The following is a 288358-nucleotide window of genomic DNA, read 5'->3' as shown; positions in this document are numbered from 1 at the left end:
CCAGGGAAATAATTTGTGCTATGCAGACAAAGCAGATGTGAGCAAAACAAGCGCTCAGCTGCAAGAGCAAATGAATGGAAGCTAAACCAGCCATGAATACTGGCACGCAAGACACACACACACAGAGAGGTCAATGTGGTATAATGGCAGGAGTGTTGGGACTATGAGCTGGGAGACCAGGGTTCAAACCCCCACCCAGCCATGAAGCTCCATGTATGGCCTTGGACCAGTTCTATCTCACAGGATAGTGATATTTTTTAATTCATGAAGTTTATATACCTCTTGATGGTAGGAAAAAACTTCAAAGCAGTTGTGAGGAGAAAATGAGGCAGGGAGAGCCATACGCATCACCTCAAGCTGCTCCTAAAATAAACCCATTCACATGTCCCTGTTAAATTAGTACATAGAGACAGCAAAAATGGTATGAATGGTTGCCTGCAAGTTTGATCAATTTGAAACTGCACATAACAAGATATATAGGAAGCCTGGCACTACATAAAGGTAAAGGTACCCCTGCCCATACGGGCCAGTCTTGACAGACTCTAGGGTTGTGCACCCATCTCACTCAAGAGGCCGGGGGCCAGCGCTGTCTGGAGACACTTCCGGGTCACGTGGCCAGCGTGACATCGCTGCTCTGGCGAGCCAGAGCTGCACACGGAAACGCCGTTTACCTTCCCGCTAGAAAGCGGTCCCTATTTATCTACTTGCACCCAGGAGTGCTTTCGAACTGCTAGGTTGGCAGGCGCTGGGACCGAACGACGGGAGCGCACCCTGCCGCGGGGATTCGAACCGCCGACCTTTCGATCGGCAAGCCCTAGGCGCTGAGGCTTTTACCCACAGCGCCACCCATGTCCCACTACATATATGTACATAAATATGTGCTCTGTGTTTACTCCAATCAATGAGACAAATGGGGGTGATTTGTGGCACTCTCATATTCCTGAGTCAAATTGTGCTGTTTACTAGACATGGGAAGGCAGGTCAGGGAGCTGCAAGGAGATAAAGAGCCTTACTGGTTTTCACCCCGTACCAATGAGGGCTAAATGAGTGCACCTGAACAGCAACAAAAGCAGTCTATTTTTTTAAAAGACTAGAGAGTAATATGCATCTCATACCCACATTGTGGAACAGGCACCATTCAACAGATGGTTTGTACCATCAGGCACATTCCATGCAGGTTACTATTGCAGCTAGTGATGTCAAAATTGGTGAGGCCATAAACCTCCGCCCCAAGCACTGGCTTATAACCAAATTGACCCTAGTAGCATCAGTGCCTCTTCCCTTCCCCAAAAATTCACCAGAAACAGTGGCAACGGCAAGACCTATTTGCCTTCACAGGCTCTGGAATGCCATGGCATTATTTTAGGCACCTGTGGGAAAAAGTAGCTTGCAGGACACCCAAAATCTGATAGATAATGAATGTTTCTTGGACCACTGCTGTTGCATTTCTAACACAAGGAGTGCAAAAGTCTTGTAGCTACCTTTATTAGGCATCTCCAAAGTCACTGCCGCCAGGTAGGGTTGGGGGCAAGAGAAGATGCTCAGATCAACTTATGGGAAGCACAATAGGGTCTGGTTTTTTTAATGACTTCAGGTGAGTGCCAAAAAGAACTTCACAGCTTTGGGGAAGGAATACCTTACTATTAGTTCAGCCCAGTATAAAAGCTGATCTGAAGGGAGTGTGTGTCTTGGTCACTAGGGGCAACTAGTGGGGGAGCATAGTCCACTTGCAGAGCTTGCATGCAAAAGGCTGCAGAGGTTGTTTCAATCCTATGTCTCTCCTTATATGCTAAGACAGACAAACTGTCTCAAATGCTAGAGAGCCACTGCCAGTCTGTGCAGAGTAAGGGGTGGGGAGCCTGCCACTTTCTAAATGTTTCCAGGGCTGATGAGAGTCGAAAAACATCAGCAATAGCACAAGCTGCCCATCAATACTAGCCTAAATTGACCAGTGGTCTGATGTAGTATGAAGAAGCTTCCTAGGAGAGACACCTTTTTCCTATATTAAAACAAATATCACAATGAGGGTGCTGGAAAAGGAATAGTCATGTGCTTATACCCCAAGGAAAATATATTTATCCCCTCAATAGTGTATAATTACTGTGTAAGAGCTAATCTTGACAGACATCAAGTTTCAAAGAGCAGGTGTAGATGTGTGCGTGCGTGTTTTCCATTAAAAAAAAAAAATCTTGGAAGCATTTCTTGCTGCTACAATGAAAGTAGATCTATGATTGTTGCTAAAAACTTGCTGCAAATTAAGACATGAGAAAGCAATTTCCCAAATGTTTATTGAAGCAGTGAGAGGTTGCTCATCATACTGTGCTGAAAAAGCAGTTTTATTCAATTCAGAAACTTAAAAAAACAACAGTATTGCAGCACAAGATAGTGCTATCTGAACTAGACTCCCTTTTTTTTAAGCTCTTCTAACCCATCAAGAGAGTCAGTTTTGCATGATCTAAGACCTATATCTTCTAGCATAACCACCTTGCGCTCTTGGAAAAAACTGCAGAAAGGCACTTGAAAAGCTGTTTCTCTTTTTTTAGTTTTGCTGGTAAGGGTTCATTTCGGCACAAGGAAGATGTGCTGTTCTCTTCTTCACTCCAGTTCATCATGGTGAGAAGTTTCATTGATAACCTATTAAGACAAGTATCGTAAAGCATTAGAAGGGTATTTAATTGTCAATTGATCTCAGCTCCTAAACCTTTCACAGGGAAGCTTAACTGCCACTTGAAATATTTTCCACTTGAAGCTAGTGACTAGAAATCTTGCACAAACTCTACTATCTGGCTCGCCACATGCTCCACAGATTGTATAGGCAGCAAAAAGGAAGGTGCAACTCAACAGGCTGGTGCAACACTGTGCCCAGCTCCCCTTGCCCTCCCCTCTGATACCTCAAAGCATATGGAGGGACACCAGAAAGTCTTTCCAGCTTCCCACCACCTGCTCAAGATATCTACTTGGGAGCCAAGGGGTGTGTGTGGAGGGGGGAGTTTAAAGCAAGGCAACTCAGCAATTTAGAGACAGCTGGCCTTCTGTCACCACATGCTTAAACCTGCCCAAGACATCCAACAAATGCAGAGCAGTCCTTGGAATTGCTACACCACACAGCATTTGAAGCACAGCATTCAGTGGAAAAATCATTCACATTGTGGAGGTTTTGAACAGAGACAGCAGCCTGACTTAAGGGCTCAGAAACCAGAGCTAGATAGGCGTTTTGATGACTTTTGGATGGAATTCTAGGCTTAACCCAGTATCCTTGTAGAATTGAATCCCGTTCATCCAAGTTTTCATGCCCTGCAACCAGTATCTATCCCTCCCACCGTTCCAATGAAACAATGGCAAACGCAGGATCTAGATCCTTCACAAATTTGGAGGTAGCATCATTTCATTAAGCATCCTGGGCATAAAAGGTTGACCATTTTGACTGTCTTTGTGTGTGTGTACACACACAGCCAGTCCAGAAGAGAGGAAAGGATACCCCCATAATATATTCCAGTATGCTAAAGTAGTATGTTCCACACCCCTAGAAGATATGTTAAACAGCATAAATGTAAATATGTATGTATATATACAGCCCCACAACTGTAATTGCTCGTAGCACTCACTTGTCCATCTCTAGTTTCAACAGTCTTGATAAGAAGTGTTCTCTTGGAGTGGGTGTCTATTGGGATAGACTCAAGGTTTGTTTCTGTAGATAAGAATAGCACAGTTAGAACTCTGTAGAGAATTCTCACTCATGTTAGAAAGATGCCACAGCAATGCTGATCTTAGATCAGTGCTTGGGTAATATTGCTATGCCAAACCAATGAGATATCAGGCCTTTTGAAAGCTCTCTATTTAGGGTACCAACAAAACAATGTTTAAAAAAGCAAATGGCTAAGTCAACCCTAAGTCAGGACCATCCACACCCATCCAATGGCAAAAGGCAGGACGACCCACCACCCAGACCCAGAGAAGGACACTTCAACAATTCTAGTCCCAGATTACACATGTGATACAAGGTGGGCATTGCAACAAGGACTCAAGAGTGCATCAAGGGAAGTCCAGACCCTTTACATACATCAGATGCCAAAATCAAGACCTTCTATTGCCGAGTTAAACTCAATGTCAGTACTATTTACATAAAAATGGTTAATCCACCAAGGACGTCCAGCTACCAGATATAGATGTCACTTGCTTACCTCTCAGGTTCAGGGAAGCAAAAGTCGGAATGGGCATTGTGATTCTGAAAAAAGAAGACAGAAGTCATATTTAGATAAGACAGCTGAGACTGCTTTCAGAAATGCTTGCTCTGGGTTCACCGGATGAATCTAGTACCTGCTCTCTTCTCCCTCCAGCAGTTTCCTGTAAGTGGCAATCTCAATATCAAGAGCCATCTTTACATTCAGCAGGTCTTGGTACTCGCGCAGATGGCGAGCCATTTCTTCCTTCATGTTTTGGATCTCATCCTGGAGTCGGGCAATGTTGTCTTGGTAGTTAGCAGCTTCAAGATTAAAGTTCTCCTCCATCTCACGCATCTGGCGTTCCAGGGATTCATTCTGGAGAGATTTTGCAAAAGCATACACTGAGGCTTCAAGTGATAGCATTCAGTTCATGGGTAAAATGGTGAAATCAATAGGTTGTATCCAAGCAAGTGGACCCGAGTTAATAACGTCTATTAATTTCAATGAGTTTATACTCCAGTAGGATTAAAAGCGGAACAAAACCCAATGGCTCAATTCATCCCTGACCATTAAGAAATGCTGCCCAGGGCTGATTCAAGTAAAAACGTATTTTTTAACCCAGAAACATCTGGAAGACCACATGTCCGCCAGCCCTGGTGTAGACAGTGTTAAGTCAGATTTATATGTTCCCAAGTGTAAACATGGAAGACAGAAGGCTCCTTCACTTGCTACAAGAATGTGCAGAATGGACTCAAGAGTCGTAAGATTAGATTCATTTTACGAGTGCAGAACATTCTGCAAAGACAACAGCTCAGCAGCAGATCACATGCATAACAAGGCTGTACATTCAATCCCTAGAGTCTCCAATTGAAAGAATTTTTAGGGTAGCCTGAGATCTTGGCCTTAGTTTTATCACCAGCTTGAGATCAGAGACAGAGATGAACCACAGGCTCATTTCTATGTCAGGCAGCTTTGTTAGGGCATATGCCAACTTTATTGTTTGAAAGGTCTCTTTTGCAAACATGTAAGATTTAAGTTTAGCTATTCCAAAAGAATGACTGAGAAATGCAGACTTAAACATACTTTTCTTCTTAAAAAACCACCACCACCACCTGCCAAAGCCTTCCCCTCCAAGCGTCATCTTTCACTTACAGTTCCTTTAAGTGCATCCACTTCACAGGTGAGACTCTGAATTTGCCTGCGGTACTCATTCGCTTCTTGTTTGGCCTGGCGCAGGGCATCATTGTTCCGGGAGGCTGCTTCAGACAGATCTGCAAACTAACAACCACACCAAGGTTAACTAGATGAACTTTTTCAAGAGCCCACCTTTTAGCTAAGACACATATTAAGAACTGGGCGAATTAAACTCTGGTACCAAAGGGCATGATTGATGAGCAGAACTCAGCTGATTCACACCTTACAAGCCACTTTGGGTGGACTAGGCCTCTGTGTCATGAAGACTTGCATGATATAACCCTGTCTTTTTTAATGGGCTCATTTCACAATTGCAACGTGACCTCCCGTTATATGTGTCTCTGAGACATTTGTTTACCATGCAGAGAAGTCCCTACAGAATTCCAGCTGCTTTTAACAACATAACCAAACCCATCTGCAGCTTGCCAGATGCTCCTTAGCAACAGGACACAATACTTTTTAAAAAAAAACAAACCAGAATGTTACTGGCCTGCAACTATCCCTTCAAGACACATCAAGGTACAAAGAGACACACGATCCTGTCACAGGATTCTAGTTTTATGGGGAAATCCATATTTTCCCCTGTAGACTAGGGGTTTTTTAACCAAAAAATTAGGTTTAAAATTGGGGCTCGTCTTATACACGGGTAGTGCTCAGGGATGTTTTCTTAATTTTGAGTCCCCCAGAATAGGGGGCATCTTATATACGGAAAAAATACAGTATATTCTTAGAAATACTGAACTTTCAATGCTGCACCTACATTTTCTCAACTTTTACATGTTATTAAGTGCCACTTATCAAGGAACACCAGGAACCACCCTTATTTTAAAAATTGAAAATATGTATTAAATTTAAAATATCCAAAATATAAATTAAGAAAATTTATATAACACTTATTTGACAGAAAATCTCTAAGAGGTTAAAACCCAAGCAACATTTTTTTTACCGAAATATAAATAAAATCAGTGATTCTAACACAGATGTAATGTGTGTGTTTTCATGGCCCACCCTATTCCTGCAACTGTATTCTGTCGTAACTGATTTTAATTCTGAATTTTAAATTGTTGTAACCCACCCTGGGACCTGCTGGTTAAGGGTAGGCAATAAAGAAGAATCATAAGAAGAATTCTAATGCTGATGATAAGAAGCTAAAACTGCGTCCCTGGGCAGACTTGCCAAGTTCATGTGTTCACCCAATTCAGTTCCGACACAGTTTCCGAAGTTGTGTCTTGTGTTACTTGGAGACTATGAGTTGTTTCTTAACTGTTTCTGATATTCTCTTTGGGGCACTGGAAGTTGGGAAGAGAAGAGTGTACACCTTACGTAGCCTGAGCTGAGTGTAGCTTGTAAGTGTCCCTCTCTTAAAACGAGAGTGAAATGCTCTCATTACTAATTATGATTTATTTTTAATGGATTGCTTTTAATGGTCTCATTTTATTAAATATAATTAAGCCACCTCTCAGAATCCTTTTTGTGACAGAAAGCGTGCGACATAAATCTTCTAATGTACACACAAGTTTTATTTTATTTTTTAAAGAAATCTGCAGTATACCGCCATTTTGAGGCAGTGCTTTCTGTAGTATCAAGGCCTACAGTAGATCCCTAATAGTTCCATGACCATCACATTCAGACAACTAAGATTAGCACTTTGCATCCAAAGGACAAAATGTAGAAGTGCTGAACTAAAGTATTTTATTTTATTAAAGAAATCCTCTAACTGTAGCCAAAGGCCATTCGCTTACTTTGGATTTGTACCACTCTTCAGCTTCCTGGAGGTTCTTAGCAGCAACACTTTCGTACTGTTGACGCACATCGCGCAGGGCAGCAGTGAGATCAGGTTTGGCAACATCCACATCGATCTGGATATGTTGTTCCTGGATCTGGGCCTGAAGCTCACGGATTTCCTTCAAGGGAAAAAAAGGATGACATTCCAGAGATTGAACGTTTTTACCAATGCGATTCATTTCCCCCCTAAGGAATCACATTGGAAAGCTGACGGGAGTTCAAAAATTACCTCATCATGGAGCTTCTTCAAGAAGATAATCTCTTCTTGCAGAGATTCAACTTTGCGTTCAAGATCCAGGCGGTTCAAGGAGGCATTGTCAACATCCTGAGGGAGGAACAACAGGGGGAAAGGTGTCAGAAACGTTCATAAGCTAACTGGGAGAATGTTGTAATATGGGGCAAAAATGTCTGCAATGAACAAACTTCTGTCTAAATAAGGAGCGGCTCGATTTCACTTCCTTCCTTCAATAATTGAGGTGGAGGTTTGACATTTCTCCATGGAAAATTGTCTACAGCACAGAATCTGACCAAAGCTCTCCACAGCTATATTTCTTCTGCATACAATTTTCCATTTTGAGAAAGTCATTGTTTCATAACATTAATTAATGATTAACGAAGTCTACTCAAATCTGAAACTGCAATCACTTTTTCTAGGGAGCTATCTTCAGAAAGGCTGCACAGCTTTCAGTCAAAAGAGGGGGGAGTATAAGTCTTATTGGCACCTTCAATTGTTTTCTTAATTAAAAAACATACTATTGTCATGTCATGTCTTAATCATTCCATTACCAGTAATTTCCAATAAATTTTTTGATTATAATATTTTAAGCACACCAAGTGTACTTTATTGAATTCCCTAACTCTAATTCAGTATTTCAGTTCAACTATTTTTGGCTACGGAAAAAACTTTAAAGTTAGTATGACATACTTTTAGTTTGGCTTATGAATACCAGTTTGAAACATGCAGAATCAAATCAATATGGAGTAGCAGAATTTTTCCAGTATTTTTTCTGGAAAGCCAGCATCACTATATCTAGGTGATCTCAACTTAGACTAAACACATTTGACCACCAGAAAAAAAAGTTTAGTTTAGATAGAAGTTGTATGCAGTCTGAGATGAAACGAATGGTGTGGCATGTTTTTGTGTGGTTAAAGTAACCTATTTACACACTAAATTCACTGCAACAGGATCAAAGGCATATAAGTACTTTAGGAACTTTAGGATATTACGTCAGGAAAGTTATTTGAAATATTAATGCACCTGAAACAAGCTACTAAGGAATGTCCACAAACTATCATTCCATTCCATTTAGGACAGCAGGTTTGTTACACAAAAGAAATAGTTGGTGTCATTTAAGACTCCAGGCAAAGGATTAGCTGGGCTGGAGGACGGCAAAATACAGTAGGGCTCAGCCACAACAGAAAGGCAGATAATGTTGTGTTGTGTGTACTTGGCAGTAAGCAAAAGAGATTAGCGCTCATCTCAGAACCTACTTTTGTTTTCTCTGCAACTGTGCAAAGCTGCCAGTTATTTCACACAGGAACTCAGCAATGCCATTTCAGAAATCAGATTTCATGCCTGAAAGCTCACTGCTTATCCCAGACAACTGTGAGCCCACAGCAAGAATTCATATCCTCCTCTCAAGGCACCTGTTGCAAGTATAGCTGAAAAATGAACACGCTCGGTCCACTGAAAGCTAATGCAGATTGTTCTAGATGCACCAGGCTAGTGATTGTGGCCCACTCTCCCCCTCAAAACTTTGAACAACAACACCTTTAGGCAAAGAGTGAAAGAGTGCCATTGCTGGAAGATGTTTTTGGAGTGTCATAAGTGGTCAAGCAAACTGTTATTTATTTTACTGTTAGAAAGGGGAGATGTTCTTGTGCGATTTTCAGTCTCAGGTGCTAAAGCAGGAGTAGTCAATATGCTCCCTTCCAGATGTTGCTGTACTCCCAACTCCCATCAGCCCAATTGTCAGTCCAGTATCATCTGGAGAGTACCACATTGGCTACCCCCATGCTAAAGTAACTTGGCTGGCCAGGGGTATTGCAGATTTTTATTTGAGAGTCTGGGAAAGCAACACAAGCTCAGGCAGCAAAAGTATTAGCCCAGTTGTGGCTAGCACTAAAAAATAAATAAATATCCACATGCAAGTATAACTAGAGTGCACTCTTGCAGCTTGACTTGAGATGACAGTCTGGGCTTGAACTATTGGGGAAGGAGTTCCTTTGAGTCCAATAAGCAACAGGTGCTGGCTCTCAGTGGAACACAATTATGGAGAAAGCAAAGAACTATGAAGGAAACTTAGAAGACAATCATGTAGACTGCAGAGAAGAGCCAGTTTTTGCTCTGGTGTTGCACCTTCAACAACCACATGGTTCACTCTGCCTGTAGAAGAACGCATGTGCTTCTGCAAGCTGGAGCACCACATGCCTGGCACACTGCATGGAGCTCCTTGCACACTGGGCTTTTTTCTACATACAGAGCATGCCATTGTTGGGGCCGGGTGACACAATTTGGGGGAGGGAGAGGTAAAAGCAGAGTCCCACTCTATGTAAATATGCTCTACATACTCAAGTTAACATGTGCAGAAGGCTAAGGGCTCAACGGTATATATACATATAGAGATGCATTGTGGTGAAGCAGGTCACTAGCCAAGAGATGCTAGTTAGGAACAAAGCATTGCTGAGTTGAGGTTTTATGCCTGAAGACAATGGCTGGGGTGGGGAGCCCTGGACGCTTCAGAGGTTGCAAGACCATGACTCCCATCATTGCCTGAACACTGGCTATGCTGGCTGGGGCTGATGGGAGCTGAGGAATCCTACAACAGCTGGAGAGGCCCTTGGTTCCTCACCCATTTTAGAGGAATGCCCTGAGACATTTATGGAATACTAGAGGAATACAAGCTTTGCCCCCCCACCTTCCAGCTTCAGGGATTTAGCATTCTCCTTCCCCATGTTTCAACCAAGGGAGACGCAGCTTATCCTTCCTAAGCTCTTTCCAGCAGGACACCCTCATCTCTTTCAAGTTTCACTTTACAGACTTCAAAGACAGTTTGCTGAAAACACTCATTGTGAGCTGCTATTTCATTCTGAGCCATTAAATTATGGGGAGGGAAGCTTGACACCATACATACACACACACACACACACACACATTTCACAGCCTTAAACCCCTATATTTGGGAGGTCACAATCAAACTTGGGATCCATACTAAATTGAACTTGTAAAGGTATCTGGCAACTTCACTGCTGCACAGAGTTGTAGCAATTAGGCTATTTGGATCTGAGCGCTGGTTCTTCCATGGCCTCCATCTGTCAATCATGCACAGTAAAAACGAGGAAGCAATTCTTGCAGGCAGACCAGCCTGAGTATGTGAAGCTCTTATATCAAGTCAAGATAGCCCAGTGAACTCCAGCAGAGTTGTTTTGGGCCTGCTGCCAAAGAGCTTGTCAATTGACAGTAACCTAGGACCCTTCTGTCTAGGACAAGGCATGACCCAAGTCAAATGTCCCCTAAATGCATGAGCAAAGTATCTTTCATTCTACCTCTCTACAACACTGGTTTCTCTATTCCTTCCCACAAGGTGTCCTAAGCATACCTGGAGTTAGCTAGGAAGGTGGAAGTGGGGAATCAGTCTAGGTGCTTCCAAAAGCTAATGCTTAGCCTAATGTTAAGGATTTTAATGATTTCACCACCCTAAGTAGTTCTGTTCCAAGATCCTGCTTTTTCTCTTTCAAATGCCTAAGCTATACAGTGGTATTGTACCACATGTAACATCTCGCCAGCAAAATGCATGCAGCTTCCTACATGGTAAGTGTTTTACCAGATCAGATACTGTACCCAAAGGTTCACTTCATTGCATCATCTGTGCATGACCATCTCTTATCATATTCTTCCATGTGCTCAAGAATGCTGGAACATCGCCAGTGTGCTTTAGGTTTACAGTTGGCAGAGATAAAAGTAAAAACAGAATAAGCTCCTAAGTGTTGCATCTGCATTATGGGTCTGGGCTAAATAATCCTCAATCAACATTGCAAACACATGAGGAAAGAGGACACAACACCATTGTGCATTGTTCCCTTTATTTATAGCTCCCCCCAGTCACGTGGCTCATGTAGGATAGATCAAGAGTCCCAGCAAAGCAAGGGGAATGGGTCAAGAAGGCTCAGTATTTGGTAATCTTTTTCTACCTGAGTGGAAGTCTTGGAGAATACCCACAAGACAGATGTGGTCCTAGCAATGTGCTATGTTATCCCATAAATCACCCTTCTCGGATTCCCCACACTCAGAGGCAGACAACCATGCAAATGGAACTATCAGGCCACGCACAAAGGTGCTCTGAGCTACACAGAGACTGAAGCTCTCTGCAGTACTAGACATATCCAAAGAGTACCAAGACTCAGTTTAGGGTCACTCTGGGGGCTCACACCAGTAACTGTAGAAGACAACTCTGCAAGCCACATGTCTCATTCATGCTTGTGCACCCAGCTCTCTCGAATTTCACCTTCCTCTTCTTTTACTTGAAAGTCTCAAACCAAATGCACTATCCTGCTTCAACTCTAAAGTAATTCCCACAGGATTCAATGGGCTTACTACAAGGTTGCGTATAGGAGTATGAGCTAAAGAAGTTTCTTCCACAAACTGAGAATCTGGCTCAAAAGGGGGGGGGGGTATAGTCAGCAAAGTTGCCAACATTTTTATTTTAAGTTAATTGAAAAATGCAACTTATTTCATGAATTTTGCCCAAACTCAGACTCTCACTGTCTTATGGAGATGGCTTTACTTAAAAGGATCCGTTTCCATCTGACATTCTCCTTTGAAATAGAGGTTTGAAAATTAGTTATTGTATTAAAAATTGGCACACAGAGAACTTAAGGTAGAAAAGCTTCATTTTTCAAAGCAAAATGGCTAAGGTTTGAAAGGCTCCAAATGTTATTTACTTCAAATGTCCAGTGAACCAGTCTAGTGGGATGGGAAGGAATGCCTGAAGTATTAATTATTACGCAGTCCTAAAGTAACATCCTTGTTGACTTTAGGTCGGTCTTCATGTCAGCAATATAATTAGTGGACAATCTTGTTCAATAATCAGTTAGAAACTGGACCAGCTGAAGTGGCCAATGCTTTAAATTATGGGTTTCTAAATATGCTTGCATCATTACACATCCAGCAAGAATGCAGCCTGCCATAAGCACCCCCAGAACACAAAGGCTCCTATTATTTCAATCTGCTGCCACCACAGTCGCTGTTAATGCCTGCATCGGCATTCCATAGTGAATCCCATAGAAACCATTAATACCTTTCAGCCAAGCGAACAGATGGCTCCCTTTCACCCTTACCAATCTGAAAAACCGATTCCACAGAGCTTCTCTGGGTAACAGGCTAGACGTTGATAAAACAGAAACAATTCTTGGCCCCTGCAAGAGTGCTATGTGCTTGTAAGTGCCTCTGCTAAATTCAAGCACAGCTCAAAAAGCTGGACACAGCTGGTGTTAACATAGTGCCTGAAAGCATGACCAGCAAGTTTTGTTAAAAAGTTTCTCCGCCACAAACTTACTACTTGGCCCATGGCAATATGCTATCCTTTCATCTTCAGCATCTGAATGCAACAATGCTGTTACATGACAATGTGTCTAGATCAAGGTTAGCCAATATTGGTGCCATCTAGATGTTGTTAGACTACAGCTCCCATCAGTCCCAGCCAACATGGCCAATGGTTGGGGGAAATTGGTTTAGGTCAACATCATCATGGTGGCTACCCCAGTATAGATCTTCATAGTTACTAGACATCATGGTTAGATGAAAACTCCAGGAACAGAGGCAGCGTGCATCAGACTATAAGTTGCTGGGGAGCAACAAATGTAGCCAGCTTCCCAGAGAAATCCCATTAGACACTGTGCAAAAGCAGAAAGCTGGTCTAGACTGACCTTTGGGTTTGATTGAGCTGGGCTCTTATGATCTTAACATTTCAATACTGCTAAAAAATGCAGAAATACTGTTTCGTATGAGTCAAAACACAAGGGAAGTGAAAGAACTACTTGAATTTGTACCGAAGAACCAGAACACTCCCATTATCCATTTTCAACCACCAGGTGGCTTTCCGTTCCGCTTTTTTCTTGTAAGCGTTTAAGCACTAGAATTTAACAAACACTTAAAAACTTTAACGGGGTGGGGGTGGGGGGATGTATGAAATTACAAACCTGTCTGAAAGATTGCAGGTTGTTCTCAGCTTCTTCCCTCTGAAGCATCTCATCTTGAAGTCTGGAAAAATTAAAGGACCCATTCAAAGAAATGAAAAAAGCTGACCAAGTGAAGTTCAGATTTGATGGACAGCCAGCCACACCCATGAGGGAAAGAGAAGCAAAAGGGGGAAGAGTGTGGGAGGGGGAGGTCTTCCACACAAAAGCACCCCATGCCTCCATTTGTGTGGCTCCATTTTCATTACAGGGTGACCAGACTTGGAGCAGAACTCTTGCAGAAGCAGCAGCGTTAAATCCACCAATAAACATAAGCCCAGCAAAAAAAGGGGGAAGGCTACCCCACTTATTCAACTAGCTGAGTGGGAGGGAGAGATGACCTACAATTGTGGATTGTTTGCCTAACACATTTTGTTAAAACTGGAGGTTTGCAGCAGCTCCCCAAACCATAAATTCAAACTTAGCCCTGATCTAGACCTTATAATTCTAATACCAACGTGGCAAATTACCAGGCACTTGCAACCATGCAACTTTGGAAAGTACCAGCATAAACTGATTCAACAATGGGCAATCCAATCTATGCAACTTTACACAGAAGTAAGTGTGAGGAATTGCAGGCTAGCACCACAATCCTCTACAAGTTTACTCAGAAGAAATTCCCACCCAGTGCTTCTAGCAAAAAATGCAAATTGAAGCCAAAGTAAAGTCTATTGAACTGGGTGGGGCTAGCAGCCCAATTCTATGCACACTTACATGGGAGTAAACCACACCTCTCAATGTTTATTTGCAAGTAATTCCCCTTTAATGGAATCGCCCTGCTAAAGCATCAGAGTAAAACAAGAATGGAACTTCATCCCTTGTTCTTTGTGCTGCAGAGTGTGAATAACGGGACCCACCACACTGCAGATTCTTAAGACAAAGGCACTTGCCCAGCTGCCTCTTCAGTGCCTCCAGCCAGCGCAGGCTCAGCTGTGGAAAAGTTTTCTGAACTTTTTCACATGACGAGCCCTTCATGCGATTCACAAAGTGAATGTGATCATTCTGAATCAGCCCACGTGACTGAATTCACAAGCTTTCTGAATCAAAGGAATGAATGAACGCTCAGACTTTTATATTTGCTTAGCGCTGATGCGACAACTTCATTCCTAAGGGGAGAGGGATGGATGGAGACAGACAGAACGAGGGCTGTAACCTGAACGAGGAAGTGTTAACCATCCAATCAACCAACAAAATCAATCAATCTGGCTGGCTGAATTCGCACAAATTTGCAGGCTTTTTGAAACGAGAAGCACATTTCCTTTGTTTGCAAAGGATGCGCGCGCGCCCTCACAGACGGAACCACTACTCGGAGAGCAGGAAGTCTGGCAGGGCAAGCCACTACTCAAACCCCAAGTCCCATTGGGGCCAATGTAGTTTACTCAACCAGCCCTCGCCCCAGACCCCCGCCCCGCCCCGTCCAGGGGACCCGCGCCTTACTTTTCCCGCAGGCGCATGATGTCTTCGGCCAAGTTGTCGCGGTCCACCTCCACGCGGGCCTTGTCATTGGTGAGCTGGTCCACCTGCCGGCGCAGTTCGCGCATCTCCTCCTCGTAGAGGTCGCCCAGGCGGGACGTGCCTTTGCCCTTGAGCTGCTCGAGCTCGGCCAGCAGGATCTTGTTCTGCTGCTCGAGGAAGCGCACCTTGTCGATGTAGTTGGCGAAGCGGTCGTTGAGCTCCTGCAGCTCGGCTTTCTCGTTGGTGCGGTTGGCCTTGAACTCCGTGTTGATGGCGTCGGCCAGAGAGAAGTCCACGCCATCGACGCCCAGCATCCGCATCGGCGGCAGGCTGCTCCGCAGGCGCACGGCCTTGGAGGCGTAGAGCCCGCCGCCGCCGGGCGCCGACGACACCAGGCGGACGCTGCTGGGCCGGGCGCTGCCCAGCGAGTAGCGGCTCGACGACGTCACGTAGCGGCTGCTGCTTGAAGCGCTGGGCCGCCCGCCGGCCCCGCCGAACATGCGGCGGTAGGAACTCCGGCTGCTGCTGGTGGTACTCATGGTTGTAATCCCAGAAGAGGAAGGTGGGCAATCCCGGGGAGAGAGCGCGAGAGAGCAGCGCCGTCGAGCAGCGGGAGGAAGAGGCGCGGGAGAGCGGCCGAGCGGGCTCCGCGCGCCTCTTATACGCCAGTCACGCCCTCCTGCCCCTTCCAACAGAAGCCAAGCCCCGCCCCGCGCGGCGACCAACCGCTGCCGACGGGGTCCCCCGGGACGGGCGGGACGGGGCTGGTCCCCCACAATCCCGGCCCATCTCTGGCAGGAAAAGCAGATGCAAAGGCTTTTCCTGCTCAAGGGGAGGGAGGGGGATGATTAATAGGGGAGAAAAGCCACGACGGGGGGGGGGAGGAGGGAGGCGGTGCCCACCCCCCTGGCCTTGCAAACTCCTGATTTGTGGCTGCGCAGGGTGCAGGAGGGAGGAGGGGAGAGAAAAAAGGATGGAAAGGACGGGGGCGGAGAACGCGGGGGGACGACACCGCAACAAGGGGGTGGAGAAATTGGAGGGATCTCAACGAGAAACAGATGTGGGGAGGTTGAAGGCGAGACGTGGAGATCGGAGCCTGTGGAAAGTGGAAGGAACTGGCTGCAGGGTGAACACCATGGGGAGGGGATGGGCAGGACGACCAAGCTAATGGGGGAACCGTCGCGTCCCCTTTTCCTAGCGCAGAGTTTTTGAGAAGTTGGGAAAAGGAATCCGAGGGAGGGAGGTGCTGGGCTGGGTGGCGAAGGAGTTCTCCTTTGCTCTGGGGAGTCCCCGCATGTCGAGGCGCCTCCAGCCCGAGGAGAAGGAGGCTCTTTGCCTCGCGAGCAAAAACCAGCCAGGTTTCCTCGGGACAGGCGCTTGCAGAGACGCAAGAGGCTGCACGCGTCATTATCAATCCCTTCCACATGGCACCAGCCGGGGCCTATCTGAGGCGCCGGGGCCGTTATTTGGCTGGCTGGTTTTTTTCTCTCTCTCTTTTCCTTTAAAAAAGCAAAAACGAAAAACCTTTCGCAGCAGTTGGGCTGCATTTTCTGGTCGATGCTTCTCCTGCACGATTGGAGACGCATCCGTAAAGGGAAGGACATATAAGTTTGCAACTTCCCTTTAAAGCTGTGCGCCAGACTCGGCGCCCACGCAGACTATTTGCCCTGGAGCAAACTTCGCTGAACTCGGTGGGACTTGCTTCTGAGTAACCAGCTGCTAATGGCAAAAATCGGTGCGGGGATCGTGCCCCCCCCCCAAGATGATGGGTGCCTATCTAGTCCAGCCAGTGGGATGATGATGGGAGTGGGCGTGAGCTTTGAAACCTGCAGGAAAGACTACGGTACTTTTCCCGTCATCTCCCAGCCAGCCTAGCCAATGGGAGTTCTTCACAGCAACATCTAGGGAGCCACAGATGTTTTTTCCTGAAAACATACATATTTTTGACATGGATTCTGCTGCACATCTCTGATGGATCTTTCCAAAAGTCCACATAGGGCGGTGTCCTGTTTTCTGTAGCAGCAAACCAGTTGCAGAAGCCTGAAGCAGGGCAAGCACAGCAATAGCTCTCTCCCACTTCTCCTCCCATCAGTTGGCCTACTGTATCTGATCCTAACTATTCTGTATAACCCTTTTCACCCTGAGGTTCACATTCCCATCTGGGAAATCTTTGGAGAGCTGCATGCAGTGGTGAGCGGAGCCAGAGGCAAAAATGGCAGGAGCTTTTGTTCTGTAAGCTTCATGCTCTCTTATCCAAGCAAGCATTATCAGAGTTCAAGGGCACCTTCTAGCCAGGCAAAAACACTCGGTGGGGATTGTGATGCAGGGCTAGTGAAGCATGTGGTCTGGAGAGACAGTCTAGAGAGACTGGGGGGGGGGTGGAATGCAGAGGATTGACAACCACATGTCAGGAGTGCTCTGATGGTGTTTCCTGCTTGGCAGGGGGTTGGACTCGATGGCCCTTGTGGTCCCTTCCAACTCTATGATTCTATTAATGCCCAACATTAGGTCCCTGGGCCTGAGGTGTGCCACTTCTGTGCATAGTCGCCAAGGAATTTGCCCAGTTTGGCCTTCATCTCTACAGCCAAGGGGTGTTTCAGCGCAGTAAGCAGTGAAGAGGTGTATTGACATGCCACATCCTTGGCTGAAGGACAGCAACACAAACTTGGCCCTTGAGATTATAATAACCGTACATAGCTAGCCAGTGGGAAACAAAAGCACAGTGTCTCATGCAGAATTCTTTACTGATAAGTTATGCAGTTGACAAAAGTGGTTCCCCACCCCATGTGCTCCTCTATATTTGTTAAATCTTTAAAGCACCCTGATACGGCTCCTGTTTTCTTTGCAAACTACAATTTAAACTTTTAAAAATAAAATAAAAAGGCAGATGAAAAACATTAAACTTACTACATGTGTTGTTGGGACGCGGGTGGCGCTGTGGGTAAAACCTCAGCGCCTAGGACTTGCCGATAGCATGGTCGGCGGTTCGAATCCCCACGGCGGGGTGCGCTCCCGTTGCTCGGTCCCAGCGCCTGCCAACCTAGCAGTTCGAAAGCACCCCCGGGTACAAGTAGATAAATAGGGACCGCTTACTAGCGGGAAGGTAAACGGCGTTTCCGTGTGCGGCTCTGGCTCGTCAGAGCAGCTTCGTCACACTGGCCACGTGACCCAGAAGTGTCTGCGGACAGCGCTGGCTCCCAGCCTCTAGAGTGAGATGAGCGCACAACCCTAGAGTCTGTCAAGACTGGCCCGTACGGGCAAGGGGTACCTTTACCTTTTACCTTACATGTGTCGTTATTGCTCTTATAATCCATGCTCCTTCGAGGGAGCTCAGGATGGTGCAGTGTTTCTCAAACTTGAGTCTCCTCCTGTTGTTGGACTACAGCTCCTATCATCCCTGACCACTGGTGCTGCTAGCTAGGGATGATGGGAGTTGTAGTCCAGCAGCAGCTGGAGACCCAAGTTTGAGAAACACTGGTAGGGGTTTCTTTTTTTCTTGTGAGGAAGGACAGGGGTGGGGACCTTCTGGCCCAGGAGCCTAATCAGGCCTGTTAGACTTCAGGCTATTTTGCTTAAGCCACACCCACCTGCCCTGCACCTGAAGTCATATACAACACCAAATGAGCAGGCCTTATTAGGCCCAGAGGATCCCCATTACTGGTCTTTTCTGATGACCTCAGTCAAATTCCAGCTGCTTGCAAACATTTGGCACATGAGCTGGTCATCTGCATGCTGCTGCCATGTGTCACATTCAGTCTGAATCAGCTCTGGTCAGGCCACTAAATTTGTAGCTTGTGACTGTCTCTAAAAGGATGAATGCTGAAATTGCTGCTCATGGGAGCTATTGCAAAATGTCAATCCCAGTAATGGCAATGGGAGGGAGCAGGGAGAATTGGACAGAAAGGACAATTAGCTTACACATGTAGAACTTGTTCATAATGCATTGCTAATTCCGGTTCAAATTCATAGCATTTGTGAAATTTCAGCTTATGAATAGCTGAAGGTAAACAACGTATTACATTATCGAGACAGATTAACCTTATTCCTGTGTGTGGACAAAACAACAGCAATTGCAGCAGTGGAGACGACCTTCACATTCCTGCCCTACTGTTCCATAACTCTTATGAAGACCAAGATACAAGCTGACCATGAACATTTTGAAATCCCAATGGTGTTATGAAATTTTCAACACTGAAGCAGCTTTTGACAGGAAGGAAGTGCTCAACCCATTCTCTGCCTGCTAGAATTCATCTTCTCTTCTAAGTGACTCTTCTTATGCTACACTCCCCCACAGGAATCCAGGGGAATCCGGTGGCAATTAGAGAGCACATGCCCCAATCACATTACACAGTGCACAGCCAGAAGCGGGGAACTGGATCTGGGCAATGGATCAGCTGGTTGGCAGCATCAATGAGCTTTATTTGCAAAGGTACAATGGGAAGTCCACTTTAAGAATGCAATTCTTTCTTTAGAGGTGTGTCCTTAACTGCCCCACACCTGATATGACACCATATCAGGGCATGATTTGAGGGAAATTCCCTTGCGGTCCAAATTGCTACCCATGCTGGGCCTAATTAGAGCTGTTGGCTGAAGGATCCCCACCCCTGGTTGCACACTATCTCACACCCTGTACAGAAGTTCACCAAGCCAGTAGAGCCCCATGTTGGGCAAAAGATTCCTGCATTGCAGGGGGTTATGGTCCCTTCCAATTCTTAATGTTCCTTTGGTGTGTACCTCAGCAAAATAAGTGTAAGGGGAAATAGCCCGAAGCACTCAGGACATGTACCCTCTTCAAAAGAAAAGGGCTGCAAAACAAGCTCTTTAGAAGGCAAATTTTAATAGGCATCATGGAAGATTTTCCTCGTGGGGTGAGGAGGCCATTTGTATTATTACATGCAGTAATTAATTTCTAGCTAACAGTTTGCTCTAATTCTCTGCTTGTCTTTAATACTGACTTGGCTCCCACTTGAAAGCTACCTATTCCTTCGCTTTGACAGAAGCTACTTAAGAGATAGCAGAGGCAGCTCATAACCTTATAAGGCCAAATAACCATTTTCATTATGGCTTAATAACTTTTTGGGCTTGTGACACATTTAGCAAACCCCCAGAGTCCATGCCCTACCCAATTCATTACCTAATTGCTTCCGCTGATACTGAATGTTGATCCATAAGCAATGCTGATGCAAAGGTTGACTGTTTCACAGTGCACAGCCTTCGCTCACTCTGTTCCCCAAACCTAGCCAACTTGTTCCCGAACAATTTCTCAGACAAACTTGAGCAATGTTGCTATATGCATGGTGTTCCTATAGGGGCGGCTAGGGCTTTTGGGATTCATGGTCCAAAACAGCTGGAACAGGGAACCTTTGGGCCACCTGATGCTGCTGAACTACAACTCCCATCACCCCTAGCCTTTGGCCATGCTTGTTTGGAGTTGTCATTTAGCAACATCCAGAGGGCCAAACATGCCCTGCACCTAATCTAAAGGGTGCTAGGTTGGCAAAGGCTGGCTTAAGCCTTGCAATTTCCTATCCTACTGGTAATTCAATAGATCAGGAGTGAGGAACCTCTACCCCAGGGGTCAGCAAACTTTTTCAGCAGGGGGCCGGTCCACTGTCCCTCAGATCTTGTGGAGGACCAGACTATATTTTGAAAAATAATAATAATAAACAAATTCCTATGCCCCACAAATAACCCAGAGATGCATTTTAAATAAAAGGACACATTCTACTCATGTAAAAACACACTGATTCCGGGACCATCCACCGGCCGGATTTAGAAGGCGATTGGGTCAGATCCGGCCCCCGGGCCTTAGTTTGCCTACCCATGCTCTAGCCCTTTGGATGTTGTTCAACTCCCATCAGCCTCAAAGACTTGGAAGGGAGCCTGAGAGCCATCTAGTCCAACCCCCTGGAATGCCCCTCATCCAATTTGAAACCATACCAGACCCTACTTAGCTTTGCAAATGTCCTAAGCAGGGTTTTGTTTTGTTTTTTAATTGCCGGTTTGGGATGATGGAAATGGTAGTGCAGGCACATCTTGAAGGATACTCTGCATGGAACTATGAACAAGATGCTCCTGTTTCGGTGCCGAATTTATTTATTTGTTGCATTTATATACATTTATATCCCACCTTTCCTCCAAGTTGCTGACAGTGGCATACATGCTTCCTTTCCCTTTTTCCATGTTATCCTCACAACCACCCTGTGAGGTAGGTTAGGCTGAGAGTGAGTGACTGGCCCAAGGTCACTCTGTGAGCTTCATCAGATTTGAACCTTGGTCTCCCAGGTCTTAGTCCAACACCCTAAGCTACCTCTACACCATGGGGGCTCTCACCGCAAGGCAATTGTTCTAAAAACTGTGGCCTTGGCAGAAGAGAAATGGTGCTGGTTTTAGACGTGACGATAGCAGGGCACCACTTATTAGCAGATGCCCAGTTTAAACTTTTGAGAATTGCGTCACTGAGAATTGCTCCGGTTTCGTCTAAAATCCCCCCCCCCCCCAGAATTGCTTTGTCAATGTGAAGGACTAACTTTTGATTCTAGATGGGACACACAGGAGTATAATAAGGTTGTTTTGCAACTAAATAAAGAGATTTGTTTTAGCCCTCTGGGCTAACTTTATTTTGTTTTATTTGTGTCAGTCAGTCGAGAAAACGAAGCTGACGAGCCTGAATTGAAGGAGTATTGGTAGCGCAAGCCCCATACAGAAGTCCATTCTGTTCTCTCATTCAGTGGGGATCAGAGGTTGCACGGAAAGAAAACGTTGCTGGGCCTAACTGTACTGGCACCCAGGACTGTATTTTGTTGAGCTGTCCAGTTCTTTGAGAGCTCTTTAGTTAAGCCGTCAAGTTTGAGCTATAATCCTTTGTGAGCCTCCCAAAACTCCTGGTACAGGCAAAAGAAAAAGAAATCCCTACAACGATCCTCTGCAAAGAAAAAAAGGATGAGGGCAAGGCTGTTCAAGCACTTAATGAACAGGCTCTCCTCTCAGGCCAAATATCTTCTGAACTGGTAAGTGCTCATGTCTGTGATTCAGTACAACAGCCGACTATCTTGCAACCGTTAGAAACAAACTAGCAGCCAGAGTTAGTCAGACTTAACGTTAGTCATGATTTCTGTGAGACTAATCTAAGTATGACTAGGCCAGGATTCAACCCTATTTCTGCAGTATAGGTTTCCCAAATCAAGGAAACAGACAGTTGTGTGTAGCCTAGCAACCATTCCGATGTGCTCGATCCTTCTGAGGTAACTCAAGCGCTACTTGGTTTGTGGTCATGCCTATTTCCCCCCTTGTGTAGGCCTGTAGAATGAGGCAAACCTCTGCATATTTCTCCTCATGTTGCACGGTTTTGTTCGGTTCACCCTCAGTAAAGTACTACCAGTTTCTTTTCTGTCTGTTTTATTTCTGTCACTCTGTTAACATACCCAATCTGTGGATGTCCACTGTTCTTCCAGCTTAGATATGGCAGCTTAGATATAGCAAATAACATACTCTCTAACATTTCTCCAACAAAATAGGAAAGTCCCATTCCATAATGATAATTTTACTCTTTCTATCCCACACATCTTACTGGGTTTCCCCAGCCGCTCTGGGCAGCTTCCAACATATATAAAAACTGAATAAAGCATCAAACATTTTTTTAAAAACCCCTTCTCTATACAGGTTTGCCTTCAGATGGCTTGAGGGTCGGATAACTCCATACCCTCCAACATTTCTCCAGTGAAAATAGGGACATCCTAAGGAAAAGCAGAACATTCTGGGATCAAATTATAAACTGGGACGGCTTCTCTAAATCAGGGATGTCCCTGGAAAATAGGGACACTTGGAGGGTCTGAAATAAATACAAGGGAAATAAGTGTTTTTAAATTTTTGGATCACTGTGTTGGTCAGCTGTTTTTGGTCTTGCAGTTATTTCCTTCAAGCGTAGGAGAATTTATTTTTCTTCTTCTCTGTTTCTTCAGGAACATTCTTGGAGCTGATGGCCCATGTAATTGCTGTTAGTAGTACTGGTATGTGCATGTTTATGGGTTTAATTTGTCCCACACTGAAGCTTTGGAGAAACCAAAGGTGCCAAACTTGAAAAAATACACCTCAGTTAATTCAATCTTTTGGTGATTATTGGTAAACAACATTTCTTTTCCTTTCTTGGTAATAATTTATTTAGTAAATGGAACCAAATACTTTTTTTCCGGTTGCCATGTAACTCCCCCAAACACACATAACAGATCTCTGAGCAGTAAGCTGGTGATTTAGCAACGGAAATGACTGGGGTTTTTTTCCTCTGTTCAAAACCATATCTCTCTTTTTTTTGGTCTGGTGTACATCTATGACTCTCTCACTCTTTTTCTTATTCAGAAAGGAAGCACCCTCCGGATGATTCATTCTACACAAACCATACTGGTGCCATCTCCATAGTGATCGTGTTTGGTTTCTTGTGCTCAGTTCCTCTGGTCTTTCAGCTTTACTTTTGCAAGCTCTACAAATGGAATGGAAAGAACCTTATCCAGCTGCCTGCTGACCTCCATTCTTCCCTTATTTTACCCAACACAGACCAATGTACCTCTGGAAAGAGTTGCCACAAGAAGTTTAGTCACTGCCATATAGGAGGTTCTAACCCTTATGCCACATAATCCGCGTTGACTAGCATAGCCTTGCTCAAGAGTCCAGTGGCTCAATATTATGAGTCACAATGAATGGGCAATAAATATGAAGGATAAAGTGCAAGGGTTTCATCACCACTGCAAATGTTGCAAGTTGTGCTGGTGCACCAATATGATGAGGCAGACCCAGGGTATTTTGTCAGTGCTGCAGCAGATGTTCATATTGATCTGTCTCAAGCAACAACTGCTATTATTTTTGTTATTTATGGCGTATCAGCAATGTAAATTCTGCTTTACAAAGTAATGTAAGTAAAGTAACAGTGCCCCTGTGTCCCCAAGGACCGCATTATGCTTTACATTTAGGCAGTGTACATGTGTGGGTACAGGGGCTGGAAACATAAACAGGAGGGATGAGGCATGGGAAATAAGACAATGTAGGGATAAGGCAATGAGAACAGCAACAACATCAAGTGATAAATGCAGGAAACAGTTACATTAACCAGGGATGCAGACCATGTGGCCTTCTAGATGTTGGGACTTAAAACTCCCATCATCCTTGACTATTGTTTATGCTGGCTAGGGGCTGAGAGCTAGAGTCCAATATGCCTGGAAGGCTTTTCCAGAGGGGAGGGCCCAAATCAACACGTTTTCAGCAAAACACTCAGAACTTCAAGATGGCATGAACTGCTGTGGCAGGGGAATAGACTGCATTGGAAGATGAGAGAGGTGGCATCATGTGATGTATTCATAGAGGGCATTCGAACGGCATGGTGGAGGCATTTATCACTGCCGACTACCACAACATTAATATGTCATTTCCTGGCAGGGGAAACAAAATATGGCCCTCCAGGAGTGAGTCTCTGTCCAGTCGTTGGGCTTCCCCTACCCAGCACCAGCCCCTGCCCCTGCCTCCAAGTTACACCCTTCACCATGAAAAGATACGATCACCAGATGTTGTATAATTGGAGGACAAGAGATGATCTGCAGATATCGAGATCTTTTGGCTGCCTCAAATACATCTGCTGGCGGAGGAACCGGGGCGCAGAGGGAGCAGATATAATTCATTACAATTAGTAATGTGTTTTAGAATGAATTCAGAACTAGGGGCTCCAGCACGGGGCCTGCAGGCAACATGGTGCCTGCGAAGCCTCTGAGCCCATCCACCCTGCACTGTGGTTACTTCCTCCTCTCCAAAAAAGACCATGAACTAAAGCAGGAAGTGAGAAGAGCAATATCATTTCCCGCTTCCTCTTTCAGCTCTTACTTGCGTTTGAAGGCTCAGATTGGCACTTGAGCAGCTGAACATAGAACAGAGAGTCTGAAAGGGGTGGGAAGGAAAGCAGAGAGCAGTCTGAGGGACTTGGGGGGAAGAAAACAGGGTGACTGGGAGGAGGTGGGACGAGAAAGTAGGGCACCACAGGAGCTGGGAGGAACAGGAAGTGAAGTGCCAGAAAGAATGAGGGGAGGGGGGGGGAATGGTGTCCTTGAGAAGGGGAGAAAAGGTACATGTGCATGTGTATATGTGCCATTTCAGGCTGTGTGCTCCCAATACATTTAAAGCACATTTTCCTCCAACCCCCAAAAGAATCCTATGAACTGTTTGTTAGGGGTGCTGAGAACTGTAGTTCTGTGAAGGGATAAGCTACAATTTCCAGGATCCTCATGAATTTAACATTTTTTTTTGCAGAGCCCCCAAACCACTATCAAATCATAGATGACATCTATCTCCATTTACTGAACTGTACAAATCAGGGCTCCAGTGCTTTTTTGGGACCTCCAAGAATATAGCTCCAAGGCATGGATCTTCATAAAGTTTACAAGGCACCCCCTCAAACATACCATCTAGTCGTAGGTTACCTCTGTGTCACAGAAGTGCTCTGTGATTTCTTGGTAGCTTTGTTCTCACCCTGTGTAATAAAAACAAGAAGGATCTGTGTCTAGGATAAATGTTGTTTGCATTGCTGGCAAGCACTGGGTCTGCAGTGTTTACTGCACAATCTACCAACGTAACCCATTAATTTGACAGTGCAAAACCATACAAATTCAGTAGGATCCATTTTTAATTCTGCTGGGTCTAACTTTTATCCAGACCCAATGAAAAAGCAAAGTGTGTGTGTGTGCAAAGCAAAAGCAAAGTGTGTGTGTGTGCACTTGGGGGTGGGGAGCAGTTGTGGGGAGCAGGAAGAGAAGGGTGGTGCCCATGGCACTCTCCCAAAGTCCCAGAAAGTTGGAGAGCCTTGATTTAGAATTACACAGTACACTAACATATGTGATTCCTTTTCCTTCCAAAACGTTTTTCTTTTTCTTTTTTTAAGAAGAAAAGGCAGCTTTGTTAAAGGCTGCAGTTTGAAACAGAAGACCAAAACAGGGGGAAGAGGATGAACAGTAATATTTCCCCCTTGTGCTGTTTCTCCATAAGAGGATCCCTGCTGGATGAGGCCAAAGACCCATCTAATGCAGCATCCTTTTCTTACAGTGGCCAGCTAAGGTGCCTCTGGCAAGCCTGGAAGCAGGACCTGAATGCAACTGCACTCCCCCCACTTGCAGTTCCCAGCAACTTGCATTCAATGGCCTACTCCTGCCTCTGGCAGTGCAGGGAAGAGATAGTCAAAGTGGCTAGTAGCCATTGCTAGCCTTCTCCTCCATGAATTTGTCCGATCCTCTTGGGAAGCCATCCAAGTGGATGGCCATCATTATATCTTGTAAGAGCGAATCCCATAGTAGTTGTAGTTGTAGTAGTAGTAGTAGTAGTAGTAGTAGTAGTAATAATTTTTCATTTATACCCCGCCCATGTGGCCGGGTCTCCCCAGCCACGCTGGGCAGCTCCAAAAAAATATTGAAAAAGCAATAAAACACCAGACATTAAACAGGGCTGCCTTCAGATGTCTTCTAAAAGTCAGGTAGTTGTCTATTTCCTTGACATCTGGTGGGAGGGCGTTCCACAGGGCGGGCACCACCACCAAGAAGGACCTCTGCCTGGTCCCCTGTAACCTCAGTTCTTGCAGTGGGGGAATCACCAGAAGGCCCTCGGCGCTGGAGTTCATTGTCTGGGCTGAATGATGGGGTTGGAGATGCTCCTTCAGGTATACTAGGCTGAGGCCATTTAGGGCTATAAAGGTCAGCACCAACACTCTGAATTGTGCTCGGAAATGTACAGGGAGCCAGTGTAGGACTTTCAGGACTGGTGTTATACGGTCTCAGCAGCCGGTCCCAGTCACCAGTCTAGCTGCCGCATTCTGGCTTCCACCGCTGTTGTGACCCACCTGGGGTAGTTAGATGATTTTAGACTCTAGATTTAATTAACTTGTATAGATGGGGGAGAAGATGTTTAGATGCTTGTGTACATTGCTTCATTTGCTTCGAAAAGCATTAAACCAGCCCAACTTCCTTTTGGGGACCCTCCTGCCCACTGGACCTTTGGCCACAAATCCTGTTATGATGGTGCCACTGTATTCCCCACCCCTGGGAAAAGACGTTCTTGCTCATATCCGCCCTTAGGCTGCTGCTGTAGCAACAGAGGGTCAAGGCATGCAATGCTGCATTGCATATCTGTGGGACTAAGAACCGAGTTCCATTGTTCTATCCTAGGCCAATAGCACTTTGGTTTCTATGGCTACAACCCCCAGATGACTTGCATCATCCTATTGCAATCAATAGGAGCTCGATGTAAATGATTTAAGGTTTGCAGCTCACTAGGTCCCTTATGGCATACACCTGCTTCACTGCTCTCTTCAGTGAAACAAAAAATAAAAAACGTAGCCCTCAGCTGTTTTGGGACAATTGCTAAAAGCCAGATTAGATATGTGTAACAATTATACCATGCTACTTTAGTTTTTTAAAAAAATAAATACAACTTTGCTGTTATATATTGTATTTTTTAAAAAATGAAAAACAGCCTCAGGAGCAGAAAAATAACGTGAAAAGCAGCCAGTGGGGAAATAGTTAATGACCCCCCCCCCCAATTCCTCCTCCACTCCTGACTGCAGCCACTTGAGATTCCTTTCCATTAAAATAAAATATCCAGGATACTTACATGTAGACATGAGCAACATCTAGTATGACCTTAAGCTGCTGCTAGATTGTTGCAGTCCACAATTGCAGATGTGAGCCAGCTCTGTTCCCCACCAATTCAGAAAAGATGCTTTGCAAAGGCCGTGGTATACCGGGTATATTAAAAATGTGTAGGTGAAAAACAGCCCTCATTTAGTTCTCTGGAGATGGATGTGGGGAGCAGCTTGAATTGTTGAAGAAGCTCCCTGAGGGCTGAGTTAACAGGAGACAGGTCCTGTTCTTAATTTTTTAAGGATTAGAGAACCTTCCTTCCATAGCAATGATGGGCCCTCAAACGCTCCCCAGAAGCTGTTGAGCTACAGATCCCATAAGTCCCAGTCAGCATGGCCCATGGTGTCATGGTCCAGGAGTCAGCTTCCTCTGTTAAACAGCAGCCTGAAGGTAGAGAAGGTGGAGTGACTCTACCTGCAGCTGATCAGGAGAAGGCACAGATGAGAACCAGCTATCTTCTGGCTTCTGGCTTCTGGTAGCAGTCAGACACTGGAAACAATGCCTGTGATTCCTGGCTCTACCTTGCTGCTCCCCACTCCCTGTTTGGACCCTTGGCTTCATGTCCATTTGGATTCCATGACCCATGGATTGTTGGATTACATGGGCAGCTGTTTGCCCAACCCTTGGACTGGACTGGACTTCACATATGGATTCTTCTTGCAGAGACTCCTATCTCTTGTTTGTTTGGCCTCGCATCCCACACAGCTCTGCACTCCATTGTTCAGCAATGGGATTTGAGACGGAGCTACGACACATTGGTCAGGGATGGTGGGGGTTGTAATCCAACAACAGTGTGGTGCAGTAGTTAGTGTGTTAAATTAGGACCTGGGAGACCCAGGTTCAAATCCCATCAGCCATGAAGCTCATGTGTGTGTGTGTACCTTGGGATAGCCATTGCCTCTCAGATGAACCTACCTCATAGGGTTGTTGTGAGGATAAAACGAGGAGGGAAGAACCATGTATGTCACCTTGAGCTCCTTGGAAGAAAGGTGAGATATAAATGCAATAAATAAGCAAGCAAGCAAGAAAGTATATGCAGGACCATAGGTCCCTGCACTTTTCATTTTTTAACCCAAAGTTAAAGATGTGCATCCCTTTTAGAAGGCCTGGAATTTATTTTTAACGGTATCATGCAGAGCAATGGTAGAACCATATGCCCCATTCAGGAGAACTGGCAGTCAACTGCTGTTTAATTTCATTTTGGAAGGTTAACAGAAATCTGACTTCAGGGGGTGGTTAAGCAGCAGCCCAATAGATTTTCTAGGAAATGTGTTTAGATTGGACCCTCCTCCCTCCATCACCTATGCAGAACATAACTAACAGTAGAATGTTTTTGTTAGGTGGTTGGAAATGATGATGCTATTCCTGAGGATGAGGCAGAGCCCAGTAATGGAATTGCTTATCTGGCATTGACTGCCTCTTCCTCTGAGATGCCCCAAGCCAGCCAGAGCAGCTGCCACCTTAAGTGATGGCAGTGCTTTCGGCCAATTCCTGATGCCAAGTGCCCAAGCCAAATTCTCTGTGCCAAGAGGACTAGCAAACTGGCTACATGCTGATCTGGCTATTTGGCGGCTGTTTGGCTTGGTAGACAAAGGGAGGTAGGGAGTCTTATAGGCCCCTCAGTGAGAGGCGGGCCAGTGGAGCTGCTCTGTATACAGGACACAAATGCTATTCTGTTATCCCTTTCTACCCAGCCTATATGTCAAGGGAAGGAGATACTTTCCCCCCTCCTTCTACCAAGGACTGCTTTATCTCGGTGTACATGGTTGGAGTGGTAGTCCGTGGGCAGGAACAGTGGTGGATTGGGTCCAAAATAGGAATGTTCAGATCTGTCAGTTTTTACTTCTCTCCATTTCTCTTTTGCAACCTTAAATGAAGGTCTCCAGATTTCCACATTAGTTTATCATCATAATTATTTTCTATAAAAAACGTCCCCATGAAAATTTATCAGCATTTTAGTGCAAATTTCTCCTAAGGATTGCATGCAATTTTGCCCACTTCATCCATTTTTTAAAAAACCTTTCCACACACTATAATGCATTTTTTGGGGGTTATTTTCACTAATGTTATTTTTGTATGTTATTTTCATATGCGGTTGTATGCACGCTCTACCCTGGCCCATGCATTTTTGTGCATGTCGCTTGGCTGGAGAACTGCATTGCAATACTTGGAGAACTACAAATTCTAAAGGAGTGCTGTGTTTTGGTTCTTATATTGTTTCAGAAAGGGCAGATTATGTAGGTTTGCATTTAAATGAAGACTGAATCAAATATCACCCCCCATCCATAATCCAGAGTCAGAAGTGAGTGGGGTACCCATGCTGAACCTCATTTCACACTCCAAACCAGATAACAATTTTGGGAGGAACTTTGCTTGATTCATGAAGAGTTGGACAAATTAACATTCCAAGATGGGACCACCCAGTTTTGTGCAGATTTGCCTAGCCCAAGAAGGAAGTATTAGCTGTAACTTAAATTATGGGATGATGACATCAGCTGGAATATTCCCATTTACTGAAGTGGGCTTCTGAGTCGAAAGCATCTATGATTCCAGAGCTTGCATTCCTAAGGAAACTTCCTTGAATTTAGATAAATGCAATCACTGCTCCACTTTCCCCAATCAAAAGAGAGTAGGTAATGAAACTGATGAGGAGGTACTTTTGTTAGAACTGTGGGAGATTTAACCCATCTGCTTCCTTTGTCTTTACAGCACACCTGCAATATTGTCATGTCAGTAAGCAGATTCCATCCTGCTTGTCTTTGGTATATCACATCATGCAGAAATGCCAAAGATAAGGCAAATGATTTCTGTGTTCTCAAAGTTTCCCTTTGGGGAGAATTGGCTACTCATTTGTTCTGTTGGAAGGGTTTTCCCCCCTCCTTCTTTATGATGTTTCCTGTAAGCCCACAATGCTAGTAATTTCTAACTTTGGTTACAAAATTTCCCTTCTGCAAAAATACTTAGAAGAAATAGGCAACTGTTAATGTCAGGTTCTGATGTGGACTGACTGTGCCAGAAACCTATTTTTCTCTTTCTCTTGCTCGTGTCCATGGCACTCAGCATGATGCAAAACATAAATCTGTGAAAAAAAACTGTATTGTTGATGGATTCCAGTAACACCCTTGGCATACTACTGGGAAGAGCCCACAGGCTTCCCTTGTCTAACCGCCCCCCCCTTTAATGTGATTGCCTTCTTCACCCTCAAAAGTGTGATGTCTGTCTTTGAAGTGTTGAAAATAGATCATTCCAACAGCATTGCCAAGCAGGAGTAGGGGGCAGCAATTATCCCACCTACACAAAGCCTTTCAATTAGCAAGAGGTGTAGACTTCCACCCCTGCAGCCCTTAACAGAGCAAACACCAAAGGTGTGTGTGTGTCGTGTGTGTCCAGTACGATATCATAGCATTTTCTCAGTTATACTTGGTGGCAGGCACAAGTGAAGTTACAGCAGATGGGTGGGGTATAAATAACAAACAACAACTATTATTATTATTATTATTATTATTATTATTGAATCAAAACCAGAAATCTGCATGCTTGCATCATCAGTTCTGCAATAAGCTGCTGTCTGGAAGAAAAAGTCTGTCTAACACCTGAAAATACAAGCATTTGGCCACATCTTCAGGGGAAAATGTTAGCATCATTGGTCAGTGTACCATGCTAGCTGCTGATCTTTCTATTCAATGGATCAAGTTATGTAATTTTATCTTCAGCATTAGAACTCCTATTGTGCATGCGTAATCAAACAGGTTCTGGGCAATGTCAACATTCTGCATTTGTTCATGACTGTGACAGGTGAACAAGAGCAGGTGCAAATAGAGAGGCCAGCTGGGATAACAGAGATGCTCCAAATTAATAGACACCAGATGCAGGAAAAACAGGCAGGGCAAGGGGAGAGTTCAAAGGCAGTCCGCAGGGGAGCGGAGGCCCCTCTAAAAGAAGTGATGATAGATTGCACATAGATAGAAGTGCATGCTTTAATTAGATTGTGCAGATAGAAGGGCAGACTTCCATTACCAAAGTTTGGAATGTATTGAGAAAAATAAATTTACAGTGCCAGACTTCTCTTTTTGCAGTTCATGCATCTTGATGCAAGAAGTAGTCCCATGTCTTGAATGGTTAAGGATGTTTAATTTGTGAACTTGTAGCATAGGTCTGATACACAAATGCAGCCAAAAAATTTAAAGCGGGCTCTGAAGTCACGACTCTGTTGTCAAGTTCCACTATGAGCTATAAGTCTATACAAGGATGGGTATAACCTTTAGTCCACTTGCTTCTATGCAACATCACCAAAATAATCAGAATGTAAGTTAACTGATGTCCGTGGAGATAAAGAACAAAAATGGATGTGGTCTTTTAAACCTAATTTCAAAGAAACCACAACTTATCAGTGAAAATATGAAGGGGGGATATTTTATATCATGTGCTCCCAGAAAGTATATCTTGCGCATAATCTGTCAGACACAAATGCAAGCGGAGGATAAACTCCCCTTGGGTGAAAGTAATGATCTATGATGCCTAACAGTTTGCCAGATTTGAGGAAGGTGCCTAGCATAAGCGATGTATCCACCTTGTGTTTTCAGTTAAAAGGCTCCCCTTTAGAATGTAATCTTGTTTCTTTCTTCCTTTCCTCTTGCATAAACCGCTTGGTTATCATACTTTTATTTTTTCTTTCTTTGCTTTTTTAAAAAAGCATAGGAAGCGAAACAGTTTCACCACTAACTTCCTTCCTCTCCTGCTAGGCAGAAAAAGAAAAAAGAACTTTTAAGAAACAATGTTACTCAGTAAAACCATTGCTATAAAAAGAATGAGACTGAAATGTGGCTTCCAATAATTGGGTGGGAGTAGAACAAATCTTTTGTTTTAGCTCTGTGGTTTGCATCAGCACTGAAGACATCAGTGCTTTGATAATTTAATTGCTTCTAGAGGTGCAATTCTGCAGCTGGGAGCAAACTACACCAGGGCTTTTTCTCAGCTGTAGGGATCACCGCAAAGGTTCTCAAACTTTCCCTATCCTGGTTAGATGACCAAAGACATTGCTTCTGACAAATGTGTATGTGTGTTGTAGTTTACACGCTTTCTTGTTATTGTGTCTTAAACGCTGTGACCCATCTAACAGTTTTGCAGCCCCAAGAATTTACCTATAACTTGGATAAGCATTTTCACTAAAAGTATGAATCAATTTTTGTTCCCTATTCTGAAGTGAGGCACATAAAGAGCTAAAGTTTCGTGGGCAAATGTCACACTTACAGTACGGCCATGTCTATTGGAAACTGTAGAGAAAAGGTTTTCTGGCAAATGACCCATGACCAATGTAACATGTGAAAATCCAGTGACAAGACAACCACAAATAGATGCCTCCAAAGCATGATCGTGTGTATGTGACACTTTATTATGCATTCACAAGTTGCTGGTCAGCATCAAGTCCATGTGGAAACTTGCAATGGCCAAGGGAATTTGCACTTAGCTATGGCAACACCCTAATGAGTTGGTTTTCCCCCAACATTGTAATGTAAAGACTCAGCTTGATTTATTTATTCCCTCTATAGTCCCCTGAAGTGTACATAATTATCCCCCTTCTGCATTTTAACCTCATAACAACCCTGTGAGGTGGGTTAGAGTGACATGCAGAGAGAGAGAGAGAGAGAGAGAGAGAGAGAGAGAGAGAATGAAAAACAGAAAACTAAAAGGATACAAGTCAGTTGGTTGGAGTGCAGTGCTGATAAGGCCAAGAGGTTGAAGGTTTGATCCTCGTATTGTTTAGTCGTTTAGTCGTGTCCGACTCTTCGTGACCCCATGGACCAGAGCACGCCAGGCACTCCTGTCTTCCACTGCCTCCCGCAGTTTGGTCAGACTCATGTTTGTAGCTTCGAGAACACTGTCCAACCATCTCGTCCTCCGTCGTCCCCTTCTCCTTGTGCCCTCCATCTTTCCCAACATCAGGGTCTTTTCCAGGGAGTCTTCTCTTCTCTTCTCATGAGGTGGCCAAAGTACTGGAGCCTCAGCTTCATGATCTGTCCTTCCAGTGAGCACTCAGGGCTGATTTCCTTAAGAATGGAAAGGTTTGATCTTCTTGCAGTCCATGGGACTCTCAAGAGTCTCCTCCAGCACCATAATTCAAAAGCATCAATTCTTTGGCGATCAGCCTTCTTTATGGTCCAGCTCTCACTTCCATACATCACTACTGGGAAAACCATAGTGACCTTTGTCGTAAGGTGATGTCTCTGATCCTCGTATTAGACAGTTGCATATTCCTGCATTGCAGAGGTTTGGACTAGATGATTATCAGGGTCCCTTCCCTTCTATGATTCTATGAAATAAGTAAATGTCTACTTTTTTCCCCCTGCGTGGGGGGGGGGGGGAATCATCCTTATAAATGCTTTTAAAAAGACCCAAAGCAAATGTTTGAGGCATGTTCCATTGAACTTAAGGGAACATGAACATCAGAAAGACTTTGCATGCCCAGACTCTGATCCTCACCTTACCCGAGTGGGTATGAATGATGGACATGACACACCTAGATTAGATTGAATAAGGCCACAATTTTATTTACAACAGAGGTCAGAGGTATGGTAGATCTCCAGTGAAAATAGGAATGTCCTGCCATACCCTCCTTCCAACATTTCTCCAATGAAAATAGGGACATCCTGAGGAAAAGTGAGGTGTTCTGGGATCAAATCAGAAACCAGGACGGCTTCTGTAAAACTAGGACTGTCCCTGGAAAACAGGGACACTTGGAGGGTCTGCTAAAACCATCTGTATTAATGTTAAAAGCCCATTAGGAACACACGTTTCCAGATATATTGCAATTGAGCAAGGAAGAGCCAGTTTGGCAGGAGTGTATATTTCAGTTTATGCTGTGGCCAATCCTATGGAAAGCTTAAAAAGAAACAGCACTACAAGCATTTCATTGTATTCTGGATTTGTAGGGTGTTGTACTTTTCTGTAACAGCATTTTTTACAGCTTAGTTTTGTTTTTTTAAAAATCGTTTTCTGCACAGTCAAAACTATAGGTATGCTACAATGACTATTTTGTGAAAACTAGGATTTATTGCTCTAGTGACTGGTTTTAAAAATGGATAACAAGGTGCTTCCTATGCAAAACGCTATATACCAGTTTATGCACAATCCCATCATCTTGGTCAGGGGTGGGGAACTGGATGTGCCTGGTGGGGCAGGCCCTTATCTTCCCCCACCCCACCCCCCACTGTCAAAATTTGGCAGGTAAGGAACATGCAGGCAAAAGCACAGCTTGTAAAGCACTGATAAACATCTGGTTGTGGGGGCTTGCGAAGTCCAGTGCACAGCATTCTGCAAGACTCAAAGATTTTAGGTTTTATGCACATTAGAGTGTAGGAGAGAGGATGGGTTCCCTCACCAAACAAAGAAGCTTCAGTGTGAATTTAGGTCGACACAGGTAAATGCTGCAACTAGTCCATCACCCCATTCCTGCACAGTTGACCATCTGTCCCCTTTTTCTGGCGCGCAAGTTAGTGATTCACACTGCAGGGTCTATATATAGCAGAAGTAAAAAGAAAGAAAGAAAGAAAGAAAGAGAAAGGAAGGAAGGAAGGTAAAGGACCCCTGACAGTTAAGTCCAGTCACGAACGACTCTGGTGCTCATCTCACTTCATTGGCCAAGAGAGCAGACGTTTGTCCACAGACAGTTTTTCTGGGTCATGTGGCCAGCATGACTAAGCCGCTTCTGGCAAAACCAGAGCAGCACATGGAAACGCCATTTACCTTCCCACCAGAGCGGTACCTATTTATCTACTTGCATTTTTGGGTGTGCTTTTGAACTGCTAGGTTGTCAGGAGCTGGGACCAAGCAACGGGAGCTCACCCTGTTGCGGGAATTCGAACCACTGACCTTCCGACCAGCAAGCCCAAGGCTCAGTGGTTTACACCACAGCGCCACCCGCATCCCACAGCAGAAGTAGAGATGTGCATATCTGAGTGCCCCCCCTCCTGCCCTACGGTTTGTAAACATATTCTGCTGAGGCTCATTTCAACCAGACCACAGAAATATTTCTGGGGCCTGCAAGATATACTTGCACCCATTAATGTGTGAAAATTGCATGGTCTTTTGATATTCAAAGATGTATTTTCATAAAGCAATATAATCTCTTCATTTTAGCAATGTCCCCCTTTCAGTATTGTTTTCTTTTGCTTTCCTTTCTCTCTCTGTTGAATCTCCCTTCCAGCTGAAATTATGCAGAAGCTGGTTGCATGGATTTAGTCAGTTTCACTGCTATCTAGGGGTTTGCTAGACATGGTCTGTGCTTAAAAGTGCTGGATGAACAGAATGATCACACTGTAATGCTTTCCATCAGAACACTACATGATGGATATTACAAGCAGCAGCATATTCCATGTGATAAAAATAATCATGTGATTATTTTTAAGAGCATATCTAGGGAAATGGCCTGAAACATCTTTATACATAGTGCGAACTGGGCATTTGTTTTGCAGACAAAAAGTATTTTAAAGTCTGGACAGAATACATGAATCGCATACAAGATAATATCCCCTCCAGTGTACCATAAGCTAGCTATTGCATCACATTGCATTTGTTTATAAATTAAGAACTCATCTGTTGAAGCTGATTTATTGCCCCACACTAGGTGTCAGTGTTAACTTACCTGATCTGTCATCTCAGGTACTGGCTATCACTGTAACAGAGCAAATTAACATAAAGGTGACTAGTATACAAGCACAAAGTACTGTTCTTGCTGCTCATCTGGAATGCTAGAGAAGACAACAAAACATGCTGATTTTAGAAATGTTTATTATAGTGGAACTTCTATATCAGATCACCTGTTGCTTCTTCCTTGTGAGGTTTATATCCTGCTTACTGTGAAATATGAGGTGCATCTCTGCAAAACAACTAGGATATGTGGGATTCCTTGAATGTAAGCTTTGATGCAAGGTTTTACTTCCTAGCTCACAAATACAATTCTTCTTTGCTTAACATTTAGTTATCAGCAGAGTGGCCACTTCTTTTACTGGCCGTGTAACAGCAACCCAGTACGCAAATGTCAACAGCCTGATACGCAGCTGAGACCGTTCCCTATGTCCCACCTCAAAGGACGCATGGAGGGTGCCCATCAAAATACTGGCCTTCTCTACAGTGGCCCCCTGTCTTTGCAATGTTTTCTACAGGGAGGCCTGTCTGGCACCAACTTTGTTATCATTTGCATTCCAGATTGAAACATTTCTATTCTCCTGGGCCTTGGGGCAGCTTTAATGATATTGTTACAGTTACTCAAACTGGGATTGTGTGTGTTCTTATTATGATTATTGCTGCAATACTCTGCATTGTTTAATAGGTTTTTATTACATTTAGACCCAGTTAGAGGGGACTGCAAGCAGGAGAGCACAGTTGGCTTTATGTTCTGCTCCCCAGAGGCATCCATCTGGCCACTGCAAGAATTGAATGCCTAGATTAGATCGGCCTTTGATTTGTTTCAGCAGGGCTTTGCTTTTATGCTCTTATGTTCATTTCCACGGCCTTCCTTCCAGATGCCACCCAGCACACAGCTGTGTTGAAGGGCAACTTTACTGACCCCTTCGAGCTAATTGATTAAACTGAAATAACCTTCTACAGAGACATGTTTGGTTTCAAGGGAAATAAGGGCTGGTGCTCGTAGTTTTGCTTGTTGGTGTCCCGTCGACCTTGAAAGCCCTGAGGCTCATGGCCTTGTACAGCTTATTAGAACAGCACGGAAGCAGAGTTTGCTTGAAGTTTTCAGTGGCTGCAGATTTTACAAAGTCATGGCTGTTCTGTTTTCCAGTGTGACAGCTTCACCAGAACAGTTGGCTAGCAGTTTCATTTCAAGAGCAGGAATAAGCACAACTGACTTTATGAAGGATATGATTCTTAACTAAATGACTCATTAAAAAGAGAAAGGGATGGCATTGTTCTGAAGCTGACATTCTCCTAATTGCCCCTGCTTGAATTCCAGCAAGTGGCAGCCTTGCTGAAATGGTTGCAGTTGTTGTGAACAAAGTGGCTAACAACATTTACATCCACAACTTCCCTACCACTCAGCTGTGGCCCAAGACAATTGAGGTGAGGAGTCAGGATGATGCCAAAATCTTTTGGGTTTTTGATCCCAGTCAATGTTGACTTGACAGGTCAGGTTTAGTAAGAAAGCAAATTGGATGTTCTACTTCTGGATCAGTGGCATAGGAAGCGGGGGGTACAGAGGGTGCGGGCCGCCCCAGGTGTCATCACTGAGTGGGGCGGGGTAACGAAATGGCAAAAATATGTATTTTTAAAATAAAAAAATGGGGGGACTCACAACACTTTTTTTTGAAAAAATGTTATTTAAAATGAGTTTAATAACTTCACCTGACAATTAATTAACCTTAACATCCATCCCGCTGGCTGTCTTTGATTCTTTGCTCTTTGGGGCTGGGGTGGAAATAATTTTTTCCCTTTATTTCCCCCCCAAAACTAGGTGCGGCCTATGGTCCAGTGCGCCCTATAGAGCGAAAAATATGATAAGTAAAAAAATTCATTCATCAGAAATTCCCATCACGAAAAAAGGTTTTAAGTGCTTGTGCTCACAATGTTAAGTAAATAAACTAGAAAATAACACTTGCAACTGTATCTTATTTTGGGGTGGGGACAAGAAATTTTTCGCACCGGGTACCATCTGGCCTTGCTACACCACTGTTCTGGATTGCATCTGACCAAGCCACAGTGACCCATGTGCTGGTAACCTTGAGGCTTGATTACTGCAATCCACTCTATGTGAGTCTGCCCTTGAAGCTGGTACAGACATTGCAGCTGCTGCAGTGTGTTTTTTTCTTCTCATTTTTGTAGTGAGCTCACTGTTAATCTCATTGGAATAATTTTGGAGCTGTTCCTGCTCTTCTGTTAAAGTGATTAGCTAATAACATTCTGGGCTATGCACATTCCTGTTGACATCACTATAGTGGCTGGCCTTTGATATGACTTAACTGCAAATCTGCAAAGAACATTCTCTGTGTACTAGAGAATGGCCACCTTTATGACAAACACATGGCATTAGCAGTGTTACTTTTTTAAGCTAAGGTGCTACTGCAGCATGCAATGGAATGTGAACACAATGGAATTTTAACGCAGAAGCAAAGAACGAGAGCATCCTATTCGTAATGTAAAATGCTGAATTAATTTCTTTATATGGGGAATATCATTACAGAGGTTCAACAGATTGTCTTTTGCTATGATTTTGATGAGCCCTCCTTGTCAATACTTTATGAGGTGCATGTTTCAAATTCCTTTCTTCTGTTTAGAAAGAGAGGAAAACATGCATTGATGCACATTTTGGAAGATAAAATACAGCTCTCAGAAAGGGACATATGATTGCATTTTATTTTATTTGGGGTTTTTTAACGAAGTACAATACTATGAGAATTAATGGCATTTAATATTTTTTTTTAAAAGAACAGATGGGAGGAAATAAAAGCAGAAGTGTAAACCAGCTTCAGCACAGCTGGGTTACTGGCTGTCCGATTTGTGTTCAACACCTATTATGAAAGGGAGGTCTCCTGTTCATTGGGCCTAATGATGAAACAAAATGTTATGTTTAACTAGGTTTTTCTTGGAGTAGACCCATTGAAAGCAATGTCTCTAAGTAAAGGGTGTCTGTTGATTCCAAGGGGCCTATAGTGAGCAGGATTTCCACTGAATACTACCCAAAACTGCATTTGAGCAGTTTTCAAGCTTCTCTATTTTAAGGCAAAACAAAACTGAATAAACTACAGGCTTGCTTGTGGATGCAGTCACAAGAATGAAAATTGTATCATATATCGTGCATGTGAATGAACAAAAACTGCACCTAACCTCTTGACTGAGGTCTAGTATTTGTGTGAAATGAAAGCCTAGCAATTATCCAGTCTGAATTCAGAGCTGTATGCACAAAAGTCCCGTTTGCTTATAGCTTTGACTCTGCTCTCTTTCTCTCTACAGAGTTGGCTGACAGGGTGATGTTTCTGACCCCAGGACCTGGAGTTTTGTCTATATTCTTGATATTCTTCCAAGGTAATTGAATCAAAACTTCTAAAGTGATTTTGCCTTCTTTAGAGTTTTTTTAGGTAACGACAATAGTGTCCCAAACCAAACCAAGCGTATTGCACTGCCAGCCTAATACTTGTCAGCTCTCAGATTAATAGGCAAAACACAGGGTTGCAGTATAAAATATTGCTGCAGAGTGAAGTTGTGTTGATGCTTTTGCAGAAATCTCAGGGAAAGGAAAGGCTGTGCCAGCAGAGGCAGCTGTGGCCCATTTGTGTCAGTTTCTGACTGGGTTGTGATACTGCTCTTACCAATCATTGTATCCCATAATAAGCACCTGAGCCTGTTTGTTGCCATTAAACATGATGATTTAGCATGGAAACACAGGGAAAGAAGCATCTGAATGTTGACTCCAATTCAGTCATTGTGAATATCCTCTGAAGCAGGGTAGCCAGTAAGGTGCCCATCAGAAGTTATTAGACCAGGCATAGACATACTTGGCCCTCCAGAGACTACAGTTCCCATCATCCCTGACCACTGGTCCTGTTAGCTAGGGGTGATGGGAGTTGTAGTTCCAAACCATCTGGAGGGCCGAGTTTGCCTATGCCTGCATTACACTATTGTATCCTCCCTGATCATTGGCCTCTGCCTGCTGGGTTCCCTTCGTTTTCTGACTTCTGGTGTGCTAATCTGCTGCAGACAATAGTAGACCTTGAAAGCTTGAAAGGCAGAGGCTTCATCACTTACCCCAATGCTACGGTAGATGACATAGCTGCTCATGCTGTGCTGTGCTTCCTGCTCCCATTTCCCCTCCATTACATTTCTGATTCCCATCTGCTACATGATGACTGTCTCCACCAGGGAATCTAGAAATGAATGAGAAGAACAGAATGGGGTTTCATGCTGTTTCTCGCTCAAAAAGCTCACACATATGTGGCGGATCTCTTCTTACCAATGCTTATTCGGATATTAAAAATTGTTTCTGGATTATTGTTATTATTAAAAGCATATCTTTCTTTTGCTTTTCGTACTTGATGACGTTGTCACAGTGCCTGCAGCTGAGATAGCACTGCCTGTCACATGTAGTCATGACAACTGTTAAAAACATAGTGCAGAGCGCCATTGACTCCCCCATGACCTCAAGCTTGGGTGGGTTTTGTTTTGTTTTGGGTTGTTTTTCGGCTAGGCCATGAATTTCCCTTTCTCTGAGTAAGAGACCGTGCCATGGGTACTTCTTTCACCTTTGCCACAGTCACCCCCAATATTATTTATTTATAGGCATTTCTTTCACCCTTCACTATGCTGTTCAGGGCAGCTTACATATAGCTCTGTTGTTGTTCTTAAAGAATTTATTCATTTTCAATAACAATCTTCCAATTAATGATGAATTAAATTGAATCAATCCAAATTACAATAATAACAATACACCAATTATATATTCCAATTATTAAAAAATTCTTGGGACTTCCCATGTTCCAGATGTCTGAAAATAGTCATCCTCATTCATGTCTCTGTATTTTTGGTATTTTTCAAATTCAAAACTAATATTATCCATCCTTATTCTCAGTCTAATCAGCCGTTGTTTCTGTGACTTGCATCTTCTGCAGCAAAATTTTCATGTTGTTAACCCACAAGAGGCAGTTTGTTTAATCATTTTATTCTCTGTCCAATTATTTCGTATTCAGTCCTCTTATCTCTCCTTTGTTCATCAAGTTCTCATTAAAGGCACCGGGCTTTGTTCCAAAAGTAAAGTTTATAAATGGCAAGTCAACAAATTCTCTCTGATGTCTTTTAATTAGCTGGTGCCCATATAGGTCTGTATATATTGCTGTATTGTGGGATGTGTTTCCCAGCTGTATATTATATGAAAATTATTTAAATACCTCCGAGAACAAAAGGGCCCCCCATCAAGCTCCTCCAGGCCTTAGAAGAGCTAGCAGGGATCCAGCACTCTCTGTCCTTCTGTCCACAATTTGTGTCCACAATCATGTATAAAAATAATCCATACAGGTTGATATGTGTAATGGTTCTAGGGGTTGCTCGTGCGTAAATCGGCGCCACACCTGGGTGGGTTGCCTGAGTGACCCCTTTCTGTCTGGACAGCCACTCGCCCGTGGCTGTCTCAATCGCTGGCAGAATCCGTCAGTGGGTGTTTCTTGAACTTCTTCCAGCATAAAAGTTCTTTGACGCCTAGTTGCCGCCTACTCTCCCTGCGCGGAAGCCTTCTGCGCAGGGAGGGTGTGGGCACTGGAGGACCCGTGCTCTCCCTGCTGGTCCCCGGCAAGGAGTCTTGGAGCCACCTCGCCGATTCCCCCATCTGCCCCCCTCCTCCACTGGTGCTACGCAGATTTCCTTCCCCAGAAGATGTGCTGCTGCTCTCCTTCCCGGGACGCTCTCCGGAATCCCTCTGGAGCCCTCCCTCTCCTTCTGGCTCCGATGGCAGTTCCCTGACAATATGTTTTAGAATGAAATACACCCCAAGTCCAAAGAAACTCTCTTCCATAAATATTCTTTCTTTCTTTTTTTTGTAACTGCACAATAATGATCGCCATTTTGTTTCCATCTTCAGCTCGATCGGGGCAGCTTACATATAGCTCAATACACGGAACCCATTTAATACTTTGGGGTCATCCACACTTGTCCGACTCCCACAGGTGGCTTTGACCTGATGTTAAAATCTATACATTGAAGAGGCCAGATGCACCTTGGAAGGGAGGACAGTCCATAACCTGAGACCCACTACAGAGAAGGCCATCGCATGAACTGCCACCCTATAATCTTCACAGGGCAATGGAGGTCTCTATGGGGAGAGGCATTCCTTTCTATATTGGGGCCCAAGCCATTCAGGGCTTTGTATGTCAGCATAAGCACCTTGAATTGGCCCCTGAAGCACACAGGCAACCAGTGAAGGTCTTTAGGAACTGGCGTAATAGGTAGCCAGCTATGTGTTCATAAGTATTTCATAACCTAAGCAAGAGAAAGCAGAGATGAAATGGTACATTGTCCAACATTTAGAAGGCAAGGAGTGAATACACTGAAGTGTTAAAGTTACACGCTCCAGGTTATGCAGATCAAAAACAAACCAACGACAAAACTGTCCACAGTCTCTTGAAACTAAACCTTGTGAGTAAAATTTCAGCTAATACTGGACACCTGTAAGTCCATAGTCCTGATGTTTGTCCATTATATTAGGGCAGGACAACCCTAATATTGTGTGTGGGAGAGGCCCATCATCTCATCCAGAGACCTGTCAGGGTGTGTGTGTGTGTGACTGTTTTCTCTTCCCTGTTCCCAGCTGCTTTGTTGTTGTTGTTGTTGTTTTAATATTCCTTTCCCCATTCACACCTGTGGAAGAGAAAATGTCTATTCCAGCTCCAGGCTGGCATAGCTTAGGGGCCTGATCCATGGGCATGTCAGGGGAGCAAGGGGGGTTGAATCCCAAGTCATTCTTTATTAGATGAAACACCCTGTTTCATCTCTTAGCACTGGCAGGACCTTTGGAGCAGGTAAGCGCCTTGCTGGCAGACCTCCTCTCTGTCATCAGATAGGCAATTCTGCCTCACACCAGCTCTTCTTATCCAATCTTTCATAGGGATCGCTCTGTAAATCATTAGCTAGTTAATTAGCTGTACAGCAGCATTCTCTGCATATGTTACTGTCAGGGAACTGCCATCGGCAGCACCGGAGGTGCCAAGGCTCTCTGAGGTAAAGGGAGACGTAACACCTGAAGAAGGAACCAGTAGGGGGCGAACAGGAATGTCAAGGGAAGGAGAGTCGGAGGAATGGCTCAGAGATGCTTCCAGTGAAAATAGTGGGGATGTCTCAGAACCTCCTATAGGGACACCCGTTCCTCGCCGGAAACTGTCACGCAGAGAGGCCAGAAGACGTGTTTCCGTTAAGGAGCTTTTATGTTGGAAACGTTTCCGAAAGCAACCACTTTCGGATTCTGCTAGCGACTGACGCAGCCATGCTGGAGGGGCTCCGTCACAGGCAGAGGTTTGAGAAGCTGTTCAAACTCTGAGGGATTGCAATTTACACACAAGCAGCTCTTCATCCCATCACAGCAATCCGAAAGTCACCGACAGCTAGCTTGTGCCAGGGAGAGGCATCATGAGCGAACCAGCAGGAACCGGAGGGGCAGCTGGAGGAGGTCCAAGCCTGGAGGAAAGGTATAGGACGTTGGAAATCCAGCTTGCCTTGCAGACGGCGAGGCTGGAAGAAAGGAGGGCTCAGGATGCAGAGAGGGGGAGGGAGAAAGCCACCCCACTCAATAGAAAGATGCCAGGATTGGTGCAGAAATTTGGGGGGGACCCCAGGAACTACCATGCCTTTAGGACAGAGATGCAATATGCTCTCAATCTGCAATTCGATGACTTCCCTGATGAGGAATCGCGAGTGGCTTTTGTAATTAGCCATCTCGAATCAGGGGCGAAGGACTGGGTTAGACCCTTGATGGCATCAAATAATGAGATCCTAAAGGACGCGATGAAGTTTTTTCGTGCCATGGACCTGATGTTTTCCAGTGACATTGAGCAGGGAGGGGTGCGAAGGCAGTTAATGGCTTGCAAACAGGGAAACAGGACTGTCCGTGAGTACTGGACTGAGTTCACTATGTTGATTCATCGATTGGGGTGGGACTTGTCTTCTGAGCCCATTCAAATGCTTTTCGAAGAAGGTCTGTCTTCGTCCTTGAAAGATGAACTTTCCCGGAACCCCAGAGCAGAGTCTATGGACCAGCTGACTAAAGCCGCGCTAGCCATAGGAGCGCGCCAGGAAGCGAGGGCTTTGGAGAAGCGGGAGGGGAAAGGAGAACGTTGGAGGGAGCTCCGCATTCCAGACATTCCAGAGCAGCCTTTCCCGCCGGCAGAGCCGATGGAAGTGGGAACAGCGCGTGCGCGCACAGTTTCAAACATCGGTGAAGGGCGGAAGAAAGAGGGAAAGGGCGGGAAGAAATGCTATCTCTGCCAACAGCCAGGACACTTTGCCAGAGTCTGTCCACGGAGAAAGGAATGGCAAGGCATGGCAGGAGCTGTTGGGGGAGAGGAGGAGGAAAGCACAGAGCAAGTAAAAGCCAACGCCTGGCTGCCGTCGGGGCACAGCAGCCAGGCTCAAAAGCAGTGAGAGTGCCCGCACCAGAACCTCCCAGACCTGCTCTAGTGATAGAGGTGTTGCTAGAGCTGCCAAACGGACACCCCCTACAGATCAAGGCCCTGCTGGATTCAGGCAGCTCCTGTAATTTCATGAGTAAGGAGTTCGCAGCTGAGCACCAGATACAAACCCTCCCCTTAAGTAAACCCCTGCAGGTAACCACGATTGATGGCAGAGAGTTGTTGGGAGGAGAAGTGAACCAACAGACAGTCCCCATGATAATGAGGGTGGCAAGGCACACCGAGAGGATAGCGTTTAATGTGGCCACCTTGGGAGGAGCTCCCATAATTTTGGGGATGAGCTGGCTGGCACTACACGATCCTCTAGTGGGCTGGCACCAGAGGGTGGTCTCCTTTGGGTCAGCGCATTGCCTAGAACACTGCAAGCAGGGAAAGGATCCAGGGGGAGCCAAGCTCACCTTAGCTGGGATGGAGGTAATGAAGCAAGGGGAGGTGCCTCCGCAATATGCAGATCTGAGCAACGTATTTAGCGAAAGAGAAGCGGACAAACTGCCGCCGCATAGACCCTTTGACTGTCAAATCAACCTACTCCCTGGGGCTCAACTCCCAGTGGGCAAGCTGTACGCCATGTCAGACAGGGAGATGCAGGAGCTGAGGGAGTTCATTGACAAAAACCTGAAGAGGGGTTTCATCAGAGAGTCCCGAGCGGTGGGGGGCAGCCCAGTGTTTTTTGTGGACAAAAAAAACACAGATAAGCCGAGACTTGTAGTGGATTTCAGGGCCCTAAACGCCGTGTCGGAACCCCTGGCCTTTCCTATGCCCCGAATTGATGACATTCTGACCAGGGTGAGGAAGGGGAAGATTTTTACAAAACTGGACCTGCGGGGGGCGTATAATCTGATACGAATAAGGAAGGGGGATGAATGGAAGACCACCATGTTCACCCCTTTGGGAGCATTTGAATACCTCGTAATGCCCTTCGGTCTCCAAGCCGGCTCCGCATGTTTTCAAAGTTTTATCAACCACGTCCTGGGGCCGTTGCTCTACAAGAATTGTGTGGCCTTTTTGGATGACGTGTTGGTGTATTCGGAAAATGAAGAGCAGCATGTGAGGGACGTGAGAGAAGTGTTGGGCCGGCTGCAAGCCAATCAGCTGTGGGTGAAACTGGAGAAGTGCCAGTTTCATGCCAAGGAGGTGGAATTCCTGGGGTACCGCCTGTCAGACCAAGGATTGGCCATGGATCCAGGCAAGGTCCAGGCGGTGCTGGAATGGAAGACACCGAAAACCAAGAAGGATGTGCAAAGATTCCTGGGGTTTGGGAACTTTTATCGGAAGTTCATCAAGAATTTTGCACACTTGACGGCGCCCATCACCGACTGCCTCAGTAGCAAGAAGAAATTTGTTTGGACGGCGGAGGCGGAGAGAGCTTTTGAAGAACTGAAAAGGGCTTTCGCTTCGGAAGAACAACTTCTGCATGTGGACCTACAGAAGCCCATGAGGGTGGAGACAGACGTGTCAGACAGAGCGGTGGGGGCTGTGCTTCTTCAGCCGGGAAGAAATACGTCGGAGTGGAGACCGTGTGCCTTTTTCTCGAGGAAGCTGAATAAGTCCGAGCGGAACTACACGGTGTATGACAGGGAACTACTTGCCATTCACGAAGCGTTCCGGAGGTGGAGACATTTATTGATTGGGGCACAACACAAGGTGCAAGTGTGCACCGACCACAAGAATTTGGAGTATTGGAGAACAGCTCGAGTACTCAACCAACGACAAGTGAGATGGGCACAGGAATTGTGATGGCCTGGGATTCCGATTCGGAGGATGAAACAGAGGAATCCCGGCCTGCACAGGAGTCCCCGCCTCCAGGGCCGGCTGGACTGGGGCAAGGCCTAGATGCTGAAGAGCCTGCACCTGTGGCAGTGCATCAGGAGCTGGCCCCAGGTGAAGCCCTTCTGGCCCCAGAGAGGCTTGACGACTCAGTGGCCACAGGTGAGCCTCCTCCAGGGCCCAGTAACCCTTCGGCCTCTCCTGATCTGCAGAGGTTTAGAGCAGAGAGGCGAAGGGAACTGGTTGCCCCCAGGAGGAGTGCTCGCCTTAAGGCCAGAGGAGGCGGGGCTCCTGGGGGCCGGGACCGCCCCTGGCCTTAGAAGAGGATAAAAGCCCAGTCAGCCCGGCCCCAGGTTGCGGGAGCAACGTCGTTGTTGGCTTCGGACCTTCCTGCGTTCCTGATCCCTGCTCGGCCTCCTGTTCCTGACTATCCGGTACTCCTGTTCCCTGCTCGGCCTCCTGTTCCCGACCATCCGGTGTTCCTGTTCCCTGCACAGCCTCCTGTTCCAGCGTTCCTGTTCACCGCCCGGCACTCTGCCTCGGACCTTGCCCCTCTTCGTGTGGACTTTGCTACACCCAAGGTACCTTACCCCCGGGACCAGCACAGTTTGCTCCCGCCACGTCCCGCACTCCCCCTTCGTAGGGGTGCGTTCGGGAAGAGCCAGAGGCCATGGCTGAACAGGCGGCTGCACTGGTGGCTTTGGCCCAGGAGAACCAGGCCTTGTCTCACACCGTGCAGCAGCTCAGTGACGCGGTTGAGGCACTTCAGCAACGCTTGGAAGCCCTACCGGCTCCTGGGGCCGACGCCCCGGCTCCGGGCAAGTACCCAGTGGCTTTGCCTGAGAAATTTGATGGAGCCCCGGCCAGCTTTCCCATGTTCCTGGCCCAGGCCAAACTGTATATTCAGGGGCGAGCCCGGAACTTTCCTGACGACCGTACCAAGGTGCACTTTTTGATTAGCTTGTTAAAGGACCAGGCGGCCAAGTGGGCGTTGCCGCTACTCAGGCAAGACTCCCCCTTGCTGGCAGACTATACGAGGTTTTGCAATCGTTTGGAGGCCGCGTTCGGCAACCCCCAGAAAGAGAGTCAAGCCAACCGGGCGATTCGGCATTTGAAACAGGGCAAGTCCACGGTGGCCACATATACCACGGAGTTCCGGCTGTTGGCACAGGACTTGACCTGGAATGACTCGGCACTGCGGGACCAGTATCTCGAAGGGCTTTCGGACGAGGTACTGGACCAGTTGGCCACAATGGAACGCCCCACCACGCTGGACACTCTCATTCAACGGAGTCTACAAATAGGCGACCGGTTGGAGGATCGTCGTCAGGCCCGGGGTCGCCGGCACTTCCAGTTCACGGCACCAGCTTTTTCCGGCAGCCCCACGGTCACAACTGATTTAACGGAGGAGCCTATGCAGCTCGGGGCAGTGCGGCCACGCCTTTCCCCCGCAGAGAAGGCGCGGCGTCGGGATGGAAATCTCTGTCTTTACTGTGGCGGAAGTGGACACTTCGCTCGGTCCTGCCCTGAGAAACGCCAGCCGCAGGGAAACCGCCAACCCCAGTAGCTGATGGCCCTAGCTACCGGGGGTCCCAAACCGTACAGAATGGGCCCGCACCAATGGACTTGCAACATCTTATGGTTTCGGTACGTTTATACCCTCCAGGTGGGCCCTGGATCCTCACCCATGCTTTGGTAGATTCAGGGGCAACCCGCTCCTATATGGACGCTGCTTTTGCCGCCCATCATCAGGTGCCACTTCGGAACAAGCCAGTACCGGTCCAGGTGGAAGCGATTGACGGACGACTTCTGCGTTCAGGTGCCGTTACTCAGGAGACCCAGCCTCTGGTCCTGTGTCTCCAGCAGCACCGGGAGTTGCGAACTTTGGACATTGCCTCTATGCCCCGCTTCCCCCTGGTGCTCGGGATGGACTGGCTGGAAGCCCACAACGTTCAGATTGACTGGGTCAAACGGACCGTGCACTTCCCAGACCCATGTTCCCATGCTCAATCCGGAACGCTGGCGGCCGCGCCCTCAGAGGAGGCAGCACCCACGCTCCCAGCCGTGTACCAGGACTACCAGGACGTGTTCGAGGAACGGGGGGCAGACCAGCTGCCGCCGCATCGGCCTTTTGACTGCGGCATAGACCTCCAACCCGGAGCGCCTTTACCAGTGAGTCGCTTATATTCCCTAACAGAGCCAGAGCGCGAGGCTTTGCAGGACTTCTTGCGCAAGAACCTGGAGCGTGGGTTCATTAGGCCTTCCACCTCGCCCACCGCGGCGCCGGTGCTTTTTGTTAAGAAGAAATGTGGGGAACTCCGCCCTTGCCATGATTACCGAGCCCTGAACAAAATTACCGTCCCAGACCGGTACCCCTTGCCCCTTATCTCGGAGCTGCTGGAGCGGGTGCAAGGGGCACAGGTGTTCACCAAGCTGGACCTCCGGGGGGCCTACAACTTGATTCGGATCCGAGCCGGGGATGAGTGGAAGACAGCGTTTGGGACCCGGTACGGGCAGTTCGAATATTTGGTTATGCCTTTCGGTTTGTGCAACGCGCCTGCTGTGTTTCAACGCTACATCAACCACGTGTTTCAGGACCTGTTAGACAAGTACGTGGTGGTGTATTTGGATGACATACTGATTTACTCCCGTGACCCGGCTCGCCATGAGGGACACGTCCGGACCGTGCTGCAGCGCTTGCGTGAGCACCGTTTGTACGCAAAGCTCAGCAAGTGCGAGTTCCATCAGCGGACTGTGGACTTCCTTGGTCACCGGCTCTCTCCAGATGGGGTGCAAATGGACCCGGGGAAGGTGACAGCGGTTCGAGAATGGGCGGCACCCCGGAACCGCAAGGACCTACAGCGTTTCCTGGGGTTCGCCAATTACTACCGGACCTTCATCGCTGATTATGCTCATCGCACCACCCCGTTGACCCGGCTACTGCGCCCAAAGACGCCGTTTTCCTGGGACAAGGAGGCAGAGGAGGCGTTTCAGGGGTTGAAGGCCTGTTTCCAGAGGGCACCAATCTTACAACATCCTGACCCCTCTCGACCCTTTGTGGTGGAGACCGACGCTTCCAGTACGGCTCTCGGTGCCGTCTTGTCTCAACAGATTGGTCCTGAAGCGCCACTCTTACCCTGTGCCTTCTATTCCCGCCAGCTCCTACCAGCGGAGCGTAACTATACTGTGTGGGAGCGGGAACTACTGGCCATCAAGGTAGCCTTTGAGGTCTGGCGCCACCATCTTGAGGGGGCACGACATCCGGTGGAGGTGAGAACCGACCACCGGAACCTGGAGTACCTCCAGACCACCCGCAAGCTGAACCAAAGACAGATCCGGTGGGCGTTGTTCTTTTCCCGGTTCCAGTTCCGGATCCGCTACATCCCTAGCTCTCAGAATCAGAAGGCGGATGCCCTGTCCCGGAAACCTGACGACAACGCAGACACGGTACAGCAAGCAGAACCCGCCACGATCCTACCTCCGGCTGCATTCCTGGCCACCCAGGAGGCGCAGCCACTGCAGGTTCGGGTGCGGGAACAGCAGCGGGTCGACGCTTGGGCCCAGGAACGACTCCGGGAGCTGGCTGAAGGGTCCAGCCCACAGTATCCGGGGCTGGTCCTGCATCAGGGCCTTCTGCTGCACCACGGTCGTCTGTACATCCCGCCAGGGCCACTACGGCTGGAGGTTCTCCGGATGGCCCATGATGCCCCAGCAGCGGGGCACTTTGGACGGTATCGGACCACCCATCTGGTCAGTCGAGAGTTTTGGTGGCCCCGCCTGAAGGCTGACGTGGCTCGCTACGTTGCTGGTTGTGATGTCTGCCGGCGCGCCAAGGGACCTACCGGGCGACCCCCCGGCCTACTTCAGCCATTGCCAGTTCCACCGCACCCTTGGCACACGGTTTCGTTGGACTTTGTAGTGGACTTACCCTCGTCTCGTGGCTGTACCTGCCTTCTGGTTTTCTCCGACCATTTCACCAAGATGGTGCACTGCGCTCCCTGTCCATCTGTACCCACAGCCAAGGAAACTGCTCAGCTGTACCTTCAGCATGTCTTCCGCCTGCATGGCCTACCTGAGCGCGTGGTGTCCGACCGGGGCGTTCAGTTCACATCCCGGTTCTGGCAAGCACTACACCAGACCCTCGGGACGGAGGTCTGCCTCTCGTCAGCCTACCACCCACAGACCGATGGCCAGACGGAACGGGCGAACGCGGTGCTGGAGCAGTACCTCCGGTGTTACTGCAGCTACCAGCAGGATGACTGGGTCGACCACCTGGCATTGGCGGAGTTCGCCTACAATAACGCGGTGAATGCGTCCACCCAGCAGACCCCGTTCCAGGCCAGTTATGGTTATCATCCACGGCTGTTTCCAGAGGTGCTGCCGACATCCGCAGTCCCGGCGGTGACGGAGTGGCTTCAAGAGCTCCAGTCCCAGCAACAGCTTTTGGTGGAGCAACTGCACCAGGCCAAGGAAGCGTACAAGGCCCAGGCCGACCGCCACCGCCAGGTGGGGCCGGAACTTCGCGTCGGTGACCTGGTTTGGCTCTCCACTCGCCACCTCCACCCCTCTCGACCTTCGCGGAAGTTGGACGCCCGCTTCACCGGCCCGTTCCCTATCGTAGACCAAGTCTCTCCTGTGGCATTTCGTCTCCGGTTACCCGCAACCCTGAAGGTTCACCCAGTCTTCCACAGGTCCCTTTTGAGTCCGGTGGCCCCACCCGACGAGTTCCACCCGAACCGTCCCCGACCGCAGCCAGTGTTGGTTCGGGGAGAGCCTGAGTACGAGGTGGAACGCATCCTGGACTCCCGATACCGCAGGGGAAAGCTGCAGTATCTCATTGACTGGAAGGGGTACGGACCGGAGGACCGTTCCTGGGAACCAGCGGCCAACGTCCACGCACCTGCCTGCCTCCGAGAGTTCCATGCGACGTACCCCGGCAAGCCGGGTCCGGACCCTCGGTTGAGGGGGGGGCCTGGGAGGGGGGATGGTGTGATGGCCTGGGATTCCGATTCGGAGGATGAAACAGAGGAATCCCGGCCTGCACAGGAGTCCCCGCCTCCAGGGCCGGCTGGACTGGGGCAAGGCCTAGATGCTGAAGAGCCTGCACCTGTGGCAGTGCATCAGGAGCTGGCCCCAGGTGAAGCCCTTCTGGCCCCAGAGAGGCTTGACGACTCAGTGGCCACAGGTGAGCCTCCTCCAGGGCCCAGTAACCCTTCGGCCTCTCCTGATCTGCAGAGGTTTAGAGCAGAGAGGCGAAGGGAACTGGTTGCCCCCAGGAGGAGTGCTCGCCTTAAGGCCAGAGGAGGCGGGGCTCCTGGGGGCCGGGACCGCCCCTGGCCTTAGAAGAGGATAAAAGCCCAGTCAGCCCGGCCCCAGGTTGCGGGAGCAACGTCGTTGTTGGCTTCGGACCTTCCTGCGTTCCTGATCCCTGCTCGGCCTCCTGTTCCTGACTATCCGGTACTCCTGTTCCCTGCTCGGCCTCCTGTTCCCGACCATCCGGTGTTCCTGTTCCCTGCACAGCCTCCTGTTCCAGCGTTCCTGTTCACCGCCCGGCACTCTGCCTCGGACCTTGCCCCTCTTCGTGTGGACTTTGCTACACCCAAGGTACCTTACCCCCGGGACCAGCACAGGAATTTTCCAAATTCCACTTCGAGATTTGTTATGTACCAGGCCCAGAGAACGTCAGGGCGGACGCTCTCTCACGCAAACCAGAGTACTTGGAAGGGGAGGGGGCAAGCGAAGAAAGACATGTCATTCCTGAGGACCGCTGGGTGTGTGGGGCGGCGCTGGTGGGGAGACGAGAGCTGGTAGAAGAAACGGAAACTGACGAATATGCCCAAAATAAGCTCAGAGGCCTCAGGGGAGAGGGTGAGAGCCCGGAGGGTTTTGAAGAAAGAAATGGGGCATTGTATTACAAAGGGGCACTGTATATACCAGAAGGTGAATTGAGAGGGAGGGTACTCAAGCAGTTGCATGATAGTCCCACGGCGGGACATTTTGGACAACACAAGACCATGTGGATGGTCACCAGGGAGTTTTGGTGGCCCAAGGTGAGGGAAGATGTAAAGGAGTATGTAAGAGGGTGTGACCAATGCCAGAGGGCCAAGGGGGAAAGAAGGGCGCCGGCAGGGTTATTGGAACCACTACCCACGCCAGAACGGCCTTGGGAGGCGGTATCAATAGATTTTATGACGGATCTGCCCAAATCCAAAGGGAAGACGGCCATCATGGTAGTAGTGGACCTGTTAACTAAGATGTGCCACTTTGTAGCATGTTCACATGCAGTCACAGCGGAAGAAACAGCGAAGTTGTTTGTAGAACACATCTTCCGGCTGCATGGCGCCCCCTTGAGGGTTGTCTCGGACCGCGGGAAACAATTTACTTCCAGGTTCTGGAGGAAGCTCATGAGCTTGCTGCACGTGGAGGTCAATTTTTCGACGGCCCGGCATCCTGAAACCAACGGGCAGGCGGAAAGAGCAAATGGCATCCTCCAACAATATCTGAGGTGTTATGTCAATGACAGAGGGAATGATTGGGTCGAAAAGCTGGCGCTGGCAGAATTTGCCTACAACAATGCGGAGCATGTGTCCACAGGGATGAGCCCCTTTTTGGCCAATTACGGGTGTCACCCCAGGGCATTCCCGGGGGAGGGAGGCGAGAGATGGAGCGTCCCAGCGGCCGAACATTTTGTAGAAGAGATGGAAGCGATCCATCGTCAGCTTCAGCTCAACTTAGAAAGGGCCAAGGCTCAATATAAGAAGCAGGCAGACAAGAACAGGAGGGAAGGTGAAACCATAAGGGTGGGGGATCAGGTGTGGTTGTCCACCCAAGGGTTGCCGTTCAAAGGGGGTTGTAAGAAATTAAGACCCAAGAGATTGGGACCCTTTGAGGTCATTCAGCAGGTCAACCCAGTGGCTTTCAAACTCCGGTTACCCAACCACATGAAATTGCATCCAGTGTTCCACAGGTCATTACTGTCACCGTACAAGGGGGGAGGTGAAGGGGAGCACACCAGGGGACCAGTCTTGGAAGAGAGGGAGAGCAGTAACCATGTAGCGGAAATCCTCGATTCCAGGTGGAAGGGCAATCAGGTGGAGTATTTAGTGGCGTGGGAAGGGGAACCGGAGTCAGAAAACACTTGGGTGACAGCAGAGGAGGTCAATGACGAGGTTTTAACAGAAACGTTCCACCAAAGATTCCCGAGGAAACCACAGCCGGCAGCAAGGTTTAGGAGGGAGTATTTTGGCACCACAGACGAGGAAGAGGAACTGGAAGGATTCGCGGAGTCGGAGTTGGAAGAAGGAACGGACTCAGACGACGAGGAGTACCGAGAGACTAGGAACCGCAACAAGTGGAGAAAGGTGTTCGAAACCTCAGACGATGAGGAAGGTTCCTTCCGGGGTTTTACCCCCTCCCAAACTGTAGGGGAGGAGACGGGAGAGGGTGAAGGGGGCCCTGGAGGGGAGGTGGATGTCAGGGAACTGCCATCGGCAGCACCGGAGGTGCCAAGGCTCTCTGAGGTAAAGGGAGACGTAACACCTGAAGAAGGAACCAGTAGGGGGCGAACAGGAATGTCAAGGGAAGGAGAGTCGGAGGAATGGCTCAGAGATGCTTCCAGTGAAAATAGTGGGGATGTCTCAGAACCTCCTATAGGGACACCCGTTCCTCGCCGGAAACTGTCACGCAGAGAGGCCAGAAGACGTGTTTCCGTTAAGGAGCTTTTATGTTGGAAACGTTTCCGAAAGCAACCACTTTCGGATTCTGCTAGCGACTGACGCAGCCATGCTGGAGGGGCTCCGTCACAGGCAGAGGTTTGAGAAGCTGTTCAAACTCTGAGGGATTGCAATTTACACACAAGCAGCTCTTCATCCCATCACAGTTACTTATAATTAAGTGCTACAAATTCCACTAGGAGTCAGTTCCAAGCGAATGGAACATATGAATGGAACTTCAGATACTTTTAGGAATATTCTGTGGGGGAAAATTTTTGTTGACACTTAAAAAAAAAGTAATGTTTATTTATGAATTATATCATCAGCATTTGAGGTTTTATATACAGGGTAATAAATATATCTAGTAAAGGAGAGTTTTTTAAAAATAGCATTTCCTGCCATCAATGCTTTAGTGCTGAAATGTAGAATTTTGAATGGTGCCTATTTAAATTATAGCATCTCTTTGCTTACATGCGGAAATATTGTTCGGTAAGCAAACCATTTTGTGTAGCCTCTCCAACCCTCTGCAGCCTGAGAAGAGTCTAGTTTGGGTGGGTGATGTTATCTGGAAATATGCAAACACACTTCTAATCTTCCTTGGCCATGTGTTTCTGAGTGAAGCTGCAAGCACTCAAATTCTTTAGACTCCCCCAGCTCTTGTGTGTCGCTGAGATAGTGCTCACATGCTTTCATTGCCTGGGGCTCCTGACTGTAGAAATGTTGAACATTTTTGTCATTGTTTGTCAATTAAAAAAAAAAGAGGGAGGGATAAATGCACTGTCACACTGTTCAGATGTCAAATGCAGAAGGCATATTAGCCTAATGGCGATTTTGACCCAAACGTTCTTGCTTTATATCTATCCTTTAAACAAATTGTTTTGCAGATTTGTAAAGCTACCCAAATATTTACTTTTAGAAAATGTCAAAGGCTTTGAAACATCTTCTGCCAGGCATGGTGGAATTACACTTCTTTTCTAATTTGCTGGCAAGCTGGAGGGGTAGGAGGGAATCAATTGAAAAATAACAAAAAGGTATTTTCAGGCTGGAAAATGCTGTTTCCTGGGGACAGAACTGACATAGAAAATAACAGAAGATCTGCACTGGAAAGATGCTTGGTGGTCTTCCAGTCCAAGAGTGACTACCCTGTTGTCTCCCAGATGTTGTTTGACTCTCATCAGCCCCAGCCAGCATGGCCAAAGGCCAGGTTTGATGGAAGCTGTTAACCACCCTGATATAGTCCTTCCTAAATCCAACAGCCATGCAATTATATTTGACTTTCAACTATGGATGCTACCCCAAGATGACAGGATATAAGGATAAGGCAAGTAAAGGTAAAGGGACCTCTGACCATTAGGTCCAGTTGTGGCCGACTCTGGGGTTGCGACGCTCATCTCGCTTTATTGGCCGAGGGAACCGGCGTACAGCTTCTGGGTCATGTGGCCAGCATGACTAAGCCGCTTCTGGCGAACCAGAGCAGTGCATGGAAACGCCGTTTACCTTCCCGCCGGAGCAGTACCTATTTATCTACTTGCACTTTGACGTGCTTTTGAACTGCTAGGTTGGCAGGAGCAGGGACCGAGCAACAGAAGCTCACCCCGTTGCGAGGATTCGAACCACAACCTTCTGATCGGCAAGTTCTAGGCTCTGTGGTTTAACGACACCTGCGTCTCCTTGGATAAGGTACATAACTCAAATTTCAGACTCAAAAGCTGTTCATGGTGGATTTTAGTGGTCAGCGGAGGCTGGTGAAGCAGCCTCTATAATTCTAGATTCACAATTGCCACCAGGAAATTTTAGGACATCTTATGCTATTGATGTTTTTTTATATATATTCTGAAACTTGTGTTTCTAGGGAAGGACATATTGGCTTTCATACAAAATTCAGCATTAAATCCTGACCCAGGAATGCAGAGATGTTATCCTTTCACTTTCTCTTAAGCAGGTAAGAATAAACCTGCTGGATCAGACCAAAGGCCTATCTCCTTCAGCATCCTGCTCTCACCCAGCACTTTTCCCACAGGCCATAAAGGTTAGGGATGTAATCGGGACAGAAAGGAAAAACAGAAGGCTGAACTAATTCTCTTGATGAGAATTGCTGACCCCGAGTGACTCAGCAAGCATAACAGTTTATCAGCAGAAAGTGTATTATACATATAGCACGACCTGGGCATTTAACTTGCCATGGTGCAATTTGTGTTTTGATTTTTTAAAAATGTATTGCCAGAGATGAATTTATATGAACACTGGAAAACCGTGGATTTACATATCAATAATTTTCTTTTCTCCAATTTGCATGAGTAATGTCATAATCAAAAGACCTCTTTGCAAGGAAGAGACGACAATGAATTTAAAAAAGATTGGAAGGACTTTATTGAATATATACAGAAGCAATGTTAAGGTTAATACATTAGCAGGATTTTAGAAATACTTGTAATGACATTATGAATGGACAGTAAGTAATATCAATGATTTTTCCATTTAAAATGGACATGTGGTATGATGATAAACAATGGAACCATGGAAAGAGCTAGAGGGAAGCCAACTTTTGACTTTTTTCATGTTTGATTATGAAGATGTACTGTTGTTGGGTTTATTTTATTTTTTTATTTTTGGAAAATTAATAAAATATTATTTTTTAAAAGTCCTCTTTGCAAATAAATAAATCGAATCACATAATATATCATTTGGAGTAGCCCTGCAATGACAGCCAAAGAACTAGTGTGTTTCTCTTAAGCCCAGAATAGAGAAAATTTCTTTAATTGCTTGCACATTTTTGTTGGTATTGCTTGGTATTGACAAGATTTCCTGAGCTCAGAGCCAGCGGATTCAGAGGTGTCCAAAGGCCCTACAGACTTGGCAGAACACAGCTCCCCAGAGCCTACAAAATAGCCAGACTCTGGTTATGACAATGATGGCAGACAACACCCACAGAAGGAGGACGTCCTTTTCAAGCTCGAAACAGTGGGAGAACTTGAAAGCGGACAATGACTTCTCTTTGCAAATGCTGAAAGAAGACCTCCAAGATTATGTGATGGAAGCCCTGAGTCAGTACTTCCTGCCAGGAAAGTTATTACCGCGTTACGCTGTTCTTCTAGACATTGTTCCACCCTATTGCAGAGGATCTACGTGCTTCATAAAAGGGTAAGCCTCTCAGAAAAGAAGTGTTGGTGAATATTATTCTCATATTAGAATACAATATTTTCTTTGTATTTTTTTCTTTTTCTTTTTTAAAAAGCTAGCCAACAAACCAGACTATTCTGGAACATATTTTTCCTAACTGCATTCTTCCTGATCTAATAAAAAAGAATTGACTAGCTTGTGGGAACATCCAGCCCGAAACAGTGCTCACAAAGGACAATGCTGAATGGCTTTCAAAGAAACGTGGCTATCCCTCATAAGAGCGAAGCCATGCTATGAGTTCCTGGCGAAATCATTTGTTCATGCACTTCATATGGTTTCTTCAAGACAACGATGCATTATGCAGAGTGATGTATCTAGCCCTCATTAAACTGCCACTGCTTCTCAGCTTGTTCAATATCATGAATGTCAACTACAGTGGTGCCTCGCAAGACGAAATTAATTCGTTCTGCGAGTTTTTTTGTCTTGTGAATTTTTCGTCTTGCGAAGCACGGTTTCCCATAGGAAATGCATTGACGGTTTTAAGAAAAAGGCGCAAGACGTTTTCATCTTGCGAAGCAAGCCCATAGGGAAATTCGTCTTGCGAAGCAACTCAAAAAACGAAAAACTCTTTCGTCTTGCGAGTTTTTCGTCTTGCGAGGCATTCGTCTTGCGAGGTACCACTGTATGTCCAACTATCTCTAGTTGAATATCGGAACGATTCCAAATGCCAGCTTCCTCAGTGATGGCAGCTGCAAACTGAGAGGCAAAACAGGAAGTGCCTCATGGAGAAAAATATAAATCACAATTGCATTGTTGAATCACATCAATTGCTGCACAGTCCAGTATCCTGTTTCCAATAGTGGCATTTCAGGTGTGGCATGTTATATCCCCCTGGAAACGCACATGTTTATTCCACGAATACACACACACACACACACACACACCCATACACAGTGGTACCTCGGGTTACATATGCTTCAGGTTACAGACTCTGCTAATACATAAATAGGGCTTCAGGTTAAGAACATCGTGCTCCGGCGGCGCGGTGGCAGCAGGAGGCCCCATTAGCTAAAGTGGTGCTTCAGGTTAAGAACAGTTTCAGGTTAAGAACAGACCTCCGGAACAAATTAAGTACTTAACCTGAGGTACCACTGTGTGTATATATATATCACATCTAAGCATAGGATAATTTCTGGAGACACTAAAACTGGTTTTGTGGCTCTCCACCCTCCTGCCGTTGATCTTGCAACAGTGATGGGGAGAGCTGATGTCCATCTTTCAGTCATCTGGCTTCACCATGACACCAGGCGAAGCATTTTCCTTTGCCCAAATCAAACTGGACTGGCAAGGAAAGCAAGGTTGGCAATTGCTGCCAACCAGCAGTAGCAGCTACAGACCCTGGTTTCTTTGTGCCATTGGACTTGAAAGATGAGGCTTTCCAATCAGCTGATCAATACTTGCAGCAAGCACCACTTTGCTCTGGGATAGGCTGCACTACAGTGTTCCCAGGAGTTGCAACCTCGTCCCATGCCCCCATATCTGTTTGTTTTATTTGCAAAGTCAATTGCTGTCTAGGACAGTAATTTAAACTCTTGTGGAATTCCATGTGTCATGCAGTGTGGTCTTTGCTGGAGTTCCTAGCTGACCACAGCCTTCAATACATACACTAAGCATTTCGCACTCCAAGTAGCATTGATGAAACAGTTGGCTAGCTACTCACTGTACAGATCCCACCCCTCCTCATCCCAGTGCAAACATTTACCTTCCTCTCCCCAGTATGCACCTTTTTAAATGTTTTCTATTGTTATATGCTTTTGCCGTATGGGCAAGAGATCTAAAGTGCGCTTTCTAAAACTGCGTCTTTCCTCAGCCAGTTCTTCCAGAATGGTTATCAAGGAAATCAAGCCCATTTCTTAGATCCTTGTTCTATAATTAACATTAAATGACAGCCTGCAAGAGACTTCTGTTTACACAGAAAACCTCATTGAATCTAGAAAAGGCATAGCATCATTTTAAAAAATTGCTGGACTCTCATTGTTAGGTGTAGGCATTTGTGTATGTGTGTGTCCTTTTGAAATAAACATGCTCAACATTAAGTTGAAAGTACTGATTAAAAACAACATCTGGTTGAGTTCATTGCTCTGGGTCTTTTTTGAAATAAAACCATATGTCTTTTACTAATGGTTCTGTCTGAATATCAGAGAGCCCAAACTTCTGAAGTGGCCCTGCTTTCTGTACATACAATAGGAAATGCATTTAGTACACCCGATGAAGAATCTGTGGACATTTAGCCACCGATTTCAGCAGGGCATGGCTGCCATTCAGAAGAAGCATGAATCACACAAGCACAGAAGAATCGAGTGCACACTGTATTTTTCATTTTAGCAATTGCCCATAAAACTGTTTTTTAGAAAACTGAAAGGGAGGAAATGAAGCAAACACTACAGGAAATTCCTGGCTCTGAGTACAAGCTGGGCAACTGGGAATATATACCCTCTTTGGATTGATTGCATTGTATGGTTTTCTATTTTTAAAATTCATACTGGCTAATTTTCCAATCCCCCAGATCATCTGCATTCAATAATAATGTTTTGTGCAGATTCTTTCATTAGGCTGTTGTGAGCACTGCCCTTTTAACCCCTGCACGCAATCAATACTGGAAATCTCTCAGGAATCTTAATACCTTGCCCTAAATTGATTTTTAAAATGGTATGGTCCCTATATAGAAGGAACTGGCTCAGTGTTACAGACAGCAGAGAATATTCAGGTAAAGTAGCCTCATTTATATGTTCCTAGAATAATTTTAAGGTGTATTTAGGTGTGTTTTCACTTCATTAGTTAGTCTGGGGATATAAGCAGCAAAACACTTGACAGAAATAAACCTGGAATCCCAGATTTCATCAAATACAAATGTGGATATGTGCAATCAATTCCAGGTATATTGTTTGCAAGAGTGTGAACATCTCACTTGCAGGGAAGCATGCAAGAGCTCTTAATTTTCTGTAGTTGTAAAATAGAGGTTACATTATGATAGAATGTAAGAATAACACATGGCCTTTCCCCCCGGAATAGACTACTTAAACACAAAAAAGCATGTTCCACCCTCAATCTGATTATCTTAATATTATCCATTGAAGTTCTCATTAAACTGCTCCCAGTGAGAGCATTGGTCCTAGTCATTCTTGGGCAGCTATTGAGGCCTATGTGCCCTGATACTACAGCTCACCAGCACAGCTGCACTGATGCAGAGCTGGGAAGCCTTTTTTTGCTTCTCATGGGCCAACTCTGACAGGTGAGAAAGACAACCCACCTGAGAGTCACATGACATCATTATGATGTCACAGGGTTGGCAGGCAGGTGTGCTTTCCACTTATTCAAATCTTTACACAAGGATTGCAGAAACGACGGAGGGTGGGAGAGGAAGAAAGGGTAGTTTTGAAAGCAAAAGCAATGGAAGAGACTTCTGGAGCTCTGCCTTTTCTTGCAAAATGCTCCAAAACACACCCTAGATATCCAGAACACACCTTTCTTCCTTTCCAGACTAGGATGAAGGGAGAAATGAGTGTTTGCAAAACAACCCCTTCTCTCTTCCTGCCTCCAAGCCAAAAAACAACAACCCAGAGATCTGTTACTTTCAATATGCTCTCCCACAGCCAAGTTTGAAAAGGAAGAAATATATTGGATATCTAGACTATGTTTTGGATCTGTGATGGGGCAGGGGGAGGAGAAAGGAGCCTTTTGCCAGCAAATGCAATGGAGAAGACTTCTTCTGAACACTCTGCCTTCACTTGCAGAACACTTTCTTCCTTTCTCCTGATGCTCAGGGATGTTTTTTGACTTGCCTTGACTGCCTTCTTTGGCTCTGTTCTCCAAGCACATTCCCAGTCCACATCTTAACATAGGGCAGCACAGGAGGGGAGGTGGAGGGTCATGTGCTGCACAGACAACAGGTGGTATTCAGTGAAGTCCTACTCAGAGTAAGCCCATTGAAAGTATTGAATCTAAGTTAATCATGCCCATTAACTTCAGTGGGTCTGCACTGTGTAGGATTAGCCTTGAAAAGTGTTATGTACTGAGTTGAATAGGATCCAAACTGCAGCAGTCTGATTGGTCCTAGAACAATAGGATCCAAATCGCAGCAGTCTGATTGGTCCTAGAACAATAGGATTCAGAATGCATCAGTCTGATTGGTCCTAGAACAATGCAGCAGTCTGATTGGTTGGCAGGAACCACCCAATCATGCTCCAGATATAAGTGAATCCACAACCTGATTGGCTTACAGTAGAATTCCAGAATTAGCCAATCATGTGCAGCCCATTGTGTAAATAATGTATATAAAGCAGATACTTTGAGGGGACTTTCATTCATTCCTCCTCACCACTATGAGCTGAATAAAGAGCATGAAATCACCTTGCGACTCTGAGTATATTTCACTGGCGACGAGGATGGGATCCCGCTGAGCTGACTGCCACACACTGCACCGCAGCACCGCCATCTGCCGCACCGCTGCCTCGCACCGTGTATCCAGGCTTCAGCTCCGGGACACAAGGAACTCAGAATGGCAACCAACAGCAGCTTCTCGCCGTTCAACCCAGCATCCGGAGACTGGGAAGCGTACGCCTCCCGTTTCACCTTCCTCCTAGAAGCCAAAGGGGTCACCGATGAAGAAGACGCCAAGAAGAGGGCAATATTCTTCAGCGTCTGCGGAGAGGAGACGTTTGAAATCGCCCGGGCTCTCCTTGCGCCTGAAGACGTCGCTACAGTTCCATACAAAACAATAATGGAACAGCTGAAGGGGCACTTTTCGCCACAGCCCTCAGTGGTGGCTCGTCGAAATGCCTTCTACGCAAAGCGGCAAGCCCCTGGGGAAACCATAACTGGGTTTGTGACCTCTCTCCGCCAAGCCGCCCGGTTCTGCAACTTCTCAGAGCTGGAGAACATGCTTCGGGACCGCCTCGTCGGTGGCCTGAGGGATGAGAAGCTGCAACGGCGCCTCTACGCTAAGAAGAACCTAACGTTCCAGGTCGCTCTGGAGGAGGCCCTGGCAACGGAAGCTGCTGAGAAGTCGACGCAAGAGGCACGGCCGAGCCAGCCGTCCCAACTGAGGGTCCACCACGAAGACCTCACCGACGACTCAGGATCCAACAGGGAGGAGGTGCACCGAGTACAGCAGCGCACTCAAGCAGCCCACATACCACAGCTGCCTCGACGAGAAGGAGGGAACTGCGCAAGCTGTGGAGAAAGTCACGAGAGGAGGACCTGCCGTTTCCGCAACGCAGAGTGCAGGCAGTGCAGAAAATCGGGACACATCGCCCGGGTGTGTCGGGCTCGGCCCACCCGACACCAGGCATCAGATGACCAATCCAAGAGCTCCAGGTCCCGGGGCCCAACGCACCAAGGCAACTCAACGGAGCTCACGGACTTCCAGGTATACCAGTTGCCCCACCCCAACGTAGAGAAAATTTATGTAGAGGTACAGATAGAGGGGGCCCCATGCCGCATGGAGCTTGACACGGGTTCAAATCTATCCATAATCTCGGCAAGGACCTTAAGGAAACTGTGTCCTACTGGGGGTCCCAAACTCAGGCCGGCCCCATTCACCCTCCGGGACTTCCAGAAACGTAAGGTCCCCACAATGGGGGTGGGGACCTTCAGGGTGCAATACCGAGGGCGGACGCGGCAACTGGACTTGCTTGTGGTCAAGGGCCCCTACATTAGCTTACTGGGATTGGCATGGTTTGGACCACTGGGGCTAGCCGTCACCGGGGTGAACAACACTAGCTTACAAATGGACGTGGATGCCATATGCAAGGAATTTCCGGGGGTTTTTGATGGGAAATTGGGACGGTATACGGGCCCCCCCATTGCCCTACAGCTTGACCCCGCAGTACGACCAGTCAGGCTCAAGGCCCGCCGGGTCCCGTTCGCCCTGAAACCCCGTATAGACGAGGAATTGGACCGGCTTGTGGAGCAAGGAGTGCTGGAGCCGGTGCCTAATGCCCCCTGGGAAACCCCAATCGTCACACCCGTCAAGCCTAATGGTTCGGTCCGCATCTGCGCAGACTACAAATGCACCATAAACAAGGCCCTCACGGCCCATGCATACCCAGTGCCAGTGGTCAGCCATGTCCTTGCCACCCTGGCTGGGTCGAAAATTTTTGGCAAGCTGGACTTGGCCCAAGCATATCAACAGCTACCAGTAGATGAGGCCACAGCAGAGGCACAGACAATTGTGACGCACAGAGGAGCGTTCAGGGTAAAGCGGCTGCAATTCGGCGTCAGCGTGGCACCAGGCATATTCCAGAACCTAATGGACTCTCTTCTTAAAGGAATTCCTGGCGTCACCCCCTTCTTCGATGATGTGTTGATTGCCGGGCCCACACCAGAGGAGTTTGAGGACCGCCTCCGCACCGTTCTGCACCGTTTCCAGACGGCGGGTCTCAAGGTGAAGCGGGAAAAATGTCTACTAGGAGTGCCTCAGGTGGACTTTCTGGGATTTATGGTGGACGCAGAAGGGGTCCACCCGACTGGGGACAAGGTACGGGCCATTTGTGATGCCCCAGCGCCCAAGAACAAGACTGAACTTCAGGCCTTCTTGGGACTATTGAACTTTTACCATTCCTTCCTTCCCCACAAAGCGGCGGTAGCAGAACCCCTACACAGACTTCTGGACAAGCGAGCCCCTTGGGTGTGGGGCCAGCGCCAGGAGGCTGCATTCCAGGCAGTCAAGGACTTGCTTGTCTCAAACTCGGTCTTGGCACACTTCGACGAGAGGCTGCCGGTGGTGCTAGCATGCGACGCCTCACCCTATGGCATTGGCGCTGTCCTGGGACACCAACTCCCGGATGGAAGAGAGGTACCAGTAGCATACTTTTCCCAGACACTCAGCGCAACCGAACGGAACTACTCACAAATAGACAAGGAGGGGCTGGCAATTGTGAAGGGAGTAAAAAAATTCCATGATTTCTTGTACGGGCGGCCCTTCACCGTGGTGACTGACCACAAGCCGTTGCTTGGCTTGTTTGCCCCCGAAAAGCAGACCCCCCAAGTGCTGTCTCCTCGCGTCCTCAGGTGGTCAATTTTCCTTGCCAGCTACCAGTATGCACTGATTCACCGACCTGGGAAGGCGATGGGCCATGCGGACGCCCTCAGCAGGCTACCACTACCAGAAACAGGCCCCGACCCAGCACCTGCACAAGAGGTTATGAGCCTGGAGCTGCTTCCCGACCGCCCCATTCAGGCACAAGAAGTTGCACACCATTCCAAGAAAGACAGAGTCATCTCCCGGGTCCTGGACTGGGTGTGGCGGGGATGGCCCAGCAACAGCCCTGGGCCAGAATTCGCTGGCTACACAACCCGCAAACATGAACTGTCGGCCCACAAGGGGTGCCTGTTATGGGGAAGCAGGGTCGTTGTTCCCCAGCCCCTCCGCAAAAGGGTCCTCACAGCCCTACACGAGACACACCCAGGGGTAGTAAGAATGAAGGCCCTGGCCAGGAGTTATGTGTGGTGGCCGGGGATCGACGGAGAGATAGAGGCCTGGGTCAAACACTGCCAGGCCTGCCAAGAATCCCGCCCAGATCCCCCAAGGGCCCCAGTCCAGTCCTGGGAGTCCGCCCGAGCACCATGGTCACGCCTGCATGTGGACTTTGCTGGCCCCTTTCAGGGGAAAACATTCTTCATAGTGGTGGACTCCTACACCAAATGGCTGGAAGTCGCACTGGTACCGTCCACTTCTACATCCGCAGCCATCCGGGTACTACGCAGGCTGTTTGCAACCCACGGGCTCCCTGACACTCTCGTCTCAGACAACGGGACTGCATTCACGTCAGGAGAATTCCAAACCTTCACAGCGCAGAACGCCATCCGCCACATCCGTTCGGCGCCATTCCACCCTGCCACCAATGGCCAAGCAGAACGCATGGTGCGGACCACCAAGGACACCCTTCGCCGCATGACGCAAGGGGATTGGGAGTACCGCCTTGCCACATTCCTCCTAGCACAGCACAGCACCCCCAGCTCAACGACTGGCCGGAGCCCCGCTGAACTACTAATGGGTCGGCGCCTTGCAATCAGATTGGACCGCCTTCACCCCGATAGAGCTCAGGATGAGGTAGTGGTGGGGGAAGGCAGGAACCCCCGGACCTTCGAGGCCCAGGACCCAGTGTACGCAAAGAATTTTGGGGCAGGCCCAGCATGGGTACCCGCCACAGTCACCAGGGTCACTGGCCCCGTGTCATACGAGGTGCTAACGGATGGGGGGCAATGCTGGCGCCGCCACTGCGACCAGATACGGCGACGATTCCCGGGAGAAAACCAGGAGGAGGAAAGGTCAGAGGAGTCCCAAGGGAACAGAGCGGCAGTGAGGCCCATAGAGCAGGAGGGGCCAGCAGGAGAGGCAGAATCAGTAAATACAGAGAGGACCCGCGAGGCCGAAAGGACACCGGAACCAGAACCACGACTGAGCGAGCCGGTTGCGCCAGACCAAACAGGCCCATCACAGCCAGCATCCTTGGAACACGAGCCAGAACCTGAACCCCGGACCAGGGAACACCACAGGCCGCAACGCACACGTAGGCCGCCGGCGTACCTCGAGGACTATGAATGTGACCTCCCGGGCAGGACTGGAACTTAGAGGGGAGGGGTGTTATGTACTGAGTTGAATAGGATCCAAACTGCAGCAGTCTGATTGGTCCTAGAACAATAGGATCCAAATCGCAGCAGTCTGATTGGTCCTAGAACAATAGGATTCAGAATGCATCAGTCTGATTGGTCCTAGAACAATGCAGCAGTCTGATTGGTTGGCAGGAACCACCCAATCATGCTCCAGATATAAGTGAATCCACAACCTGATTGGCTTACAGTAGAATTCCAGAATTAGCCAATCATGTGCAGCCCATTGTGTAAATAATGTATATAAAGCAGATACTTTGAGGGGACTTTCATTCATTCCTCCTCACCACTATGAGCTGAATAAAGAGCATGAAATCACCTTGCGACTCTGAGTATATTTCAAAAAGCATCCAAATAGCTTGCCCCTAATATTCCAGGGGGGGGGGGCGTGTGGCACTGTGGGTTCAACCACAGAGCCTAGGACTTGCCGATCAGAAGGTCGGCGGTTCGAATCCCCGCGACGGGGTGAGCTCCCGTTGCTCAGTCCCTGCTCCTGCCAACCTAGCAGTTCAAAAGCACACCCAAAAGTGCAAGTAGATAAATAGGTACCACTCCGGCGGGAAGGTAAACGACGTTTCCGTGCGCTGCTCTGGTTCGCCAGAAGTGGCTTAGTCAGGCTGGCCACATGACCTGGAAGCTGTACGCCGGCTCCCTCGGCCAATAAAGCAAGATGAATGCCGCAACCCCAGAGTCGGTCGCAACTGGAACTTATGGTCAGGGGTCCCTTTACCTTTACCTTTAATATTCCTGGACCCTCATGGTTGCTTGAATGAAAACCTTGGCCCTTTGTGGCATGGCTGCTTGGTCAACCTCTTCCTACCCATTTCACAGCCCAGTATCCAATGGGCCTGTGGCAATAGAGTTTCAGCTCAGCTCCCCTAAATGCTCTTTCAAGGAGTGTTGTTGTGGCAAGAAATTAATTGCTAAAGAAGTAGTGTACAAATGTAAGAATTATGTAAAGTGATTGTCTACCCAGAGCAGTTAACTTTTATGTTTTTCCACAGCTTGGTGGGAGTTGTAGTCCAAAACATCTGGGGGGCACCCATTGGGGAGGGCTGTTATATACTAACAGTGAGCTCATTCTCTGAGTGGGGAACCTTATGTGGCCAATTGGAACAATAACTGTAGCTATAGATGACTGGCCACTCTGCAGTACCTTTTAAAATCCATGAAGTGGTCCATAATCACAATTCATAGTCTCTTTGGCTATTAAGGATGGATTTATTGGTCCTCCTTTCTTCTGGATACAGGAGAAGTAGCTATGATGTGGAGTCATAAACTCTTCTAATTGTTTTATCATCATTAATATAATAGGTCTCCAAAGATTGCTGAAACAACACCATTATTGACCAGGACGTTCTTGCACCTGCGACTAGCTTTCAGAAGGATGACATCAGATTAGTCAGAAGATTTTTCTGCTCCTGAACATAAGACAAGAGAGTAGGGAAGTGAGGTGCAGGAATGATTGGTTGACAAGCATGCTCGAGAGAGGATTACTTCACTTTTCCACTTGCAAACAAGGGATGCTTCAGAGCGTAGCATTTAGGACTTGAGCCACCTGAGTCTAGTTTCTCTGCAGGTCACTGGGCATGGATAAAAAGCGGAGAAAAATTACTCCAAACTAGGCAAACATATCCTTTGCCAAGCAGCCGTGAGAAGGCAAAGCAAGACAAGCTGTTCTCTAAATGGGAACACTCTGAAGAGAGCCACTTTTCAGTGTTGCAAATTTTACTGCTGGACAGTAAAATCAATATCAAGAAGCGTTTTGGGCCTAATTGTAGTACATGCTGGATTTCTATTTTTTATGGATCAGGTCCTGTAGAGGTCATGTGCATTGGGTATTAGATGTCAGGAATTCCAAAACAGAGAGACGTTGGCCGCAGACGTTTAAGGTCCAGCGAAGGAACTGGATACAGTGCATGTTATACATGTCAAATCAGAAGAAAGTCCAATTGATATACCTCTGAGTAGAGGACTGCACTGCGGGACATATGTAGTCAAATAACCAATTTTTACTGCACTTAATAGCATCTTAAAAAGCAGAGACATCACCTTGGCAACAAAGGTCTGTATCGTTAAAGGTATGGTTTTCCCAGTAGTGATGTACGGAAGTGAGAGCTGGACCATAAAGAAGGCTGATAGCCGAAGAATGGACGCTTTTGAGTTATGGTGCTGGAGGAGACTCTTGAGAGTCCAATGGACTGCAAGAAGATCAAACCTATCCATTCTTAAGGAAATCAGCCCTGAGTGCTCATTGGAAGGACAGATCCTGAAGCTGAGACTCCAATACTTTGGCCACCTCATGAAAAGAGAAGACTCCCTGGAAAGGACCCTGATGCTGGGAAAGATGGAGGGCACAAGGAGAAGGGGATGACAGAGGACGAGATGGTTGGATAGTGTTCTCAAAGCTAGTAACATGAGTTTGACCAAACTGCGGGAGGCAGTGGAAGACAGGAGTGCCTGGCGTGCTCTGGTCCATGGGGTCATGAAGAGTCGGACACAACTAAATGACTAAACAACAACATAGCTGCTGGAGATGATTGTGGCTGATTACAGGGCCATAAATTGAGAGTTTATATAAAAATTAAAAGATTAGTTTTTATATTATATAATTTATGCCTTATCTAAATGAACTTTATGGGTAACTGCAAATGTTTAACATTCCTTACAAAATGTTTCTTGGAAGAATAAACCTCTCTTAGTTTACATGACTGTCGTAAGACAGTTGTGGAAATACAGAGCGCTACTCAAAATTAATACTATGTTTTAATTTGCAGGCACTATAACCTACATATGTTAGTGACAAATAAATTTCTACATTCTGTTAAAGAACAATTAAGATTTTTATGTCAAGCCATCTGCACGTTTCTGCACTTAAGCAGAATGTTGAGGTGTCAATGCTTTAAATAAACAAACTATTTTGTAAGAAAAGTCATAACCAACTCCAGTTACTTAGTACCATTATAAAAACATTTTAAAAAACCACAGAGTTCTAGTGTTGTGAGAGAAGGTGAAAAGTGTTTCACTTTCTTCATACCAGGCATAATTTTATGTACTTTTATCCTGTCACCTTTTATTCCTATAATTCATCTTAGTTTGTTCCTAGAACTGAGCCTTCATCTAACAGATTTGGCTAAAGGCATGAATTGCACTGTGTCTCCATGTATCATTTTTAAAAACTGAAGTATTTGGCAATTAATTACGGTCAAATATACTTTCCTTTTCAGCTTTCCACAGTTTCACTATACTTATCCTAATGTAATATTTTTTCCACCCTGCAGGAGACTCTCAATATCAAATTCAGCTCAATTTCCTGTGTAAGTTTGTTTAAAATCAAAACCCATTAGTTGTTCAATATATCTTGCTGCCCCGATATATGAAACCTCTTAAGTGCTCTTGTGGTTTCTGAGTTTATAAGTCCTGAATCAATAAAGATAGCCTCTTCTGTCTCTGGCAAGGTGTAGCATACCCTCCTGGGCGCATTCGTCGACAAACAGTGATTTAGTCACAGAATTCAGAGTCTAATATGCATAGAAATGGCAAACAGGACAGATAATAAGGGCGTGCAGATACACAGATAAAGGATTGGTGGCACCAATTGGTGACCTTTGTTTCACCCTTAAAAGCTGTGGATTTGGCAGACATACCCACTTCTGTGAATGAACAGTGTTTACTAGTTAATAACTTTGTAGAAAAAGAACAACGGGAAATATCTAAAAGAGATGGAAATGTTCTCAGACAGGATCAAATGCACCATCACAGCGTCTTGAAATTATGGGTAGTTGCTATTAATTATCATTGCAAGTGGGATCATTATGAGTTTAAAGGGGGGAGGGCTCAGTGGAGGAGAGGCTGAGCCAACACGAACAAACTGAGTGGGAAGAGTCATCTACTGTGGTGGGGATATCTCCATGCCCAAATCAAAGTGCTGGTTTTGACCCATAAAGTCTTAAATGGCTCAGGACCGTAATACCTCAAGGATCACCTATCCCCATATGAACCTGCCTGCTCCTGAGATCATCTTCTCAGTCCCTTCTTCATGTGCCTCCTCCACGAGAGGTCCGGAGGGTGGCCACATGAGAATGGGCCTTTTCTGCAGTGGCTCCCCATTTGTGGAATGCCCTCCTCAGGGAGATATACACCTTTAGGCGCCAGGCAAAAATGTTCCTCTCAGGCCTTTTACTGATTGATGCCCTTTTAAAATGTGTTGTGGAAGGTGGGGATCATTGGGTAGCCTTTGTTTTTTTTACAGTGGTACCTCAGGTTACATACACTTCAGGTTACAGACGCTTCAGGTTACAGACTCCGCTAATCCAGAAATAGTGTTTCAGGTTAAGAACTTTGCTTCAGGATGAGAACAGAAATCGTGCTCTGGCGGCGCGGCAGCAGCAGGAGGCCCCATTAGCAAAAGTGGTGCTTCAGGTTAAGAACAGTTTCAGGTTAAGAACGGACCTCCAGAACGAATTAAGTACTTAACCCGAGGAACCGAACCACTGTATTTATTATGTACTTTCTGTTTTTTATATTGCTATTTTATATTGTGAACATGGCTGAATCTCCAGCCGTGTTCCCATTATTGCTGGGACTATGGAAAGGGTTCAAGGCAGGTAAAACAAAAAAACAGTTACATGGCACCATCAGGATACACACAAAGATTACCAGTCCAGGGAGAAGTCTTGGGAGACAGAGAAGCATTGCCTGGTAAGAAGTACCTGCTGACATGTCCCAGGAGCTGCTCTTTCAAACCTACTCACCAGGCATATTGTCACTCCTGGCAAATGAAATCTCCCTTTTCTCTCTTAACTAAGTTATGGATGGGTCAGAAGGGGGAAAGAGCTGAATAAGCATCTCTGTGAATATGCAAAGAGTCCTGCCAGGGCAAAGTACACCTGACACTGGGTTAATCCTTGAAGATAGTGCAGATTTCACTTTAACCCACTGCACAGTCCAGGAAGACTTGCGGGGAGGAATGTTGAGTCCAGGCTCTCTTCGGTGGGCTTTGGTGACATTCCTGATTATTTCTGGATTCAACTATGGATCTGAATCTACTGAGAAAAAGAGAGCAAAAAGGGGCATCAATCAGGATCAGTAAGTATCATTCTTGGGGTGTTAACCTGCAACCTGGCTTGCTCAGATAGAGCATAGATCAATCAGCTTCATTATATCTCTGGCAAATTTAACACCACGTGCAATCTTCTTCCTTTTCAATGCACCAGGCCTCGCTTGTCCTCCGAAAGGGGCAATTTAGTGTTCCATACTGGCTCTGCCAAAAATATTGAATTCAGAACCGGATCGCAGGGCAGAATAAAAGTTAACGAAGAAGACCTTGTGGAGACTTTGATCCAGGTAATCTTTTGTGTGGTTTTATTTGGTTCATTGGTGTCCTTCAAATGGCTTTTGGATGCAAAGAGTTCTAGTCAATCAGTATGGAGTTACACAGAGCCATCAGGGCGCATAGAGTTTCACAAGAAAGGTCCCTGTCCCGAGGAGCTTACAAGCAATAATTTGGCACAGAGGAAGGGGAGGGGAGGTCAGCCAAAATGATTTGAGTATACAATGGTGCCTAGCGCCACCATAATTTCAGGCATCAACTGTATTTGTTTATTTCATTAACTTAATTTATGAATCACTTCCCATAAAACATCCCAAACGAAGAGCAATCAAAGCGTCAACAATAAAATGATATATTACAATAATTTCAGAGCTAATACTGATAGACACTGGGATAAAAGTCTGTACCACAGATTGCATCCACTTAAATGGCTTGTTGAAAAAGGAAGGTATTGGATAGTCACCAAAATGACAACAGAGGTGGTACCTGTCAGATACAGAACGGGAGGGAATTCCAAAGTGCCTGATTCCTATTCCATATGAAACAGAGCTCCCAATAAGATGCTATCAGAGTTGGAAGGGATCCTGAAGATCATCTAGTCCAACCCCCTTCAATGCAGGGATATGCAGCCATCCCATACAGGGATCAAACCTTCAACCCTGGCATTGTCAGCACCACAATCTAACCCACTGAGCTATCAGCACAGTGATTAAGTAGTTAAGGGGTGAGGCAATCTTTGGGGTATCCTGGTTCCAAGCTGTATAGTACTTTATACTTTGAATTTGGTTTCGGTAGCTAATTGGCAGATAGTGCAATTTTCTTTCACTGTTGTATTGACAATGCTGATGGAACACTTCCGTCTGTTGTGAGTTAGACCACTTCAATCAATCCAGCTCTGGACTCGACTGTCCCACAGGGTGCATGCCTTTCTGCAAAAGTAATTGGGCCATGTGGAAAACACAGTTGTGATATGAGGTCTTTTCGTTGCTATGGGGACAGTCCAGGCCACGAGTGCTTCTGGAGTTCTTTAGCTCATCTCAGCCTCTCTTCATGGTATCCTTGGTTTCCCCCTTTTCATAAAACCAACGGTACCAGGAAAAATCAAGTGCTATAGTCACGTGGCTTCTTCCAAACTAAGTGGGTTCAGAGCTCTTCAAAGCATTCAAGCCCACAAATCCAGCATCTACTCCTGCTTCTATCTCATTCTGATCTTCTCCCATTTGTCTAAAGAATTTTATTTATTTATTTTTTTACTTCACTTAATAGCTGCTGGAGATGATTGTGGCTGATGACAGGGCCATAAATCGAGAGTTTATATAAAAATTAAAAGATAAGCTTTTATAGTATATAATTTATGCCTTATCTAAATGAACTTTATAATAACAACATCATATAATAGAAGTGACGTCAGGGTTAGCATGTGGCAACAACAGCTGAAATATACTGTGGCCTTGTAAGACCTTTTGATCCCAGGGTGGGCTTTTGTATGTGTACAATTGATGTGCAAAGCTAGAATTGGTGTCATCGCCCTTTCACCCCCATTTTGTGAGAAGCCCTCGACCTCATTGTTGCTCTTATTCCCTTACTTTCCCCCACCCCCAAGCGGTGTAAAAGGGGAAGGGCAGGTGAGCAACCAAGCAGAAAGGAATGTATGTATTTACTTTTTATATGCCAAAATTTATACACTGCTTCTATAGGGTGTATAGGGTGTTAGGGGAGGGGTAGTACTTCTGGTGGGGGACACATCATGCTCCTTCTGCGGTGGTTTGTCTACCTTTGGTCCCTACCCTGCACTCAGCTCTCACCTGTGGCTCCTAGAAGCATGTGACAGTGGCCACACCCTGGGAAATGGTTTCGACTTGCCAGCTGAACCATGTGAGGGTAGCCAAAGGGTCTCAAACCCTCAGGGAGTTAGGGACGTCCCCTGCGTGTGAAGATGCAGGTTGGGTGGGTTGGGCAGGTAAGACCAATAGTGGGTCCAACAGTCAAGAAGGCAGTTTCAGCATGTTCTGTAGAAGGAAGTGAGGGGCAGATGGGTCTTGTCATCCTGGGGCAGTAGCCCATCTAGGAGAAGGAAAACTCTGGTCTTAAACCTCCACAGCCTTGCAGGATATCTTCGGGAGAAGAAAAGGCTAAGGGTGTCACATAGAGGAGGGAGAAAGGTTGTTTTCTGCTGTTCCAGAGAAGCGGACACGGAGCAATGGATCCAAACTACAGGAAAGAAGATTCCACCTAAACATTAGGAAGAACTTCCTGACAGTAAGAGCTGTTCGACAGTGGAATTTGCTGCCAAGGAGTGTGGTGGAGTCTCCTTCTTTGGAGGTCTTTAAGCAGAGGCTTGACAACCATATCTCAGGAGTGCTCTGATGGTGTTTCCTGCTTGGCAGGGGGTTGGACTCGATGGCCCTTGTGGTCTCTTCCAACTCTATGATTCTATGATTCTATGAGTAAATCCTACACAAATCTGGAGTGGAGTTCCTAAGGCAGTTGGATGGTACTTTGTAGGCCTCCCTCCATCACCCAACAGTGTTCTGTATCTATCTCCCTTGTGGATTTCTCACAACATCTCTGAAAACTGAGTACATTCCCTGCACTTTAAAGCACTGTCAATTTCTTTTAAAATTTAGATCAGAAAGAATAAAGATGAGATTCTGGAACTGAAAAGAATCGCTGGTATCCCTCAAAATATTTCCAGTCAGATCACACAGCTTCATTCTAAGGTAAGTCTTATTTTCTATAAAGTTATACACAAAGGTATTTTCAGCTCTTCACCATGTGAAGAAAAAAAGTCAGTCTTTTGCCATAAGAGTGATGTAGTAGTTGGAATGTCAGGAAATGACCTTTCCAAATTTCCACTCAGCCATGAAGTTCATTGCACAACCTTGGGCTCATTCCTATTTTTCAGCCCAACTTACCTTACAGGATTACTGTGAGGATTAAATGGGGCAGTGAGGAAGCCATCTATACTGTCTCAAAATTCTTGGAGCAAATAGTGGGATATAACTGTAATAAAGTTTCATATCCTAGTTGAGAATTCTGCACTTTAAACCACATAGACAGTGCTCACAATACCTATTTTCAAAAATCATTGTTTTTGTTTGTTCTATAAAGAGACATATACTGATTTCACTGGGTACTGAGCCAAATCCTATTTCTATGGATTTTTTTCTCTCCAGCTCCATGCTTTTTACCAACCTACTGCCACAATCACTCATGCAAGCCTAGTTTGGAGTGTTGTTTTCGTTAAAAACAGCACATAATGTGTGCAAGAACTTCTAGCAAAGAGTTACCAGAGCTGGTTGAATTTGAAAATAAAACCCCCGTTTCTTATATCATTATTAATCATACACCCAGCACTGAAATTTGCTTGCTTTCCAGGCAAATCACAAGTTTTAGCTAGACAGATGGAAGTTGACAGTGCAGATCCAAATGTAAAATCCCATGACACGCTTTGTTCAGGTGGTGCATAATTCTGCACTAAAGCTATTGTAAATCCTGCTGATTTTAATGGGAGAAAGTTACTCAACTTTTTCCTGTTGAAATTAAGGACCACTGCAGCTGTTCAATTTCTACTGTCTTGTGCCTTTAAAAAAAAACACACACAAGGAGGTGGTTCCTGCAATGCAGCAGAATGAATCGATCTGCTACAGAGGGGACTGTGCAAACAGCAAATTTTGGAACTAGGTGTCTGACTGGTGCAACAAGATTATTAAAGTGGCAGCCCTAGTAGGGGAAAGAGAGGCACAGGCAGGAAAATCTCTTCGGTCAGCCCTGTCCATGGAGCGTCAAAGGCAAAGCATAACGATTAAGATAATGATGGAATAAGTGAAGAAAGAATCATCTTCACTATTCTGCTGAGTCATTGCTGTGATGCTTTCTTGTCCATTCAGGACTGGTGCTAGACGTCAGGCGATCATCAGCAGAGTGCTGCTGATGCCTCTGTGCAGCTGACCCCCTCCCCAAATGCACCACCAATACCTCTGTGGCAGTTGCGCCCCAGTTCCCCTCCTCCCTTGCTGCCCCTTCTCCTTCTCCTCTGACCCCCCTCTTCATTTTTTCTTAAAAAAGAAGAAGTGTAAGGTAGTTTTCAGCTAGGTTTTACTTAGAAGAGACCCTCTGAAATTAATGAACATGAGCCTGTTATCTTCATTAATTTTAACGAGTCTACTCTAAGACTTAGTTGACCACCACCCATATTCTTCGCTGTTGTGATGGCAGCAGAACCAATGGTTTCGCCACCACTTCTGGGTCCAGAACAGGCACCTGTCTGAGCTGGGCATTTGGAACAGGGGGGTGGGAGAAGTATTAGTACCACCACTGTGATTTGCTGCTGTGGCTAGAAAGATTATGCTAAAACTTAGATATATAGAATCAGCTTTATTTTTATTTATTTTTTTCAACTATGGTTTTGAAGAAAAGGCTTTTTAGTTGCCCTGGCAAACTACGTTTTCTGTGCCAGCCCATCCCAAATGTCTGGCTCTAAGAAGGATACCTTTCTCAGAGTCCAAGCAAGGCGGACAGGGGAAGTGGAGGTTGGAAACCAGCCAATCACCGTGGATGTAAGCAAGTTTGGCTCTCAAGCAAAGTAGGCCATGGTGTCTGCACACATACATTCAGTGGGTTGGGCTGTGTGCACCATGTGGTCTGTCCTGCATCCAGTGGCAGAGCTTCGTGTTCTGGCACGGGGGGGGGGGGGGGCAGAGAGTAGGCGGTGGCGTGGGGAGCATGGTGTGTGCCCTGGGGGATGGTGCACAGCCTGCAGTGGCATGGCACGTGTCCTGGGGGTGTGGTGTGGTGCCTGCAGGGGTGTAGTGTGCGCCCTGGGGGCATGGCACACCACCCGCAGGGGCGTGGTGCCCAGCGCGGGCGGGGGGGCAGCCACGATAGCACCCCACCGGGATTGCGCTGCCAGGGGTGGTGCGCTCCCTCCGCTCCCCTCTTCCTCTGCCAGTGCCTGCACCCCTCAAGTGAGCCTGTTGTGGTTGGGATATGCTGCCATCACCACTGTTGAAATAGGATTCAGCTTCCAGTCTGTTCAACTTCTGTACATAGACCAGAGGGATTGGTCCCCCATCTTGCTATTTTTGGATTAATCATTAGGTTCATTTGCAGCATTGAATGCTATGTAACCATATATATATATATATATATATATATATGCTTTCGTAGATTTTCACGGGTACAGGAATGCAGGTTTTGGTGTCCTCGGGTGTCTTCCCGTGTAAAAGTTGGGGTGTCTAGGCGACGTTTCGACGAGGTCTCACTCGTCATCTTCAGGCTGGTGCTTTCGGCTTCTTGTTACTGGAACAGAGCAGGATCTCAGTGTTTGAGTTCCTATAAATACTGTTGAGGAGGTGTGGTGTATAGCCTCCAATGTTCTGGGTAGAGAGGAGGTTCCCAGGCTAGTGTGCCTTTTCTTCTTTTGTTCCTTAATTACTTGAGGGATATCTTGAGTGATTTCTTGAGTGATTTCCTGAATCCCACTTAGGTGGGTCATTAGGTGTGGATTAGTTGCTAAAGCCTTCGTGTCTTGAACTCTTGAACTTTGTGAAGAGTTTTTCTGAGAAGATGGCTGTACTGCACTTGGTTGTGCTCTGGCTTGGCTTCGTGTATAGGGGCGAGCTGTGGTTTTGTGGCCTGTGCCAGCAACTAATCCACAAGGCTTTAGCAACTAATCCACACCTAATGACCCACCTAAGTGGGATTCAGGAAATCACTCAAGAAATCACTCAAGATATCCCTCAAGTAATTAAGGAACAAAAGAAGAAAAGGCACACTAGCCTGGGAACCTCCTCTCTACCCAGAACATTGGAGGCTATACACCACACCTCCTCAACAGTATTTATAGGAACTCAAACACTGAGATCCTGCTCTGTTCCAGTAACAAGAAGCCGAAAGCACCAGCCTGAAGATGACGAGTGAGACCTCGTCGAAACGTCGCCTAGACACCCCAACTTTTACACGGGAAGACACCCGAGGACACCAAAACCTGCATATATATATATATATATATATATAAAACACCTTCATCAATATGAAAATATAAAATGTGTACTTTAATGCTTAACCCACAATCCTGTGGTCTGGAGTTTTTGCTTCAAGTTTAGAAGATCACACAAGCACAGTTCTGTATCATGTTTTTCGTTTTTTAAAATGCTCTGTATTCAATATACAAAACTGTATCTCTATATAGATAGCGGGAGCAGAAACATAAAATTCTGAATTAGAGCATTTCAATCTCTTTAGGCTTGTTTTTGAAAACATTCAATGGTCAATTCATTCTTGATGTAAGTGGCTTTGGCTGTAGGTTTTCGGAAAACATTTCATAGACTAAGAACTTATTCAGAAGCAATTATAAGAGTTTGTTGGTCTTTTTTTTTACAGAGTTTTACATAACTTTGTGAAATAGACTAAAATAATGACTAGAGACAAAAAGGTTTCTTTCACTAATCACTGATTTAGGGTACATGCCAAAGAACCACGGAGTGTAACAGTCTTGGGAATCAAGGAATGGGAGTCCATGATTGCTACTGACTAACAAAAATGAAACGATGTTTTGTAAACTGAAGGAGAATGTTCTTTTAAGCTTTAATGTCAGCTACTTCATATCACGTTACTGGAAGTATGTTTGGAAGTATTTTCCTTTTAATTTGACAATAATTTCTGTTTAGTTTGATAATTTCCTGCTTCTTATATTATTATTTATTCAATTTCTATACTTCCCTTTATGGAAAGATCTCAGGGCGGTCTACAACATTAGAAACACAAAACATCAAAAAAAGGAATGGCAAGACAAACTGTTAGAGTATACTGAATGGCTAGATTAACAGGCAAGAGTTTCAAAAAGCATGGGGAAAATGCAGAGAATACTTCACAAAACAGTGCCCTAAAATACATACATGGATTTGTTTTGATTAATGTCTGCAGGAGACTTTGTGGATATTTAAGTTATTTAAGTTATAATTAGAACAATCTTAATAATTATTATTCATAAGAAGTAAATAAGGAGGCCAGATACAGGATAAAGGAAGTCTTTTATTTGGTTGTTTGAACTGTTGTATGTTATGCTTATTATATGTTATGTTCACGTTTAATGAGGGTAGATTTCTGTATTGGGGGGTGGGGGGTTTATGTTATGTTGTAAATAAAATTTCCAATCAAAATTTCTAAAAAAAGAAAGAAACACAAAACATCAACAAGAAAAACATTATAAAAGCATAGTAAAAAGCATACAGACAGACAGCCTAATAATAAAACAATCATAATAATAGCAGTCCCCCCATAACACACTTTCACAGGCCATAGATTATTAAATAGACATAGGCCTGGGTAAAGAGGAATGTTTTTGCCTGACATTTTCCTGAGTGCTTGGAAGGTGATGATTCTTCATCAGAGCTTGGAGAAGAGGGGTGTGGGTGGGTGTGAAAAGCTTTTTGGAAGAGAAAGATCTGCGAGCCTACTCTTGGCACCTTGAGGGTACAAGATCTCTCTGGGGTTCTGATGTGGGACAATGGGTCTGCTGTCTTGTAGGATTATGGGCTGTTTTGCAAATAAAGCAGATGCTATGAAGGTGCCATGAATCTCATCCAATGAAACCAGATCTGGAGAGCCCTGCCCAGGGACCTTCTTCACGGCTTGTGGTGGAGAACACAACAGTACTGAAAATATATTCTCTTTGAAATTCCACCCTTTCTTCTTAGCCTGCCCATTATGCTTGATTATAATGCCTAGCTATTATTCCAGGAATGTCTAGCTATTATTCCCAAATGTTTCTCTTTATATTTCTGTTGTAGATTGTGAATATCGAAGGCAGACTTCAAAGCCTTGAGCAGGTGAGTACTTTTATGGAAGAAAACAAAGTGTTCTGTAGTCAGAAATCTTAGTAGTGCGGCGAGAAGATAAATCGTGCTCAATCCTGGGTGACGCATGAATGTATCTTAAAAAAAAAAACACAACCCAAAAGGTTGTTGATGGAATGAAGATATCAGGGCTGTGTGCATACCCTAATCCGATGCAGGGCACAATCCAGGATAGTTGTGTGGACCTCCTTCTCCCCTCTGCTTGCTACCCTCCTGCCTCCCTTTTGAAAGTCCTGGATCACTCCGAGTAGATCTGATCTGATACCAGGTGTTCCAGGGCTGGCTCAACCCTGTGGCTGAATCCCTGGTTGACCCAAATCAGCCCAATTCATGTAGGCATCCAGGGTTCAGCTGGGGTCAGCAGACAGCCCTCGTAAATAAACTTTAATGCTTATTTCTGAGAAATACTGTAGGTTTTCTATTGACAAAGCAAAAGGAGAGCTTTTGCTATGCACCCATTAAGTTTATTCTCTGAATTGGCTGTTTGCGAGCACCTAAACAGAGCCAAGTCCTCTACACACTATGAAGGTTATTTAAGAAAGACTGTGCCAATGAAGTCATAAACACTAACTGACTGGGTTTATTTTTGCCCTTGTTTTGTGCCAGACCATCCTGAGAAAAGCCTGTAGCAGCAATCCCTGCCAGAATTCTGGAACCTGCATTGATTTGCTAGATGCCTTCTTCTGTCTTTGCCCCAACAACTGGCGGGTAAGGTAGTCGCTCAACAACTTCCTATTGATGCAATATGTAAGGTTCAATCACTGCTACTGCCATCATCTGCAAAGGACCCAATCAATGCATTGCTTACAGAATCATGTAGGGATATAAACATGGTGTTATCGATTAGGGGAAGGGCTGTAGTTCAGTGATAGGGCATCTGCAGAAGGCCACACATTCAATCCCTAGCATCGCCAGGTAAGGGCTGTGAATGTTCTCCATCTGAACCCCTGGAAAACCAGCGTCAGTGAGTGTACAGTGGTACCTCGGGTTACAGACGCTTCCGGTTACAGACCCCGCTAACCCAGAAATAGTACCTCGGGTTAAGAACTTTGCTTCAGGATGAGAACAGAAATTGTGCAGTGGTGGTGTGGCGGCAGCAGGAGGCCCCATTAGCTAAAGTGGTACCTCAGGTTAAGAACAGTTTCAGGTTAAGAACGGACCTCCAGAACGAATTAAGTTCTTAACCTGAGGTACCACTGTACTGAGTTAGCTGAGCCAATGTTTTGGCTAAGCAACTTAGTACACAAGAAGAAGAGCCTTGCTGGATGAATAAGCCATTTACAAAGTAAAAAAAATAAAAACAAACCACTTACACAAAATCAAAATATAAACACCCATCATTAAAATTTGCAATAACACAATCCTACTGAAGCATTAATGTGTGATTCAGTCCAATACTTTTTAATATTTACTGTATTTTTTATTTCTTTTTGTAGATTTTTTTATTAAAGTTTTACAATACAACGAAATAATATCTAGAAAAGATGAAGTCAGAATTATCAGAAAAAGAAAGGAAAGGACAAGAACAACAAAAGTAAAGAGAGGAAAGCAAAGAAAGCAAAGACAGGACAAATCCATTAGAAATAATAATACACAAACACACACACAGAGAGAGAGAGAGAGAGAGAGAGAGAGAGAGAGAGAGAGAGAGAGACCCTTTTCATTTTTTCCGTGCTGTGTTGCTGTCAGATGAGGAATGCACCATAGGTGGAAATGGTTTTCATTTAAACATTGATCATCTTATTCATGGGTTTTGCAAGTTCCAAAATTAAAATTTTATTCATGCAGAGGAAGGGGGGAGGCAAGTATGGATGCTTAACTGAACCTCTTGTATTAGTAGGATGTATTGTGTTTATGGCAGCACACAAATGGATCTCTAAAGATTAACCGCTTGAGCAGAGCATGTGCTCCTTTGCATATTTGGCATCAGGAGCTGGAGGGCTAATGGTGCATGATTTCACTCCCCAAGGAGAAGCTCCATGCTTCTACTATAATGGCCCCATGCTTTAAATTAAATAAAAGCATGCTATATTTCCATGGACAAGCAGGGGAGATCTGAACAACTGAGTTTTGTTTTAGTGTTTGTGAAGGGCAGTATTGCCGCAAGCCAACCAGATGCTGCGTTACAATCTTTTGAAATTCTATATCATCACATCGGCTCTGTGGACCCCATTGTGTGTCTGTTTTAATCAGGAAATAAGCTCAATTTCGCTCTGTTTTCAGGGGCCATTCTGCTCTGCCGATGTTAATGAATGTCAGATTTATGCTGGGACACCTCTAGGCTGCCAGAATGGGGCAACATGTGTAAATACCCCAGGTAGTTACAGGTAAGTAACTCCTGCTAATGTCCTTAGGAGGATGTCCGTTATAGTTTTGCTGAGTGCTACGAACATGCAAGATACAACAATGAAGAGTGCCTCTAGATCGCCACAATTTGCAGGAGGAATTCAAGTGGATACTGGAAATTTAGGCTTGTGCAACAAAAGCGGATTAAACAATGGTCTGTCGCAACGAATCCACTTCTAAAACAACAAAAGCAGACTTTTGTGGTTAAGAAAATGAGCAAGAAACGCACAGAAAAAGTGTGGAAAGGACCAATGATTAATGGGAAGACATATCAACAGCCCGCTGCTGCTGCCCACCTTTAGCAGCAGCTTTTGTAGCTGGAGTCAGTCCCGTCCTTGAGCGGTTTAAAAAAGTATCACAAAGAAGAGGCCACTCAGGGAATTCATAACAACTCTTTTCAATATAAAACAGTTTATGGAGGGAACAAACCATGCTGCAGGTTGTTGCTTGCGATGAAGAACTAAACCTAAACTACACACTGCCTGAGAGCTGATTCAGCAATTCCCAGTATGGTAAGCCAAGAGAGCAAATATACTACAGGTTTTTTCCTGGCTGGAATATATATTTGAACTCTGATTATACATATTGCTTGCCTGGAGTAGGATAGGGAGGGTGTGTGTATATGTGTGTGTGTGTGTGTGTGTGTGTGTGTGTGCAAAACTAGCCTACTGTTCACATTTTAAGTTCATTGCTCCACCCCCTTTTACCTCTGGCCCTTCCCATGCTGACATTTCATGCAGCCCTCCTAGGTTAGGCTTGTTTTAAGGTCCTGCTCCTTAAAAAATGGCTAGCTGGTAAAAACACCCATAATTTCCTGACAAAGCTTTCTCAGTGTAATGGGACTGCAGGCCAGAGTTCTCTGCAAAGCATTTTGGTTTTGGAATAACAACACACACAAAATCCCTTCCTCTGCAAATATTTGCTTGGCATTCCTTGTGCTTTGGAAAGCTTGCAAGCTTTTACACAAATTAGTTCAGGGCAACTCTTGATTTTGATTTGATTATTCTTTAGTCCACTTCTTTGTCTGTGCACACATAAGATTAAAAACAAGAACCTTCCTGAAGTGTCACCCATCTCACTCTGGACACTGTGAGTTCTCTCTTGCTTGCCAATCAGACCCTCTGAGAATTGCCTCCTGTTCCACCATGTGTGAGAGACGGAGAAGGTGGGTGGGTAGAGAAGGAAAGCACTTCACACAGCACATAGATAAATCCTGGAATTTGGTTCCACAGCAAGAAATGATGGCTACCAACTTGAATGACTTCCAAGTGTCCCAGAAAAACTGGAACATCCCATTTCCTCCTGCAACAGCACTTAACCATCCAGAGATCCTTTACTTTTACCTTTTACCTAGTATGTCAGCTTCATTTGTTCACCTGGAGTACAGCCTGTTTCATCAGATTCAACACATGAAATGCCCTATTTGAAAATAAATGAGATCATCATCATCATTTATTATTTATACCCCACCCACGTGGCTGGGTTTCCCCAGCCACTCTGGGAAGCTTCCAACAAAATATTAAAATACAGTAGTCCTTCAGATATTAAAAGCTTCCCTAAACAGGGCTGCCTTCAGATGTCTCCTGAAAGACTGGTAGTTGTTTTTTCCTTGACATCTGGTGGGAGGGTGTTCCACAGGGCGGGCACCACTACCGAGAAGGCCCTCTGCCTAGTTCCCTGTAACTTCGCTTCTCGCAGTAATGGAACCCCCAAAAGGCCCTCAGCGCTGGACCTCAGTGTCCGGGCAGAATGATGGCAGTGGTGACACCCTTAAAATGTTTTGTCCACCAAAAAGTACATAGGGATGATATCAAAGAGCTCATCGTCCTAGTTAAGAAAATGTTATTCTTGCTTTCTATCTGGCATTTTCTTAACTGGGTCACATTTCAATTCAAAGCAATGTTTCAGAAAAAACTAATGACCAGAAATGGAAAACAGTGACCAACAATTCCTTCATTCATTGCTCTGTTGAGATTGTTATGGAACTGATCTTTTTGAACATTCTGGTTTCTAAAGCTTTGATCTGGACAGCATGATGGTAGTAATAAATTAATATCTTATTCAAATAGATAAAATATAATATCATTTTATACCACCTCAGGGAGTTCTATCAGTGCAGGACTTGGTGTTTTGAAGTCTGCGTGACTAATCACTGAGACTTGTGGTCACTTTTGTGAAGTGCCAACCAAATGTTCTTTTTCTTCTAAACCGTGCAATTTGTTTTATCTTCCCCAGATTGGCAGAAGGCTGGAAGATGCTTTGTGCTTACAGAGTCTAGCGCTCTGATTCTAAACACGTTTTTCCAGGAAATAAGTCCCACTGTCTGAAATCAACAATCTGTTAAAAGATTGCTTTATTACAGTTGGGAAGGGGGTAGTCAAGCATTAAAGCTTTGAAATCTGAGTTAATCAGTACCACTTCACTGGAGGCTGGGCTCAGTAACCTAGCTTTGCTTGCTTTTAATGTATCAAGTCAACCAGCTAATGGAACGTGGAGCACTCTGAAAAGTTAATAATCTGGACTTCTGGCTACCAGTGAAACAGGAATCTGTGCATATACAGTTACACGAACAATGAAATGTAACTGTGAATGTATAGTTAAAAAGCTCCATTTGCTTTATATAGCGACCTTGTTTGCATGGAACGCTAAGCCAAATCATGTCTTAGTGCAAACATGTGATGGTACTGGCTCCCAGACCAGGGAGGAGATTACAACTGTTTTACTCTTATTCAATTTGGCACAGTGTTTTGCCTGTTTGCAGTTTGTTGGGAGTGCAACAGCAGAGATCATTCTCTGTGTAACTTAAGGGTTAATTCTGTTGTTATTGTTAAAGTTGACTAACCAAGAGGGAGACAGGTGGTGTTGTTATTTAGCAACCAAGCAGAGTTGCATGATGTTTCTCAAGATAGCTCATCCCCTGATTGCCTGTCTACTCTTTATTTTTTTCTCTGTATGACATGTGGACCTGCAACCAAATGTTGCATTGAGGATTGCTGCTGTTCAGGATTCCAGCCATTCTTTTCTATCTACCCCTCTCAGTTTTTCATCCCCACCTTCAGCATTCTGTAGGCATTGAGTATGCTCAGTCCTCATTGGACTATTTTGAGGAGCTTCTCCCCTTAGCTCTTTCCCCCTATAGAATTTGTGTGCTTCTGCAGACCTTGGAGTCACCCCAAACCTGCTGATAGCTCCGTCTAATGTGTGTGTGTGTGTTGCTTTTTCTGGCTACAAAAGGAATACCACTTACAGTTGAAACACTGGAAATGGAAGGAATGGCTTCAGGTTAATAGAAGCAAGGCAGGCTCTAGATCCAAACACTAGCCAAGTTAACTAGATGTTACAAAGTACAGGAAAAACTTTGATGCAAATCAAGGAAATCACGTAGAATACTCTGATGACTCATAAATTTCTTCATCTTTCAGGACACTTTAAAAAAGCATGACATTCTTACTGTTAATTCTTGTACTCTACACACACATCTCAAGGCAATGTACCATAAAACAGCTAAAACCTATTCTAAATCAACACAAAAATTAGCAGATGTCTTTTTTTTTTTTTTAAAGGCACCCATGGTAGAGGCCCATTTATCTTGTTGGGATCACCTGTTGGAACGTCTTCATTTGTTTCCAGAGGGCACCTGTCATATCTCAACAGGAAAGCTCTTCCCCAGAAGAGAGGCTGTCACACTGAATGCCCTGCTCTGTTACTGTGGAATGGGCTCCTTAGGTCTTTGGAACTTGCAGGAGATGCTGCAGATCAGATAAAAGTGTAGAAATTAAGACATCATAACTCATAGCATGAAACCGGTTAATGTTTGACAGATGAAGGACAGACTTTAGACACATGGAAGGGTGTTACAATGTTCTTTCATTCTTCCTCTGAAAGCTGCACCTGTACACCAGAAACTTATGGACCTCACTGCGTGTCAAAATTTGATGACTGCCAAGGGAGATCTCCAGCTCTCTGTGGGCATGGGCTCTGTGTTGATGGAAACAGGGAGCAACCTGGTCAGGTAAGCAAAGAGAGCCGATCTTGCCCACCTAGAAAGAAAGTTATGTAGCCTCCTGAACAATTTCTGTGAGATGAACGAGCCTGGCTGCTCCCACTTTTTTATCCACTGAGTTAGAGCTGTGACAGGTGTTTGGACATCAGGCAACAGGAATTCCTGGGGTCCTAAAATACTGTTGCTTTCTGTTCCCTTTTAGTGCACTTTTCTGTTTTGTTTTCTAGTCCTTGGAATCTGCAGTTTGTCCTTCCTTTTCCCTAGCAACCAGGATGCATCTTTCCTAGGGTGGGTTTTTTTTTGAGATCACCAATCTCCAAAGGCAATTTTCTGCACATATTACTACATAATAAGTACAAGTGAGAGTTAAAGAACTGCCCCCATCCCTAAATAGCAAATGCAAAATGTGAAAACATTACAAAAAGACTTCAGCATGGGCAGGAGCCAAGGACCACTAAGAAGTCACTCTATAGTTAAACTGCAGTTCAGTGGCATTTATGTCTACTCAGAAGTAAGTCTTTTGTGTTTAATGGAGATTACTCCAAGGTAAGTGGGTTTAGGAGTGAAACCTAAGCTTTGGTCTCATGTAAGCATTGTGTAAAAGCAGTATCCTTGTGCTTTTAGCAGCTACGTGGGAGGCAAAAATTCAATAGGTTAAGCCTTTTCTAGTACAGTGGTACTGCGGGTTATAGACGCTTCAGGTTACAGGCGCTTCAGGTTACAGACTTGGCTAACCCAGAAATAGTACCTCGGGTTAAGAACTTTGCTTCAGGATGAGAACAGAAATCACGTGGGAGCAGCGCGGCGGCAGCGGGAGGCCCCATTAGCTAAAGTGGTACCACAGGTTAAGAACAGTTTCAGGTTAAGAACAGACCTCCAGAATGAATTAAGTTCGTAACCCGAGGTACTACTGTATGGAAATGCAATTATGGCAAAACCTTTAGCTGTTTACATTCTGCCTGCCAGGCATTTTATTATGTGTGTGGCCATTGATTTATTATTGGGTCCTAGTTTAGTGCACCTGCAAGAGAGTACACAAATCAGCATATAATGCAAAACATGCAAATTTGATGCAAATCTGTGGCCTTTTTTCAAGTGGGTTGGAAAGCCACATCCACAGAGTACTGGGGCCAGAAAATCCTGCTGGCACCCTTGGCCCTTGTTTTGGAGTTTGAATTGCTTTGGTTCAGACTATACTAGCTTTAAATGCATTTCGTCAGTGAATGAATAACCTTTTTGAATTTCCCCCAAAGCATAACAACCCACAGTATTCCAAAGACAGAGCAGCTAAGTTTATTTGCAGATGGTTATGTTTGTATCAGTCTTATGATACACTAGCAGGTTGTGCTCTCTGAATTTAATTATATTTAGGCTGATTTCATGATTACTGGTCATTCTCTGGCTTATTATGATTAAATTACAGGTTCCCTTTTACTGCTGCTAGTAGAGGAGAGCAAGCTTGGGGAAAGAACACAGACCATAATTGAAATGGGGCTCTGTAAAGGCAAATCACCACGCAGCTGCAAGCCTGGCTTGAAATTAGCAATAGTGCAAAAGGTTTATTAGGAGCAGTTCCTCTTGTGGCATTTACACTGGCATGTTCATGATTGCCCTGTTTTAACTTGGCAGCCCAAGTACAGCTGCATCTGTGATGCTGGCTGGATGGCGCCGCCAGGGAGTCCTGCCTGCACTGCAGACATTGATGAGTGTAGCCTCCCTAAACCGCCCTGCTCTCTGGATCCTCCTGTACAGTGCCAAAACAAGCCAGGCTCTTACTCCTGCGGTCCTTGTCCATCAGGTGAGTAAGGGAATAAAAAGAGTCTTGCTGCATCAGGCCAGGAGCCCATCTGCTCCATCACAGTGGCCAGCCATATCATGCAGCTTTCTGTTTCCATAGGTTGGCAAGGAAACGGCTACACCTGCCAAGATATTAACGAATGCGAGATAGATAATGGAGGCTGTTCAACTGCCCCAATGGTTCGGTGCATCAACACCATGGGCTCCTTCCATTGCGGCTATTGCCCGCCAGGTAAACAATGGACGTCCTCTGTATTTCTCAATCAGTTTCAGCTTTCCTGTTTTGTAGACTTTGATGCTGCTGTACCTACTCTATAATATCTGGCAAATTAGTCAAAACTGTTCTTTAGGAACCTGCCCTCTTTCAGCTATCTTCAGAAAGACAAAACATTATGAATGGAAAGGTTCAATAGTTTTCTTCACCTGGTTGTAATAATGTCATTTATTATGAGACTGTGAGGTTTTATAGGGATTATATCAAAGAAGGCAAATTCCATTGTGATGCAGAGCAAAACCGATCACAGTCTTTGAGACTGTAAAGGGCTTTTATCCCTGTTCAGGTTGGGTAGGAAACTCTGTGAATTTCCTTCCTTACTTGAAAGCAGTGGACATCTCTGAGTCTCCTGAGAGCATTTTAGGCTGCAATTCCCATTGCATTCAGTTGTACAGCTGAGAAAAAAATGCATTTTTTATTTTTTGGATTTGATATCCCGCTTTATCACTTCCCTGAGGAGTCTCAAAGCGGCTAACAATCTCCTTCCCCTTCTTCCCCCACAACAAACACTCTGTGAGGTGAGTGGGGCTGAGAGACTTCAGAGAAGTGTGACTGGCCTTAGGTCACCCAGCAGGTGCATGTGGAGGAGCGGAGAAGCGAAACCGGTTCACCAGATTACGAGTCCATTGCTCTTAACCACTACACCACACTGGCTTATCCAACAAATCACACATTATCACACATTGGCTTATCCAACAAATGTGAAGCACTTTGATTCTGTTTGCACACGGTCCAGGAAATGGTATGAAGGCACCTCATGTTTGCTTTCTGCCTGTGACACACACTGTAATGTGGATGATCATGCATTGCTAGAGGATCCAGCAAGGATAGGTGAAGTGGCTATTAAGGTTCTTTTCGTACCCTGGAGTTTCGTGACACTATGAAACATGTACTCTGCTGCTGCCATTTCCAGTTCCCTCTTACCTGCTAAGCTTGTGTTGTGTATGGGGGGGTGTCCACCCCCCTGCTTTTTCCAGATCTACAAAGCGCAACGTTCCCTGTCCCCTTGATATGTTCTCCTGAGTTTTCCAGCCAAGCAATGCGTACAAAAAGGCATATATTGCAGTAAAGTAAAGGTAAAGGTACCCCTGCCCGTACGGGCCAGTCTTGACAGACTCTAGGGTTGTGCGCCCATCTCACTCAAGAGGCCGGGGGCCAGCGCTGTCCGGAGACACTTCCGGGTCACGTGGCCAGCGTGACATCGCTGCTCTGGCGAGCCAGAGCCGCACACAGAAAGCCGTTTACCTTCCCGCTAGTAAGCGGTCCCTATTTATCTACTTGCCCCCGGGGGTGCTTTCGAACTGCTAGGTTGGCAGGCGCTGGGACCGAACAACGGGAGCGCACCCCGCTGCGGGGATTCGAACCGCGACCTTTCGATCGGCCAGCCCTAGGCGCTGAGGCTTTTACCCACAGCGCCACCCGCGTCCCATATATATTGCAGTAGAGTGTGCATAAACACACATACGTCAGTGAAAAGTAACATACAAAATGCATTCTATTAAGGGAAATTGCTTTGCTAAAATGTGTGTTTTAGGCAAACATTCCCTACAAACACATGTGTTTTAGGATAAATTAGCATTAAAATGCTGGTGGATTTTGAGGGGGACTTGTTGTTTTTTTTAATTGCCAACTGAGGAGGAAATCTGGAGAACCAAGCTTAAGACAGGAAGATATGAGAACTAGAAACTGAACATGGCAGTCTGTGGGAAGTAAGCCTATCATTCCCTCCCCTCCCCTTTGAGTGATTTGTTTCTGGGGAAGTTTAATGGAGCCTAGCTCCACAGGGATGCCAGCTCACATCTGGCTTGCACCAACCACTCCAGCCCCGTTGCATCTGGGGCTGTTACAGGAACCCGTCACATGGCAGAGATCTAGGGAAGTTGCTGCAGAACCAAGTGCAAAGGCCGATGATTGCGTCCAGCTCATGAGACTTGGATCGCCCAACTTCCTGCTGATTTATAAGCTATATTAAAATAGACAGGCTTTGTGCTAATGTCAAGGAGACCCGAACAAGCCTTCCTTGGATGATGAAACTGGGGGAAAATTTGCCTCTGGCTTCATTTGTCACTGTTCTTTGTCATCTTTTCAACGGCTCGACAGTATAAACACATGTTTGCTATCATATGACACCGCAACTTGATAAAATTGCTGTTTTATTCAAACCAGGCTATGAAGGAGATGGGAAAGTGTGCACCCAGGTTAATATTTGCTCAGTAAACAACGGAGGTTGTCATCCACTCGCTGCATGTACCAGTATATCAGGTAATGCTGTTGCTAAATCACCACCATCCTCATGAAGTGCATTGGTCTCGGGCCTGTCACTGGTCACATAATAATAATAATAATAATAATAATAATAATAATAATAAATTTACTTATACTCCACCCATCTGGGCAGCTGTCAACAGAATATTAAAAACACAATAAAACATCAAACATTAAAAACTCCCCTAAACAGGGCTGCCTTCAGATGTCTTCTGGAAGTCAGATAGTTGTTTATTTCCTTGACATCTGAGGGAGGATATTCCACAGGGCGGGTGCCACCACCAAGAAGGCCCTCTGCCTGGTTCCATGTAAACTCACTTCTCGCAGTGAGGTAACCTCCAGAAGGCCCTCAGCGCTGGACCTCAGTGTCCGGGCAGAATGATGGGAGTGGAGACGCTCCTTCAGGTATACTGGGCTGAGGCAGTTTAAAGCGCTAGTTTTCCCCAAAATAATTGTGGGGACTGTAGTTTGTTAAGGGTCCTGTGAATTATACCTCTGCGAGGGGTAAAACTACAGGTCCCGGGATTCTTTTGGGGAAACCCTGTGCTTTAAAAGTATGGTGTGTATGTGCTCTCTCTCTCACACACACCCATTCTGCTTCTGCTGAACCTGCTTCAAAGGCTTGTTGTGAAGATAAAAGGCAAGAGGGTGAAACAAACCTTGCAGCTTTGAACTCCTGGCTCTGGTGAGACAAATGGTATTTCTATTTAAAACTGAGAAATAATGGGTATAATTTAAACAGAACTACAATTCGTCTCCCCAGAGTGGGGAGAACTATGTGCCTTCTCAGTATGCTGTCCTAGAGCTAACTTTATTATCATTTATACATGAGGATGATATCTAAAAGTGCTTGATGCCTTTAAATATATTGGAAGTTTTTAATTGTTCTTAAATATGTTTTTATTCTATTTTTTTATAGTATTGTTTCACCACTTTGGTATTTATTGCCTTGAGTTCTTTTGGAAGGATGGGGTAGAAATTTAAATACTGCTGCTGCTACTACTAATACATGTACATTTTATGCAAATCTCTATCCATAATGCATTGTTCATGAGCACACTGTTGGATGAGAGGAGACCGCTCTCAGGTTAAGGGACCAATCACTACGGGGAGCTGAGTGCCTGTCAGCTCCCCACTTCAATCTTCTGACTCCTTCCTCCTCTCCCTGGCATGGATGCCGGGCACTGGGGGCTTCACCAACATGTAGGGGGCAGGGCTATGATGCCCTCTGAACTCCCCCAATACTACAGAAAATTAACAAGCACAGACACTCTAATCCGGCACATCAGGAATTTCAGTGCTTTGTAACTGAATCAGATTTTTAACTCGGGCTAATCCCTGTAAAAAAGGATTGAGTAAACAAGCCATTATATTTAGCCTAATAATTGAAATGGATTTTCCCCAAACATCACTACGCGCTTAATCCTGATAACAGCTTTTGCTTGACTAAACAGCCAGAAAATATTGCCTACATCAAGGTTGTTGTTGTTGTTTAAAAAATAGGGCTTTTATTTTACTCTGTTGCTTAAATTGTTGGTTACAGGCATTGCCATTTCTCTTGAGTGTATGAGTTTCAAACCAGGCTAGTTTAAGTAAACTGACTTAAATCAGAGGGCTGCATCTTAAATTATTTGTAAGTCACAACTTAAAAAAACCAACTACAATGGATCGTTTGAAGATTTTGCTGCTGATAAAGCAGCCCTTTGAAACAGGGATGTTCAATATGATTAATATCAAATTATGATGACATTCATAGCTTTGATTATTTTGCCTCTTCTTCTATTTTGCAGGCCTTTTGCCTAGTTGTATCTGCCCGCCTGGATACACTGGGAGTGGCTACGGCCCCAGTGGATGTGTTGCACTGAGCACTATCTGCCAAACGCAAAACCCTTGTCTAAATGGAGTGTGTGTTGTAAGTGTTCATTGCTATGTTAAAAGCATACGATGGTAGTAGTAGACTCATATGGTTATGGTAGTAGTAGACTCATATGTGTTTGGTTTCTCTTTTGTTTGGTTTCATGTCTGCAGACTACAGTCTCTGGCTACAACTGTGAGTGTCATCCTGGCTGGACGGGTGCCAATTGTACAGAAAATGTTGACGAGTGCTCCAGCAACCCTTGCCAGCATGGAGGAAGTTGCACCGATGCGGTGAATGGCTACTCTTGTGAATGTACAAGCAGTTGGACTGGACCTCAATGCCAGACACCCCAACAAGGTAAGTGCACCATAAATGAATGTCATAAGGCACTCAGAGATCCTAAATGGCAGGCTCTAGCAGCAGGATGTGGGTGCCTTGTGATCTGTGCCATTGTGGCAGTTTGTCTGAAGAAGGAAGCTGTTGCCTGTTCTTTGATGCGCTATAGCTCCACCCACTGCAGGTGGTCAGAGGGTAGCATTGCAGCTGTCAGCTTAGCAGTGATCAATGGGAAACAGAATTCCAACTAGTCCTTAAAGCTGCTTACCTGGACCTAGCTTCTTGTCCTGAGCAGCTTTCAGACTGTACAGTGTATCTCTGCATCCCTGCTTGACCACAAGGGTACTGAGAACTGCTAGGTGATCCTTGATCTTTTCACTGAGCTACAACTCTCACAGTGGTTTAACAATCAATATCTCTTCCCAGGAAACTCTGGGAATGGTAGTTCTGTGAAGGGAATAAGCATCTCCTAACAACTCTCAGCACCCTTAAAGAACTTTGGCTCCCAGGATTCTTTTGGGGAAGCCACGACCGTTTAAAATGGTATAATACTACTTTAAATGTATAACAACAACAACAACAACAACAACAACAACTCTGGGCAGCTCCCAACAGAATACTAAAAACACGATAAAACATCAAACAGTAAAAACTCCTCTAAACAGGACTGCCTTCAGTTGTCTTCTAAAAGTCAGCTAGTTGTTTATTTCTTTGATATCTGATGGGAGGGTATTCCACAGGGCAGGCACCACTACCGAGAAGGCCCTCTGCCTGGTTCCCTGTAACTTTACTTCTCACAGTGAGGGAACCTCCAGAAGGCCCTCGGAGCTGGACCTCAGTGTCCGGGCTGAGTGATGGGGGTAGAGACGCTCCTTCAGGTATACTGGACTGAGGCTGTTTAGGGCTTTAAAGGTCATCACCAACACTTTGAATTGTGCCTGGAAGTGCAGATGGGGGCCAAATACTGTATTTTAATCTGCTGAAGAGAGCTTGTTGAGAAAGGAAGGTCTTCAATAGGCACCAAAGAGGCAATAGATATGTCACCTGTCTGGTATGTAAGTGGAGGGAATTCCAAAGGTCAGGTGCCACCACACCAAAGGCCCAATTTCTTCATTGTGCAGAAGGGACCTGATATCTACAGGAAGACTTCTCCTGCAGAGGGCTGGGTAAGAGGTGAGATTATCTTTTAGGCATCCTGATAGGTATTTCTCATTTCCTTCAAGGAACTGCTGATATTAACTTACTTACTCTTTTCCATAACTGCAGCGTGCGGTGGGTCACTTTCAGGCCTGTCGGGCTCATTCAGCTACCTTAATCACACTGAGCAATATAATCAGCCGGTCAGCTGCACCTGGGTGGTTCGGACTACAAACGACAAGGTAAGAGCTGCACAACCTGGGGGTGAAAGGGCACAACAGCAAAAAATCTTAGGTCAAGGGAGTCCAGAACGTAGATCTTTGGATGGAAGTAGATTGGCAAGGATTCCTGACTCTTTGTTGTTTAACAATGGCAGCAGCAAAAAGACTACCCCACCCCAAATTATGAAGAAAACTGGGGCAGTGGGGGAGCCAGAAGCAGATGTTTGTGAAGATGGCATCCCAGTTCTGTTCTGTTATTTCTTGGCTTTATTCTGAGGGTCTTTCTTTTTCACCTGGGTCTGGTTCATGTCTCCTGGAGTTCTAGTATAAATCAATGTAGATTCTGCAAGCCTGAGACCTGACCAGTCCTGTCTTTGGGAAATTCAAAGCAGGGATGGGGGTGGGGAATGTTCAGTCTGGGGACTCCCAAGCTTCTGGGAGGAATTCAGTGTCCCTGTTGAAATGGGATCATATGAAATCCAGAATAGCTATCAGGTTACCAAAATAGTTTGGAGCATCTGGTATTAGATTCCCTAGTCAACTTCTGTGTATATCCACCTCTTTATCTCTTCCTTTGACCTTTAGCAATGGCTAATCCTTCTGCCTGCTCTGGGGTTTGTCAGGAAATTATATAGAGCACCTCCAGATGTTCTGGCAAACATATGACTGTGTGGACAGGTGTGCTATCTAATCTGCACAGTGTAACTGTATAAACAATATCTAATCATCCTTCAGCCGAGGCTCTCATAGTCCACGGATAGAAAAAACAAGCAAATTAAATGAATCTCTCTGTTCTTTCCTGCTAGATCCTGCGGATCACATTTCCAGTCTTCCAGCTGGAGGAGAGTATCAGCTGCAGGTCAGGCTTTCTCCAGATTCACGATGGAGAGTCGGCTTCAGCAAACATGCTGGGGAAATATTGTGGGTCTTCTCCCCCAGAAGAGCTTTTCAGCAACCATAACTCTTTGTATTTCTGGCTCTACTCTGACCACATGATGAATGCACGAGGGTTTACAGTTCATTGGGAGTCCCGGCAGCCGGGTAAGATGCGTGAAGACAAGTAAGAGTGTGCCCGCAACACTAGGGCATTAATGCAGATGGGAGTCAGTTTTCCCGTGTGTGCGTTTGTGTGCCATTGCCCACATGAGAGCCCTTTCAATTGTATATCTCTGGAATCTGCCTTGAACTTTCCCTACCACATTACTGAGCGTTGCTTGATGAGTTGCATGTGCTGAGTGTTGTTCTTCCTTCCCCTCAATTAGTACTTCCCCACTCCACGAGTTCTGGAAACCTAAAGTCTGTTGTGGGCATGTGTGCAGCTATTTATTTAGCTGTGCACGTAGACATATATATTTAAAATAAAAAAATTAAAGTTGTTTTTTTAAAGACAGGTTTTTTAATGTACCAACACACAATGCACTTCATTGCAATCCAGAGTTCGGTAACATGTAGCTTTATATTGGATTTACTTCCTTTATCAGGTTTACCCTGAACAGGGAAAATCCAAATTTAATGCTGAGGAAGTGCAGACTGCCAGTTAGATAAGAAGCATGGCATTCGGGCAGTGCTGGGGGGTGGGGTGGGGATTAAGACAAATGCACCTTCAAATCTGCATTAAACTCCTGTGTGGATGAGCCCTGAACGAAGCAGAGCTGAAGACAGTAGTCCACATTTTGAAAACATTTGTTTTAAAATAGTTTTTTTTTTAATAATAATAAAAAAAGCTAGTTATGTTTATAGCTGAACAGTTTACTAATTGCAAGCAAAGTGAATAGCTTCTAATTCTGCTGCCTTAGGAAAACGTCACATATTATGCATTCTCTGTTTGGAAATAACATGGAAGCCTTGTGTCTGTCATATATGATTAACACGTGTGTTACTCTATGCCTATAAGCTGAATATGAAGTGAAGAGTGATGTCGCTTGGTTTATATTGGAATGGGCAGCAGTGCATAGGTGTTTTCTTTAAAAACAAAAAACAACCCACAACCTAGTGATGTCATTGAGAGTACTCTGTGTGTCTATGTCCCTGGGGTATTTCACTTCTCTGGGTATTTGAGTGCTTACTAAGGATTTCAGGCACCCTTAAAAATCATATGCCCCAGAGCTTATTTTGCTAGCTACAATGCCATCTCAGGTTGGTGCAAGAAGTCTTGAGATGTCTGGTTTTCAGGGCACATGACTTGTGGTTAGTGTGGCCACATATTCATCACTGAAGAAAGAGGAAATACGCCACAACGTTTCACCAAAAAAAGAGGACATGTGAGGACACAAATGTGCAGGGAAAAGAGTGCCTGTGCTAATTTCCATTTCTAGATGCAAATTTACCAACAATTAGCAAATTTAGTGACACAGGTCACTTGGTCACCGTCTTCCCCACCTGGTGAGATGAATAGAAATGTGATTCAACTCCCTAGAGGGAGGAAGATGGTGACCTGTGTGACTGCTGTCCATCAAGGGACAGCATCCAGGGCCCTGCTTTCTATACCCTTCTGGTACTTTACCTTGAAACAGACAGCCCTTCAAACAGAGGGCCCGTTAAAAGAGAGAACTGCCCTCTCACAAATAGAGGGCTGTCTGTTTCAAAGTAGGACAAGTGGCTTTTCTCCCTGTGGTGAAAATGTAAATAAGAATCCCCCATTTTTCTGTCTCCCCCTTAGTGTGTGGTGGTGAGCTGACTGGTACTTACGGCTCAATTAATTCACCTGGCTATCCTGGTAACTACCCTCCCAACAAGGATTGCTACTGGATCATCTCGACCAATCCCAACCTCCTCATCACGTTTGCTTTTGGCACACTGAGTCTTGAGCACCATGATAATTGCAGCCAGGACTACCTGGAGGTAAAATCTGTTAGAAGAAAAATGTTACTCATAACACACGCTGCTTTGGATAGACGATTACTGGTGCAGTCCTATGCATTTCTACTCAGAAGTAAGTCCCACAGAGGTCCATGGGATTTACTTCCAGATAAGTGTGCATAAAACGGCAGTTGAAAACACTTAAAAATTAGAAACTTTGCCGTATGTGGGGAGAGGTAATTCTCCTTGATAGGCCAGTATAATCCAATTTGAACCATTATTTTGTCACAAACACCTGCATAAAGACTCCAGCTGTCCAGATAAGCAGCTTAAATAAATGTCAACTTCAAATACAGTTGTACCTTGGTTTTCTAACAGCTTAGTTCTCGAACGTTTTGGCTCCCGAACGTCGCAAACCCAGAAGTGACTGTTCTGGTTTGCAAACTATTTTTGGAAGCCGAATGTTCGACGGGGCTTTCACGGCTTCTGATTGGCTGCAGGAGCTTCCTGTAACCAATCAGAAGATGCGCTTTGGTTTTTGAACGTTTTGAAACTCAAACGGACTTCTGGAATGGATTCCATTTGACTTCCAAGGTACGACTGTAGATGCTATACTGACAGCTCCCAGAATTCTTTGGGGGAAAGCCATGACTGTTTAAAGTCATATCTTAGTGCTTTAAATGCATGGTGGGAATGTGGCCTTAGTCGTGCTTTTAGATGGGACTTAAATTAACCAGGACTAACTTGGTTTCATTGGGGCTACTAGAAATTGGATTAAGTTCACCCCATTAAGTGCATATGTGTGTGACATGATATGAATATGTGGACTGGTGCTATTATTTAGATTCGAGATGGTCTCCTCCCTCAAGATCCCCTCCTTGGAAGATATTGCAGCTCTGTGTTGCCACCTCCTCTTCAAACCACTGGCCCATATGGCTTGGTTCATTTCCATTCCGATGGTTCTAATAGTGACAGAGGCTTCCATATCACATACACAACATCAACCGGTAAGTGTGTTTTTGCATACCGAGTCTACAGTTGCAGCTCTTCACAGGGCAAACAGATGCTGTTTTGAGTAACCTTTTCTTTTTCATCAATGCAGCGGATCCCAACTGTGGTGGAAACTATACAGGCAGCAGTGGTGTTATCCTGTCCCCCTACTGGCCCAATCATTACCTTAACAACAGGCAATGTATCTACATCATCCGACAACCACCTGGTGAAAAAATGATCCTCAATTTTACACACCTGGAACTGGACAGTCATCCCAGCTGCAATTGGAACTACGTTGAGGTGACTTTGATAGAATCATCACATTGTAGAGTTGGAAGGTGGGCTTTGAGAGGAGGAGGAAGAGGAGGATGGGCCAAATGAGATGAGACCTTTGTTAAAGATGTGATGGGATTCCCCATCTTTTAACATCTGTTTAAAAAACAATCGTGGTGGGGATTATCCTGGTTTGGACGAGATAGTGGCATGCTGGAGGAGAGGTGTTTTGTCCCTTTTCCCCTGCAATATTTTCCTGATTGAAATCAACCCTATCTGCACCATTAAGGAAGACCTTCCATGGGTACCTTAGGAGTTACTGGCCGGGAACCTTCTGGGTAACCCCTTCTCCCTCTGGTCCGTGGTCCTGGTATATTTTGAAGGGGCTCATGATACTTTATAAAAGAAATTGAAAGTGATAGGAGATCTATTCAAGCATCTCTAGAATGTCTCTGCACCAAAAAAAATAACAAATGGTGGAGGAGAAGAGTTTCTGGCTTAGGATATGCAAGGAAATAGACATTCAACTTCATAAGGGTCCAAAAGCCACAGAGGACAAGTTATCATCAATCAACAAAAGGCAAAGGTAGATCAGCACAGAAACATAACTATGATAAGACTGACTCTTTATCATCTCCGTATGATTGAGCGCTCAAGTTGCCGTGTGCCAAATACAAGATAAGGATAAGCATTGCTCAGTGAGTTTGCTTTGCCAGAGCCGTATTCTGCAAAGGGCCCTGTGACTTTAAGAGGTGCATAGAAGGCAGAATTGCACCAGGAGTAGCTTCTCCCAGCACAGAATGGAGTGCCATGATGGCTGTGCTCCTTACCTCTGAATGCCAGTTGTTGGAATCACAAGTGGGGAGAGTGATGATTGCATCCAGGCATCTGGGTGCTCACTGTGATAACAGGATGCTAGATTAGTTGGGCCTTTGGCCTGACCCAGCAGGAAGGAAGCTGTTATAGAAGTATAAAAGATGCATGGTTCTCAGGTGCTAAAACAGCCAACAGTAATATTGGGTCCAAAATATATATTGGCCAGATTCAAATAATTATGTAATTTGTTCCCTAAATCTATGGGGCTGTAGATTTGTTTCTCCTCCCTCAAGGAGGAGAAACTTCTCCCTCTGCAGAAACTTCTCTTGAAACTAAGAATTGCAAGAAAATGGGGGGAGGAGAATTAAAGGCCTCCAACTATCAGAGGGAAGATAAGACAAAATCTGGGAAATCTTAACTATGGAAATGATCTCACATCAATTAAAACAGGTGTGAGGAACATCTCCAGATGTTGATGACTACAACTCCCATCGGTCCCAGAAAGCATGGGCAATGGTCAGGGATGATGGGAGTTGTAGTCCAGCAACATCTGAAGAGGGCCAAAGTTTCCTCACAGCTGAGTTAAGGCTACAGCTAACCCCGAATTTAGCAACTGCTTTGTAGGGAAATGGTGTTTGGTTCTAGATGTAATCAACTTAGCTAACTGAAATTCTATTCACTGGCACTCTACTGATTAAAGTGTGTGTGTCTGTCTGTGTGTGTGTGTGTGTGTGTGTGTGTGTGTGTAGATGGCTAAAATGACATACAGTATTCTTTTATATACGTCCAAGCACTTTTTAATATATATTTTCTTTATTATTATAAATTTTATACAGTTTTAACATCAGAAGGTTTTACAATCATAATAACCTAAATACAGTCAAGAGCATTTCTCATTTGTTTTCAGGTGTGCCAGATTTTGCACAAAATCCCTTATTTTGCTCTTCATTGATATTATTCTTTAGACTCCATTATTTTAACCTCTTAGGTCACATATATATCTTTGATAGTTTTCCAGATGTGCCCCAATATCTCCTTCCCCCCATACTCGTTACTTCCCTTCACCCATGTGAGATCTTCTTTACACAATATTATTCCTCGTTGTGTTAACCGAAGTTTATATTTATTATTCCATATATATTATAGTACGTATTGTCTCCTTCCGTGGTTTACCTATTGCATATTAAATTTAAGCTCTAAATCCTAATCTTTCTATATATTCCTTTACGCACTCCCACTCTTTGTTGATTTTTTGATTTGAGCAGCCCCTAATTGTTGCTGTTAATTTTGCCATCTCAGCAAATTCACAGATTTTAGCTCTCCATTCTGATATTTGTGGGTTTTTTTCTTTTTTTCCATTTTTTTGCCATTAATAATCTGGCCGCTGCTGTTGCATAAAGAAATACATTCCTTTTGTCCTTGGGGATGTCACTCGTTATTAAGCCCAGCAAATATGCTTCCGGCTTTTTAGAAATTGAACTCTTGAATATCTTTTTAAGCTCTTCATGTACCGATGCCCAAAATTGTTTGACCACCTTGTACCCCCACCACATATGGCACATAGTCCCTTCCTCTGATTTACATTTCCAGCAGAGATTTGATTCTTTTAAAAAAACAAATCCTTGCTAATTTTACTGGAGTGACATACCAGTGGTAAAACATCTTCATTATATTTTTTTTTATCAAATTGCAAGCCGTAAAATTTATATCGGTTCTCCATCTAGCTAGGTGAATTGTCTGGCTTAGATCTTGTGACCATTTTATCATTGTTTATTTTATTATTTCATCTTTCAGTTCCCATTCCAGGAATAAACTATACATTCTCGATATTTGTCTCTTATTTGGTTGTAGGCGTTCACTTTGTAATTTTGATGTTTTCTTTTCAAATCCATTTTTTTGTCTTCTTTAAAACAGTGCACTACTTGGTAATATTGTAGCCAACTATTACAGTAATTCTTAATTTCTTCGTAGGGTTTTAATCTTACATCACCTTGCTCTTTAACTAATAGCTGTTCATATGTTGACCAACCTTTTCCCATATTTTGCTTTTTCATGGTTACAACTTCTAAGGGAGATACCCACCAGGGTATCTTTGGTTCTAAGAGCCATCGGTAATTCGCCTAAGCCTTGTATAATGACTTCCTGATTATATGCTTCAGGAAGTCCTTATTTACAGCCACCTTATCATAAACTAGGTAGGCGTGCCAAGCGTAGCGGTTGTTCCATCCTTCCAAGTCTAGAATCTCCGTATTTCTTAGCATGACCCAGTCTTTAATCCATCCTAAGCAAGATGCATGATAATATAATTTCAAATCCAGGAGGCCAAGCACTTTTGCTGTGTCTGATTAACTTGAGCTTTTTCCTGAATATGAATTAGTTTATTAATACAGTGGTGCCTTGCAAGTCGAAATTAATTCGTTCTGCGAGTTTTTTCGTTCTACGAGTTTTTCCGTCTTGCGAAGCACCACTGTGTATTGACGGTTTCCCGTAGGAATGCATTGGCGGTTTAAAAAAAAAGGCGCAAGACGTTTTGTCTTGCGAAGCAAGCCCATAGGGAAATCCGTCTTGCGAAGCAACTCAGAAAACGAAAAACTCTTTCGTCTTGCGAGTTTTTCGTCTTCTGGGGCATTCGTCTTGCGAGGTACCACTGTATACTCTGTTATTCTAAAGTATATCCAAAAGAGTTGAGGTGGTCTTTAAAATAAAATAAAGACTTTAAATTCCAGTAAAAAAAATATAGGGGGGTGGGGTTTCCACATCTAGTTTCCATGTGGCATCGGGACAGCTGTTCAAAAACAGCAGTCAAAAATTCCCCCATGCTACTGAAAACCCCTCGCTTCAGGCTCTTTGGGTCTCAGCCATCATCTGGGGATCAGCTGACTCATTTGTCTTTATATAGCTTGAAACTTGCCTTTTGAGGGTGGAAAAATGAGAAAGGGTTCCTGTGGACTATCTTTAATATAAACCGAACTGTTATCTACAGCTTTGGCTTGTTGCTGTAATAACATTGCTCCTTCCTTCCTTCCTTCCTTTGACATTGGTTGGAATGAAGTGTAATTAATTTCCAAATCAGGGGGAAGCCTGGTGTGTAATGAAAACAGACAGCTTCTGTTTGTTTGGGCTCATAACTCCCTCCCCTAATTGCTGGCAAAACGGCAGTGAAATCCACTGCAACAAGAGGAACAAAACTGTTTCTGCCAGGCCCAATCACTTTGTGTTAATTCAGCAAAGCATTTACCTTGTTATTTGGCGATCGAATGCAGGAAGTGTAGCTTTGTTCTGATGTGTCTGCATTTCTTTGGCAACTCCCGGCACCCTGATTCCTTGCACATCCACTCAGCTGAGGAATGGAAGCACAGAACACTATAAAAAATGGCTAACTACCCAATACTGGAACTGCTCTAAAGCATCCTAACGAGAGGTGGGGAGATGTTTCTTGCTATTGTTTTCCTTTCCATGAAAGTTCATTGAAAGGCTATTATGCAGGTCATGTAGGGTACCTCCAGACTGCCACTGTTTTTCAAGAGAGGCTCAAGTGTGTATTGTCAATTTAGGTTTCTGCAATTAAAGTAGATGTACCGTATTTTTCGCTCTATAAGACGCACCAGACCACAAGACGCACCTAGTTTTTGGAGGAGGAAGACAAGAAAAAAATATTCTGAATCTCAGAAGCCAGAACAGCAAGAGGGATTGCTGTGCATTGAAAGCAGCGATCCCTCTTGCTGTTCTGGCTTCTGTGATAGCTGCGCAGCCTGCATTCGCTCCATAAGACGCACACATATTTCCCCTTACTTTTTAGGAGGGAAAAAGTGAGTCTTATAGAGCAAAAAATACGGTAATGCTCTGCCGCCCCCAGCGCAGCAAATCCACTTTAAAAAGAAACCCAGACATTTTGCTGTTAGGAAAGTGATGCAGAAATGCACTGAAAAGTTTGGCACAAACAAATGATTAATGGAAAGACATATAAACACCCCACAAATGAGATCGAGATGAGTGCTTGTTATCCTATAACCTTCCCGCAAACAAATCAGAATAAATGCTCGACAAAGACCAAATATAACAGGTGCTTTTTTTTCCAGCCAGAGCGTGCCAGTGCTATCCACAGCAAGTTATTTGTATGACACTTTTTATATATACCTCCCTATTTAGAGGGGAATCCCATGCACAAATGCATGTGGTATGGATTATATTGTACATTGTGTGTACATGCCACTCTATATGGTGTACGCCAGCTATTCTTAAGTGGCTTCTTCTTTCAGTTTCATTGTCACAGACACACTTAAATGCACCCCAGAAAGCTGTGTCTAATTGCAGCTCAGTATAATGGAGGCACACAGATGTTTCAGAAATGTGACACGGCATATTTTTAATTGAAAACACACGAGAACAGCCCTTAGTGCCTGGGATCACTAAGAAGATGGTGCTGCTCCGATATCTTACCGTGATAGCAGGATATTTCATGCAGAAAGGTCAATCTGATACTAGCCTAAGGATTAAAATTATACAGGTATGTCAGTCCCTGGCTAGGCAGGACTTTATGGGTCACATTATACCAGCATGTTTAAAATAAATCAGAAATCTATTAACAGCTGTGAACTGAGATTAAGGTGGTTTATCCTTCCACTGTTTTCAGGTTGCATTCTACCCAAGACAAAGGTTTAGCACATTTCCAGTGGAGGCTGGTCCATTAGTGCAAATGGGGCACACACAAATGTGTGATTCTTTTTTTTTAATAGATTGCAGGCTTGTTCTGTGATACAGGATTTTGACATGGAGCAGGGGGCAGGGGCTTGAACTCTTTGCCCCATGCTGTTGTCTCAAACTGGATCTATGTGCAGTTGGAGCAAGCGGAAGCTTTCCCCATTCCCACAACGCAAGTGGTGTATGTCCAGTCTGGATCAGCACCACAGTGTGGGGGTGAAACATTAAAGCTCCTGTAACACCTCCCCCCCCCCCCACCTCTCCCAGTAGTAGTTGTGTGCTCTGGATCCCTTCCCAATAGATTTACATTTTAAAAAGCTTACACACAATTGCCAATCCCATGGCTGCCATTACGGCTAGTTTAGCACTAGTGGCAGATGAGGTCCTGTGTTATTGGTGTGTTCTGGTATTTCCCCTCCGTTCTCATCATTTCTTTCATTAAGGCTTTCATGAAGAGTGTGCCAGGGTGCAGACCAGGGCTGGATTTAGGTTTGATAAGGCCCTAAGCTAAGGTAATGGTAATGGGGCCCTTTATATGTCCAGCTGTCCTTTGTCAACAACAAATTGTTGACAATTTGCTATATGCTATATGGACCTAACAGGTATCTAAAGCTATTTGCACATAACAAAATATGTATTTTATCAAAGTAATTGATACAGAAATGAGCAAACCAGTGATATTTTAGGGCGCAGGCTGGCAGGCGGGGCCCATTATTTACATCATAGGAGCTACACAACACAAAACACTGTTGCTGTGCGTAGGTTTTATTTTATTTGTTTTTTTTAATCTTATATTTTGGAAATGTACATCCAGGTGTTTTTTTTCCTTTAATTTTTTTTGGGGCCCCCACGAGAGTGGGGCCCTAAGCTATAGCTTGTTTAGCTTACACGTAAATCCGGCCCTGGTGCAGGCATATTTGAAATAACACCATCTAACTTGTGAATGGTTCCTCTAGCCACTAGAGATTTGTGAATGATTCAGAGGGACTAAGAGGAGAGGTTGCCACATCTTTAACAGCTTACATGTAAAGATTAAAATCACCTTTCTACCTTCTTCAGCAGCCAATATGGGAGACACCAGTTCAGTAAGCAGCAGGTGTGTTTGAATGCTGTTGTTTCTTGAACTGGAATTTGAATTGGTCTGGGGCACACCCAGCCATTCCCTTGAAAACACGGTTCTGGTTGATGCTTACCTTTTCAGTGGTTTCATTTTCTTTTGTGCTCTAGGTCCGGGATGGTGACACTGAGATGGACCCCTTAATCAACAAGTTCTGTGGCAACAATACACTTCCTTCAGCTATCACTTCCCATGGCAGCAACCTCTGGGTCAAGTTCAAGTCCGATACCTCAGTACAAAGATCTAGCTTCAGGGCTGTTTATGATGTCGGTAAGGGAAATGGTTCATAAATGCCATGAGTCCTCACTTGAACCCAGGAGCAAATCAACTGAGCAAATTATTATCCCTTACCTGTGCAACACCCCCCTGTGGGTGGGCCGTTATGTATTTTCTCCCATAGAACTCACTGGTGTCTGTTGGTGTTTATAGGACTAGACATGAGAAAAACTCTGATGGAGCGAATTCAGGTTTCATTAGTCAATCTCTCTAAAGATTTATTAATCAATTCTAAAGTGAAATTCCATGGACAACCTGAGATGTGGTGAAGAGTTGTAGCTCAGTGGTAGAGCATATGCTTTTGCACGCAAAAGGGCCTAGGTCAGCAGTTCTCAACCTGTGGGCCCCCAGATGTTGTTGGACTACAACTCCCATCATCCCTAGCTAGCAAGGCCAGAGCTCAGGGATGATGGGAGTTGTAGTCCAACAACATCTGGGGACCCACAGGTTGAGAACCACTGGCCAAGGTCCAATTACTTGCACCTCCTAGTAGGACTGGGAATGACTTCTCCCTGATATCCTGGAGCTCCACTGCCAGCCAGGTAGGTCATACTGAGCTTTATGGACCAATGGTCTGACTCAGTATAAGGCAGCATCCTAGGTTTCAATTACTTTTAAATAAAGTTGATAGGGGAAAGAGAAGACATTACCAGGTTCTCACACGTCATCATGTGGGGGTTGGACTCGATGGCCCTTGTGATTCTATGATTCTATGGAGCACACTATGGACTTATAGTAGCTATAAGTATCCCAGGTAGGTGATGGAACATGCGGTAGGACTCAGGTTTGATCTTTAGCATGTCTAGGTAGAGTTTTCTCTCTGAAACCCTAGGGAGCCACTGCCATTCAGTGTGTACAATATTGAATTTGGATCAGTAATTTTGTTTGGTTTGAAACAAGGTGGATTTGATTTAAATCATTTATTTATTTTTACAGAAAGACTCATCCTTGCTGGTATAATCTTAATATTTACAACCAGGTGAAGGTTTCATTTTTGGGATAATAAATTTTCAGAGTAGTTTTTACAGTTATATAAAAAATTACTGATTTGGGTATACTATTAGAAATACATAGACAGATAATTATGAAATTATTGTGAGGTTTAATAAGTTAACTGTTTATATTTGGACAACTTTTCTGCTGTACTTTATTGGAAGAAGAAAAACAATCATTTCTTTAATAACAATTTAAACAGTTCATTTAACTAAAAAAATTACATTATAGCATATGTATCCATGTTTGTTAACTGATGTGGTTAAACAAATTCTTTTTTAGCACACATGAAAAAATTAAAACAAATCCTTATTTCCTGATGAATAGGCTTTGGACTGTAATGTAACTTAAATAGAAAACTATCTTTAGAAAGAGTTTTCCCCCAAAAGCATTTTATTTTAAAAATCTGATTTAAATTTTTAAAAATCTGATTATTTATTTATTTATTTTAAAAATGCCATTGATGTTTATCCACCCTGGTTTGAACCTGCTTCCTAGTATTATCAGTAGAATTACTAATGGTCCATTTCTATTGGCAGCCTGTGGAGGAGCTTTGTCTGGTGAAGGTGTCATCAGATCACCCTATTATACCAGGCCATTGTCTCATTACAAGATCTGCGAGTGGATCATCTCTCAGCCAGAAGGCCATCGAGTGATTCTGAACTTCACTGACTTTCGCCTTCATAACATCAGCAGTTGTGAATTGGATTATGTTGAGGTGAAGTGTTTTTTTTTTAAAAAAAAGAAAGAAACCCAAATATAAATGTTGGTTTATTGAGTTCAATTTTACCAATAGACTTAAATCTCAATTCTAAGTGTCAGTTCCTGTGAAACTGATGGGACTTTTATTCTGAGGAAACATATTTAGGGTTCAAATGAGGGAGGCAGGAGTGAAAGAGAGACAGAATAGAGTACGGTACTTCAAAGTTGGGTGAATCTGTCCGTTTTCTGTTTTTATTTTTATTTTTCAATCTTAAATACAGCTCTCCATGTTTCCACATCTGTTTGCAATTATTTTGAAAGTCCTAATGAAAATTCATCAGTAAATTTCTCCTAAAATACACACATTTCTGTGCAATTTGGCTTACTATACACATTATTGCAAAACACCTCCCTGTAATGTAATGATTTTTTGTTATGTTGTTTTCATTAATATGTGCACTTTACTCCAGCACATGCATTTTTGCAAACATTACTTGGATGGAGAAATGCACTGCAAAATTTAGAGAAGGAGAGCCGCATTTCGGTTCTGTTATTGTTTTGGAAAGCATGGATTAGGTAGGGCCACCTTTAAGTGTGAAAAGAATAACATTCCACTACAGTAGCACTACAGTAGGACGCGGGTGGCGCTGTGGGCCAGAGCCTAGGGCTTGCTGATCAGAAGGTTGGCAGTTCAAATCCCCGCAACAGGGTGAGCTCCTGCTGCTCGGTCCCTGCTCCTGCCAACCTAGCAGTTCGAAAGCACATCAAACTGCAAGTAGAAATAGGTACCGCTCTGGCGGGAAGGTAAATGGCGTTTCTGTGCGCTGCTTTGGTTTGCCAGAAGCGGCTTAGTCATGCTGGCCACATGACCTGGAAGTTGTACGTCGGCTCCCTCGGCCAGTAAAGCGAGATGAGCGCAGCAACCCCAGAGTCATCCGTGACTGGACATAACGGTCAGGGGTCCCTTTACCTTTATCTTTACAGTAGCTGAAGGACCATCACCCATGGGTAGAGAGCAATTTTGCATGCAGGAGGTCCTTGGTTCAATCCCAGAAATCTTTGAGTGAAACCCTGGAAAGCCACTGCCACTCAGTGTGTAGATGATGATGATGATGATTTATTATTTATACCCTGCCCATCTGGCTGGGTTTCCCCAGCCACTCTGGACGGCTCCCTTCAGATGTCTTCTAAAAGACAGATAGTTGTTTATTTCCTTGACAACTGATGGGAGGGCATTCCACAGGGCAGGTGCCACCACCGAGAAGGCCCTTTGCCTGATTCCCTGTGAGGGAACCACCAGAAGGCCCTCAGCGCTGGACCTCAGTGTCCGGGCAGAATGATGGGGTGGAGACACTCCCTCAGGTATACTGGGTTGAGGCTGTTTAGGGCAGGCATTGGCAAACTTGGCCCTCCATATATTTTGGGACTACAACTCCCATCATCCCTAGCTAACAGGACCAGGGGTCAGGGATGATGAGAACTGTAGTCCCAAAACTTCTGGAGGGCCAAGTTTGCCTATGCCTGGTTTAAATGTCAGCACCAACACTTTGAATTGTGCTTGGAAACGTACTGGGAGCCAATGCAGGTCTTTCAGGACTGATGTTAATATGGTCTCGGTGGCCACAACCAGTCACCAGTCTAGCTGCCACATTCTGGATTAGTTGTAATTTCCGGGTCACCTTCAAAGGTAGCCCCACATAGAGCGCATTGCAGTAGTCCAAGCGAGAGATAACTAGAGCATGCACCACTCTGGCGAGACAGCCTGCATACCAGATGGAGCTGATAGACAGCTGACCTGGACACATGGCCTGACTCTGTACATGCCTGCTTCCTATGTATGCTTAATGTGGCAGCTATTTCACGAGTTCTGCACATTTGCCCCCTTGCAGGTCAGAGATGGAAACAATGTGAATGCTCCTTCCTTGGGGAAATACTGTGGCGAAACTGTGCCTTCAGTAATTCAATCTATGCGTAACAATCTATATATTAAATTCAGAGCTTCTTCTGCTGAAAACCTTGGCTTCCTAGCTGAATACAAGTCTTTGGATGCAGGTAAATGTTGCCTCCCTTCCCCCACTCTCTCTCCTTTTGACTCCCCGCCATTGTCACCAAATTACCTGGACTGATGTAACGAAAAGCAATTAAACTGTATAATTAAATGCACTTTTTCTGGAGAAAGTACAGTCGTTACAAAGGGCTTAAATGCACAATGCAAACGCTTTTGTATAAAGTTAGAAAGTTTTAAACAAAAAAGTATATTATAATCAAACTGCTTTAAGGATTTATTAACTGTCTCCATAGCTGCCTTGTGATCCCTTGATTTATACCCTGTTTTCCTCTGCGGTATAGCATGTGGAGGGACTCTCACAGAGCCAAACGGAATCATCTCAAGTCCTGGCTACCCAACGATCTACCCGCATGGTGTCAGATGTGCATGGACCATCTTAGTTCAGCCTGGTCACTTGATCCGCCTGACCTTTTCATATTTCTACTTAGAATTTGATTATAACTGCAACAGAGATTACCTTGAAATCTATGACAACAGCACTATGACAACGCTGGGGCGGTATGTATATATAAAATCTGCAATCTGATACAGCAGGTGTGGGGAGCTTTTGGCTCTCCAGATGTTGCTCCCATCATCCCTTTGCCATTGACAGCGTTTGCTAAGGCTGATGGGAGTTGCAGTTCAATAACTTCCGGAGGGCCAAAGATTCCCAGCACCTGCCACACATGCTAATATGGAGGAATAAATCTATAGAATTCAGTGCAACTTGTGAGTAAACAGGTATACGACTGTAAGTGTACTTGACGTAGCCTGCTATCACATCAAGCTGTTTTACAACCTTTTAAATCCTTCAGAGTGGCTCGGGCAACACAGATGGGCAGGGTACGAATTATACTATCATCATTATCAGCATCCACTATCTAACTTTAATCAATACCCTGTCCTTTCTTTGTCACAACTTTGCCAGCCATCCTCTTTAAGGTATGGTAAAACAGAACAGTCCAATTTTTCTGCTCCTTATTACTTTGAAGGCTAAAATATTAACTGAACATTTTAAAATGTTTGGTGGTGACATACTCGATTGCAGATTTTTCCACCAGAGGTTATTTTATATTTGTTTATTTATTGCATTTATATCTCGCCTTTCCCCCAAAGAGCTCAAGATGGTCCCACGGTTCTTCCCCTCCCCGAATCCCCACAAAAACCCTGTGAGGTAGGTAGGTTAGGCAGAGAGTTGGTGACTGGTCCAAGGTCACCCAGTGAGCTTTATGGCTAAGTAGGGATTTGAAAACGGGTCTCAAAAGGGGGTTGATCTAACAGGTCCGTTATATGCTATTTATAATTGTTTTGTCTCAGGTACTGTGGGAGGTCGGTCCCACCATCTATGACCAGCGGTGGCAACACGTTAATGTTATCTTTTGTGACAAACCGCAATATTGCCTCTGAAGGGTTCTCGGTTAATTATGTTTCGTTGAATTCATCTACAGGTACGCTTTGACAATCACTGTATCCAGGACCGGTGTTCATGTTAGGTTCCCTGAGACTGGCTTCTTGGGAAGCAGATGCTAGGGTGGGTGGGGATGGGTTTGCCACGTAAGCTGCCCTGCAGCCCCAGATTCATCTTGCTGACCTCAGGTGTTGCGTGGAGGTAGGTTTGGGACAAATAAGCTTCAAACAGCAATCCAGTTGGCTAGTGTGCTTAACAGCTGGCAGTCCCACATTAGGGAGGAATGCAGCATTCAAGCCTGGCTGTAACTGGTAAAAGTAAAGGGACCCCTGACCATTAGGTCCTGTCGTGACTGACTCTGGGGTTGCAGTGCTCATCTCGCTTTACTGGCCGGGGGAGCCGGCGTACAGCTTCCGGGTCATGTGGCCAGCATGACTAAGCCGCGAGCAGCGCACGGAAACGCCGTTTACCTTCCCGCCGGAGCAGTTCCTATTTATCTACTTGCACTTTGATGTGCTTTCGAACTGCTAGGTTGGCAGGAGCAGGGACTGAGCAACAGGAGCTCACCCTGTTGCGGGGATTCGAACCGCCGACCTTCTGATCGGCAAGCCCTAGGCTCTGTGGTTTAACCCACAGCGCCACCCGCATCCCTCTGGCTGTAACTAGCCCATGATTAATTGAGGCTTGCCTTCTCCCAACAGGGCTGCAGCTAGTGACTGATGATAATGTCAGGGAAGAGGAGATCTTACTTAGTCCTTGGATTTTGAGTGAGCAAAGGCTGGCAAGGAATGTCATGCCTGGCAAATGCATTCACTCCAAGCTGCAGAGGGATAAAGATTCAATTTGAAATGTCCGTGGCTGAATGTTTCCTAACGGGCTTGCTTTTGAACTTACCCACAAAGGGTCTTTGTTTGGACTCCTTCTTTTCTCCGAGTTGGTAAAATTAAGTCAGTTAATTATGTTACTCTGTGCCAGTACCAGCAGGATTTCAAGTGCTGAGATTTTCTTCCATTGTCTGCAAAAAAATAATAATAATAGAAGAAGATAGAGTATGTTCTGTAGGGGGGGCGTGCAGGGTGAGTTGGAGGTTGCAAATATTAGGATAAAAGGACTCTCGGGGAAAGTAGCAAAACTCTTTTGACAGGGAGAGATCAAATTAAAAGAAAAGTCATGCCCAATGCAAGACCCTTCATCTAGCTTTTAAAATTAGAATCTTGGCAAATAATGGATCTGAAATGTCTTTCTGGAGGAACAGGAGAGGGAAATGTCCCAGCTTTAATTTTCTCAGTTGTGCAATGATGCATAAGAAAGAGACAACAAAACGGTGTTTTAATCTTCCACTGGCTGTTTACACACTTCAGCTTCCAGCAGCTTTTATTGCCCTTTGCATGAGAGCCAGCTTTGGACTGGCTTGGACTGGCAGGGATCAGAACCAGAAGGATCTAGCCATCTTCACACCCTGGCAGAGAAAGTTGTGCACAGCTACTCAGTACTATTTTACTCTCCCTTGGGCAAGCTGGAATTCATATACTGAAAATGGATGGAAGCACAAAGTTTCTCCTAATGGTTAATAAAAGCACCAAGACATCGGGTGATTTCCTGTTATTGACAAAGATCACCAACCCAAAACTTTGTGCATGCACTATTTAGAATTCACATGGATAGCATTTAATCTAGGAGCTGGATGCTGTGTTACTGAATAGGGTACCTCTGTTCCAGTTGGGAAATGAAAAAGGAAGAGTTACTGTAATAGTGCTGGAGATATTTACATGGAAGGACATTAGCCAAGCAGGATGTTTTAGTTTTATATTCATCTGTCTTTAATCTCCTCTGAACACTGTGCAGCTCTAAACAAAATAAGCGCACTAGGCATTAGGCAACCACACCATCGCTGCTTAGGTTTCAAGATCCATCCTCATTTACTGTGGAAGAACTGCACAGAAGAGATAATATTTAAATTTAGAGTTAATTGGTTTCTTCAAGAAGAGAGGAGAGAGAGAGAGAGAGAGAAGCACATTTCCCCTTAACTATATGCTCATGCTACTAGAAGGATAGCACATATTTTCACAAAAGACATTGTAATAGGAACTGCCCACCTACTTTGCAATGGGAAACCTCAAACTGGGGCTCCATCTGCACAAGATGGATATATTTTAGTGCTTGAATCAGGGCCTAGGTTTTCTCTCTAGCACAGCATATCCCAGCTTGACATTCATCGCCAGCCTTTGCTCACTCAAAATCCAAGGACTAAGTAAGATCTCCTCTTCCCTGACATTATCATCAGTCACTAGCTGCGGCCCTGTTGGGAGAAGGCAAGCCTCAATTAATCATGGGCTAGTTACAGCCAGGCTTGAATGCTGCATTCCTCCCTATGTGGGACTGCCAGCTGTTAAGCACACTAGCCAACTGGATTGCTGTTTGAAGCTTATTTGTCCCAAACCTACCTCCACGCAACACCTGAGGTCAGCAAGATAGATCAGGGGCTGCAGGGCAGCTTATGTGTTTTTGATCTCCACCTCCCATCACACCTGACTGTTGGATGGGCTGGCTGGGGCTGATGGGAGCTGGAGTCAAGAGAAGTTGGGGAAGGGCCACAGGTCAGAGAAGGATGCTCTGACATCTAGTGTTCTGTGAACCATGTGCCTGGGTCGTTTTTGCTCCTGCCGTTATCTCTCGCTAGCTATGTGAACCTGTCCTGATTTGGTCTTCCAGAAAAAGCAGAAAAGAAAACAGCAGAAAAGAACTTGGTTTAAGCTGAGGATGAAGTCCTTACCATCCCTTGTTTTTTAAAAATTATTATTATTATTAAAAACTTTTTTTGTCTAGATGAAATTTCTGTAAGTCATATATAAATAGGTGAAATCTTCTTTGAATCTTCGGTCTTGATAGATGCATTTTAGCTTAAAGCGATAGCAAAGAACAAGCAAAAATAGTTCATTTTGGGGGGAGGTGGTGGGTTAGCAACAGGGGTTGTTTCCAACTCTTTGTATCCTATGAAGATCTTTTCAATGAGGCCAAGATTTCCAATGTCTTTTAAACATTGCCTGTCTGTTTCGTTCCATTTCCTTTCAAGTCTGTTCACATGAATACACGGAGGCGTCCGGTGAGTTAACATCTCCAAACTATCCTGGCCACTATCCCAACCGAATGACATGCATCTACAGGATCCACGTGGGGAACAACAAACAGATTGCTTTGCACTTCACCAACTTCTCTTTGGAGGAAGGGGCCAGGTGTTCAAGTGATTACGTAGAACTCAGGCAAGTTTCTGAGATCTTCATAGTAATATCTTACAGGTTCATGAATCCACTTCACCTTGTAATGTACCTAAGATGCTCCCTCTTCCAGCCGGTATCCCTGAACACCGTACACTAAATATCCATTGCAACGTAAGGAGCTGTCTTCTACCTGGTCAGGCTGGTTGTCCATCAACCCCAGTACTGTCTACTGTGATTGGCAGTGGGTCCCAGGCATATCATCTTTCCATCACTGCTACCTGATCCTTTTAACAAGGAGACACCGGGGGGCTGCAGAGTTGTGGTGCTGTGCTGCTCACCTCACCTCCCTCCAGCTGCATTGCTGCTGCATAACGGGACAGAGAGGGCAGTGGCAGTGAGCTTGAATACCATCACTGGGGAGCTGACCCAGGAAAACCCCTGCCCCACATTCCCACCAACTGAACCTCTTTTGGTGATTGAACACACAGCATGGTTTCCTTTTAACCCTCATTGTGCGGTTCCTCTTGACTGCAGAGATGGAGGTTACGAGACATCGCCATTGCTTGGGAAATACTGTGGCTCAACGTTGCCTCCAGTGACAATCTCCCAGAGTAACAAACTGTGGATAAAGTTCGAAAGTGATTTTTTGCATACGAGCACTGGATTCTCAGCTTATTGGGATGGAACATCAACAGGTAAAATCAGAATGCCAGATAAAGAAAGTGGTGTCTATTACTGTCAGATAGGGAGGAAGATATTTGTTTCTCTATCTTGTTGGCAAATCCTTCCTGAATAAAGCTCTTTGGCCTTTCTTCCTGGGATCTGTGGGTGAGACTATAATCAGGTCCATTTGCCTGCTAAGGACAGCAAACAGGGCCTCTTCAGTGGTGACGCCACAATGGTGGAACTCCCTCCCAAAAGAGGCCCACCAGGGTTCAGTTATGCCTCTGCTAAAGATGCTGGGGAAAATGTAGGCAGGCAGAAATAGTTTTGGGTTCTAATATTTAGAATGTTGCATGCTATAATTTCTTACATTAATGGTGTGACCTTTCCATAAGCCATCTGGGCTTTTGCTAAAGAAAAAGCAGAGTACTGTATACATGTTATAAATGTGTAAATCTGTCAATTGCTATCAATTGCAGTATTGAATGCTGTTATATTGACATTCTTAATTTGGTTTTAGATATTCATAGATTGATTTTACTGCATCCTAAGCCCCCTTGATGCATCTTATGGAAATACTGTCAAATAAGTAAATAACTAGTTGCAAGAAGGAGCCATGAAACTGCTGGTCCATTAGGTTGAAAGGAACACTGCCTCACCAAATTAGGCTCCTTTATGAGAAAGGGCGTGACGCGGGTGGCGCTGTGGGTAAAACCTCAGTGCCTAGGACTTGCTGATCATATGGTCGGCGGTTCGAATCCCCGCGGCAGGGTGAGCTCCCGTCGTTCAGTCCCAGCTCCTGCCCACCTACAGTTTGAAAGCACCCTTAAGTGCAAGTAGATAAATAGGTACCGCTTTATAGCGGGAAGGTAAACGGCGTTTCTGTGTGCTGCACTGGTGCTGGCTCGCCAGCTGCAGCTTCGTCACGCTGGCCACGTGACCCGGACGTGTCTTTGGATGGCGCCGGCTCACGGCCTCTAGAGCGAGATGAGCACGCAACCCTAGGGTCGGACACGACTGGCCCGTACGGGCAGGGGTACCTTTACCTATGAGAAAGGGCAGGGTATAAATTCACTAAATAATTCTATGATTCTACAATTCTACAATCCCTTGGGAAAATTTATGGTCTCTTCTTAATGGAAGTGAAATTACTGATGGGGGTACCGTTACTAGGGGCAGGACTACAGCCCAGCTTTCCTTCCTCAGTGATGATACTTTGGTCTCTTGCCACTTAACCTTCAGTCACATTCTTGGTATCATCCAGAGCCACTGATTTTCAAACTACCAGTTCCCTGAGTAGAAAATGTTGCATGGCATATACCACTTTCCTCCAATGTGGATGCGAAATCTTAAGGATTTCTCCCTTACTGGACATGCACTTTGGACCTTAACAGAGGTTGGTCAATGTGGCTGAGCTGTATTTTCTTTGTACTTGTTTTCAGGTTGTGGTGGAACCCTTGCAACTTCTTCTGGAATCTTTACATCTCCCAACTATCCATTGCCTTACTACCACAATTCAGAATGCTACTGGCTCCTCAAGTCAAGTCATGGAAGCCCTTTTGAACTCCAGTTTGACCAGTTTCACCTAGAGTCTCATTCAAGTTGTCAATATGACTATGTTGCTGTATGTACGATGGCTTATTTCCCCCCCAATAAGGTTGATTAGCCCCAAGAATGAGACTATAAATGTGGCTAAAGCAAGAATGGGGAGCCCATGGCCCTTCAGATGTTGTCCAAGTCCCATCATCCCCAACCATTCATTATACCAGTGGGGCTGATGGGAGTTGGTCCAACAGCATCTGGAGGTCCTCAGCCTTGGCTTTCCCCTTAGCTGCTGATTCCAGTGTTGGGACCACTATCATGAAGTGGGGGAACAGGGAAATGGCTAATAATAATAATAATAATAATAATAATAATAATCCCTCTATAAAAATAAAAATAAAAATAAAAAATTTATTATTATTTATACCTCGCCCATCTGGCTGAGTTTCCCCAGCCACTCTGGGCGGCTTCCAATCAAGTGTTAAAAACAATACAGCATTAAATATTAAAAACTTCCCTAAACAGGTTTATGGGTTTGGGAGCAAACTGCTACTGTTATAACTCCCCCCCTGACCGATCTTTTCCTTTCTGCACTGTCCCTTCCCTAGAGCTAGGATCAAGTTTGGAAGTCAGTAGTCAGTGGTTTTCTCTATGCTATGGCGAAGGATGGGCAGGGACTTCAGTCGATGTTCCTTCATAAAGTGTGCCATCATTTTAAGAAATTCTAGAATGTAATCTGCCACTTAAATTTTGCTTCCACAGAGAGCTGTCTTCTATAAAGATGAACATTTTTCAGCCTGAGCGGGAATGTGTCTTGCACATCAGGCTGTTAGCAAAATGCTTTAATGAATTATAAGAACAAAGGCAGCGAGTTCCCTAACAAGAACGCCATTGTCTGTCCATATTCAAATTGTTATATAAATGACCTGAATATTTTTCTTAATAATCAGAGCATTAGAATATTTTTTTACCCCCTGGTGAATGCCCCCCCCCTAAAAAAACCACACAATCAGCACCCAAATGCAGAACATTCCAGCCACTTCTGTTATTCCTGAAAGCGCATACAGTATGAGTCTAGCAAATATTTGAACAGTCAGCATTATCCTAATAGTGTTTATGTGCAGGGTCATGCCGAAGTTTTATGAGATTTGATTCTGATGAAAATTGCCATGTCACGGTGGTAGAACCAAAAGTCCCTTCCATTCTTTCATACACCTTTCCAATACCTGTGTGTAGCCACTGGCCTGGTTTGCATGACTTCTTAAGTCAAACTCTGGACTCCCAGAGAAGAGCCTGCAACCACTTTGCTTCCAACCACGGGAACACTTGGTTAAAGTGTCTCCTCGCTGCAACCAGGAAGAAACTATGGCTGCGTTTCCTGTTGAGCGAGGAGAGAGCTTAACTTTGAGACCAGGTTCAGAGCACACACTAAGCCAAACCTCATCTCCACATGGCCATAGCTGTCAACGTTTCCCTTTTTTAAAGGGAAATTCCCTTATTCCGAATAGGATTCCTCGCAAGAAAAGGAAAAGTTGACAGCTATGCACATGGCATGGGATGTAAAAAAACCAGCAAAGTGGCTGACAGGTGAATGTCTGCAGGGTTCCAGTAAGCCATGATTTCACTTACTGTAGCATGACATGCAAATACAGCCATGGTTTCTTTGCAGCTACTTTTGCACCTGTTTTCTTGTTTTTACTTTTCATCATGGTGTTATCCTGGCTATTCCGATATTGCATCAGGAAAAGTAGCACATACATACAGCAAAATAAATAAATTACAGCACCAGGATGAAATAATTGCCAAAACAGATTCAGGTAGGTAGCCGTGTTGGTCTGACGCAGTTGAAGTAAATTAAAAAATTGTCCAGTAGCACCTTAGAGACCAACTGAGTTTGTTCTGGGTATAAGCTTTTGTGTGCATGTATAATTTTCAATTTTTAAAATTTATTTATGCCAAAACAGAAACATCCCACAGCAGACATCTCATGGTACAGTATTGTGAATCAAATACATGTCTGTCTAGCCTTGTGTAAGTTCAATTAGCTGTACCCCATGGATTGTACAATAGGATTGCAGTATATTCAACATGTGCTCACTTGTATACATTCTTGAGGAAATACGAGATTAATTCCCACTGCACTGCACATCTACCCCCTGCTAAAAATTATCTATGATCAATTTAGCAGTCAGCTAATACTGTTTTTACTTCTATGTTTCTATTGCCCTATAACTATATAGGTCTATGATGGCAACAGTACCAATGCTAAGATGCTGGGCAAATTTTGTGATGACCAGATACCACCCACCCTCCACTCTACTGGGGACAGTTTGTATGTAAAACTAAGGACAGATGCCACTTTGGGAGGCGGAGGTTTCTTTGCTCGTTATAAGCAGAGTAAGTACTAACAATTTGATTTCCGTAACATCAATGTGGCAACCAGTTCCGGCTATCTCTGTGCGCATACCTTTGCTGATCCAAGTTATAAAGTTCCTTCCTCATTTCCATTTATTCAAGTATGTAATGACAAGACCAAGAAACATGACCATGAAGCTGAACTTCAGACCAAATTTAAAACCCTAGTGGCTTGGCCTGCAGGCCAGAGGTTCCCCACCCTTTCTATATAAGATACACTGTTTCCCATTTTGTTCCTTCTCTATTTTTTTCCTTTCCCCCATCCCATCTTTCCCTTCCTCCCCCCCCCCCTAAAAATCATGAATAAAAAAGAAATCAGCATGTTGGTAGTACTGCTGCTGTGATCCAGCTTGTTATAAAGATTTGCTTAAACCAGAAATTTGTCCTATGAGACAATGATGATAAACTGTATATAATATATTGTCTGGGATGGACATAGCAGATGTTTTAAGATATCTTTCTTTCCTTCCTTCTTTCTTTCTTTCTTTCTTTCTTTCTTTCTTTCTTTCTTTCTTCAAATACATGTTTATAAAGCCACTGAGATTTTTGGAAAGAGTGTTGGAGGATATTACATAAGAGATGATGAATAGGTGGGATTCTCCTCTACAAAATATCTGTGACTCTCATTATTAGTTATGGTCATTACAGTTGTACCTTGGTTGTCGAATATCTTGGTACTCGTATGTTTTGTCTCCCGGACGATCTAAACCCGGAAGTGAGTGTTCCAGTTTTTGAACTTCTTCTGGAAGCCAAATGTCTAACGGGGCTTCTGCGGCTTCCAATTGGCTGCAGGAGCTTCCTGCAGTCAACCAGAAGCTGCGCTTTGGTTTCTGAACCTTTTGATAGTCGAACGGACTTCCAGAACGAATTCTGTTCAACTTCCCAGGTATGACTGTATTAGTGTAGGTTGATGCTTTGAAAATGTAGAACAGAAAACTTTAGAAAGTATAACCTTTTTTTTCAAATGTTTTTCACAAGTTTGCCAGGGTGTGGTCATTGCCAACCGTAGCCAAGGCATCTTGGAGAGTTTGAACTACCCTAATAAGTATCCTCCGGATTCACTTTGCACCTGGACCATCCAAACTACAACTGGCAATACACTCAACTACAGCTTCTCAGACTTTAGCACAGAAGGAGGAGAAAACTGTGGGCGTGACCATTTAAAGGTATGAAGAAAATATTTCCTGTTTTGCATATGGTGTTGAAAGAGGATCTACCAAAAAAGGAACAAGGGCAAATTGAGAAGGAACTCTATTTGTTTGAGTTATCAAAGGGGAAGATATCTGAGCTTGAAAGAAGCCTACTAAACTAAATGCTGATTCACACTCTGCTTGAAATGCATGACTTTATAACATGGAGAATTTGTAAAACTGCACACCCTTCCAGAAATGCCCTTTGCCTCGTTTTTATTTTGTATTGAATTTTTAAAGCATAGGTAAAGGTAAAGGGACCCCTGATCATTAAGTCCAGTCATGGCCGACTCTGGGGTTGCGGTGCTCATCTCGCTTTATTGGCCAAGGGAGCCGGCGTACAGCTTCCGGGTCATGCGGCCAGCATGACTAAGCCGCTTCTGGCGAACCAGAGCAGTGCACGGAAACGCCGTTTACCTTCCCGCCGGAGTGGTACCTGTTTAGCTACTTGCACTTTGATGTGCTTTCGAACTGCTAGGTTGGCAGGAGCAGGGACCGAGCAATGGGAGCTCACCCCATTGTGGGGATTTGAACCGCTGACCTTCTGATCAGCAAGTCCTAGGCTCTGTGGTTTAACCCACAGTGCCACCCATGGCCCTTTTTAAAGCATACGGGACAACAAAAAACAAACTAATTTGAATAAAAAGAAAGATAGAAAAACAAAGCTCTCTTTCAGAGGTAGATCTTAACCCTTGTCTCACACAGAAGGGGTAGACCCTCCCAAATCTCACCTGGGAGCTTCCCTTTCTTCTCCCAGCTGCCCAATCTTGAGAAATCTTCCCTTCCCTGCCTCTCACACAGGGTCCCTCACCAACCAACCATCACTTTCATCTGCAGAAATGCCCTTTGCTTCTTCTGTCACCCTCCCCAGCCCTATTTTTTCTCGGGCTGCCACTGATGAATGCATTTCTGCTCCTCTACTTTATGTACATTTAGAAAATATCTTAATACTTCAGTGACACTCAAAGCAAACCTTACCACCAGTAGGTCCTTGTTGTTGTTTTCTACTTTCTACAGATATAGTCAGTGATTTAAAGCTTGAGGTAAGTCTCCAAGGCATTGGTTCCTCTAAAACATGGATTGCCAATGTGGTACCCGGGGGCACCCAGGCACCCTCAGAGGCCTTCCACGGCACTCAGTGGGGTCTCCTCATCGGTTCCTTCTAGGCTTGAAATAATCATTCTGTTGTAGCTAATTGAATGGGCTGTGGTGTGTGCTTGGTCATAGCGTGTGTGAGTGGGGCCCATGACAGTTCCCTAGTTTGCAAATAGGGATGGGGAGACATTCAGTTCACTTTTTATTTAAATGCTAACTTGCCATATTCACATTTTCTGAAACACAATGAGAACCAGAGCACAGCCCCCACTTTCAAATTTGCACTTCTCCAAATTTTGCAATGCAATTATCCAGCCAAGTCTTCTTCTTCTTTGGCGATCACTCATAGCCAAGTAAGATTGTCTTCCATAAACACGGTTTTAACAATGAGTCTGTAAGTGATTGTGGAGGCCAATTCTGGATCCACACATCCTTCCACAGTGGGGACATAGGTTCCTGGGTGGGAGTTGATCATGGTGAGGGTTTGCTAAGCATGCCTTCCTCTTAGTGTGTTTCTCCCTTTTGTCCTGAGTTTGAGCGTCTTCAGAGCCCATGACATCTTTGGGAAATGCTGCTCTCCAGTTGGAGCGCTTGCAGGCCAGTGTTTCCCAGTTGTCAGTGTTTGAGAGCCAGTGTGGTGTAGTGGTTAAGAAGGGTAGTCTCGTAATCTGGTGAACCGGGTTCACGTCTCCGCTCCTCCACATGCAGCTGCTGGGTGACCTTGGGCCAGTCACACTTCTCTGAAGTCTCTCAGCCCCACTCACCTCACAGAGTGTTTCTTGTGGGGGAGGAAGGGAAAGGAGAATGTTAGCCGCTTTGAGACTCCTTTGGGTAGTGATAAAGCGGGATATCAAATCCAAACTCTTCTTCTTCTTCTTATACTACATTTTTTAAAGATTTGCCTTGAGACAGTCTTTAAACCTCTTTTTTTTCATTACTGTCAGGGGTTCAGGAGCAGAGGCACAGGGGAGAGAGGAAATGGAGAGCGAGGGGGAGGAGTCTGAGGGAAATGTCAGCGATGACAACGGTCCGATGTCTCTGAGTCTTTCCAGTGAATCGGATGATTCACAGAAAGGGGCCCCCATGGTCAGGGCAAGGAGGGTGCCTAGGGGGACACCCCAGGAAGAAGGGGCCAGAGGGGACTCAGAGAGCAGCAGTTGGAGATCCGGACCAGCGTCCACACCAGAGCGCAGTAGGGGGGAGGAGTCCCAGGCATCGGGATCAGGCAGCGCGCTGCCAGCGGGAGAACATGAGGGAGGATTGACCACGCCTCCATCGGGAAGCGAGGAAACGGTCAAGAGGAAGGTTGAAGGCTGCGCGCGCGCCAAGTTCAAATGTACAGGAGGGTGGCACTGTTGGCAGCCCGGATAGGGAGCCAGGTCCTAAAGCCCGCCGAAGAGAGAGGGAGGAGTCAGGGGGGTCAACGTCTGCGTCAGAAGAGTCCAGGAAGGAAGGAACCCCGGGGGGTAGCAGGACCCAGAGGAGAAAGGAGAGACGGAAGAGGTGGAGTAAGGCTAGAGTCTTAAACTGGTGTACAGGGGGCGGAGATTCAGACGGAGCTTCGCCGGTCTAAACCCTAGACGTAGAGCTGGGGCGCTGCGGCTTGAAAATGGAAACTGTACTTCAATAAAGACTTTTGTGCATTACTACCGGCTAGCGTTGGTCCTCTGTGAGCTGGGACCAGGAGCCAGCTCTGACAATTACGCTTTCCATTTTTAAGTTCGGAATAGAGCAGTTGCTTTGGAAGACATCCGAACAACATGACCAGTCCCACAAAGTTGATGTTGAGGAATCATTGCTTTGACACTGGTGATCTTTGCATTTTTGTAATGTGTACAAAAATGCATATGCTAGGATGAAGTGTTGTGTAATATATCCATGAAAATAATACACAAAAACACATATTAGGTGAAAATGCTGTGCAAAAATGTGTATATTAGGTAAAATTGCAGAGAGGAATGTATGTAGAAGAAGAAACTTGAATGAGAATTATGGTGTGTGTGTTTTCTCCTCAATCACAAACTGATGTGGAAATGTGGAAAACTAAATATCAAATTGGCACAATGAGAAGCTGAGAAAAACTGAATGTGGCATATTCATCCAACCCTATTTGTGCCCATGGACCTCAAAATGTTGGCAAGCCCTGCTCTGAAACCAGGGAGACCAATGCTTATGCATCTGATCCTGACATGGTTAAGAAATTTTCTACCTGGCAATCTGAAAGCAGAACTTAAAACCGCCATAGTAATGTAAAGGATGCAAGAGAAAGATGGTCTCTAATTACAGCAAACCTCAGATGACTAAGAGCTCCAAATGCTTCAAAATGCCTCCATGAGGGTGGTTTTACTCTGAGACATGCAAGTCCCACAGTGAATGACTAATAGCTTATTTTTAGTTGCAGTTTTTCTTCAGCTGCCACACCCTGCCTTTTCAGGGCAACGTGATTAAAACGTACAACGGGGCAACTGTGAAGTATCAGCGTAGCTAATTGAGTTGCTCCCATTTTGGTTTTGGTTGTGTGTGTTTTTTAACAAATGTCCTGATCTATTGTGAGCCTTAGAAATAAGAGGCTTCATGCTTCAATGGCTTGCAGAATCATAGAATCATAGAGTTGTCCAACCCCCTCCAATGCAGGGATCTTTGGCCCAACGTGGGGCTCAAACCCATGGCCATGCTCTACCAACCAAGCTATACTAGCTCTTGCATGTAGCAAAATACTAGTCGGGTGTAACAAGCCTGCAGTTAATTCAGATGGAATACTCAGTAGAATCATGGGAATGTTCATAGGTTTGGTATTCTTGGTTTGATGTGCCGTTGTCCCACTTAGAACCATAGAACTGCCAAGGTGGAAGGGTCCCCCAAAAGCCATCTAGTCCAATCCATTGCAGTGGAGCAAACACAGCTAAAAAATGGGCTTGTGAAGAAGGCGCAGCAGAGACTGTATTTTTTGAGAATACTAAGGAAAACCCATCTTCCGCAGAAACTGCTGCTTGCCTTCTATCACTGTGCCATTGAGAGCGTGCTTACTTATGGCTTATGTGTGTGGTACGGAAGCTGTACTACCCAGGACAGGATGGGGTTGCGCAGGGTTGTGAAGGCAGCAGAGAGCATTGTTGGCTGCCCACTCTCCACCTTAGAGCAGATTTATGCCACAAGGTGCCATAGGAAGGCACTGGACATAGTAAAAGATCCATCGCATCCTGGTCACTGTCTCTTCGAGCTCTTGCCGTCGGGACGGAGATACAGGACGATGAAGACAAGAACGAGCCGTCTTAAGAACAGCTTCTTCTCCAGAGCGATCTCGGCCCTGAATGGGAAGCCCGGACTTTGAAAGTCATCAAATCTCCTTTGCTGTATTTTACTATATTTTTTAATTAGTGTTTTTATGGAGCAGCCAAGTAATTTCGTTGTCCCCGAAGGGGGCAATGACAATAAAGATATTAATAATAATAATAATAAAATCCCCGACAGATTGCCATCCAACCCCTGTTTTAAAACCTCTAGTTAAGGAAAGCCCACCACTTTCTGAGAGAGTCCCTTCCACTGGTAAAAAGCTGTCTGGTAGTCAATGAGACCAACAAAGGTCCGTATAGTTAAAGCTATAGTTTTCCCAGTAGTGATGTATGGAAGTGAGAGCTGGACCATAAAGAAGGCTGATCACCAAAGAGTTGATGCTTTTGAATTATGGTGCTGGAGGAGACTCTTGAGAGTCCCATGGACTGCAAGAAGATCAAATGCATCCATTCTTAAGGAAATCAGCCCTGAGTGCTCACTGGAAGGACAGATCGTGAAACTGAGGCTCCAATACTTTGGCCACCTCATGAGAAGAGAAGACTCCCTGGAAAAGACCCTGATGTTGGGAAAGATGGAGGGCACAAGGAGAAGGGGACGACAGAGGACAAGATGCTTGGATAGTGTTCTCGAAGCTACCAGCATTAGTTTGACCAAACTGCGGGAGGCTGTGGAAGACAGGAGTGCCTGGCTTGCTCTGGTCCATGGGGTCACGAAGAGTCGGACACGACTAAATGACTAAACAACAACAACAGTCAATGAGAGCCAGCAGAGAGAGAGAGAGATGGGTGTTCTCAGATGTATCACCAGCATACATCTGTCCCTGGAGGAACCATAAAAGAAAGCCTGCATTAACCTCTCTTAATATACTTGGAATCCTTGCATGCTCAGCCACTTTTTGTCGTCGCTTAATCCAATTGAACTGTGGGATTCGCTCCCACAAGATACAGCGATGGCTGCTGACTTGGACGACTTTAAAAGGGAATTGGATCAATTCCTGAAGTATAAGGCCACCAATCCTATTGGCCATTAGGAATGAGCAAATCTGCCAGTTTCATTTTCTCATTCTTCCAGTCTTACGTTCAGTATTCTGTATTCCCACACCAGTTTGCAAAAGTCCTCATAAATATTCATCAACATTTTAGTTCAAATTTCCCCTAATATACACAGGTTTGTATGCATTATTGCAACATATTTCCCTCCAGGATAATGCCCTGTTGTATATTATTGTTACAAATATATCCATGTTTATGCACACTTTATATAGGTATATGCATTTTTGTACTTAGGAGACCAGCACTGCAATATTCAGAAAAGTACACACACACACACACACACACACACACACACACCGCAGCGTAACTTCATTTTTGATGGGAATTGAATCCATTTCCTCAACCCTCGCCACCACATCTCTACTGGTCATGATGGTTACATGGTATCTCAAGGATCAGATATCTTGTGCCTCTGATTAGCAGTCATGGGAATCACAAGCAGGAGATAGCTACTGTGCTCCTCTTCCATTTATGAAATTCCCAGAAATATCTGTGGGAAAGGGGAAACTCTAGATACGATTCATTCTCTTTGAGATATAAAGTATGTTTTAAAACCAAAGTGATGTGAAGCAAAACTTGGAGAGGTCAAGTGATTGGAATGAGCGAATTATTCACAAATTCCTTTTCACTTTGAAGGGGGGAAACTTCACTGCTAAAAAATGCAGCTTTCCTTCTGAAACTATGAGAAGGCAATCTGTGGTATTTCCTGCAGGATGGTTTTGAATGGGCACAGGGTTGTGCCAGTGCAGTTCTCAAAACAACATCCTTGGCTTGGGTGCATACTGACCTTTAGCCTGCCTAGCAGATCAATATCAGCTCTGTTATATTTGCTAAGGATTAGCAGAATTTAATAGCTTTGTTATTCACCCCTCTGTAAAAAAAGTCAGTGAGCCAAAGAATGCCAGCTGATCATAAATATTCCTAAGATATTTATGAAATGAAAACTAAGTCGGTCTGAGAAGTAGACTCTGCTGGAGGCTGCTGAAGAAACAAAGAGGAAGGCTAAATCTGCAAATTTCAAATGGCAGGCCGGAGGAATAGCTGATGCTGTTGCCAGTGGTGCAGCTAGATAATTTCAGTCCCTGGACTTAATGGTCTTATGGGCCTCCTCTCTGCTTAGATGTCCTTGTGTGTTTCGTTCAGTTATGAAGCACATCCTCCAGCAACATCTGGAGGGCCGCAGATTCCCCAGCCCTGGTGTAAGTCATTTAGCAATAGCTAGAAGATGAGAAGGACGGTGACTCAGTCATGGTGTGCTTTTTAATCAACTGCTTCCTCTTTATGCTCTCACATTCTCCAGTTGGGGTTGCCCATCTGTACCGAAGTCTCTGTCGGGCATTGAGCCATTATATTCATTTCCTCTAGCTGAGCATTTCCCAAGACAAGGATTATATTTCTGTATGGGTGTAAAGCAGCAGCTGGACTTATTACTGCTTTTTGCTAACCCCTGGAGTGCCTGTTTGGTGAGCTGCCATGTGGAGCAAGGCCAAATATGCCCAAATACAGCCATTCCTCAAAATTCACACTTCTTGAAATTTTGCAATGCAATTATTCTCCAGTCAAGGAGTGTGGACCAAAATGCATATACTTGGATAAAGTGTGTGGGAAAGGACATATTTTAATGAAAATAACATATAATGGCACACAAAAATGCAAGTGTCAGGCGTGCCATTTATTACTTTTTTTTATTGCAAAACTCTGGGTTCAAGGTCTTTTCGGGAAAAGGGAGGGGGATACAAATGCAACTATGTGATAACCATGTGTTAAAATATAACTATAATAATAGCTTTCAAGCTTTTTAAGTAGAGATCTTTCCCAGGCTGTTTCTGTATTGGAATTATTTTTAGATGTTTTATCATTTGTGTGTTTGCCATCCTGGGTTCCTGTGGAAGGAAGGGCAGAATAATTAATAATAATAATAATAATAATAATAATAATAATATAGCCTTGCTTCTTCCTGCTCTTAAGATGTAAGCCAGCATTTACTATCATGATGCCCGTGTGTCCTTCAGGTCTTCCCCTGGCACTCATGAAGCCTCTGAGACCCCCATCTCCCTATTCACTGTCCCCATGGTCATGAGGTGTGGGTGTGGTTCTCTTTCTCTCTCTTGAGGAGACCACAGAGCTGAAGAAAGAATGTGGAAAAGAGACTCCTTCCCATTTCCCCTTTCAGCTCTGCATACTTTTCAAGGCGCGTATTAATTATACTGGATTCTATTTACCCAAATCCCTTGGGGAAATAAAGTGTGTATTGAGCCCACAGCACTCACCCGGAATTCTAAATGTGCCCATGGGCTTAAAAAGGTTGGCGACCTCTGATGGAAGCCATAAATAAAAAGGCCCATTTGAAGACCTCAAGGCAAGATATAGAAATGACTTAAGATACGAATATCTCTATGGCAGTACTAAATTCAGTTGAGTTGGCTCTTCGCTGTGCTTTATTGAGGACTTGAATTATGCCTGAGATGTTCAAAATTCTTCACGAAAATGCACAGCTGTTCTTTTCCTTTAGAAAGCGGGACCGCTTCACAAATGCCTGTAACCCTAGCTCTTGCCTCACTCTCGAACAGTTAACAGCTGTCTCGCCGTTTTCATTTGAATTTCCTGTGAATAACTGTCCCGCTCTGAGAACCAAATTGGAAGCAGTACGACATGAAGTGGTTTCTATGGCAACCATTATTTATTTGAAAATGGCTGGTTTGTTTTGATAGAAACTGCGTAGAAGTACAAAGTTTCTGCTGTCTGAGATCAAGTTTAGGAAAGAATTACGAGGGGGGTGTTCACCACCTCCGCAAGGATTTTTACCACAGCCTAACTTCTGTTGTCTTTGCATGATGTTTACCAACTGGTTGGCAGTTCATTTCTGCAGCCAATGGAAGGTGTTCACATTAGTGTTTAAAGCTCTGAACAACGTAGACTCATTTGAAATACCACCGACTTCCTTTCTGTTGGTTGTTAAACTCAGCAAGGATGGCCATCTTGGTAGTTCTAGTGCCCTCAGAAGTTTGGGGATGGCAGCCCAAGAGAGGGCATTTTTTTGAAGCAGCCCCTAAGCTGTAGAATTCTCTCCCTTCATAAATGTTATGGCATATTTCCTGTGTAGTTGACACTTCCTTCCCCCCTCCACACACCCACTATGTTTCTCAGCTGTAAATTGTTTTAGAATCATAGATCTAAAACCACCACAAGAATCATCTAGTCCAACTCCAGTGCAGGAATCTTTTGCCCAACGTGGGGCTCATGCCCTACTGACTGAGCTATCCCAGCTAAACTGATTTTAACTGATTTTTATATTGCATTTTTATATTGTTGCAACTTTCCCTCATGGTGAAGGGTGGTTAAGAAATCTTAATACATAACAAGAACAGCACAGTAAATTGGTGCAAAATACCCTGACTGACACTTTTCCCCTCAGAAGGAGCAAACAAGAGGGTTCAATAGGTGGTTTTGTTTAGTACCATTGGCCTTGGCTATATCATAGCAGTCTTGGGGTGGCTTGCTTGTTTTATCTGTTGTTTAATTTTTTATTATTTTATCAAGGAGCATTTTGTACTGGTTTTCTGAATTTTATTGTGTTTGGATCCACTTAAAAACCTTTCCTCCTAATCTCAATTTGGAGAAGTGGTCCAGAAAGACACCATTGTTGACAGTACTGAGAGTCACTGAGAGAACTAACTGAGTAGCGCTGTCCCTCCCCATGGAGGCGCAGATTGCAGCTATAACAAAGGCGGCATTTTTTCATCTCCGCCAAGCTAAGCAGTTGGCTCCTTACCTCTCTCGCCCTGACCTAGCCACTGTGATCCATGCGACGGTCACCTCCAGACTGGATTATTGTAACTCGCTCTACGTGGGGCTGCCCTTGAGACTGACCCAGAAACTCCAGAGGGTGCAGAATGCCGCAGCGAGACTCCTTACAGGGTCTTCACTGCGAGATCACATTCATCCGGTGCTATACCAGCTGCACTGGCTCCCGGTGGAGTACAGGATCAGGTTTAAGGTGCTGGTTTTAACCTTTAAAGCCCTATACGGCCTAGGACCCTCGTACCTACGGGACCGCCTCTCCTGGTATGCCCCACAGAGAAACCTACGCTCGTCAAATAAAAACATCCTGAAGGTCCCAGGCCTCAGAGAGGTTAGGCTGGCCTCAACTAGAGCCAGGGCTTTCTCGGCTGCGGCTCCAATCTGGTGGAACGCTCTGTCACAAGAGACTAGGGCCCTGCGGGACTTGACATCTTTCCGCAGAGCCTGCAAGACAGAGTTGTTCCACCAGGCCTTTGGTCAGGTCCCAGCCTGACTCCCTCCTCTGGCAACCTGCACAGAATTTTGCTCAACGGTTGCCATTAATTTGACTTTAATTAATTTTTATAATGGAATGTTTTTAGAATGTTTGATTATTTGATTGTTTGATTATTTAATTGTTGTTAGCCGCCCTGAGCCCGGCTTCGGCTGGGGAGGGCGGGATATAAATAAAAATTTTTTATTATTATTATTATTATTATTATTATTATTATTATTCTCCAACAAGAATGGCAAATGCCTTTTCTACCTCCATTTACTTCAAATGGTTTTAGATGGCAATGCATATTATTTCACTTGCTTCAGTATGTGTCAAGCCAGCACGGCTCATCTTGCGAACTTTGATCCTGAATTTCTGCTCCATACTCTTGCCCTAAGGCAATTGTTAGTTTCAGCTTCCCTCATTTCTCCAATCCTAAATTCAGTTCTGTACATTTCTGCAGCAATTTCTCCCTCTCTCCCCCCATCTGTGTGCATGTTTTTAAAAATCCTCATGAAAATTCACCAGCATTTTTAGTGCTAATTTCTCCTCATAAAAAACATTTTTGTACATAGCTATGACTAATATACATTGTTTTGCAAGCACCTTCCCCCAATATGCTTCATTTTATATGTTGTTTTCACAGATATAAGCATACTTCCTCCTAATGTATGTGTTTCTGTGCACGTTGTTTGGTTGAGGAACTGCATTGCAAAACTCGGAGATGTGCAAACCTTGAAGCATAATTGTGCTTTGGTTTGCATGCAGGTTTGAAAAGTGTGATTTGGTAGTTCATTAAATGTTTACAAAATTGGTTTTCTTTCCCATACCTACCTGAGGGCTCCGGGGGGGATCACAAAAAGGAAGGGGGGAGTAATTTGTCATGCAGGGAGGGGACTATTTGAAAAGTAGATGATCCAAGATAGTCATTACCCCCCCAAAAAAGAAGTTTCTATTGAAATTCTGAAAAAGAGCATGCCAATGTCTTAGCAATGGGGGTATTCAAACATCATTTCTATGGCAAGTCTTTGCTGGACTGTCTCAGAATGACAGGAACCATGAGTCAGAAAATCAAAAGAGTACAACTGTAGGGCACAATCACAATAGAAGGTGAATGCTTCTCCAGACTTCAAGTACAAATATTTACTAATACAGAGTTAAATTCCTGCTTCTCATTGTGCCAGTAACTAATGCTGTAAAATTATATGCTTAAAATAGAAGTCAGGGCACATTGAACTTTCCATTTTAGAAACAACAACACAACCTTGTTGATTTTCTTACACTCCGCCCCTCATACTTAAAGCAGTGTATTCTTATTTGTGGGAGAGATTTCCCTATAGGAGTAAAGCATTTGTGTTGTGAGCTTTCCAAAGGCATTTGATTATTAGAAGCCAAAAGTTGAGCTAGGTGGCACTTTGATATTATCTGACAAGGCACTTCTTAATGTTATTTTTTTCAGGAGACCAAACACTGCAGGTTCTTCTTCCCTAAACAGATAATTAACCAATAGATCTCATGTGTTACTTATTGCACTATAGAGTAATAGAGCACTCAGAGGTGGCCAGGGTGTCAAGGGATCAGGGAACCACCTGCATTTCAGCCCCTGACAGACTACTGGATTTGTGTGTGGTTTTTTTTAAAAAAACAGCCACATTTGTTACAACACATCTGGATAATACGTGAGACACGCAATGCAGATGATCACTATTCCTTTTAAATGTCCGCTTCAAAAAACTGGTATCAAGTCGGCGATCTATGTCCATTTCATTTCCTTATGCTTGATTTCAGCTTTATGATGGACCCAATGCCCAATCTAGCCTGATAGGCACATTCTGTGGCAATACTGATGTCCCATCTGGAGGCACAACAGGCTCCAGCCTTCATGTGGTGTTTTTCTCTGATAAAATAGGCGAATCTACAGGATTTCAGATGTTATGGCGTGTAAATGGTAAGTCAAGAAAATTTCTCTCATTTCGTTTCACACAAAATTTGTTCCCCAGGTGCTATCTCAGAATCCGTCCTTTTTTTCTGTGGTGGTATTGACTAGCATCAAGTATTTTCACCTCTGGTTTTTTGTTTCGTTTTGCTGCCTGTGGGAGCCATTTTTGTGCCATCGCCAACAACACTTTTATCAAGACATGAGTACCAGTACCTCATTTTTTAACACACACACACCCCAACAGCACTGCTCAAAATTCTAGAAATATTTGTTAGAAGAGGCTGATAATTTGAGTTCATGTGTACCAGGAGATTCTTTCACACTTTCTGTTCAGAATACCTCACACCTGGTATACCACACTGTTGACTCTAGGACCATTCATGCCCCACGAGGAGATGCCATGCACACTGTTGACCAAGCCAGCATGCAATGCATTAATAGCCATGTTGATGCAAATTTTGTTTGCCTTTCTTCTTCTCTTGCATTTGAGGAAACATGGCTGCACGCAAGTTTGGCTTTGTTGCTTGACCTATTTAACAACAGCATACCACTGCAGGGGGATGAAAACCTGTGGCATTATCCATCAATTCAGAGAGGGGGCTGGGAAAATAATTACATAGCCACAGTTGCCTTGTCTGCCTAATCAGTTCACACAATTCAGTTTTTGACAGCCCTGCAAAGCGGCTGGCATCTGCCACTGAGGCCCCCTGTTTTGGGTTGTGCAGTTGTATGGATTCCTACTCTGTCTTTGAAGGGGAGGTTCCTCTGCAGCACAGGCTGACAGACTGAAATCCTTTGGTATATCCCAAAGGACTTTCCTTTGGCTGGAATTTTTGAGGAGTTCAGAATCCGAAGTGGCAGGAAGGAGGAACTGAGGAGGGTGGGATTGAGGCAGGGGAGCGAGGGTCAGCAGCATTGCTGAGAAAAGAGTGACTTGTGAAAAGGAAGACAGCTCTTCAGCTGAAACCCAGCAGGGGAAGTGTTACTGAACAACAGGAGTAAGATCTCAGGACTGTGAGGTGATGTCATCCTAGAGCCAGACAAAGGAAGAGGGGGAAAGGGCCTTTTTCTTCCCCCTGTGGAGACAGATGACATCACCCTCCTTTGAGGGGCTGCAGCGTTAACTTATCTTTTCTTTTCCCGAACTTCTAAATAGTCTCTAGTTGTTGGCGAGCACTGTACCTTATTATTCAGAGGGGGTGGAAATCCCCTAAATTATTTAATCTTAGCTGCAGCTTTCCCCTTGTTCTCTGGCCACCCACAATCTTTCACATTCTGTAACAGGCTTATTGGAAAGGACAGAAAATCCCAGGCAATCAACTGCCTGATCTTCAACTTGCCCTGTGTTTACTGTTTGCCCAAAAAATTATGTAAGTCCTTTTAAATTGTTCTGGAACTGATTTTGTGATGTCCTGTAAAGGCACTAGAGATTCCCCCCCCCCCCCCCGTAAGCTCTCCATGCAATTCAAATCAAGAATGTAATAACGTGCTAATGCTCCACTTAGAACACTCTACTTAGCGCTCCTTGGGGCCCTCCTCCCCCCCCCTTTTCACATGCAGTGCCAATACCAATTGGGACTCCCACTCTGTTTTCTTAGCCCACCCTGCAGTTTGCTGCTATTCTTGGCTGCCTCCAGTAAGCACAAGAGGGTGCAAGGGTGAAAGGAAGAGAGGAAGAGCTCATCAAATGCCTTCTTCCCTTACTTAATGTTCATTTTTTATTTAGTTTGCATTGTGTTTGTGTTTTTAAATCAGGCAAGGTTTTGACTTTCTTTTAAAGCGATTCGCCTTGCCTAGCCTCCTTGATTCTGCCGTTTTAACCAGGGGTAGGCAAAAATCCCCTGCCAAAAAAACATCCTCCCCATGTAAAAATGGGGGCTGATTTTCTTCTGCTTTCTTATGAGGAGGTGGAGAATTTGCACTGGAATTGTTGCACTTCCCGGAATGCGTTGGAAGAGACACGATGCAACATGAAGTGGCATTGCTCCCAAGGCATTCCAGTGAGAAGCTGGAGAGAGAGCCTTGCCTAGCCTTCTTTCCTTGATGTAAAAGATGCAGAACAAAATTTCAAAGAAAGTCATCTTGCCCTTTCAAAAAAAATAAATAAAAATTTCAGTCTTTTGGCTTGGTTCTGGTTTGCCCACCTCTTGGCATTCTTTTGAATCTGTCCATGCCTTTTCTAATCTGCAGTATGTATTTAATTTTAGCCTTTGCCATAATGGTTTCATAAATGACCTCCATGTGATTTAGCTTGCTCTCCTGCGGTAACCATAGGTGAGTTTGGAACAAGAGAGGCATATATCAAATAGAAAGTCACAGGGCTGTGAACACATTTTCAACTCTGTTCTCAATGTACACATGGCTGCAGCATGTGGCTGTGGAGAGCTTTAAGGTCCTCCAGAAGCTGCTGAACTACAACTCCCATCAGCCCCAGCAATCGTGACCAGGGATGATAGGAGTTCCCCATACCTGCTTGTAGCAAATTGGCAAACTGAATGTCTCTGCATCACTGCTGCCTCCAAAGGCAGCAACTTGATAGTTTGCTTAACTTGTTGTTCTTGTTGTATATTTATTGTCATGTCAGGGAGGAGGTGCTTGTGGGATTATCTGCCTCAGGCGCTGAAACAACTTGGCATGTTGACTAGGAGGAAACATTTGCTGTTGTGGCTTATGTAGCAAAATGTCTTGGGGCAGCACTGGTCTGAGGGCAGGGGAAGAAACAGGAAGATGTGCTGATATACTACAGCCGTAAGTAAGAGGAATCAATGCAGGTCCACATAGCTAATAACCACAACCATCAAACGTATGCAAATTCATCTTGAAGCATTCTTATTCCAGTGGTGGTTTATTGTGATAGGCCCGTGGTCTTTCTAAATCAATATTTTGCACTCAATCTGAAGTTATAAGGAAACCGGCCCAAGGAAGATGTGGTCACCACCAGACTGCATGCTTCTTATTTGTTGTATCGTTTCCAAGCAACTATGACTTGGGTCACCATATGTACTTTCTGAGGGAACTCTAAGACCTTTGTCAGCTATATAAAATAAAGAAACCAGATCTCTCCCTCTTTTTTCTCATGGTTTTTTCCCCCCTCCCCAAAATATAAATGGTTTCCCAAAATGCTTTACAAGTAGCTGTGACCAAATTGGTGCATGTAATTAATTCTCTGGAGTCATATCCTAAGTGCAGCTGTTTGTTTGTCTGTACAAGGACCACTGAAACATTTCAGATCCAAATGTTCCTTTGATTTGGGACCTTTGCAATTTTCTTTTGCTGTGCAATACAACTCCTGGAATGTACAAAAGTTCACTGGGAGATGTATGCTTTCAGGTTTTTTGTTACAGTTCTGTGTCTCTGTTTGTATCTTTTGAAACACCAGCTTCTGCTTCATTGCAATTTTTTTGTAAATTCCCTTCTATTTTTAACAGCGACAAAATCATATGTCTCCCTCTGCTCCCCCCCCCCCAAAAAAAAGACAAGAAAAAGCATCAAGCTGATTTAAGGGAGAAATGCTCCTGTATTAGGAATCCATTCTTATTTTGGTGTCCCATAAGCATTTGAAAATTCTCATTCAGCTATTCCTTATTTGGATTCAAGCAAATAATAATAAGCATGTTGCATTTCTACTGGACATCTTTCAAACCTCCTGATTTTGCAGATAAGTAAAGAAAATGCTTTTATCATTTTTTAAAAAAAATAATATTGAGTGTTTTTATCATTTCCTCCCCAAAGGGAAATCTAGTCATCGTATCTTATTATGATTAGGCTAGCATCTGGCTTCAGTTTCCTATCTTTGATATCTGAGGGTTAGAATAGTAGGACATTTCTGCAACCAGAGAGGAAGTGTTATGGGCACCTACCGGAGAGGAACATGGACACATGTAGGTCACATGAGTTATAGTCATGACAAACCTGCCTATTAGCAGATCCTAGCAAATGCAGGGCTGTGGGTTTGGGTTGTTTTGCAGAAGTAACCAGATGAAATATTTCCATTCTTAACAATAGCGGACAGAGTCCACCCAGTGCTCATGCTGATACATTAGCCCCACTCTGCCCCTCCCCACCACCTCACAAAGGAATGTGGCCTGATGTTATAGAGATGAAAGAGAAGCCAGGAAGCAGGTAAGAGGAGAAAGCAAGCAAGGAGTTTGCTTGCATAGAAGTGAACCTGGATTGAAGTAAAAGGGCAACTGCTCATTAAGTCAATGAGGCCTCATTGTCTTGGTAATGTGGTAGCTAGAGATGGGCGTATCTTTCTGGTATTGGTTTATAATCCTCCTCATTGGTTTGTGCATGTTAATCCATAACCCTGTTCTGTTTCTGATTTTTCTATTTAAAAAAACCATTCAAAATATGTATTTAAAAACATATTTTGTTAACTTTAAACTGCCGAGTACTGTGCTGCAACACCTAAAGAATGTTTGGTGGCAAAATTATGATCTGCACATGAATCTGAGATGTGTGGGTCAAGTCATTTCAGATGTAATTTCACAATCAGCAGATTCCACATAGAAGCTGGTAGTCATTAAAAAACCGTTGCCTTGTGGTCAGGATTACACATTGCAGAGATAAAGTATGCAAGCGGCAACCCAGTGTTCCCCCTGAGTTGCACAGTGCTTCCTGTACCAACTTTCACTGGCAGCAGCACGGAATCTAAACACACAGTCTAGCCACACCCAGCGATTGACAGTAGCTGCTGCAAAAAAGAGTTCTAGCTGCATAGAAGCATTTCCCCCTAGTGACTACCAAGTTGCAAAGGTGAAATTTATAAATCAGTCCTGAAATATGTGTTAAGTGGAGGTGTGCATTCAGGACCAAATTAGGAGGTTAACTGTCTGGGGTGGTTACAGGGTATTGGTAGAGGAGACTATGCCAAAGGTAAAAACTGGGTCAGGATGAGATTCCAGGCATAAAAGCTCTAGGGCAAGAATGGGAAACCTCAGACCTGGGGCCAAATTCAACCCTCCAGTTCTGTTTTCTGATTTTCTGGACTAACCTCAGGCCACACACCCTCCCAAGACACACCACTCACCAGCCTGGCTTTGCATCCTCCTTGAGTGTTTTGACCTGGCTGGAAAGTATCCTTGAGCTCTGATAAGGCCTCTTGCTTGTTGGGGAAGAGGACAGAGGTATGTGTAGAAACTAGCCTACTGTACAGAGGTAAAAGTCACATTTGTAGCTCAGCCCCCTGTTGGCTCTGGCCAATCACCACTGGTATGTGGCCCCTGGAAGGCTTATCAGATGTAAATATGGCCCTTGAAATGAAAAAGTCTGCTCCATCCTGATCTAGAGTACTGTTTTGTTTAAGGGTCACATTAACAATTCACCTAGGTGCAGGATTAGTTACTCAACAATGAATGTTCACTCCTCTGACTGTGGGTGCCCTTTGCGGGACTGTGCGGAACACCCCCGAGCATCGTGATTGTGCTGGCCCGCCTCTATAATGCCACAGCCATCAGAGGTTCCCACCAAACCTCAATTTAAATTATCCAATCGGCAGCATTGGTGGAGGTGGGGTCAGCCAAGTGGGCCGTCAGTGAGCAGGCTTCACTCCGGTCTGCTCATGACGTTTATTAGAGCACCCAGTAAAATAAATCTACATAGATGCTAGGAAGATTGTCAGCAATCCACCCCCGCCAAAAAAGCTCAACAACTCTAGGCATTTCCTAGAGTCCCAAAAAATAGGGGTAATTTTGTACATAGGGGCGTGTTATATACAGAAAAATATGGTATTTGGATTACTTTGTATGATTTTATGATCTTATTGTTTAAACTTACCCCAATAAAGGCCAATAACAAATAACAACATACTGAAGAATTTGCATTAACTTAGACATGAACGTAATTTATCAGGAAGACTAAACCATGTACAAATCCGAGTGTTTGGCACAGGAGTTGCTGAACTAAAAAGCCTGCAAGCTAAGTTTTGGACATCAGGAGTTTTGCATTGGCCTAGCCTATTTTGAGTTTTCAGTAAAAACATGTATTTGTGGCTAACAGGAAGCGATCAGTAGGAGAAGTTGAGTCATAAATGTCTGTTTAAGTTGAAACATTCCCAGTTCTTTCAGCCCCAGATATGCAGTAAATTGCTGCCAGTGTAGCACTGCAGTTCCCCCTAGGAATTAAACCACATGAGAAGGCTCTGTTTGCTGGGAAAAATTCATCAGTGTCCAAGGGCCGTTTCATTTGGTTTTCTTACTGTGAATGTTCCTCCTGTTGATCCGTTTTAACTCTGCTGAGCTGGAATTGGCAGGCAAGCTGGTGAGGACGGCTTTGCATGCTTATATTTAGACAAATTCCAGAGGGCGAGTTCTGTTGCAATATTCAGAACAAGGGGCCCTGTGGCACCTTGAAGTCCAGCACATTTATAGCATAGGCTTTTATAGGTCAGTTTCACTCCTTGCCAAACTTAGGCTACTACATGCCTCAGGACTGAAACTCAACCATGTTTGAATATGTCTATGCTCACAAAAATGACATGTACCATAAATTTTTAACATGTGTTTTAAGATCCATGTTGATTTATTATTATTTTTTAGCAGAAGCTGAAATAGCCTATGGAGCGTCTTCAAATAAACATGGAGAAAAGTGGAGGTAGCCCCTACTGCACCAGTAGAAAACTGCAATAGAATAGCATGATAGAAACATCTTAGTATTGTAGCAGAGATGGGGAAACCTGTGGTCCTCCCCTCCTTATGTTGTTGAACTCGAGTTCCCAGCAGCCCCAGGCAGTATGCTCAGTACCCAGGGATGATGGGTGTTGTTGTCCAGCCATGGCTGGAGGCCACACATTCTCCATCCCTGTGTTTGTAGGAACATCGCACCAGGGTTGCAGCTACATCCACACAGGGCTACCCACTGAAGCTGAATGTTGGAAGATTCAAGACAGGTTAAGGGAAGTCCTTCTCCATGCAGTGCATAGCTAAATGATGGAATTGGCTCCTGCAAGAGGCAGTGATGGCAACCAGCTTGGATGGCTTTAAAAAAGGCTTAGACGATGGCAGAAAGTGAGGGTGAGCACAAAATATGGTCTGAAGCTCAACATCAAAAAAACTAAGATCATGGCCACTGGTCCTATCACCTCCTGGCAAATAGAAGGGGAAGAAATGAAGGCAGTGAGAGAGTTTACTTTCCTGGGTTCCATGATCAATTACAGATGGTGACAGAAGTCATGAAATTAAAAGATGGCTGCTTCTTGTAAGAAAAGCAATGACAAACCTAGACAGCATCTTAAAAAGCAGAGACATCACCTTGCCGACAAAGGTCCGTATAGTTAAAGCTATGGTGTCTGTGAAGGTTCTAACTTGTGCCTGTTGAGTGGTTCTACAGGCCTGGATGTTGTGGCATCTGGTACTGTTGACTCCTGCTGGCCTTGAGTTCAATGGTCCTCTGATCATGAGGGTCAGGGTCAGACCCAATCCAGTTCCTTAATAAATTTTGTTCCCCCAACAACATTTTTTTTTTTTAGAAAAGTGTTAAGTAGAATTTGGAACTTGAGTTATTTTTAAAAAATGCATCTTTTTTTGAAGAACGGATGTGCAGAGCGTGAAAATAACATCTGCTGAAAAGTAGAAATTGGCTCCAGGACCTCAGGGGAACTAACAGCTGGTCCTCCCCATCCCCGCCTGCTACAAGCTGAGTAGAAGCCACATCCTCCGGGGAACGCCTATTAGTGGCTTCCCTTGGCCTTGTCTTTCCTGCCCTTTGTTGCTAATTTATGCCTGTTTTATTAATCGGGATGGGCCATATGTTGTTTGGTGGAGCATAGACCTCAACCAATCCGTATGCATCTCTGCCTCAATAAGAGGGTGGTAGCAAAAGATTGAATTGACGATTTTAGACCCTTGCCTCCCTAGAGACCATATGTGCAACGAATACAGTGAAATAAAGGAAATGATTCATATCAAATCCTGCCCACCCCACCTTTATGAGAAAACCAGCTGCAAAGGAGTCTGGCATTTATTTCTGCATTTCTCATGACTCACGGTGAAATGTATAGTAGGAAACTATGTGACAATGTGTGTGTAGGGAAAGGCTTTTGCATGTTTTTACAGCAAATCAACACTTGAACTGCTTCCATTTTAGACCCAGAATGTGCCCCTCTTCTGGCCAGCTAAATTACTTGAGAAGAAACCCACAGATTCCAGCTAAGTTGGATGGGCAGCTTTGGAAAACATAGAAGAAACAGAACCCGAGTTTGTACAGAAATTAGTCAGCATCTCATAGTGGTCAAGATCCCATCAGAATCTCATTTATATCCTTAAGGGTAGCTGCTTTCGTTCAGAGGGAGATTTTGCATACTGATGTCCATCAATACCCAAGTTGATAGGAGCTTGAGTCCTGATGCCCCTTGTTCCACTTCCAGAAGAACTGCATTGGTGGTGACATTGGAGCAGGGCCTTCTCAATGGTGGAACACCACTCCCCCCTAAAGTTTACGTGTCCCCCACCCTACAGGCTTTTGGGATGCCATGGCAATTGTTTTATTTCACTGGGTTATTGGCTTTGACTGATTTTATTTGGTTCCTGGATCTTGCATATATTATTGACTTCCTGCTGCATTGCACTGCTAGTTTTTATCTTAATTGTGTCTCTGTGTGTGGTTTTTATTTTTTTTTTAAATAGCTAATTTGGAGGCCTATGAACAGAAAAGCAGGTTAGAAACATTTAAATAAATAATGAAAATGAAATGTAAACCACTACTCTCCTTCTCCTGCAATATGCAGCCAGAGGGGAGCATTGGGTATGTTCTAGGCTGCATTCTCAATTCACACGGTGGAGAGACCTGACATACTTCTTGGTGGCTGTCATGAACTGAATTCTACACTCTAGAATTTACCCACAACTTCCTGCAACATACAGGAAGTCCGTGGTAAACGTAGAAAATGTTCACTCTAGCTTTAGTCTGAAAACTGGACTTGATATTCTTAATTACATGTGAATTGGGCATGCATATCTTGTTTATATTATTTTTATTGGTTTTCCAAATTAATACTCATCATTATTTAAATTTAATACAATTTCTTACTACTTCTTCTTTTTTTTAAAGAAGGTTTCCCGCTCCTGTTGCAAACATATGCCCATTACTTCCTGATGCAGCCACTTCATTCTTCTTTCATTTCCTCTTCATCCTTCTCTTGATGTTAGTCCAGGCATACCTTTTAAGCATATTTAAGCATAAATGTTTTTGCATTTGGATGGTTATTTCCCCACTGTCCTTAACTAGATCCACTTCAGTTGTGATTTTTCAGATCCATTTCAACTGGGCTTTGGACCCAGTTTTGATGCTGAGACTGCCTTGGTCACCCTGTATGATATCTTGTGTTGGGAGAGAGATTGGTGGAGTGTGTCCCTGTTGATTCTCCTTTATCTCTCAGCATCTCTCAGTACCACTGAGCATGGGGTTCTTGAGGGCTCATCCACACAAAGCATGGGTCTGAGCCATTTGCTGCTTGTCCGGTGTTTTCTAGACATGGTTTTGCCTTCGCCACACTGCTTTCCCCCAGGAAACCTGTTCTTTAGTGCTAAATTGGAACCAATGGCAACCTGAGGAAAACCCAGTTGCCATTTGTTCCAACTCAGCACTAAAACATAGGCTTTCGCAGGGGAAAGCTATGGGGCAAACGGAAGTGTGGATGAGCCCAGAGTAGAACTATTTTTCATGGTTCTGCTGCTACATGGATTATTGGCTCCAGTTGGACAGTCATGGGGTTTGGGCATGTTGTTTGGCCCTGTGAAGCCTCTCATGTGGGAATATGCAGGGTTCAGTTTTATCCCCCGTGATCAAACCGCTGATGGGGTCAGCCAGAGTTTGGAGTGCACTGCCATCAGTATGCTGATAACACGCAATGCTACTGTGGCCATGGATGTGCTGGATCGGCGCCTGGGTCTAAGTAATGGACTGAATAAGGACCAACAAAGTGAAGCTCAATCTAGATAAGACTGAGACACTGTCAGTGGGTGGTTCCTCAGCCTGGATGAATGGAATGCATCCTGCTCTGAATGGGGTTATCCTGGACATCTGCACACCACCAATGATGGAATGTTTGTCCTGATTTGGTGTTCATCTTAAGTTGGGTGGGGTGGTTATGTATGATGGAGATGATAAACTCTTTTATAATAATTGTTTTCTGACTATATTGTTAACTTGCTTATTTTGTTACTGTATTTTTACCCTGGATGCAAATCACTTTGGAACATTTTTTTTAGTGGGAATCAATATGTACATTTGACAAAAACTGAAAGCTAACTGTGCTGCCTACTTTTTTTCCAGGGTGTGGCGCAGAGCTTTCTGGGACATCTGGATCTTTCCATAGCCCAGGATATCCAAACAAGTACCCTAACAATAGGGAATGTCACTGGTATATTCACACAGCCCCGGGTAGTAGCATTCAGCTCACCATAGTGGAATTTGACGTTGAATACCATTCAAGTTGCAACTATGATGTTTTAGAGGTAGGTGGCTTTTATTAGGGTGGAAGGGATGACGACTCAGAACCAGGTCTTTTTACTGCCTAGAGTTTCATGAATGAAAAAGGATCTGAAACATAGCCCTGACAATATGGACATGTCCCAGTTACCAACCCCCTCTATTTGACACCTGAACCTGAGGTGCAAGCACACCTGAGAAGCTAGTTTTGTTTTTGTTTTTTGCATGATGTACCACAGAGTTTTCAAATCCATTGATAAAATCTACCTCTTTTCTCAAGAGAGTTCATATTATCTTCTTGCTATCCCCCAGATTAGAAGTCACATGTTCCTAAAATGATTCATGAAAGCTGATCAATCTGAAAGATATCCCTGCCTAAGAGGAAACAGGGAGTCTTAATTAACTATGTATGAAACTCTCTTCTTCCCCATCTCACCCTCCCTGCAAAGCCCTCTCTCTCTGTGTGTGTGCTGTTGTCTTACAGAAGTGTGCTAGGACATCGTGATCACAGCACAGTGAAACTACTGTTTTTGGAAACTTTTCATAGAATAATGGAAAAAACACAAACTGTTCTACTGTTGGCTATAGTGGTTTCAATTCAGAGCTCTCTTTTTTGAAAAGCATTTCAACCTATTTTGAGGGACTGTTTTGAACGTTTAAATACTGGTGACATAGCTAGCCCCAAGGTGTTTCTGCTTGGCACAATGAATTAACCTTGGAGGCCTCCTAGAGTTTGGCCAACCCACTCTCCTTCCTGCTCTTTCCCCCCTTGAGCTTCGATTGTTTCCATTTCCTCTGCCTCCAGCTTTCAAGGTCCATCCTGCTGCTGTGACCACTGTCTCCCTCTTTCTGTCTGGTCTCCTTTTCTGTCCCTGCAGGTCTCATGGTGCCATCTTACGTCTAAGCAAGCTATCATTATGCTTCAGTCAGGCAAGGGACATAAATGAAGATCATACTTCACAACCATTCCTAGGTTGATCCAGAAGTGGAAAAACCGTAAGCCGACATCTGGTATTTGACCACTGCATGCCTGCAGAAAAAAGTACCAGTGCTAGTTTTAAAATGGAAGAACTTCCAAGTTGAATTTAATAACAACAACAACAACAACAACAGCTAGTTCTGGTGTTGTACTAGCGAGATCTGTGGGGAATAGATGGAGTAAAAGTTTCTGCCTATTTTTGGCAAGCAAAATAGTAAATCAGAAGATGAGAAAAGTAGGCTAAAGTAGATTAAAAGAGGAAGATTGAGGTGACCTATTTAATGAGCCTGGAGATGAAAGAGCAGAGAAATTTGATATGAGGATTGTGATAGTAGGAGGAGTCACTGACGAGGGTGCTTTGAAGATAGGAGGCTTCAGAAGACTCAAAGGGTGAGAGATGAGCTGACTATGTGCAACTGAAGAGAACAGTTCCATGGAGTCATGTGTCTGTTCCTGGGTGCCTCGTCTTTAGAATGGCATTGACAAACTGGAGCATGTTTAGAGGAGGATGCCCAGGAGGGTGAGAACTCTAGAGAACAAGTCCTATGAAAAATAGGTGATAGGTCTGCTTAGCCTGGAGAGGAGGAGACTAAGGGAAGTGAAATATACTCAGAGTCCTGCAGTGATTTCATGCTCTTTATTGCAGCCTGTAAAACAGTGATTGGATTTCCCCCCAAACCTCAGGCTTTTATATACATTATTTACACAATGAGTCCCATCTGACTGGCTGATTCTGCTTCCCTCTTGGAGCCTGATTGGGCTGCTACTGCAAGCCAATCAATTGTTGCATTCTAGGCTCCTACCTGCCTATTGTTCTAGGATCCAAGCTTAGTACATAACAGGAAGAGATGATAGCACTGGAACTATGCAATCTCCAGTGTAAGACCAGACCCCGCCCACTCTTTCCATGGAACTGGTTCTCCCCCAGCGACACTTTGCAATCACCCACATCTGTCATAATCACCATGTTATGATTGCTCGGCAGACTTTTCAACTCTCTGACTGTTTCTCAGTCCTTCAGAGCAGCAACACCAAGTTGCCATTTCAGTTTAGACGTGAAAGAGCTTTGCGGCATCCTTTCCTGCTCCACCTCATCCGCCTTCTGCACACTGTATTCTTCTCCCTCCCTCTCAACCTCCCTCTCAGTCCTGCAAAGCAGGATAAAGCTACATATTTCCTTCTGCCTGAACCTCTCTGTTCTCTCTTGGGGAGAACAGTCAGATCTCAGCGGGGGCCAGTTTTACCCATTGAAATCTGCACCACGAGGATGGCCGGCCATATGAAATGGCCTCTCTCTGTTGCTCATAACTTTGGAATGCCGGCTTGATTGTCACAATAAACAGAACTAGCAGAGCAGAAGCAAATGGCAAAAGCCAGACTAAAACCACGGGCTTTATTGATCTGTGCTGCACCCTCTGTGTGATCTGTTGGAAGCGAGCTATTTCCCCCCCCCCCTCTCTCCATAGGGGTGTTCCGACTCGTGAACAGCTTTTTTTCATTCTATTCCGGCATATGGCTCTTCTGCATGGACCACACCCCAATATTCCTCTACGCTTCCTGCAGCTTTTTCCCCTCATGTGGAATTCATGTGGTAACAATTGGAGGTTTTTCACCCCCTTTATAGCCAAAACCAAACTTTTTTTAAAAAAAAATATGAAATATTTCTTTTCTGTCATGGAAACAGTCTGGCTTGTCTCTGCTCCAGCCTTTGTGAAAGCATCTGATGAATTGGCATCTGCAGCAAAAGGCGTGGGGTCGGGGGGAGAAGCCACTCCTCAATCGCCTGGCTTTTGAAATAGCCTTTGCATTTTTTGAAACTGTACAAAAGGCAATTGTGAAACTAGTGGTTGATGCGAAAGGGCATGGAACCAATTAAGGACCAAGCGAGAGGCGATGACTCAGATGCACAGCTCCTGCTCAATCTTTTAAAACTTTTCTTTTGAAATAGCAGCCATGTTAGGGGTGGGGGAATCCAGATTGGAAGCAGGGTGTGGAAAGGGGAAGTTTAGCCTTTCTCTTTCTTCAGTTTTCCAGATAAAAATTGCCCTCACTGCTGTTTGCCATGATAAGAAAAATACGAATGTCTTGCACCCTTCCTGTAGGGTCTACCCACAAATCCATTTCCCCCTCTTTCCCCCCTTTGATTTTCAAGCAATTCAGCTGCTTTTAACTGGGAATATGTGGCTCTCTAAATGTCATTCATACACAACTCCTATCACCTTTGGTCATTGGCCATGCTGGCTGGGGTTTATGGAAGCTGCAAGTCCTAACGACAACTGGTTACCCAACCTGCTTTTAAGAGATTAGGACCAAGACCAAGTAGGGCATTGTGGATGGGGGCTTGGGTCCAGAGCATTGCAAATAGAGTTACGCTCATGCAAGAGGGCTTTCACATTTCCCCCCTTTCTTCTGTAGCCTCTTGGGCCAATCAGACAGTGGCATAGCGTGGGTTGTCAGCACCCGGGGCAAGGCAAGTAATGTGCACCCCCTAATCCATGGATTTGCGCCCCCTAACCCGTGGATTTGCACCCCCTAACCCTAACCCCCAGATTTTGCGCCCGGTGTGGCCGGGCCCCCCTGCACCCCCCACGCTACGCCACCGCAATCAGAAGCTGTTCTTGAAGGCTGGTGGACTTTCCAATAATGGCATGGGATGGGACTGAAGTGTTGTAACTGGGCAGGGAATAATTAGAAACCAGCGTGTTATCTGTTGGAACTTGGCTACTGATTCAGGCTCTGGCATGGTGTGGTAGCATAACAAGTTTTCTTAACATGGCTATATACAGCTTCATGTATATAGGGCACTTAAAGCAGGCACATGGCAAGTTTTCTCTTAGTCTGAGGGAGGGAAGAAGTCTGGAGGCTTAGTTCTAGTTCTCAGGGCAGTGTACATTAGATTCACTGTGCCGAAACAGAACACAATTGGCAACTCTTCCTTGTGTGTGTGAAAAGACATGTCTCCTGAGCATCTAAGATACTCATAGGATCCCTGCTAGAAATTTGAGGGAGGCCCAGAACGCTAAGCTTCAGCTTGCCATGATCTTTGGCTTTATACACATCATAGATTTAAAGTGCATGGCTTTCCCCCAAAGAATGCTGGGAACTGTAGTTTGTTAAGGTTGCTGGAATTACAGCTTTGTGAGGGGTGGACCACAACTCCCAGGATTCTTTGGGGGAAGTCATGTGATTTAAATACATGGTATGTATGCAGCCTCCCATCTTGATTTTCCTCTAATTTGTTATTATCATTATCATTACTAGTAGTAGAAGCAGCTTAAAAGAGGTACAGACACATACTGTACCCTTCAAGTGTCCCTGTTTTCCCAGGACATTCCTAGAATTACCGAAGCCATCCCAACTTCTGATTTGATCCTGGAATGTTTCATTTCCCCCCTCAAGCCCTTCTGCCACTGAGCTCGGGTTGGAGGATGAGCCAGGGCTTGCGTGTGCATTGGAACCCTTGTGAAGTAGGAACCTCACGCGCAGGGGAAGCAGTTCGCCGCTGAAGTGGAGGTGGCGGATACATGCAGCACTCTTGCTGGCCCCTCTGCTTTCACCCAAGCCTCCACCACCACTGTCATGGTAGCCTAAGGTGTGACACAGATGGAGGAAGGGAGCAAGCAGCTGCCAGGTAGACTCATGCAGCAGCATGCGTCTTTTGGTGCTGTGCTTCCACACAAGCCAGCTGACCTGTGTGTCAGCGTGACACACATCCCGATTTTCAGCTGAGGAATGTTGGAGGGTATGCAGGCATTTGATGATCTGTACACACAAAGGATTCAGGTGTCGAAGCTCGCTTTCTCCAGAACCTTCTAAGGTGATCAAGAAAGCTCAGCATCATAACAAGCCCTTCCTTCACCCATTGTATAAAGCTGCCCACCATGCCCTGATTGGCTGTGATGATAGTGCAGAACATGGGAGGTGCCCTATATAATAGGCTTTACAAAAATATGGAAATTCCATACTGGGACAGGGATGGGGCTGAGATGAGTATGTTGGCTCTGCCCCCACACCCCCATTGCCCTCCCCAGACTGAAGGCCAACTATTTAATAAAGATCTCCTTTTAACAGCAGTTCCATTCATTTCTGTAATATCCACACCATGTTTCAAGAACCGATAGGACAGAGGAGTGATTATAAGTTCGAATCACATGCCCTTTCTCTAGTCGAGAAGCCAAAATGCTGCTACTCTTTCAAATGAAATCATATATTCTGACCTTTGAGCCACTAAACTAAAGTAAGATATGCTCAATTATCTGTATACATTTTGTGGGTTGTGTTGAATATCATGGATCAGTGACGGCTTATTATTCTACATTCTTCATTATTCAAAGCAATGGAATTGGAGGGGCTGCCCTGTTCTTTCCACTGAGTATTTTCCTTGGGAAAACACAGGACTGTTATTTTCTATAATTCCTATAGGAAAGGCATGGCAGGGTGGAGCACATCTCATTGTGACAGTTACATTCAAATAGGATGAATCAAAAGGAATATTGTTGATATATATCTAGGATTCATGGGACTGATTCACTTTGCAAAACATCTGTTCGTGAACCTTGGCTTAGGAGTTGGAAAGAAAATCCCTTTGGGGGTTTAAATATGCAGCTGACTAAATGTACAATGGAGAGGTGTTTGCAGCAGTTCTAAAATTATTACCACAATATCATTCCTCAGGGGTATTAAGGTTTATTACATAATGAAAATGAGAACGCTGAGTTGGGTTTAGCCTGATTTTCTGTGTGAGTATAATACTAAGTAAGAGACAGTTGTTGTCATCATCATAATCTCTTTGTACTGTATTTATGTTCACAAACACCCATAAACTATAGCAGTTAGGGCAGGAGTTCTCAACATAGTGCCTTCCAGATATGGTGGGACTGCAACTCCCATCAGCCTCAGCTGGCATGGCTGCTGGTCAAGGACAATGGGAGATGAAGTTCAGTAGTATCTGGAGGGTACCACTTTGGCTACTCCTATGCTAGAGAATAGTTTGATTAACAATGGGCAGACGCACACCATAATCTTAAAGCACATGCAAAGTGCATTTAAAGGGCACAACTTCCCTTAAATGATCCTGGGAACAAAAGCTTCTCCCCTACAGTTCCCAGCACCCTTAATACACTACACCTCCCAGTATTCTATTGGGAAAGTCATATGCTTTAAATGTGTGTTGAATGTGCTTTAAGTGTGTGATGGTGCTCCCTTGGAGCATTTGCCTGAACTCACAAGGGTTAAAAGTGTATAGAGAACACCGGGGCACGCATGAAAACACCACAAATGTTGAACACAAAGATCCAATGGGGACTTCTATATGGTCCCACTGAACACACTTAGAAGCTTCCCCAATATCTGGGAACCTTTCTTTCCCAATGCATGTAGAGCATTACCATTATCACTTTGGATCAGGGCCACACTTTTAGCCCACTACCAATGTTGCAGCTCCTTCCTCAGACCACCAGATGTTGCCCATGACTATCTGAAGAGCAGCCCCAAAGCGTGAGATTCTGATGATGGGTAGGGGCTTGACACAATTAGGAAGCCCATCAAGGATGGGGCTATAAGTGTAAAAACATCCAGGCAACTCCTAGAATCAGAGCCAAAGATATTAAGTTCAAATATTGCAGTTGGGATGATTTATTTCTCATTTGCACTTGTCCAGCACCTCATAACATGAGATCTCTAGGTGACATACAACAATTTGCTTTTTATGAAAGTAACATAGAATAGAGCAAAAACAGACACGACATAAAGATCCCAAATAAAACGAGACAATAAAAGCCATGTAGCTCGTATTAAAAAAGCTGAAAAGAGCTGAAACCTGGCCAGTTACCACTAAAACATGGACCAGCAGTAATAAAGCAGGCATGAATAGGGATGTCAAGTTATATTACAAAATGTTAAAAGTTGTTAAAAGGCCTTGGAGAGCTTAAAAATCTTTGCTTAGCTCGGAAAATATGTTAATCTGAGACCTTTAGCAGGTGATGCATTATACATTAATCCACGGCATTTAACTGTTCCTACCGAAATGTTACAGAAATATTAAAGCAGCTAACCTGGCAAGTTTCTTCATAACTGACCCTCCATGTAGGGCAAACCAGCATCACCCCAAGGCCTAGAGGATGAGTGTACCCTGATACACACTTTTTGTGGCCCTTGCCTTGCCACATCTTTGTGGGGAAATCTTCTAAAGCCTATTCAAGGGCATCAAAAGTGGGTTTGGAGGTGGGAGACTGTCAGGGCACAGGATTGAGGTTTGGCTATATCTCTGAATCGGCATCACATCACATGTAGGAGAACACAGGAGCTCTGCACAAATGATGGATCCCCAGGGAGGCTGGAATAGGCAGTGGAATGTCATTCAGCCTCATTCAGCTCCGTACATTTATTTTGACTTCCAATTTTTATTATTCATATGAAATGTTAAATCTACTTTCTTTATGGGACACTAGTTGCTTTTGATAGTTGTTGCTTCCTCTTTAAAAAGCAAGCCTTGCTTTTGCTGTTTCTATTTTCTTTCCAGATCTATGGTGGGCCTGACTTCTCTTCTCCCAGGTTGGCCCAACTGTGCGCCCCCAGATCGCTACAAAACCCTCTACATGTCTCTAGCACTGGAAATGCAGTTTCAGTCCGATTCAAGACAGACAGATATGTGAATGGAAGGGGCTTCAATGCCACTTGGCAAGAGATGCCTGGAGGTGAGAATGAATGTCTCTCTGTGTGTTTAAACTACAGTTCCCAGGATTCTTTATTTATTTTATTTGTTTTCAACAATTTCTATACCACTTCCTTAAAATGTACTTTAAATGTAAGGCCTGAGAGCAGCCGAAGAGGCAGTGTGGAAGATAACACCCCAGAGTTATGTCGAACTCTAAATTCTCCTAGTACGCTACAACAATACTTAGTGCAAGTGTGGCGCCATGGAGCTAGCTCATTCTTCCTGTGCTTCTTCCCCCCCCCCCAAAGTTTTACCCATGATCATTGTAATTAGAGATGTGTTAAAATGACAATAAGCAGTTGCCCCGGAGAATCATGGGATGTGCAAGGATTGAGCTCAAAGCACAGCATTTCAGCTTATTTTTAACTCAAAGAATTGCTTTGAGTTGGACCCCTAAATTCACAGAATCAGGGAGTTGGAAGGGACCTTGGGAGTCATCTGGTCATGTGCCTTGCTCAACATAGGATGGGGCAACATAAAATTGAGAATTCGGGGCGGCTTATTTTGACCACCGTGGCTGTTATACTGCTGAAACACAACACTCACCAGCCCTGCTTCACGTCTTGGCTGAAACGTGCCCACAGATTATGATAATGTCTCCTCTTTTTGTGGAGAGACATTGGAGAGAGGACTATGTGTTAAAAAAAAACCACCTCTGGTTTTTGTGTGGCCTTCCATACAAAAGGCAGGAGCAGAAGTGACTCACTGGGTGGAGCAGGGATGCTGCCCCAGCTTCCTGGCAGGTGGGTCACTGTTGTTTACCAGGGGAAAGAAGGGGTGGGGCCAATCCAGAGCTCCTGCCAGGGTTCTGCAGTGGAGGGTGCTGTCCGGTTGGCCATGAAGAAGTAAGAGTCAACTGCCTTTCTCACTGGCTTCTGTACATGGAAGCAGGAGGGAGCGCCAACTCGCTGTTCACCTCAGGCAGCCGAATGCCCCAGGCCAGCACTGGGAGGGACACCTAGTTGTCCAGGCAGTGGAGAGACACTTCTCTGTCTAAGTGCCTGTGCTGTGTCCTGAGGCTGCTGCACATCGCGTAACCCAAAGAAACTGAGGCCATGCAGAATCCCGCTCCTACCCTCTTGCCAGCTAGCCAGCACAATGGGCAAACTTCCATTGCCTTCTTCAATGCCCACCAAAGTGCCCATTAGTGGAGTCCCGTTAATGAAGCTAGGACTGTTGTTTCAATTTCAGCCTAATAAACAGGTTAGCATTTATTTCTGGAGTTAATGGCTTTGCCAATACGTACGACATGTAGCGCAGATAGTCATTTGAACTCTTGGTAAAATATGCAGGTTTCTCAAATGAGCATCCGTTTCCTTCACTTCTAGGTTGCGGAGGAGTTTTCCAAGCTCCAAGCGGTGAAATCCATTCTCCCAACTATCCTCAGCCTTACAGCACTAGCAGTGACTGCTCTTGGGTCATTCGAGTCGATGGGGGCCACCGTGTTCTGCTGAACTTCACAGACTTTGAAATAGAATCTCATGGTTCATGTAACTATGACTATGTTGCAGTGAGTACTGGGAGATTATTATTTTTAAGGAAGAAGAGAAGCACTTTCCCATGTCTCAGTGAAACTTGCCCTCACCCCACCAGCTGCTATTTGCCTAGGAGCGAAGCTGCTGTTAGTGCAAATAACAGCTTGGGGAGAAATTTTAAAGAGAAATGTCATCATTGTGCTGTGCTAATTCCTCTGATACTTATTCACATGGGTGGTGCCCAGGATGTCAGTGGAGCCACTTGTATGAGTACACGCAGTAGTTCACCCAGATGATCTTGCAAGAGTAGCACTTTCTATCTTGGTACTAACATACAAAAACAGCCATGTCAGTCATGTGCATGATGGAAAGGCAGTATTGTAGCATATCAGGCTCCTGGTCCTTCACTTCACTTGATGAGCAAAATAAAAGTTGCTGTTTTTTTAAGGGTCATTTCTGAAGCTACTGTACATGTTGGCAGACGTTTTGAAAAAAATTATAATGTTTTAGGTTCTAAGAACCACAAAAAGTACCGAGCAAACTGAGATTTGCTCTGTGGTCTGCAATACCAGTAAGCTTATGAGTCATTCTCTTCCAACAACTGGAACCGATTAGTTTTGAGTTGTGTCTCAACTTAGCAATATAAGCTAAGAGAACATAGAGTGCAGGCGAACCTGGAAAGCTATAAGCAATATTTCAAGTCATCAGTAATTTAAAATATAAGCAAATAAGAAGGTGGCTTATATTCCTGTGTTATAAGAAGAGATGTTCCAGGTAGGTTTCCACCCTGTTGCATTTATAGTAATAATATGATTTGCTTTCTGGATTCATGTGGGACAATCCTTTCCTTTTGATCCTCATCTCTTGCTCAGGGTGGCTAGCCTGTTGACCTCCAGATGTTGTTGAACCCCAACTCTCATCAGCCTCACAACCAATGGTCAGCTGCCATTCTCTCAGAAGAACAAGAGATGGCACACAAAATACCACCTCACTGCTAGACTGGGAAAAGAGGAGACCCCACCCCAAAACTAAGCAATAGTAGCTATCCTTTCCTTCCAGTCTCTCCACCCTGCATGTGTGTGTGCATGCACACACACACACACACACACACACACACACAGAGAGAGAGAGAGAGAGCGCTTTTCTGACTTAATAATGTACCCATGTTTCTGATTACCCAATGATGCTTATGCAAAATGCATATGGGTGGAGTATTTGTGGTAAATTACACTGTTTGTTGTTTCCAGGAAAGCACAGTTATAAAAATCACCAAACTGAATGTACCAATTTCTGTACATTTCACTCATGTGTTTTGTAGCCAGCCAATCTGAAGCGGCAACTTTGGTCAGGCTTTCCAGCATTTGGAGACGATTGGGGCATGAGCTCAAGAACAAGAGGCACTTTTAGGGGAAGCGAGGAAATCTGGTCGCTGTAGAAAAGTGCATCACGCCCAACTTCCAGATTCCCTCATTCTTCTGCCTCTATCCCTGCAAAAAATAGTAATAATGAAGAGACGAGAGAATGAGCATTGCAAAATTATGACATTTTGACAGTCACAGTTTGCTGATAGCGAAGGGGCCTGACTCATCCCATTGTGACTTTTACCCACCAGCTCCACACATGGTGAGATTTGCAATTTATCATGCCTCTTGAGGAAACTCAGTTTTCAGTGGCGTTCCAGGATGTGGCAAAATCTTACACACCACATAAAGCTCATTCTGGAAAAGAAAGTTTATTCCACAAAATAAGATGCAATTCTCCACTGACTTTCCCTGTTTAGTGACAGTTGTCAGAGGGGTAACTCAGCTCAGCTGGGATCACACTGCTGCTTACTGTGTACTGACTGCAATTCCAGTTCTGGGTTTTTAATCTGTGTTTGCACATCATTCTACAAAATGCATATGCATCTTGCAGTTTGTTATAAAACACTACTGTTTGGGGCATTGTTTTTTCAAACCCGCTTCACACCAATTGGAATCCTTAATCTATTCCTCTCCCTCCCCTCCCCCTTTTATTTTTATTTATTTGTTTGGTTTTTCAGATTAAAATGTTACAATCACATATTGAACATAAATCATAAAAACAAGATTCCAAGGAATCTCCTGGACCTCCATCCTCCCCTTTGTGGGTCCTATTATTAATCATTTCCTCCTGCATCTTTTACATCTCCATCATATCCAAAACACTATTAAACTACAAGTGATATTCCAATCCCACTAATGATTTTAACTGTTTACAGTGGTCTTTAAGTTCATTTATAAAATTTTCCCAGAATCCTTAAGGTATTCCTAATTGAAAGGTATGAAAACCTTTGCATAGAGCAAAGCCTTCCATGCTCTGTCAATGCCCACTTGTGTGTACACAAACAGAAACTAATCTGAAGCCACGCTAAAAATGCTAAATAGCAACAAATAGCAACACATATCAGCTATGACCCCTGGTAAAGCATCAATTTCAGCAATAATTCTGGCGGCTTCCAGACTGCCACTATTTTGGCATGGGATTCAATCACATCCTGACAAATTCAGGATGCACCTTGAAGGCTGATTTGGAGTTCCTATGAAACAAACCCTCTTCCCCAAGAGACATTTTGCAACAAGGAAAATTAAGTGTAGGATAACACTTGCTTGATACTACATTGTATAATCTCCCCACCAACAAATCGGGTCTTCTGTCTCAGGTTCCTACACATGAATAACTTCAAATATCACATCTGAAACCTGGTATTAGTACAGTACATGTACTATTTGGATGTAACTGGCTATCTTTATTTGTTGCCCAGACTATGGTTACAACATTCTTATTGCTAGATAAGCAATGCTGTTCTGAGGTTCTTAAACTTAATCATATATACTGCTCTGCTCTATAGGTATTTGATGGTGCCAATGCTGAAGCTCCACTTCTTCGGAAAGTTTGTGGGCAGCAGCGACCTTCTCCTATCTTATCCACCCAAAATACCATATTTGTACGGTTTCGCTCTGACAGCACTGTCCATCTCAGAGGCTTTAGGGCTCAATTCACTGAAGGCAAGTTTCTGGCTGTCATGAATATATTTTAATTCTTGTCCTAGCTAGGGTTACTTCCAGACTGGGTGTTTATTGTGTTACCAGTTCTCATCATGCATGCAGGCAACATGATACAATTGCTATCTAAATGCCAGCCTGTATCTCCCTTTCTTAACCTTTCAAGGAAAAACCCAGCAAGTTAAAAGAAAAGAAAAAACATTGTTGCCAACAACCCAATTGCAATATCCTGGCTCTCCTCAAAGCTTTCTTTAGCTCAGTAATCTAATTCAGAGGAAAGCAACCTTTTGTCAAACTATTAAGAGTGAGAAACAGTTGCTGATGTACCTAAAAATCTAAGTCAGTAGATTACAAACTATCTTCTGCCCACCACTGATGGACCAACCATCTGACTCAATAAAAGGCAGCTTCATATTATTATTTTAAAAAAACCCAGAAGAGGATATTTGACCATTATGGGAAGTGATTTGGGGAGATTCCCAAAAGCAGCCTTACCACATATTGTCAGCATCTGTGCATGCAAGATTTTTAAGGAAGGTCTAATTCCATCATGGTTCCAGGCCCAGTTTTATGCACACCTTAACTAATGTTCATTTGTATCTTTTATTCCAAAGAATGTGGAAGTGTCTTGGAAGTTGATTCAGTTGGTGCTGCCATTTCCTCTCCTCTGTACCCGGCCAAGTACCCAAACAATCAGAATTGCAGTTGGATTATCCTAGCTCAGGAACCATGTAAGTTAACAACAGACACACATCCCTCTCTTGTGGGAAAACAGGCTGAGTGACTAACATCCTCCCTTCATCTGTGATAACAATGCAAAATTCCTTCTTTTCTTCTTTGCAGGAAGTCCTGCATCCTGGTAGATGGGCATGACCAAGGGACACTTAAATCTTTTTCTGAGTGGGAATTAATGTGAAAAATCTTAGGATCTGGGGCAAAATGAGATAACGTACAATTTCGCCATTCTGTCCCTAAGTGCCCCAACTATAAGGTTTCAAGGTTGCGCTGAACGCTATAAAGCTCAAATTACAACAAGGGAAATGCAAGTCTTGTGCTGGCACACAAGAGCCCACAGTTCTTTGAAACTAGCATTCATTTGCAGATAGAATTGTGAATATATGTGCAGACCAGGAAAGGAGAAGGGAGATCGCTGTGCATTAGAACAGTGGGAAGGAGGAGTGCATGAGCCTGAGGCTCCTTGTTCATGCATGTCTGAAGCATCTCAATATGATTAAGTGGTTCTATCCTGGCGAGGGGAAAAAAATCAAATAAATAAATAAATAAATAAATAGCCAGCCTTCAGTGTGAACATTAACTAGGTTCCTCCTTTTGTGAAATGCAAAACTTTCCCATACATATCTTTCTCCCAACAGTCAATCATGTCACACTGTCATTTACTGACTTTGAAACTGAAGACAGACGGCATAATTGCAGCACTGATTATGTAGAAATTCAGGAAGGGGATAATTATGATGCACCTCTGCAGGGTATGTTAGCATTTACTTATTTTGTTGCATTATTATTATTATTATTATTATTATTATTATTATTATTATTATTTTGCATCATCATAATCATCATTATTGTTCTTGTTTTAGCAAATTCACTTGTTTGCAGACAAAATTGTGACCTTTAAAGTTGGGAATGGATGGAAGATAGGTGACATTTAATACCAGGTGTGGGGTGGATTTCTGCACCTGGCACTGAATTTAACCTCCCCCAAATGTGAGGGCTTCCTGTGTCATAAATATAACAGGTAGTGAGGCCCTTGACACCGGTATCTTCATTTTGGAAGCTATCCCAGAAGCTGCATTGAAGAGCAATATAGTAAACTTCTTTTTTTTCCAAAAAAATTCATTAATTTTCCAAAAAAAAAAATTAAGACAAACATACATACATACATACATACATACATTCTATTTATAATCAAACCATTCTTAATAACATTGTTAAGTGACTTCCTCAAATCCCCCTGGTTGAATTTCATTGTATATCATTTTAACAGTTTTCCAAAATCAATTTTCTCAAACTTCTTTAAACAGAAAAAATAAAGAAATGAGGACCGATTACAGGCCCATGATTAATGGATGAAACAGGACCCCTTGCTCCCAAAAGGTCTATTGAACATTTAATTTATCTTATGTTGGTCTTTCCAGGGCACTACTGTGGCACCACCATTCCACATCCTGTCACTTCTTTTGGCAGTGCTTTGTCTGTCAATTTCATCTCCAATGATGCAAATACTGCCAAAGGTTTCCATGCCATTGTTGCTGCATCAACATCTGGTAAGCCTGTCTCTGAATACTCCCAGATGGGGGTAACAATTTTAAAGCTTTGCGCCACATTCCTTGGCATCAGGAACTCTTAAATATGAGACAGTCGCTTTGAGCAATGATCTCATAAAAGAATGAAAGAGCAAGTCTGGAGCTAGAAAGGAAGCTGGTTGGAAGAACCAGTAAAGCCAGTCAGTGAAAACCCAGTAGGAATGCTAGGGTCTGTGACAGGTTGCCCAGTCAATAAGCAAGTGGACATTGGGTCTTGTTCAGCCGTGTTCTTCAGCCCTAGGTCCCCAGATGTTATTGGACTACAGTTTCTATCATCTCTACCCAACTTAGCCAATGGGTGATTGGAGCTCTAGTCCACCAGCACCTGGGAATCCAAGGCTGAAGAAGATGATGGAGTGATTATGGCTGATAACCAAGGGTCAGCACAGAGCAGTTCTAGGTGAGTGAACTATGGGTGGGATTGAGTGCTTGGTATCCTCTGTTGTCGGACTGGCAGGGGTCCGAAGAGTGTGTGGCACCAGCAGGGGACCAGGAGAGGGTAAACCAGTGATTTATGGGGTTCGATGCCACCTGCTAGGCAGGAGTCTGCAGTGTAACATTTTTAAAACTGTATTCTAGCCTGCACCTTTCATTTAATGCAAAATTGCCATATGTGGACCATTTAAAACTTTCAGCCCCACAATGTGCAAAAGTAGAGAAATTGATCCACTAGAGAAGGTTCCTATAACTAGGATTTCCTGTTTTGAGTCATAAATCCGAGATGGAGATATTTGCTTTTCTCAAGAAGCTACACAAAAGGGAATTCCCCCGTTTTCATGGCTATCAAAACCTCTAATCTGCTTGCAGTATCTTTCTCCTTTTCCACTGGTCTTCTTGCAGCTCATTTCTCCCTCTCTCCTTTGCAGCCTGCGGAGGTACCTTCCATATGGAGAGAGGAGCCTTCAATAGCCCCAACTTCCCTGAGCCTTACCCGCCAAATATTGAATGTGTCTGGAACATTCTGGTCTCCCCTGGCAACCGGCTCCAGCTGTCTTTCACGTAAATTGAATTTCCAAAGGGTTATTGTTCAGCCTTTTAATGGAGCTCCAGGAAGGAAACGCTGTGTTTAGTAGGAAATGTAATTACCAGCATGTAAAAGTGTAGCGGTGCCCACAACAACTTGGAAAAAGAACACAGTAGTGGCCAGTAGATGTTGAAACAACTGCATTCTATGCTGTAAATGCCACTCCTCTGGTATAGCATAAACAAGGAGAGATTATTAGATATCCTCCTCCTTTTGCCTCTGTGGGATCTCTTGCAAAACAAACACACACACATATATAGCCCAGACTAATCAAGCAGCTATTATAGTACATGTCTATGATTAACCAAACTGAACTGGTATTTCATTCCCAAATACTTTCCCCCTAGTCCAGAGTCTCTTGCACAGTTGTAAGAAATGAATGTATAATGCAGAATGAAGCAGGTGCAGTTCATATTTATCTCCTTGAGGAAATCATGAAATCCTATGTGCACACTCCTTCTAGGCAAAAAACCAAGTACATCCACGTCAGTGCACTAAGCAATGAAATCTAATGGCATGCATACACAGTCTTGCACACACAAATGTGCCAATAAGGCCAGCACCCACAGCATTTTGTAACACAGAGACACACACACGTGTGGGTGTGGGTGTCAGCAGTTCCTTCCCAGTTCTTCATAACTGAAAGGAAAATAACGAAATAGTGGGAGGTCTTTGAACCATCTTTAAGATGCCAGTTGTTATCTGCTGTGTCTGTTATCAGTTTCGTATCTTTTTATTTGGGAAAAGCTATTTATTTTTTGAATATTGGTCTTGCAAAATTGCTCCTCTAGAATGTTCCAAGGAATCGCTCTAAATGAGTCTGAAGTGTGTCCAGATGGGCTTTTGGTTCCATTTCATAGTGCCCTGAAGACATATGGGCCCACTTAAACTGGAAGGAAATCTGAGTAGTGATATTTTGTGCATGTTAACCATAGAAAACTCTGGTTTTGATTTTCTATTCATGGCTGACCTTCGAAATACAGAATACAATTTTGATACAGGAAAAATACAGTTTACCTAGCATGCAGGGTTCAGATTAGTTCCTGATGTACACATATGACAAAGCCAATTTGTTCAAGAATGAATAAGTCAGCTAAGTTGTTGCTGGTGAAACTTTGAGATGCAGAGGACCCAATTTTTAATCCCCCCTCCCATGCTCACAAGAAGACTTGGCCAATGTGTCTTAAGGAAATAGGGTCTATAAGTATGTGCAGAATCCTATATAATCCCTGCTCAGCAACATCAACTATTCTCTACAAACCGTTGGATGAGAAAGAACAACTTCTATATAAGGGCAAACGTATGATTTAAGACAAAATTGTGGATCAGCATCTTTCATTTAGCAATTAAGCCAGAACCCATCTCATGTGCTTTCAAAGTCATGCATTTTGCAAGGAATGCATACACACCCATGGACAAAAACTAAAACTAAAAATACATCCAGAACCTTTAAAATGGCAAGGAGCTCTTCCTTTGGGTTTCATGCAGTTAAAAAGCAAAATAAACACTGAACCTCCCCCCCCCCAAAAAAAATAACCCCCCCAAATGATGCATTTCCATAAAATTGAAAGAATTCTGAACAATGCATTGGTATAGATTAGAATTATAGAATCATAGAATTGGATGGGACTTCGTGAGCCATCTAGTTCAACCCCTTTCAATGCAGGAACCTGCCCACAGCCATCCCAGGTTGGACTCGAATCACCAACCTGCTGGTTAACATTCAGATGCACTGACCCATTACACCACATGATCCACAAGCCAACATGTGTTAATTGACTTACTAATGCCAGTGTGTCAAGCAAGCTGGTTCATCTCAGTTGAAGAGCATGTCATTCCAGATGTGTAGCATGGTAAACTGATGCCTTAAACCCTTCATTATAGTGCATAGGGTGAAAGGATACCATGGGTGGTATTCAACTAATTCAGAGTAGACCCAGTGAAACTGACAACCATGACTAAGTTAAGTTTATTAATTTCAGTGGGTCTACCCTTAGTAAAACTAAGTTGTATACCACCCACAGAAACAATAGGATATAGAAGTAGACGGTATAACAGGATAGCCACAATTTGTAATAATGTGATGAGGTTCACTGATAACTTTTCCCATATGCATTACACTCCAAATGGACTGGACCCTATTATATACAGAATATTTTGGAGCCCTTAAATACCATTAGCATTTTACTGACCCTTGTAAGAGGAAAACTGTGGAATCACTGAGAGATAATTACTTGATGCAGTACATTCATTTCCCTTTGTATTTTATATTTTACCCCATGCACTGTTATGTCAATTAATGTGCCCACATTGCCGTTGAAAACAGAGATTTTCAGATGGAAGCAAGTGACGACTGCAACAAGGACTACCTAGAAATTAGAGAAGCCAATTCAAGTGGCCATCTGGTGGGACGATTCTGTGGCGACTCTGTGATGGAGAATTATACGTCTATCACTGGGCACGGCCTGTGGGTTATATTTGTCTCAGATGCCTCAGGTGATGGAAGGGGCTTCCAGGCCACATTTGCTCACAGTAAGTAAATACTGAACTCAAACAGAAGCAATTACTTTACAGATCATTTGCAAGCAAGGAAAGAAAGAAAGATATGTGTAGACATACACCTTGATAATATTACTGTGTTTTAACTTCTGGAGAGTTCCAGCCAAGAATATGTAGCATCATGTAGCTTCCTTAACTTTGTGATAGCTTAGTTCACACACAGACACACCTGTTGTGGGTGGGATATAAGTTGTTGCTGTTGTTTAGTCGTTTAGTCATGTCCGACTCTTCGTGACCCCATGGACCAGAGCACGCCAGGCCCTCCTGTCTTCCACTGCCTCCCGCAGTTTAGTCAAACTCATGCTGGTAGCTTCGAGAACACTGTCCAGCCATCTCATCCTCTGTCATCCCCTTCTCCTTGTGCCCTCCATCTTTCCCAACATCAGGGTCTTTTCCAACATCATATATAAGTACTGAAGATAAATAAATCCCCTGGGCAGATGTAAATTCAAAAATCCATAAAATATGAAGAGGCAATGTAAAAGTTACATCAAATAAGAGCATGTGATTTGCCATTGGGTACATTCTTAATCAGAGACCCTTGGTGTCTGTGGTAGAGGTGGCAGGTATGCACTGGCAATGTGGAAGGGGGAAAATACCGTACAAAATTCAGAAAGTAAAAAATGGTGGATTACTGACTCAACTCTAAAAACAAGACTACACCTGCTGAAATCCCCCTTTCCATACAGCTATTAAATGTGCAGGAGCCATGTCCTCTTTTGTATCAGGACACCCTGATACAGCTCAGGGTCCCTCTTCACTCCGGTAGGAGTGGACAGCGTAGTGGGACTTCACCACTCACCTGACTTCCCTCCGGCTGAGTCGCTGCTGCATACTTGGAAGGAGAGCAGTGGCAAGGTTGGCACAGTGCAAACATGCTGGCAGGATTGCCCTTCTGCACTGTGCCAACCTCACCATTACCTGCCGCCACCCCCTTCTCCATCCTGCCGTTCAGCAGTAGCTCTCCTAGAGGGAGGTCAGGTGAGCTGTGCAACCCCAACACATTGTCCATGATGGTACCCACATGCTTAGATTTCGTTTAAGTTAAAATAACAAAGCCTTGAAAGGGGAAATGAAACTTAAGGGGAAATTGGAGGCAGTATTTGCAGGAGGCAGTGGAAGACAGGAGTGCCTGGCATGCTCTGGTCCATGGAGTCACGAAGAGTCGGACATGACTAAATGACTAAACAACAACAACAATTTCGGGGTGGAGAGGGTCTCGAAGAAAATCTCCCCTCTTTTACCTACATAGCAAAATCATTCAACAGAATAATAATAATAATAATAATAATAATAATAATAATAATAATAGCCACCTCTCATTTTTCAGTGTTTGGAAATACTGTGGTGGGAAGCAGTGGACAAATTGCATCTCCACTGTGGCCTAGAAATTACCCTCACTACTCCAACTACCAGTGGACAATAACTGGCAACACAACACAAGTGGTCCATGGTCAGATCACACAGATGGATATTGAAGATACGTATAGCTGCTACTTTGACAAGCTGAAGGTGGGCTTGAACTTGCAAACTTTTTTATTTTGGTAAACTCTGTTACAAATAAGTCACAAAGCAAAAGGAGCTGTCAGATGATTATATCTCAACTTAAAATGAGCTGAGGCATGAAACAGTCTTTTGGCCACACATGCAACCACTTCGATCCTCCCACCGTAAGAGCATAAGAAGACCCCTGCTGGATCAGGCCAAAGGCCTATCTAGTCCAGTTCTTACAGTGGCCATCCAGATGCCCTGGGGGAGACCCACAAGGAGGACCTTTCTGGCAGAAGCAAACAGGAAGTCTTTGCCGCCACAAAAAGTGGGGAGTATTTGGGGGGAGTTCTGAAAAGTGGCCTTCTTTTTCCTTAAGGGGGTGAGGAGAACTGTCAGAAATTTGCTCAGAAAAGTGTATCCTGAGAAATGTTGACTGCATCTAAAAAACCCCAACAGTGTTACTAATCTTTATTCTCACTGTTGCAGGTATATGATGGGCCCAACACGCACTCTCGTCTCATAGGAACATACTGTGGTGTAGCCCCATTTTCTTTCACCTCCTCTGGAAGCTCTGTTACTCTTCAGTTCACCTCTGATTTTTCTGTAAATGGAAAGGGCTTCCTTTTGGACTGGAATGTGGTGGAAGCACCTACAGCTGTGGGACATGCCATTCCTATAGGTTGGTCTCCTGTCCATGTGGCTCACCTTTTCGTTCAGCGACTGAGAGAAAGGCAGATAATGAAAGCGTATGTTTGCCAGTCTGCGTGATGGAATGCTATCATCCAGTGGTAGTCAACCTTTTTTCAGGCATGCTTTTAAGCCAAGTGAAACATTTGAGAGCATACCTTTCTAGTGTGCATGCCAGTACACATGCCAGCTTAGTGTTGCCTTGGCTTTTCTATACAGAATCAAGGAGCAGGTGATAGCACAGCACAGGACAGAGAGGCAGGAGGACAGGCTTGACTCTGCAACACAGTTAAGCCCATAGACCTCTTCTCTTATCCTAGGAAATCACAACCCCACCAACTTTTCCACCTGCGGCATTTGTCTTGAAGATTAGCTACCTATTGTATAGCCAACCTTTTGTTCAATACGAGGTGGTTTTAGCAGTAAGAGGGATTGCATTAATTGTCAGGTAGATGAGACAGCTCAGTTACATTATATTTGCAACAAGATTCAATGGTGGTCACTGCCTTAGATTCCTTTAAAAGCGGATTAGACAAATTCATGGAGGATAAAAGGCTACACTGAACCTCAGTGTCAGAATGCAAGGCCAGTTGTTGGGGAGCAACAGAGGCCTGTACCCTGCCCACATATTAAAATAATCAGGGGAGGCCCTGCTTTTGTATCAAGAAGACATTAGGTGGGCCCAATGCATGCATGCACATGTTGTACACACATATACACAGGGATAGGGCACCAGTGGACCCCAATTCCCTTCAGTCCCAGCCAACATGGTCAACGATCAGGGAGGATAGGAGCTGTAATCTAGCAATCTAGAGGGCTACAGTACGTAGAAACAAACACGGAAGAGAAACAAATAGTGTTGTCACTAAACAGGATGAAAAAATAATTTATTTTTACCCATGATTTTCTCTTTCGTGACAGGAGCCTGTGGAGGTTTCTCAAGAACCAGTGAAACACCTTCATTTCTGTTTTCACCAGACTGGCCTTCCAACTACAGAAATTTTGCTGATTGTACATGGGTTATCAGAGCGCCAGACTCAACAGTGGAGATCAACATCCTATCCTTGGATATTGAGTCTCATCGCTCATGCAACTACGATAAACTTGTCCTGAGAGATGGTGAGAAACACTGGCACCTTTCCATAGTTGTGGACCACAAATGGAAATCCTGATTTATGTAATTTGCAATTCTCGTGCTTGCCAGCTTCCCGTGTCTACATGTCTTCCGCCTCCCCTATTGTGTTAGACTCATGGTGCACTGGGGCTCATCCCTCTGATAAGTGACTCTCACAGATTTCTGCCATCAGATAGGGCTATCTAATGGAGCAGAGCTGCAGCAATAGCCTCCTAGTGGCAGTGGCAGTTCTGCTTACTAGGAGGAGGGTGAGCAGAAGGCAAGGCCCAGGGCCTTATGGGTGCAGCGCCAGGAGTGTTAGATTGGCTCTGCTGGTGCACTCACATAGCCTCAACCTCAGCACCATTTCACACACACCCTTCCTTCTTCCATTAAGTATCCATGGTGATGCTGCCAGGAGGCTATTGTTGCAGCTCCATACCACTGCATTTTAAAATGCCACACATAAGTATTTCCAAAGGCCACCATGCACCTGACACAAAGTCTGAACAGAGAGACAAACCATGAGCCTAGGTTCTGACCCAACACTAAGCCAAACCATGGCTTAGCTCTGATTAGCACCGCAGTAGGAAAGCATGACGAGGAAAGTGTTGCCCATGGTTTTTATTGTGAGTACCCACACACTCATGGACTCCCACTGTCATGGTTTGGCTTAGTGCTGCATGCAAACCAGTCCATCTTCTGGCTACCAATGAAATGGGGAACGGAGAACTTCCAGCTCTAACATTGCCTCTCCAAATAAAACATGGCTGTTTCTTTCACAAGTAATGGAAGTATGGAAACACAATTTTCCATTTCTTTTCATAGGAGACAACAGCCTTGCACCAGTCCTGGCCACTCTATGTGGTCGTGAAGTTCCTGGGCCAATAAGATCCACTGGGAATGCTTTGTACATCCGCTTCACTTCAGATGCAAGTATTACCGGTGCTGGGTTTAATGCTTCTTACCACAAAAGTAAGTCATCATTTAAAACTGTTCTTTGAGTGCCTTTGCAGATTTAAGGGGGGGGGGGGACTGGAAGGAAGTGATTATAGGATCTCTTTTATTTTTGTCCTGTTGCCTGTCCTGTTCAGCAACAATCCTCTGCACACAAACATAAATGTTGTGAATCCCACGGGTGCATGTTTTTTGAGGTGTAATCTTAAATTCACCCAATTTTCAAGCGTAACTTCAAAACCACTGCACAGTTATTGTTGTTGATATCTGCCTGGATATCTGCCTGGAAATGCAAAGTAAGAAAACATTTCTCTATTGTGGTAAGATTTGCAGGCTGCCTTTGTACTGCTGCGGGTTCTTTTTAAAAGGGGGGGGGAATGAATTGCATTCCACAAAACAGTGCAACTGTTTTTACGTAGTTAAAAAAAAATTAAGTCCCTACAAATGCAAAAAGAAAGAAAGAAAGAAAGAAAGAAAGAAAGAAAGAAAGAAAGAGAAGGAACCCAGATGTATATGATAACAGGATTAGACTGCTGCAAGATGATTATTTTTTAATGTACCTCTGTCCTGGAGAAACAGAATAATCAAATTACAGAATCTTAAAATGATACAAGAGGAGATGCCTAGTTCTTCGTACATTACCAAACATTTACAGTTGCTTCAGAAGAAGTTGTCGCTTCCCCTGTCAAGGAAAGCCACTCCCGACCTAGAGAGGGGATGGGGTTGTGGGATCTCGCCCACGTCTATGCTCTCGCGGGGCTAGGGCAGCCCAGCGGGATGCAGGGATTCCCCAGGCTCATTATTATGCATCACATCCGGGCCAGCCAATCAACGGCCGGGAGGGGCGGGCTTAGCCAGGTCTTCTTAAGGTCAGGGCAGCCCCAGCTCGCCCCTTTCTCTCTTTTGCAGCAGCAGCGATTTCCCCCCTCCCCCCCTTTAGGCTTGCCATGGACTTTGCTATGGGCTTCGGCTGGTCGCCGCAAGGGGCCTGGTAGGAGTTTTTCCATTTGGCTAATTGGCTGTGATTTTGAAGCCACTTGGTTTTTTCGCCTACCTCGTAGCAAAACCTCACAACTTCCCGGTTTTGGCGGTTAGGCATTGGCAGGGGTATTGTTATGCAAATAAGGTCGGAGGGGAGGAGCGCCATCACCTCCCCCACATCTCGAAGGGTAGTTTGTTAAAGGACTCCGAGGGGCGTTGCCTCGTCCGAAACCTACGGAGGCTAGGGCCTAAAGCGCGCCCCCGAGCAGTAACCCCTGGGGGAGCGCCTACGGATGTGCATCACGGGGGGCTCCCCCTGTTGGTGCTTAACCCTTCCCGGTTAGACCGGTTTGAATGTTAGGGCCAATGCCTAAAGCCAATACCACTCTTACCTGTAATCAATAAAGTTGTGGCCATTTACGCCCATTAACCTTAATTTCTTGTGTGTTGTGTCTTTATTTCTACATCCGTGGGAGGGGGCGGGAATTGCCACGCAAATAGCACCACAGTTAGAGTAGCACCACAGTTATTGTATTGGCATTTCAGCAGCAAACTGGAGTGGGAGAGATAGGTTTGGTTGCAAGTAGCCAGTGAATCATGAAACAAACCTTTGCTGTAGCACCGAGTGCCACATGTTACACATCATAAGTGGCACTGGAGAGAATTTGTTCTCGAATTTTTGTATTGCAAGATATATTAGTGACAAATCTGATTGCGGAAAAGGCACTACAGCAGCAATCCTATACATGCTACCTGGAAGTAAGAGCCTCATTGGCCACAATGGGACTTAACTTCAAGTAAGCATGAAGCAACAGGAAAAGGTGCCAAATTCAAAAAGTGCTGAACCACAGCCAGAAAGCAGGAATTTGGAGCACATTTCTAAAGTGCTCAGAATTCTTCCTTTACAGCTGTAGCCCCAGGGTGAATTCAAGCCACAAGTGCAAATGATTATTTTTTTTTTTGCAACCTCAAATTGAGTTAAGGTCAGAGCTGCAAAGGAAGCATTGGGAGTTCACCAAGAGTGCACATCCCAATTCTATCTTTGAAAACTGCAGGTGTCAATGTATGACATCAGATGACTGACAGGTGGGCAGCCACACTCACCTGTCAAGGTGGTCCATAGAGAAAGGTGCCATTCGGGATCTATCGTGCCAGCTGGATCCCGTTCCCTGCCTCTGTAATTAAAGCGACTGGCATACTCTGTAGGCAAAGATCTAGTAGAAGATCTCCTACAAATGAATTATTTGAGCCTGAAAACATGTACGGTATGTTATGAGTTTGGCCCTGGCTCAAAATATGCACTGCTTTTGTGAGGGTGATTCTATAAGAGCTAGAAGCACCAAACTGATAAATCTGAGATTTCAGAGATTTGGACAGGATAGGAATGAAATATATATATAAAAAAAATTAAACAGTCCTTTCCTTAATGGAGTCTTATTCCTTTCACTTAGGTTGTGGTGGTTATTTGTACACAGACAGTGGTGTGATCACTTCACCCAACTATCCACAAACCTATCCTCCTAACCTTAATTGTTCTTGGCATGTTATGGTTACTGTTGGCTTCATCATTGGCATCCATTCTGAGGAGCTCTTCCAGGTGATAAATGAAGATGCTGCCTGCAGTCGTGGAGATTATGTTGAGGTGAGGACAATAGAAAAGCAATATTGAAATAGCTCAGCCAGTTAGTCTTTTGTTTCTGAGCATCAGTTTGTAGTGTTGTGGTTCTATCCAATAAAGTCATCCCATTAGAGCAAAGGCCTTCCTCTTCCTTCCCCACATGAACCCCTCCAATCTGTTCCAGGTTTTCCTCAACCCCAGAACAGACTGGGGTGCACATAGAAAAGGTAGGAAGAGGAAACTCTGTTACACAGGCAGAAGTGCATGTGCTAAAGGGATGAATTTATTGGATAAAACCATAGGTTATTGTCTTAAAGCCTTAACTGGCTTGGGTCCAAAATACCTCAGGGACCAGTAACCAGCTTGCTTACTTCTTACTGGGTCCTTGTTAGCCCTGAGGTCCCATCATAAAACAGTAGCGTTTCCCTTTTTCATTTTATGAGTTGAGATACAAAACCTATAGTGGGTTTATGGACTTTCTGACATGTTAAAAGGCCTTAGGCCTGAAGCAGCTGAGTTAAAATCCCAATTCTTCCCTGGATTAATTGAGTAGCCTTTGGCACGTAACTGTGTATCTGTCCATTTCAATTCCACATCTTTAAAATGGGAAGTAATAGCTTGTTCTCATAGATTTGTTGTGAAAACGAAATAAATCATCTTGCACATTTAATGTTTGTTTTTTTAGCTTAGGAATGGACCAGATCTTTCTGCCCCACCGTTAGGACCTAGCAGCAGGAATGGACGCTTTTGTGGTAGCAATTCCCTTTCTACAATGTACACCACAGACAACCAGCTATTTGTCCACTTCCTTTCTGATAGCAGTAATGGAGGGCAAGGTTTCAAACTGAAGTACGAGGCAAAGGGTCTTGGTGAGTATTGGCACTAAATACAAACAGGAGCTACCGAAACATTCATGATACTCTAAATCAGTGGTTCTCAAATGATGTCGGGATCCATGATTGACAGGAACATTAAACGGTTAAGAAGTGCCCAACTGGCTCAGACCATACCTCCATCTGGACCACCATCCTTCTTCCAACAATGGCCAACCAGATGCCTTGGGAAAGCCTACAAGCAAGGCAGGAAACCAATGGCTCTCTGGTAGTATGTGACATAGTGCCTCCAAACTTGGAGAGCCCATTTAGCACTCAGGGTTGATAGCTGTTGGTATACTCCAAAAATTCAGCATGGCTTCAGTGCTGGGGTCCTTGCTTGAGTGGAGGAGCACCAAATTGGTCAAAATACATCGCTGGACCTCATTTGCACATTACCTTTTCTGATACTCCTGGTGAAGGACCACACTGGCATATTTCTCAGTTGGTGTTTTATGAATGCCTGTAGGGAAACAGCTACAAAGTCTCTATGGCATATAGCATATGAGGAGAAACTTGCCTCCTTTACATATTACCCAGTTTAAGGGGCATCATGGGCTGACTGGAAAGCAGGGCCATGCCACTGGTCTTGCCCCTAGGCATTGGGCATGTCACTGGCCCCACCCTCTGGACGTCAGTGTGTTGGTGTAGATATCCGCAGGGAGGAAGCTAGGCATGAACATCTGCATGGATGTGAACTTCCACACAGCTGAGACTCCCAACCATGCAGGTGACACAACTGCACAGAAACCTATGCACAAGCAGCTGCTCTTAGGCAGGTCTTCCTCTCTGCATATATCATTGCATGTGCATCCAGGGGACAGGGACAGTGGAATGGCCCCATGCCGTGATCGTTGCATGAAGTCCCCTCCATGAGGATAACTCATGAAGAGAGCATCTGTGTGTTAATTTCAAAAGGAAGGGCAGAACTGATAAAACCAAAGCTATAAACGATTTCATGTCAAAACTTCCACACGCACATACAAAAACAACAACAGAAGCAAGTATTGTGTATTGTCCTTATGATACCAGAAAATGAAGGTGGGTCTCATAGATGATCCTTTTTAGTGTGTTTATAATAAAAGACATTATTATACACATTTCTTATAGTATTCAACCAGCTCCTCCTCATCTTCTGTTTCCAGCTTGCGGAGGGAACTTCTATATCAGCCAGTCCAACCCCTCGGGATTTGTCTCTTCTCCTGGCCACCCTGGCAATTACCCACCCCATGCCGATTGTGTGTGGACAATCATTGCTCCCTATGGGGCTGCAGTGGAGCTGCAGTTTGAAGATCACTTTGATATCCAGTCTTCACCCAAGTAGGAGCATGTTGTAGTATTAGCTTTCTTTAAATTTTATGAAGCTATCATGGAGGGTTGGGGGTTAATGTAATGGGGTTCTTGCTTTTATTTCTCTTCTAAATCTAAAGCTCTCCTGGCACCAATGCTGCTGCCACTTATTGGGATGGTGCAGGGACAGGGCAGGACAGTGGGGGGGGCTGTGCAGGTGCACCAGTGGATCCATTCCAGCACCTCTGCTGGGGCACCACCTCCCACCTGTGCAGCAGCCCAGTAAGCTATGGAAGCACTGATCTCAGGACATTGGATCTATGTCATCGCAGTGGCTGCTATTGTCTAGCAGCTGTATGGTTGTAACATAATCAGTCTTGTACTTACGCTACAGTAAAGCAAAGTGGTACCGCCGGCTTTGCAGGGGGGGGAGGCCTTTTTGCAGCTGCAGGCTAACAGGGACCCTCCTCCATGACATTCAGTCTGTTTCTCTGCTTGTCTAATGTCTCCCCATTAAAAATGGTGGGATATTCCAGTAATCCATGATGGGGAAGAGCTCTCATCCCAATAAACACTTTCTTCTGTCTCAAAATTGAATCATAGCTATTGGAGAAGGGAGAAACCTGGGTGAGCTGGGTGAGGCCATAGGGTCACTAGGAGGAGCCAGGATGTCTGACAGCCAGGGTGGAATCTCCTGAAACCTGCTAGAAAGCTAGAAAGACATGTAGGGAGGCAACTAGCAACCTAAGGAAGGGGCAAGCGACAGCTTTGCTTTAGCTGAGCATTACGTTCTTCTTTAAGGGCTATATCAGAGCTTGAGAGCGTGTGACGCTCCAGATATTTTGGAGCTGCAGCTCCCATCATCCTGGACCATTGGCCATACTGGCTGGGACAGATAGGAGATGGGAGTCGAGCAACAGGTTCTCTACCACTAACCACCACTAATTCATTGCATCAATGGAAGTGTGACTGTGTCAGTTGTTTCACAGGCATGTTTTATTTGCTATAAATTCGGTGTCTTTTGAAGGATATGGCATTTTTACCCCCATTTAGAATGTACTATTAACTTTAAAATAAACGTGAAGAGCCTTCTGGAGGAGAGGTTTCTAAGAATCTTTATATTCTCAGTTTTGTTTGCCTTGTATATTTCATTAAGAAGAAAAAATATTAGTGCAGAAACTTTCTTCTTCGTCTTACTTTTCCCTACAGTCACTTCATGCACTGAGTTCTTCCTTCCTTTCTTCCTTTCTCCATCTGCTGATACTCAGGGACAATTATATGCCCTAAAAGCATTCCCACTGAATTTATATGAGAAAGAAATCATGATACGGTCGATTTCATAGCCATATGTGTCTGAAGATAGTCCCAATTACTCTTCCTACAGTGGTTTTTAATTAAAAGACTTCAAAAATGCTTGATTGAGCTAATTGCATTCATAATTGGCACTTAATGAATCAGAACTAAGCATTCTAAATTCAGTTTTTTAACACAGTCCTCAAAAGCCATTTTTTAAATCATGCTTCAGACAGGAGGATAAAGTACTGCAGAGCAAAGTCTCCATAATGCTGTGACCTATTTAGATATTTCTTGCTCTATAATTGATTTATATCTCAGGTGACCCTAGGTATTATTGATTGTTAGGGTGTCTGTCTCTGTTTTTCCTGCCCTGCTCAGAATTGAGCTACCATGTCATTCACTGAAGGATGTTAGTTCCATGTTTCAGATACTTCCTGAAATGTTGCAAAGCAATTTTCACCTGTTTAAATGTATCTGTTGCCTTCTCTCAGCTGCACATTAAGTTACCTTGAATTGCGAGATGGTGCCGACGCCAATTCACCAGTAATCGCCAAGCTTTGTGGGAATTCTTTACCAGGCATTCAAAGGTCATCCGGTTCTACCTTATATATGAGATTTCGTTCAGACAGTATAGACCCACACGCTGGATTCAATGTCAAGTATTCCAGAGGTAAAATGAAAAAATAATAATACCCAGCATTTTTACTGATCCAAAATCCTTAAATGAAAAACTGGAATGCATATGACCATTTCAGTGATCAGACTCTTTCTTTGCAGCTGTTTGTGGTGGAACACTGACGGGACAAAACGGAGTCATTGAAAGTGTCGGATTCCCTGAACTCCACTATCCAGACAATTTGCTGTGTGAATGGTTTCTCCGTGGACCTGTGGGTCATTTTCTCACCATTCGCTTTGAAGCACTAGATATCCAGAACTCATCTGAGTGTGGATATGACTACCTGGAAATTCGAGAACAGTATGCGTCAGGTCTGTAAAACCATGTCATTAGTCTTTCTTCCTTGCATGTGCGGGGAACTAACTGATATGATTTTCTGCTGAAGTTATTACAATTCTGAGTAGGGCATGGCTGTCCTTGTGAGCAGGCAACTGGGGCAGAACTTTGGAATCCTCTCTGTGCTGTCCCTCGCCCCACCTCAACCCAGAAAACATCAGTCACTACTAAGGCTGATCAAATCTGTCAGTTTCAGTGTTTCTAAATTTCTGGCTTTTTCAGTCTTATGTTTGGTCCTCTATATTTTCACATCAGTTGCTTGTTTGCTTGAAAAGTCCTAATAAGAAATGGCATTAGTAGTAGTAGTAGTAATAATAGTACAGTGGTACCTCTGGTTACGTACTTAATTCGTTCCGGAGGTCTGTTCTTAACCTGAAACTGTTCTTAAACTGAAGCACCACTTTAGCTAATGGGGCCTCCTGCTGCCGCCGCGCCACCGGAGCACGATTTCTGTTCTCATCCTGAAGCAAGGTTCTTAACCTGAGGTACTATTTCTGGGTTAGCAGAGTCGCTAACCTGAAGCGTATATAACCAGAAGCGTATGTAAACCGAGGTACCACTGTACTGAAGATCTCAGGGTGGTTCACAGCATAAAAACACAAACGAAAAACACAAAATACACAATAAACCAAAAACAAACCAATAACCCCCTGCCTCCCACAAACACATATAAAATGACATAAAATGTTAAACAGCCAAAGGCCTGGTTGAAGTGGAGCATTTTCATGTGACGCCTAAATGAAGATGCCAGGCAAGCCTCCCTAGGGAGAGCATTTCACAAATGGGGAGCCACTGCAGAGGCTAAAGGTAAAGGGACCCCTGACCATTAGGTCCAGTCATGGATGACTCTGGGGTTGCGGCACTCATCTCGCTTTCTGGCCGAGGGAGCCGGCGTACAGCTTCCAGGTTATGTGGCCAGCATGACCAAGCCGCTTCTGGCGAACCAGAGCAGCGCACGGAAACACTGTTTACCTTCCTGCCAGAGCGGTACCTATTTATCTACTTGCACTTTTTGGGGTGCTTTTGAACTGCTAGGTTGGCAGGAGCAGGAACCGAGCAACGGGAGCTCACCCCGTTGTGGGGATTCGAACCGCCGACCTTCTGATCGGCAAGCCCTAGGCTCTGTGGTTTATGTTGAATGGTTTCTTTAAATGTAAAGGTTCATCATTGTTCCACTCAATGTGTATGTTTTTAAGGGGCTAGAGAAAGGGCCAGAGCAAAATAACGAGACCCAGCTTTACAGCTGTGAAACATAGCAGGTGCTGCTGAGTTGTATTGATTAAGCTATGTCAGGAATTGGGTGTAGTATATAAGGAGCAGCACCTAGCTCCTGCCATTACCCTGGGGGATGGGTTGGTGGTTGGGTTGTGTTTGTTTGTTAATGTATTTAGTGTAAAAGGAGTTTTTGTTTTTGTAATTAAAACCGTGTTTAAGTTATTTTTGAGTCCCTTTTTAATGCATGGTCTCCCCAGCAAGCTCTCTGCAGCGCTACCATACTGCAAATAGCCAACAGTTTAACCCACAGCACCACCTGCGTCCCACACTGCAGAGGCTAGAGTGTCTCTATTTTATGAGGAATGTTAGAGGCCTCTGGACCTCTCATGGAAGGAGGCACATGAAGATGGGTCTTAGATGATGGTGGTGAAGGAAAGCATTTTAGTGCAAATTTCTCCTAATGGGCATATTTTAGTATGCAGTTTTGCCTAATATACACAAAATACAAGTGAATATAAATAAATACAGTGACTGGAACACAGGAAGCTGTCTGACAGTGAGTCAGACCACTGGTCTATCCAGCTCTGTACAGTCTACACTGACTGACAGTTTCTCCAACACTTCAGGCAGGTGTCTCTCCCAGCCATGCCTGGAAATGCCAGCGATCAAACCTGAGACCCTCAGATCAGATGCCCACCCTCTTTATTACCTTCTCTTTCTTTTTCTCCCTTCCTCTCTCTAATTACCTAGGGGATTTATTAGGTAAATACTGTGGTGCTAGTATACCCAGTGCATTGGACACCTCTAGCAACTTGGCTTACATCAAGTTTGCCTCTGATGGATCCATCAATGCTCCAGGCTTCAGACTACATTTTTCTGCTAGTGTTGAAGGTGAGCTGCAAAAACAGTGTGGTTTCCATTTCATATGTTGCCTTTTGACTATTGCTTATTGCATGCCATTGGGTTTGTCTTCTTCTAGTCCAGCTGCTATTGGCAGACCTTTTTTCAAGTTGAAGATACAGTGTAAGATATTCTGATTTTAGTTTCTGCCTTAATTATGAATCAAGACGAAATATGGTAAACAAGGCAACCATTGCAGACACCTGAGTGTTTCTTTTTGTTTGACCTTTCCTCAGAATCACTATACATTTTATTTTGCTCTCCTAGAAAAGATCAGTTCAGACTGCCTATTATTTGTGTCATTCCAGAGTGTGGAGGTGATCTCCGTGGCACTGTTGGGACATTTACATCCCCCAACTATCCAAATTCTGCCCTGCACAAATTAAAATGTGAATGGAGAATCATGGTGCCATTGGGACGCCGGGTCACCCTTACCATTCATGACATGACTTTTGGACTCTACCAGAACTGTAGCTCGAATTATGTGGCTGTAAGTGTGGGGGGAAAGGTTATTTGTACAACTGTGAAATATGGAAATGGCATAGCAAAGTTAAATTGACTACACAAACAGGACAATGGAAATTAAAACACACCTAGCTTTTTAGGAATGACTAGTGGTGGTTGGTTCTCATTGGGACTGATATGGCAGAGGGTAGGAAGATCAACATTAGGTGGCGCTAGAGCCAATGGCAGGCAAAGGCAACTGTTTTTGTTCCCATCTTCCTCCTCCCTGCTGAGTTCTGTAAAGCACAGCACAGAGACTAAGGAGGGGGAAGCTAGCTGGCAGTGCTGCCCCCTGATTGGCTGTAAGTAGGAAAGCAGGAAGGTGGGGGCTGACTGAGGACAGGCTGAGGTTGGTGTGGCAATGCCCCCTTTATCCAAATATCCAGTTCAAATAATACAGATGCATTTAAAATACAGGGAAGTTGGACTTACCAAACCTAATCCACTCCCTGATATCCCTAATACCTCCACAGCAGGAATTCCTTGCTTTGCAACAGGTTGCTATGATTAGTGTTGCTATGACTAGCATGCTTGCCTGCCCACTGGTGCAGTGTCGAAGTCCCACATCATACAAAGGTTTGGGCACAAGGAAGGCAGCTAGGCAGGCTGCAGCAGCAGCAGAAGAGGTGGAATATCTGGTCCTGAGTGCAACCTCCTCCTCCCTGCGATGTCTTGACTGAAATAATTTGGCAATCTTGACTGAAGAGCTTGGAAAGGGACTCTGTGGTAATGCACATGTCTTGTATATATAAAGTCCCCAGTTCAGACCTGAGCATCTCCAGGTGGACCTGGGAAAGACCCCTGTCTTCTTAAAGCCTCTGCCACTCCTTGTCAAGACAATACTGAGCCAGGTGGACCAATAGGCTGACTCAGTGTAAGGCAGCTTCTGACACCCCCCCCCTTCATGTTTCAAAGCACATTTGTTCAAGAATGTCAATCGGGGTTTGAGGCATGTTGATGGTCATGCTACACTTAGAAGAAAGCCTTTTCTAAAGGTATGCTTGTTAATGTTATTCTCTATTTGGCAAGTAGGTTCACAATGGCTTTGGTGAAAACGCACCTCGACTCTCCACGCTGTGTGGTTTGGTGGCTCCAGGGACTCAGGTGAAATCCTCTGGAAACAAGATAACTGTCGTCATGGTCAAAAGTCACGATGGTTTTGAGGCAAGCTTCAGAATTACATATGCTTCTGATGAAGAAGCAGGTAATATAACATTTTGGGGGGTTTTGTTTTGTATTTGCAACTTAACACTGACAAAAAGAATTAATATAAAGTCTGTTTAGCAGCTTTCTTATAACATGGTATTTCTCTTGAAACTGATTTATATGAAGTTACAGTATTACAGTTCTCTGCTTGCATCTTTAACATGCAAGTAAGAGAACTGGAGGTGAGAAGTAAAGGAAAGATTCTGTCTAATTTTTGACCTGCCCAATGAGTTGTCTAATCAGGGCCTGCCCTATTGTTAGAAAAAGTGAAGTGGCTGCCTCGGGTCCCTAAATCTGAAATGTCATGAAAAGGTGGCAAATTCTAGTTATTTAACTTATTATTATTACATTTTTATTCTCAAGGACGTGTACTCATGGGATTTTCTGCCTCAGATACTGAAATAACACAACCAGCCTTGGATATTATGTACTTTGCTGTGAAGATTCATTTGCTTTTCAGCCTCAAGCAGTGAAATGTCTTGGACCAGCCCTATCACTAATACTGTGGTAGCCAACGCAACATCTGCGACATGTTGCCAGACTACAATTCCCATCAGTGTTGACCTCTGACCTTATAGGTTGGTGCTGATGGGGGTTGGATCCAGCAACATCAGAAGGGCACCACATTGGCTACCTGTGGTGGCCAAGCCACTACTTCTGTGACATAGACTTTAATCTGACGGCTTCAACAGCAAGCTGTTTTGCCTCTGCTTCATTTATCCAGTCTTTAAAGGGCAGAGTAGGGCAAAATAATGTCAGAACTTGCCGTGCCTCTCTGGTATGTTTGGGCAGTGGAATGACCAACTCTTCAGGGCATATTAGAAGAAGAGATTTTACCGTGTTATTTTTTTCCAAATGTGTTGCCTGCTTTGAGAGTTATGGAATAATAGCAGTACCAAGAATATCGGCCTGGTAATCAGTGGTAGACTAGTACGAATATTGGGACACAGGTGGCGCTGTGGGTTAAACCACAGAGCCTAGGACTTGCCGATCAGAAGGTTGGCAGTTCGAATCCCCTGACGGGGTGAGCTCCTGTTGCTCGGTCCCAGCTCCTGCCAACCTAGCAGTTCGAAAGCACGTCAAAGTGCAAGTAGATAAATAGGAACCGCTCCGACAGGAAGGTAAACAGCGTTTCCGTGCACTGCTCTGGTTTGCCAGAAGGGGCTTAGTCATGCTGGTCACATGACCTGGAAGCTGTACACCGGCTCCCTCAGCCAATAAAGCGAGATGAGCGCCGCAACCCCAGAGTGGGTCACGACTGGACCTAATGGTCAGGGGTCCCTTTACCTTTAGTACCAATATCAACAGTGGAATGTGGAAGATTATCTTCGGCTAGTCATTGTCTCTTCTCTTAACTCATCTCATATGATTGTTGTGAGAAAAAGTTGGGAAGGACAGAACCATGTACACTACCTTGACCTCCTTGGAAGAAAGGTGGGCTGTGAATGTAATAAATAGGTAAATAATGAAATGTTGCCTTACTGTTCCAAATGGTTTTTGGTTTTTTTCAGTGTGTGGCAGCCATCTGCTCAGTTCAGGTGGTGGGAATCTCACTTCTCCCGGTTATGATGGCACCAGCAATTATGCAAACAACCTGAACTGTGAGTGGGTCATCCAAAATCCGCAACCATCCATCACAACTCTTTATCTTCTCTTTGGAGATTTCCACTTGGAGCAGCACATCAATTGCCAGAACGACTACTTAGAAATCCGGAGAGGTAAGTTACAGCTGCCTGTAACCAGTAAATAAATAAGAAAGCAATTCTAGTGGGGGGCAGGTGTCAGTTTGCATTTCTTAGTGCAGAAAGTATTGATCTGATGTGTAGAGATCTTTCCTATTCTAATTAACTCAAGAGGGTTCTTAAAGCTTCTCTGTGTGAAACAAGCAGAAGGTTCATGATGTTTGTGTTATACCTTCAGAGAAGCTGATCACAGCTGGCTTAAACTGGTTTTCTTACCTCTTCTGTCAAGGTCATGCTGACTGTACAAGTAGGGTCAGAAGGAGCCTGGGTTTCACTTTCTGTTTCCATCTCTCTTCCTTCTGGTGTGGTGTTCTGTACATAGTATGCCTAGTATTAAGGTTTAGACTTATTATAAGTTATTGTAAGTTTAAGTCAAGTCTGCTGCAACTGGATTTCTTATGGACAGTGCCAATCCTGAGTATATTGGATTTGTGGTTATGCTTATTTGCCTTCAGTAGCAGTAAAGCTCTGCTGGTCTATTTTTTGGGAATCCTTCAATGTGCTTAAGTTGTTACTCTGCTAACTATACATTGAAATCTACTCTGGATCAATATTGAGTAGAATTTCATGACGGGCAGCAGGAGAATAGTTGTGGTGAATGAACAGTCAAATCCAAAGTTCTACTGGGCTCCTGTCAGCAGGGTGAAATGTGACTGTGGTGGGATTTTGAGTGTTCCCTGTTGTTATTCCTTTATTCTGCTTTGTTCCTGTTCCCTCCCCCCTCAAGGTAAGTGTTGTAGGGATGGAAGTGCATTAGGTCCAGTCATAGCTGTCAACTTTTCCCTTTTCTTGCAAGGAATCCTATTCGAAATAAGGGAATTTCGCTTTTAAAAAGGGAAACGTTGACAGCTATGGGTCCAGTTGATCCCAAGCTGCCCTTGGAATGCCTCCTTTTACCCTCTCTTATTTTGTATTTCATTTTATTCATCGGAGTATAACAAAATATCAGTTTTCCCTAGCCAGAGGGGACCAAATGGTGCAGTTGTGCATACACTTTTAAACTGTGATTAAACCATGGTTGTCAATTAATAATAGGGACATGGGTTCAAGAAGCCAAGGTACTGCAATAACTTTGTGTCTTTGCTTGTTTTGAAGGGAGTCAAGTTTAGCTGGTTTTAGATATTTCATAGCACCATGTTTCTATTTAGGGGATTCTGATGGAGAGCTCTTATACCGACTATGTGGCCACAGCCCACCTCAGCATCCACTGCTAATAGCAGCTCCTCAGACCTGGATACAATTTTTGAGCAATGATCAAAATACAGACAAGGGATTCTTCATCCACTATGGATCTCTGGGTAAGTTTCACGTTACTTTTACTGTGTATGGTGATTCTAACAGGTTGTACTGAAGGTGCAAAGCAAACACCTGTTTTCTATTAATAAACCATGACGTGAACCCAATAGTCTTGCTTAACCATGGTTTGTTTAGACATCCCATCCCAAATGTTTGTCGCTGTACAAATGCACAAGGCAAGAGCAGCTGGAAAACAAATCAAGGTTTAGGGGAAACATACCATGTTTGCTCATCTGTGAAATGGCTTGTGGCTTGTTAAAAGATATGGTTAAAACAAACAATGGCTTCTTGTTATATGTGAATGCAAGCAATGCAGGTGAAGTGTGTTCCCCACACCACCTAGGAACTGGCATGTCTGCATTTTCTATGAGCCAATGAACAAAGCTTCTTCAAATATCTCAAATTTTATTTCAGCCTGTGGTGGTGTGATGGAAGGTGAAAGTGGAATTATCTCAAGCCCTAACTACCCGGCACCTTACAATAGTTCTAGCCATTGCTCCTGGCTCTTGGTAGCACCAGAGGGACATACCATCAATGTGAGTAATGCTTTTCTCACCAGCTTATAATAAAATAAATGGATGCATTTTTTATCCATAAGAACAAGGCGACTTTTACATGAAGTACTCTAATTGAGAGTATGGGTGTCATCATGCCCTCAGACCACCCACTTGACTCCTTCCAAGACGCTCTGCGCCTTCTAATTTTTGTTGTATATTTTTTTGCAATGTTTGTGTGCGTGTGCTTTTTTGTCTGTTTTATTTGTTTGAGGGGAGTGTAGGTGTTTTACCTGTTTTTTGGGGGGAGGGGCAGTGCTGAGCATCACCAAATGGGTACATTTTGGTGTGCACAACAATGTGTTTCCAGATGCGTTCACCAAAATCCTGGGTTCCCCTACACTAAGCTGCATTCATCTCACCAGCAAATACCTGCAGCTCAGTAAATTTCTATATTTTTTTTCGTTCGCCTGGGGTTAGGAAAACAGGAGGCTGTTAAACACCTTGGAAGCTACAATAAAAGGTTGATGGGTTGTGTTTGGCTTGGTTCTATTTAGCACTTCCTCCTAAATAAAAAAGAAAGTAAGACAAGTAAGTGAATTGAGCACATTATGATGTCTGTTATGCTGGAGTAAAAATGAGGACAAATAGATTATTTTATCATATTAAGCTATTTGTATTAGAGCTTTTAGCAGACTGAGATAGCTCTGTTTCTGATGCATTTTTGCAAATACTATTCTATGTTCATGGTCATCTCTTCTTGCTCTCCCACAGCTTACTTTTGTGGACTTTGAAATTGAAAATCACAGGACCTGTAGATGGGACTCGGTCACCATTCTGAATGGTGGATCTCCGAGTTCTCCTGTCATTGGACGATACTGTGGAACTTCATCACCAGGCACCATTCAGTCAGGCTCCAATCAGTTATTAATAAACTTCAATTCTGACCACTCAGTGCAGGGAGGTGGTTTCTATGCAACATGGACTGCAGACTCTTTAGGTAAGCAGGAAACCATTACAAATTCCTTCCTTCTAATGCATAGCATTGACTGTTGTGAAGTAGGACTCCCCACCCCACTCCATCTCTGGATATGGCAGTGGACAGGGAAATGTCTCCATTGCTGGAATGAAGAACAATTTTAATGAAGTTTGATAGAGATAAAATGCATGTATACCATGCAAAAAATAGCTCCATCTTCCACCTGATTGTCTTAGGGCCCATTTTCATGATCTGCATCAGTGTGGTAAATGCTCCTTAAGCTATTGTTGAGATCTTGGCACAGAGACAGGGAGAGCTGAGTGAAAGCAATTGATACATGCAAACTCTTTGTGAATTGCCTGTTAGTAGACTGCTGCACACAGTCAAGAAAGATACAGTGGTACCTGGGGTTACATACACTTCAGGTTACAGACTCCACTAACCCAGAAATAGTACCTCGGGTTAAGAACTTTGCTTCAGGATGAGAACAGAAATCGTGCTCTGGTAGCGCGGCGGCAGCAGGAGGCCCCATTAGCTAAAGTGGTGCTTCAGGTTAAGAACAGTTTCAGGTTAAGAACGGACCTCTGGAATGAATTAAGTACTTAACCCGAGATACCACTGTACTCTGATATAGGGACTTATTAATAATACACTTTTCAGAGTGTGCTTCATAAGTCATACATGACTGTTATTGGTTACAAATGGTTGGGAAAGTAGAGAGCTGCCTTGGACCATTGGTTCATCTAATTTTGTATTCCGCATTAAATAGCAGCAGCTCTCCGAGGTCTCAGAAAGTTCCACCTGGAAATGCCAGGGATCGACGCTCAGACTTACTGTATGAAAAGCATGTGCTCTGCCACTGAGTGATGGTCCTACCTCCAACAGTCAGCAGAAGAAGCCACTGCCATCTGACCATGAATCCATACCTTTTCACCAGGAAAAGATTGCGCAATGTGATCTTCCATCCAGATGCATGCGTTCATTTTTGACTCATTCTATAACCCTCTGTCATTTTTGCAGGATGTGGGGGCATCCTTCATTCTGAAAATGGCACCATCCATTCTCCCCACTGGCCCCAGGACTTTCCTAGTAACATTAGGTGCTCGTGGACAATAATAACCCATGAAAGCAAACATTTGGAGATAACCTTCAGTGAGAATTTCCAAGTTCCAGATAGCTACGGGCAGTGTCAGAGCAGTTACGTGAAGGTAAGTAAATATGTTTTGTCAATATTATGGACTATGGTAAGTATAGTTCACTAGCCAAGCAGTTTTAGGCTGGTGAAGCAGGTCTAAGGATTGAGCTACAGGTAAGTAGAAGTACTGACTCTTTAAAGCATCCCACTTCCATGCGGAGGAGGCTTCTGTGGTGAATTTTCCTGTCTTCCCACAGATGTCCCAGTCCGGAGGTGGACAGGCAGGTCCACAACATCCAATGGCCCCTTGGCATCCCTTCCAGGGTGCTTAGAATTGGTCCCTAAGCAAGGGTCTTTTTGGAAAAACAAGGCCAAGTTGTTCGCATTTTATACGAAAAATAATGACAGAAAAACACCCCAATCTGTGCCTGCTTTTACATAAATTGATATGCACTCTGTATCAGAAAACCCATTTCTTTAATGTTGCTTTCATCAAATACCTGAAAATGTTCAGGAATCACAAAATAATAATGTATACTTCCTTGGCTGTTAAAGATCTGCTTCTCTGGAAGACACTTGAAGAGAAGGGGATGTTTGGCATTCCTTAGAGCCTAATGGTTTTCTAAAGAATTTGGCAGATGTTGTGTGTTGTTGTTCCCAGACTGTGCAAAAGCACACAACTCCCACTTGTTCATAAAGGGCAGGCATAATTTATCATCGTGTAGGAAGACATGAGCGGCTGGGTTACTGCTCAAAGAGGGCCAAGATGGCATATATTTATAGAAGCAATGGGAATATACCTTGGCCAATTTAGAGTTCACGTTTCAGCCTACTGAATGGGATAGAGTTTGAAGATGTTAACTGAAATATGCTTTTGTGCACAAGAGATCCTTGGTGAGGGGTGCAGAAATCAGAAAGGATTTGCCCACTGTGGCTCTTTGGGTGAAGCATTCAATGTGCCATTAAAGAAAGCGATTTGATGCCTTTCCTTTTGAAAAGTGAAGCTGTTGCAAACACACAAGAGCTGTACTAGGCCTTTGGGAACATGAGTCCAGGTTCTCCAGGTGTCTTCACCAGCAACACCTGTGTATTAATAACCATGCTCAGCATAGTTTGAACTTGTTGACCTTAATGGATTTTAATGTTTTCTCCCAGAATGAAAAGCTCACCCAAGCAGGGTTAGATTGAAGAATGAATTAATGCTAAGCACACTGTTAATTCTATCTCACCTCCCTGGTCTACGTTTGAGGCTGCATTTGAACACTGATAGGTGATCTCAGGTGTTTCTTCCTCAGTTATGCACAGTACATATAAATTACTGTGTTTTTCTTTCCTAAAATATATTAGCAGCCTGAAACTGACACTAGCAGGTAAAGCAAGGAAATACTGTACCAGCGAGTACACTGAGCTTTGAGACTTAACACTGCCATTACAGTGGTGCCTCGCAAGACGAAATTAATTCGTTCTGTGAGTTTTTTCGTTCTACGAGTTTTTTCGTCTTGCGAAGCACCACTGCGTATTGACGGTTTCCCGTAGGAATGCATTGGCAGTTTTAAAAAAAGGCGCAAGACGTTTTGTCTTGCGAAGCAAGCCCATAGGGAAATCCGTCTTGCGAAGCAACTCAGAAAATGAAAAACTCTTTCATCTTGCGAGTTTTTCGTCTTCCAAGGCATTCGTCTTGCGAGGTACCACTGTATAGAGCTAAAGCGAAAGGTGCCATCTGTAAGATTTCCTCCTAATTGTTTCCCCACCACCACCATTCACATTTTGAAACCTGGTGCTACAATCAGGGTTTGTGTCTTGTGACAACTGAGAATGGGTGTTTTTATTATATGAGTCTGTATGAGTCTAACATCCTACTGTTTTGCTGGCCTGTATGGTAAAACCTGGCGTGCTCTGATCCATGGGGTCACGAAGAGTCGGACATGACTAAATGACTAAACAACAACAACAACAATGGTAAAACCAGGATTGCCATAAACTGTTTGGAGCTGGTGTAAAATGAAAATCCGCACAAGGCCTTATTTAGATGTTCAAAAAAGAGTAACCCTTTCCCCCAGGTGTTGAGAGGACGTGATAATGAACAGGAAGATGCAGTATTAGCTGTTGGGTGTGGAAATTCAGCTCCCGGACCTATTGTTGCACCAGGAAATGTGATGACAGTAGTGTTTCAGTCACAGGACATCCCAGGACGTGGCTTTTCTGCATCTTTTATAAGCAGTAAGTAAATCAATCAATATCAATCAACCTCTTTATTATGGTCAATGGTCAGTATTAGAAAAAAGAAACTTCGTAAAATATATGAAATAAATCCAAGCAAAACAAAATAGAGAGCCATAGCAATAAAATTGCTAATAACTGTATTGTACTATAAAATGCCAGGCACAGAATAGAAAGCAAAATTACAAATATGCTAAAATAAGTCCTTGGAGAGTTTTATATTCAGCAGCACAATATTTAGCCTTCCTGGAAGAGGTAGATGCATTCTGGTCTTAAAGAAGTAAAATGCGGTAAATAATTCTGAATCCAAGGATTGCTGTGATGATCTGCATCTGAAGATCATCTATATTGGAGGTGTAGCTTAGGGGCTTGCATACCTGGATTGGAAACTGATTAGGATGTAGGCCTCTATATTGTTGGCACTGTTTATTGGGAGGTTAATTCAAACTGTGTCAGTACAGTGGCATCACAAATGCAGAGGATAGGAATACTGTAAAGGACCTCCCTTTCTCCACAGAGGCTCCATTTGTGGCAGTGTACTGGGATACTAACCAAATCTGATAGGCATGATACAGTGATGCAAACTGATGGCACAATGGACCCATATCCCAGGGTATGCGTGGGGTGGAGATATAAGTTCATTTGTAGCTACGCCACATCACATTGCAAGTGGAGGCTTACAAGAGTAAATCCTCTTTTATAGAAAATATTATTTACACACAGACAACTAAATGTCTCAAGGAGAACAGTTCCGGTTTTGCACACTTTCTCATTTGCTGGTTGTCTATATGCAGGAATTATCTTATTTGACTGTAGAGGAATATACAGACACATGAGACCCCACCTGAGGTTTGAAGTGGGAACTAGGATCTTAGATGTACTGGAATGAGAAACATGACACAAATGCCTTGGTTCTATTTTTCAAAAAATACTAGCAATAATCGTTAATTGCTTGTAAATCAACTTAAGCATTCCTTTGGATGGGTAGAGGATAAATAATAAAACTAAACTGACATATTTTAATTTTTTGTTTGACTTTAATACCTTTCCAGAGCATGCACTGAGACACTTTATAGGCAGCAAAAAGTGGAAAGTATTTTACATGTCCTTACCATTTTGATCTTATACCCAGAAATCACATGGAGATAATTGATTTTGAACTTTTTCAATGGCAGCAGACTATGTTTCTTTGTTTACATGCAGGGTGTGGAGCGAACATCACTGCGCCATCAGGTCGAATAGCCTCTCCCAACTTTCCCCATCAATATGACAACAACATGAATTGCAATTATATCATAGATGTGGAACCACAGTCCATTGTCATCCTACGTTTCCAAACGTTTGGTTTGCAATGTAAGTGACAGAAATGTTAATCCTTTCACCTTGGTGTTTACCAAATGGAGAAAACGTTCCCTCTGGAAGAATGAATGTGTCTAAAGGCATATTCTGAGCAGGTATCAGCTCCTGGAAATCTTGGGCACTTGCTGCAGTGCTTTCCCAGCAGCACAGCACAGCCCACAGCCCAGATGTCTGTCCTTGGCCCTCACATTGAGTAGGCAGATCTGGAGTTGCCACACTGATGTATCAGACTTCCCTACTCACATATACCTTGTTTAAGGCAGTGTGGAAAATGAAAACCGGGGTACAATTCTAGATGAAGAGGATTTCAGAAGCATCCATAAAGTAAGAAAAAATTCAGCAGCAAGTAGTTACTTCCGTAAAGCATTACAGGAACAGTAAAGGAGTCACTTAGAAGATTAGTGTTCCTATTTATCTTTTATGAGGCCTCCAAGACCAGCTGTCTCTAAACAAACGGTTTCGTTCGTTATCTGTGTTTGCAAGGATGTATTATAGCTCAAAAGTGTTCTCGGCTCACTCTAAGCAGAAGGATACAGAACACACTGTACCACAAATATTTAGTTGAAATCGAGCACACAAGGAGTGGGAGATGATTCCTAAGAGATGATTCACTCATCTTGGCATGTGCTTGTATTTTGGAAATCAGAAACAACTGTACCATTGTGCTGGCTTGTGCCACTCCAGATTATTACTTTTTGGCTAGCTTCTTGTTTACTACAAAACAAGAAACAAAACTGCAGTCCTGCAGCAGGCAAGAATGTCACCTATCAGTTATAGCATGATCCACTTTAGGGTTTCTTCATATATAAAAAATAACCTGTAACCAAGCAGTTTGAAAAAGAGATCAGTTTTGAGAGAAAGGAAATTTGAAATATATATGGGACACTCTCTCTCTCTCTCTCTCTCTCTATATATATATATATATATAATTCCCCTCTGATACTGTGTTTGATTTTCTCTTCCTTAAATTAAATGAAGGAGAAGATCTACCTGTCTTTGCCTCTGACCCCATTCACTTTTTCCTCTGCCTCCACCCACCATTGGCTTGTGCCCCCCTGAAGATCTCCCATTAGGCTGATAAAGTTTTCCCGCTCCTGCTCCACAAGTAGCGTCCTAGTCTGGTTTCTATGATGGGGTAAATTGGCTTTAAAAAGTATTTAGAGGGTGGGTAAACAGTTCCACAAAATATTGATGAACCGTTCTAAATTTTTATGCCGTGCAGCTCATAATGCCTTAGGAGATTGTGCTTATGATGGAGTGAAGGTCTTCAGAGGGGACAGAGCTGGTCCTAACCCCGAAGAAACGTTTTGCGGCAATGAAATCCCTCATCCTATCAGCATCGTTGGATCCACACTGTTGAATTTCTACACAGATTCTCATACTGTTGGCGTCGGATTTCTGGCCACTTACGCTGCAATCCGTGAGTAGCAACACATTGTTGGTGGGAACAACATGTGTTTCTATGCATCAGGCAATGAAATGATGCCCTGGAAGAAGACCTAACTATCGCTTGACTTTCTGGGTTCCTCCAAATCTGTCAAAACAAACAAACAACACACCAACCAATGAAAAACCTCACCCATTTTCAGAACCACTGCTTAGAGAACAATTTGAACTGGGACCAAGGGGTAATCCATGTAACCCGTATAGGCATCTGTAGTCTAAGGATGCTATACAACTAATGCATCCCATCAAACAGTGCAAAGATATGCACTTGCCCAATAGAACGTCTCCCTTTTCCTCCTTGTATGAAAGCCCTGTGGTCTTCCCGCAAATCTGCTCCATAAGGCTGGGGGAACCCCTGGAACAGATTTAGGGGGATGTGAGAGAAGACAGAGAGAAGTTCCATTGCTCAAACAGAAATCCTTGTTTTGATGGAGTCCATTAATTGGATATCACCCTATGAAGGCTTGTTGTGAAGCAACCCCTTCTGTGATCACCATGGCTTAGCTACAGGTAAGTATGCTTAGGATTTCATCCTTGATTTCAGAGTTAACTGTGACATATATCACACAAAAAACACACACCCTGTTTTCAGAAATAATTGTCATAAAACACTCAGGATTAGCCCAATGCCAAATAAACAGTTCAAGGCCATCTCTTTTCATTGTGTATATCCCACTGGCAATGAAGCAAAATGACCCTGAATGCAATGCCATGTTTTTAACATTTGCATGATTCAAGGTTCAGTGCCAGAATGGGATTCTAGCAAGCAGTTTGCAAAACAATTTCCCCTCTGCTTTTCCTTTGCCACTGAAATGGTGGAATCCGGAATGGAGAAATCCATGTGCACACATTCAGCATATATCTGTAGTCATTTTTTTAGTGAGTTCTTGTAATTTTTTATCATCATCATCACATTTCCAGGGAATACATTTTTAGTAAATTTTATGCATCCTATAAAGCATTATTCTTGTTTGCTCTTTTTAAAAACCTCCTGTACATTAATCTCATTTGGGTCTCATAAGGAAGCTCCTAAGAACACATTAGTTCTATTACATATGAATTTACTTTGCAAAGATCACATAGTACAATATTCTTAAAGACAAACTGTCCAATGCCCATGGGATTGAGCTAATGGAAGTGTCTAGTCCAGTATAAAATATTCTAGGCAGGGAAGAAACTAAACCCTCATCCTTTGGATGTGACAGTGGCTTCTGAGTCAAAGAAAATAGCTAGGCCCCAGCTACCTCACAGACCTTGACATTGGAAAACATTTTTTTTTTAAGACTTAATCAAACTTTGGGCCGATAACAAGTATGTGAACCTCATTTTTTGTACCAGGTAGTATGTTCCCCTCCTTGCCATAGCCTTGAGAAATAGCTATTTGCCTCAAAGCATGAAATCAAGTATCATTGTTTGAAATGAGTCATCCTGAGAGCTACTGGCTAGACGGAATACCATTGAAGGATGACAATGTTAATTTACTTGTGAAAGAGGCCTTCATAACTCACTCAAATTGGCTGCTGCCGACTGACCTTTGACACCTGACATTTGTGAAGTATGACTAGTAGCTTTTTATTGGCTTTTTGGCCCATGCAAAACACATTCTAGCCATGAACATTCTGTTTCCTTCTAGCTTCATCCTTCACAAAAGACAAAAGGGGGAAGAAGAGAGAAGCTTTTCTCTCCTTGCGTACCATAAGCACTGCTTTTTTAAAACCTCTTGTGCTTTTGTCTCTTATTTGTCAACAGTCCAAAGGGCAGTGCTCAAGAGACGCCACCCTACCGTAGCTGAAAATGAGGAATGGGAGCCTAGGCATTCATTGCCTGTTAAAGAATTTGCTTTGCAATGCTAGTGGTTGCTGTGATGACTAGTCCTTTAGAAGCTTGGACAGCAGTGGGTTTGGGCGATTTGTCAAGAGAGAGTCCCGAGTGGTTGACTGCCAAATGGAAGACTATAAAACAGAGCACAATGGTGGTCACAGATGGTTTTGCAGAGAGCTGCGAACCAGAGGACAAAGACTGAGCCACCTCTCAAACTCCCAATGGCATCCATTATGGAGAATAAAAAAAAGAATGTACTGTGGCTTCTGCCGCTGCAAATTCTTCAGTAGATCTTAAAGCGGACATTAACTTTCACCCTGAGGGAGCCATGCAGCAGTTACAAAGCCACTCACTCACACTCCACCTCCTAGAAGTTGGGATCTCCTACTGAATCCAACTGAAGGATTTAATGCATTGCAAAGCCTTCCCCATGCTCCAGTGAAGTAATCAGGGACACAGGAAACAACCATCACAGTGGCTCAAATAATTAAAGAAACCAATGGTCTCCTCACATCTGAGCCTCTGTGGTCATCAGGAGAGGGCCTCTTTTGAACTGGGGCAGCCGCTCTGTGGAACTCTGTCTCAGGAGATCCAGTGAAAGCATCTTGCCACCTACCTGATGGCATTGTTGTTTAGGCAGGCCTTCAATCTCCAAGCTAAGTGCTCACTTTCTGCTGGTTCTTTTCTTTTTAAAAATGTAACTTTTATGAATTGTTGTGTTTTATCTGCATCGTCTGTTGTACTTACCATTTTACTTTACTTTACTTTACTTTTTACTTTACTTATCCATACTAGTATTTGTTGTATTAAATGGAGTATGCTGGTTTTTAAGCATATAACAAATTATATATATACTAGAATGTATACCTCCATGTTGCCCTCCAGATATTGTTGGGCTCCAACTGTGAAGGAGCAAATGAAAGGGGTATTTGATCAGGTATCAACAAAATAGACCAGCGCTTACTGCATTTTAGTGAAACCCTAGACCCAAAGTATGTATGGCAAAGAGGTTCTTTGGCAGTAATGATAATCTTTTGCCTTTCACTGCAGCTTGTGGTGGCGTATTCAACAGCTCTCGAGGTACAGTCAGGAGCCCTACCCATTCATTTACTGAGTACCATCACAACATGAACTGTTCGTACTACATCACTGTCAGAAGCAACAAGATAGTGGCACTCAAGTATGTAAGCCAAGAGCACTTTTCAGTTTATGATGAAAAAATCATGGTCTCTAGGTTTGGTTTGGTTTTAAACTGCTATAGTGACAGCAAGCATGGGAATTGTTAGTGCCGTAATACCTAGGACTGTGCACACACTATATCTTTAAAGCATATTCAAAGTACATTCTTTCCCTCAAAGAATTCTGGGCACTGTAGTTCACCTCTCACAGAGCAACCCTTAACAAGCTACAGTTCCCAGAAGTATTTGAGGAGAGAAATGTGCTTTAAAGGTATGCAGCCAATCCCATGGAAGTTTACTTTCAAAATAGCTTAGCTGCACCCAGTGTGATTTGTTTCCAAGTATATGTAGGACCGCAATTTTATGCAATTTTATTTGTAAGTCAGTGCCATTGAGTTCAGTGGGACTTATTTCTGAATTACCTTACATTGGATTGTGATGGTAGTTCTACCGTTAAGTGCTTTTTCTTCAGTCCAGAACCTTTCCCATAAAAAAAAAAGAAACCCAAGAAAAGTCAGAATTCCACAGTGTTTGAATAGACCAAGGTAGACAATATGGTACTCTTCAGGTGCTGTGGACAAGAATGGATAAGGAATTTATTTTGGTTTGCATTTTAATGTGTGTCCACCTAATTTGCACATCCCAGATTTGCAAACCAAAACACAGTGAACCTTCGAAATTTGCACTTCCATGAATTTCTGCAATGCACATTGCCAACCCAAAAGTGTATGCAAAAAGTGAATATTAGCGAAAAGTGCACAATCTTTCTATATAAGTGAAAGGAACATGCAAAAATACAGTACAGTAGGGACCATGGCTTGAAGAAAATGCATATTTTAGGCCCAGATGTATTTAATAGGATAAATATACAGAAAAACATGTGCATTATTTTTCTGTGTCTGCGTATTATGTAGACTGAACTTAAGATTGGAAAAATGAGGAACCGAGAGAAACCCAGTTTGACAGATTCTGCCATAATTCATAATTCTTTCCAGCAAAGTGGAACGCTCTTCCTATTGAAATCAGATAGGCACTTACGATCTTATATTTAGTCACCCGCTGGAAACATTTTTGTTTCACCAAACGTTTTTGAAGAGTAGATACGTTTCAGTGTTCTTCATTTGTTCTGTGTTTTATGATACTTTGATCATATTTTTCTTGCATGCTGCCATGATTGTTTTTAATGAGCTGAGAGTATATAAATATTCCCATAAAGAAATAAAATACTAGTCCATTGACTACGCTGGTTGGGGCTGATGAGAGGACACCATGTTGGCCACACCAACGGAGACTGATATCTGTTGCCACTACTATTTATCCCCAAATGCATTTTAAGAAAAGCAGGACTGCAACAATTCCACTTATTAGTAAAAAAATGCCATTGACAGGTTCAACAGCTTCCACCTTGAAGCATCGTCATCTTGCCACAAGGATTCTGTTACTGTGTATGATGGCCTGAACACATACGCTCCGCTCCTGGGCACGTTCTGTGGTGTGGCCCTCCCACCTTCTATCAAGAGCTCTGCAAACAACTTGCTCCTGCTGTTCAGGACTGATTCCTCTGGAACAGCCAATGGATGGAGAGCATCGTTCAGAGAGACACTAGGTAAAAGGAATGGCCAAAGGGAATTCTCCCACACCTTCAATGCAAGCCAGCTGCTATGAAAGAGCATGAGTTATATATAGGAAATCTTTGCTACGTTTTCTTTTCTTTAGGTGCTTCATTTGTGCAAACCTAGACTAGCATATCCGTGAATGTTTAGCACCTTAGTAGACCTGAAGTACCCTTTTTTATACTCATAGTGAGGGTAAAGTATAAATCATTCTGCCCAGCCTTACCTTCATGTGCAGCAGAATGAGGTGGTAGGATCCTGAGCTCGCAGGGCGAACTGTCCCACACTGGGGGCAGGGGAGCACCAGATGATTGTTTATGAATGTTTGCCTATGGGGGTAAATCACACACAAACACACACAAGTGGTTGGGCCAGAACATTTATCCTTAATGTGCAGGTTTCTCAACCTTGCAGGGAAACCTTTTGTTGCATGGAGAAACACTCAGAGGTGGTACCCCCGACAGGAGTGGTCAAGCCCACTTGAGAACTCAGCATGTGTCCACCTCATTGCAAGCTTCATGCTATAAAAATGTTATAATTGGTTATTCCTAATGTTAATTAAGGGACGCGGGTGGCGCTGTGGGTTAAACCACAGAGCCTAGGACTTGCTGATCAGACGGTTGGTGGTTCGAATCCCCGTGACGGGGTGAGCTCCCGTTGCTTGGTCCCTGCTCCTGCCAACCTAGCAGTTCAAAAGCACATCAAAGTGCAAGTAGATAAATAGGTACCGCTCCTGCGGGAAGGTAAATGGCGTTTCCATGCGCTGCTCTGGTTTGCCAGAAGCGGCTTAGTTATGCTGGCCACATGACCCAGAAGCTGTACGCCGGCTCCCTCGGCCAATAAAGCGAGATGAGCACCGCAACCCCAGAGTTGGCCACGACTGGACCTAATGGTCAGGGGTCCCTTTACCTTTAATGTTAATTATACCAACTTTAATTCAGCCTTCCTATGACAGTTGAATAGATCAGTGGTAGGCTGAAAATATCTACCTACCTGTTCTTCTTTGGGTAATTCATTTTGCAGGGTGGGGTGGGTGGGTGGACAGGAATAACTCCCTTAACTTTTTGTCACTTTGTCATAAAGCATTTGTGACGTAGCAGAAATATCCTTAACACTCAGCCATTGTACACATGCACACACCACAGCTGGCAGCTGTTTTTCATTTGATACCATCTAAAACAGCGGTTATCAACCTGTGGGTCCACAGATGTTGTTGGACTACAACTCCCATCATCCCTGACCACTGGTCATGCTGGCTATGAATAATGGGAGTTGTAGTCCAACAATATCTGGGGACCCACAGGTTGAGAAACACTGTTCTAAATGGAATATAGCGATAAGGAGTATATCTGGAGTGCTACCTTCTGTATATTACAAGGTCATTGTGAAATTAAAGTGCTGCTTCCTCTTGGAGGAAGGTTGGATTCTGGATTCTCTCCCTCCCTCAAAGGTAGGTTAAAGAACTCTGCTTAAATCTAGATCAGGCTTCACCAACCTGCTGCCCTCCAGATGCGTCAGACTACAATGCCCATCAGCTCCAACCAGCAGAACTGCATTGACTGTGGCTGATGTGTGGCAGTCCTGAACATCAGCAGGGCACTTTGGTGATGAAGGCAGATCTAAATCAAGTAAAGCCAGAAAGCTCATGGGAAATTAATCTTGTGAAAGGAGCTCCATCCCATCCGCCAGAACAGAAAGGCCAAGAGGTGTTGTATTTGTGCAGCACCCACAGGGCAAATGTGAAATGCAATTCTTCATTAATGTTTAACAAGTGTACACCACCCTGGCTGTGTTAGTGAAGTGAGATTGGCTAATGTGATTACTGTGTTCTGCTTAATGTTGTGGGTAGTCCTAATTAAATCTTGGAAGGAGGTGAACACAAATGGTAAACTCATTTGGAGCAATCTAAACATTCCTGATTTCCTTCCTTCAAAATCCAGCCCCTTTTCATCAATAGTTACTTATGATTTTTGCACAGATGTCATCCAAAATAAGGTTATCTCTACTTCATCTTTTCTGGATTATTATTATTATTATTATTATTGATGAGCATTTTGCTGACATGAAAAGAAGCTATAGGAATTATTTAGGAAAAAATGAGGAGAAGAAACAGCATCATGCAATTTAATCAAAACAACTTCTTTTTATTAGGGATACTGCATCAGTAGGGTCTCATCAATACTCTCATTTAATGTGGATGGTAAGCTTCTGTACCTCCATTTATTATCCATTGTCCATATGAATTCTCCTCCAGATCACTGCACTCCCATACTTTCCCCTCCTTCAATCCAGATTTTCTCTTACCAGGCATACGCTGAGAAAGATAAGGTCTGTGAAAATCCAAACTGAAGAAGGGGAAAGTGTGGGAAGGCAGTGACTTGGTGTCAGGCTCCTGGGACTTGGCTTCCTCCCTCCCCCCCCCCCCTTTGGCTGTAGATAAGCAGGACAAAGCGAAAGGAGTCCCTTACCAAAGAGTCTTTAATGATTACAGCAAAAGAACAGAGCATCCATTTTTGGGAAGGTGTTCCCAATGAAGGATTCTACCCACTTCCCCCCTAGTCACTTCCATCTTGCAACCTGATCTTACAACCACCTTGTGTTTTGTGTTGCCACCTTACCTGCTCTACGTGACCTTGGACAGAAAGGCTGAATACTTTCCAGCAAGAGAGAGTTTGTTAGCCCTCTTTCTTCCTGTTGTTCTTCACTTTGCTGTTCACCCCCCAGTTCTTCCCAACTTTTGTCTTCAGAACTATGCCCCTCTGCAAACCACTGTTCCAAATCTATACTGTTCCACTGCTCCTGGACAGTTTCAGGATACTGGTCAGGAGCAGGGGGAGGCTCCCACCATTCCTCCTCAGAGCTGTACTCCTCAGTCTGGTCTCTGACACTTGGAAGGGAACATTGAGAAGCAGTAGTAACCAGCACTGCACAGGATGAAAACTTCCTGCTTCTTCATAGTAAGCAGGAAGATTTAATCCTGTGTGGTGTTGCTTCAGGGAGTCGGAAGAAGGAGAAATTGAGCACACCCACCCACCCCTACCTTCTCCTTTGAAGGCCCAGTAGTCCTTTCTTTTAGTCACCCCTTCCCTCCCTACCTGATGCCCCACCCTCTGACAGGCCAGAATTGCTCTGGGCTGCCCAGCCAATGCCCAGATCCTTCTCAATTTGGCTTGGGAATCAGCCTAAACAGGTACATAGCCCAAGTATACAGGCTGAAGTTCACTAGTTGGTTGGAGGTCTCAGTTAATTGGGCTACCCAGGATTCAGATTTGTCTGATTTCTCTACCACTGTTTTTTTGAGTTTGGATTTTTTTCATTCTGGGTTTTGTCGTGTTATCCTGGCACCTTTTTGATGTTGCGGTGATGAGGGGCAAAGTGAATGTAACAAAGCATGAGCTATTGAGAAGTGATATTCTACATATGGCTCGACATGTTGGCTTAGTTCCGTACCAGAGATCTGTTTATAATTAAGTGCAAGTATTTACAGTTATCTCCAGCGGAGCTGAATAGATTGAATATCATTCATGCTTTGAATGGAGAGAAAACCTCTGCCTTAGATGTGACTCTCTCATATTTCATCCCTTCATGATTGCTGGTGCCATTCCAACCGATGTTGTGTCTGTAATTCTATCAATTTTGCTGCTGCTGCTGCTGCTTCTTTTGCAATTATCTCATTTGAGCTAGAAATATTGTTGCACTAATACTGCTGTCACAGCATACAAGCACTACATTTAAGCAAAAATCACACTGCTCAATATTTGGCTTCAAACCTCCTTCCATCAGTTCAAGCCAAGTCAGCAGTGAGAGATTGTCACAAGAAAGGCACATTTTTGCAGTGGGTTACATTAGCAGAAACATTATGTGCAAAAGACACAAGGTAATATTGCTGCTCCAGTTTGCACAGATTGGGGCTCAGAAGGAGCTCTACACACTCTTTCAATTATTCCATTTTATAAAAATTTCAAAATCCACAGTAAGGCCTTTATCCGAATCAACCAAAGTGGGGTGGGAGGAGCTTGTTGGTCCTCCAGGTGTGTATAATGAAAAAGCATCTGGGATCAGGGGCGTTTAGGGATGTAGTATAATTTTGTTCACTCCACAGTTTTAAGCAAACCCAACTGAATTTGCACCGCCACCATAGTCCTCCAAGTTTTGTGATACTATTCTCAAATTTTAAAAGTACCAAAATGCATTTTAGATTGAAATGCACACATTTCAATCTCAAATATGCATTTAAATGTTTGTTTTGTGATGCAATACATATTTAAATACAGATTCTGATATGGAATAATTAAATGCAAATTTTCACAGTTGTCTTTTTTTAAAAAGCTTCAAATTAGAGCAGAAATGGGGCTCAAACCCATGGCACTGAGATCAAGTCTCATGCTCTGTTGACTAAGCAATTAGGTGTTTGCATACAAATGTAAGTGCTTCTTTTTTTTAACATCCCAACGACTTTAATAGAATCTAGGAATATTAGTCCTTGTGGGCTGAAGACAAAGACACAGCTCCACCTACTGTTTTTTAAAAAAAATACAACCTTTGACATGATAAGATGTATGTTGCCTTTACTTACTTTTTATGTATTCTTTTATCATTGACGGGCAATCGCTGAACCCTTCGGTTTGTGTGCTTTGTTTCTCAAGGCAACTACTCCTTGTTGCACTCCCGCAGCCTTCCTTTAGCACCCCGTCTGATAGACTCCCTTCTCGACTCCCTTAAATCTACCACTAGGAGTTTTTGCCTGGTCTGCACACTTTCCTTACCAACTCCTGCTATTTCTGTCCCTTGCCCTCTGGGGCAAAGCTCCCCACCAGTTATCCCCCCTACTTCACACTGTTCCCCCTTTTGTCCCTCTTTCTTCCACCCTCCCTCTGTCTTTTTGTAAACCGCTGTGAGGTTTTGTTACAAGCAAGTGGCATATAAATGTGAAATAAATATATCCGTCCAATCTCCTGCTTTCCTTCTCTCTCCTCTACTTTTCTGGCTCCCCTCTCGCCAAAGCTGTGCTCTTTCTTTATGCAGCTGGGGCATTTTTTAAAGGTAAAGGTAAAGGGACCCCTGACCATTAGGTCCAGTCGTGACTGACTCTGGGGTTGCGGTGCTCATCTCGCTTTATTAGCCAAGGGAGCTGGCGTACAGCTTCCGGGTCATGTGGCCAGCATGACTAAGCCGCTTCTGGCGAACCAGAGCAGCGCACGGAAACACCGTTTACCTTCCCATCGGAGCGGTACCTATTTATCTACTTGCACTTTGATGTGCTTTCGAACTGCTAGGTTGGCAGGAGCAGGGACTAAGCCACGGGAGCTCACCCCGTCGCGGGGATTCGAACTGCTGACCTTCTGATCGGCAACTCCTAGGCTCTGTGGTTTAACCCACAGCGCCACCCGCGTCCCTGGGGCATTCTTTGCCTCTTATCAAATAATCAGTCCTGTTGGTAGCATTGGAGCCACCTCCTGACATATCCACCCCCACCTTCACACATTGTTGTTGTTTAGTCATTCAGTCGTGTCCGACTCTTCGTGACCCCATGGACCAGAGCACAACAGGCACTCCTGTCTTCCACTGCCACCCGCAGTTTGGTCAGATTCATGTTTGTAGCTTCGAGAACACTGTCTAACCATCTCGTCCTCTGTCGTCCCCTTCTCCTTGTGCCCTCCATCTTTCCCAACATCAGGGTCTTTTCCAGTGAGTCTTCTCTTCTCATGAGGTGGCCAAAGTATTGGAGCCTCAGCTTCACGATCTGTCCTTCCAGTGAGCACTGAGGGCTGATTTCCTTAAGAATGGATGCATTTGATCTTCTTGCAGTCCATGGGACTCTCAAGAGTTTCCTCCAGCACCATAATTCAAAAGCGTCAATTCTTCGGCGATCAGCCTTCTTTATGGTCCAGCTCTCATTTCCATACATCACCTTCACACATTACATTGAATATAATGAGGGAAGAGTTTAAGGGAAATTTTGCTTCAATCTTCTCACATTCAGTGAATAGTATGGATAGTTTGTGTATGGAATCTGGAAGCAATGGCAGCGTGTGAGCTTCTGCTGTCCACATATTGAACATATTGTGTGGAAAGGGCTTAGTTTAACAAAACAAAAACAAAAAAAGCTGTGCAAAGCATTAAAATGATGCAATTCAGCTCCCAAAAGCCCATGGTTGACAGTAAGCATCAAGACAGGAATAGGAAAAGTGATATGATCAAAAAATACAGAACATCCTTTAAAATACTGCTATGAAACATGCAGTAGATGACAGATCTCTCTTTTTAACAGGCCCTCAGCAAGGCTGCGGTGGTTATCTGACAAATTCAAGTGACAGCTTTGGCTCGCCAGACTCCGACATGGATGGCAAATATGACAAAGATCTTGAATGTGTGTGGGTTATAGCTGCCCCCATAAACAAGCTGATCAATCTCACCTTTAACACTTTTCAGCTGGAAGCAGAATTATCTATTCAAAACTGCCGCTATGACTATGTCCAGGTAAGATCAGTGTGTGCTAATCAAGAAATGCAAGGCACTCTCTTTGCTGTGTTTTGACCATAGGCTAGAAAATAACTTTTGCTCCCTTATTTCTTTTCATTCAAAGTCTACCTTACAGCATGGGTAAAGGAAATATAATAAATAGTCTTCTATGACTCTAAACAGACATGTCCTGAAGGTTTGCAAAGAAAAAGAAAAGCAAAGGTTAATTCAAGTTCAGTAAGATAGTGAACATGTAACTAAATGTTTAGTTGAAAATGACTTCCTTCTTTACATGAAATCAAAATGAGATATTGATTCCATTTGGACTTGCATATCTTGGTTTCTTAAGATATGAGTCTTTGTCTGACTGCATGATTCTCATTCTGCTCCATTTCTCCTCCCATCTTGGCATGCTATGATTGAAGGCTTCCTGGGCTACATAACCATAATTTCCCATTATGTCCAAACTGTGCAAGAATGGTTACAAGGAAGAGCCTCCTAGACAAACACAAAACTCTGGGCTCCAATCCTACTTTGTGCCAAACATTATATCCATGGTTTCCTGCCTTGGCTGTAACAGGAAACTATAGTTAGTTAACTGAATGATTATTCAATTGCAGTGCACCAAAAAGAGAAGAGGGAAGGGGTAATGCAAGGACAGAGCATCTGGATAAAAGGTTACACCTTAACCTGACCATTACCGTATTTTTCGCTCTATAGGACGCACCGGACCACAAGACACACCTAGTTTTTAGAGGGGGAAATTAAGGGAAAAAATATTATTCCCCCCCCCCAGCCCCAAAGAGCTTCTCGGGGCTGTGGGGGAAGCCCGGGTTTCCCCCCCAGCCCCAAAGAGCAAAGAAGCCAAGACAGTGAGTGGGATCCATCCTGCTGGCTGTCTTGGCTTCTGCCATAGCCGCGCAACCTCTCCAGCCGGGAGCTAAACATCTCCAGCGTGGCTAAAGAATCCATCCCGCTTGCTCCCTTGGCTTCCTCTTTAGCCTTGCACAGCCTCTCCCGGCTGAAGAGGCTGTGCGCAGCTATGGCAATTCCCCCACCTCCCGCAAAAGCCCACAGGAGCTGCGCACCCTTTAAGGAGCGCGCGGCTCCTGCGGGCTTTTCCAAGAGGAGGGAGAAGGGACTGACTGGATGCAACAGTCCCTTCTCCCTTCTGGGGAAAATCCCGCAAGAGCCGCGCGAAGCTTGTGTGCGGCTCTTGGGGGCTTTTCCTGCCTGCCTCCCCCCTGCATTCGCTCCATAGGACGCACAGACTTTCCCCCTTAGTTTTTAAGAGGGAAAAAGTGCATCCTATGGAACGAAAAATACGGTATTTTGATTTTAATTAATAACAACAACAACAATTCATAGAACCCTAGAATTGTAGTCTACGATCATCTAGTTCAACACTCTGTGATGCAGGAATATGCAGCTGCCCTATATGTAGATCGAACCTGTGACCTTCGTGTTATCAGCACCGCACTCTAACCAGCTGAGCTAATAATTGTATAGTTCTTGCATTTGTAAGATACCCTATGAGACATCAGTCACCAACTTGAACTCCTTCCACCAATCATTCCCATAGCTTTTAACTGTTCAGCTCACACACATATCATGCTATAGAGAAGTTATGTTTCTGTTTTGTCTTTTAGCTGTTCGATGGTAGTAATGAAAATGCTACAGTTGTTGGCAAGTTTTGTGGCTCCACAGTTCCAGCTCCTTTTCTTTCTACTGACAACTTCTTGACCATTAAGTTTGTCACTGACATGTTTGTAGAAAGATCAGGTTTCAATGTTACCTACACTACTGTGGACAGTGAGTATAATTTTCATTTTCTTCCCAGAAGATCCCGTGAAATAAGCCATTCCTTTGTCTTGTACAACTCCAGGGAGGATTTCAAAACTTTAAAAATCAGCAATTATATAGCTCAGTGTTATCAAATTAGGAAACCAATTATAGAGAGAATCCAGCTTCCTGGAGAAGATAAGACTTGATGGAAGAGATGATGACTGAAATGTATCTGTCTGGGTGGAGAGGATTTGGGGAGATCAGAGGGGTTAGAAGGTGGGGCTTGGTTAGGACTGTTAGACCACTGATTTAGAAAACATGAACTTGCACATTGCTTCAAGTATTTTAAATAGAAAAGCAACGCCAATGTCATAGAAATATAATATTTAAAAACCCATTATGATATAATTGATCTATTTTGAATCTGCACATTTTGTCTCTTGGCATTGAACATTTGTACCTCAATGTCTTGTTGCTTTCAAATAAATATCTCTTTAGGTCAACAGCTTATGATTCTGAGTTGAAGTACACAAAAAGATCTTTGCTGGATCAGTGCCCCATCTAGTCCAGCATCCTTGTTCTGTGTTTATTCATTTAACCAAATTCATATGCCATTTTATTGCAAAATAAACCCCTTAAGCAGTTCCCACAGGGGCCAGCCAGATTCCTATTGGAAACTTGCAAGCAGGACTGGAGCACAACACCACCCTCCCCTTGTGAGAATTGAAGCTACTGGTATTCAGAGGCATCCTATCTTGGATGCTGGAAGTTATACATAACCACCATTCCTAGTAGCTACTTGTTCCTCCATGAAAGAGTGCTTATAACCCAGCAAGCTTGTCTAATCTGTGTTGCTGTTGCTTTTAACAGGACTGTGCGGAGGTGTGTTTAATGCAACTTCAACCAGCCAAACAGCGACATCACCCTACTTTCCGGAAGCATATCCTCCCTTTACGTATTGCAGATGGGTTATTGATGCTCCTCCTGGGCAACATGTGAAAATAGTGGTGCAAGAATTCCACCTCCAGTCCAGCCAGGACTGCTCTCAGAATTATCTAGAGTTCCAAGACTCACCACTGGTAAGTCAGCCTGGCCTGCTGCTAGGATCCTTGTGTGCTAAGGATGAAGGTGGGGATCCCCAGTCTGGGTGTCAAAGGTCCATGAGATTTCCCTGCTTTCAATTCCCCTTGCCCAAATCTCTGCATTGTCTGATACTGAAGGCCAAACAAGACCCAATGCTAATTGCATGAGTGGAACTTATGTGCATATATATATATTTTGCTATGTTAATAGTAACCCTGGTACCACCTCAAAAATTGGGTCAGGGGGTACTTTTAGCTCTTTCTTTCCTTGCCTTCATTGAAATGCAAGTAGTAGCTTTGGAAGGTTGATGTTGTTAGGACCATGGCAGGGACATAAAACATGAAAAGCTCTCTGCCCTGAAGTGCTCTCTACCATCCACTGCCCTTAAGCAGCTATCGCAGCTACTATCTGCATAACAAAACAAAAAACAAAAACCTATGGATGTAAATTGCATTCATGCAATTAATGCCATGTGGTTTCGATTGAAGTCTGAGGGTTGAGAGATTGAAATCCTGGTGTCGGGCATCCCCCCCCCCCCCCAAGTAAGACTGTTTTTTGAAAGGGTAAAGGAAATGTAAACTTTATTATTCATGACAAACAAAGCCATTCCAAGTATAGGTTTTACATGCAGCCAATATGAAGCCAATAAGCCAGCACTAGCACATTCTAACTCATTCCAATACAGTCTGAACCTGGAGAAGCAGCAGGAAGGAAGGAAGGCCTGAAAGGAAGCAGTTGCTTTACCAATGAGTAGTTACTAAGAGTAGTTACTAAGAGCCAGAATTAAGATTGCCAGAATAAATATCAACAACCTCAGATATGCAGGTGACACAACATTGATGGCAGAAAGTGAGGAGGAAAGAGGAGAGCACAAAATATGGTCTGAAACTCAACATCAAAAAAACCTAAGATCATGGCCCCTGGTCCCATCACCTACTGGCAAATAGAAGGGGAAGAAATGGAGGCAGTGAGAGATTTTACTTTCTTGGGCTCCATGATCACTGCAGATGGCGACAGCAGTCACAAAATTAAAAGACAACTGCTTCTTGGCAGAAAAATGATGACAAACCTAGACAGCATCTTAAAAAGCAGAGATATCACCTTGCAAACAAAGGTCCATATAGTTTTTCCCATTAGTTTTTTCCCAGTAGTGATGCATGGAAGTGAGAGCTAGGCCATAAAGAAGGCTGATCACCAAAGAATTGATGCTTTTGAATTATGGTGCTGGAGGAGACTCCTGAGAGTCCCATGGACTGCAAGAAGATCAAACCTATCCATTCTTAAGGAAATCAGCCCTGAGTGCTCATTGGAAGGACAGATTGTGAAGCTGAGGCTCCAATACTTTGGCCACCTCATGAGAAGAGAAGACTCCCTGGAAAAGACCCTGATGTTGGGAAAGATGGAGGGCACAAGGAGAAGGGGATGACAGGGGACAAGATGGTTGGACAGTGTTCTCGAAGCTACTAACATGAGTTTGACCAAACTGCGGGAGGCGGTGGAGGACAGGAGTGCCTGGCATGCTCTGGTCCATGGGGTCACAAAGAGTCAGACACAACTAAACGACTAAACAACAAAGTTACTAAGAGAGAAGGAATCAATGAGGAGGATTGGGTTGCCTTTAATGCCAAGAATGTCACAAGCACTGGCAACCAGATGCCTGTGTTCACATGGTACTATATCTTGCAATAGCTGTGCAAAATGTCACAAGCCACAATATGTCACAATCTGTTAGGAAAGTCTCCTTCACTTCCATATGCTCTTTTTTTCCTTGTCCCCCCCCCCAAGCTTTGACTTCTTGCTTATTACATTTCAGGGCAATCCAGAACATGCTGATCATGTCCACCGATTTTGTGGTTCCGAAAATCTTGCGATTCCTGTGTTTTATTCTTATGGGCGGACTGCTGTTGTAATTTTCAGATCAGAAGCCTATGTGGTTAATAATAGACTTAGCTTCTCTTACCTGACTTCAGGTAAAGCTTTCACCCTGCTTTTTATAGGCACCAAAAATTATTAGTGTGGGGAGTGAAAATCTAAAGGTGTGAAGATATTGTATTTATATTTATATATTTGTCTCCTGCTAGGCTGCAACAGAGAATACAACCAATCATTTGGCTATCTGAAAAGCCCGGGCTGGCCTGATCCTTACCCTCACAACTTGGATTGCACTATTATTCTGCGGTCCCCACTAAATCACACCATCTCTCTCTTTTTCAATTCCTTTAACCTACAACACAATGGATGCCATGATTTCTTAGAGGTATGACAGTTACCTGTTTCTCATGGTCTGCTTCCTTTCCTTGAACCAGGAACCTGATCCAGATTACCTCCTATGTCTGCAATTTCCTTTTCAAATAGCAGCTAGTCTAATCCTAGGTTAGACGATAGACCAGAATGGGTCACATGGCACCTCCTAACTCCTGTAAAAACTTCCAAGAGGACCCTGCTACTATATTCCATGTGACAAGTCTGCCTCTGTTGCCATGTGCTGGGTCTGACTCAGATACCATGCTGATTATAAGGTCAGCTTTGTGACAAAGCACTTGTAGGAATCACCCTTTTCTTAAAAAAAAGAGAAGTTTGAAGATACCTGCTAGTGTCATGACAGAGACTGTTTCCATCAAGTTACCTGTATCGGTTGCAAAGATTTTAGTTATTCATCACTGATAATATTTCATTAACAGTGGCTTTGTATATTCTTCTAAAGGTCAGAAATGGTAGTGATGCAAACTCTCCACTGCTTGGCAAGTACTGTGGAAACACCCTACCCAATCCTGTATTTGCCAGAAATCATGCTGTGTATCTCCGTTTCAAAAGCGACATCCTAGCTTCCAGTGAAGGATATGAAATCACTTGGACTTCATCATCAACTGGTACTAGCAATGGTTTTCATTCTATATTTGTTTGTTTGTTTCTACTTATATCCTGCTGTTGGGACTTTCAAGGCTCTCAGGGTATCTTCCAAATTATTTTTAAAAACATTAAGACTTAATTTAAACTACATTTAAGAGATTATAATGACACCCACTGAGTAGACTATTAAACATGGATTTCCAGTCATCTAGAACTGTGTCAGATTCACCTTCTAAATAAATATGTTCTGAGGTAAGAAACCTTTGACCATTCCTGAATGGAAGGACTGGATCAGTTTAGGAGCCTTTGCTGCAGAAATAGTTTCAAGGAAAGGGAACCACTCACTCCTCCTTATCATCATCATCATCAAACCTTTTATTGGCATCACATACAAACATCCAAAACAAATCAATACAGAATTACCACTTCCCCAGTGGCACAAAACATTTGCTAAAAGAAAGGAGGCAGAGCAGTCTATTGTCACATCTCTAGGTCTCCAGGGAGATCAGACGTCTGCAGTGTGTTTTGACAACAAAAAACCAAATAGAGATATTTAGCCACTAACTTGGTGAGCTCCTGATCATTTCCCAGTAATAGAAAATGTATGACCTCCAACTCTGGTTTCCATTTGGGGATACATGGTTGATCTAGAAATTGTGCTGAGCTCAGCGCGAGCAGGCTTCAGCATGCAGGCAACTCTCTGCAAGCAGCGGGAGCGCTCCCGCTGCTTACGGAAAGGTCCGCGAAGCCTGGACGCTCTGAGCTCAGCGCGCGCAGGCTTCAGCATGCAGGCAACTCTCCGCAAGCAGCGGGAGCCCAGCGCTGGGCTCCTGCTGCTTGCAGAGAGGTCCGCGAAGCCTGCATTCGCCCCATAGGACGCACACACATTTCCCCTTCATTTTTGGAGGGGAAAAGTGCGTCCTATAGGGCGAAAAATACGGTAGTTTACAATTATCCTTTCCCCCACAAATCCAACTTATATCAGTGAGCAATCTTGGAATAAGGCCTCTTCTGTTGATGTATGGAAGGGATGGGGAAAGTTTGGTCTTCAAGGTGCTGGCGTACAACTCACACCAACCCTATTGGCCATTCTGGCTGGGACTGATGGGAGTTGGAGTCCAGCACCACCTGGAGAATCGCAGATGTTTCCCATCCCTGCCATACATCAGCAGAAGAGGCCACATCCAATCGTGGCCACACTCCTCGCTGGGATCCACTTCTCCTTCCTTGGTGTCCTGCCAGTTGAAGGTTTAAAACCATCACTTTGAACTGTGCTTGCAAACAAATTTAGAGCCAGAGCAGCTATTTTAACAATCCCATTATATGCGCCTTTCAACCAGCTCCTGAGATTAAATATTGATAATGCTTTGAACTAGTTGAAATTGCCAGATCACCTTCAAAGGTGAATCACTGTACAGTGTAGTAGTAATGATAATTTATTATTTATACGCCACCCATCTGGCTGGGTTTCCCCAGCCACTCTGGGTGGCATCCAACAGGATATTAAAAACACAGTAAAAGATCAAACATTAAAAACTTCCCTAAACAGGGCTGCCTTCAGATGTCTTCTAAAAGTCAGATAGTTTATTTCTTTGACATTTGGTGGGAGGGTGTTCCACAGGGTGGATGCCACTACCAAGAAGGCCCTCTACCTGGTTTGCTGTAACTTCGCTTCTCGCAGTGAGGGAACCGCCAGAAGGCCCTCGGTGCTGGACTGCAGTGTCCAGGCAGAACGATGGGAGTGGAGACACTCCTTCAGGTATACTGGGCTGAGGCCATTTAGGGCTTTAAAGGTCAGCACCAACACTTTGAATTGTGCTCGGAAACATACTGGGAGCCAATGTAGGTCTTTCAGGACCGGTGTTACGTGGTCTCGGCGGCCACTTGCAGTCACCAGTCCAGCTGCCGCATTCTGGATTACAACAACCCAATCTGGATGTTCCATACATTACAATAGTCAGTTGAGCCTCCTTCTCCAGGTTTGTAACTGGCCAACAAGCCTAAGCTGGTAAAACGTGCTCCTGGCCATGGCTGCTGCCTGGGAATTCATGAACAATGACAAGACAAACTGTAACCTAAAAATTGGTATGTTATGTTATGTTTTGTTTTGCAATTGTATTCCTATAAATCCAGTCCAGTTGGGATTTAAGAAAAAAACACACCCTCATCCAGTTTAAGCCCAATGAAGTTAAAGAAATACTATACCATGATGCAGCAGAACCATTGATACTTCCTCCATTGTGTCTATTTGCTGAGAACGTTGTTGAGAATGCACAGTACAACAAAATATTTAGCACTAACTAACATTCTGTTTGTAGGATGTGGTGGTACTTTATATGGTGAGACTGGTTCATTTGCCAGCCCTGGGTACCCAGCTTCTTATCAGAATCAGACAGACTGCGAGTGGACAATCAAAGCCCCCCAAGGAAGGGCTGTTACCGTCAATTTTGCTTTCATCAGCATTGATGATCCTGGTGACTGTAGCAGCAACTATCTGAAACTCTATAATGGACCGGACAGTAGCCATGCATCTATGGGACCATATTGTGGAATGGTATGTTTTAATTTTGTACTATGCAACGTTTGCCAGTGTGAGCTCCAGCTCTGTTGTGAGTTGTGTAATATACATTGTCATCCCAACAGAGAGACTGTAGTGACATCTAGTGGAGTTTGTGCTAAAGTGTTCATTTATTTTAGTTTCTTCCTCTGAGCGTTTCCAAAATGAGATCTAATATCTCGGTTCACAAACTCTCACCCTTTCCATGTTGCAATGCAGAGAAAGCAGTGCTGGATGAAATTATGAGATTCCTCACTTGAAGGCAGCTCAGTTATATACAGCCTGGTGAAATCTAAATTGGACTATGCCATGCTCTGTGTTGGGTTGCCTTTGAAGACAGTTCAGTCATATTGCAGTTGGTACAAAACACAGCTGTTGTAGGGAAAACATATTGTCACTTTTAAATGAACCCCTCTGGCTTCCAATTTGTTTCTAGGAAGAATTCAGAGTGTTTATTCAGTTTATTCAAAATTATAACCTTTAAAAGCCCTACATGGCTTGGGACCTGAGTACTAGGAAGGGTTGGCTGCTCGCACGCAAGCCTGGCTGACGTTTAAGATATTCATCCACAGGCTGCTCAGAATAGCCTGCCACCACCAGAAGCAATGGAAATGCATTCTGCTCTGTCTGTACACACGATACCTTTAAATCATATTTAAAGTGTGTGTGCGCACACACATACAATCCTGGGAACTGTAGTTTCTCCCTCACAGAACTACACTTCCCACCACTCTAAGCAAGCTAAAGTTCTCAGGATTCTTGGGTGGGGAAAATGTGCTTTAAAGGTACGGGTGTGTACACAGCCCCTGTAAGCAATGCTTGACACAACCTAAGATATGTTTTGTCAAACATCCACACCTCATTCTGCTTCATTAGTTGTTTTGTGATGCTTTTCCAGTGCTGTCACACTGTTGCCATCTGGGGCCAGGGCACTCTTGCATTATAGTGCAATGAAAGCAAGACAAAAAAACAACAACCCTAAATTAGAACATTTGCAGTATAAAAAGTTACAGGGACGTTTCCGCAGGAAGTCTAGGGATCTGCATTGATTGGAAAGTAAGCAGTATGTCTACCCCAAAACTTTTGCAGCTGCAAGCAGTATTGAAAGCAGCATCATGTATAACCGCCCCAATATCATCACAAATTTACAATAAAAAGGATGTCTGGAGGGCCCTTAAACCAGGGTCGGTTCCAGATAACTTGTTTGTTGAACATTCATCCTGATCTGTTTCCACGAAGCTTGTGAGGCGGTTAGACAATGTCAGCTATTTATTCATTCTGATTTGTTTGGGGGAAGTTATATTATGTTCCATAAAGCAATTGCTATCCCACACTTCCAAGCACGTTTCCTCATCACTTTTCTTATTGCAAAAAGTCCACTTTAGCAGGGGAGGAATTCCAAATAAACTTTTAATTGCACAATCTGAATTTGCTGGTATTTGATTTAAACCTCTGTGCAAAATAAAGACAGCCTGGAATCATCCTGTGTAGCATTATTATAGGAATGTGCTTTCTGTGAAAAGGTTCTGTAATCAGTATTATTATTATTTTATTCCCCCTTTTCTTCTCAGGACACCAACATTGCTCCATTTACAGCTGCATCACATGAAGTGTTTATAAAATTCCATTCAGAGTATGTAACTCTACCGTCAGGATTTAGGCTAACTTGGAACAGCTGAAATAATGCTTCTGTGGAAAAAATACAATTATTCAGCACTTCTCTGTATTGAAGAGACTTCAAAGAATATAATTGTCTCCATAAATACAATAAAATTATTTTGGTCAATGCAGTTGTTTTGCATTTTTAAAATTCAAATGATTTTGAGCTCTTTGTGATTGCTTGTAAGAATACAGTGGTACCTCTAGTTATGAACTTAATTTGTTCCGGAGGTCTGTTCTCAACCTGAAACTGTTCTTAACTAGAGGCGTGCTTTCGCTAATGGGGCCTCTTGCTGCCGCTGCGCTGCCGGCACACGATTTCCGTTCTCATCCTGGGGCAAAGTTCTAAACTTGAGGTAACTCTTCCAGGTTAGCGGAGTTTGTAACCTGAAGCGTTTGTAACCTGAGATGTTTGTAATTCGTGGTACCACTATATCTGTTTGCTATTGGGCACACAACACTGAAAATGACACCAAATGAGAGCTGAGTGCCCCTAAGCAAACTATTCTCCAAAATCACTCTTCTATAAAGACAATGGTAAGACTGGAGCCTTGCAAAACAAACCTCTTGAAGGAAAACTATTGGTGGAGCGGGAGACATCAACTAGCGTTTCTGTTGGATACAGAAAATCATGCTTTTCTAAGATACGTGAATTTGTCTAAAATTCATATCACTCATTTGGGACATTTACACACTTTCCAAAATAAGAATGGTTGATTAGATCTATAACCACAGTATTTCAGATAAAATACAAACTATTATTATTATTAATAATAACAATAATAATTGTGCAACCACCTTGGGTCCCTAAATATTGCTGGTGTACAGGTTCCATCACCCCACAACCAGCTTAGCCCCACAACCAGCTTATTCCAACAACACTGGGGAACCCAAGGTTGAAGAAGGCTGAAGTAGGTGACTTTTAAGGTCCCTTGCAACTCTAGGATTCTATGACTCTAAAAAGGCAGCAGCACAACATTAAAAGCCTCTTCTCTCTTTAAATGATGGTAGCTTCTGTGCTGTGTTACTGTCTTCTGATTTTATTGATACTGGGGTTTTAGTATGTGAGTTATTTAACTTCATTGGCTAGGACCCAAGACGTTACTTTAGGTGCATCTGAGGGCTTGAACATGTACCATGGGATTTGTTTTAACATCCCCCCCCCCCTTTTGAACAGCAAAGTCCCATGTGCATCAAATTTTAAAAGCTCTGAAATGTTCCCCCAGTTTCAAAAGTTGTTTCCCATGTTGAGGGACACAAGCAAAAGCTCCTTCGGCACATGGAAACAAGTTGCACTTACACTCATTGGAACCTGGCCAAAGCCTGTAAATGGCCTTGAGTGGGTTGTAACAGAAAGGCGATTAATACATTTAATAACTAGATAAATTGAGTGGAAGTGGTGCGCATACCTCTCAAATGTGGGTTTTGCCCCTAGGCGGTAAAGCTTGCTGAGTAAAGTCATTTGTGGGGATGAGCTGCCCATTCCAAAATGGAAGGGGCATTTTGTGCTATTTCCAGCCTTGCCAGATATGCTATGCAAAGCCAAGTAAGAGGGCCCTGCAATGGGATCTTAAAACAAACTCTCATTGAGATACATGTGTTGGGATTGAGTATCAGTAGCCTCCTTACCATTTTTATTTTTTTTTACTAAGTGGTGGTGTTTTTTTAATTAAGCATCTGTCATGCTGGGTATGCTTATGCTATGTCCTCACTTGTTTGGTTATACTGATGGTTTGAGGATGTCAATAGGAAGGGTGAATATAAGTAAACCTATGTTCCTCTCTCACGAGAGTGCCATAACTGCAGAACCATGATTGTAAGTAGTCATTGTGGAGTTGACTGGTTTCCTTCTGCTTCAGTAATGTCCATACAGACAGCTGGAAGTGAGACATTTGCCGATTTATTTCAGCAGTGGCCTAAATTAATCATGGGAAAAGAGACTGAAAATAAAACTGCCAGTACCATAATGTCATTACACAAATCTATGGCGTGACTGCACTTGGGATACCATTTACTGTTCTGGTTGCCACTCCTCAAAAGAGAAATTGCAGATTTGGAAAAGATTCAGAAAGGGGCACCCAAAATGGAGCAACTCTCCTGTGAGGAAAGCTTTCGATATTTGGTGTTTTTAAAGCCTCAAGGCATTTTGGGGAGAGGGGAAGACGAATAAGTGAGGGGCATGGCAGAAGTGTAATTAATACACACACACACAAACGTTATGGAGAAAATAAACTTTTTTTCCTGTCAAACTTCTAGACACTTGGGTCACCCTATGAAGCGAACACTGGGAAGATCCAAGATGGACAAAAGCAATGACATCACATCACATTAAAAAAAAAAAAAAACAGCTGCAAGATGTGCTGATGACTACCAACTTGGGCAGCTTTAAAGGGAAATTAAATATGTGGAGGTTAAGGCTATCAGTGGCCAGTAATCGCGATGATCATGCATTACCTCCAAAGCTGTTGCTGACATCCGTTTGTCTCGGGAGACAACGGGAGAGTATGCCTTCAGGGGTGAAGCCAAACTCCATGACAGTCGCAGCGCCCGCTGTGGCTGGAAGCCTTTTAATACCAGTTGATGAGGGGTGCAAAAGTGGGGAGGGCTCTGCTGCGCCCCCGAGCTGCCTGCACGGCCCGCGCCCCACGGGCACCTGCTTGGCCACTGCCAGAACAGGAAGTCAGGTCTGCTGGACCTTCTCCTCTGATGCCGCTGGGATCTTCCCGCGTCCTTAAGTGTTTTCCTGTGATTCCTCTTTCCACCCCCTATTGGCCTGCGCGTTCTTCATCCCCGCACATTCCAAGCAGAAAAGGTCTCGGTGCAAAGGATGCGCTTTGGCATCCGGCTGCCCGAACGCAAAAAGAAAAGCGGGGAAGGAAGAACACACTCCGAGCGCCTCCTGCGAAAGTTCCCAACTACTTCCTCCGCCCGTGCTCCTGCATAGCCTCGGGCCCGCCGCCTATTGGCTCGCTCCTGGGTCCTCCCGTCCAATGGCGGCCGGGCTAAGGCGGAGCTGCTTCTCGGGTTGGGCAGCCGCCGGCTGCGCATTCCGAGCGTCGGGCGGAGCCGCTGCTCCCCGGAGCGCTTCGCCTTACTTGGAGCGGCGCGCGCCGGGCTTCCCTCGCCCTCCCCGCCGGGCGCCTGCGCACTGAGAAGGGAGGCACTCGCCCCGGGAGCCGACGGGCGGGCGGGACGGAGGCGGCGCCTCAGAGCAGGGCGTGTGCCGTGAAGCGGGGAGCCCGGCCGGCCGGAGTTGAGCAGCCAGCAGCGCCCCGGTCCCCTCCCGTTGGTGAGTTGCTGCGTCGCCCCCCCCCAAAAAAAACCCGTGAGCTCCGGCGGGGCCTGTCCGGCTTTCGGACTTGGGCGGCGAGACGGAGCCCCTTGGTCCCCTTCCTTTCCCTGGTCGTGTGAACTGACAGCCTCCTGGACCCAGGAAGGACTCGCCCCTTCTCCTCCTCCTCCCGAGGCGGCGTCGCTCTTTCCCCTTTGCAAAGCGGGGTCGAGGCTCCGGTGGACGGGCAGCAGCCCGCCAGTGAAGCTTCCTGCGTTTCTGCAGAGAGTGCCATGGAAAGCAAAAAGAAGAACCCCGAGGTTCTTGGTTCTTCAACAGGGGTGGGAATCTGTGGGGCAGATCCCAGCCAGCAGGGCCAGTGGTCAAGGGTGATGGGTTCCCCATCTCTGCTCTGAAACGCAGGAGGGGATAACACTCAAAGTGTACACGAATAGTTGAGTTGTTTACTTTTGTTCGGTGATTTGCACGGAAGTGTCCCATGAATACAGCTGCACACACCGGCGCTGGGTTTTGGAGGGTACAAAATAGTAATACAGTGGTAACTCGGGTTACAGATGCTTCAGGTTACAGACTGTGCTAACCCAGAAAATGTACCTCGTGTTAAGAACTTTGCTTCAGGATGAGAACAGAAATCGTGCTCCAGCGTGGCAGCAGCGGGAGGCCCCATTAGCTAAAGTGGTACCTCAGGTTAAGAACAGTTTCAGGTTAAGAACAGACATCCCGAAGAAGAATTAAGTTCTTAACCCGAGGTACCACTGTAATAATAATAATACCCAGTGCTTTTTTCTGGGGGACACGGGGACACATACCCCTAAACATTTTGTGAATCTTTGTACTTTTGTCCATTTACTCTATTTATTTTTCTCGATTTGAACGATAAAATGGTGATTTTCTAGAGTCAAAATGAGAGTACCCCTAAACATGTTTTTAGAAAAAAGCACTGATAATACCTATGTTTGGATGGGGACCTGTTAACAAGATCCATTAACAAAAAGTAACTGAACCAAAAGGAATTATTGTGAAAATCCAATATTTAGGGAAGTGCCAAATTTTTGTCCTTGCTCAGTGCACCGTATTACCAGAGTCTGCCCCTGCGCACATGGTAGCCGAGCTGTGCACATCGCTGAGTGTACACTTCCCTAAGCAAATACTTGTGCATATATGGAGACGACTTGTTCCTATTTCCAGCTTCATGTCTGAGCAAACTGACTGCCTCGTTCTTTGCAGAGTTAAGAGGCAATTGCTAGAACTTCTTTCATCTGAGCCCAGTAATTCATGGTTTTATGAGAGCCTTTCCCCCGTGACTGTTCCAACCTGTCAGTGGCAGGGAAATGATAGGAAGGACTATCGTTGAGGTAGCTAGGATGCTGATGGGTGTAGGGCGTTTTGAATCTACCCCACCAGTTTTGTGTGATCTGTGTTAGCTGCCAGTTAGTTTCTGAGCCCAACACAAGGTGCTAGTGTTCATCTTTAAAGCCTGCTCTCATCATTTTCTGGGTGGCCACTTTGAGAATAGGATGCTGGCCTAGATGAGCCATTAACTTGTTCCCCAAGCTGTTAAGCTCTTATTCCTCAACAGGATGAGGCACCCTTGACATTGACCACAGGTAGGACTTCTTCTGTAGTGACACCCATCCTGAGGGATTCCAAGTGCCAGGCCTTCCCACTTTTAGACAGCTAATGAAGACGTGGTTGTTTACTGAATATTTTTGACAGAATATTTCCTCTTGCTGGTGTTCTGGAGTTCTGACAGCTGCTTTGTCACTGTCTGGTCTGAGTTTTTATGCAAATAGTTTGATTTATGATTCCATTGAACTATGCATGGTTTTGTGTTGCTGTTGTCCCTTTTTTATTAGCTGGCAGGATTTTCTTTTGATAAATAGTTGGCATGTAAGTTTTTAAAACAATTTCCACCTTGATATAAGCTGTGCGTAGCTTACGGGCTTGACATTTGGTGTAAACAGTACACTTTGCCTGGTTGAGCATTGCTGTCCCAATAACTTCTGGACATCACCAGGTTGGGGAAAGCTACTCTGTGTGATTAGAATGCTTGTGTGAGCAGCATTTCTATCTCTCAGATGGGTTACTGTATTGACTTATTTGGGGCAGTAAAACATACCTGCCTCTTACTGTCTTATATCACTTTCCCATATCTGTCATTCATTCCTGTTCCACTTTGTCTCTCTGTTCTGGTTCCAGCTTAACCATGTCCAAATCACTGAAAAAAATTGTGGAGGAGAGTAGGGAGAAGAACATATTGGAGGTGGACATGTGTGATCGAGGGATCTCTAGCATGCTGGACATATCTGGCCTGTGTAAGTATTTCTCTTCTCCCTGCTTGCCCCCATCATGGCTTTCTTGCACTTCCAAGCATAAGGTTGCTTCTATATTCTTGGGTCTGAACACATATCACAACCACAGAAAATGCTGAAGGGTGCATTACTGTAAGAGCCATATATCGCCATATATCTTTGGAGAGAAAGACATTTCTGAAGTCCTCTCAGTTGACAAAACTGAAATCAGAGCCCTGAAACACTTTTGGGGTGTTATCATCTGAAGATTTCCTGAAAAGGGGCAGCTGTACATTAAATGTAATGTGTGGAGGTCTGATTCACACATAAGTTTGTCCAGATAAATACAGTGGTACGTCGGGTTACATACGCTTCAGGTTACATACGCTTCAGGTTACAGACTCCGCTAACCCAGAAGTAGTGCTTCAGGTTAAGAAATTTGCTTCAGGATAAGAACAGAAATCGTGCTGCGGTGGCAGCGGGAGGCCCCATTAGCTAAAGTGGTGCTTCAGGTTAAGAACAGTTTCAGGTTAAGAGTGTACTCTGTATGCCCTAGAGCAGTGGTGAAACGCTGGCTCACATGTCTGCCATACTGTTCAAACCAAATAATACTCCATTGACTTGTATATACATTTAGAACTGTTATTTCCCATGTTACATCCAGCATTAATTATATTCACAGTGGGGTTTTTTAAATAAAAAAATTCCTAGAACAAAAATTTATTATTTATGTCACTTAGGAAAATAGCTCAAGAGTCTGTAGATACTCAATATATTGGGTTATGGTCTAAACTGGCATTTGAAACCCCAACGTTTCTGAAGCCAAGCCAATCTGTTTCTGGTTAATGCCTTGTTGGTACATAGATGCCAACTTAGGCTCAATGGGACAGAAATGTAAGAAAATAAATAAAGTGAGAGCCTGAATACTTAAAGAGCATTTAGGTGACTTTACAGAATTGTGAGATCTGAAAGACTGGAGGATAAATTAAATTACAGAACTCTCATCTTCAAGCTTTCTTGTTTTTCATGAGTTGAGCACGCATTTGCTTATCTGTTGCTAGTTTCTGAAGCAACCATTGGAAGATCACCAGGAAGTAAGAAGCTGGGGTTTATTTAAAAGAGCTTTTGCACAAACTGTAAAGGGTCGTTCTGAGGGCAAGAACGTGTCAATTTCTGGATGCAAATAACTTCATATTTTGGAAAACTCTTCTTCTGGTGCCATGGATTAAAAAGACTGTAAGAAAGATCATATCGGCTGAGACCTTTCCTTAATCTTCTTGTATGATATGTTCTCTGAAGCGAACATAAATTAGTAATGGTTTTGCTGGCAGTAAAGAAATCTGGAGCAACGGAAGTCTCTCTTTTGTGTCTTAGCGACCTCTCCCCTGAATCTTCCGAGACAGGCGGGTGCTCAGTCTATGCTAATTATCTCGTAAATAATTCAGATATGCTGTAACAGGTTTCTTTTTCACGATGTGACATTAGATAAGTAGCAACACCTGTCTCAAGAGTTCCCTTTGTCTGAAACATTAAATTATCCCGTCAGAAATTATCATATTGCTTAATAATGTCAAAGATATTTAAGTTATTTATTGGTTTGTAGCTAGGCAGCTTATTAGGCAGATGCTACACTTCAGCTCCCATTGTGGCATTTGGTTAATTAGGCAGTAGTACTTGCTAATGTCTAGGCCACATGGGGAAAGCGTTAACTCTTTCGGCCAGGAGAAAATGAACATTTGTCATTGGAAATGTCCCATCTATATGCCAAAAGAGGGTTTCTTTTTTTAAAAAAGGCCATGTACCTGAACACACAGGGTGTACAGTCAGGGACAAGTGCCCCTTGCCCTCTGGTAAGCGTGGCAACCACATGAATTTCCACAGCAGTTCTCAAGCAGGTTAAGAAATCGGTGTCACAAAACAATACCGCCTTGTACTAAGAGGGCCCATTCAAGCAGTGGGAGAAGCACCTGCTGTTTCTTATTTCCTCAGTACCCCACACAAATGAGAGAAGACCCTGTCTTTTGCTCAAATTCCCTGTGCACAGGGGGTTTGAGAATGAAATTGGTGGCAGCCAAAAATAGAAGTCTTGGCTGCAGTGCCAAACCCAACATTTGTGGACCCCCGGCAAAATCAGTTTGTCCTCAGGAAGGTGGGCGTTTGGCGAGTAAAAGTGTGTTTGTATAAAGTGTCATTTCTCCCTTGGAGATTAAAAGGGCGGAAGTATCTGACTGCAGTCCTATACATGTCCACTTGGAAGTAAGTCCCATTGGGTGCACAATGGTTACGTTCTACCGCTGCTTTTGGTATACTCCTGAAAAGCAGTTGCTGAGAATCACAAGTGTGCGTACAGTGCTGTTGTGCTCAGTTCGTTTCCCAGTACATTTCTGAGCATAATTCAAAGTGTTGGTGCTGACCTTTAAAGCCCTAAACAGCCTCGGTCCAGTATATCTGAAGGAGCGTCTCCACCCCCATCGTTCTACCCAGACACTGAGGTCCAGCACCAAGGGCCTTCTGGCAGTTCCCTCACCGTGAGAAGCCAAGTTACAGGGAACCAGGCAGAGGGCCTTCTCGGTAGTGGCACCTGCCCTGTCGAACGCCCTCCCACCAGATGTCAAAGAGAACAACAACTACCTGACTTTTAGACGACATCTGAAGGCAGCCCTGTTTAGGGAAGCTTTTAATGTTTGATGTATTACAGTATTTTAATATTTTTTTGGAAGCCGCCCAGAGTGGCTGGTAAGCCCAGCCAGATGGGCGGGGTATAAATAATTATTATTATTATTATTATTATTATTATTATTATTATTCCTGCTTGTGTGTTTCCCACAGGCATCTGGTTGGCCACTGTGAGTACAGGATGCTGGACTAGGTGGGCCATTGGCCTCATGATCCAGAATAATCTTACGTTCGTATGTTACTTTTTTCTGCCTGCCCTAGATTCTTGAGCACCTAGATTCTTTTCTACTCTCCATTGTCTTGGCATTTAAGCCTTATCTTTCTTTAAACTCAGTTTCATGTTGTAATCTACCTTCTTGAATGTGATGGCGCATTAATCTAAGCCCCACTGAAATTCACTAGGGCTTACTTCTAAGTAGACATGGTTAGGATCGTGCTGCTTGCCTGCAGTCCTGTGCACACATACTTGAGTTTAAGTCCTACTGAGCTCACTAGGATTTGCATGTCTGAATAAATTTGCATTGGCTAGCACTCTTAAAAGTTACACTTAGCCATTCTTTACTGGCCCTGGACATAAATTACCAGGTAATATTTTCAGCTCCCTAGGTAAAGAAGTTATTTTCAAGTAATGACAAGTTGGCATAAACTTCAAACCCCTTTCAAGATCTGTAATAATGTCAACTTTCTATTTTTTTCTGTCTTCTTTGTTTTCGTGAGTCTTACGATGGCAGCATAAGGAATCTTCTGAAATCATCTGCTACTTTCTAAAGCATTGAAAATGAAGCTAGGATGCCATCTTGTGGATCTGGTGACATAGTTTAGCACAGTCCTTTCTTTAAGGGTTTTGCTGTCAAATATCTTCAGTGACATTTCCCCCCTCCCTTAACTCTCAAAACTGCCTGTCATTACGCTATGTTTAGTTACAGCAATTAATCACAAAGAAATTGTCAGTTACCAAGAGAATAAGTTTCCTGTAGGATATGAATTGTGACAATGTGGTAATCTTCCCCTTCGTAATAATTTTGTCGAGTTGCCAGTCTAATTCTGTTTTAATGTAATCTCTAGTCCAAAGGGCCATCTTTTGTAACCTGTTAGGCTATACCTTACTAGGAATGTATGTGGGTATTTATTCTCTACCATTCAGATGCATTCCTGTTGAAGTTTCTCTCTCTTCTTCTTCCCCAATGCAATTTTGCCCTGTTTATACTTTTATTGTCTCTCTTCATTTACAGTCACTCTGTCCCATATCACACAGCTGGTCCTCAGTCACAACAAGCTGACAAGTAAGTACATTTCTATTCCTAAGTATTTTATTTCTTGCCTAAGCACAAATTAACTTGTCTTCTGATTCCTTAGATTGCAAGGCCAGTGGCTGTGGTTCATTTTGGGAGAGGGCTGCCGTATGGTCAAGTGGTGCTTCTTGCCCTTCTAGAATCAGCTGCCAAGTCCCTGGTCAAAATTCTGTGCCAAATATATGAAGGGCCAAACTACGTGTTATGGTCAATGCATAGTGTGTCCCCCCCCCTTTAAATGTGGGTCTGGGTGAGAGGGTTGCTGGTTGTCACCAGGACAGCAGCTGGTCTGGATGGAGGATGGAGAGGGTTGGTGTGTGTGCATCAAACTAGCCTGCCCCCGAAGCAAACATTAGGTGTAAATCTATCTGCTTTTGCCTCTGATCCTGCTAACTACTGGCCCTCAGAAGGAAGTATGGCCCTTGGGCTGAAAGGTAATCTCCACCCCTGCCATAACATCGTGTTTTAAGATTGTGAGCCTTCTGAGAGGTCTGCTCCACTTCCCGGGCGGGGGGGACGGTGTTGCAGACTGGCATCTGGGACCCCCAGTGACCCAGAATGGGGGTAGAGGGATGCCGCCCACGTCACTGAGACTCTCAGCCGCGTCACACACACACCTTCCACCGACCAATCAGGCAGCCAGGGGGCGTGGCCACATGAGGTTTAAACCACAGCGCGGCCCGGGGGTGGCCTCCTTCATTTTAAAAGCCTTCTGAGAGCTCTTATTGGAACTCCCTGTAGCACTGATAAGGGATAGAGCTTTCTCATTAGTCGCACCCCAGCCACTGTTCACCCACCATGCCTCATTTGCCACTTCTGCCCTCCTTTAGAAAATTTGTGGAAACGTTTCTCTATGGGATGGCTTCCTCTCCCCCCGAAATTGATTGAGTTTTCTTGATCTGTAAACCCACCCTTAATTGGAATGATCCTATACCATAAAACTCTACTCCTATGTATTATAACAGCTGGTCAGAATCTTGTATGCACATCCTAGGGAAGCTCTCAGAAAACTCATAAGATGCATCTTTTTGGGGGGAAACTCTGGGAACAACTAAATATTGTTAAGTTAGCAGCTATGTTTAAAGAGAGAGATTTAGAGTTATCAGAGGTTGGAGTTCAGTTACTCCATATATGAAGGAAGAACTAGGAATTTTCAAGACAAGGAATAAATGGTATGTATTTATAGGCTCAAATAATTCTTCTATGAATGGAGAGCAAGCAGGGTCACTTTGTTAGAAGGAAGAATACGAAATTAGTCATCATTTTTTTAAAAATCCACTTACTTGTTTAAGAAATTGTATTAAATTTTAAAAGGTACTTTGTACCCTATTTTACATCTACGTTATTTATTTTTAACATATAGATCAATATTTGCAATGTAAATTATATTGTATAATGAAAATTTACAAATAAAGGGGTTTTTTAAACAAAAAATATAATCAGCATAAAACAATTCAGGCTAAAGCAAATCATGTTAAGATTTACTATGAAAGTACTGCTGAAATAGGTCTTAATAATGCAGTAGGCAGTGAACTAAAGTAGTGCTAATACAATTTTTTAATGCAGTTTTTTTTAAAAAAAATGTATTTGTATTTAATTTTAAATTGTGGTTTGGAAACTTCTACCCCTTGTAAGGCACCAAGCAAATTGCTGGAGGTTGGGGTAGAGGTTGAATAAATAAAAATAAATGCCTATTCCCTACCAACCTCTCCTAAAAGACTGAATCTCACTTTTATTATTTGTCACTTTGGACACTCTTGACCTAATCCCTTAAAAAGATACAATTAATTGTCTGAGTAGATAGTCCTCAAAATGACTTGGAGAAAACAGTGTCGATGACACTTGATATGCCCCACTAAGGTCATATTAGCATCTCTTACTGGTTTTCTGGCATATAAATGAGTGTGCCTGCTTTGCTGTTCTGTTGTTTATAGTAAATATGTCCGTTTTCTAAGGCAATAAATATGCATGAATGGTGTCCAGTATTTTCCAGTTAGTAAGTTGTATCCAATGCAAGTTACACTTGGAGTAGACCCACTGAAATCAGTGGGCCTGCCTAACATAGGAACATGCATTTCAAATAGGTCTACTCTAACTTAGTTGGATACAATTCAGTGTTTCATCCGTCACCCTGCCAAAAACGGGCAGCCCTATATCATTACAGTAAGTCATGATGTCCTGCTTTCGTTCTTTTGCTTTCACATCTCCATTTTTTATACATTTTTCTTAGCGTGCTTTTCATCTTTCTATCAATAAATCTGCCACGTGTAGGCACACCAGTGTCTGCCTCATCCACAGATCAGCAAAGGAGAATGTGCTTGCATGCATCTGTCATTGGAAAAATATGCATGATTTCAAGCCATTAAGACAAAAAGAGAAGGAGCCAGCAGCAAAGGGGGGTCGCTATAGATTTTAAATGCAAATTCTTCAAATAAGGTTCGGTTTCCTTCAACCTTGGCTTCCTTATCTGCCATACTATAAGGCTTTTCTGGAGATTTTAGGAGCTGTTGCACATTGAATTATATATCTTTCTGGATATCTGTGGCAATCAACCATGAAATTTGAGGAATTGTTTCAACCAGTTTCTACTTGACCAATAATAGTCCTTTCAGAAAAAGAGAGAAAATTAACTCTTGCCTAGATAGGATGGATTGGATCCAGTCCAAGGTGGGCACCATGAAAAGGTTATGAATGAGAGCCTGAAGCAACAGGTAACAAACTTACCAAGCAAAGCAAGTAAGCTCATATATTTTTGTTGAGAGGGTAATACAAAGAGGGGGAATGTTCTACATTTTGCCTGGGAGCAAGTCCTGCTTACCTCTGAGTAGACATGTACGGGTCCACTGGGTTCCCAAAGTCTGGAGACATCGCAACAAGGTTTTGGAGGCCCTTTAGATATCACTACTGACGATTATGGTTCATTTAAAATTTTTCATTTATTACATTTATATCCCTCCTCAAAATTGTGTTAATGGTTCTTCCCCCTCAATTTTTTCATAACAACATCCTGCAAGATAGGTTTGAGTTGAGAGTAAGCTATACCAAGGTGCAAAGGGATTCAGTGTGGTCAGGTATGACTACTGCAGCAGCTCCCTGTTCAGTCCAACAGTTAGCTGCAGAGGTAAGCCAAAGAGACTAGGAAAGGCTGGCAGGGTGGCCTTGAAGAGAGACTCTTGACTCAGCTGGTGGATGAACACATAGTGGGTGGCCCATTTAGAGGGGATTCCAAGCAGGGAGGGAGCAAGGGTGGAGGCATACCAGAAGATGAATAGAGCGAAGATCTAGGCTCAGAGCAAGTCTTGTCACAATAGGAGGAAGAAAAAGGCAGAAGTTCTGGGACTAGACATCCTACTAGCGAGCGAAGAGGGCAAGGGGCAACTGGGGGAAAGGAGAGACTACTTACACACTTGATGGTGGAGGGATTATTGGGGAAACAAGGCAGATTAAATAAACAGATCTCAGAGGATGTGAAGGGCTCTAAACTAATCTGAGTGGAGATCTCACCAGGTTTTTTCCAAAGGAAAGTGAACCCCTTGGGTCTCTGAAGACCACTGGGATCCATAGTGGGAGAGCTCTTATTATTGGGAACTCTAGAAGGGCCAAGCATATTGGTAGTGTTGTAGCACTTTTCAATCACTTCCCACTTTTCCTTGTTCCTCTAGCTGCTGGAAAGAGTTTTCTGAAGATCGCTACTCTCCAGATGCTGGCCTCTAGCTCCCATCAGACTCCTCTAGCATAACCAGTGGCCGGGGTGATGAGAGCTGTAGCTCAGCAACATCTGGAGGGCCACATGTTCACCCACTGGCTGAGTCACATACATGTTTTGTTTTGCTTCCTTGGAGGCTCACATCTCTGCAGCTTTCTCCATTAGAATTCTGGACCATCAAGGTTCTATTTTCCTTCTCTTAAACTGTCTTCTCTCCAATAATGTCCACCAATATCTTTTGTCAAAGTTCAGCAGTTTTCAAGTTACTCAATCATAATCTGCTCCAGCTTTCAATTGGCCTAGGAATGGGTCATCCTGGTTTCTGGAGGTATGCAGAAGGCCTCTGCCACTTCCCTTTCTTCTCTTCTCACCAGACAATTCACTAATAAATATATCTGTTTCTTCGTTATTACCACTCTATCTGTTTCTTGTTAGGAATGACTCTTTAGTTCGCAACTTGTGGGAGTTCAGGGTTGTCATAAAATACCTAGCATATTACTTTCAACCTGATTGCAAATACTTTTGAGAGGTCACTTTTTGGACCTAATTTATGTGAAAAATTGCTGATGTTGATGCACATGACATTTTCAGAAGGTTAGTTATTTTTGTTTCTCTCTTTTTTTAAGAAGTGCTGTTCGTGAAGTCATTTTTATTTTTTAAAAAACAGAAGCATTGTCTGACTTGTCCAGTGGAGGTCACTATTGAGATTATTATTATTTCTTTAAAAGCCACTTGGTGAAACTTAGGAAACTTGTGACAGTATGCAGGAGTTTATTATTGAATGCTTTTTTGTGAGTTATAAGGCAACTTGCAGTTTCATCTTGGATAGACCCTAATTCTATAACCATACCTGTTCTAGGATTTTGCTGGCTTCATTCTGCTCTCTATCTTCAGATGTTAAGAGCAAGTACTTGTTGGCCAGTTGCGCAGTCTGCTCCACAGTTTTCTGGTTGGTTTGCATTAATATCACAGGTGGGGAACCTGTGGTTCAGAAGGAAGAAGTGGATCCAGGCATTTGAGCAAAACAGGGGAACCTGCGGATGTTATTGGACTCTCATCAGCCCCAGCCAGCATGGCCAGTGATCAGGGAGGATGGGAGTTGCAGTCCAACAACATCTGGAAGGCTGCAGGTTTCCCATCCCTGATCTATACAATTTCCCCTTTCAGAATTTAGAAACACATACTTGAAAGAGATTGCGGGGAGAGGATCATTTTCAGTGGCCACACTCAAACTTTGGAATTTCCTCTCTAGGGACATTTGCCTCATCCCTTCCATGATGACATCCTGTTGAGGAAGAAAACTTCTCTCTCTCTTTTTAAAGCTGCATTTCATTTGACTGGAATGGATATTTTCTTAAGGAGTGCTGCCTTTGCTTCTGGGGTTGCTCATCTATTGATTTTTGGTGTGTGATTTCTATGGTATATTTACTTTTTGATGAATTTTCTTGTTTTTAGAAGCCACCTTGAGCAAGCATTGTGCTGGGAATTCAGGATATCAATACTATAAATAAATAGAAGCGGTTACTTAAGTAAAAGTCAGCTGAAGATTTGTATGTAAGCAGCTTTGATTTTAAACTGCAGTCTCACGCCTTCCCTTCGCAGCTATGTTTAACATGGGGGTATTGAAAACCTTTATACGTTTCAGTTTGCTGTCCAGAATTAGAAATAACAATGGGCAAACTCTGCCTGTGTTAACTCTGGAGCCACAGTAAAGCAATATGCACATTAAGGGATATTGCTTTGCATTGTTCCAAGTTAAGTCTCTGGCATCGCCAGTTGAAAGCATCAGTTATGGGGTGATGAAAAACACTTTATCCTAAGGCTCTGCAGAGCTGCAGCCTTTCTAGGCTAAATTAGCCTACTAGGCTAAATGGTCTGAACTTGTATAAGAAAGCTTCCTATGTTACAGCAATCCTGGGCAGGCCAAGACTGTAGCTGGAAAATATATGATGCATTGGTCTTGCTTCAGCTAGGAAGGTCTGGATGAGATCAGTCCTGAATGGGATGTTGAGAGCTGTATTGCAGGGCATACATTAGTTTGAACACAGTCAAAATTAATCTAAACATCTTCAGGCAAACAAAAGCCATAGGAATTCCAAACTTAAAAAATAAATAAAAATGCTTGTGCAATATGAAGGCTTACAGCTTTAATCCATTTCCCCTCTTGTGAATCCTCCCAAGTTAAATGCTTAGATGGTTAAGACGGCTGAAATTTCAATCAAACCCATTCTCAATTATATGAAAATAGAGGCTGGCAATATCTTTGAACAATACCTGTGTCAAGCCATCTTTCATTTGTTAAACTAAAAAATGTCCTTTTTTCTGAAGCTTAGAGTAAAATCAATAACCATCTTTTAGTCAGGCCGCATGCTGAAGGGATTTAGAAAATATATAATCTTGTCGGGGGGGGAGCACATTGCTATGTAAACTGAACATTGGGAAAAGGTTTAATATGAATTTCATTTTGACATTCCAGGTTAATCTGCACACATTGCCTTCTTGTTGCTCAAACCATAACTCCCCCCCCCCCCTTGAACTGGTCCCAGGATGATGCAGAAATCTTGTTGAAACCAATCAGATCTTGGTCTGGTCAATTCATGGATGATGATGATGATTTTATTGTTTATACCCCGCCCAACTGGCTGGGATGAGAGACCACCTGGGAACCCTTTGCACATCACTCCGAGTTCCAAGATAGAAGAAGGGCAGGATATGTTTGGGTTAAAAGGAGTTGATGGGTACAACTAGTATGCATGTATGTTTTTAAAAGTAGGTGCCACCTATTTCTCCTAAAAGAATTGAGGTGGTTGAGAAACAGTAATAAAAGTTAAACAAAGCAAACATAATCCCTAAATTCTAGTATATACTCTGGTTTTAAAAATTAACACTGTCCAGCCCATTTAACAAATCCCGGCAGCACAAAAATAGCATAAGCTATCAAAAACTGCATCAGTAACAAAAGCCACGTCGTCACCAACCACCTGAAGCAATGTGGTTCTCAAAAGCGTGTATAGGAGAGCATGGCAGGTGTGGCAGGAAGATTCAAGGACAATCAATATTATATTTTGGGAATAATCATGTTCTTATGTAGCTGCATTGTTTTATAATTTCTGGATGTCCCACGATCATATTATAAAGTAGTTGTGTTCACCTATGTTCAAAATCAAGCACTGCTAGGAATAGTTTATTTTTGTTTTCTAACTTATTTCTCATAAAAAAATTTGGTGTGGCGTGAGCAAATTTTTATTCTGAAAGTGTGGCCGAGAGAAAAAGAAGTTTGAGAACCACTGCAATAGAGTGATGAAGACTTAACAAACCCTGCTCAGAAAGACATTCCATGGGGTAGGTGCCACAACATAAAAGGCCCTGCCTATAATTGACACCAGTCTTGCCTCCTGAGGTCAAGGGATTTGAAGCAGAGCCTCAGGTGACATTTTCATTTCTGATTTGTTTATTAATTAACTAACTAATGATGGGAAGGTTAGTAGATTTCACAGGTGGTTGAGGGGGTGGTGAGATAAGCCTGAGATAAGGACAGGGGGTATGTATCAGAACAGTAAGGAAATAAATGGTAAAAAAACTGACGGTCATCAGAGGGGTTATCTAAGACTTTAAAAGCTTAACAATGCAAACTCCCATCATCACTGGCCATAGGCCATGCCAGCTGGGGCTAGTGGGCGTTGTATTCCAGCAACAGCTGAAGATGTTGAATACCCCTGCTGCAGCTCTAATCCAGGATGCCTTCAGATCTTCAGTTATTTTCCAGAAGATGCAGCCTTTATTTGAAAGACTTTGTCATAAAATGTTGTCACTTGCACCAAAGTGGCTTGAGGAGGAACATTCCATTCAGCACAGAGTGTGCACAGAGTCTGCATAAGTTAGCTTTAATTCACATTTAGCATCATTTGTCCTCTTAAATTGCACTGATTTAGTGAGGAGAGTAAAATAATCTCTCATCCTGTCAAAAGGGCCGGTACCCACAGAACAGGGTTTAATTGCATTAGGGAGCTGCGTCGTGTCTGCCTGTGTGCAGTTTGGGGATGTGGGATTGCTGGCGGGATACTTTGCTCAAATCCTTTTGCTTGCTTTCCCTGTGTTCATAGTGCACACTGTTCACCCAGCCTTTCCCTGAGGATTGGTCTACCTACGTGGACATACACTTCTCTCTACTAGTCAGAGGGGTAACTACTAGGGGGGCAGCCTGCTGTAGTCACTTGGGCTTCTGCAAAATCTAGAACCCTGCACAGTCAGCAGAGCCAATGGATGGAAATTGTATTTCGCCACCATGAGGTGGGCCGCAGATTCACCATCCCAATACAGTGGACGCTCGGGTTGTGAACGTGATCCATGTGGGAGGCATGTTCGCAACCCGCAGTGCCGCGTCTGCGCACACGTGGGTTGCAATTCTATTCTTCTGCGCATGCGCAAAGTGTGATTTAGTGTTTCTGTGCATGCGTGAGCGCCAAAACACTGAAAGTAACCTGTTCCGGTACTTCCAGGTTTGGGCACGTCCATAACCCGAAAACGCGCAACCTGAAGCGTCTGTAACCCGAGGTATGACTGTATATAACTATGGGAGATGTTTCAAAATTGCTTCAATATTGAATGAAGGTGTTGTCCTTCATGGCTTAGGACTCTCGTACCTACGGGACCGCCTCTCCCGGTATGTCCCACGGAGAGCCTCAAGGTCCATAAATAGCAACACCCTAGTGGTCCCGGGCCCTAAGGAAGTTAGATTAGCTTCAACGAGAGCCAGGGCCTTTTCAACTCTGGCTCTGGCCTGGTGGAACGCTCTGCCTCATGAGACCCGGGCCCTGCAGGATCTGATTTCTTTCCACAGGGCCTTTAAGACAGAGGTGTTCCACCTGGCCTTTGGCTTGGAGCCAATTTGATTCCCTCCCCCTCTTTCTTTCTTTTTTCTTTTCCTTTCTCCTCCTGCGATGAGGTTTCAATATTTTAATGTTGTATTTTAATTTTGTTTTTAAGTTGTATTCATTCAATTTGTTTTTATTATTGCTCGTTAGCCGTCCTGAGCCCAGCCTTGGCTGGGGAGGGTGGGGTATAAATAAAAATTATTATTATTATTATTATTATCTGTCTCAAGAGACAATAGAGTGCGCCTCCAGGGGTGAAGTCAGGCAGCTGCATTAGCAGCATCAAAGTGACCACCAGTGAGAGGCAGGTGGGGCTCATCAACCTGGGAAGGTAACCCATCTAGCAGAAGAAAAATTTCAGTCTTAGACCTCTGCTGCCTTGCGGGATATCTTCGGGAGAAAAAAAGTCTAAGGTGCAAACCCTACACAAATCTGGAGTGGAGTCCCTAAGACAGTTGGATGGCGCCTTGTACACCTCCTTCTGGCAGCTCCAGCAGCCAATCTGGTGCCAAACACATTGCTTTGTTTTCCTTTGGGCCACATCAGCAAGGCCGGGGTGTGTGTGTCTTGTCACCTGGGCAGCCCAGGACCTCCATACACACTGAAGGAAGTAATCTAGATTCAGGCAGGTAGCCATGTTGGTCTGACGCAGTTGAAATAAAAAAATTAAAAAAGTCCAGTTTGTTCTAGGTATAAGCTTTTATATATACAGTATTCTTCAGTGTATTTGAAAAAGTGTGCATGCAAACGAAAACTTACCCTGTACCTAGAACAAACTTAATTGGTCTCTAAGGTGCTACTGGACTATTTTTTAATTTTTTATTTTGAAGGAAGTAATGATAAGAATAACCTAGGAAATGAAGGGCTCATACTCTACTGTGTAAATATTTGTTTCATTGGGTTTAATGGGATGGGGAGCGATGCCTATGCTATGAGCTATTCCCTAGATGATAGTTTTGCAAATTATTTGGAGGTATACGTTGTTCAATCTGCTACCTACATTGCTGTTAGACATCCAGATCCATTGTCCAGATAATCTGAAACACAAAGATGCAAATCAATTATTTCTATAGACTTCATTGTGTCTGAATGGGCATAAATTTTAGGAATTCAGTTTAACTGGAATATGGATCATGTTGAAATTGTGTCCTTGGGTGATAATACAGTGGAAAGCTTGAATGGATACAATCCTCCAAAACATGTAAACATTATTTGCTTGCTTAGATTTTGCCTTAATAGCTCAACATGAAAATTAAACCCATATAGAGTCTTAATCTTTATCTGAGTAGTAGTATTCATATCATGCAACTGTATTTATTTCATATTTCTAGGTAGTATCAACACATTGATCTGTTGCTAATCTGATGTAACCTTTTGTGTGTGTGTGTGTGTGTGTGTGTGTGTTGATCACAGCACTTACCTCTTGGGACGCATATCAAAAAATGGCCCACGAGAACAGTTCATTATTTAAAGTTGAGCTTTAATTGTTACAATTTAACTGAATTTCAAATGAATGTCTACTTCGGATAATAGGTTATTTAAACAGCAATCCCAATGGGCTATTTTATTTGGAATGCATTTTTGCTTCAATTTTGTTCATGATGGAGCCAAATAAAAATGTTATTTAGGGCATCCATATGATCAATTTATAGCATATAGATGTGCGCTTGTTGTTGTTCCCTGTGGGAATCCAGGTGTCTTTTGAGACTGTGTTTTCGATGCAAGAATACCCACGCTCAGCCTGCAGATTTACATCATTTTCCTTCCAGTTTGCCTGCCCATCAATGACAATTGTTAATGGCTTATGGCTTTGCAATTGACACAGGCAGCAGTTGGATAGTAAACGTATCTTCACTGCCCAGTAAGAAGGGACAAAATGATATTCAGAATGTTCCAAGATTTTCCATCCTTCATTCAAAGAAGGAAAATGGGGTTTCTAATTCTTGCCTGAGAATGTGTGGACACTGCCTGGTGGTGAAGTAGTGATGGCCACCGACTTGGAGGAGGAATTTGGCAAATTCATGGAGGATAAGACCATCAATGGCTACTAGCCATGATAGTTATGTTCTGCTTCCACTCTACACCAGTTTTGTGGAATCACAAGCAGGGAGGGCGCTGCTGTACTCCGGTCCTTCGTTCAAGGCTTCCCATAGGCCATTGTGATGGGCCATTGGCTTGATCCAAAGACTCTTCTTATGTTGTTATGACGAATCCAGGGCACAACTTTGTAGGAAAATTGTTACCTGCACAAAAAGCAGCACGCTATGCACAGCACATGTATCTTGGAGTACCTGCACCAGGGACCCCCCCCCCCCCCCAGTCTGACAGAGCTCCCTCTCATGTGTTATGACCCTTTGGGATACAGATCAGCTTGCTTGATTGCCATGCAATGCATGAAGGTGGCACAGGGTGCAACTAGCTAAGCCTTACAGTGGTCAGGGCATTGGGGTTTCAATATTTTGAACAACTAGTAGTTTCATAAATTTTATTTTTAAAAAATAAATAATGTTTTTCTTCTGACCTCTGCTGGTGCCTTCCCTCCACTGCATCACTTAACATTCCTTCTGCAGATATGTGCATATTTAGTTACATGCAAACATGGGGTATGATCTAATGGGTGCCCTTGTGTCTGTGGGAGGGATTTTGATCCCCAACACCCTCCAAAAGTGTGTTCCTTGGAGTTTGGGGGTACTTCACAACAGGGTGGAAGATGGCATGGGGGTGGGCTGCACAGGGAGGGAGAACTTGGCAAAAATCACCTCCCACCCTCTCCCATCAGTGAAGGCACCTGCTGGATCAAGAACCCTTCCGTTACTGGAAGGGCGCCAATTGGATCCCATTCATAAGAGTGGTTATTTCTAGGTGAAGCAAAGGTCCTGTTTAGTCCAGTCATTCTCTTGCCCAATGGTCTGCAAGGTGTCTTTGGGAAAGCAGGTCAGTAGCAGCCAACCCTTGTTTTCTGTCCCCATCACCTTGTAACCAGTGGCATGCTACTGCCTTTTTAATAGATGTCTCCCAATGAATATTAGATAAGTTGTCATGCATGAAATTTCTGAACCTTGTTACGGAAAGTATTTCTGGTCCATAAATAGAAGGGTGGCATGTTTCATGATCTTGTTGGTTTTCTGAGGGACTTCTGCTTCTCTTTACAGCTGTGCCTGCAAACATTGCAGACCTCCGGAATTTAGAAGTGCTCAACTTTTTCAACAATCAGATTGAGGAGCTGCCAATTCAGATTAGCAGCCTTCAGAAGCTGAAGCACTTGAACCTGGGGTGCGTATCCGTCCTGATCAGTTGCTTGGATGCTCCATAAGACAGGCATGGGCCAAATGTGGCCCTCCAGGGCTTTCAGCCCAGCCCTTTCCCCAGGCTTCATCTCTCAGTGTCCCTTCTTCACCTCTCTGGTGGGTTTGCCTGGCTAGAATATTTTGGAGAAGCAGATCTGTTGCACAAGATCTTCCAATCAACTGTAACTGCGCAACCTGAATTTCCCAGTATGTGATTGAATCCCACCCAAAATAGCAACAGTCTGGAAACACCCTTTCTCTTTTTAAAGGACATTTCCTTAGCCATTGTGAGTTTTTAATGTGGCTGTTTTTGTTTCTTTGTGTTATTTGGGGGGGGGGGTTCCCCTTTTTTATGGCCTTTTAGATTATGTGATTGTTGGTCACCTTATGCAGCATCCAAAGCAAATGTACAAGAGAGAATGTGGTCAGTAAAGTCTAAAATGGCTTAACAGAAACAAGCGATACAGGCAACTCCTCATTTATGCGGGAGTTATGTTCCAAGGCACTGCACGTTTAAGTGAAATCGCGTATATTGGGAATGCCGCTGAAACCTCCTTGCTCAAACTCCAACTCTCAACAGGCCTCAAAGGTCGGTGCAAGAGCTCCTGGGATTGCACTTGCAAATTCTTGTGGGATTGCTCAGTGCCGTTTCTGCAGCATTTTTGTGCTCTTTTGTGGCTGCTTTTGCCCCTTTTTATGCCACTTCTGGATTTGCAGTGATGCGCGTGTGTACAGTCGTGTGTTCCTTGGACACATGTAAATGAGCAGTTGCCTGCGTATGCTAAATAAAATAACATGTTTGCATTCATATCCCAAATAATACCTTACACATCCTTCTCTTAACATTAGGATGAACAGGCTTAACTCCTTGCCACGAGGATTTGGCTCCTTGCCAGCTCTGGAGGTTCTTGATTTGACTTACAATAACTTAAACGAAAATTCGCTTCCCGGAAACTTCTTCTATCTAAGTAAGAAACTATTTTAAATTATTATTTTTTTAAAATGTGTTAAATCATCCTGAAAAGTTGCTTTGCTTTCTGCAGGTAAAATTTATTTGAGGGAGGCTGAACTCTAAAAAAAGAATATTAGAGATATATGCGTCCTTCTATGAGCCGCCTTGAATATTTCTGCATAGCTTGGCAATCTGTACCTTTTGATCTACAGTCACCTGATCTCGGTGGGAGTAAGTGGACGGCTAGGAGTGTTGTATGAGCTACCGCCTTGGTCATATTTTCTTGAATTTTATTCCATTTCATACTGAGCTAAAACTTCAGCAAGTGCAGCACCCACCTGGGACAGTTAAGAAGGTCACCAAGCGAGAGAAGAAATGCAAGCCACCACGTTATAATCTTTTTTCCATGAACAATTATTTATCAGCCCTGGGTTCAGCGTGCAGCACCTTTGGCAAATATAAGGCTTTGTGGCTGCTGATGCCTGCCATAGACCAGCTAGGCCAGTTAATCCCCCCCCCCTTCTACCTGGCAAGATGCCTGCAGCAAATAAGTGAGCCATCTTTTCTTTTTAATCCAGGGGTAGCCCTCCAGATGTTGTTGGGCTCCAACTCCCATCAGACCCAGCCAACACGGTCAAAAGTCAGGGTTGATGGGAGTTGTAGTTGAACAGCTTCTGGACGGCAACCTGTTGTCTGTCCCTGTTTTAATGCCTCACATGAGACTCTAACATGGTGCCACACTGGAGCAGAGGTTGGCAGAGGTGCCAACATGAATAAAATATTGGGGTGCAGGCAAGCCCCAGCCTGCATAATCAGTCACATGATGCAGCTCACACACCATTTGAATGACAATACTCATCAACTTTAGGGGGACCAGTCCTCTCAGCCCCTAGAAGTTTGCTCCTATGGGGTAGGCAATCTCTGGCCCCCTTGGCCAAATTTGACCCACAGGGCCATTTTCCCCAAACCACAGTCACCTTCACATCATATGTGACACCAGCTGTGGGGCAGGTAGAGGCACATCTAGATTGGCAGAAAGCAGGATTAAACATTGGCATCAGCTGCTGTGCAGGGACCTCACCCCACACCCGCTCCATGGGGCCAACTACACCCCCCTCCCATTAACATAAACCCACAGTGGGGAGATAAAGTTTTGGCCCATCAGGTCGAAAAGGTTCCCCACCCCTGACACTAGACCTATTGACATTAATGGCCTCTGTGGCGTACATGTTTGGTCTACAACTGAGTAGTCTGAGCGATGCAATTTTGGTCCAGCTTTGGAAGTTGTGTCTCCGTCAGAAGCATCTTTCCATGGTGAAATGGCTGGTTTTCCTTCTGTGTTGGGATGGGTGTGGTGTGTTCTAAGCCATCTGGGAGCCATGAAAAGGTAATGAACTAAAATGAAACCAATTTATCCTTTTACCCCCATCCGCATTTCCCCCAAATTTGCTATCATTTCTTGAAAGGAATAAAGCAGGAATAGCCAAAGCTCCCTGGTCCAGGTATCTGCTTTCTATGCAGAAGGTCCCAGGTACAATCCTCTGCTTCTCCTCTGTAGGACTGGGAAATGATTCTCTGCCTGAAAACAGGAGAGTAGCTTCGAATCAATATAGGCAGTCCTGAGCTTGGAGGACCCAATGGTTTATGCTGGTATAAGGCAGCTTCTTAGGTTCCAGATCTGTACAAAATAAATTCTTGTATTTGCTGTATTTTTACTCCAGCCTGATCTAAAATGACTTCTCAGCTATTCTCTGCAGACATCTAAGAGAGGCAGAGGGTGAAGCCTATTGGGAGCTTTTGAGGGCGGGTTGTAGATGCAAATTTTGATAATGACTAGGAATTGGAAGTTAATAAGCTGTGATGGCTTCTGTCCTGGCAGACTCCTATTGAAACGGTGTGCGGTGGCCTGCCAGAGCCTAATGGTACAGGAATTGTTAATTGTGTCAGTCCTTTTGGATATAGATGTTTTCCTGAGCGGACCCAACAGTACAATAAGCCAGTAAATCTAAGTTTGACCTGCTTGTTATTATAGTGAGCCTTGGGTATGTCAAAGGCTTTTCACCAAGTCAGGGTTATTAATCAAAGCTGACACTTTTTTATTGATCAGGCCTCAAATGGTTTGGGTTGTATGCCACCCTGTTTATATATTGCTGTTTAATTTGCAGCCACCCTGCGTGCACTCTATCTAAGTGACAACGATTTTGAAATCCTGCCACCAGATATTGGGAAGCTCACAAAGTTGCAGATAGTAAGTAATTTATCTAAATTCTTGGAAAAAAATCAATTCGCTTTTGCGGCCCTTGTAAGAGTAGAATCAAGTCAATTTGCAGGGGAGCGGTGGGGGCTTTGAAGAAACGGGCCTCCTGTTCTTGGCGTTGCCTATTGTTAATCAGCAGACACTTGTAACTAAATTGGAGGAATTGAATGTTTAGGGCGGGGTGAAGTGTCAGAAAGAAAGAAAGAAAGAAAGGACTTTGCAGTATAAAATGTTTATTTATGGCTGGTTTTGACATAAACATCTGCTTCCTTTCAGCTGAGAATTGTTCTGACAACACTGTGTGCCTGTCTGTGCCTCTCCCACTTAACCACTCTCTCTCTCTCTCTCTTTTTTTCCCTTAAAGCTTAGCCTTAGGGATAATGACCTGATATCCCTCCCTAAAGAAATTGGTGAACTCACTCAGCTTAAAGAACTTCATATCCAGGGCAACCGCCTTACAGTGCTGCCTCCTGAGCTAGGTAAGACTTGGGCATTGCTGCTGTAAGGATGCCTGAAAGCCTACTTGAACACAGCCCTTCATTTTGTTAACCAAACTTGGCCATTAACATCTTTAAAACATGTTCATTGCATTTCCCCCCAGCCCCTGCTAAGCACAAACTAGCAAGCCCAGCAAATACTTAAGGAACATTTCTGAGCATGGGAGGCAAAGATTCCTGTCACAACTAAACTTAATATTGTCACACCTGGCAATAGTGGCATTTGGTATTGTATTTAATGTGTTATATATAAAGCAACATGCCAACATCATTTGTTTGTTTACAGTATGGCTTTTTCAAACTATTAGTTCAGCATAGAATTGTAGAGTTGGAAGGGACCTCGGCGGTCATTGAATCCAACCTCTTTGCAATTCAGGAATCTCCCACACAGGGTCCCCCATCCAATTTGAAACCATACGGGACCCTGCTTAGCTTAGTAAATGTGCTCGCAGTTTTATTGATGCACCACTAGGAGAACTAATGATAGTCTACATCATTTTGTGCTATACTGTAGGGCTGTGAATGAGTTACTCTCAGCATATGAAACCAAAGGGAAATGCTATAAGTCTTAAAACGGGGGGGGGGGGGGTGTTCCAGAAAAATAGGAATAACTGGGCCCACCCCTCCCAGTTTTTCTATTCCCCTCTTTCCCAACCTTCACATCTCTAGTTCCTTGGGTGTCTGTCTTTGACACTGTTCCTCAAAATGCAGTTCATGAGATTGTGGTAAGCAGCACTATCCATAGATAAAATTTTAGTAGGTGTTGTCTTTCCCCCCTGAATTTAAAATGCTATGTGCTGCACTGTAAGACACATCATGATTCACCTCAACAACAGAGTTGCAACCAGTCACATAAAGTGACAGGGAACACTAAATTTCTTGCCATATATACTCTTGATTTCTCAACGACTGGAGTTGCATTTTAGAAGGTAGAGGAGGGGGAAAGCCAAAACAAAGCAGCAGATTTAATTGCAAAATCAGATTACTAATGAGTTGTTGAGCGAGTGTTCTATGTATTTTCTATTGTTCAGCTTTTTATATTTTCTTTTTTCTGTCTTGTGAATTGACTTCAAGCTCTCCCCTCCCTTTTGTATAGAGGGACTGACAAATGTAATAAGCAGTAGTGGTAATTAATAATACCCCTGGCCCTAGCTCATTCTGGGAGGGGAAATGGCAGTATTTTTAGGGGTCAAAAAAAAAAAACTTGAATGTTTTCTGAGGAAAAAAATGTCTCCTGAGAGACATTTCAGCTCAGCTGTACCAAAGTAGTCATGGTTTATTTGGTGGAGGGGGTTGCTTGCATGCTTGTTTCTACACAAATAAATTTTGAACTGAGCAGAATTCACTGTGAACTCCTCCTCCTCCTCCTCAGTCCCCCTTGAAGCAGAGGCTGCCTGCTCTTGTGCAGCTTCCAGTCACTCCAGAAGGGCTTACAAAAGAATACTTCCCCAGTGGATTGGGTCCTGAGGCCAAGTCGTCTTTCTCTTTTGGAAGCAAATCACGTGGCCTCAAAGTAATAAAAATGTAATCCTGAAAGTGTAGAGCAAAGCTGAAGAAAATCGTGGCAGGCGTGCTTTTACATATAGCCTAACTGTACGTTCTGTTCAGCGGGTTTATCCCTTACTTAGCCTTTAATAAAGTTGGATTCGGAGGTATTTATATCCAAATAAGAAAATAAAATTAATTTCTTTCTTCAGAGTATCAGAAAGAGAGCGTGTCCTCTGAGCGGAAATAGAAAAGGACACTTAAACTTTAGCCTTGGTTTCACTTACTGATTTGCAGTATTTTTATCTTGCTCGTCAATGACAAGTTCTCTTGATGGTGTACAATTTATTCTTTACCTCATAAAAAAAAATTAAAATCCAATATGAATGTAAAATCAAACACAGGTTAAAGCATTGTGCCCAGGGTCTAAAAAGTACTGTAATGCAAAAAGCTTGGGGAAGGAAGAAAGCTTTTCACTTAATGCTGGAAAGACCACAATGTGGGTGCCAAGCAGGCCTCCTTGAGGAGGGTATTTCACAGCCAGTATGCCAGGACTGAAAAGGCCTCCCCTTAACAGCCATTCACACCACACAGGCACCTGGAGAAGGGCCTTGGAAAATGATCTTGGGATCAATGCAGGTATATGAGATTACCCTTCAGATAACGCCTGCAAAAGAAATCTATGATAATGCTTGAGAATCTTTTAAGGGCAGTGGCATGGAATGGAAGGTGGACAACAGAAAGAGGGGAGAGTATGTAGATAAAATCTGATGGCCAGATTCAAATAAACCTTTTGTGCATGCAGCCTGGAAATATTTAATTAAGCACAGTTCCTGATTGTTGTCTGATCTGAAAAACTCTGGTTTCCTGGAATATAAAACCTTCAAACCACGTGCTATGAGTTTAAAATAGTATGTCTTCAGAATGCCAGGACAGTCCCTTAACTCAGGGTCTGCCTGGCAAGACGCTAATGCCCTGAGGGGATAGAGTCCTGTATCGGCATTTTTGGATCAGCATTCCGCAGTCACAGTGTCAAAACAATTTCCTAACTTCCTTGAGCTGCTTAGTTGAAGTTTACAACTCAGTATAGCCAGCAGCCTAACACTCGGCCTTCGTTCTTCAGGCTCTCATACATGAAACACAAACCCCCTGAGTAAGGTTTCGTTCTTTCCCATTTCCCAATTCAACATACTTTTTGTTGAAGTTCTGTTAGTCCATCTGCTTCTTCTCTCGGCCTGCTCTCCCCCCTCCCTTTCCACTCTTCCACTCTCCTAATTTCTGCTTTGTTTTAGCTTTTGGTCCCACTATCAGGTAGGAGCAAAGGGGAAAGGCTTGCTTGCATCCCTGCTTACTAAGCTGAGGAGTTTGAATTTGCTCAGTAGAACTTACTCAAGGGCCAAGTCAGGTCTCCACTGACGTTATCCTTACCGCTAAAGAAAAAGGGACAGACAGGTGGAGATGGAATGAAAAGCACTTCCTGCTGAGTAATGAAGCTTTTAGTTAAACCCTGTTACCCTTTTAATTACTTAAACATATGTTCCAAATAGTGCAAATCTCTCTTGAAGCAAGATGAGATACTCAGTTTTTTCCTTGGTGAATCAGAGGGTCATTGCAGAGTCATTCATTTCCAGTGACTTTGGCATGTAAATTTGAGTTTCGCAGGATGTAAATTCTAACACATTGCTGACCTCTATCTCTTATTCTTCTGACTCCAGTGTTAATTAGTTAATGCTAGAATGAGCATTTACTCCCGGCAGATTTTCTCAAGGTTTTCAAGCATTTTCTTCAATTATGAGATTGATTTGAAGTCATTTTGGAGATGAATGTTGCTTAATGAAGGTCTCCACTTACTCAGTTTTTGTGATCCAGCAATGAAAACATTTGTTCGAGAAAGTATTTAATGCACGTTTGTGTGTGTGGAGCTAAACATTCCTTTCCAAAACTTATCTTGACTTCCTTGTGGCCAGGTCACAAGATGCTTGTGCTTTTCCTTCTTCCTTCTCTGCATCCAGATGGGGGTCATCTGAATTTTCCTTGCATTGGCCAACCCACATTTGAAAAGTTTACAGTAATAGGCATCTATTCGACATTTGTCCACAACAAGCATTTTGGATGGTCGTAAACCATGTTTGCACTTTGTTCAGGGAGCAAAGGTACCCAAATACAATGCTGCCAAGGTCCTAACACAGCCCCACACTTTGTGCAAGACCTACATTGTTCTGCCATACCTCTATCAATGTAATAGTCAGTTTCATGTTGGGATGGTATCTAGGGATGATTACATATCCTGAAAAAGATGCATATTTCATTTAGTTGAATAACTTCCTCTCCTTCCATTCCTACTTCCGGGGGGGGGGGGGTGACTCAATATTTTGGTGCCTGAGGAAGAAAATCTAAAGGGTGTCCCTCATCCCCATGATAAGATAGGCTGAAGTTAAGGAACTAGCATTTAGCTGCCCTCTCTTGGCACTGCCTCATTTGCCCATAATGGCAAGGCTAGAAGCCCTACCCTTCTCCACAAGAGCTGGTCCCCAACCTCCTAGTGCATGATTCCCCCCCCCCCCAAAAAAAAAATGTGTCCAATTTAAATGATTTTATTTTAGTACTTGGTAACTCTGTTGGAAATATAATGCTTGAGGGGTGAGAAAGCCAAAGTTAAATCTATGTGTGATTTAGTCCTGGCAGTAAGCCTCTCAACCATTTCAAGATTGGAGCGTTCTGCTCTGCACTCCTCTGAATGAGATTTTTGGATCCGACTACCTACACTCTGAGCATTGTGCCAGATTTTTGCAATTCGCATGAGTGGCGGCGGGCTGATCGTTCCCTTCTCCCGATGGCAAGGCTTGCAGAATTATAAGCATAAGTGAGTGCTTACTGTTGGGGGCTTTAGAGACAAGTGCCTGTAGGTGTTGTGGTTTTTTTTTTTCTTCCAGGTAATAACATGGCAAATCCAATTTGCAATTGCCGAATAAGCCTCGAAGTAAAATACGATCTTCATAGCAGCATTGGTCAGGGGGTTACTGCTAATCACAGCGCCGGCTTGCTTCCACGGCAGCCTCTGCCTTTAAAACGGCACGTTGAACTGTGCGAATCTGTTGTTTGAGCTCGCCAGCATAGATTTAGACACCCCGGCCTCTCGCTTATTAGGTTCCTCTTTGTCACAGTGCTTAATCCTACTGCCTGATCCTTGTTAGAACAGGAGCGCGGCTGAGGCCTCTAATAAAGGAGGCGGGGTGCGAGGCTGCAAGCCAGGCGCACTCAAGCATGAAGTGCTTAGGGCAATTGCTGCCTGGCTGGCAGAGGGGTGGAGTGCTGGTTCCTGCATGTTATTACGCGAGAGGAGAACAGGCCTTCAGACAGTTGACAGAAGAGGAATGACAAATGGTTCAGAGGGCCCGTCTGAGACCAGCATCCATCTTTCTCCTTTGCACATGTACCAAGGTCATTAGGCTCACCCACTTTCTCCTCCTGGGCTACATTAAGGGTCATGTGGTGCAGTGGTTAAGTGGTTAAGAGCGCTAGGCTTGTAATCTGGTGAACCAGGTTCGTGTCTCCACTCCTCCACATGCAGCTCTTGGGTGACCTTGGGCCAGTCACACTTCTCTGAAGTCTCTCAGCCCCACTCACCTCACAGAGTGTTTCTTGTGGGGGAGGAAGGGAAAGGAGAATGTTAGCCGCTTTGAGACTCCTTAAAGGGTAGTGATAAAGCGGGATATCAAATCCAAACTCTTCTTCTTCTCGAACCACAGCAACTTTGGGGGGCACCTGCTCTCAAGCAGCCCATCCCTCTAGTGCTGCTTAGCTCAGCTACCACACGCTTCCCCGTATAATGCCTGAATTTCATGTATTGCTGCCACTTGTTAATCCAGCACTAGGGAAGTGAAGTTGTCCTGATAGCTTTGCCAGTGTGCAATACAAGGGGGCAACAGAGGCCCAGCCCCCCCCCCCTGCATATTATCCACAGCCCTTACTTACCTTATAAAATCTCACATAAGGCACGATTCAGCAGAACCTAGACTCGTCTCTCAGCCGTGCCCAAATTCACATTAGCAGGGAAAGAGCTTTGTGACATTTTTGCTCACAACAATAGTTCAACCTGGCATTTTAAAGACTCAGAGCTTTATTTGATAGCGCTTTTTTCTTTTTTTTCTAATTACTTTTGTTCCCTTAGTCTGTAACTTAGGGCAGGTAACCAAGCCCCAAAGGCAGCTCCCCAAACCTCCCTTCCAGGCCATACACACCCCTCCCCAGACCGCAACCCTCACAGCCATGCTGTGTGCCTTTTGCCTAGCTGGAATGTGTTTTCGAACTTGCTGGTCTGGATGGAAGAGGAAGAGAGGGATGTGTGTAGAAGCTTCTTGACCAGAATGAAGTCTACCGTACAATGTTCAGAGTCACATCTGATGCTCTTCCCAACTTTTGCCTCTGGCCCCTCCCACCAAAGGAAGGTTGTCCATGAGGGAATGTGATTCTTAGGCAGGCATAGGCAAACTCGGCCCTCCAGGTGTTTTGGGACTACAACTCCCATCATCCCTGACCACTGGTCCTGTTAGCTAGGGATGATGGGAGTTGTAGTCCCAATACATCTGGAGGGCCGAGTTTGAAGTCACGGCCAAGCTGATTGGAGATCATTGGGAGCTCCTGAGTGGAAACAATCCCAGTAGGGTTTGCCAGATTTAGAAGGAACCACCTGGAGTGCATTTTAAAGTGCTTGGCTGTTCCTTTGCAGCTGTGTCTTTACACACATGTGACTTGTGGGCGTGGCTCAAGGAAAATGGCTTCACAGGCCAAATTAAAACTCCTTCTGCATCTGATTAGGTCCATGGGCTGGAGGTTCCCAACACTTATGGATGCAGGATAATTTGGTGTCAACTCTGAGTTAACAGAAATTAGATTTGATTACACAAATAGTGTCTTATTCAGACTTTCTCGGAAAGAAGTTGACTTCAACTCATTAGGACTCTTTACTTACAGGTAAATATGTTTAGAATCACATTGCACCTTGGTTGATTCTCTCGCTCATGGTTCTTTAAATGCTGGAGTTATTTAAATTATCCAAGAAGAGTAAATGCCTGTTCAATCCTTTCAGGTAACTTGGATTTGACCGGTCAAAAGCAAGTCTTCAAAGCGGAGAACAATCCCTGGGTCACCCCTATTGCAGATCAGTTCCAGCTGGGCATTTCTCATGTGTTTGAATATATTCGGTCAGAGACGTACAAATAGTGAGTATTGTGCTTCCATTTGTCTTCAATAGCTTTTCTCTTTCTTTCTTTTTAATGGAGTTGTGGCACAAAGCCCCTGTGAGCTTATCAGGGTCAGTTACCTCAATGACTCAACCCACCCGAACCAAACTGAAGATGGAGGTGCTCCTATTAAGCCCTTCCTCCCCAGAATGAATAGCAGCAGGGACTATGCCACACTTTATCGCCACTGCCCAGTCCATACCATTTGCCTGCACCTTGGCTTGTGTGTTGGAATGCACAGCTGAGGCACATAAAGGGGAGGATTCTGGTGGCAGCAGGAGGGGGCCGCTTAGGTAGGGTAGAACCACTAAGCTGGGTGGCTGTTGTTTACTTGATGGGGGTGTTGGCAATGTGGTGCTTTCCAGACACCGTTGGACTACAGCTTGACCATTACCTGGAGCTGATGGGAGTTGTATTCCAACAACATTTGAAGGTCCTTACATAGGATGCTCTCTGTCATAAACTGGTGGTTATTTGCCCAGACACTACAAAAGTACAAGGTGCATCTCAGCTTTGCAACAGCTCTGGGGTCGGAAGTGCCATGGCCAAGAAGGTTTTATGCAGAGGGAATTATAGGTGCATAAATTATTGAACGGAGCTTCCACCTTCTGGCTTATGATGCATTTTCAATAAGCTCTTCAGTGCTGAATGAATTACCCACCCATGGATTAGAGGATATATGTCAAATTGCAACTGCCATATGTTAGGAGTTATGATGAAACCATAACGAAATGCCTGGCTACACTGAAAGAGATGGGAATCCAGTAATTTTTCAGCAGCGCAATCATTTTATCAGACAGAAGGATGTAATTACACATAGAGTGTGATAGATCCTTAGGTGGGCAAATGTCTTTGATGGGGTGCAGGTTTGAAAGATGGTCTTGCAAGCCATGCTTGTTCCTGCTGAAGTTTCCTGCTTACAACCAGTGGCAGCATCTGGAGGGGAAGGGCAGCTTGGAACGTTTCTTTCTGTCTGAGTGAGAAGGCAACTTTTAAGATCAACACTGTACACAAATATATGGTTATTTTGCTTGCTCTAATAAAGGTGTGCACAGGAGGCGCGTTAAATAGCAATACAACAAATTTATTTTTAGCTGCACACTATACCTTTAAAGTACATTCAAGGCACATTCTTTCCCAGGCATTCTGGCATGCCACATTCTGGGCATTGTAGTTCACCCCTCACAGAGTTACAATTCCCAGCAACCCATAGCAAACTACAGTGCCCAGAATTCTTTGAGGGGTAGGGAGAAACGTGCTTCAAACATGTTTTAAAGGTTTAGTGCATACTCAACATTTGTTAATTAACAACATGCATCTGATGAAGTGGCCATATGGTCAAGAATTGAAATTGATTGCTGTAAAAAAAGTTTTTTTCTTTTTAAGCCTACCTATACACTGATACATTTATTTTGACCATAGTATTCTGGTAGTGTCCTAGCAGTGCCTGCGTACCAACATGTTGGTGAGTTTGCAATAGTCACATGAAGTATTTCTTTTGTTTGGCAGCCTAACCAAGGTGCACTATGCATTATGCTAGCAGCTACTGACAGGATTGTCAGTAAAGGGAAGCAGCTGCCTTGGGTGGAAGCTATTCAGGAGTGAATAGAGCTCTGTGTGCCATTTGTCCAAGCTGGCATTCCTTAAGTGAGCTTGCTCCTCTCGGGTACAATGACAGCTTCCAGCAGGACTCAGTTGCTGGTATGGCTGGCTCTTGTGCATGCAATTGGGGGTGGGGCATCATCTTGTCCTTCACCCCAGGCAGCAAAATCCCCTGGGTACCAAAGTCCCATGGTGTGGAAAATTCTACCCCATGATAACCACCCATACAGTAAGCAGGTTTTTTATAAAGTGAGGAGAAACCTCACTGCACACACACCTGTTCAGGAATCCTGGGAAGCTAGGGTGTGGTAAAACTGCCCTCCCCAACTGGCAAGGTATTCGGTACTGTCGAATTACAGTGTGGTTCTGTGCATATCGTGACAAGTTATTACTTTGTAAGTCGTTACCTGCATCCACATCTGCTTCCATGTTGCACTCAGGAGGTACTTGGGATTCTTTGCATGCTTACAGATGTGCAAGTAACAGAACTCCCAAGAGGAGACATGTATCATTTGCACCTTCTGTAAACAAAAAAGGAAGCTGGACCAATTGAGCAGAAATTGTTATGCAGTCTCCAGAGTGACTATGGATGTCATGCCAATTGAACCACCCCAGGTATGAGCAAAGGTGGCATCAGTTACTGAGGCCCCGTTACCTTGCTAGCTTCACTCAACAAGCATATCACAGTCCTTCGGAGAGACCGCACCCTATCCTTGCTACTGTCATTTATCTGGGAATGTGACCGCATAAAGATGGCTTTCTCCAATAAGTAGAAACCTGGTTTTCCAGCAGTAAAAATTGTTTGCACATAGGAAGTTGCATTATACCAGGTCATTATACCTTTGGTCCAATTAACTCAGTGTTGACTACATTGAATGTTAGAGGCTCTCCAGCCTTCCGTTTAGGGATCTCTCCTAGCCCTCCCTGAAGATGCTAAGGTTTGAACCTAGGACTTTACCACAGAGAGCTTCCCAAAATAATAGCTCTTTGTTATCTTTGTGGGGGTGTTCCTTTATGCATGTTAAACAGTTTGTTTCCCTACAGAGAAGCATCAAAGCATATAAAGTATAACGACAGCAACTTTATCTAAAAGGCAATATCTACATGGGGGGGGGGGGGAGTGGTTGCGCCCCTAGTCAACTTTTCAAAGTGACCTTTTTTGTTATGTGTATCCTCTGAGGATCTTGTATGTCTAGAATAGTGACAAAGACATGATGGATAGTATGATTTATTGGCTATAATATACTCAGCAACTACACACGGGCACAAATGTTTAGAACAAAACAGCAAATGAAACTCCTATGAAGAATTGCAGTCTGGAAATATCATCCAGAATTAGTGTAACATAATTAGTGACTTGATGATGTGGTTAAACCACAATGAGCGAAGAGGGGTGGGCTTTGCTGATAGCACTTAGAAACAGGCGGCAGTTTTCCAAGTATATTCGAAGCATTAATCATGTCCTTCAGATCATTTCTCCATGGTTCATTCTTTTTTTCTAAAAAGCAAATTGTTTTAGTGTTCTCATTTGTGATACTTTTTTTTTAGTTGCTACCTGATGATTTCATTTCAGCTAAAGTATTTCCTTTACTTAAATATTTGGCAGAGGGTTGTTGTTTTTAAACAGCTGTTACACCAAATGGATTTGTCTTAACACTTGCTTTGAAATGTGCTGTTTGTATGACCTTGTCATCTGATTTCAGCAGGATTCTTAGAAAATACTTCCAATTTATTACCATTCTAGAATTAACTTCCTCTCCCCATGGGAACTGTCAAATGGAGTTAAAAGATCCCTTGACATGATGCCTTGTGAATCAGAGTAAATCTCAATCTATATGTTTACATTCAGGAAGTTATCGTGGCAGCAACCCAAGAGTGTAGGACACTGTTAGGCGCCTAATCTCACATATTCTGATTCTAGCATATATGTTTGCTAGAAATAGCTGTGTTTCTGGGACTCAGTGCTGTAAGAACATTTTAAATGCTCTACTCGTGTAGGTCTGCTAGATTATATGGGTAATAACCACATTAGCACTGTGTGTTCCTGGGAGCCAACAGCCCTGCTGCCAATACTTACCTGTGCAATCCAACAATAATAGAATGCTAATAGAATAGCTATAATACAATGGAAACTTCAGAATGGGTCTTTATAACGGATAGGCACCTGTCCTTCCATTATAATCCTGAACATTATTGCCGCTCAGGTCTCAAGTCCATAACAAAGCTTCAGCCCTAGTGTACTGTCAGAAATGAGGATCACAATTCTGATTTAGAAAAAGGTCCCAAAGTTTGCCTTAGATTTATCCTTTAACTATGTTTGCTCTGGTTTCTCAAGAGCTTAACTCAAGCAAGAAAAGTGTAACTAATTGGAGTATAAATAAAATGAGCACTCAGTCAGTTCTTGAAGGATTTGTATTCATTGGAACATATTGAGTGCTTGTTTAACTCCTTTGTTTAAAAAGGCTTCCTTCATAAGAAAAACTCACAAGACTGTGTATAGTAACAGATTAAAATGCAACTTCCAGCAATAATGAAACACACACATATATACATACACACACAATCAAAATACAGACGTCTGTAATATCCGCAACATTATATTCAGTTATCAGTTCCTTGGCGCAGCGTTTTCCAATCCGGTGCCCTACAGATGTTGCTGGACTGCAAGTGCCCTCAGTCCCAGCCAGACAACCATTGGCAAAGGGTGTCTTAGTGGTAATATACTATAGGAAATTCTTGGTGAATTCAGATGAATGAGGAAAAAGTATTGTGTAGCCAGAAGCAAATTAAGGCAGAAGAGTTATTGGTGTAAAATACAAAACCTTAGAGCAGGAGTAGGGTGGCTAGAGCATCCTAGCCCCCCCCCTCCCCCCTTGGTGGGCCATTTTGACAGGTGAGTGGACTCTGCCCACCTGCCAGTCACCTGATGTCACAATGGCGTCAAGTGAGCCGTTCTTCATTTCTAGCGCAGCAGACTACACTAGATAGGAAAATCCAAGCCCAGCCAAGCAGATCAGCTGATCCGTGTGAACTTCAAGGTCTGCTTTCTGCAAGTGTTGGTTGTGCTAAAAAGTGCCCCATGGGGAACTGCGTGGTGTAGCCAGTTCTAGCTGGCTTGCTCTTGCCACCAATCAGCTGACTGGCAGTGCAACAAGCAAGCCCGTCTTGCCAGTGCACATTTGAAGGTTGTGCATTGGCAGCTGTGTCTCCAGCTGCCCCTCATCTGGCATGACAATATGATGCTGCATGTGGGGCAGCTGGGTGTCGTTTTTTGCGGGGGGAGGCTGCATGGGCCAAATTGGGTCCACATCCTTGCTTTGCAGACCAATCACATTCCTCTGTTGTTTAGTAAGAGCAATGCTAAGTGTGGAGGAAAAGTCTTAACCCTTTATAACTTCAAAAATGCTTTGGCTGTTCATTCCGGTTAGGTTATTTACAACTAGGCAGGATGAGTTACTATGTACGTTGCTGTTTTTTATTTGGGACATAAATTAAAAAGCAGCATTTTTATAATAAAAGAGAACGGGCTGCGGTTTCTATTCTCAACACAGTAATATCTTGTTTTATTACATGCTGGTATTTTATGGAGCTCCAGTTTCTTATTTCAAGCTGATATTGTTTAAGGCTTTTGTGTTATCCTTGGCTGTTTTTTACTCTGCTGTTGAGGGCTATCGGGTAGCTGTAGAACTGGCTTTTGCTTTATGGAGAGATTTTATCAACTTTTTTATCCAGCGAAAAGCTTAAGTGGAAATGATTTCAGTGTAATTTGGACAAGTCACAGTTCAGCATGGTCCTTATTTTTTATTTTAGGCAATGTATTCCCATTTCAGGGTACTTTTTAAGGTCAAAGGCACAGCGCTGAGAAATAACAGTGGCAGAAATGTTACCCTGAAATTCAGCTGTCTTTTCTTTGGCTTCTGCAACAAAATTTTACTTTGGGGAACAGGGAAACCAGATGGATATCTTTGCAGGAATGTCACTGTGCATGTTGGAATGCATGTAACACTGGTTCCTCATAAGATCTAGAAACTTGTTGTGTTAAGTGAAAGCAGAAAATCTCAGAACACTGAATTCTGATTGTGCACGGATATTTTAACGATTGTGGATCTGCTTCACATAATTCTAGAGTTTCTTCCGCCCCAGGCTGAACTCTTTAATTATCTGCAAGTGCTTTTGTGCATGCATTATTTTTATTATAATTATCATTATTATCTTGCTCTTTTCACCCTCCTTCTGCTACATTTAGAGGCTCACTCCAGGAATTCTGCTGGATTTCAGGAACAGCTTGTTGGGCAGCAATGTAGGAGGCAGAAAGGGATCTTGAATAAGCAGAGCTCTCCATGTAACCCGTTGGATTGCAAGCACATGCTGCAATTTATCTTCGGCAAAGAAACTTGACATGATTCGGTTTTCGGCAGAGAACTTCATGGTCTAAAAATAACCCTCTCCCCAACCCCCACCACCAACCCTGACTGGATTTCTAACTAACTTCTGAATGTCGTTTTCATTACAGCGTTTCCTTACAATCCTAGAACGGGATTAAGCTTAATGTTGGTTTTAAGCAGGGGGGAGGTATGCAAAGCTTAACAGTGATGAGCATGAATAGAAACTGGATTGAACAAACGGATGCAAAATAATATTGCCAAATGAACCTCTTGTGTTTTATGGATGATCTAATACATGTTTGGCAGTAATTTCGCCCTTAACACATGAATTCTTGACAGTTTCAATTCCTCAGACTTACTAATCAATGGAGTCTGCTCCAGAGCAATTTTATGGGACTTACCTAGTCATCAAAAATTTATTATCAGATAAATCAAAGAAACAAGTAGCATCTTAATAGAGGAACAAAGTGGTCTGTAAAGGATCGTTTAGGACTGTGTCTCAGGCAGTCATATATTGTATTTACTGTTGCCATTGGAGGCTTTATTTATACATTCTTGAAAAGGTTCACAGTAGCAAAACAAGTTTGTTTGGCAAGTTCTGTGAAATCCAATCCGGTGTGCAGGCAAAGAGTCCAATGACACTTGAAGTTCCTAGAGGTGTCGTGTGGGAATATTCTGTGTGGCCAGTGGCTCCCAAACCTTTTCACCCCACAGACCTCTTTAAAAATTGCTGCAGGTATGGCTGGGTGGCTTAATGGTTTTTCTGACTGTTGTAGCAATTCTAACACGCTGTGCTAGGTGCCGTATGATTTTTAATTGTATTCTTATTGCTTCTTTTATTTCATACATACTGTATTTTATTGTATTACAGTTAGAATGTCATAGAATGCAAGCTGCAGTCCAATAAAAAACAACATAGGGATTTTTTTAAAAAGCAATGTATATACAATTAAAAATCAATATGCATTTTTAGTACGATGGATGTGCCGTCTTCTGCGAGCAGCCGCAGATCTGTGGACACAACATGGACCATGTGAATGAAGCTTGCGGACCACAGTTCAGGAACAGCCAATTGCTCAGCGCTGAACTGTGTGCAAGGAAAGTCCTACTTACATAAAACTCCATTTGTGTATCTTGAGTTCCACCAAGCTTTGCGTCCTAGTAGTCTACCTCTTAGAGATGGATCTTGCTAAATTGATTTCTGAATCGGGGCAGAAAAATTTCAGAAGTTTCCCCACCTCATCCTTTATTTTTCTATTGAAGCTTATTTGTTTCCTAATTTTATTATTAACTGTGAATTGCAAGCTTGGCATTTTCAAAGTTTTTAGCTTTGTTTACTAAATACAAGTAAAATAAGCATGCTGAATCACACCACTCTCTAGGGCATCAGAACATTTTCTGATGCAAACTGAAAATCAGGAGATTTAGCAGGAATCTTTTCCTCCAGCCCAACGTGAGCTGAATTGCCCTGTTGGTATGTGGTGGGGTAAAGGTTTAATAATTACAAACTGTGGACAGGCGGGTTTGGTACAGCTGCAGTGTTGGCTTTGGATTTAGATGCCGCTCAGCCAGAAAGCTTTGCCATGTGGAATTGTTAGGATAAAACTGTAAAATAAAAGAACTAGTGATGGTGCCTCACACTGTAACGGAGGGCTTGCAGTGGCCGTTTCAAAAGTACCCCGCCATCCAGCCTATTCTGAGTTGAGCGTGCTGCTCCTGAAGTTTAGCCCCAGCTTGCAATGCCTACATCCTGTTGCCAGCAGTGTCCATGCCAGCCAGCACTCCCTACTACCAGTCCTCCTTTGAGTAAAAGGGGAGCATGCAGGACCAGGGAGAGAATGCACCAGCAGCAGAGGTCTCTTTTTTCAAAGGTCAAGACAGAGCATTCATGGCTGCCAGGGAGCCTGGGCAAATGGCCTTCCCAAGGCCTCATAGCACAATGGATTGAGCAAGAGTCATTGGGAACTCCCATTTCCCAGGCTTCCTGGGAGCAATGGAAATTCTTCACAGGCATCCAGACCGTCCAAACGGGGCTTCCACTGTGACTGCAACCCCTACATTGATGCTTCCAGAACTTCCTGCCACCTCTCTCTCCAGTGAGCACACTTCCCACAGTGAAATTGTTGGCAAGCAAATTTCCTGCGCTTAGACAACCAGACACTGGAGCATAAGATTCTTGTATGGTATTTTCCCTGGCATGTTGTTTTCCTATGCGGAGGGAATCCTTGTTTGTTTGTTGTTTGGAACAGCCTTCAGTACAGGAGCAATAGTATATTCCAGAAACCATCTTAATCTCTCCTCTGATATTTGCGATAACAAAGCCAGAAAAATGCTTAAGAATGTTGTGGGGTTTTATGTTTTCATGGTTGTTCCACATTCAGAAATGGTAGGAAGTGCCCCTGGGGTGGGGAGAGGAGGGGGCTTTGCAGCCCGATGGTTATTATTGCTGCACGTTTTGTAATGTTGAGACTTCCTGGATCACTATTTAGCTCGAACCCATTCTATATGTACTGCAGAGGCCAGGCCTGGAATGTGAAAACTCGCTGGTTTTCCTGTTCAGTCGGTATTCATACAGCTATTTATTTAGATTTCTTCATTGTCCTGGTGGTTCTTTTCTCTTGCTATACCTCCTGAGCAATCCAGTAATTCCCTTCCATTTTACTCTGTCCTGGGAATAAGTGGGAATTGAGATATCAATAGGCAATGCATTTTGGCATTATAGAATACAACAGTGATTTAAAAAAAAAACCCACACACACAGAAATGGGTATTACAAATAAATCTGTAACATGTATAAATAAATAGATATTCATGGATAAAATATAGTGGTAATCAAAATGAATCATAGAGCTAATGCAAAATGCAGATATTGAAGAGCAAAAGTTTTCTTTATATTCATAGACATGATTATTTAATTCTGGGAATTGGAACGTTATGGGCAAGAATGCAGCGCAGGTTTACCACTGACTAGCTATTTTATGTGACAGAATATCATCTTTGCATATTTATTAAAAATATTCATAACTGGCTACTGCCTAGATGAACTGCTCAGTTCATGTTTCTTGATCCAATATATTATCCTGGCCACTTTATCATTGTAATGGAAATCGTGTAAATTTTCAGCTGATTCCTGAGTGGGGGGTGGGGAGGAATCCCAGTGGCATTATCAGTGTCTCGTAGAACATTTGCCAGCTCCCATTTCTAGGAGGAGGAGAAACAAAAGAAGTTGTCTGAATGACTTTGGAGCAAGTAGGTGAAGCCTTTTTACAAAAACAAAAAAAAAATACATATGTGGGAGGATTTTAATTAAGAAATAATATGCAGTTGGGAAGCTTAAACTACAAGGAGTGACAGAAGCCCTGTTCAAATGTTACTGACATGCAGGGCATAAGTGTGTAGATAAGAGTGAGTTGATGTTCTTAGTCCGCGTCCCCACCCCCTGGTAATTCCCCCCCCCCTTTTACTAAACATGTTCTGCGTGCAGTTGTGTAGGAAGAAAGTCCAACATGAGATTGCCTACTCAGAAGCAGAGACATTGCAGAATTGGGGCACCTGATTTTGCAGGTGTCCCAATTGCACAGAGCTCCTACTTGCTAGCAGGTACTGCAGTCTGGTCCCCACCAACCTGTGCTCCTTTGGGAGGGAAGGTGGAATATAAATTTAACAAAGAAATAATAATAAAATAAGGAACTTCCATCTTCCCTCAGCTAGCCCTCACCTGCCTGTCTCCTTTCTCATAACCAGGCCAGGGAGCAGCATTGGCAACTGTTGAATATCATAATTATCACTGTGCTTTCTGCATTTCATTTCCCTCTGACCTTACCATTCACAGTCTCACCCCCACAACCACAATCTTATATATTCCTGTAACTGGGTTACGTGTCATGTATCTGATGAAGCAGGCTTGTAGTCCCCACCCCATAGTTAATGCCATCATAATTTTTCCGTCTTTATGATACCACAAGATTCTTGGTTGTTGTATTTTGCTGCACATCCAATCCCTTTGGAATGAGTCCCGTGTGCTGTAGCAAGAAGTGACCAGACAATATTTCTGATGTCAGTTTCAGGCTTGTTGATGTTGTAACAACCTTGTACACCCTTCTGCTCACCAAGGAAAAATTCTTTAACAACGATGACCTTTCATTAGGAACCCAACTAAGATAAATTTAGAGGAAAAGAGATAAAAGCTGTCATTTTGGAACAAATTTCTCCAACTTATATTTGGAACACTGATTATAAATCCATGCTGCTGTGTAGACTAGGTCAGGATCGATATTTCTGCCTGGAAGTTGCACAATCTCTGGGAAGAAAGAGATTAATATGGTTACTTTTCACTCTGTGTTCTCAATCAGCTAACTATCTGCACTTGTCGTTCATATTTTGTTTTCGAGCTTGTTATACTGACAGAAAAGTCTCTTGAGGACTGAGAGGCGATTCAGTTCAGAGTTGAAGCTCTCTAAAAATGTACATATCTTTCCTCTGTGTGGGAACCAAGCTTTTATTAAAACACACACAGCACATGCATATATATCTTACTCACTGGTACTATTTCTTATAGATCAGAAGAAACATTTAAAACCGAACTGCAGTTTTTCGCTGCTGCCTGATTCAGAACAGTCCTTGCTGCCAGAAAGGACCCAAAACAGCCTGGTGCCCAAGGCAAAACAGAATTCCGAATTTCAGTAGTCAAAATACAGGGTTGAATCCCAAATGCGACTTACATGATCAGAAAGGCATTTTTGTAAGATGACACCACCCTGAGTTATATTGATTTTTCCTCCGTTGCCCCTGTATTCTGTTCTATTCTGGAGAGTTTCATAACCCTCAAGTGGATTTTTCTGAGAGCATAGGGGGAGCCAGTGTCAGAGAAGGTGGCCCTCAAAACACCCTTTTAGGAACAAGTCCATCCACTTTGGTATAGTCAACTCTGACTGGCAGTGGCTTTCCAGGGTTTCAGGCAAGGTTCCTTCCCAGCCCTACCTGGAAACATCAGGATTTGAACCTGGGACCTTTTGCATACGAAGCATGTATTCTGCCACCGAGCTGGGCTACACTGGATACAACGCAGAATAAGCTACACAGTTGGCCATTTGAATAAAATAAAAGCTGGTGGGTTGTTTGTATTTATTTAAAAGATGTGTAATCTGCTTTTTGAGCACATGCGCCACAAAGCTGCTCATAAAGTAGGTTAAAATACAAAACCAAATGGAATATAAAACCAGTTTAACTATACACTTAAAACACTACCCCCAAAGCCAGGGCAAAATAGACAGTAAAAAACCAATAGTAACAATTCAGCAGATCCAGGCATAGCAGCCCCTGTTTATGACCCCAATTTATATTACACATCAGAGCCCCTAAGTGCAGCCTTTCTCAACCTCGGCTCCCCAGATGTTGTTGGACTACAACTCCCATCATCCCCAGCTAGCAGGACCAGCAGTCTGGAGTGGTTAAGTTTCTAGTCCCAACAACATCTGGGGACCCAAGGTTGAGAAAGGCTGCCGTAGTAAATAAGTTTCACTTGAAGCAGGTGTGGGCCTCCAGATGTTGCTAAACTAAAACTCCCACAAGTCCCTGGCCATTGGCCATGCTTCCTGGGGCTGATGGGAGTTGTAGTTCAGTACCATCTCAAGGACCACGAGTTCCCCCTGTCTGGCTTAAAGACTAAGAGGGTGTGGAACCTGAAAGAATTTAGTGAGAACCTGGGAGACTCTGGTTTGCATTCAGAATTATTGCTGCAATCAGTGAAACTTGAGGTTCTGAGCCATCTCTCCAATATGAACGTATGCAAATCACTACTTCTTTTTTGTAATTTTTGTTTGATTGTTCACTTGTGTTTCAGCACCACCTTTATTATCCCAATACCTTGTCCTTTGCTTCAAAGCTGCAAATAAATGTGAATTATGGTCAATCCGCAAAAGGTCTAGCTGAATTATTTTCTTGACAAGTTTAAAATACCAACCAATTTATTACCTTGTTTGTTAGGAATTGTAGTTTAGTCTTTGTAGATGAGCAAATCTGCTTCTAGCATGAAAGTCTTCACCGTCTGCTTCCTTTCACTTCCTTGCAGGAGAACTTTGTCAATTTGTATTTTGCCCTCTGTCCTTTTCTTGTGTTTCCTTCCATCCTTTTTGCTGATCAGTTATAAATGCCTGATGGTTGATTTCAACCCCCCCCCCACCATCCCATCCCATATCATATCATAAATATATCGCCAGCTTCTCCCTCCCCTTCGCTCAGAGGATTTAGCAACATGCCTGGTGCTGGATAGCACCAGCAACCGGGGATGCAATGTTAGCGGGGTACATCAGTGCCAAGCACTTCGCATTTAGCTTCTTCCTATTTTTATAGAGCACACTGTGGAATTAGCAGTTAATTGCTTAAAAGCGCCTTGTTAGTTGAATATGAGCATATTCCAAGAATTTTGAGAATCTCATTTCTGAGAATGTTGTGAACACTGTTGAACAAAATGGTTCCAGTACTTGGATAACATCAAAACACTCAGAGTGAGGGGCGGAGGCGAATTGAGGGGCACGCAACCAGTTTTTTTTTGGGGGGGGCACCACAACTATGAGGTAGAATGAGAAGCGAGGGGGTGCAGAATTTTGATGTTGCACAGGGTGCCACTGAAATTTGAGATCCCAAAGTCCGCCAACTTTGTGAGGTGTGGAGTTTCTAAAGACATGTACAGAAGAAGGGGAAGGGCGGAAGCTCAGTGGTATATCATCTGCTTTGAATGCAGAAGGACCCTGGGTCATTCCCTACAGATTTGGCTGGGAAAGGCCCTGGAGAACTGCTGCCAGTCAGTGTAAGCAGTACTGGGCTAGCTGGAACAATAGTTCTACTCGGGCTAGAGCAGGCTTTACCTTATTGGCCTGAATATAAGCCACACTTCTTCCCCCCCCCCCCTCCAAATTCCGACTGTGAAAAGTTAAAGTGCAGCTTAAATTCGTGACCTTACCAGAATTGGTTTTTACAATATTGCTGCTGAAACACACATAGGGATGTGAGTGCCTGCGGAATTTTAAGGGAGCAGCTTATATTCAGGTATTGTCTTTTTTTCTTTTCCCCCCTTGAATTTTAAAGGTGCGGCTTATATTCGGCTGCATCTTATATTTGGGGCAATACGGTATAATCCTGTGCAAATGATTAATCTCAAGGAATCTGACTTCCTGTGTTTCCTTTTGGGAGGAGTGGTGCTTATCAGAGCAGCGGCTTCTTTTTTAACTCTTAAAAATCTGCCGCCTTTGACAGCAGGGGCTCGGTTTGTACTGTAGGAAGCTGCCTTTATACCATATCAAACCACTGGCCCATCTAACTCAGTACTGCCCACATCAGGGTATCTCGAACTCTAGGCTGGGGACCACAGTCCTGTCCCCGTCCCCCTCTCCAGTCATGCAGTCAGTAGCCTTTGGGTTGGGCAGGTGCTGGCTCCAGCAGTTCCAGAGCTACTAGCAGTGCTAATAGTAATAACAATTATAATAATCAGAGAAGGGAGGGGAAGAAAGAGAGCTTGTTATAAGAGGAATAAGTGAATGTAAAAGAAGCAGAAAGGAGGGGTGAGGGAAATATATAAAACCGAATGCCTTCTCCACTTGGTCTGACTAAATAGAAGGCTTAGAGCCCCTGGATCGGCAAATTCTGCCTAAATTTGGGAGGTTGAGCCATGATACCTCCAGAATCAATGTCTGTATTTAACCTGAGGAAATTCAAACTCTGGAACTCTGGGGCACAAAGAAATCACCGTAGCAAAGAATTTGGCAACCTCCAAAGTGGGGTGAGAGATGTTGCTGATTGCTGGCTGGTTATGCCAATCACCGACCTCACCTGTTTTCTGACTGGCTTTGCCCTTGCATCTCTATCTCATGGCTGGTGGGCCTCAGTAATATTTAGTCTTCTCCAAAGGGACCTGAGGGTGGGAGGTTTGAGCACCCCTGATCTATACTGACTGGCAGTGGCTTTCTAGGGTTTGGGGCAGGAGTTGCTGCCATTTCTGACAAGCTCCCCTTCCCAGAAGCAAATGCAACAGAATGATTTGGCTTCTCAGCTCCCACAGAAAAAATAAAATCAGCAAACTCCACACCTCTGAACTGGCTACCCAAGTCATATAGCTCTGAATGGGAATGACAGGTAGCCATTTTGATTTAACCTTGGTTACAAGGTATGCTAGAAAGAATGTAGAGTCATACCTTGGGTTGAAGTAGCTTCAGGTGGAGCATTTTCGGGTTGCGCTCTGCGACGACCTGGAAGTAACAGAACGTATTTGTCAGGGGTTCAGGAGCAGAGGCACAAGAAAGGGAGGAAATAGAGAGCGAGGGGGAGGAGTCCGAAGGAAATGTTAGCGATGACAGCGGTCCGAGGTCTCTGAGTCTTTCCAGCGAATCGGAAGATTCACAGAAAGGGGCTCCCATGGTCAGAGCAAGGGGGGTGCCTAGGGGGGCACCCCAGGAAGAAGGGGCCAGAGGGGACTCAGAGAGCAGCCGTCGGGAATCAGTACCAGCGTCCACACCAGAGTGCAGTAGGGGGGAGGAGTCCCAGGCATCGGGATCAGGCGGCGCACTGCCAGCGGGAGGACATGAGTCAGGATTGGCCACGCCTCCATCGGGGAGCGAGGAAACGGTCGAGAGGAAGGTTGAAGGCTAGGCGCGCGCGCCAAGTTCAAATGTACAGGAGGGCGGCGCAGTTGGCAGCCCGGATAGGGAGCCAGGTCCCAAAGCCCGCCGAAAAGAGCGGGAGGAGTCAGGGGGGTCAGCATCAGCGTCAGAAGAATCCAGGAAGGAAGGGACCCCGGGGGGTAGCAGGACCCAGAGGAGAAAGGAGAGACGGAAGAGGTGGAGTAAGGCTAGAATCTTAAACTGGTTGATAGGGGGCGGAGATTCAGATGGAGCTTCGCCGATCTAAACCCTAGACGTAGAGCTGGGGCGCTCCGGCTTGAAAATGGAAACTGTACTTCAATAAAGACCTTTGTACATTACTACCGGCTAGCGTTGGTCCTCTGTGAGCTGGGACCTGGAGCCAGCTCTGACAGCATTACTTCTGGGTTTCGCTGCTTGCGCATGCGCAGACGCTCAAAATGACGTCACGCGCATGTGCGGAAGCGGCAAATTGCGACGCGCAGGCGCGGGTTGCGTTCGCTTCAGGATGCAAATGGGGCTCCGGAACGGATCCTGTTCGCATCCAGAGGTACCACTGTATATGTTTTGAGGTGTTCTTTTCATTTGCAATGCTTCGTGAACACCGTCTCAAGACCTCTCTGAGGCATGCTGCCTCTACCTTACCATGGAAATACCTGTGTATTTACATCTCCAAGGTTTTTGCTTTATGAGCTGCAAAAGCAAACTGTCAACTGTTTGCTGTAAATTGAAGCTTTTAATAATTTTGTCTGTTCTACCACATTTGTCAGCTTTGAATATTCTGTCAAGTTGGAAATAAAAATAGCAGCAAAACTCAGGAACGGTGACACTGAAAATTTATCTGCTCATAGAAAGTATCAAATGCAGACTTGAAGAATGAGCATTTACAGGTGTTTCTCTCCCCCCACCCCAATTTCTTTTTGATAACATAAAACTTTCAGTTGCTTATGGTAGTAAAAATAACTTATACACTGCATCAGCCTGTGTTAAATGTTTGACTATCAAACCATTCAAGTTTTGCTACAGCTACATATCCTCCTATTCAGAGAAGCCCAGAAATTCTCCACCAAGATGGGTGGGGGCCTGACTGTATCTTTTCCAAGTGATGTCAACAGTGCAATCCAATATCTAATGCAAGTCAGTTCCAGTTGAACTTAGTGGGTTTACCTTGTATTTATTTATTATTGAATTTGAGCCTTCACCCTAAGGTCTAGAGCATGTTACCAACAATATTAACAGAAAAGATTAAAAACCAAGTATTAAACATAGCCATTACATGTCTAAACCCAATATACATTTTTTAATATATAAAATTTTAATCACAGGCATATTTGAACTCCTGAATTCCTTTTGGAAGGAAGGGTGTGATATAACTTTAGTAAATAAATTTCTGATCCGTTATGAGTACACTTTCCTTCTGCTGCCACTACCTGGAGCCTCAACGGAACCAAAATATTCTCAGCATGACAGCCGGATCTCATGGGGGCAAGGGGAGCTCTGAGTAAACTTTCATCGGATTGGGCTGTATGTAGGACATGGTGGTTTGTTTGCCCTCTGTTAGTCTAGGTTGAAGAGCATGCTGATGTACTCAGTATCCCTTTAAAGCACATATTTTCCCCTCAAAGAATTCTGGGTAGTGTAGTTTGTTAAGGATTGCTGCAACTCTTTGAGGGGCGAACTTCAGGGCCCATGATTATTTGAGGGAAAGAACACGCTTCACATGTTCTTTAAAAGTACCATGTGAACACAGCCTACGTCCCACAGAACTAGTAGCATTCAGGGGCACCATCTCCTAGGGGCCGAGCCCTTTGGGGGCCCTCCAATGTTCAAAGGGGGCAAAGGAGACCAAGTGGGGTGCTGACCGTGGCACGGCTTCAATGGCCAGCTCCTCCTCCGGATGCTGCGGAGGGGAAGAAGCAGGAAAGCTGCCAGCCATTGAAGTTGCAGCCACATTTGGCTCCGCCCCCTGGCTCCTCCCAATGTCCTGACATCATACAATGTTGGCTTCCCCCATTCTCCCTTGGAAGTTGGCACTTGTGGTAGGATTTATTCCTAGGTAAAAATGTGTAGGACAGGGTTAGGTTGCTGAGCCTTGGCATCAGTAGTGCTGAGAAAATACTCAGTTCTGTTGGTGAGGCCAGTTCACTGTAAATCTGTGCACCGTCACTCAGAAATAAGTCTCCTTGTGTTCAATGTGGCTTACTTGTACATAAGCAAACATTAAGATTGCAGCCTTACTGTTGTTTCATAGCTTACATCTCTCTCTCTCTTTCTCTCTCTGTGTGTGTAATATTACCCCACATATTATTGTCTGAACGCTTTCCCACTACAGTGGTGCCTCGCAAGACAAAAAGAATCCGTTCCGTGAGTCTCTTCGTCTAGCGGTTTTTTCGTCTTGCGAAGCAAGCCCATTAGCGGATTAGCGCTATTAGCGGCTATTAGCGGCTATTAAAGGCTTAAGGGATTAGCGGATTAGCTGCTAAAAGGCTATTAGCAGCTTAGTGCCTTAGAAAAAGGGGGTGGGGAGCGGAAAAAAACCCCAGGAATCGCAAGACATTTTCGTCTTGCAAAGCAAGCCCATAGAGAAATTCGTCCTGCGAAGCACCTCCAAAACGGAAAACCCTTTCGTCTAGCGGGTTTTCCGTCTTGCGAGGCATTCGTCTTGCGGGGCACCACTGTATTTCAGATTTTACATTAGTGTTATGTAAAATACCTTACTTTCAGGGACATATAAATAATGTAAAAGAAATATGAATGCGTAAAACCATACTCTCCTCCCCCCCACCACCACCACTGCACCTAGCTGTAGTCCTTATTTGTTTTCTATATTAAGTACCATTAAAGCAATTTTATAAAGCTAAGGATAAATGCTTTTAACCTATGGGTAATATTGCATGGTGGATGTTGGCGGCATTATATCTTGCGTGTGCGTGTGCTTGTGGTAAGGAAACTGCTATTCTATTTTAAGGCTTTTCTGAGAAAGATTGTAAACCATTATTTCCCTTTTTTATTTTATGAAACCGCGGATCGTATAACACTACGAGCGCTATGAATGTCCTCCTTTATAAAGAGGATAAACATACGTCAAGCTTATCGCTCATACTCTGGGTGGTGATCAACCAAATTTTGCTCAGAATAGAACCAGTGAAATTAATGGACTTAACTTAGTCATGTTCATGAATTTTGATACATCTACTCTGAGTAAAATTTGGTTGAATACAATCCTTTGTTTTTTTTCAAAGTACAGTGGTACCTCTGGTTACAGACGCTTCAGGTTACAGACTCTGCTAACCCAGAAATAGTACCTCGGGTTAAGAACTTTGCTTCAGGATGAGAACAGAAATCGCGCAGCAGCAGCGTGGCGGCAGCAGGAGGCCCCATTAGCTGAAGTGGTACCTCAGGTTAAGAACAGTTTCGGGTTAAGAACGGACCTCCAGAACGAATTAAGTTCTTAATCCGAGGTACCACTGTACTCTGAAGTCCATCAATTGGAGGCAGGTACAATATAATAGCTTAGAACGGCGTGTGAGCATACATTTAGAATTAAGGGGTAGGACACCTCTGAGTTCATTTCAACCTGGGCAATCGTTTTCAGTATCAAAAATGAGCTCATAATCCTTTCACACAAAAACCCATTAAAGGGTTTCTCCAAGTTTTTGTGGTTGTTTCAGCAGCCTGTTTTTTGGCGGGGTGGGGGGAGTTGTTGCAATTGTGAAACAGTTGGGTATACAACTGTTGGTGATCTACTGTAAATCATGCAGAGATCTGCCAGAAGATCTAACTTCTGCCTGGCCCTTATTTATTTGACCCTAAAATCAGGCTTTCTTTCATCCCCTCAGACTTGACTGCCCACGTAATATCAAAGCTCTTTTTCGTTCTTTCTCCATCACTTAAGAGGGCCTAAACTTGATTCATCAGATTCAGAGTGTAGTGAGGGTCAGAGAACAGCTCACACATGCAAGACTCCCCACACACCTATTTCTACATGACTGTACGCACAAGCACAACACTGATTGGAGAGGTTGAGTGCTCTGCTTCGTTGTTTGAATTGCTTTCAATTGGTATGAATTCCAAAAGTGGCTTGCAAACAATAAATACCAACAACAGTTATAAGCACAATAGAATGTCTCAGTTACAGAGCAAAACAATTACAACGCCTAGACCCTTAAGAGCTGACCCTTCCAAGTCACTAAGTCAAGCCTATCCAGACATGTGGAATGTTAACATGTGTCTTTATCTGGTTTTTAGCTCATCATTGGTTGTAGATTTTAATTGTTTTAAATGTAAGTAGTCTGAACAATGCTACATTCCCCCAAACCTCATCTATAGTCTCAATACCATTCATGCTACTCAGTTAATTAAAATACACTGACCAACGTGTGTGTGTGTGTGTGTGTGTGTGTGTGTAACCCACTAAGAGAGCAATTGTGATTCTTGTTACTTCAACAGATGGCTGCGATCACAGAACAGGCTGCTTCTTGACTCCTATCATTGCCTGGTTCACAATCCTCATTTCTTCCTTCATGCAGTTGTAGATGCAGTCTTATGGAAAAATAAGGTGGGGGGGGGTGAAAGTGTGTGTGGGGGTGAATTTGGCCCTCTAAAGGTAAAGGTACCCCTGCCCGTACGGGCCAGTCTTGCCAGACTCTAGGGTTGTGCGCTCATCTCACTCTAAAGGCCGGGAGCCAGCGCTGTCCACATACACTTTCGAGTCACATGGCCAGCGTGACAAGCTGCATCTGGCGAGCCAGCACAGCACACGGAACGCCGTTTACCTTCCCACTGGTAAGCGGTCCCTATTTATCTACTTGCACCCGGGGGTGCTTTCGAACTGCTAGGTTGGCAGGTGCTGGGACCAAATGACGGGAGCGCATCCCGCCGCGGGGATTCGAACCGCCGACCATGCGATCGGCAAGTCCTAGGCGCTGAGGTTTTACCCACAGCGCCACCCGCGTCCCACTAGTTCACATATTAATTTTTTGTTGGTTATTTTTACCCCTAATGTACAGAAGAGCAGGATGCGAACACAATGCCATAATAAGCAATCACAGGCAACCTGAGGACCGCATTGACGTTTGGTAATCCTCCAAATCCAGTGGGTAGTGTGGTCATTGCACACTCAGTTGCATACGGGAGCAAGCCCCCACCTCATACTTCTCAAGCATTTATTATTAATGATTGATTGATTGATTGATTGAGTTTATACACCTCCCTATACCCAGAGGTCTCAGGGCAGTTCACAAAAAAGCGCACAACATATATAATCAGAATAAAAACAACCCAATAACGGAAAGAGAGAGAGAGAGAGAGAGAGAGAGAGAGAGAGAAGAGCCACATTTTAAAAGGGTATAGTATATCAAACAGGTCAACCAAAGGCCTGGTTTAAAATGAATGTTTTGCCGGGCGCCTAAAGGTGTGTAATGAAGGCACCAGGCAAACTTCCCTTGGGAGAGCATTCCACAGATGGGGAGCCACTGCAGAGAAGGCCCGTTCTCGTATTGCCATTTAGCTCTGCACACACCCAGTCTTCTGCATCTCTGCCCCAGCTGAAGCTTCCAGACTGTCTTCTGCAGCTACTTTGATAGTTAGGCTGAGTTTTGAAAGTTAGTAAAGGGACAATTAATCCTTGTGTGGTCCTCGGCATGTTCCACTGACGTTTTATTTTAGTGAAAACTTGCCTTTTGGGTTACCACTTACCAGTATTTTGTGTTCACATTGCGCTCTCTCTCTCTCTCTCTGTGTGTGTGTGTGTGTGTGTGTAAGTGGCACAGGTTGAAATGCCTCCTGCTTTTGTGCGGCCCAAGCGATTTAATGAATGCATTTGCCACAATACAGTATCAGACTTCCATCTGAAGGCTGTAAACATTTTTCAGATCTGTTTCAGATCGCCATGCATCTAGCTGAAATTTTCCCTCCAGTTGAAGCCTATCCATCATTCTTAAGGCTATCTAATATCCTCCTTTTTTCTATTCAATGAGATGATATCTTATTATCCTTTTCACTGAGTCACCGTATTTTATGTGTTCAGCTGACACTGTCCGGATGCATGTCCTTCAGTTCAGATAGTTGTGCATCACGGGACACAGAATTCCCCAAACCTAAGATTATGGCAGAAGGTTATAGCACATGGGGATATTGTGCTGCCCATGACCACCCTTAGCTGTGAGTGCTATTGAGAGATATCAGATGACAGCAGGTTTTATTGATAGTCAAAAGGAGTATCTGTATATATGTATATATGATTCAGCCTCATTTAAATGCTGAAAGCAGTCTGAATAGTAATTTAGAGAGAGGGAGCACCCACCATTTGTGGGCCTTTAATCAAATTGTCGCTTTATATGTATATGCAGTTGGATAGCAATGCTTCCAAACAGTGCAAGAGCTCTAGTGTGGCAGCTTAAGGGCTTATGCACTGATTGTAGCGCATAAGCATGAACCTCCAAATAACCCAGCCCTGGTTTCTGCAGCTCCACTTTTTCCTTTGGCAGGCAGGCGCAAGGGCAGCAGCAATGACTGCAGCTGACACCTGGAACTGGTTTCCACCTGCTGCTTAACTTTGTCCAACCCAATGCACCTTTGTGGACATGCTAAAGCAGGGGTGGGAAGCCTGTGGCTTCTGGACATTGTTGGACTCCAGTTCGCATCAGGACCAGCCAGCGTGGCCAATGACTAGGCATGATGAGAGATGCAGTCTCACAACGGAGGGTCTGACTGCGCTGGCTGAACCTTTTCTCCATAGTGAGTCAAAAGCAGCTGAAGGCAGGGGTGCCTTTTAGACATTTTTAAACATCTCTGCTTCATATATTACTGTAATAAAGAACCACAGAAAGGAAAGGAAATGCCTCAGCATAGGAACAGAAGAAGTGGGCTTGGACCAGGTCCATCTGGCTCAATATTGCAGACTCTGACTGGCAACAGCTCTTTGGTGCCCCTAGTAGAGTGAGAGGTCTGCTGCTACCATGTCCCTTTTGGAGAAGCCAAGGGCCCTTCATTCTGCAGTGCATGAGCGCTGCTCACTGCCCAAGATCGCAAAAGGGATTACTCAAAAAGAAGCGAGGTTCCTTTTGCCTTCTAAGCTCCAGTTCAATGTCTGCCTTGGACCTCACGCCAGCAAACAGCAGCAGCTGCCAATGCCATTATCTGAACCTATCGTTGGGGATGACAGTAATGAACATCAAGTCACTTATCAGCTAATTCAATCTCAGTGGAAGCTCATTACCAATCAATAACACCTCTTCCTGAGTTCTAGCATTTGTAAGCCAAGTGGAAATATCTGATGCACTTTGAAATCTGGAAGTTGTTTTGATTTGTCTTGAGGGATTATTATTTTTGGTATGTATTTCCACAGCCAAAATTATCACATTTTTAAAAGGGGTGGCTGCTTAGCTACCTTTTGTGACAGGGATGAGCGTCTTCAGTGGAGATGAGAATTCTGCAAGGACCACATAGGTGCATTTGCATGGAAGTGGCTGAATGAGTCCCTGGTGCTATCAAAGCCACGGCAACTTACAAGACGTGATTAGATTGGGGTGTTTACATTTTCAGTTACTCGGATAAGGTGTTCATTCCCAGTTGAAAATAATGCATATTGGGGAAATGTGTTGCTGTTAGTTACATAAATTGTATACTAATCTTCACTTATATACCTGATCATAAGAGCTACTTGAGGTTGGTCCAATAAATGATATCACCTTGCCTATTTTACATCTGCTATTCTCAAACTCTTAACGATGCAGGAACCGTCTGTACCAGTTTTAATTAAATACAGAATTTGAAGTAGATGCAGCCAAATAATCAAAGGCATCAACAGCTCAATGTATCAGAAATATATATTCAAATTTTTCTATGCGTTGGGAATTTGTCCTTGCTGGGCCCTGATCTGAAGTAAAGCAAATGGAAATACCGTATTTTTCGTCCCATAGGACGCTCCGTCCCATAGGACGCACCTACTTTTTTGGGGGGGAAATAAAGGAAAAAATTTTTTCCCTTTATTTCCCCCCCAAAACCAGGTTGGGGAACAGTGGGATGGCGGCGCTGCGCCTCCCCGCTGTCCCCCGAGCTTGTGGGGCTGGCCGATGTCTGCCCGGCGCGAGGGCGCTCTGCTTCAGGGCGCCCCATGCGCCGGGCGGCAGGCTGCCGCCCGCAAGCCTTGCGCGCCGGGGGGAGTTCTCCCCCGGCGCGCAAGGCTTGCTGACACTTGCGCGGAGCACGGGGCGTCCTCCGAAGGGCGCCCCGTGTTCCGCGCTGCAGGCTGCCGCCGGCAAGCCTTGCGCGCCGGGGGGAGTTCTCCCCCGGCGCGCAAGGCTTGCTGACGCTTGCGCGGAGCACGGGGCGTCCTCCGAAGGGCGCCCCGTGTTCCGCGCTGCAGGCTGCCGCCGGCAAGCCTTGCGCGCCGGGGGGAGTTCTCCCCCGGCGCGCAAGGCTTGCTGACGCTTGCGCGGAGCACGGGGCGTCCTCCGAAGGGCGCCCTGTGTTCCGCGCTGCAGGCTGCCGCCGGCAAGCCTTGCGCGCCGGGGGGAGTTCTCCCCCGGCGCGCAAGGCTTGCTGACCCTTGCGCGGAGCACGGGGCGTCCTCCGAAGGGCGCCCCGTGTTCCGCGCTGCAGGCTGCCGCCCGCAAGCCTTGCGCGCGGGGGGGAGTTCTCCCCCGGTGCGCAAGGCTTGCTGACGCTTGCGCGGAGCACTGGGCGTCCTCCGAAGGGCGCCCCGTGTTCCGCGCTGCAGGCTACGGCCCGCAAGCCTTGCGCGCGGGGGGGGAGTTCTCCCCCGGTGCGCAAGGCTTGCTGACGCTTGCGCGGAGCACTGGGCGTCCTCCGAAGGGCGCCCCGTGCTCCGCGCTGCAGGCTGCCGCCCGCAAGCCTTGCGCGCCCAGGGGAACTCCCCCCAGGTGCGCAAGGCTTGCGGATAGCTTCCTGGAGCCTGGAGAGCAAGAGGTGTCGGTGCGCACCGACGCCTCTCACTCTCCAGGCTTCCGCGAAAACCTGCATTCGCCCCATAGGACGCACACACATTTCCCCTTCATTTTTGGAGGGGAAAAAGTGCGTCTTATAGGGCGAAAAATACGGTAAGTCTTATGGATTTCATTGGAACTTGATTCCAAATAAGCATATCTGTGATTCCAGCCCCTTTCCCTGCCTTTTCTTCAAACTTGAAGGCAGCGTTTTAAAAAATATAAAAACTTTACGTGGCAATTTTGTAGCCTAGTGGACATTCAATATAAAATGATTTTATATCATAGCTGCAGGTGTGTTTGGTGCTAAACCCCCCCTGGGAAGGAAAATATACTGCATGTACCTTGCTTAAAAAATACAGCCTGTGAGCATTCATGTTTTAATTCAAGTTAAGATAAAACAGGAATTGATGTTGCGGGGTGTCAGTGTGAGCTGTTGCACAGTGGTAAATATTTGAGCATCGGCAGACAGTTAAAGTAGGAAAAACCAGGACCAATTCTTAAGTCGATAACGTTGTCACAAACTTTGCAGAATTAAGTTGTTTGACTGTCTTTCCCTGGTGATTTGGCTGCAGTTTGAAATGTCTTTGCATTAAGATTTCATGCTTGGGTCTCTACTCTCTATGATCATCAATCAGAAGATGAACACATCAAGGGTCTCTCTGTCTCTCTCTCTTTTTGTAGGATTAGTTAAATGTGTTGGCAGACATATGAGAAACATTTGGTATTTCTGTGCTCATATATATATATATATCATAAGCAGAAACATTCCTTCTACCTGAAGCAGCAACACATATTCAACTTGCATGATTAATCAATATCCCTGCATTAGAAGAACAGATATAAAACTCTTTTATGTACCAAAGCTTTCAGGGTTACCAACAGTAAACCACAGCAAGTGGTTCTCAAGCATTCAGCCAAGGGAATTGGATAGTAATACTTTTCAGTGACAGTGTAAATGAACAAATAAAATAGCCAGGTAAGAAGAACGTACCACTGACCCAGCTGGGATGAGCACTTGAGACTTCATAAAGCACGGTTTATGAATGAGTGCTGGGGCCAGGCTCCCCTCCCTCCTCCTGTCAGACATTGGCTTTGGTACAAGGGCCCAGGTTTATAATGCCCCCTCCTGTCTGAATCGGGGAACTCTGGGAGCAGGAAGGAACCAAGTGAGAACATTGGGCATGTGTGTGCTAAACCATTAAGTGTGGCTTACCACGACTGCTACTGACACTGTTTGAGAGCCTTACACCTCTGTTACATGCATGGGAGATCCCTTCACTCCCAACTTAACTCTTTACCACATAGGCCTGGGATAGTGGAAACAGTCTTGGGGAAAGGCAAATCCATGCCACAGGGTTTCTTATACAGTGGTACCTCGGGTTAAGTACTTAATTCGTTCTGGAGGTCCGTTCTTAACCTGAAACTGTTCTTAACCTGAAGCACCACTTTAGCTAATGGGGCCTCCTGCTGCCGCTGTGCCGCCGGAGCATGATTTCAGTTCTCATCCTGAAGCAAAGTTCTTAACCTGAGGTACTATTTCTGGGTTAGGGGAGTGCGTAACCTGAAGTGTATGTAACCTGAAGCGTATGTAACCCAATGTACCACTGTACAAGCATCCCATTTTCATCCCTGACCCTGGTGAACCTCAGCACTTAGACACAGTTTGGGAGCCTCATCATCAGATGGGTGGCATATAAGTAATAGATTATGATTATTATGCTGCCTATCTCACTGGGCTGCCCCAGCCACTCTGGGCAGCTTTCAACAAATTATAAAACCACAGTGAAACATCAAACATTAAATATTCCCTGTACTGGGCTGCCTTCAGAGGTCTTCTAAAAGGTGTATAGTTATAAAAAGGTAAAAGGTAAGGACCCCTGGACGGTTAAGTCCAATCAAAGGCGACTATGGGGTTGCAGTGCTCATCTCGCTCTCAGGCTGAGGGAGCTGGCGTTTGTCCACAGACAGCTTTCCAGGTCATGTGGCTAGCATGACTAAACTGCTACTGGTGCACAGAGGACCATGATGACTGCCAGAGCGCACAGAAACGCTGTTTACCTTCCCGCCACAGCGGTACCTATTTATCTAATTGCACTGGCATGCTTTCAAACTGCTAGGTAGGCAGGAGCTGGGACAGAGCAACAGGAGCTCATCCTATAGCGGGGATTCAAACCGCTGACCTTCCGATCAGCAAGCCCAAGAGGCTTAGTGGTTTAGACCACAGCGCCACCCTTGTATAGTTATATATCTCCTTGACAGGGCAGGTGCGACTTCTGAGAAGGACTTCTGCCTGGTTCCCTGTAACCGTGCAATGAGGGAACCACCAGAAGGCCCTCAGAGCTGGATCTCAGTGTCTGGGCTGAACGATGGGAGTCGAGATGCTCCTTCAGATACAGGGCCAAGGTTGCTTAGGGCTTTACAGGTCAGCACCAACACTTTGAATTGTGCTAGCAAAATATAGGGTGGGCTGGCACTACAAGAGTCTTGAGTATGCTCCATGAACACACTGAAATACATAAAAGCTTCAGGATGGATCACCTTGGTACACCCAATGATTTGATTATTCCTCCTAATTTTGATGTGTTCCAGTTCATTATCTTCTCATTAGGTTTCAAGTGTAGCCCATAGAGACCTAAGACAATCTAGAAAGCTAAATATCAGAATGTGAACAACGCTAACACCTCTGGCGCTGTCTCTGTTTGCTTTTTGCTCAGTTACAATTTTAACACAATCATCTTAAGTAACAATGAGCCGATTATGTTCCATCGTTATTCCCCCACCCCCCTCCTTCTGAAAAATGTAACAAACGCAGGGGGGGGGGAATCTAATGAGAACTAATGGAGAAATATCCAAGAGGCTTAACTTATGATCTGTGTTCATTACAGCAAGTGACATTTTCACTGCAGTTTTACTACAAAGATTGGCTGGCACAGAGTGAGAGTCACAGCCGAATAAACTCTCAATCAGTCTTACCTCCATGGTGATAGGTTATGAAAAATTGCTGAGGGCCTTCATAATGTCTGTATCATTCCTTAATTGATGGTGGGTTGCTTTGCTTTGAAAGTGCTGATGAGTAAGTGGAGAAAGGACTCCCCTTTGCAACCTGTACTGTTTCGACACAGTCATGCGGAATACACATATGTGCAACCCTGACACTCTGTAGCAACAGATAATGGGAGCAGCTGCTAATTAGCAGACTCTTCTCCACAAGGCCTTGGTGGTAATCTTGTGCTTTTGCAAGTTTTGTTTTGTGAGATGTAAAACAACAACAAACAAACAACATCATCATGTGAATTTAAAATTGGGTCTGGGAATTACCATGGGATTGGAGCCTATAGCTAATCACCCTTGTTATGCATTTTCAGGCCTGTAAAGATGACTTTGTATCTCACACTTTAGGCTTTCTACTCTCATGTAATGTGGGCCATGGCAATGAGGGGACGAGAGCAGCACTAATCCCACCAAACATAATGCAAAACTAGAATCCTCTTTCAAACTGGTGCTATATCTGCAGCTGGCACTCTCCCTTGCATACTGTCCAGCCATACTATTGGGAGCTTTCCAACTTTTGATGGTATCCTGTCCACTTTTAAGAGAAACAGAGAGAGAGAGCCTGCAATAACATAAGAAAAGCACGGACCATATCCAGGCAGTCTTGAAGAAAGCTGATTTTTCTAGATCCAGTCAGGAATTCAGTCAGGCTTTGGGCCTGGTTTTGGCACAGAAACTGCTTTTGGTCACCCTGTATAATGACAGATGTAAGAGTGGCAGAGGAAATGTGCTCCTGTTAATTTTCCTTGACCTCTCAGTGGCTTTCGATATCATCAACCATGGTAGTCTTCTGGAACAGCTGTCGGAGTTGGGGTAGGAGGCACCACTTTGCGGTGGTTCTGGTCCTACTTGGGTAGGTGATGTTGGAGGAGTTCTCTTTGGCCCTGTGGAGCCTTGAATGTGAGGTTCCTCATGGTTTTATTTTATCCCTCATGCTGTTTAGCATCTACATGAAACTACTGAGTGGGGTCATCTGGAGTTTGAGAGTATGTTGTCAGCTATATACTGATGACACACAGCTCTCCTTCTCCTTTAGTTCTGCAGGTGGGGCAGTGGATGTGCTGGACCATTATCTTGTCTCAGTAATGGACTAGATGAGAGATAATAAACTGAAGCTCAATCCAGATAAGACTGAAGCACTGTTGGTGGGCGGTTCCCTAGACTGGATGGATAAGAGGTTGCCTGCTCTTGATGGGGTTACACTTCCCCTGAAGGAGCAGGTATGTTGCTTGGGGCCGTATTCTTCGAACTTTTGCTGTCGCCTGATTTCACAGTGAAGTCAGGTGACTGGTTTTCGTCCACACAATAAAGCACATGATGCTCTTTTAGCTGAGTGATACCAGTGGTGTAATAGGGCCATCTAGAGGTAATTCGGAATCTTCTGGGCCAAAAGACTATAGAGGTTGACTGGCCCTGCTATGTAGGAATTGCCCCTTTACCTAAATAACCTAATTATTGACCCCATTTTGCTCTGCGGGCAAAGTTTTTGTAAGGCAACCACTTGGGGAGTCAAGACTCCCCAGGTGAGGATGGTAGCCCTGCTTGAGAATTCAAAAGAATGTGTGAGGGCTTAAACACTGCCGAGAGTGACAGAGAAACATGCAGCAACCCCACACCTCTGTCCCCATACGTCCTGGATTTCCCAGACATAGCTGGAATACTGCAGTCGGAAGCAGTGTCCGGGTGGAAATCGCTAAAATGTCCGGGAAAATCCGGACATATGGCAACCCGTGTCGGCAGTGTTGTTTTTGGTGGTTTTCCTTAAAAATAGCTCAGAAACTTCAACAGCTTTGCAAAAAAACAAAACAAAACCCTCAACAACTTTTGTGTCCGGATTTTCACTTTTTTGAATATGGCAACCCTACCATATATGACTCTCCCTTCCCCTCCTGAGCTTTCCCCTGTTAAACACAAAAGTCTCAAGGCAGAGTCGTAACTGTCTGGCACAGCATGTCAGTAACACTGTCCCCCCCCCCCCTCTTGCCCATTTTGAAATACATGCTTGGTTTTTGTAAGAGACCAAATGATGAAAATATTCCAGAATAGACCAAAATATTGTGGCATCAAGCCAACGTGATGAAATAAGTCTGAGGCAGGCTAGAGGAGAGCAATGTCTCAATTCTGAAATCTGCAGGAATATTTTCATTCTGCTGTGCAAGTTATTTCGCTCATACATACTGCTAAAGCATCTAAAATCGGCACTTTCTCCAGGACTGAGTATGTGGCTTAACCATGCAGTGAGAAATCAATGCATTTTCCCAGAGAACCATAAACCACCTATTTCTAAGGTGGCATCTTGCATTGCCACATTTTCATAACTTAAGGCTTCATCAGCCAGTTTTGTGATGGGGATGATAATAATCATTAATAATAATAGACTGTTCCATCCAAAATCAGCTGAAACCTACTCATGCACAAACATGTAGAGTGTTGCCCCCCAAGAGCATCGTATCTATTTGTAGTTGAGTTTGTTCTGTTTCCCTTTCAGCCCAACCATTTCAAAAAGCATAGCCTTGGCCTATTGACATTTTCAGTGCTTAGCAAGGGAACCTAACTGGGAGTGGAATTACTTTCAAAATATTTTCACATTTTCCAGCCCCTTTAATAGCCCTTGTTAAAGTTATAAGCCTTAATAAAAGGATTTATAGCTTCAGTGTCTGAGGTTTTCAGGCCTCTTGATTTATGCTTTAAATTGCAGCATTTAGCACTTCGCACTTTAATTTAGACAGATCACCTATTTTCTTAAATGCTTAAGTAATGTACCAAGCTGCAGTTATTGATTCTCTTTGCATTTATTACAAAGGAGGCTGTATTTGCTGCTTCCTCTTGGGAATGCCCCTCCTGAACTGCAGGCTGGCTAGTGACAGCTTAGGCCCCTGATACATAACCAAAGACCTTGCCTAATATCCCTGCAACTGCTCAGGGAATTTTTATTAAGTAAAGGCATCATTAAAGTGGACAGAATGATGAAGTTTAATGAGCATCTTTCTCCCTTATTGTTAGTTTTGCTGTAGCAGCCAGAGCGTTCTCATTTGTTACCCTCAGTGGGGCAGGGTAGAGACTGCACGGTGTTTCTTCAGATACCCTTTTTTTGTTTCGTTTATAGATTTGCATATTATATACACTTGTGTGCTGTTGCAGAGAGTGTATTTATAACCAGACTCTATAGCAAAGAAAAACCCAGAAAATCTTATTATGGAGGGTTTTGGGTTGTTGTTGTTTTTTTTTAAAAAAAAGTATTTTCAGACTGACATTAAATCCTCTAGAAAACTATTTGCCCTTTTCCTTAATGAGGAATCTGCGCACAACGTGGAGGTTCTGGCTGTGCCGTTGTTTAGAGAGGCCGTGCCATTTATCAGTTACGATTATAGCGCCAACAACTTTTTAGTTGCCACACAGCATAATTACAGACGTCTGAAGGACATGAAATCTTGGTTTTATGCTATGATCTCATTATTGCTCTGCGGAGATTTGCATGGAGCATCCCATTTAAACTGACCGTTGTGGGGAGAGTGATTTGCAGGCTAGTCTTTTAACTTGGCCTTATATAATCAACAGCTAATGTGTGAACATGAAGCGTTAACAGGAAGGACAAATGGAAACTTGTTAGGATTCAGTGTATTTTATTTTATTTTTACATTTTAAATACATAATATTCAGAGTTTCTTTGCACAGTGTAGGTTCTGATACTTGCACACACACATATCTGTGTAAATCAGAGGATAGAATCATTAGGGATGCCTCAGTCTCTGCTTGTTCTCTTGGCCTTTGCACACACACTCAAGGGTCAGGCAGTCCAACCTAGTTAGTTGTGTCCCCTGCACTATAAGTGGCTGGCTACTCAGATTTATTTCTGTGATTCTTATCTTACCATCCTGTTATTGTAAATACTTAATGAATAATTTTTATTGTTGCCTCCACGTTATCATGGTTACATCTGTGTGTCTTTCTTTGTCAGCATACACTGAAAAGAGCCTGGAATGCAATTCTAAACTGCTTTGAGACATTTTATGTAGCAAGTGGTAAATACAGTGGTGCCTCGCAAGACGAAAAGAATCCGTTCCGTCTCTTCGTCTAGCGGTTTTTTCGTCTTGCGAAGCAAGCCCATTAGCGGATTAGCACGATTAGCGGTTTAGCGGCTATTAGAGGTTTAAGGGATTAGCGGATTAGCTGCTGAAAGGCTATTAGCAGCTTAGTGCCTTAGAAAAAGGGGGTGGGGAGCGGAAAAAAACCCCCCAGGAATCGCAAGACATTTTCGTCTTGCGAAGCAAGCCCATAGCAAATTCGTCCTGCGAAGCACCTCCAAAACTGAAAAGCCTTTCGTCTAGCGGGTTTTCCGTCTTGCGAGGCATTCGTCTTGCGGGGCACCACTGTAAATGCAAATAATCATAATAATTACTAGTTTACTTTATGATGGCACTTGCTGGGAAGAACGGATGGTTGGAGTTCATCTGTTTCTTTGAAGCACTAAGCCTGCAGTCCTAACCCCACTTACCTGGGCATAAGCCTTATTGAACCCCCAACTCGGACAGCCGCTCCAGAAGGATTAGCATGGTTGATGGTATTGAAAGCTGCTGAGAAGTTGAGGAGAATTGCCAGGGAACTGTTTCCCCTGTCTCTCTCCCATCATACAGGGTGATCAAAGCAGTTTTTGTGCCAAAATCAGGCCTAAACCCTAACTGAAATGGATCTAGAAAACCAGTTTCCTCCAAGACCACCTAGATCTTGGTCCATGACCAACTGATCAAGGACCTTGGCCCAACATCTGGAGGGCCACAGGTTTCCCCACCCTTGTCTGCACTGATTGGCAACAACTCTCAAACTTAGGTCTCTGCCAGACCTACCTGGAGATGCTAAGAATTGAGCATGGATTTTTTTTTAACATAGTTCATGTGCTCCGCAACTGAGTTACAGCCCTTCCCCAATGCCCTTCCAGAATGTGACTGTTTGGCTTTTTAAAGAAGAAAGAGTAATTCATTCTGAAGCTGAGTGTCAGGCTTGGTTGAGAATATGTTTGCATACAACAGGTGCCGGGTTTTTCTTGAGCTAGTCCCATCACTTCCGCCAGAGCAGTCCCCTTTCAAAAACAAGAAAGTTTGGGGATCTCTTTTCTTTCTTGACACACAGAGTATCTTCCAAAAGGTTCTTTGTCAACAGAGAAAGTTTACATTTGTATCCTGTTTTGTCTCGAAGGCTTTTAATTTTGCTTTAAGTAGGAATTACTCATAAATTATCCATTAATTGCTCTCTGGTGTTCAGTGTAAATCCTCTCAGCCTTAGAGTCTATTTAGCTTTCCTGTGAGTGCCAGCAATCTTAATTGTAGGATACTTCGTCAACATTTAATCAGGGGTCTGTATTAATGTGGCATTGATGTGTTGGTAGCTCTCTTGCAACAATCCATCATGTGTGAGCAGGCAGAGAAGACTCTGACACCATTGCTCTGTGTCACTTTATCAAGCCCTCGAGTATTCTGGTTACGCAGCCAGTTCACTCTCTGTTACATCGACATTCCATCTTGCCAATTCAACCCAATTTTTGTCAATGTCTCCAAGGTTAAGAATTAAGAAGCCTGGATCTTCTTCCTGCAAAACTGTTGTGTAAAAACGCTTATGCTTTGGCTTGGAAGTAGTAGAAATGTCATAGCATGTAGAAATAGGTGTTTTTTTAAAAAAAAAGATATAATTAGATATAGATAGATAGATAGATAGATAGATAGATAGATAGATAGACACTCTCTCTCTCTCTCTCTCTCTATATATATATGCATACACACACACACACACACACACACACATTTTAACAACAAAAACAAATAGAACATGAACTGAATACAAACAAACTGCTGGCATATGGTTACACAATAGGATGGCGTTTTAGAACAGGAGTAGCCAGCCTGCTCCCCTCCAGATGATGGACTCCAACTGCTATCAGCCCCAGCCAACATGGTTGATGGTCAAGGATGGTGGGAACTCGAGTCTACCGCTTTGGCTACCATGGTCTTAGAAGGGGGGGGGGGGTCAGAGCACAGAACTGACCTTGAAATCCCATTTCCAAGTTCAAGCAAGCAGGATTATTTGGAAATAATCCTTCCAAAGCATTATTTATGTTTCCAGCAATTTGTCGTCACATTCCTCGTGGTTGATGAACATTATGAACATCCAGCACATGTCCACAGAATTGGTCATTCTGACCACCCACCCATCCTGCACAAGTTATTCTGTTTTAATTTCTCTGCCAGTGTCAACTGTGACACCTTTCCCATCAGCCTTCCATTGTGAAGGACTGCAAGAAACCTGGGAGGAACCACTGCCCAAATGATGATGCCCAGTGGGGTAGTGATTCCTTGGGGCAGCTGAGGCCTAGATATTTGATCAGACTAGTTGGATCCTTGTTTAATGGATAAACAAGCCTTGTTATTTTTGGGATTTTTTTTTCCATTTATTATTAATTTTATTGTTATTATTATTGTTGTTGTTGTTGCAAGACAACAGCATAAATATGGAACAATGATGTGTGACGAATAGGCTCATTGCCAGTGAGCCATCTCCAACACAATCACAAATGGAGGATGAGGTGGTTGTCAGGACGGATGATTTTTAATAAAATGATGCTCTTGTTTTCTAAGCCTCCTTGAGTCCCATCAGAGGAAAAAGCTGGGTATAACTAAATTAACAATGATGATGACAGTAATAATTGTTTTATATGCTGGACTTGAGTTCAGGGAAGGCACTAACATGTTCTTTGTGTTCCTTGTTTCTCCATAGCCTTTATGGCAGACACATGCAGGCGAACCCCGAACCACCCAAGAAGAACAATGACAAGTCCAAGAAGATCAGCCGGAAGCCTTTAGCTGCCAAGAACAAATAAGCCAACTGTATTCACCATTCCTCTAATTGTATTATTATTATTGCATGTCCAATTCTTTTATATACTTTTTTGCTAGCAGAAATGGATGTTTTATAAAATAAAAACAAGGAATACCTTTTTATATCCACAGCTACTCACAAAGTGTAAACTGCATTGGCTAAGTAATCCATTATAATTACTAATTTCTGCTTAAATCATATAGACTTTATTGACTCTCAGAACATGTATGAAATGCACTTTTGGCTTAACTAATTCACACAGCTGGCTACACTTTATTGCAGCACCAAACCATGTCTCAATCATATTTTATGTAATACTCCAAATAAAATCATTTTTGTACCATATGTTGCTTTCTTCTCCCCTTTCCTGGATTTTGTGGCATGTTTCATTTGTATTAGAGGAAGTAGGTTCAGTTATATGTGGTACATCTTCTTAATTGCATTTTTAAAAAATAATGTTTGAGTGGGCAAACACAGGCTGCATGTACACAGCTATTAAAAAAAACATTCTGAAAATGCTCTGAAAAAACCTGTTTCCACCCCCTTCGTTCAGCCCGGACACTGACGTCCAGCGCTGAGGGCCTTCTGGCAGTTCCCTTGATGCGAGAAGCCAAGTTACAGGGAACCAGGCAGAGGGCCTTCTTGGTAGTGGCACCCGCCCTGTGGAATGCCCTCCCACCAGATGTCAAAGAGAACAATTACTACAGACTTTTAGAAGACATCTGAAGGCAGTTATCACTGAGGAGCGCTACCAGCTTTTAATGTTTGACGGACTACTGTATTTTAATACTTTGTTGGAAGCCACCCTGAGTGGCTGGGGAAACCCAGCCAGATGGGCGGGGTATAAATAATAAACTATTATTATTACTACTACTACTATAATGGAAAATGTCAAGAGTTCCGATTTTAGCTCTACAGCACCATCTGGCGTCAGTGTTATAACGCATTTATAATGTTACCTACTGTGGACTCTGCTACATTAGTAAAAATATAAGGAGATCCATTAAGCTGCTTTATCTTGAGTCAGTCCATTGGTCCATCTAGACCAGTAAAGTCCTCTCTGACTGGCAAAGGCTCTCAGTTATCTTGTGCAGAGCGCTTTTCCAGCATTGCCACACAACAGATCATTTAAAATGGTGACGTCTGTGCAACTTTCTGCATAAAAAGGAAGCCTCATCTACCACCAGACTACTGATGTCACTGCTACATTAACTGTTGCCAGTTGAGCTCAGCTAGTTTGGTGTCTTCAAAGTTCTCTTGGACTGCTATGACAGTTTACAGCCCGGATGCACAGTCAATGAATAAAATGAAATAATTATCAATTTCCTAAATTCATATTAACATCATCAACAGCAACATTCAATAACAAACCATGCGAATCTTTTGCCCGCCCCATTGATGACGTGGAAGTGGCCTTCCTAATTCTGGGTGCACCAAGAAGAACCGACACAAACTCAGTCACACACACAACTGGATCTGTAGGTCTCAGAACCACTCATCCAATGCCCCCAGTTCCCAAAATGGAAGGAAATGACCTCCTGCACCACCAGCAAAAAAGGGGCTAAGAATTGTATCCAACCAAATTCTACTCGGACCCACTGAACGAATCAAAGTTAGTCCTGACCATTGATTTCAGTAGGTCTACTCTGAGTGTATCAAGCATTGGCAACAACCCCAAGCTTCATCTTTTTAGCCCTACTAGGGAACCTCATTTAAAACATGGCACTTTCTGCGTAAGACGTGATAAATTTTAATCAGCTTCTCTGCTTTCTGATTGGTGTGTCACAATGCTTTCCTTGAACATCTTCCCACTTCTCCCTGTAAATTTGGGTGGAAAATGGGGAAGCGTTATCATTAAGGCGGGCTACCAGCTGCTAGATGCTTTTTTTTAAAAGAAACTTTCCCATTTGAAGAAAAAACTTTCTGCCAATGTTTAATTGTCTTTTAATGTAGCAAACAAGAGAGGAACCTAAATAGAATTTAATCTCTGTAAAAAAGGGGAAAAAAGAAACTTGGATTGAAGGATTGTTCTAAATTAGAGTGTGGATTTTACCGAAGGAAATATTTTTATCTACATAAAGCCTGCTCCACATCCAGACCTTGAAATCATAGTTGGGAGGTGATTAAGCAGCCGACATCTATATCTGAAATAATGACTCCCTCCTGCTTTTTAAAAAAAAAAAAAAAATATGGTGGCACTACATAAAAACGACAAGTAAAGTTTCCATCTGGTAGGAGTCTTAACAGCTAAACAAAAAATGTGCAGTCATAAATTGTGCTCTAGTGCCAAAACCTGTGTTTTCTCCCTCCTAAATTCAAGATCTTTGCAACCTGTTGCAAACCTTTTCAGATCTTTTGGCATTGGGGGGGGGGGGGAATATCAGCCCAGACTACATTTTGGGTTTGCATTAAATATTTAACAGAAGCTGTGACAACTTCTTGGGCTCATTTAAAACAAGCTTCTGTGATTCTGACTCCAAAACACCAGACCTGGACCTTTAACAAAGGCTGCATACGCCCTGTACCTTTAAAACACATTCGACATCCCACTGTCAGGGGTGATAGGGAGTCCCAACAACTTCTGGGGCTAATGTCACACAAAAGGGATGCATTAGCAGCCTTGTGGAAACATGAAGAGCTGCAGAAGTACAACAATTTTTTGGTGGGGAGGGGAAAAAGCCTAAGGTATGGGGGCGGGGGAGCTCCAAACAACCAATGACTGGAAACCAACTGGGAGAGGGGATGGAATGGACTATTGGAGAGGAGGGCATGGGCAACTGGCTGGCACAATGAACAGGAGCACTCCATGCTGCAAGGGTGTTTCCCCACCAAAATAATAATTTCTATCTCAGCTTTCCTCCAAGGAGCTCAAGGTGTCCTACAGAGTTTTTCTTCCCCAATTTTACCCTCTAAAGCAGGCACCCCCAAACTCAGCCCACCAGCTGTTTTGGGACTATAACTCCCAGCATCCCTGATCGCTGCTCCTGTTAGCTAGGGATGATGGGAGCTGTAGTCCCAAAACAGCTGGAGGGCTGAGTTTGGGGGTGCCTGCTCTAAAGAACCCTGCAAGGTAGGCTAGGCTGAGACACAGTGACTGGCCAAGGGTCACCCCAGCGAGCTTCATGGCTCAGCAGGGATTTGAACTCGTGTCTCCCAGGTTCCTAAGGCAGCACTCCAACCTCTATGGACTTAGCCACACTTAGCTTTTGCCCGACTCTTTCCGGGCAGAGCTCCAGGCTTCAACACTCGTGTCAGAGCAGAGAAAGGTAAGTGTGAAGAAAGCCCTACATGACACTCACAGTCAAGATCTTGCAGGTCCCATTTGTAAACACCCAGTCACCAGTCATTAAACACATTTTTGAAACAAGTTTTCCTCCTTTCAGGTCCATATAATTTTAAAACTGGGATTTCTCAAAAGTGTAAGCTGCTCATTAAATCGTTTCTGCATATCTTCTAACATTTCAGTGATAAAAATAGGGCCATGGGGATGCACCTGTGTCTTAGTGAACTGCAGTCAAGATACTCCATTTGGGCGCTTGCCAGTCATACACATTTTTTTAAGGGTGGGAAATTGAGGCAGGAAAACTGTTCTGCAAGCCACTTAAGCTACAAGTAGGGTACCTCCATACGTCCATAACATATCATAAAGGGTGCTTGGTAGAAAGGGGAGAGGTTAAGAAACTAAGAAGCTGCTGGATGAAGCCAATCCATCGAGCCCAGCATCCTAAATAGCTCGGTTGGTTACAGCGTGGTGCTGATAATGGCAAGGATGCAGATTCGAGCATGAGATGGGACAGTTGCATATTCCTGCATGGCAGGGGATTGGGCTAGATCAGTGATGGCCAAACTTGGCCCTCCAGCTGTTTTGGGACTACAAATCCCATCATCCCTAGCTAACAGGACCAGTGGTCAGGCATGATGGGAACTGTAGTCCCAAAACAGCTGGGGGGCCAGGTTTGGCCATCGCTGGACTAGATGATCCACAAGGTCCCTTCTAACCCTACAGTTGGTTCTATGATTCTGTTCTCACGGTGGCCATGCTCCTCTCCCACTGTTTCTGGCAACTGGTAGAGGTTATCTTCTCCTACATTCTCCCCAACGAACCTCCAGTGTTACTCCTTCGCCATCTAAAGTGTTGTGTTTCATTCATGTTCTGCTCATTTACGGAACTGCAGCTGCTTATTGTGTAGTGTGTGGACCCAAGGCTAATCTATTCTGAGTCCGGACACAAAAATCAAATCTTTTTTACTTGAAATTGGGGCATTTACAACTGTCGGGCCAGGGCAGAAACTCAATTGTCAGTGGGTCTATCTGTTACATCATTAGAATGGAATGGCAGGCTGGGGAGATATCCAAAATGCAATATTTATCCTTTATATGCCCTGGGTATGATATTGCTAGCTGGAACAGAAAGCAAAATAACTAAGGTGCAGCACTAGAAAAAAAAAAATAATTCCATTGCTCGTAACATACAAGAAAAAAAACATTTCCAGAGTGTTACCTTAGAGCATAAATGTCTCCCAAAGACCTGACAAGCACGTCCTTGAAAATTCAGCAGGGATTTCTTTCTCTCCCCCTCCCCCTCTTTCCTATCCTTGCTCTTGCATCTGCTCCACCAATTAAGATTCCAAATAATTCAGAGGCAGCCATGCAACAATTGCTGAAGGAAGTGCTAAAAATACGATCAAGCCCTTAAAAGAACCAGAGCTGTGCTTTGGCAGTGAACGAAACATTGTGGAAATCAAAGGCTTGTAGTCCATTTCTAAGTCACCTACAGAGAAGAAGCCAAGACCTGGCTCACAGGCTCAGGCAGCTGCAAGGTGGCCATCAGGAATCCAGGCCGTGTGGAAACTGTTCTCTGTCAGCCTTCGCCAATCTGGTGCCTTCCTGATGTTTTGGACAACTCCCATCAGTCCCAGCCAACGTGGCCAATTCTCAGGAATGGTGGGAGTAGTCATCTAAAACATCTGGAGAGCACCATATTGGCTTCCCCTAGCCTAATCATCTTGTTACTGCTTGTTACTCCTCCTCGGATGAACACATTGTTCTCTCGCCTAGCTCCCTTGGATCTTGACCCAGGGTAGCATACCATATATGTCAGGGGCAGAGGAGCTTGCAGCCCTCCAAGTGTTGCCGCACAACAACTCCCATCACTCCTGAGCATGGGCCAGGCAGGCTGAAGTTGATGGAAGTTGCAGTCCAACAACGACTGGAAAGCTACAAGTTCCCCATCCCTGCTAAGTGGTTTGAACATCAGGTGGCTATTTGCTTGTTTCAATCAGATCCCAAACTGTTCACAAATACATCTCCACAACTCGTCAGCTTCACCTCTGAATACATGCAAAGGTGATACAGACGGGAAACGGACTGATCTGTCCAACCCTCTCTTCGTTTTAGAAATTATGCCCTGTAGCTGCATACATTCTAATTTCGTTTTAGAAATTATGCCCTGTAACATCAAGGCGCATTCACCTTGCAGGGGTGATTCACAGATCCTGCATGGAGCATGATGAAACTCATGTGCCCTGCCTTCCATAGGAAACTATTTACACATCTGAGTGACAGCCATCATTAAGTGATGAATGTTAATGTAGGTATCGAGTTAAGATGTTTTTGCTTTCTATTGCTGATATGTCTTTAATGCTGAAGTTTTTTGTTGTTTTTTTGGATGGATTAAGTTATTCTTAAACTGTTTTTAATATTGTGCAATAATTGTGTTTTAATGTTAATGTTGTGTTTTAGTTGCTGTAACACAGCCTGGGACCTTAGGCTGAAAGGCAAGCAATAATTTGTAATAATCTTCATGGTCCATGACTTTTATTTTAATTCATTGTTCTGTTTTCCTGATTTTATTATATACTCTATGCTCTTAAAATGTAAGTCACTCAGTTACTCTCTATGTAGCAAACAACATTATTTTTATTATTATTGCTGTGTTATTATTATTAGCTCATTTATAGTCTGTAGGCAACAATTCAAATGCAAGAAGACAAGATGGTTGAATTGCAAATGAAAAAATCAGAATACAGGAGTGCAACATCTTTACAACACTGCTTGCCCTTTATGAAGACATTTAGGAATTCCTGCTCTTTTATTCAAATCTAGATTAATGTTTAGATATCCTGTAGATGCAGCTACAGGGCATAATTTCTACAACGAAGAGAGGGTTGGACAGATCAGTCCGTTTCCCGTCTGTATCACCTTTGCATGTATTCAGAGGTGAATTTGTTCTATCCCATTTCTTCGTTAATCTGCATTCCTTTTTAATCCACACCAAAATGTGTATATAAATATGTATTTTGGATGAATCTCAGAAAATGTGCCTTTCTAAACTCACTTCTCTCAAAATACACATTTATAAAGGCACATCATCCTGAAATATACATTAGTAAACATGCTTTCATCCATTTCGGAGCCAAAAACAGCATCATAGAATTCAGAGAAAGTGCAGAAACAAAGGACAACTGCCTCCCAATCTGCACATTCACCCAGAAGGTGCAGATTAGGGATTAATCATAAGCTTATTCTTGAAGCATCCCTAGCTGAGGAGTAGGCCTGCTTGGATGTCACATGAAGCTGCCTTGTACTACTGAATCGGTCCATCCAGCTCTTGGCTGGCTGCTCAGGCTGGCTGCAGAAGCTTTCAGGAGGTTCAGGTGAGGGGCCTTCCCCACCTACCTGAAACCTTTGCTTTAGCTGGGGATGCTGGAATCATCTGCATGAAAAGCAGGTGTTGGGCCACTGAGCTATATACCGTATTTTTTGCTCTATAAGACACACTTTTCCCCTCCTAAAAAGTAATGGGAAATGTGTGTGCGTCTTATGGAGTGAATGCAGGCGGGAGGCTCTGCTCAGCACTCCCTTTAAAGAGCACGTGGAGCGTGTGTGTGGCTCTTGGGGGCTTTTCCCAGAGGAGGAGGCAGTGACAAGCTGCCCTTCTCCCTCCTCAGGGAAAAGCCTGCAAGTGCTCCACGCTCCACATGGCTCGTAAAAGGGAGCGCTGAGCAGAACCTGGGATGCATACAGGCTCTGCTCAGTGCTCCCTTTAAATAATATTTTTTTCCTTGCATTCCCCCTCTAAAAACTAGGTGCGTCTTATGGTCAGGTGCGTCTTATGGAGCGAAAAATACGGTAACTCACCATGCCCTCCTAACTAAAATTGAATCCCTCGGAAATCCTGAGCCAAATAGCTTTCATTCCACAGGCTGCCCTGCCCTGCCCTCCGATTTGGAGCAGGAGTGCAGGCTGACTGGTGGTAGGGAGGGGAAGAGCACTTTGCACATGCTCAGGAATGCATCACCTTCTTTCACCGTGCTTCTCATTCTCCATTGGCATTTAAGAAAAAAGTTTCTGGGCTGAGCCTTGCTCAAATTAAGCTCTGTGTGGCTGACAGCGCCATGCATCAACACCCCTCCTGGTGTGACAATTAATCAACCGAGCCTTTCAAGTGGATGGCAGGCGCACCATTCAAGAGTTATTTTGATATGCTGTCAGATATTGAAGGCCTGATGCTGAAGAACATCCAGCTACATCATTTGCGTGCATAATTATATTGACTATTATTTTTTTATTGGCTAATCCTTGAAGAAAACGTTGAACAACAACTAGTATTAAATATCATGCATGTCAATTTTATACATATATATATGGTCCTGTAAAACAAAGCACTTAAATGCTGTCAGGCAATGCTAAAAAAATTCTTTTGATGTCATTAGTCAACAAGGACTGCAGCATATGCATGTTATAAACTTATCTATCTAGCAAGTTTAGGGTTTGTTGTGTTCAGTTGTGAAACGGTGAAGATCAGCAGTGGGGGAATATAGGAAATGTGTTTGCAGTATGATCCCATGGGGCCATTTGTGAATCCTGAAAAACATAAGAGCAGCCTGCAGGATCAGGCCAGTGGCCCATCCAATTTGGCATCCTGTTGGAAGCCAGAAAGCAGGACTCAAGTACAACCTCTCCAGTGGTTTTTGGCTACTGGTATTCAGAAGCATTATTGCCTCAGTGTACAATCTGTGCACCTCTGTACACAAATAGTTTAGTTGTACATTTGTACAGTTGTTCAAATGCAATAGTGTACCACCTAGCTAGCTGTGTACACAAATACCTGGGCTGTACAAATCAACAAGTTAGGCTTTTTCATGCAAACACGTGTACAACAGAGAGCTTGTACCTGTGCGCAGTGTAAGAAACCGAGTGATAATCCTGGCAAGACCCTGTGGTGGGTAGTTCCCCAAGTCTGGATGTTTGGTCAATTGCATTTTGGCTGGAGGCACACACCCCTCCTAAAGGAGCAAGTTCATAGTCCAGGTGTGCTCCTGGATGATAATGAAGATGCTATGCAGACCCATTCCCTGCACAGGCGCCTCTTTCATTTTGTCCCTCCCGTTTCCCTCAAAATTTACCTGGCAGTGGTAGGGTTGCCATGTCTTGAAGAGCAAAAAAAAGAGGACAGACCAAGCTGGGGGGAAAGGCACACAGGCCCAAGCTGCCCTCACCTGAGCCTGAGCCAACCCCCCAAAACCCCCCTCAAACCTGAACATTTCCTTTAAAATGTAAAAATCCCCCCAGATGGGCATGTTGGCCTCCCAAAAGAGGACATGTCCAGGATTTCCCGGACATATGGCAACCCCAGGCAGTGGCAGCAACACAGGATGCCCTTTCCCTAGATTTGTTGGTGGCACCCCTAACACCTTATGTGGAACGTAATCTTCCACCAGCAGGTATATTTCAGCCATCTTAGGGTGGTTGTGACACAACTACTGTGGGTGTTCAAGCTGACATCTAGACACATCAAACAAAAGATTTCAGGAAAACGCGTTGTAAATGTCGTAATGGGAAATCACACAGGTGAAAGACGGAACTCTACAGCCCTATCTGGTGTTATAACACATTTAAAACTATTTTTCTTTACTAATGTAGCCGAGTCCTTAATTATGCACTTAATTAGCTGAGGAGGAAGTTCATACTCCAAACTCCCAAACATGGCCTGTATAGCTCTTTCCCAGAGGAAAAGTTTCATTTGCAACAGACGTGAGATTGAATATTCAATGTATAGAATCTCTGCCTGACAAGGCGGTGGCAGCATTAAATCAGTGGACATCTTGCAGTGAAGATTTTGCAAAGGTTAACTGTCAACCAGAACAGACACATTATCAAGAGTATGGTGGTTCAACCTTTACTGAACAGGAAGTGGAGCCTATAGCCAGAGCACCGCAAGGAACTACAGCTGCAGCTTTCAGGCATGGCCCCAACAGAGACCTCTAGGATTTTGAATCAAAAGGAGGGATTTGTGTATTCAAATACAGTGGTACCTCAGGTTAAGAACTTAATTCGTTCTGGAGGTCCATTCTTAACCTGAAACTGTTTTTAACCTGAGGTACCACTTTAGCTAATGGGGCCTCCCGCTGCCGCCGCCACACGATTTCATCCTGAAGCAAAGTTCTTAACCTGAGGTATTATTTCTGGGTTAGCGGAGTCTACAACCTGAAGCGTCTGTAACCTGAGGTACCACTGTAAATGCTTTGGTCCAATAAATCCATATTAATAATAATAAATAATAATAATAAAGTGAAGAGCCATTTCTTTGCAAGTGACTCGAGGGTCACACTACTGAGTCCATCATCCTGGAGAGCATCAATAGCTCTCAGTGAGGGAGAGGCCTTTAAACTCTGTAGAAGAATACCTCAGCATTCCACAAGCAGGTTAATGTTAACTGTGCATAATAGGCTGGTGTTCATTCTTCTGCTAATCGGTGTCTCTCCCTTCCATTAACACTAACGGGATAATAGGTGCCATGCATCTTCATTAGGACACACCCACACCCTTGCAATCGCAGCAGGATTAGGGGGAGACTATCGCCTCAGCAATTCTGAAGACAAAGCCACTTTCCGGACACCTAACTGTGGGTTTACGCTGAAACTTTGGCTATTGAGGCAACGAGCCTGCAAGGGTGAGCGACGGGGGTTGGGGAGCTGTGGCACTCGCTGGCTGATACCAGTCTGAGAAGAAGCATTACAACTTTCTTTTCTCAGCCCGTTCATCCATGGTAGGCAGTGGTGCTGTCAAGGCAGGGCTCTGGGACAGGATCCTGCTCAGAACGAGTAGGAAGGCCCTTCAAACACAAGGTTAAGGGGCCATAGAATTACTGGGCTGCTACACCTTAACTACTGAAACTTCCGGGGACTGTGAGGACCGTATGTGCAGACAGATTGAAATAATTTAGACCATCCAAAGCCATCCAGGTTCTACAGTGACTTTGACTAGAAAATGCATACAAACCTAAGAAGCTGCTTGATAACGAGTCAAACCGTCGAGCCATTTAGTTCAGCAATGTTTGCACTGACTGGCAGCAGCTCTCTCCAGAGTTTCAGACAATAATCTTTCACAGGCCTACCTAGAGATGCGGGAGATTGAACTTGGGACCTTTTCCTGACAGAAGAACTTTCCCTTCAACCCCCATCCTCTCATCCAATGATATGTGAATTAGTGATGGGCAAGTCCTCACCAAGCCGCCTCATAGGGCATTTGCTTTTTGAAGCCCCTGGTCTTTCTGAGCACAGATGCAAAAATCCTACACACATGAAAGCAGCCTATAATTAAAAGCTTTTAAGAAATGTTTCTTCCTACTATTGACTATTATTTTTGTGACCAACAGATCTTCCTCCCAGGTTCACAGCCTGTGTATAACAACTTTACAACTAGATGGGATCTGTCCTGTCTATATTTAACAGGACTCCAGAATTTAAAGAACCAAAAAAGAAATATTTTACCTCATAAAAAGAGCTTATGCGAAGTCTGAGAGGTTAATTATAGTATAACATTTCTGTTTTAATTACCCTTTGAGAGATGGCCCATTTTCCACAGGAGACTTCATCCCATTTGAATGAATTGATCCAGCACCATCTCTAAGGGTCTTTTCCGGGATATATTGCCTGATGGAAAACTTTCCCTCATTGTCCTCTGAGGTCATGCACATGCCAAAAGCTAAGTAGAAATTGGTTATTCACTTATCTTTCATTGGGATAAGGCCACATGCTTTTTATTAAGAAACCAAGAACTTGTTTGCAGGATCATTACACCCCAGTTTACATAAATAACAGTGCAGCATTTCTATGTGTGCGTGGATTGCATTCTACACCTAAAAGGTACAGGATCCCTGGACGGTTATGTCCAGTCAAAGGCGACTGGGGTTGTGGCACTCATCTCGCTTTCAGGCTGAGGGAGCCAGCATTTGTCCACAGACAGCTTTCCAGGTCATGTGGCCAGCAGGACTAAACCACTTCTGGTGCAACAGAACACTGTGACAAAAACCAGAGCGTTTACCTTCCTGCTGCAGCGGTACCTATTTATCTACTTGCACTGGCGTGTTAACAAATTGCTAGGTTGGCAGGAGCTGGGACAGAGCAACGGGAGCTCACTCTGTCACAGAGATTCAAACCGCCGACCTTCTGACTGGCAAGCCCAAGAGGCTCAGTGGTTCAGACCACAGTGCAACCCGCATCCCTATTCTGCACCTACCTCTCCCCCCCACCCCCGCCCATGCAAGAAGCCACTTAATATGCACCAAGAGGAATACTTTTATCTGTTTGGTGTGTTGCAAATATTCTATCCTGTACGCTTTTATAATTATAAGTTGTTTTGAGACTTTTTAAAGTGGTGCATAAGTATAGCCAAGGGGAGGGGGGGCAGATCAAATAAAATAATAGAAATACTTATCTAACTGACCAGAGCTCAGTGGAGGGAGAAGCCAACCAACCAGTCGAGTCTCACAGGAGGGTACTTGCCTGGAGGCAGAGTCCATATGCATGGTTCAGTCCAGTCCTAAGGTCAGGAGTATAGTCAGATGATCCAGGGGTTAAGAAAGCCGAGGGTCCAAGGTTATGAGAAGTAAGAAGCAGCAAGCTCTGACCAGGAACAATGAATGTTGTTTCCAGCGACTGACTGAAACCCTGCTTAAGAAAGCTGGAGCCAACTGGTTCTCATCAGGAGTAAGAAGGCTGATCAGCAGCAGGTGGAGTCACTTTGCCTCCTGCTCCTTCAGGCTGCTACTCAGCAGGTGAAGCCAACTCCTGGCCCATGGCATACAGTTCCCAGAATTCCATGGGAAGAAGGATTGGCTGTTAAGCACTGTGGGGATTGAAGCTCTGTGAAGAGAATAGGGGCCTCCTAACAACTCAGCAGCATTTGACAAACTACAGCTCCCAGAATTGTTTGAGGGAAGCCATGACGGTTTAAAGTGGTATCATAGTGCTTTAAATGTATGGTGTGAATGTGGCCTCAGAGTGACGTTTTCTTCTTCCAGGAAATGTGGAGGGTTGGGCTCTTCCCCTCTCTCTTTCCGAGGCTTCCCATCTCATTGAATTCCCAACCTCAGCATGCACACCATGTTTCTAATAAACCTAATAAAGCAGGACAAATGCTATGAAAATGTTATAAATCACGGCTCACTGGCCATCCTGTCAAAAGTAACATCTTTGACTTACAGCAGAAGGAAGGAACTGAATCAACTTTTCTCTCTTTCTCCCCGAAGCATGTTTTTTCTATTCTGGTGGTGTTTCTGATTTCTCATGTCTCAACGCACTGAGGCATCCATCTTGGGTAACAGTACAAACCGCACCTACAGGTTTGGACAAAAAGGCAAATACTCACCCTTGTCTCCCATTGGTGGCATTTTAGTCGTGTAATGTGGGGAAAATAGGGTGCCCCTCTTTCAGCTGTTACTAGGATCCTGACTAGGCTTTTTTCTCCTAGTGTTTTGCAGCAAAGGGTGGATTCCATGCACATTTTCAAAGCCATCAATTTTGCAAGGTGAGATTACTAAGGAATCAGATCCCTGGATCATTGATTCGTCTGAAACAGAGCGATGTGTCTTATATGATGGCTGCAGAAGCTTAAAAAATGTCCTCTTTTCCCAAAATGTGCTCAGACAAACTTGGAAGGTTGGACTACCCACCACCTATCTTTGAAAATCAGATAATACAGAATGCTATTAAAAACTTTTATAGGGATGCAGGTGGCGCTGTGAGTTAAACCACAGAGCCTAGGGCTTGCCGATCAGAAGGTTGGCGGTTCAAATCCCTGCAACGGGGTTCAGTCCCTGCTCCTGTCAACCTAGCAGTTTGAAAGCACGTCAAAGTACAAGTAGATAAATAGGTACCGCTCAGGCGGGAAGGTAAACGGCGTTTCCGTGCGCTGTTCTGGTTCGCCAGAAGCGGCTTAGTCATGCTGGCCACATGACCCGGAAGCTGTACGCCGGCTCCCTCGGTCAATAAAGCGAGATGAGCGCCGCAACCCCAGAGTCGGTTACGACTGGACCTAATGGTCAGGGGTCCCTTTACCTTTACCCCCCCCCCCCACACACAAAAATTGTTTATGTTAGTGACAAAACAAATGATCCCTTCTTGTCAGGATCTTGCGGGCACTTTCCTGATAAAGGAAGCAGAGCTATTCCTCAGGAGGCGCCTCGCACCAACCCACCAGCCTTGCTCTGATGCGTATCCGACAGTTGCACAGCATTCCTGACATAAGTGGGCAGCTTTCAGTAACCGTAGAGTTTGAAGGGGGAAAAAATAACAGCAAAGCACTAACTGAGAAGTATACTAATTATCTTGGGTAGAGAGGTCCTTGCCAGCTTAAAAAAAAATCACGGCATAAAAAAGCAATTATTAAAATTAATGCAACTTACCATGTGTTCCACTTCTTGAAAAAGCTATTTTTGGCTAGAGTTGCCATCTGTCCCATTCAGAACGATCGGCTCCCGAGTTTTTGCTCTCTGTTCTGCCTCCTACGATTCCCACGTGGAGGTCTCCAAACATACTCGCTTGGAAAGGAAAACTCAAAGAAGTTTGGGCTTCGGCACCAGCTGAACTTTCCTGAAACTGGCAACTGTAAAAGGGGATGAGAGGGAGGCAGGGAAGGGGAGGGAGACACCAGCCATCTAAGGAGCTATTGCTCTTTCCTCAGTGAAGGTAAGATCCCCCTTCAAGGCCTACGTCAAAGGATCTCCTCAGGGCCTCTTCACACATGGCGGACCCTTAAATACGTAAAATGTGGATGTGGCAAAGTGTTTTACAATATGGAGCCAGTTTGTAGAGGTAGCTGAATGGCATTCCCTATTGGGCACAACTGGAGCTAATTCAGTTTTGTTATTGCTACGGTTGCTATTACTACAAGAAGTATTAGGAGCTAGACTGGCAAAGTGGTTAAAGAGATAGTGTGTGGCCTGGGAGACTGGGGGTCAAATCCCCACCCAGCCATGACCTGCACCCTCGGATCCATCACTATCTCTCAGTCTCACCACCCATCTTGCAGAGTTGTTGTATAAGGAGGAGGGGAGAGAACCATGTAGCCAACCTGCACTCCTTGGAAGAAAGATGGGATAGAAATCTAATAAATAAGTTAGTACAGCAGCAACAAAAATATGTCTTCTCTTTATTAGACATGAATTCAAAACAACGTATTGTTTGATTTAGCAGCCCTCAGTTCCTGGGGTCTGAGTGTATGGAAGATGTACTAATATTAAGACTGGATGATCATTGCTTGCCTGATGCATATTGTTGTTGTTTAGTTGTTTAGTCGTGTCCGACTCTTCGTGACCCCATGGACCAGAGCACGCCAGGCCCTCCTGTCTTCCACTGCCTCTCACAGTTTGGTCAAACTCATGCTGGTAACTTCGAGAACACTATCCAACCATCTCGTCCTCTGTCATCCCCTTCCCCTTGTGCCCTCCATCTTTCCCAACATCAGGGTCTTTTCCAGGGAGTCTTCTCTTCTCATGAGGTGGCCAAAGTACTGGAGCCTCAGCTTCACGATCTGTCCTTCCAGTGAGCACTCAGGGCTGATTTCCTTCAGAATGGAGAAGTTTGATCTTCTTGCAGTAAAAGGGACCCTCAAGAGTCTCCATAATTCCAGCACCATAATTCAAAAGCATCAATTCTTTGGCGATCAGCCTACTTTATGGTGCAGCTCTCACTTCCATACATCACTACTGGGAAAACCATAGCTTTAACTATACGGACCTTGGGTGTTCAAAGGAACCACCTCGTGCACTTAATGAATCTAGTGAAAGCAGCTTTTGGCTACGCCATTCACATTCCCCCAGTAGCTGCAACTTTTGAATTAAAGTGGTGTTTCCAGCTGCTCTTTAAAGGCACACGCCTTGCATGTAGCACATCCCAGTAATCTCTTCTGGACGTTACCTGCATATGGATAACTGTGACCCTATTTTCTTCAGAGAAATGTTGGAGGGTATGGAGGGGTTGCACTTGACACCTTACCAGTGGAAAGTGCTAATTGCCACTTGGCCTCCACTGACAAAACTGGACCAACCAGCATTGCCAGAGTAATTTATTGATTTTATAATAACAAAAGGAAAAAAAGGAAAAAATCATAAACACGTTTTTAAACCATTACTTTTTGCTTGACTTCCCTCCACCCACCTTCTTGGTTTCATTATTTTAGATTTGTTCAAGCACGTCTATAACGCCTTATATTTTTAACAATCCAATTTTAAAACCTTCATCCTATTACAAGTGACTTTAAAAAGTTATACTAATGTAGAAACCTATACACAAAGCTTAAAAAGTATGCATTAAACATTGCCCTTTTTTTAATAAACTCAAAGTCTCTTTCTTTCTTTCTTGGGCTTCAAATTGCTAATTTGTCCTGCATAGTTCAATAGTTAATTTTGCCAATCTTCTTTATCCTCTTTGACGGAGGCTTCTTCCTTCTGCAGGAGCTGGTCTTGGCCTGGCATCCACACTTAGGTACAGGCCAGTGATTTTTTAGGGCAGGGGTGGGGAACTTCAGGCCTGAGGCCCAAATGCGACCCTCCAGCCCTCTCTATCTGGCCCTTGGAATTCTCTCCAGGCCACACCCCCTCTGCAGCCACCCCCTCTTTCTCTAGGCTGAACCCTTCACCAGCCTTGCTAGGCATCCTCAGGGTTTTTTGCCTGGCTGGAATTTGCCCTTAAGCTCTGCTAAAGCCTCTTGTTCCCCTGAATGGAGGCTATAAAGGGGTGTCTGAGTGTGTGTGGGGGGGGAACTAGCCCACTGTACAAAAACAAAATATATAGTTATCGCTCCGCCCACTTTTGCCTCTGGCCCCGCCCACCCCAGGAGATTGCTGGGAAGATAAAGAGGCCCCAGGTTGGAAAAGTTTTCTACCTCTGCCTTAGGAGGAATGCAAACCCACCCAGAACAATTTTTGAAAACCCATCCATTCAAAATGTTTTGGGTTTTTTGCATTTAGCGGCTTGCTGCTTTTCTGTCTGCTTCAGTCTAATACTGCCATTTTACAGTTTTAATTGTTTAGTAGTTTTAAATGTAGTGTTATTAACTGGATTTGTTGTGTTTTGCACTCTTGATGTTAAATTTTTGTTTTATTTTGTTGGCTCCATAAGTACACACATTTATAGAAAAGCAGCAACAGTAACAATGGTGATGGAAGACTATCCTTAACCCAGTCCAGTCCTGCATGCTGCACCAGAAGAAATTCTCCAGAGAGACTGGGCATATCACCCCTGCATGAGCAAAGAAAACTACACTAGTACTGATGTTTAGCATCAAGAGTGTGAGTCCAGAAGAAGGGTTCTTTGGAAGTGTTATGTACTGAAGTTCTCACCCTGGGCCAGCAGGGGGGATACTGTGGATAGTTTTCACTCAGGTTCACATATGCAAATAAAGAGATCGAAAGTGACGTTCAGTGATTGGATAGTTACAGAAAGTGGTTACTGTTGCGTTGTAGTGGAGCTCTATATAAGCAGGCTGGCTGAACCCTTCAGTTCAGTTCTGTTCTGGCCTGTGAATAAACAAGAGCTCTTTGAAGAATCGCTGTGTCGTCTGATATGTTCACCCACAACCTAACAGGAAGAACTTTGCAAAAGTTCAAAATACCCTTGGCACTTATAGGGATCCAGTCCTCAGCAGCTTAGTGGCCTGTTCTGTATCTTGAAAGAGGATTCCCTGGCTTGAAACCCTCCCTGCTTTATTATCACCCCCACCCTCTCTTTTTTAGCCCTACAAATGAATAATTAAAATGATTGCAATTTGCAAAGTAAATTACACCATTAGCAACTCAGGAATTAATAAGCAGGGAACAAAGAGAATAATATATTGAGAGGCTGACAAGGGGGAAAATAACAATAAATCTCCTGGCAATTCACCACTCTTAGGATTTTAATTTTGAGTTCTCCACTCCCAGCTATCCATTCTTATTGCACATCCATCAAATTCCTGATGAATATAAAGGATCACCATATTTCATGCGTAAGGTTGCAGGTAGGGAGGAGCAATAGCATGGGAGTCTAGAACTGTTGATGACACAATAGAGGGGCTTGTCCCTCCTGCTACTTCTGAGTCCCCATCATCTCTGCTTAAAGGCGCCAGCATCCAAATCTCCATTTCAAAGGCCCCCACATTCTTACTTCAGGGCCAACCGCTCCCCAGGACGCACTTTAACAAGTGCCATAGCTTTTAATAAAAGGCCTGTG

The 288358-nt window shown here is 44.2% G+C and overlaps 3 protein-coding genes across 3 annotated transcripts; 2 read left to right on the top strand and 1 right to left on the bottom strand.

Annotated features, from left to right (window-relative positions):
* Nucleotides 1-2270: 2270 nt before the first annotated feature.
* VIM (vimentin) lies at nucleotides 2271-15770 on the bottom strand. The gene is made up of 9 exons (XM_083405798.1): nucleotides 14814-15770; nucleotides 13341-13401; nucleotides 7372-7467; nucleotides 7100-7261; nucleotides 5316-5441; nucleotides 4318-4538; nucleotides 4182-4225; nucleotides 3606-3688; nucleotides 2271-2634 (listed from the first exon to the last, which is right to left on the bottom strand). The coding sequence occupies exons 1-9, from the start codon at nucleotides 15368-15370 to the stop codon at nucleotides 2596-2598; spliced, it is 1389 nt and encodes a 462-aa protein (XP_083261924.1). The 5' UTR covers nucleotides 15371-15770; the 3' UTR covers nucleotides 2271-2595.
* Nucleotides 15771-70879: 55109 nt separating this feature from the next.
* On the top strand, nucleotides 70880-205654 carry CUBN (cubilin). Its single transcript, XM_083405700.1, has 67 exons — nucleotides 70880-71024; nucleotides 71153-71282; nucleotides 73896-73988; nucleotides 79062-79100; nucleotides 79734-79835; nucleotides 81351-81454; nucleotides 85359-85485; nucleotides 87106-87274; nucleotides 87374-87505; nucleotides 89714-89809; nucleotides 91603-91724; nucleotides 91841-92027; nucleotides 93273-93385; nucleotides 94171-94405; nucleotides 96024-96205; nucleotides 97008-97170; nucleotides 97266-97456; nucleotides 104174-104333; nucleotides 105872-106050; nucleotides 107924-108086; nucleotides 108384-108600; nucleotides 109399-109529; nucleotides 112563-112749; nucleotides 113242-113402; nucleotides 114813-114994; nucleotides 117153-117309; nucleotides 118306-118493; nucleotides 130023-130182; nucleotides 140446-140627; nucleotides 148101-148275; nucleotides 149624-149805; nucleotides 152640-152796; nucleotides 153408-153524; nucleotides 154167-154280; nucleotides 154950-155078; nucleotides 155984-156116; nucleotides 158468-158673; nucleotides 160031-160212; nucleotides 160678-160870; nucleotides 161800-161997; nucleotides 162821-162967; nucleotides 165382-165572; nucleotides 166234-166417; nucleotides 167566-167740; nucleotides 169498-169676; nucleotides 169784-169993; nucleotides 171984-172124; nucleotides 172442-172623; nucleotides 173670-173841; nucleotides 175355-175561; nucleotides 176734-176883; nucleotides 177296-177417; nucleotides 178150-178375; nucleotides 179375-179562; nucleotides 181550-181709; nucleotides 182913-183062; nucleotides 184291-184488; nucleotides 187386-187515; nucleotides 188902-189119; nucleotides 195398-195606; nucleotides 197238-197400; nucleotides 198244-198452; nucleotides 200270-200426; nucleotides 200538-200713; nucleotides 201161-201326; nucleotides 203625-203860; nucleotides 205435-205654. Exons 1-67 carry the CDS (start codon nucleotides 70906-70908, stop codon nucleotides 205540-205542), a joined length of 10911 nt encoding a protein of 3636 aa, XP_083261826.1. The 5' UTR covers nucleotides 70880-70905; the 3' UTR covers nucleotides 205543-205654.
* A 2890-nt stretch (nucleotides 205655-208544) lies between these two features.
* RSU1 (Ras suppressor protein 1) lies at nucleotides 208545-271208 on the top strand. The gene is made up of 9 exons (XM_083405840.1): nucleotides 208545-208811; nucleotides 211014-211129; nucleotides 215014-215064; nucleotides 226806-226926; nucleotides 227790-227908; nucleotides 230058-230140; nucleotides 230514-230628; nucleotides 237221-237353; nucleotides 270762-271208. The coding sequence occupies exons 2-9, from the start codon at nucleotides 211021-211023 to the stop codon at nucleotides 270862-270864; spliced, it is 834 nt and encodes a 277-aa protein (XP_083261966.1). The 5' UTR covers nucleotides 208545-208811; nucleotides 211014-211020; the 3' UTR covers nucleotides 270865-271208.
* The last annotated feature ends 17150 nt before the right edge of the window (nucleotides 271209-288358 follow it).

Source organism: Podarcis tiliguerta (genome assembly GCF_965153285.1).
Source record: "Podarcis tiliguerta genome assembly, chromosome: 12".
In the NCBI taxonomy this organism is placed as follows: domain Eukaryota; kingdom Metazoa; phylum Chordata; class Lepidosauria; order Squamata; family Lacertidae; genus Podarcis; species Podarcis tiliguerta.
The sequence above is the reverse complement of the archived record's forward strand: the minus strand, read 5'-3'. Positions and strand labels throughout refer to the sequence as shown.

Bases quoted from the DNA above. Each gene is read 5' to 3' on its own strand.
- RSU1 (XM_083405840.1), top strand. From the start codon at position 211,021: ATGTCCAAATCACTGAAAAAAATTGTGGAGGAGAGTAGGGAGAAGAAC. The intron at 215,065-226,805 runs GTAAGTACATTT...TTCTCTTTACAG, and splicing joins CAGTCACAACAAGCTGACAA to CTGTGCCTGCAAACATTGCA. The intron at 230,141-230,513 runs GTAAGTAATTTA...TTTCCCTTAAAG, and splicing joins AGCTCACAAAGTTGCAGATA to CTTAGCCTTAGGGATAATGA.
- CUBN (XM_083405700.1), top strand. From the start codon at position 70,906: ATGTTGAGTCCAGGCTCTCTTCGGTGGGCTTTGGTGACATTCCTGATT. The intron at 149,806-152,639 runs GTGAGTACTGGG...TCTGCTCTATAG, and splicing joins GTAACTATGACTATGTTGCA to GTATTTGATGGTGCCAATGC. The intron at 158,674-160,030 runs GTAAGTAAATAC...CTCATTTTTCAG, and splicing joins CCAGGCCACATTTGCTCACA to TGTTTGGAAATACTGTGGTG.
- VIM (XM_083405798.1), bottom strand. From the start codon at position 15,370: ATGAGTACCACCAGCAGCAGCCGGAGTTCCTACCGCCGCATGTTCGGC. The intron at 7,468-13,340 runs GTTTGTAATTTC...TTCCTCCCTCAG, and splicing joins ACCTGCAATCTTTCAGACAG to GATGTTGACAATGCCTCCTT. The intron at 4,539-5,315 runs GTAAGTGAAAGA...AAATCTCTCCAG, and splicing joins TGGATGCACTTAAAGGAACT to AATGAATCCCTGGAACGCCA.